This window comes from Phascolarctos cinereus, unplaced genomic scaffold (assembly GCF_003287225.1).
Source record: "Phascolarctos cinereus isolate Bilbo 61053 unplaced genomic scaffold, phaCin_HiC Scaffold_4;HRSCAF=312, whole genome shotgun sequence".
Classification (NCBI taxonomy): domain Eukaryota; kingdom Metazoa; phylum Chordata; class Mammalia; order Diprotodontia; family Phascolarctidae; genus Phascolarctos; species Phascolarctos cinereus.
The window spans coordinates 546,523,711-546,812,068 of record NW_027555847.1 but is presented as its reverse complement, the minus strand read 5'-3'; the positions used below and the strand labels follow the sequence as shown (position 1 = coordinate 546,812,068).

The 288,358-nt window shown below is 39.9% G+C and overlaps 1 protein-coding gene across 1 annotated transcript; it reads left to right on the top strand.

Annotated features, from left to right (window-relative positions):
* The first annotated feature begins 111,905 nt into the window (after positions 1 to 111,905).
* PARD6G (par-6 family cell polarity regulator gamma) lies at positions 111,906 to 270,736 on the top strand. The gene is given in 4 exon segments (XM_020986873.2): positions 111,906 to 112,285; positions 156,821 to 157,043; positions 267,305 to 267,418; positions 267,421 to 270,736. Coding segments are annotated over 4 exon segments (1,149 nt in total). The 5' UTR covers positions 111,906 to 112,213; the 3' UTR covers positions 268,161 to 270,736.
* The last annotated feature ends 17,622 nt before the right edge of the window (positions 270,737 to 288,358 follow it).

The window sequence follows — 288,358 nt, the reverse complement described above, 5'->3', positions numbered from 1 at the left end:
GAAAGTGAGAAGCAAAAATAGAAGTTGGAGCAGTCACCAAAAACGCATTTTGTTGTCCATAGTGAAATACAACATGAAGCCACCTAGCTCATCGCACACATTTCTATATTCCCAGGTATTCTTACTTACCAAATCATATAATTTCATCTTGTTTGATTGAGGCTCACAGGAAATAAGAGTATTGTCTTTGGAGAGAAATGTTTAAATTCTGGAAATGATCACATTGTATTCCTGACCGAGTGCCACTTTTGTACAATTGACTTGATTCAGAAACTTGAGTCTGAAAAAATCAATTGCAAGCAGGAACTGTTGCTACCTTTGTACCTTTGTATTTGTTCAGCTTCACAGGTGACTCCTCCTCATCCAGAGAGGGGGACGAGGATGGGCAGAAGGTTCTAAGCCCCAGCCTGGGTTAAGCGATAATTAAAAGGGAAGGGGAAAAGTTTTAGCTCTAATCAATCAACAAGCATTGACTAAGCTGTGCTGGGCACTGTGCAAAGCACTGGAGACACAAAGGAAAAAGTGAAAGGGCCTACCCTCAAGGAGCTTACATTCAATCAAGCTCTAGATCAAGTAAGTAGCAAGTAGCAAGGAGAGATAAGGGGTGGAAAGAAGAAACCTAGAGCACGAATTTTTTATCTAGGGTCTGTGAACTTATATATATACACACATATCCATATGTAATTTTTATATATATTTTATATGTATGTGTATATTTCATGATAATTGTTTTTCTTTATAATCCTATGGTTTTTAATTTATGCATTTAAGAACAGTACATAGAAGAGGTCCAATAGGCTTCAATAGATTGTCAAAGGCATCCATGACACAAAAAATACTAAGAACCCTTGGCCTACATACCAATCAAACTACAAAAAAAATTATGTTCTAGAGCTAGAAAAAATAATAACAAAATTCATCTGGAAGAACAAAAGGTCCAGAATATCAAGCTTCAATCATCAAAACTACTTGTTACTGTCTAAGAAATAGAGTGGTGAATCAGTGAAATAGGTTAGATACACTAGACATGATAGTCAATAACTATAGTAATCTACTCTCTGATAAACCTAAAGACTCCAGCTTCTGGATAAGAACTCACTATTTGACAAAAGCTGTTGGGAAAACTGGAAAACAGTATGGTAGAAACTAGGCATAAACCAACATTTTATACCACATACCAAGATAAGGTCAAAATGGGTACTACACGATTTAGAGAGAAAGAGTTAAACTACAAACAAATTAGGAGAGCAAGGAATAGTTTGTCAGATCTACGGAGAAGGAAAGAATTTATGACTAAACAAGAGATAGAGAACATTATGAAATGAAAAATGGATAATTTTGATTACATTAAATTTAAAAGGTTTTGCACAAACGAAGCCAATGCGAACACGATTAGAAGGGAAAGCAGAAAGCTGGGAAACAATTTTTATAGCCAGTGTCTCTGATAAAAGCCTTATTTCTAAAATATATAGAGAACTGAGTCAAATTTATAAGAATACAAATCATTCCCAATTGATAAATGGTCAAAGGATATGAACAGGCAGTTTTCAGATGAAGAAATTAAAACTATCTATAGTCATATAAAAAAATGCTCTAAATCACTATTGATCAGAGAAACACAAATAAAAACAGCTCTGAGGTACCACATCACACCTATCAGATTGACTAACATGACAAAATAGGAAAATGATACATATTGGAGATGTGGGAAAACTGGAGCACTAATGCATTGTTGGTGGAGTTGTGAACTAATCTAACCATTTTGGAGAGCGATTTGGAACTATACCCAAAGGGCAACCAAACTATGCATACCCTTTGATCCAGCAATACCATATAAATATAAAAATGGGAAAAGGACCCACGAATAGAAAAATATTTATAGGAGCTCTTTTTGTGGTCTCAAAGAATTGGAAATTGAGGGGGTACCCATCAATTGGGGAATGGCTGAACAAGTTGTGGTATATCAATGCAATGGAATACTATTGTTCCATAAGAAATGATGAGCAGGCAGATTTCAGAAAAAACTGGAAAGACTTGCATGAACTGATGCCGAGTGGAGTAAGCAGAACCAGGAGAACACTGTACACAGTAACAACAATATTATGTGATAACCAGCTTTGATACACTTAGCTCTTCTCAGCAATGCAATGATCTGAGACAATTCCAAAAGACTCATGAAGGAAAATGCTATCTACATACAGAGAAGAACTATGGAGTCTGGAAGCAGATAGAAGCATATTATTTTCTCTTTTGTTTTTTCTTTCTCATGGTTTTCCCCTTTTGTTCTGATTCTTCTTATACATAATCTTCTTAATATAATCATACATATATAGCCTATATCCGATTGCATGCTGTCTTGGAAAAGGGGGGGGGAGGGAAAGGAAGGGATGAAAAATTTAGAACTCAAAATCTTATAAAAGTGAGTGTTTAAAATGAAAAATATATTAATTAATTAAAAAAAACCCTTGGCCTAGAGCTTTATCACTTTATTGCAATTGAGTACCCCACCAGCATACTGACAATATATTTAGCTTTCCTCTTGCCATAAATATTATTTTCACTTAATTTATGAACAAATAGTCACTTTTCCAAATTTAGTATTGAGTCATTCCCATTCATTCATTCAAGAAGCATTTGTTTGTGCTATAAGAAATGACAGATATGATGAATACAGATAAGCATGGAAAGACTTGCATAAACTGAAGCAAAGTGAAATAAACAGAGTCAAAAAAAGCAACATATACAATGATGACAGCAATGTAAATGAAAACAACTACCACAAAACAACAGAACTTAATATTGGAAAATTATAAAGAATAAGGTTGGCTTCAAAGAACAGATATGAAAAGACATCTCTCTTTCACAGAGGCGGGGCATTCAGAGATGGGGAACATTGTATATACTGTCAATTTTTTCAATGTATTGATCAGTTTTCTGGGTGGGGTTATCTTCATCCTATTTTTTTCTTTTTTTAAACAATTGTTACAAGAGAAGGTTCTCTGGAATGGGGAGAAAGGGATGAATACAAGGAGAAACTTGAGAGAATGTAAAAACAAAAGATTTGGGGGCAGCTAGGTGGTGTAGTGGATACAGCACTGGCCCTGAAGTCAGGAAGACCTGAGTTCAAATCTGACCTCACATCAAACACTTCACTCTTTCTAGCTGTGTGACCCTGGGCAAGTCACTTAACCCCAATTGCCTAAACACACACACACACACACACACACAGATATGCACACATACACACAGAGAAAACAAAAGATTTCATTAAAAATTTATTTTTAAAAAAAAGAAAATAAATGTTGCAAAATTATAAAGAATGATCCCAAAGAAGATCTATAAGAAGACAACTTCCTCCACACACATTCCTTTGCAAAAGTATAAAAGGCTCTGTTTTTGTGGAATGTTGCCTAAGTTGGATATTTTTTTCAATATTAATTGGTTTTGCTGGATTTTTTCCCCTATTTTTTTTTTTTTTCCTTTTTCATAAAATTTTTTGTTATGAGAGCTTGGAGAAGGAAGGGAGCATAAGGGATGAAGGATGAAATATAAGTAATGTAAAAACAAAAGATATTGATACAAATCTATTATTTTTTAAGAAAACAAAAAAATTTACTAAGCATGTACTATGTTTCAAGCATTGAATTATGGGCTAGGAATACAGAGACAAAAGGAGCTATATTCTACCAGGAGAAATAACATGTACACCTATAAGTAAATACAAAATACAGAGTATGCCAAAATTCTTAAGAGCGTTAATTACCTTAAACTTCACTAAGGCTTTTGAAACACCATATATGCAAAGTGAATAGAAATTTGCACATAATTTAGGGCACTAACAACTAGAGGGGCAGAAACTACATATAGAGGCAGATAGATGAGCTGTGAAATAAAAATTGAAATCTTGAAATAAAAAAAAATAGGCTAGGATTCTAAGAGACAAAGGTGAGGATGGAATGTGTTCCAGGCATGAGGGACAGTCTATGCAAAGGTATGGAGCTAGAAAATGGAATGCCTTGTTCAAGGAACAGTGCAAGTAGTCCAGTTTGACTGGAACACATAGTACATGAAGGAGAATAATATGCACTAAGCCGGGAAAGGTAAACTAAAGATTGTGAAGGGTGAAATGTTTGGCTTCTGACCTTATCATTCAAATGTAACTTCCCTCTCCAAGATTACCAATGATCTTTTAATTGCCAGATGACTGGTCTTTTCTCAGTCCTCATCCTTGTTGACCTCGCTGCTGCATGTGACATTTGGCCATCCTCTCCTCCTGGATGCTGTCTCCTCTTTAGGGTTCTATGAGTCTGCTCCTGGTTCTTTTGCTGCCTCTGTCTGACTGCTCCTTCCTAGTGTCCTTTGCTGGATCTTTCTCAGTATCATGCCCATTAACCATGGGTGTCTCCAAGTCTCTCACTTGATTCTTCTTTTCCCTCTATACTATCATATTTCATTCATTCATTCAATAAACAGAGGGAAGGCTTCCTGTAGGAGGTGGGATTTTAGTTGGGATTTAAAGGAAGCCAGGGAGGTCAGGAGGCAGAGCAGAGGAGAGACAGCATTCCAGGGATGGAGGACAGCAAGGGAAAATTCTGGGAACTAAGAGATGAAGTGTCTTATTCATGGAACAGCCAGGCCAGTGTCACTGGATTGTGTTGGGGAGTAATATGTAAGAAGATGGGAAAGACAAGAGGGGGCTAGATTATGAAGAGCTTTGAATATTAAACAGAGCATTTTGTATTTGTACCTAGAGACAATAGAAAGCCACTGGAATTTATCGGGGGGGGGAGTGGGTTGGTGATATAATCAGACTTGCATTTTAGGAAAATCACTTTAGTGGCTAAATGGAGAATGAATGGGAGTGGAGAGAAATTTGAAGCAGGCTGACTCACCAGCAGGCTATTGCAGTAATGGAGGTGTGAGATGATGAGGATCTGCATCAGACCGTGGCAGTGTCAGAGGAAAGAAGGCAGAGTATTCAGGAAATATTTGGTGATCTCATCAGGGTTCAATTATCATCTTTATGCAAATGACTCTCAGATCTATGCATACAGTCTTAATCTCTCTCCTGCTATCCAGTCTCACAAAAAATCAACTCAACAAGCATTTTATTAAGTGCTTATATACTAAGCACTATATGCTAAGCCCCAGGGATATAATCGAAAGGAAAAACTGTCTCTACCCACAAAGAGCTTATATTCTAATTATCTGATGCATTGCCACCTGCCTTTTGAACATCTTGAATTTGATGACCCATAGGCATTTCATACTCATTTCCAAAACAAAATTTGTTATATTTCTCTTCAAACCTCTCCTTCTTCTAAACTTCCTTATTACTGTCAAGGGCGCCAGTACCCTCCCAGAAACTCAAACTCAAAACCTCGGCGTTATTCTTGAGTCGTCACTCTTTCTCTCCAGTACCTTACTGTAAAATTTGGGTTAATATTATACAATACTATACATATATTTTATGAATTTCTGAGTTTCTAAACTTTTTCTGTGTCATCTGCTGTCCTTTGTGTGTGTCTTCTGCAGCTTCCGCAAAACTCCCCCAAAAATTCCCATTTAATTTCTTATGCTGACCCTGCAATATATAGAAACTGTAATGGGGAATGTCACAATGTGGAAGGGGAAACTGTATAGAGATACAGACAGAGAGATATATAAATAGAGATACAGCTATGTAGATATATAGATATCTGTAGAGATAGAGATATATGGACACATATAGAGGTAGATAAACATAGACATAGATTTTGATAGATGGATAGATAGATTCAATTTCTACCTCTCTTTCAATTCCAGGTCATCCAAGTTTTCCTCACTTGACTTCAATCTCATGATGGTAGGAGCAATGTCTTTTATTTCCTTACATTCCCCTAAGAGGCCTAACATGATTATATAGCACAGAGTAAATAAATATTGATTTTTTTAAATCTCCAAATTCCTTTAATTATCTTTAAAAACAAAGGCTTAAATGACTGGAAACAGACAATGTGTGGTCATTCCAGTATTAACACTTCTTAAGACTGAAAACTATATTAGACTTTTTAAATCTTATAAAATACTCTGAGCTAATTCTATATTGGTCTGCACAAACTGCCTATTCTCTTCTCTAGTATGATTTTCGCCTCCTCAGGGGACTCTGAGTGGTCCCTTCCTGTTTAATTGTGTGATACTGAGAATCAACATCAAAGCAGGCCTGACATTTCTCTGTCAGTCAATGTTTTCCACATATCCTGTGCTCTTTCTTGGGCCTTTCCTTCCCTGTGTTTATTGTTAGCAGGCCTCAAGGGCCTTACTCTGAAAATTCCCTATTACAGGCCAATAAAAGGAAGTAGAGTGAGGCACTTCTGTTATTTAAGAATCATCAGATAAGTTTTTGATGAACTCTAAGCAACTCTGAGTATGTAATGATTTCCTCTAAGGGCCAGCTATGGGATTTCCACACAAATTCCCTTTCCCCTTTTTCTTTTATTAGGCCTGGTGAGTTTTGCAGCCTGTTTCCAGATGGTCTGAAGTTTCTGAGCAGATGACTTGGCCCACAGGGCTGGCAAGGGCATTCTTTAAAATCCGTACTAACTACTGAGGCATCTGCTGTCCTCACACCTCAGCAAATCATGTCAAGATGAAAAATGTCTTTGTGTATTTTGAGTGTGGCATGATGGATTATGTTCCAGGCTCCTTTTGCTTAAAGGGAGATAACTGGGGAGACCACACTGGCTTCCAGGAAGACATACCCTAATTTCCAGTCTGAGTCTAAAAATGGTCCAGATTCTTCTTGACCCACTCATTCCACTGCTCTCCCAGAGGCCACTGTATTCCAAGCCTGATCCCAAGGCAACCCTCAGGCTGCAAATATGATCTGAGGCAGAACCAGACTGGACTGGGTATTCTGTAGTCTCTAGAAGTATGTTGTTATTGTACAGTTGGTACAGTTATGCCCAACTCTTCATAGCCCCATTTGGGGTTTTCTTGCCAAAGATACTGGAGTGGTTTGCCATTTCCTTCCCCAGCTCATTTTATAGATGAGGAACTGAGGCAAACAGGGTTAAGTGACTTGCTCAGGGTCACACAGCTAGTAAGTGCCTAAGGCCAGATTTGAATAAAGAAAGATGAGTCTTCCTGGCTTCAGGACCTGTCTTCTATCTACTGTGACACCTGCTTATCTCTAGAAATATAACCTGACCTATAAGATTCCCAGGTGATTAATTAGGACATTTCGGGGAATGTTACAGAAATTTACATGGTCCCTTCATTGGCCCTAGGTGGATAAATCCTCAGGAGTGCTATTCTGAGATCTAATTCTCCCCTAAAGATTACTGAAGGCCAAGGCAGTCCCATCAATGGTGACCTATGCTGAACTGCAGCAGAACCTTCTACACCTCTCTTTTTCAATAGGCAACATCTATAAGTAGAAGATTTTTGTCTTATATATCTAGGAGAGGATCCATTACTATCATAGGGTAATTAGTGCTCTACCCCAGGGCAAAAGCAAACAGGGAGGCATACTGCCTCTTCTGTGGCTACCATCACCTTGCCTTGTTCATGGCTCTCTACAACATTCAGCAGCATCAGAATAGCCAGTCCCAGACTGCACTCAGGGTTCCATCACAATGGTGCTCCTTCTCCATAGTTATTCTTTTTCCCCTCCCCCATATCTCACGGGGGGGGGGGAGCAGGTTCTTGGTGAGGGGGCTGCCCTCCTCTCAGTGCAGCTATACTTACAGTTGGACTACCCTCTCTGCCCTAACTCCCAAAGGATTACAAATTATACAGCTGCTTAATAAAGGCATGGTAACCACTTCTTTAGAGCTAGCAGAAGGTTTAAAGACTGTGGCCCCTTGTATTTGACAATGTTCCTCCTTTTTGTGGTCACTTTTCTCTAAAATACACCAGAAACCGTGAGTTTTCGCTTCAATGCATGAAATTAGACGTATCAACCAAGTAGTAAATAAATATCAGTTACCATAAAGAGCAGAATTTTCAGTGTTAAATCACGTATATTTATAAAAAGCAATCTTTGTGTCTTTTGCTGTACACAGTCATAATCCAGTAGACTGTGAGCTCCCCAATGGCAGGAGCTGTCCTTTGCCTCTTTTTGTTTCTCCAGCACTTAGCACAATGCCTGGCATATTGCTGTTGTTGTTCACTCTTTTCAGGCATGTCCAACTCTTCATGACCCCATGTGGGGTTTCCTTGGCAAGGATACTAGAGTGGTTTGCCACTTCCTTCTCTAGCTCATTTTCCAGATGAGGAAACTTATACAAATATGGTTAAATGACTCACCCAGGGTCACATAGCTAGCTAAGCATCTGAGGCCTGATTTGGACTCAGTCTTCCTGAGTTAAGGTCAGTACTCTATTCACTGCGCCGTCTAGCCTGGCACACAGTAGACACTACACAAATGTTTATTGACTGACATACTATGTCCAATGCACTAGGTCGGCACCTGCCTATCTCTCATTCTGGCTTTACTCCTCTCATCTGCGTGCATCTCACCACCAGTGGAGTTCTGAGCAGAATCACAAAATAGAAGAGTTAGAAGGGACTCCAGTGCCCATCTCATCAAGCCTATTGCCAAAAGAATTCCCCACTACAATATATCCACTAAGTGGTCAACCAACCCCTATTTGAAGATCTCCAAGGAAGAAGTTCCCACTTTTCAAAGCCCTTTATCCAAGAAGTATTGAGAGGTCTGGACTGTTTCTTTCATCTTCAACAAATGACTGGGGAGGACACTTATACATGTACTGAACTATCCAGAAGTATGTCAACTATTATCAGGGTCTACTTCTGCCCATCAACATCTTTAATACTTCAAAAGATCTGTGTTTTCCTCGGTGTGAACGAGTCCCTGAGTCAATGCAGATCACAGACCCTCTACACCTTGCTCTAGTCCAAAAATTCATCACCTGGTATCAAACCTGTGTGATGAGTGTCTCCAAACTGTCCTGGGATGGCAAATGCCCAGTCCCTCACCAGGCCTGCATTCACAGCCTGTTCAGCTTAGTAGAACTTCTCATCCTTCAAGAACACTGCCATGAGCCACATGACTTAGATTTTAGCAGAGGCTGTCAATCAACATCTCTTAGGAAACTAGGAAATGTCATTCAGTATTCATTATAAATAAGGGAGTGCTGGAGCAAACATCACCTCCTAGTCTTCTCCTGCCTGGGGATGCCCTAAGGATGATGGGTGTTTCCACCCTCTCCTTTTCATGCTCCAATTCTTTGCCATGGAGTCATAGATTCAGAACTGGGATAATATGTCGCTTTAGCTTGAATCAGTGCCATGCAATGATGAGCTCAGTTCATGTGATCATAGTATCGTAGATTCAGAGCTTGAAAGGACCAGAGAGTCCATGTGGTCCAACTCTCACATTTTAAAGATGAGGAAACTGAGGCCCAGGTCGGTAAAGTGACTTGCCTGTGATCACACAGATAGTAAGTGGCAGACACTCCTATGTCCTTTAACTCCAGACCTAGCTGTGCTCTCAGGGATGTTAGCCACAAGAAAAGAGACTGCTAGAATGGCCTACTCTGACAATTTGATTGTGGGTACAATTTAAAGTATAGAAACTCTGGGCTACAGTGTCCTAAGTGGTTTGGGTCCTTGCTGCCTAGCAAATTGCCTCCCTCCCTATGTGCGGTAATAGCCATTAAGATCAGTCCGAGTGCCCCGCTGACAGATCCCAGCATCCATCAGCATGGAACAAGAGGAAAGGCATTTTCTGAGGACGGCTCCCAGCCTGCTGTGGTCTGGCAGAGAGCCAGTCTGCTAACTGGGGGGGGGCATAGTGCAGACCTGGATTTTAAGCCTGGTGTGCTATTGATTTCAATATGCCTGTCATTACTGTACATTACTGGGGCTGAAAGTATGGGTATGTGGGTGGCTGGGGGAGGGGAAGGGTCATAACAGAATTCTGAGTTAGAATCACAATATGTTAGAGTCACAAGGAACCACAGAGGGGCATTTATTCCCAACTCCTCATTTTGGTAAGAAGGAAACCGAGACTGAAAAGGGAATAATGACTCACTCGAAATCACACAGCTAGTTAGTGTCATAGGCAGGCCTTGAACCAGACCCCTTAAGTCCTATTCTGGTAGTCTTTCTACTACATCATGCTGGTTAGCCATGCTAGCACCTGAGTTGGACAAAGCAATCAGACTCAGTAATGTCACTGCTTATTAGCAGTTTCAGGGAAGCTCTGAATGGGGAATGAAGTTAAAACTCATGGCTAACAGGAAATTTTGATATTCTCTGGAATGAAATCCACTCCACTGTGCATTATTATGCACAATGGAGAGTTTGCTATTATGCAATTTTCAAAAACAAAACACCTCGCCCTATACTGGGCTCTACAACCTCTAGAGGTTATCTTCCTTTCCACCCAGAGCTACTTGTTTGATCTAATCCTAAACCAAATTAAGTATGTTTTTTGTCCCCACCCGCAAAAATCTCTTTTGATGCAATGACAACAGTCATTGGGTCCCTTCCAGCTGAATATCCTTACCCTGTAGCCTTTTTATTCTCTAATTGTGCAAGCAGCAATAAAAGAAGAGCTTTCCCATGCATCCTTCCTTTCCACTAACTGAACTCCGAAAGTGGGAAGTGTCATGAACATGTGCCAGTCTCTATCATCCTCTGAGAGCAGGAGTTCTTAACCTGGGATCTGCGAACTTGTTTTCAGGTTTTGATATTTATGTTTCAATTGGTTTCTTTGTAATCTTATGTATGGTATTTTATACCTACACTAGCATTATTCATTATGAAACATTTCCTGGCACTGTTGATAAAGCACTGGGCCTGGAGTCAGGAAGACCTGAGTCCAAATTTTACCTCTGCTACTTACTAGGTGTGTGGTCCTGAGCAAGGCACTTAACCTCTGCCTCAGTTTCCAAAACTGTAAAATGGGGATAATATAATCCCTACCTCACAGGTTGTTCAGAGGATCAAATGAGATGATATTTATAAAGCCTTTAGCAAAATATCTGCACATTGTAGCCACTGTATAAATGCTTATTCCCTTCCCTTCCCTTCCCTTATTCTAGGAAGGGATCCCTTGGCTTCACCAGATTGTAGAAGGGGTCAATGAAATCAAAAAAAAGTTAAGGACTCCTACCTTAAAGGGTTTTGCTAAATGTTTTCAGGAAATGTCCTTGGTAAGGTTTGTTTGAGTTTTTATTGAGAAGTGTCTGCTGTATTAAAATACAATATATTAATAATTTTTTAAAAATTTTAGATTAAAATTTTTATTTTTTGTGGTAGCAAAGGACTGGAAACAAAATAAATGGCCATCAATTGGAGAATGGCTGAGCAAATTGTGGTATGTAAATTACTACACCATGAGAAATGAGAACTATGAGAATATAGAGAAACATAAGAAGACGTATGAACAAATGCAGAAAGAAGTAAACAGAACTAGAAAAAACAATATACATGATCACTACAGCAATGTAAAAGGAAAGAACACCAACAAAAAAAGAGATGAAATGAAACTGAACACTGGAATTGTAATAACCAGGCTTGGCCCTAAAGAAGCATTGAGTAAATGCACTTCCCTCCTTTCTTTGCAGAGGTGGGAGACTATGAATATGAAATATCATATGTACTGTCAGACTCAGCTAATGTGCTGTTGAGCGTTGCTAAGCTTTTTTTTTTCTTTTTCCTATTCATTCTTTGTTATGTGGGATGGTTTTCAGAGTAGGAGAAGGGAGATAGATTCAGAAATAAAGGTGATGTGAAGACAAAAGATATCAATAAAACCATTTTGAAAGATAGGGTAGCCTTTCCACTGGCTCTGCCATATTCCAATAAATTGCCAAAATGACAAACACTAAAGGAAAAAGGAGAGGGATACAATACGTGTTTTCTAGGCCGTCTTGAAAAGAAGGTGCTGTTCTTTTACGTATATGTGAATATATATAAGAAGGGTGATTTTGTAGATATCAAGGGTATGGGCATAGTTCCCCAGGGAATGCCCCACAAATGTTAAAATGGCAAGACTGGATGGGTATATAATGTTACTCAACATGCTATATGCATTGTTCTCATCAAACAGGTAAAGGACAAGATTCTAGCCAAGAGAATTAATGTGCATATTGAGCATGTTAAGCATGCTAAGAGCAGAGATAGCTTCCTGAAGTGGGTAAAGGAAAATGATCAGAAGAAGGAGGAAATCAAAGAAAAAGGCACCTCGGTTCATCTGAAATGCCAGCCTGCTCTACCCAGAGAAGCACACTTTGTGAGAAGCAGTAGCAAGGAACCTGAGCTGATGGAACTGATCCCCTACGAATTCATGGCACAAATGACTGTCAAAATTAATTAATTAATAGATAAATAAACAAATGAATAAAAGATTCTTGGATTACGAAAAAAAAGATAATACAGCTTTCAGGTCATCTGAAAATTCATCATCAATAAATCCAGATGAAGTAAGAGCAAATCATCCCTTTCACACTGAGCTTTTCCTAGAAGTGGTTGTTTACTAAATAGAGTGGAAGGAAAGGATGAATTCAGTGTTCTCCCTCTCTGTTTTACTTTACGTGGTCATCTTTCTTAGCATATAACATATTCCCCTTAACATGATATTTTGTGGTATAACTTGTGTTTTTAAATTTTCTTTTATATTTTCCCCATCACACATCTCCCTCCGGTTGTCTTTTTTTTTGATACTTTTCCTTTCCCATCTTCCCTTTGTTCCCAATTTGAAGATTTTGCTCAGTTTGAACTTCAATTCAATAAACTTTTTTTGGGGGGCCGGGGGTTAGGCAATGGGGTTAAGTGACTTGCCCAGGGTCACACAGCTAGTGTTATGTGTCTGAGGCCGGATTTGAACTCAGGTCCTCCTGAATAGGGCCGATGCGCTATCCACTGGGCCACCTAGCTGCCCCTCAACAAACATTCATTGAACACCTACTAAGTACTGTATTAGATGCCAGAGAGACAAAGGTGAAATTAGTAATAGCTATCATTTAAATAGTGCTTACCATGTTGTCAAGAGTTTCCATGCAACTTAAAATCTCTCTAAGATCTAAAGAAAATACAAACATTGCATGTTTTCTGCTTAGTCTCTTACTAACATGTTACTGTGATGATAGCTTTCTGATGGTAAAGAATGTCTATGGGGGCAGCTAGGTGGCACGGTAGTGCTGGCCCTGGAGTGAACCTGAGTTCAAATCCAGTCTCAGTCACTTGGCACTTAACAGCTGTGTGACCCTGGCCAAGTCACTTAACCCCAATTGCCTCGACAAAAAAAAAAGTCTATGAAACTATATAATAGTCTTCTTTACAATTGAAAGTCTTTTTTTTTCCTAACAATAAAATATCTCCCAAATCTACTGGTGCGACTTCAAAATGCAACAAAATTTTCTTCGAATAAGAGGTCTTGGTTTTATGCCTTCCAGCTCACATGATTCTTTTTTCTATAGTACAAAAATAATGGAAGGGATAGAGCCTTGAGATGAAAACAACCAACCAAACAAAAAAAAGGACAACCCAGAGATTACAGGGTCAGAATTTTGCTGAGTGGTGCATTTTTTAAAAGAAAATATTTTCTGTAAAAGTTTCTAAGAATGACAATAACTATACATATTTTCATCGTGGCAATGATTGCTTTTCTAACGTAAAATTATTATTATTGGGGAAAAGTGAAGATAAAGTAGAGAGAGATGGATAGATAGTACTTACTATGTGCCAGGCACCATCCTAAGCTCTTTACAATTATTATCTCGTTTGATCTGCACAACACTCTGGGAAGTAGGTGCTATTATTATCCACATTGTACAGTTGATGAAACTGAGGCAAACAGATTAAGTGACTTGCCCAGGGTCACACAGCTAGTAAATGTCTGAGGCTGGTTCTGAGCTCGAGTCTTCCTGACTCCAAATCCAGATGTCTATCCGCCAAGCCACCTAGCTACCCTCAGGGAGGTTACAATCTAGCATAGGGATGAGAGGTCTACACAACTGGGCAGAAAGAACCAGGACCATCAGAGGAGCCTTACCCCTTGCCATCCTCCTTGGTTGGGCTGTTGGCTAGTAAGATTTGAATGACATGGGAGCCAATTGTTTCTGGCATCTGCTATGCCACTGTTTCGTAAGATCCTCCAGGCCTTACTGATGGGGATGGGATCTGAATCCATAAAAGGAAAAGACCATGTCTTTGGGATCTGGATCCCATAAAAGGAAAAGTCCTGGACTTTCCCACAAAGAGGCCACAATCATATCAACTGGACTTTTGTTATCACCTAAACCCAATTTTCTAATTCTCTGTTACCCTTAACCTAGCCTAGCCCTCCATTGTCTTACCTCTCTCTGGCCCCTGGCCACTTCCCACCCTTAATCCTATCTAGGCTCCATTCTCCCTAAGCCATTGTGGTCCAGGTCCCTGTCCTGTTACCTCACAGTCACCCCAGTTTACTGGCCACTCCCATCTAGATCCTCCTTAGACCCCTCCTCCAGTCATCCCAGACTACTTGGCCACTCCTAGATCCCTCCCACAGTCTTTCTGTCCATCTGGCCTCCATTAAGGTGCTCAGATTCTTAAAATCTGGCCCTCTTGGATTAGGGATACAAACGCTTAGATTCCTTGAGTCTGGCCGATATAGTGGATCTTTAATAAACCTTGTCTTTGGCTGAAAGAAGGCTTGAGTCGAATTCATTTGGGCAGGCCTCACGTGTCCCAGTACCCCTAAACCTCTAAGCCTCAACACTACCATCTGCCTTGTCTCTGTACCTGAAGTCCCTGGATCCTGCCATTTAACTTACCACAGCACCCTGCATTCTTTTTTGGGGTAAGACACAGTTACAATGTGAGTTCCTTGGAAGCTGGGAATAGCTGGTCTTTTCTGTTGGTATTCACAGCACTTATAGCACAGGGCTTAGCACAGAGAAAGCACTTAACAAATCCTTCCCCCCACCCCCACTCCCACCCACCCCCATTCATTTAATAGATCCAATAGCCTGGCATGAGAGATTAGGAGCCTGAGGGATAACTTTTAGCTGGGAACCAGGGAAAGTTTGATAGAGCACATGATCCCCAAGTATTTTGGCAGATGGAGATGAGGTTCCCTTCCAGGCTTACAGGAACAGTATAGACAAAGCTATAAATATGGACGAAGACCAGACAAGATAAAAGAATTGCAAGTAATCTGGAGTTCAAAGTGCATTGGGAAATTAGATCTTGTGAGAGTTCTATGGAGGCACTTTTGAGGGAACTTCTCATGCCAAGAACTAAAAAGAAAACAAACTAACACTTTTTCCATATTTTTCAAAAGATTAACTCAGCCTTGATTCTATCTTTTAGCAGAACTATAACAGATTTGATTGTTTGGGTGCTTTTCACCAAGTCTCTGAAATAGTTTTATCTTTTTCATCCAGTCTTTCAATTTCCATATAAAGATCAAATTAACAGTATCTAAAATGAAACTTTGCACATTAATCTTTTTTTTCCCCCTCATTCTTTATTCAATTGAGCTTTGGGCACATGCAGTGAGACTCTGCCACCTACAGGCCTGAGGGAGACTTGCAACCATCACAGAATGTTAAAGGTGGGGGGAGAGGGGGGACCCAAATTTTAAAGGGCACATTTTCATTTTGAATTTGAATCTGAGAATGTTACATGTAAAATTAATGGAGAGAAAAATTAGCTCCTTGACTTTGAATTGAAAACTGGTTATTTTCCATTGTCTGCCCAATAATTGCAGACAAAATTAGCAAAAGTAATTTGTTGCCCAAGTCAAAAAAGCCCTACTAAGAAATCTTTGTGGTGCTGTTACAATAACAATGTTTTAAATCCAACCTCAGACACTTGACTTACTAGCTGTGTGACCCTGGGCAAGTCACTTAACCCCAATTACCTAAGCAAAAACAAACAAAAACAACAACAATAGCATTTTGCTGAGCTTTTGGTGCACCAGCTTCCATTAGTTTTGATTCTTATTCTTATAGAATCTCATTGTGAAACCATTTCCTACAATAAATACAGAGCACTTTTCATTAACTTGGCAGTTTTTGGCTGGCTGTCATAGCTATTTGTTTCAAAGTTGCTGGATCAAGTTGAAAATGGGGAAAGATACTGTGAAGATTGCATAAGAAGGAAGGAACCTATGTGGACCAGAACCATAAAAATATGAATAATTGCAAACATCAGTAAACACATATATAATTGAAAGCCCATACTGTGTATTTAATATATCATATCATCATATCTCCAACCATCTGCTTACTTCTTAATAGATTAGAAATGCTTATAAACTGTTATTAAATTCCAGGAATGGAAATTAATTCTCAGATGCCACTAGCAAGAGAAACTAAAGAAACTCATTCATAATACAAAAAAAAAAAAAGCAAATCCTCTTTCACATGACTCTAGCCAACACTGAATTTTTTTTAACTGGCAGCCAAAATGAACCTTCCTAATTTGGCGAATGCAGCAGGAGCACACCAGAATCAATATTTGCTTGTGGGAATATGGAACTAGGTTGGGCAGACTGAGCAGCGCACATGAAGTTTCAAAGCCTCCTTGGGAAATTGTGGTGATTTGGGTCAGCTGCAGAAAAGCGGCAGCCTGAAGGGCCTCTGCAGTATTCATTAGCCCTCTGTGGCATTACTATTTTGCAATCTTCTTATACTAAAGTATTCAGCACCTAAAAAGGGACTAAGTATATGAATGGGAAGTGGTTTATAAGCATGGCTTTTGGCAATGTAGTTCTAGCTATTGTACATAAATTCTGTCGGAGGATTTTATACCATGTTGAATTACTTTTTAAATATACAACAAATACACAATAAATCAACAAGCACTTTCTTCAGTGCCTACTGCGGTCAAACTTGGTGCTAAGAGAATAGAAAGACTCCCTCAAGGAGTTTGCATTCTAATGGAAAGAAAATATGCAAATACGTAGATAACTACAAGATACATGCACATAATAATAGGTAGCATTTATGTAGTGCCCTAAAGCTATACACATATCATATAATATGTTCACATATAAAAGTCTTTTGCAAATAATCTGATTTTATCACCTTGGGTTGAAGCTGCTACTATTTTCCCTATATTACAGATGAAGAAACTAAGGCTTACATTTTTTAAAGTTCCTTACCCAGGACCCTAGCAATTCAGAGGCAAGATTTTAATTCAGATATTCCTGATTCCAAGTCCAATAATCTAGCCTCTGCTCCACCCAACAGTCCACCAAGGTTTACAACAAAAGATAACTTTGGAAAGGAAAGCACTAGTAGCTGTGGGGACCAGGAAAGGCCCCCAGCAATAGGCCCTGCTTGAGCTGTGTCTCAAAGGAAGCCAGGAATTCTAGGAAGCAGAGGTGTGAAAGGAAAATATTCCAGGCTTGAGGGGCAGAAAATGCAAAGGCACAGAGGGAAATAGAGCAACTCTGGACCCTAGGAAATATAGAATAATATAAAGTCTTAATACAATTTTCTTTTTTTTTTTTCTTTTTTTTTTTGGTAAGGCAATTGGAGTTAAGTGACTTGCCCGGAGTCACACAGCTAGTGAGTGTTATGTGTCTGAGGCTGGATTTGAATTCAGATCCTCCTGACTTCAGGGCCAGTACCCTAGCTGCCCCCTTAATCCAATTTTAAGCTAAGAATTCTGGGTCACCCTGACATGATAACACTAAAAGGTAGGATGGGGTCAAGTTGTAAAGACATTGAAATACCAACCAAAGGAATTTATATTTGATCCTAGAGGTAATAGGGAGCCATTGGAGTTTAGTTAGTAAAGGAGTGACATGATCAGACCTATGCTTTAGGGAAGCAATTTGGGTTGCTGTGTGACAGATTAATTAGAGTGAGAATACCCAACAGGAGACTATTATAATAGTCCCAGTGAGAGCTTATGAAGACCTAAATTAGAATGGGGTCTGTATCAATGGAGAGAAGAGGACATATTTGGGAGAAATTATGGAGAACTAACAAGTTTTGGCAACTGATTAGTTAAGAGTACAGATTAGCTAAGTGACAGTAAGTTGTCAAGAATGATAGACACTGAGACTGTGCACCTGTGCACCTGAGAAGGCGGGTTAGAGAAGATCAGGAGAGGGCTGGGCTGGGGGGATGAGAATAGGTTCTATTTTGGCTGCACTATGTTTGAGATGCCTACAGGAAACGCAGTTCAAAACATCCAATAGGCAACTGGTCATGAGAAATTTTGTTGTCATTGAGTAATTTCAGTCTTGTGCGACTCTTTATGACCCCATTTGGGGTTTTCTTGGCAGAGATACTGGCATGGTTTGCCATTTCCTTCTCCAGCTCATTTTGCAAAATGAGGAAACTGAGGCTAACAGGGTTAGGTGACTTGCCCAGGGTCACATAGCTATTAAGTGTCTGAAGCCAGATTTGAACTTAGGAAGATGAGTCTTCCTGAATGTAGGCCTGGCACTCTATCCACTGCACTACGTAGCTTCTTGTAAGGAGAGGCTAGGATCAGATATTTAGATTTGGGATTCTTCTGCGTAGAGATGACAAACTCATGGGCACTGATGAGGTCATCAAGCGAGATAGTACAAAGGGAAAAGAGAAGAGAGTCACAGAATTTCAGAATCCAAACGAATCCAAATCCATGCATAGAAAAGGACTTCTACCCACTATAAAATCCCTGATTAGTGGTTCATCCAGCCTGTGTGAAAACACCTTCCCTGAGGAGAAGCTGCCACTTCCAGAGACAGAGCATTCCACTTTTGGATACTACTAATTTTAAGCAGATTTTCCTGAAAAGCTTAAATTTGCCTCTTTGTGACTCCCAACCATTGTTTCTGCCTAGTTCTGCCTCTTGGATCAAATGCTTTTACTTTCAGTCTTTTTTTTTTCTTTCAGTGATGTCAGTCCCTTAGTGACATCACTTGGAGTTTTCTTGGCAAAGATACTGGAGTGCTTTCCCGTTTCCTTCTCCAGCTCATTTTACAGATGAGGAAACTAAGGCAAACAAGGTTAAATGACTTGACCAGGGTCACACAGCTAGGAACTTTCTGAGGCTATATTTGAACTCAAGAAGATGAGTCTTCCTGACTCCAGGCCAGGTACTCTATCCACTGCAACACCCAGATGCCTTTTGGATCAAATAAAACAAGTCTAATCATCCTTCTTGTGACAGCTTTCAAATACTCAAACAAACTATCATACCACCACCTCTGGAGTCTTCTCCAGGGTAAACATCCCCAATTCTTTCCATTCATCTCCATATGACATGGATTCAAAGCCCTTCACCATCCTGGTTTCCATCTCCTGGGTGGATGCCTGAAATGCGGTCCTCAGAACTAAATACAACAATCTAAATGTGGTCTGACCAGCATGGAGTACATCAGAATTATCACCAACTTGGTCCTGAAAGCTATGCCTTAATGCTGCCCAAAATTTCATTAGTCTTTTGGCCTGCCACGCCACACTGCTGACTCATAATGAAACAGCAGTCCACTAAGATCTCCAAGATCTTTTGGAGACAAATTGTCATTGACCTCTCCTACCTTGTATTTGTGAGGCTGATTTTTTTTAACCTAAATGTAAGACTTTTTGTTTATTCTTATTGTATTTTTATCTTATTAGATCTTGGTATGTTAGCAGCTGCAATTACTCTTTATAAATGACAAGTGGGCAATCCTTTCCTATAAGACTCTCCCAGAAAGTGGATATCTTCCAAATCTGCTTGAAATTGCTTTAAGTAATCATAAATGGTCCATACAAAATTGCAAAGAGTCATTCATAGGGATTCAGAAAATACAGCAAGTCCTGAATATTTATGTAGAGAGGCCCCACATGTAATGAGGCCTATGTGTTATAAGAGCTATCCCCCGCATGTGGCATGGGGGTATCTTTATGTGGCTCAAAGAGAGGCTGAATAGACATCTCTAACCTCTTCTCCCCCCTACCCTTCTTCAGAGGAGATTTTCTTTCCAGAAGGAAAAGTAGGAGGTTGAGGAGGGTAGAGCAAGGGTGAGGAATCTGTGGCTTTGAGACCACAGGTTCCCTACTACTGGAGTAGAGGCTTGACCACTCTGCTGTCCTCCAAGAAGTGGGATGGGGGAGGGCTGGGCTAGAAAGAATGATATCTATCTTCTCTTTTAAATATTATTAGTCTAAGGCAGACCTGCACAACATACAGCCTTCAGGCCACTTGTGGCCCGCCAAAGGATTTTGGGTGGTCCACAAAAAATGTAGGATTGCCACTGCACACTCTCTCCTGTTTGCCATGTGACCTATTTGTCTCTAATCTAACCTATCTGCAACCCAAAGAAGATTAGCCCATTTTAATTTTGGCCCCTATCCTCTGTCGAGTTGTGCACATCTGGACTAAAGCATATGATTAGGTTCAAGTTGGCTTTTGATCACTGTTTCATTCTTGAGGAGGAAGCAGGACTCCAAGCTTTCTATCCAAGGCTTGACTCCTTTCCCACCAAATACCACTTTCCCTCTGAACGTACATAGCCACTAGCCAAGAAAACCCATTTATCCAAATAGACCAAAGAGGCCAAAGGACTAGTGAAATATTGGGCAACATTAAAAGTGATATAGCTTCCAGGACCAAGTTGGTGATGATCCTGATGTACCCCAAGCTGGTCAGACCACATTTAGATTGTTGCATTTAGTTCTGAGGACTACTTTTTAAGTAGCAAAACAGAAATCAGAGATGGTATTCATATAAGAATGTATAGCAGACAATACAGAGTGACAGAGCTCTCCCATTGAAAGTGAGGAAACTCAGCTCAACCAAGAGAGAAAGTCCTTGATCTTACCCAGGCAGAAGCTCCCTACAGTCTCTAGGGTAGCAAGCTGGAGATAAAGGCCCGATGGAGACTCTGAGCTCTTAGATGGCTTCATCCACCTTCCCTCTCAAAGCTGGAAGCCAGAAGCAGCCAAAGGGACAGCCAGACCTGATGCAACTCAATTTGAAGAAGATTAAAGAAGCTAGAACTCTCTCCCTGTTGCCAGCTCCACCCTATCCCTCACACAGGGCAGGACATTCATCTTTACCAATGAGGAGAAAGTCTCCTACCAAAGAACTTTGGGATTGGGGTTGCATGTATTTAGGATTTACTTCAAAGAAGAAAGCCCTTCAGAATTTTCCAATTGAATGAAAAATACTAAAGGGGATTCACTTTGAAGTAAAGATTAGTATGTGGGAAAAGGTAAAGAACCAGGCCCAGAGCTTTCATGGGAGCACTGGGGGACCTGTCAAATGGTTTCCCTTTCCTTACCATATTATAAATATCCTTGTAGGTAAATAGTGGTGAGAAAGAAAAAGGAATTTTGGAGGAGAGTGGAGGACGGAAGAATGGAAGAAGAATAGTCACAAGCATGGAATTTACTGATTGTCCAGACATGCCAAGTAAACCTCTAGTTTCTCAGGAGACTAGTTGCTGTCCTATCTGAGACATACCACCCATTAATCTATTAGCAATTTCCTGACTAAGAAAAGGCTATTCCTCCCTGATGTGATAAGTACTTGCCACCTATTAGCAGGCAGGACTAGGGAAACTCAGCTAAAGCAGACAGAAGGAAATGGGTCCATGGGCTGGTCTATGCCCATTTGTTCCTTAGTTCTTTCACCCCACTGGTTTTTCAGTAATCATGCAAAACAACTACCCAGATCATCTCATGTAATTGGATAAAATAGAACCCACACTTCCCAAAGAGAGTCACCCAAATCAGGCTAAGAAATCAGCCCAAATAGTAAGTAGAGACCTTCCTCATGCTGAGATGCTATATACCTGATTTCCAACAGCAGCTACATGAATGAAGTCAGAGTATCTTGATGTTATAGTAGGGTGACTTAACTCCTCACACCCCATGGGACCAAAGCTGGGGATAGTGCCCATCTAGGAATCAGGAAAGGAAAAAAAAGCTTTCCTGGTGGGTCTACAAAGGATATATAGTTCAGGAGAGATGAGAGAAGAATGAGTTTCTAAAGATACAAAGGGAAACCATTTAAATGAGGAAGAAAGATGAGATTTGTTTGAAGGGACCAATATGGATGCCCAGGGAACCATCTCAAAATCTTAAAAGAAACATGCAGAAGATGGAAACAAGGACAAGTAACAGAAGTTGAACACGAGTGTGATATCGTCCCAAAAAAAAAAGTGTCAAGAATACTGGACTGAGAATTTCAAGGGAAGATTAGGAATTTTAACTATATTGGGAGAAAACATATAAAAGAAGAGATAAGACTTTTGATTGGGGAAGATGGGATAATGATAACCGAGAACAGAAAGAAGCTGCTAATTTCTCACTTTACATAAGTTTTCTCTGTTAAGAAGAATGGCTTTTGTAGTAGAGATGATAGAACAAAAATGACTAAAGGAGTTGACACCCAGGATAAGTAGGAGACAGTCTGAGGTCACCCAATTGGCCTTGATGAATTTAAGTCATCTGGCTCAGATGAACTATGTCCTTTAATAAGAACTAACAAATACAAATACTAAGCCACAGTCAGTCATATATGAAAGATCATGAAAAACAGCAAAGGTACCATAAGATTGGAGAAGAGTAAATGCTATCCTGATTTAAAAAAAAAAAAGTAAATGGAATAGAGTTCTAAATGATAGAAAAATGAACTTGACTTTGGACTCTTAGGAAAATTCTAGACTGGATCATTAAAGAGATGCCTAGAAAATATATAAAAAGAGAAGCAGTGCTCACAAAGAACCAGAATAGCTTCATCAAGAACAGTTCAAAAAAAAATTTAAAAAAAAAACAGTTCACACTAGACGAAACACATTTCCTTTTTTTAAAAAAACTAGAATAGGATTTCTATACTAGTAGAGGGCAATGCTATGGATATATTTTACCTAGATTTCGATAAAGTGCCTCACATTATTCTTTGAAGAAGATTGAGAATATGGATTTGATAATATTAGAGTTAGATGGATTCAGACCTCTTTGGATTGCCAGACTCCAAGAACTGTAAATGTTTCCATGTGAATGTAATTGGTTGGTTGTTGATGCAGTCAACCTATATTAGTCTTGAAGAGGACCAAAATGACATCACTATGTTGGGGTCAAGGCACAGTGTGTCCAACTATAGCTTATCAGACAAATATGAATTCAGAAGCTCTATCATAGGTTGGGCACAAATAGTCCACATGAACATTTGGAGTTGAGATATCTCTAAATTTGTGGATCTCACATTTCCTTTGAGTTACTGCAATTCTGCTTTGCTCTTAGAACACAGCACCTTCTTTTATGTGGGCACACCATGCTGGCCAGTCCTGTGCCAGTATCTCCCATGTCTCACAATTGAATGTGGCAGATTTTCAGTAAAGTACCCAGGATTCTGTGGTTGGCTCTATACTGTTTAATAATGTTAGTAACATGAATAAAGGCATAGATGGCATATTTATCAAAATTGCTGATAACACAAAGCTAGTAGGGGTAGCTATCCTGAATCAAGATCCAAAAGGATCTCAAAGGGCTAAAATACTGGTCTGGATTCACTAAGATGAAATTCAGTAGAGATAAATATAAAGTCTTACAATGGGGGACAAAAAAATCTACTTTGCAAGTATAAGATCAGGAAGGCATTGTTTGATAACAGTTGTTCCAAAAAAGATCTGGCGGTTTTTAACAGACTGCAAGCTTAATATGAGCTAGCCATGTGATGTGACAGCCAAAAAAGCTAGTATAATATTGGACTGCATCAAGAGAGGCATAAATTCCAGAAATGAAGTAGTGAAGAGTCTCACTGTACTTTCTCTGTCCTCATGCTTCAACTGGAGTATTGTGTTCAATTTTGTAAGCTACAATTTAAGAACTTTTATAAACTGAAGAGTATTTGGACTAGGGCAACTATGATTATTAAAGGGCCTTGAGTCTAAGTGATGTGAATCTCATTCTGAAATTCCTAATAGCTGTGTGACCATGGACAAATCATTTAAGCTCTCTGAGCCTCATGTTCCTCATCTATAGATATGCCATCTATAGATGAGGATCAATTAAAGGAACTGGGAATGTTTAGCTTGCAAAAGAGAAGAATGGGAGGGCGGGATGCCAATAATAGCTGGCTTTCTGTTTGACCGTAGCAGAACCAAAAGCAATGGCTAGGAATTGCTAAGAAGAAAATTTAGACCAGATTTCTGGAAAATTTTCCTAAAAATTAGAGGTGTCCAAGAGTGGAATGGCTTCTCTTGAGAAGCAGTAAGTTCCCCTTTGTTGTAGGTCTTCAAGTAGAAGCTGGACAAACACTCATGAAGTATGTTGTAATGGGAATTCCTTTCCAGTATGGTTTGGACTAGATGGCCGATGAGGTCCCTTCTATCTCCAAAGTCTATGATTCTGTAATTCTGAGAAGACATCTGGGCACCATAGAATGGTAAGTGAATCAGAATTCATAATGAGTTTTCTAGCACATGTGCTCAATGAATGTTTGTTAGGGGTCTCGATGAAGATGCTAAGTCCCCAAACTGCCACTTACTTGCCATGTGATCTTAGACAAGTGACTTTTAACCTCTTGGAAGCTTCAATTCCTTCATCTATAAAAACTACATAAGAATATTTGTAGTACCTACATCATAATATGCACAAAGTGCTTTGTAAATTTTAAGTGCCATGTGAATGTTATTATTATTATAATTGATTGCTCCTGGCATGCTCCAGGTGGTTATGCCCTTCTAATTCTTGGCAGTATGATATAGGGGAAATAGAGGCATGGGCAGCACATTAGATTACGGTGTGCACCTGAGGAATTTCATTATTTTTTCTAAGTGTAATCACGTATTGAACACTCAGGCATAAAGGACATTACTTGTATCATCAAACTAAAGAAATCTAAACTTAACCAAATATAAATTAAAAGCTTTATTAACAACTGAATATTACTTTAAAAATACAAACTTGAAAAATGAAAAGCAAAATGCCATAAAATCTTTGGAAACATTAGTGTATGCTTGGTCATACCTGGAACTTTCTGTATGAATAGAAAGAGCATTCAATTTACAGTAAGACAACTTGAGTTTGGGTCTGATACCTGATAGCTGTGTGACTATGGGCAAATCATTGAATCCTCTGAGTCTCAAGGTCCTTACCTATAAAATACAGGTATGGCATAAGGGAGACACATTTTAAGCTTTAAAGCACTAAAGAAATAATGTGTTATTATTTGCTTGTCTCCTTTTTCAAAGATTTCTATACTCACACACAAACACAAACTTTACTGCTTTCCCTCAAATCTTCCTAGGAACTCTATGTCCTATCCTGGAAAAAAAAAGGATTATAAGATAATAAATCTAGAATTGAAAGAAACTTCAAAGACCATCTAGTCCACTCCCTTCTTTAGCCTAAGGTCACACAGATAGAAGGCAGCAGAGGTGCAGTTTGAAGTATTATCTTTGTCCTTCAGGGCTAGCACCTTCACCATCCTCAGACATTGTGTGGAGAAAGGAACAGCCAAGTCAAGTTCCTCAAATGTGCTGAGAGAAACAATGTCCCTGGACTCAACAGAGGAAGAAAAGAGAAGTGAAGAGAAGAGAAGAGAAGAGAAGAGAAGAGAAGAGAAGAGAAGAGAAGAGAAGAGAAGAGAAGAGAAGAGAAGAGAAGAGAAGAGAAGAGAAGAGAAGAGAAGAGAAGAGAAGAGAAGAGAAGAGAAGAGAAGAGACGAGAAAAAGGAAAAAAGGTCCATGTTGCCCCAAAAGTTTCTTTTCACGTCTGTGAAAAAACAGTGATAACTAACCCTGGAGTCATAGTAAGCAAACTTCATCGCAGACCACACAGAGGGAGGAATGAAACAAGGGACTGGCAATGTAAGGGTGCTTTTCTGCAAGGGAAATTAAGAAGTAGCAAGGGAGTGAGAGGCAAAAACATTATAAGGAGTCCCATTTAGAGAGAAATATGGCTTCAAAGGGATAGGTTTCAGCAGGACTTAGGGATAACAGATGTGGTAAGTATCTGGGATTGCTTTTGGAAGAGGTTACATTTCATGAAAAGCGGCCATTTGTGATTGAAGTGATAGCCAGAGGGATGGGATAAAACTGGGATTTATTAAATCAGTATAGGGGAGGGGTGGTGATGTTGACACATCTTAAGTAGGAGCTCTATGCTGGGAGGAACCTAAGCAATCTTTGAATCCAGCCCTTAATTTTACCCAGGCCTTATTTCTAGAAGGCCCATAAAGAGGAAGTGACTTACTAAAGAGCAAATTAGCAGCAGTTGTTACACCACATTGCCTCCTCTTTCCCAGTCATTTTACAGCAGGAACTTACACTGAAGGCAGCGTGATCATGGAGGACTTTGGCATCAGCTGGACTAGTGGTTGGCAGTTTTGCACACTTCGGGAAAGGGAATGCTTGATTGTTTCAAGGGATCCCAACGTGATGACCATTATTATTGCACATTTTTGAGCTTGACTCCAGCCTAATTACATCCTTTTTTTTCCCTACCAAATCATAGTTAACAAAAGCAAGGTTAGAAGAATGTGTTTCATTTGAATTCACAGTGACTGCAATTATTTAGTATGTGACCCCCTTCTGGTAGACCCCTTCACAAAGGCATGTGCAACCAGAGGCTTCTGGCTAATTCCTGGGACTCCTCTCTCCTCCATAGGTTGAGGATTTTATTGAAGAGGATTGCCCACTTAGCAGGAAGTGCCTGCCACTCGATGGATCTTAGAGAGAAAGGAAATTTCTGCAAAAACACCCATTCTTCATCTCTTTTGAATGTTTGTTTTGGGACTCCAGACATAAGTATATGCAAAACAAATAAAAACAAAAAATAATTTTGGGAGAGAAAAGTATTAGCAGCTAGGGGGGCAGGGGGCATGTTTAGCCAAGGCTTCATGTAGAAAGTGGTGAAATGGGTTAAATTTTGAAGGGAACTAGAGCTTCTAAGATGTTGAGGTGAGAAGCAATTGCACTTTAGGCAGGAAGGACAGCCCGTCTAAGGACAAAGAGAGTAGAGCTGTGTAAGCAATAGCAAGAAGGCCAGTCTGACCGGTTCATAGAGGGCCCAAAGGGGCATAAGGTAAAATGAGACCACAAAGGAAGGTTTGGGACAGGTTGTGAAGGACTTTAAATGTCAAAGACATGTGTTTATATTTGATCCCAGAGGCAATAAGGGACCACTGGAGTTTACTAAGTAGAGGAGTATGACATGGTCAGTCACTAGGAAGCAGATGGGAAAGAAGACAGTAAGGAGATAACCCCAAACCAAGAATAAATGGTAGAGAAGTTGAAGAGGTAGAGAAGTTGACTTGGGAGAAGTTACCAATCTCTACTCATAAGCTATTCAGTTAAGACACAATATATACTGGTCGTAAGACCAGTATAAAATATATACTACTCGGTTAAGAGACAAGTAAAGGGCTAAAAGACCTCCTTAATAGGCTGATCTTTCCCCTGGAAAGTGGTCATCTACCCAGAAACTAGTGTGGCTCTGGAAAGGACCAAGGAATGGTCAATATGGTGTCTGCTGCCCAATGACTCCAGAAGAAATGCCAGGAGAAGAACAGAGGTCTGTACACAACGTTCTTAGATCTGACCCAAGCCTTTGATACTGTCAGTTGTGAGAGCCTGAGGAAGATCGCAGCAAAATTTGGTTGCTTGGAGAAGTTCATCAGTATTTTACGTCAGGTCCATGATGGCATGCTTGCACAGGCTCTAGATAATGGGTGATGTTCTTATACTTTCCAGTCATCAGTGGAATGAAGCAGCTCTGTGAGCTTACTCTCATGCTTTTTAGCATGATGTTTTCAGTGATACTGTCAGATGCCTTCAACAAGGATGAAAATGGCATCAAGGTCAGCAACCATGCTGACAGTAAACTATTTAACTTACAAGCCAAGTAGAGGTTCATGATTTTTTGTTCACAGATCATCGTGCATTAATGCAACTTATGAAGCTGAGATGCAATAAAGTATGGATCGATTCTCTGCCACTTGTGTTAATTTGGGTTTGACAGTTAACACCAAGAAAGCAGAGGTTCTCCATCACCCAGCACCACACTATCCATATGTGGAACCATCAGTTACAGCAAATGGAGAATTTTGAATGCTCTGGATAAGTTCACTTACCTTGGCAGTATACTTTCCAGGGATGTCCATGCATTCATTGCTAGAGCTAGCTCAGTGTTTGGGAGGCTCTGCATGAAAGTGGGAGAGAATAGGTATTAGGCTGCCTACCAAACAATGTCTATAGAGCTATTGGGCTGACTTCATTGCTGTATGTCTGTGAAGCCTGGACAGTATCCCAGTGACATGCAAAGAAACTGAATCACTTCCATTTGAATTGTCTTAGAAAGATTCTGAAGATTACCTAGCAAAATAGTATATGGGCCACTGAAGTCCTTTCTTGAGCTGAACTGCTAAGCATTCAAACTCTACTCCAGAGAGTGCAACTCTGATGAGCTGACCACGTTGTTCAAATGCCAAGCATACATTTGCCTAAAAGATTATTTTTACCCCAAAGAGTAACATCAACTGTCACAAGCCCAAAAACAGTTCTTGGAAGAACTGAAAAAGGAATTCAAAAGCCAAATAAGAGAAATTAAGGAAAAATTAGGGGAAAAAAATAAAAGCAATCCAAGAAAACCGTGAAAAGAAAGTTCAACAATTGGAAAAAGAGGTCCAAAATCTTAAGGAAGAAAATAACTCAGGGGCAGCTAGGCAGCATGGTGGACAGAGCACCAGCCCTGGAGTCAAGAGGACTTGAGTTCAAATCCAGGCTTAGATACATAACACTCACTAGCTGTGTGACTCTGGGCATGCCACTTAATCCCAATTGCCTTACCAAAAAAAAGGAAGAAAAAAAAAAGAAAAAAGAAAACAACTCCTTGAAAATTAGAATTGGGCAAGAGGAATTGAATGACATTATAAGACACCAAGAAATAATAAAAGTAGGAAATATCTAAGAGAATCTGAAATATCCTATTAGACAAACAGCTGATCCAGAGAATAGCTCAAGGAGAGACATTATAAGAATTGTTGGAGTACCTGAAAGTTATGATCAAAAAAAAGAATTTGGATATAATGTTACAAGAAATTATTAAGGAAAATTGCCCTGAAGTTCTAGAATAAGAGGGTAAAGTAGAAATTTTAAAAATCTACCACTCACCACCTGAAAGAAATCCCAAGAGGAAAACTTATAAGAATGTCTTAGCCAAGTTTCAAAAGTCCTAGGTTAAGGAGAAAATATTGCAAGCAGCAAGAAAAAAACAATTTTAAAACTGTGGAAATATAGTCAGGATTTCACAAGACCTAGCAGTTTCTACTCCCCCATCAATTGGGGAATGGCTGAGCAAGTTGTGTGTATGGTTGTGATGGAATATTACTGTGCTATAAGAAATTATGAGCTCAATGATCTTAGAAAGGCGTGGAAAAGCAGGAAATGATGAAGAGCAAAGTGAGCAGAACCAAGAGAATGTTGTATACAGTAACAGCAATATTGTTTTAAGAATGACTGAGCAACTAAGTCATTTAACTATTATAAATACACAAATTAAAAATAAAGGACATGTGAAGAAAGATGCTAATCTACATCTAGAGAAAGAACTGATAAATAGAATAATTTTATATATACATATGTATATGTATATATACACATATACCTATTTGTGTCTAATGGTATCCATCTCTAGGATGGGAGCAGGGGAGAAAAAAAGGGGAAAAAAAGAAATTTACATGATACTTTGTTGTATATTTGGAGGGAATGGCAAGTTGTACATGGTAGATTTGCAGTTTCATGTGCTATCATCTTTTTTTATTGTTATAGAAATGCTTGTTTTGTTCTGTGAATTAAAAATAAAATAATTTTTTTAAAAAGACTGTTTTACAGAGAATTTCACACGCAACAAGTGCTCACATGGAGGTCAGAAGAAGGGATACAAGGACACTCTCAAGGTCTCTTTGAAGAACTTTGGTATCAATTGTGAGGCTTGGGAGATATTGATATATAACTGCCCAGTATAGCTGCCCACATCAAAGAAGGCACTATGCTCAATGAGCAAAACAGAATAGTAACAGCTCAAAAGAAGTGTGAGATGCACAAATTTAGAGACATCTCCACTCTAAATGTTCATGTGGACTATTTGTACCTGACCTGTGGGAGAGCCTTCTGAGCGGCGTACTAAACTTGCATTGATCGGCCACAGTCAAACACACCATGCCTTCACCCCAAGATAGTGATGTCATTTTGGCCCTCTTCAAGCACAAGGACAACAACCAATGGTCTGGAGGAGCCTGGGTTGGCAGGGCATATTGTAGGGAAAGACAAAATAAAGCATTTATTAGATAATGCATTTATTAAGAGCGTACTATGTGCCAGGCACCACACTAAGCAATGGGAATGCACATGCAAGCAAAAGGAAAGATATTCTCTGCGTTCATGGAGCTGATGTTCTGCATAGAGGCATCTGGGTTCCATAGTAGGCAGAGCACCAGACCTGAAGTCTGGAAGACCTGAATTCAAATCTAGCTTTACTAGCTTTGTGATCATAGACAAGTCATTAAATCTCTATCTGCCTTGGTTTCTTCATATGTAAAATGGGACTAATAATAGCCCTTACTCGCAGGGTTGTTATGAGAATAAAATGAGATAATATTTATAAAAGACTTTGCAAAATTTGAAACACCATATAAATGTGAGTTATTATTATTAAGGGGGTGAGACAACACATAAAAGGGAAGTGAAAAGGAAGAGAGGAGGGAGAAAGCAGGTAGTTTGAAGAGTGTCTTAGCTGGGTTAGAGGTGAATATGGCTGGCATGGATGCCTTCACAAATGGGGTTCCAAAGAGGAACTCACTAATCAGAGGAAGAGGCCAGAAGAACAGAGGTATTACCAGCATGAGAAGGTCACTGGGGCTGAGGTAGAAAAGTATTCTCCAGAGTGGTCGACTCTAGCAGTTTCTCACATGCTTTGTCTTCATATGGGCAAACCATTGTCCAACCCCACCCCTATCCCCCTCCCCAAGGAGAATTGTCTTGACTTCATGTTTAGCATTTTTCTGTGAAGTGAAATAAAACCTGATATTCAACCTGCCCTGAGTGTTTGCATGGGAGCTGAGGGCTCTTTACCTTTTCTAGAAACCTCCACATAGGCCAAATTCTGATGTTTCCCTGTGGAAAAGCTGGTTAGGGGCACTAGTTAAAGACAGTGATTATTAAGACATACTCCAGGGGCAGCAAGGAGGCACAGTGGATAGAGCAACAGGCCTGGAGTCAGGAGGACCTCAGTTCAAATCCAGCCTCAGATACTTGACACTTACTAGCTGTGTGACCCTGGGCAAGTCACTTAACCCCTTTTGCATAGCAAAAAAAAAAAAAGGCATACTCCAAATTGAGCCCAGTCAATAAATGTAGAGCTCCAGTCCTGGGAGACAATGTATTATTATTTTTCAATCTATGAAGATGTTATTACTAGTAAAATATAGATTCTTTTTTTTTTAATTTTGAATTCTTAGGAGTTTTTCTGTCAAATAGGAGAAATTTATAATACAGCTGACATCATGTGGGGGCCACAACATATTTAGATATTAATAAGAGGTCCTTTTATTTGAAAGGATTAGGAGCCACTGAATTAGGGGGTGAATAGTCACTTTCCTCCTGGCTCCTTTGAAGTCAGCTGCCCTACTGCACCTAACGTGGGATTTTACTTAGAAAAATTCCATTTCTGGACAGCTCTCCTAGAATACATCTGTTGCTTAAAGCCATGTAAAACTGTACACCACACCAAATCCTGACTTTCCCCAACTGCCGTTTTCTGACTCAGGGTACACCTACCTACTTGACCCAGGGAACATCAAAGTTAATCATAGAGGAAGCCTGGGAATTTGGCCTTGAGCCGAGAGATCTTGTGAGGGGGTGGTGACGTCACTGCGTTACTCATTCACACTCAGAAACACCAACCACAATTACAGCAGTCACCAAAAGCCAGAAAGACAACCCTTGAGGTCATGTTCTCTGGGGGGACAGTCTCTTTGGCTGCAAATAGTAGAGGAGGCACTTTTCTTCAGGCCTTCCTTTTTTTTAACCTCAAAAAAACTGGGAGACTCAGGAGAGACAGAGCTGATTGAGGGAACTGGCTTCATTTGGATAGGAAGATATGGGCTCCAGATATGGTTGCTCCAACTTCTTTCCCAAGGCTTGGTGATACACCAGAATCTACCTTTTCAGATTTCCCCAGGCCATGGCCCTTCCCAAACAGAGGCTCCATCTGTCTAGACCCCATCCTGTAGAGCTGTAGTTTCTGCCTGTTATAACAATGGCTAAGAACTGGGTTGAGTCCTAATTGCCTTACTCTAAAATCAAGTACTTTACTATGAAGAAATATCAAAGGAACTTAGAAGTGAGCTAATTCTATTACTCTACAGCCAGTTAAGCAGTCCTTCTAAGTGGAAAAGGAAAGAAGGAAATGAGAATTAATTAAGGACCTACTATGTGCCAGGCACTGTGATAAGTGCTTTACAAATATTATGTAATCATCACAGGTGTTATTGTTATTTCCATTCTACAGATGAGGAAATTGAGGCAAAGAAAGGTTAAGTGACTTGCTAAGTAAGGGTCACACAGCTAATAAGTGTCTGAGGCCAGATGCGAACTCAGGTCTTCCTGACACCAGACAGAGGACTCTAAACACTGCCCTAATTGTTAATACTAGATAGTATTAATCATCTGATTTCATCTAATCTGATTACTTATTACTTTCTAACTGAAAAGAATATGCATACCCTCTTTTATGGGAAAGTCAGCTCTGCTTTGACACCCACTCTACAATCTGAAATAAGAAAGTGAATAGTTCCTCCAGACCTTTCTTTTCTTTTCTTTTTTTGGCAAGGCAATTAGAATTAAATGACTTGCCCAGGGTCACACAGCTAGTAAGTGTCTTAACTAGTAAGTGTCAAGTGTCTGGTCTGAAACTAACTGTGATTCCAGGACTGAAAATGAAAAATACTACCCACCCTCTGATAAAGAAGTGATGGGTTCAAGATGCAGAATGAAACATACAAAGAGCTTCCATTCTACTAGAAGACTTAATATGTACACAGATAAGTATATTATATATACTATATCTATTTATATCTATATATTTATCTATATATATATAACATATCTATTTATATACACATATGTATTTATATTATTACACTTATACAATATGTATTTATATTGTTATGTTTATATACATGTATTTACATATATATGTACATACACAGATGTGTATAAAGTTATATATATATGTATATACACGTTGTATACTTATGTAAAGGTAATACATAGTGATTTCAGGGCAAGGAGAAAGTACTAAGAACTAGGGAGATCAAGAAGGGCTTCCCTTCTGCAGGAGAAGGCACTTAAGCTGATCCTTGAAAGGAGAAAGAGATTCTCAGAGGAAGCTGTTCAGACTCTTCGTGATTCCATTTAGGGTTTTCTTAGAAGAGATACTGGAATGGTTTGCTATTTCCTTCTCCAGCTTATTTTATAGATGAGAAAACTGAGGCAAACAGAGTTAAGTGACTTGTCCAGTGTCACCCAGACTTCCCCCAGGAAGAGGTGAAAAAGGATAGCACTCCAGGCATGGAAGGGGGTGGGGTTGAACCTTTGCAAAGGCATAGAGGTAGGAGATGCTATTTCATGTAAGGCAGCTGGGTGTCACAATGCCTGGAGCACCCAGCCTGGAGTCAGGAGGATTCATCTTGGCCTCAAACACTTACTAGCTGTGTGATCTTGGGTATGTGAATTAACCCTGTTTGCCTTAGTTTCTTCAACTGTAAAATGAGCTGGAGAAGGAAATAGCAAACCACCCTAGTATCTTTGCCAAGAAAACCCTAAATGGGGTCATGAAGAGTCAGACACAACTGAAATAACTGAACAAGACAACATATATGAAATCCACTGTTCATCTTTTAAAGGCCTTCACAATACGACCCCTTCCTACCTGCCTTTTCTATCTTGATCACCTTCCACATATTCTACCTTGCTGTTCCTTGAACCTGACACTCCATCTCCTGACTTGATCTCTTTTCCCCCATGCCTAGAATGTTCTCCCTCCATACCTCAGCCTTCCTTCAAGACTCACCGGAACCCACTTTTCTGCAAGAGGCCTTTTTTAGTGGTCTCCTGTTGTGCTCCCCAACTTCTCCTCCTGCCCCCAACTGCCAGTGCCTAGCCTTTGGGATTACATGCCAATTTACATAGGTATATCTTGTATGTGCATAGAGTTTTACACATTATTTCCTGATTAGAGTATGAGTTCTGTGAGGGCAAGGACTACTTTTGCCTGTCTTCATAGCCTGAATTTAGCACAGTGCCTAAATACATATTAAGTACTAAAATGCTCATTGAATAACTGACAAAAAAAAAAAAACTTCAAAGGCAATCTAGTCCCTCCCCTCATTTTACAGTTGAAGAAACTGAGGCCAAGGAAGGCTAAGTGACTTGACCAAAATAACAGAGACTGTAAGCATCATTTGAACCCAGGCCATCAGGTTTGAGATCTCTACCCATAGCATTTAACTCAATGCCTAGCACAGAGCTAGGGTTTAATCAATACCTGTTGACTTTGCTTGAAATATATTATATTGTAATGAGCAGCATTTTTACTTACCCAAACAGAGAAGGATTGAACAGCTACAATTCCATCAACATGGTCATTTAGTGGTCCCTTATTTCTCCCCCATTAGACTGAAAGCTCCCTGAAGGCAGGGACAATCTTTGCCTTTCCTTGCTTCCCCATCACTTCTCACAGTACCTGGCACACAGCATGTAATTAATAAATGATTATTTTCTAAGAGTGGGCATCAGCTGCCCATGGCATACTGGAGCTACAGATTTCAGGCTTTCTTAGCATTGACAAGACAAAACAGAATATATGAGTGGGGGTAACAACCAAACTGGCAAAGGAGGAGTTCTTAACTACTATTAAGTTGTCTCATTCTCGACAAACCTTTCCCTAATTATCTTAAAGTCACTGTTCCCTTGCCTTTGTAAACTGAGATAGCTGTTAATATTCCTTGGAGATCAGCAGGCTCTGCTGGGTCACAGGTGACCATCATAGTCTTTCCTAGCATTTTATAACTTCTATCTTCTCCAATGTCCTGACTTTATTCTTTATTTGCTCTCTCATTTGTCTCAGCAAATTAAACAGAGGTAAAGTCGGAGGTAAGTTCTATTGTTCTGCATTGCTGGATTCTCCTCTTATCTGCAATGTCATTTCGGGCTTCAGATAGGCCCCCATTTTGCTCTCCTCCTGGATATAGTTCTTCTTTAGCACCCCAAATGTGAATTGTTTTTAGACCACTGTTCTCTATCCTTAAACTCCCTCCCCACTCCTACCACCACACACACAGTTACCCAACCATCTACCTCCCTCCTACATCTGGGCTTTTTCCCCCGTTTGTGCTGAGTGAAATATCTCCAGATGTGAAATTCTTCTCTTTCCCTTCGGTTTTATTGACACAAAAGCACATGTGTGTTCTTGTTGATGGATGTTGTATTTTATCACATTAATATGTTCCTGTCACCTGTATATTGCCTCATGGAGGCCAGTTTGTATTTTTTAAGAGGTTTTCATGAGGTCAAGGGCTCTGGGAAGACCTCCAACAGTCAATCCAACCTTTTTCACCGAGCTTACTCACCGTGTGTGGAATGCACAACTTGCTTAACAGCTGGTGTTACTCTTTTAAAAAAGAGCCTCCCACTCTGCTGATGGTAGTTTCCATCAGCAGTGTGCCTGGTGGTGCCATCACCCTGGGGGTTTGGGGAAAGACAGCATTACCCAACACATTCTCTGCACAGGAAATCAAATTCCCTTCTGATAACAGGGGCCTCTGTGCTGAAAGAAATTCAGTGGGTACCCAGGCACTGGTTACATCGTACTGCAATGAGAGTGGGGAAAGTGCTAACTGGGAGGTGAGAAGGTAGTCAAGGAGATGGAAAAAAAAGACCAGACAACTTCCATAAAGTCAGACAGACATTTTCATGTCCTCAAGCCTGACAAGAAAGACAGGGTACTGCTGCTCCCTGTCCTGTCTCCTAAGAATCCAAATTATTCCCACAGGTCACAAAATAGATTTCTGACTTACCTCTGGGTATTTCTGGACTTTCCCTGATTTCCTGTTGGGGTAGTCATAGTAGAGAGGGGGATAGAAATAGCAGAAATATTCTTCAGTATGCCTAGATCACCAATATTCATTAGAGTTACCAAGGAATGATGAACTAGGAAAGGAAGTCAAGAAGTGAAAATAGTCTAAGAACCAATATGCAGAAGTTTATCACCGTAAAGGGAGTATAAGTCAAAGAATTATGAAATTTAGAGCTGAAAGGTACCTTCAAAAGGTTGGTCTAGTGGTCCAATCCCTGAGGGCCTTCAAGGCATTTCATCCAACCACCTCATATATAATTGAGAAAATTGAGGTCCACAGTGATTAAGTAACTTACCCAAATTCACAGGTAGTAATGGCAGAGTCACAATTTGAACCCATGTCATCTGGCTCATCTTCCATCATATCACCTTCATTTTTGTTGTTGTTCTTCAGTTGTTTCAGTCGTATCTGCCTCTTCATGACCCCATTTGGGGTTTTCTTGGCAAAGATACTGGAGTAATTTGCCATTTCCTTCTCCAGCTCATTTTATAAATGAAGAAACTGAGGCAAATAGGGTTGAGTGACTTGCCCAGGGTCACACAGCTAGCAAGTGCCTGAGACCACATTTGAACTCCAGAAGATGAGTCTTCCTGATTCCAAGCCTGGCACTCTAACCATTTCACCACTGAGGCCTAGGGGTATGGAGTGACCATCGACTTCCTCCACTGTTATACGATCATAAATACAGACCTAGAAGGGGCCTTACCATCAAGTTCAACCCTCTTGTTTAACAGGCGAGGAAACTGAGGCACAGAATAGTTAAGTGATTTGCCATAGATCACATAGATAGTAAGTATACCAGGTAGGATTTGAAATTCAATTCAATAAACATTTGTTAAGTGCCTACTATGATACTAGAATAATTAATGATAATGACCAGCATGTGATCTCATTTTATCCTCACAACAACCCTGGGAGGGAATTGCTACTATTATCCCCATTTTACAAATGAGGAAACTGAGGCAGACTTGCCCAGGGTCACACAGCTAGTAGGTATCTGATACTGGATTCGACCTCAGTTCTTCCTGACTCTAGGTCCAGGCTCTAACCAATAGACCAATACTGACCCTCAGGTTACTGCCAACTCGTCCTAGCCTCTCAACTTCCTGGTCACCAGAACAGCTAAAGAAGAGAATTAAGGGTGACATAAGACCTGACAAAGCAAAAATGAAGGAATTCCTATAGAAGAGTCAGCTTCAGCTTGAAGAGGTACAGGTAGATTTTTTCAGCATCTCTACCTTTCCTACTTTTTTACCCGTATGGGTAGATCATAATAATAGCGCACATTTATAGAGCATTTTAAAGTTTGCAAAGCACCCACATATTATCTCATTAGATCTTCACAACAGCCCTATGAGGTAGATGCTATTATTTGTCCCATTTTACAGGTGAGGAAAACTAAGGCACATAGAGATTAAGTGTCTTGCCTAAGATTGCACAGTTAAATTGTCTAAGAAAGGATTACAAGTCCACATCTCCACACACTGTTCCACCTAGCACAGATCCTCACCCTGTCCCCACCCCCCCACAACACACACACACACACACACACACACACACACACACACACACACACACACAGATCTACTACTACACACTAAGCTATTAATAAGTTACTGTTGATTGATTTCAAGCAAGTTACCGTTGATTGGTTCAAACTTATATAAAGGTTGGCTATTATTAGTTATTTTTATTAATTGATCAAAGATCAATTGAAGTATTAGCTCCCATGAAAGACATTGGGATCGTCAAAAACATTACTACTATACAACCCCAGAGCAACCCAGGAACATTTGAGATTTCAATCCTTGAAGGCATTTGGTGGCTCAGTGGTTAGAGTGCTATGCCTCTGATTTGTAAGACCTGAGTTTAAATCCAGTTTCAGATGCTTACTAGCTGAATGACACTTGGTAAGTCATTTAATTTTTGTGTGCCTCAGTTTCCTCAATGGTAAAATGGAGATAATAATAACATCTACTTCCCAGGGTTGTTGTGAGGATCAAATGAAATCATATTTGTAACTATAACAACCAAAAAAAAAAAAAGCTTAGCATAGTGCCTGGCACACAGTGGGTGTAAATGCTTGTTACCTTCTTTCTCCCCATTCCCTCCCCACCCCTCTCTGCCCAAGCAGAAAATCCCCTCCTTCATAACACCTCCACCTTTCTTCTCCAAGCAAGTACCCCTTTCACAAACGGTTTTTGTTGTTCTGGATTTGATACAGCAGGCCCTTCCAAGAGGAATCTGATTCATGTGACCCTCTCCATTTTAATCTGTGGTGACAACTTTGGGCCCCAAACACACCAAAGACCAAGAAGATTCCAATACCAGCCTTAGAGATTTAACTAAAGGTTTTAAATGATTAACCACCAACTGTTCCCTTAGGATAATCCTCTCTAATTAGCCTATATTGAGTCTCAGATGACTGCCTTTTTTTTCCCCTTTTCGCTCTTGTTCCCAGGGATAGATAACAAACTTGTCCCATCTCACCTGCTTCCTGCAGTGGTCTTAAACCTCCATTGTACCCACAGGTTCTGGTCTTCTGTAAGGGTTTATCTGTTAGACCTTACTTCCCTCCTCCTCTGATTCAATGGGACTTACATCAAAGAGTATGCATTTGGAGTCAATATTCTCAATCATAACTCACATTTATATAGCATCTTACAAAGTACTTCTAATAAAAAAAAAATATCTCTGAAGCCCCTTCACTGTGATAGGCCTTTGGTAAGAAAGAAAGAAAGAAAGAAAGAAAGAAAGAAAGAAAGAAAGAAAGAAAGAAAGAAAGAAAGAAAGAAAGAGAGAAAAAGAGAGAGAAAGAGAGAAAGAAAAAGACAGGGAGAGAGAGGAAGAAAAAGAGAGGGAGGGAGAGAGAAAGAAATAGAGAGAGAAAAAAAGAGGGAATGAGAAAGAGAAAAAGAGAGGGAGAGAGAAAGAGGGAGCAAGAAAGAGAAAAAGAGAGGGAGAGAGAAAGAGAAAAAGAGAGGGAGAAAGAAAAAGAGAGGGAGAAAGAAAGAGAAAAAGAGAGGGAGAGAGAAAGAGAAAAAGAGAGGGAGAAAGAAAAAGAGAGGGAGAAAGAAAGAGAAAAAGAGGAGGGAAAAAGAAAGAGAGGGAGAAAGAAAAAGAGCAAAGAAAGAAAGGAAAGAAGGAAGGAAGGGAGAGAGAAAAAAAGAAAAGAAATGGTCCCTACCCTCAGGTAGTTAACATTCTGCTCAGGGCACTGACATGTTTAGAGCAGTGGCAGATGTGCTCATGAACCCCAAAGAGAGCAATATGATAGATGTTCTTCCCCTGAGTAGAAGGGCCAATAAGAATGTCACAAAGCAACTCACCTTCCACTCAGAAAAAGGCAATGTTCAGCCTCTCCAGGATGTCAGCACAGCTAGGTCCTGCTTACTCAGACCTCTGACCATATGCACACACATAAGTAAACATAGAATAATTTTGCAGGAGGGGGATACCCTAGAAGCTTGGAGACTAACATAAAGGCCTTACCTAGAAAGTAACACATGAAGAAGCTTCCTTGAAGGAAACTAGTGATTCCAAGAGGCAGAGGTGAGGAAAGAAAGCATGCCAAGTGTTTGTGGGATAGAGGTTGGCTGAAGTCAGATTGCAAAGGTCTTTAAAGGGCAGACAAAGAAGTATGTAGGCACTGAAGCTTTTTGACCAGAGGAATGAGATGGTCATAGCTGTTCCATAGGAACATTAACCTGGTAATTGTACAAAGGACGGTTTGAAAACGAGCGAGACTAGAAGGAAACCTGTTTGAAAGATATTGCAATATTCCTTATTAAGCAGGTTATATGAGTTTTAGACTAGTATTATCATTCCCATTGCACAGATTAAGAAACTGATTTATCCATAATGACATAGCTTTGTTCAGTCATTCTCAACTCTCTGTGACCCCATTTAGGGTTTTCTTGACAAAGATCCTGGAGTGGTTTGCTATTTCCTTTTCCAACTCATTTTACAGGTAAGGAAACTGAGGTAAACAGGGTTAAGTGATTTGCTCAGGGTCACACAACTAGTAAGTGTCAGAGGCTGGATTTGAACTCAGGAAGATGAGTCTTCCTGACTCTAGGCCTAGTGCTCTATCCACTGGGTCACTTAGCAGCCCATACATAGCTTTGTAAGTATCCAAGGCAGGATTCAAACCCTGGTCTTCTGACTGCATGTCAATTGCTCTTTCTAACATGCCAGTCTTCCTCTCCCACTATGTGGCCTTTGCTTTGTGTAAAGTAACTTAATATGGACATAATCTCTAGCCCCTGGGAAGAAAATCATATGCAGAAATCACTCTGTAGTCAACTCTTATTTGTTCAGTGAACCCATTGGTCAATACACTATCCAGTCCTCAGTTTTAGTTGCTCTGTTGACAATAACTTCTTATACTTTTACTAGAGGTGGACAAAAAGAAGTGGATGAGGGAAGTCCAATCAGTCCCTAAATTAGTTACTTGCCAATCCTGGAAAGGGCATCTACATGGCACAGTAGATAGAGCACCAGGCCTGGAGTCAGGAAGTCTCATCTTTCTGAGTTCAAATCCAGCCTCAGACATTAACCCTGTTTGCCTCAGTTTCCTCATTTGTAAAATGAGCTAGAGAAGGAAATGGCAAACTGCTCTAGTATCTTGGATAAGAAAACCCTAGATGGGGTCATGAAGGATCTGACACAACTGAACAACAAATTACTATTAACAGGCCACCCCCTCAGTGTGATTCAAGTATTGGGTTAATTGTGAAGTCAAATGGTACATCTGGAAAGCCAGGATAACTTAGTGGCCCAAACACTTGCCTTATTGACTTACGAAAGGAGGGAAATTGATTAAGAATTGATTAAGCACCTACTATGGGCCAGGCACAGTGCTAAGAACTTTTACAAATATTATCTCATTTGATCCTTACAACAATCCTGAGAGGTAATCATCATCATCATCATTTGTATAGCACCTAATATGTGCCAGAAACTGTGCTAAGTGTGTTACAATTATTATCTCATTCGATCTTTTTTTTTTACATTTTACAACTGAGGAAACTGAGGCAGCCAGCAGTTAAATGACTTGCCCAGGGTTGCACAGCTAGTAAGTACCTGAGGCCAGATTTAAATACAGTTCATCTGCAAAATGAGCTGGTTCACCAACTCAATGGCAAACCAGTCTAGTATGTTTGCCAAGAACACCCCAAACACACTTACTAGCTGTGCGACCCTGGGTAAGTCACTTAACCCCATTGCCTAGCCCAAAAAAAAATTTTGAAAAGAGCACCCAAAATGGGGTCACAAAGTCTGACATGACTGAAACAACTGAAGGACAATTTCCTGACTTCAGGCCCAGAGTTCAGTCCACTGTCCCACCTATTATGATTTCAATAAACTATCTGGAGGCCAATATAGCAGAGGGACCTGGAAGTGGGAGATTTCTGTATGAAATAGAAAGTGAAGGGGACAGGTAGTAAGAGTATGCCAACATGGAAGGAGAGCTATTGCCACATGCTCTAAAGAAAAAAAATCTCCTAAAAGGACTGTCATGACACAGCTCCCATTAGCATGTTCCCCACCAACCCCATTGATTGTATATTAGTGTTAACTCTAGCACACATCCAAATGTTGGCTTGGCCAATTACTGTCTTTGTGGACGCTTAGGTAACTCACTTAACCTCTCTCCCCGCAGTTTCCTCATCTGTAAAATGAAGGAATTGGATTATCAGGGGTGGGAAACCTCTGGATTACATGATCTCTAAGGTCTGTTCCAAATCTATGATCTTATGATATAGAAAGAGAATGCAGCTGGAGAAGATCGGTTATCTTTGAATGGATTTGCATTTGAATGATCTGCATGGATCAGATGACCCATTCAATTTAGTGATTGAGAAGTCAAATTAACAAATCATATGAGAGGCTACTATAATCACAGCCAGCTCTGTGCTAGGCATGAGCCAGGAAGAGGAAGAAACAGACCATGTAAAGCAAGGTTCCTGCTGTCAGGCAGCTGACAATCTAATTAGAGAGATAGACAAAGATAACTCACAATTCGAGGCAGGGCTTCCAATGACAAGAGGTAAAGAATTAGCACAGCGTTGTGGTTCTAAGTATTAAGGGAGTTTAAAGAAAAGAGAGAGTGCACACTTAAGGCCAGAAGTCTTCTGAGAAGAGGCAGATCAGAGCTTGCTCTTGAAGAATGGGTAGGATTTAAATAAAGAAGAGGGGAGGGGAAGGGAAGAAGAGAGGAGGAAAGGGGAAGGGAGGGAATTCCATGCAAAAGCAACCGTATGCACAAATGCACAGAACTAAGAAAGCACATGATAGGTGCAGATGACAATGACTTTACCAATGGGGCTAGCATGAAGGGATCCTGTAAGGGGAATTATAAGGGAAAAAAAGGATTAGGGAAAGATTGTGAACAATCTTGAATTCCTGGCTTAAGAGTTTTTACTTTATCTTGTAGGGCAGCTAGGTGGTGCAGTTGATAGATCACCAGGCCTGGAATCAGGAGGGCTCATCTTACAGAGTCTAAATCTGGCCTCATATACTTAACTAGTTGTGTGACCCTGGGCAAGTCATTTTAACCTTGTTTGCCTCAGTTTCCTCATCCGTAAAATGAGCTGGAGAAGGAAATGGCGAACTACTCCACTATCTTTTGCCAAGAAAACCCCAAATGGGGTCATGAAGAGTCGGATACAACTGAATAACAAATCAACAAGAATGAGTGATGATGTTCTATAGCAGATAGAAAGTCGGCCTTGGAGTCAGCATGACTTGAGTTCAACTCCTGCTTCTGTCACACACCAACTGTGTAACTCTGGGCAAATCCCAAATCTTCTCAGGGCCCCAGACAACCATCTAAGACTATAAACTGAGAAAAAAGTGGCTGACCTCCATCTATAGCTGAAATTCCTCACCAGAAGTTCCCAAAGCTAATGAAATCACAGATCCAATTTTAACAAATAAATCGGTAGAATTATGAGGCCGGGGTGGGGGAGGAAGAGGGAGAAAGAGAGAAGCTACCCAAATATTCCATGCAAAGCATGAAATAATTTCCTTTTTCTTGTACCCAGAAGCTTTATTTATTTTATGAATATAAAGTTGCCCTGCCATTATAATTGATCCCTCATGCTTGGCTCAACAGTAACTAGTTAAGGTGGTTGCTTAATGACAAAACAGCTGACATTCTCCTAGGAGAGCGTAGTATTGTTGGGGGCAGGGGGGCGGGGCAGGAGGAGAAGGTAGTTATGTTTTTTAGCCAGAGGCCCATTATATAAAGTGGTAAAAATCATCATCATCATCATCATCATGCTTGGTAAATAAAGGAGTTATTTTAGTTATGAGGGCAGAATTTCTAGGAAATCAATCCCTTTAGGACTAACAGCATTGGAAGTGATGTGCTCTGTGATGGCCAGGGTCTGCTGGGGAGTAAAACACAGGGTGGTTCTGGAAAACCTTAAAAAATCTCTTTCTGAAACATCTGTTGCCACAGGGGTCACGGAATCTGAGTCTGCCAAGGATCTGGGTTAACTCACTCTCCAGATTTTTTTTTTTTGGTGTTTGCTCCCTTTTCAAGAGATAAGAACACATTTGCAAAGCTTGGCCTGAGCCTTTTTTGAGCTTTTATTTCACTCCTGTTAAGTCTTTCAAGTGACCTGCAACCTGTTGGCGGCTCTTTACCTTGGGGAGTTTAGGACTGGGGCAAATTAATAATAATAATAATAATAATAGTGGCGGTCGCTTAAGGGACCAGAATAGGCGCCAGCCCTAGACAATGTGCCAGAGGAGGTGTTCATTTCCTTACCTACTAGCAGCCTCCCTAAATCACCATCCAACAGCCTGGTCCAAAGCAGTGCACAGTCCTTCTAGGTATAGAACCAGGGCGGCTAGATAGATAACTTTCTCACTAGCATGCTGTCCTACTGACTGAACCAGGAGTCTAGGAGATCTGGGTCTCAATCCTGCCTCAGTATTAAATAGTTATGTGACTCTAAGCAAGTCATTTTCTCAGTTTCCTTAACTGAAAGTGGGAGAGGGAAAGGGTTGAACTCTAAGATCTTTAAATCCCTTCCAACCCTGAATTTGTGATTCTGTGACACCATCCTCCCCAGCTCAAAATCATTGATGAAAGTCTAGGAGAAATACCACAACCTCCTCTTCCCCTGCCCTGAGAAGAAAAGAGAAAATGATGTTTGCCCTGGGTAACAAAGGTCATTTACTTAACCAGCCCTAATTAGTCCACCCCTAGAGACTTTTTAAAATCTCAGTTCAGGGTTTTTTACTTATTGCTTTTATGAAATACAAAAGATGAGAAAAATGATTGGGGTAAATGGATTGCTTGTCCTTAGAAAAGCTTCCTATTCCAGATGGGAGGAGAAGGTTGGGGCTGATAAAGGTGGGCAGGCACAGCTGGAGCTCAGCAAGATGCAGAGGGACCAGCAGGTGAAGGAACAGGCAATCTCTGTTACCTTTCCCTTCCCCTCCCTCCCTCCCTCTCTCTGCTCTATTATCCTAAGAGCATTCACAGGAAAGCAAGTCACTATAGACCTGAATGTAACTGGTGAAGACAGGCTGGCCCACAGAAGGGGAGTGTAGACTCAGGACCCTCTAGGCCAAACAGCAACTATTCTCTGCAGTACAGATTTCAGGCTGGAGAGACAGAAGGGGAATGTGTCCAGCAAATATAAAAGCTGTTGCTAGTACTCTATCAGGAAGACCTCAAGAGAAAAGAAGTACAGTTATCCCTTCCACATCACTACTTTCCCCATCTCGGTTTCAATATATAGTCGGTCAGCATAAGAGATTAAATGGGAATTTTGAGGGAGTTTTGTGGAAATCTCAGACAACACACAAAGGCCAGCAGATAACACAGAGCCAATGAACAAATACTTAACCCAAATTTTTACAATAAGGTATTGTAGACACCCCATAAAAGAAAAAGAAAAAGTTCAGACTTCTTCTCTGGTATGGAGGGAGGGTCAAAAAATTGTACACAGATGTTCCATATTGGGGGTGCCAAGACCCTACTCCCCCCAGATATGGAAGGGATAACTGTAACGTGGTACGGTACACTTGATCCAAAGCCCAAGAGAACTTGGATAGTTAGTAAATCAGTCAACATTTATTAAGCGCCTACTATATGCTAAGCACCTACTAAGCCCTGGGGACACAAAGCCAAAAAGAATCCCTTCTCTCAAGGCTCTCACAGACTGATGGGTGAGACAACATACAAGCAACTAGGTGCAATAATCTGTAGACAGGATAAATAAGAAATAATCAATAGAGAAAAAGCGTTAGCATAAAGAAGAATTGGGGAAAGCTTGGTTTAGAAAGTAGGATGTTAGCTAGGACCTGAAAGAACCCCTGGAAATCAAGAAGCAAAAATGAAAAATGAGAATATTCCAAGCATAGAAGAAAGCCAGAGACAATGATCTCTCCAGGCTCAGTTTTTTCATATGTAAAATGATAGGGTTGGGCTAAAATGATCTTGAAGATTACTTCTAGCTCTAAATCCTATGATCCTCAGTTTTTAAGTCTTATTTTTAAAATGAGATTGTTGTGTATATTTTCCTCAGTAGAATAGCTTTTAAAAGAATCATGACCTAAGAAATGTTATTAGAATAACATTTTAAAATCCACTTCTATCCGTTTTTCCATTGTTCCTACGAGGCCCAGAGACTAGTCATCATAATAAATTTAAATAATGCCTTTGACAGTTTCCATTTAATAGGATCTTCCTGTAAAGAACATTCAGGGTTCCCATGATCTTACAGGGGACAAGGTGAGAGTCATAATGTTTACAGAAGACACTGTATCATGAGTTGATGGCAGAATATCACTGTTTTTGATTGCCAACCTCGATCTTGAATTCTGAGACTTTTACAGATGGTTGTTCGTCCATTTAGGTGATTTTAGGAGGCCTTTGGAAAAACTTTTAAATTATAGTTTTGTTTTGTTTTGTTCCTAAAAGAAAGCTCTAATGGAACCTGGAGAGAAGGAAGAAGAGATATTCGTGAGTCTTTACCCTAAAACTTAGGGAATAACTGTTTCTTTCTGCTTGTTTGAGTAACACAAGGAAACAGGAAGCATGCAAGAGGCAGACATTTAGTCGCATTCGTACAGATGAAGGTGCAATGAGTTCATCAGACTTGACTCATCTTGGTCAGAAGAAAAAATGTCAAGCATTTGGCTTTTGAACAAGACTGAACTACCTGAGATTTCTTAAAGCAGCTGTAGCCTTGCCCAGCTCTTGCCCTGTGTATCCGTTCTGACACATTTCACATGAACGCTATGCTTCCTTAATTATTTTGCAATTATTTTCTCAGTCCAAATTAGGTTTTGGAAAAACAAGATACAGGCATTGTGGGGATGGAGGAGTGTCCTATATTCCACAGGAAAGCAGATATAATGCTAGTGATTAGGAAAATTACAAGGATTAGGGGAAAGGGGGGAAGGATCCAAATCAGGACCCAAGTGATTATAGACCAGAGACCAGGCCAAGTTGGGAACTAGAAATTCTTAGCAGCATCAAAATCCAAGAGACTGAGATAGCAATGAGAAAGCAAAGGCCACAGCTAAAATCTAAAGCCAAGTGTTCTGCAGGGAATAAGGTGGCACACCGCCAGGAGGGTTGGCAAACTTTAATTCGATTCAACCAACATTTATTGCTGTGCATTATGCCAGGCACTGGATATACAAAGATAAAAACACAAAAAAAGTCTCTCCCTCCAAAAAGCTTACATTCTGTATATGTATAGCCTATATCAGATTGTGCTCCATCTTGGAGAGGGAGGTAGGGAGGGAGGTGGAGAAAAATTTTAAACTCAAAAGCTTATGGAAGTGATTGTTGATAAATCAAAATAAATTAATAAAGTTAAAAAACAAAATAAATAAATCCTAAAAAAAAAAAAAGCTTACATTTTGCTGGGGGAGTACAATTTGCAATCAAACATGTAAAACCAAGATATTTTGAGTAGGGAGAGCACACTAACAATTACAGGGGTCATTGAGATGAAGAATGGGGGGGCAGCTAGATAACACAGTGGATAGAGCACTGGCCCTGGAGTCAGGAGGACCTGAGTTCAAATCCAACCTCAAGAAACCTGACGCTTACTAACTGTGTGGCCCTGGGCAAGTCACTTAACTCCAGTTACCCCCCACACACACACACACACACTCACACACTCACACAAAGAAATGAAGAATGTGAAGGTACTTGGTAAAATATAAATGCCTGTTCAAATTCAGTATTACAATAATAATTATAACCTGTGGCCCCAAATTCCAGCTTTTCATTTCCTTAGACCAGGTCTATTTTAGGGATGGCCCACAAATCCCTCTCTTTGGCTTGTGCTATCTTCACCTGTTAGGGTTTTCCCTGGAAAGGTCAGAACGTGGTGCCTGTTCAGTCTAGTCCTGATGAAGCACAAAGTCTGGGTTGGCTCCTCCATGATTCTCCATGTTGTTCCTCGACTTTGGTTGCGACTTGGCCCCGGGAAGTCAGCCTCATTGAGCAGCTCTTCTCTCTACCATATAACCCACAGTGACTATTCTAGAACTTCTCTGTCCTCAAGCCTTCTATGCCACCTCATCCCACTGCATCTCAGTGGAAGATTCAAAGTCTACATCCCTGAGAATATCAAGGCCATGTCTCCCCCAAGCTCCTCTTCTTCCCTCTTTTATTTCAGCCTCTTTCTAGATGATGCACCATTCTCATCTTTTACTCCATTCTCTGAAGAGGTTGCCTTGTCAAAGCCAATCTCTTTACTGAAAGAATCTAGGTGATACAGTGAATAGAATGCAAGGCCTGGAGTCAAGAAAACCTGATTTCAAATCCAGACTGAGACACTTACTAGCGGTATCTCTGGGCAAATCACTTAAACTCTGTTTGCCTCAGGTTCCCTAAAATGAAGATAAGAATAGTACCTACCTCCCAGGGTTGTTGTGACAATAAAATGAGATAATATTTGTAAAGTACTTAGTGCCTAGTACATAGTAGGTGCTTAATAAATGCTTGTTTCCTTCCTTCTAACACACCCTGGATTTTCTTTACCACAATGGTCAATACAAAATCATTCACATAACAGCATTTCCTAAATTTATCAGAAATTGACTCATTTGCTCCCACCTACAGTTTAAACTCTGGGAAACTCTCCAAATATATCTCTTGTCTTCTTTCCCAATAAGAAACTTATCTCCTTTCTAACTTTACATGACCTGAGAGGAAAACATATTTATTACAGTTTGAGAGTATATTTATTTTTCTTGGCCTCGGTCTCCTTATCTACAAATGATGGGTTGACCTCTAAGTTCCTTCTAGTTCTTAATCTATGATCCAATGACTGACTCAACCCATTGTAGAATTTTGTTATGATAGCTTGGCCCACTTGTGCACCTAGAAAATGCTTTTTTGTAGTAATAATAATATTTATATCTAACATTCATATAGTGTTTACAATGTGCCAGACACTGTGCTAAGTTCTTTACAATTATTATCTCAGTTGATACTCGTAACAACTCTGGGAAGTAGGTGTTATTATTATCCCCATTTTACAGTTGAGGAAACTGATGTAAATGGAGTTAAGTGACTTACTCAGGGTCACACAGCTAGTAAGTGTCTGAGGCCAGATTTGAACTCAAGTCTTCTAGAGTCCAGGCCCTGCATTCTATCCACAGCTCCACCTAGAGGCCCCAAAGTTTTATGCAAACTATGCATTCCATTCTCATTTTTTCCTTACCTTCACCCCAAATACCGTGGTTCCTATAGTCAATGACTACTTGTGAGGGTTGGAGTGACCCAAGGTGACCATCCTGTAGGCTATCAAAATAGCATACAAACAAGAGATTGACTTGCTTCCTTGGGGAAAGCTTTAATGGAACTCACCTTTGCCCCAAATATACTTCCAAGCTTACTTATTCCTGTTGAGGGTACTACCATACAACTTGGGTTTCATTTTTAACTCTTCACTCTCCCTCACCCCACATATCCTACCAGTTACCAAATCTTGTCAATTCTACCTCCACAACACGTCTTATGTATACCCCCTTTTATCTACTCATGTACCACTGCCCTAGTTCAGGTCTTCATCACTTCTCTTTTTCATATTTCCATAACATAATATAATAAAAAAGATGAGTGCACATGAAACTGCAAATCTATTATGTACAGCTTGCTATTCCTTTTAAATATATAATGAAGTTATCATTTACATTTCTTTTTTTTCTTTTTTTTCTTCCCATCCTCCCCATCCCTGTCCCAAATAGGTATATGTGTGTGTGTGTGTGTGTGTAGATGTGTGTGTATATATGTATATGTGTGTATATATATATATATATATATATATATATGTAAAATGCAATGACCTCCTGATTGTTCTCCTGATTCAAATCTCTTCGAGCTATAATCCAACCTCCATGTAACTGCCAAAGTGATTTTCCTAACATGCTGCTCTGACCATATCACATCCTACTTGATAAACTCCAGTGGCTCCCTAGGACATAAAGGACCAAATATAAACTCCTCCGGCTGGCATTTGAAACACTTCACAATCTGTCCCTTTCCTATCTTTCTAGGTGACTTTGCACAGCCCTCCCTCACTTAAATCCAATTCAGTTGCAAGGCATGGCATCACCTTCCTGATGTCATGGTCCTCTTCGAGAATGACAACAGTTCTCTTATACCTTACTCCCCATCCATGGACTCTAGTCCAGGCATTCTGACCTATTCACTGTTCCTTACACTCAGTGTTCCATCTTTCACCTCTGTGCCTCCACACTGGCTGGCCCCCATTCCTAGAAGGCTCTCACTAATCAGCTCTACCCCTTAGAATCCTTGACTTCCTTCAGAAGTCTCCTCAAGCAGTAAGCTCCACCTCTCCAGCAGCTGTGAATGCCTTCCCTCTGGGGTTACCTCATATTTACCTTATAAGTATCACGTAAATACTTATGGACAATGTGTATAAACCTGTGACTTGATGGGAATAGATATTTTGAATATAACTCAGGCATGTGGGCTTTGGGCTTAGCTATGACAAAGTAGAGGCTGCAAAGGTAGGGGCTTCCTTTAAGACTCAGATCAAATGCTGCTTCCTCCAGGACAACCTTTCCTATCTGTCCCCACCCAATCTCAACTTCTAGCATCATCTTCTCCAAGATTACCTTCCATCTATCCTTATGTATCTTCTATGCACTGTTTAATATAAGTTGTCTCCCCCATTTCAATATAAGCTCCTTGAGGACAGGGATGTGTCTTTCTTTGTTCTTCTAGAGCTTAGCACAGTGCCTGGCACATAATAAGTGCTTGTTGATTAATTGGCCCATAGTAAGCACTTAATAAATGCTTTTTCATTCATTCATTAAGTTTTGCATCTAAGAGGGAAGTTGAAAGTATCCTTCAGCGCCTGAAGTGTCATTCATTCATTCCACAGGGTGCCTATTCCAATGGGGAGAAAGCATTTATTGTTGTTCATCATTCTGGAAGAGGACCAATGACATCAGGATGGTGATGTCTTGACTTGCAAGTGAATTAGATTTAAGTGAGGCAGGCCTGTGCAAAGCCAACAGGAGCCATCGGAGTCCAGTAGCAAGATATACATCAGGACAACTGGCAATGGTCCTCAGATTCAGTGGGAGACCTTGGCCTTTTAAAGCTAAGGTTTTTCCCAGGTCTCAGTTTATCTGAGGCAACACCCATTCCATAGTGAAAATCTAGTCAAGAACTGAGGCAAAAGATGACCTAGTTTGCCTTTTCAAAGGAATCAATCTGGGAGAGGAGGACTCTCAGAATTTCTTCTCCAGATTGCAGTATGCTGGTCACAACCAAGAGGATGATGTCTTTTGATCAGGGGAAAATGGTGATGCAGTGTGTAGGATACTTTCAAGAACACCTTGGCTCAGACCAAAGAAGCTGCCTGGAGTTAAAGATTCATGAACTACTTGTCCTAGGACAGTAACACTAAGGAATCTTCTACTGGTTAAAGGGCCTACTACTGGAAGCCAGGGCCACTGTCCTGACTTGAACCAAATTCCAGCTTTCACTTTCCTCATAGTTGTAAATGCCCTTGAGAGCATAGTCAACTCCACCAAGGTCAGCTCCTATTGTATTTATCCTTCTGAAAGGCTCTGCAGTTTTATCTGAGCAAACAGAATATATATACTTAAAAGACTTAAGAACATTTTTAAAGTAATATAAAACAGGTACATATTAACTTAATGTAAATGGAGCAACAAGATACTGAGAGACTAAATAACCAATTGGATTGGGGTGAATGAATCCGAGTTTTCAAATGTAGCATTGCTCTGACACTGAAAAGCCTGGGAATAGCTAGTAAGAATAAAAAGATTATTTTAATCCCTCTGCAAATCTGTTTTAAATTCTCAAATCACTGCTGACGTCTGCAAAGTATGCTCATTGATTTAGTCTTGTAAGAAGTGAGACTCTTAGGGTCTGTCATAAAAACATTTCAAGGGGTCATAGTCTTGGATGGAGTAATGAGGACATCATAGCTCTAAATTATAAGGATCCAGCCTCTAATGAATATTTTGCCTTGCCCCAAGTAATCAGCATCAAGAAATCAGACAGACACACCTAAATGGTACCTTTCCCTTCTCTAAAAAGTCAGATTTGGACCCAAAGTCAGTGGGTCTGTGTTTATTTTTAAATCTGTGTCCAGAACTTGCTTTTGTTTTGTTTCTATCATTATTCTTTGACCACCACACATTAAGGGCTGCAAGTCTCTTATTTTGATAAGAGGATTGGAAGAATGTATTTTTTGCTGAAGGTGCCTGTGAGCATTTGTTGCACAGCTCCCTTTTGGTAAAGCAGGGACAGATTACTCCATTGAGAAAATAAAAGAAATCCTGGTCATTTGGAAGCTTGAGATACCCCAAGTGCTCTGGTCAGCTCTCCACACATCATCCAATGCCTATTTGTTGCCTTTGTCTCTTTTCCGGCCCCATTTGGAATGTGTTTCTTTTTGTTTGTTTGTTTGAGGTTTTTTGTTTTGGTTTGTTTTGGTTTGTTTTGGTTTTTTTGGTGAGGTCATTGGGGCTAAGTGACTTGCCCAGGATCACACAGCTAGTAAGTGTCAAGTGTCTGAGGTCACATTTGAACTCAGGTCCTCCTGACTCCAAGGCCAGAGCTCTATCCACTGTGCCACCTAGCTGTCCTCAACAAACATTTATCAAGTGCAGTGGATGAAGCACTATGCCTAGAGTAAGGAAGACCTGAGTTCAAATCCTGCCTCAGACACTTATTATGTGACCCTGGGCAAGTCATTTAACCCACCTATTTGCTCAGTTCTTCATCTGTAAAATGGGGGCACACCGGAGAAGGAAATGGCAAATAACTCCAGGATCTTCGCCTAGGAAAACCCCAAGAACTTAGTCCTCGGGGTCACATAGAGTCGGACACAACTGAATGATTGAACATCAGCAAAATGTGTTTGCTCTACCTGCTTCAAGTTCGTTCTGAGGGTACCACTTTGCTGCCACTGCTCCCTGGCCTCTGGACTTCACTATTCACAGACTCCTCATCCTCGTGGCTTTCCTATACCTTCTCAAAAAAGTAGTAGTAATAGTAGTAGTAGTAGTAGTGGTAATAGTAGTAGTAGTAGTAGTAGTAGTAGTAGTAGTAGTAACAGTAGTAGTAGTAGTAGTAGTGGTAATAGTAGTAGTAGTAGTAGTAGTAGTAGTAGTAGTAGTAGTAGTAGTAGTAGTAGTAGTAGTGGTGGTGGTGGTGGTAGTAGTAGTAGTAATAGTAGTAGTAGTAGTAGTAGTTGTTGTTGTTGTTGTTGTAGTAGCTAATATTTATATAGTACCTACTAAGGTACCTACTAAGTGCTTACAAAGATGATCTCATTTAATCTTCACAACAACCCTGGGAGGCAGGTGTGATCATTTTCCCCATTTTACAAGTGAGGAAACTAAGGCAAAGAGTGTGAAGTGACTTGCCCAGGGTCACACAGATGTTAAGTGTCTAAAGCCATATTTGAACTCAGGTCTTCCTGACTCTGGGCCCAGCACTCTATCCACTGCACCACCTAGCTGCCTCTACTGAATAGTTGTGTCATCCGATCAAAGTCTGAGGGGAAATGAACTAACTCCTTGCTCTCCTCCAGTGAACACTCATGCTTTTGGCAAAAAAACAACATGATGTGTTGTAAAGAGTAATGGATTTGCAGTCAGTAGACCTGGGTTCAAATCCTGGCTTGCGAGGTATACCACCACTGGCAAGTCTCCTGGTTTCCTCAAGGAAACCAAACCAAACCAAAGTTTCCTCACCTATGAAATGAAAAGATTGAATTAAATTACGACTAAGATTCCTTCTACCTCTGGATCTATGTCCTGATGGCCCTGGGTAGTGTTGTAGTATATTTCTCCATCAGACATGTCTATTATATGTGAGATATGTGTACTTGTCTGTATGTATGTGTGAAATAGTTATAAGATATCCCAAGTGGGCCTTACGTAGCATGGATTTATGGATAGCTCTGAAGATATCTTACTCAGGGAGACGACAGTTCCATCATTGCGGGGAGTAGAAGGATGGGCTTCTGGTTCCTATACTTCTTTACTTCTTTATCTTCAAGAGGGGTATTGGGCTTGGAGTTATAACCATTACACATCAGATATTTGCAGTCCAGGGGTCTGATTCTTTGGGGGAGGGACCGTGCAGGGGTTTCAGGATAAAAGACTCCTTCCCTGGTCACTCCCAGACCTGGGAGGGAGGAGGGTAACAGCTTAATCTTAGTCAATTTAGTTCCCCAACCGGCTCTTATAACACAAAAGACAATCATGTCTCCCTACACATAGAAGGAACCACCAAACCCACCTGGGTAGAGAGGTGGCTACATATGCATTTGTGTAATCTATAAATATTCTACAAAAATCTATAGGATCATTTTAATAATATAATCTATAAATTTATATAAATCATGTGTTATATGACTTTTACACACATATATGTATATGTGTGTATGTATGTATGCATAACAATGTGTCAAGATATGGAAAAAAGAGAGGGAAACTGAAGGATCTTCAGTTTCCTCAGTATGGATGCACCTACCAATAACACAGATTAGAACCTTCCATGCTTTTTCTCCTTATACAATTCTTACTTATATTCTCCCATAAATCTTCCATTGAGAATCAACCCAACTCTCCAGATGTCATCTTCTTCTTTCAGTATCTCAGTGCTACAAATGTACCGCAGAGATATTCTATTGTCTTTCATTCTCCATACCCAACTGGCCACATCTTCATTCACTCATATATATATCTTCCTTTTTCACTCATATGTATCTTCCTTTATATATAGCCCCTTTTTGGCCAGCATTTCTGATCTATAGACCAGCACCAATTGTTGGCAAATGTTTACCCATCCACAAAAGTTTTATTGCCAAAGGTCCTTACTTCTTAAAGTCTATAAACTTAAAGTGCTTCCTCTTGATGGACAAAAGGAATTACACCCTAATTTAATGTGGTCAGTTTTAGCAAGCTGCAACCCTCAATTAATTTATTGGATAGAAGTGGATAGAAGCCACACACCTCGGAGAGAGGCTGTCATGTCCACACATGTGCCATAGACTTCATTTCTGTTTACAGTTACCAGGGACCTGGCAGTAGGAGAAGTTCATTTTTAGTGGCATCGAGGAAGTTATTTCAATGATTGTTGTCTTGGGTTTGAAGTTTCTTCAGTGCATTTTTCTGAACAATCAATGATTTTTAAATGAATGGGAATAATGCAAGGGAAGTTGTTTGGTTGACCATAAAAATTGCAATGAACCAAATATCTCAAATCTAACTACCCTTGAAGTGCTGGGAAAACTGGAAAACAAGAAGACACAAACTAGGTATAGACCAACATCTCACACCATATACCAAGATATGGTGCATGATGTGGATATAAAAGATGACACCATAAGTAAATTAGAAGAACAAGGAATAGTCTACCTGTCAGATCTATGAGGAGAAGAATTCATGACCAAACAAGAATAGAGAGCATTACAAAATGTAAAACAGATCATTTTGATTATATTAAATTAAAAAGCTTTTGTACAAACAAAACCAATGCAACCATGATTAGAAGTAAAGCAGAAAGCTAGGAAACAATCTTTACAGAAAGTGTCTCTGACAAAGACCTCATTTCTCAAATATATAGAATACTGAGTCAAATTTATAAGAATAGGGGGCAGCTAGGTGGTGCAATAGATAGAGCACCAGCACTCAAATCAGGAGGACCTGAGTTCAAATCTGGCCTCAGACCAAACACTTGACACTTACTACCTGTGTGACCCTGGGCAAGTCACTTAACCCCAATTGCCTAAAAAAAAAAATTATAAGAATACAAGCCATTTCCCAATCAATAAATGGTCAAAGGATATGAACAGGTAGTTTTCAGATGAAGAAATCAAAGCTGTATGTAGGCATATGAAGAAGTGCTCTAAATCACTATTGATTAGAGAAATGCAAATTAAAACAACTGTGAGATACCACCTCATAACTATCAGATTGGCAAACATGACAAAACAGGAAAATGATCAGTGTTGGAGAAAACATGGGAAAATTGGGACACTGAAGCACTGTTGGTGGAGTTGTGAACTGATCCAACCATTCTGGAGGGCAATTTGGAACTATGCCCAAAGGACTATAAAACTGTGCATACCCTTTGATCCAGCAATATCATTACTAGGTCTATATCCCATTGAGATCATAAAAAAGGAAAAAGGACCTACATGTATAAAAATATTTATAATAGCCCTTTTCATGGTGGCAAAATATTGAAAATTGAGGGGATGCCCACCAATTGGGGAATGGCTAAACAAGCTATGGTATATGAATGCAGTGGAATGCTATTGTGCAATAAGAAATGATGAGCACGCAGATTTCAGAAAATCCTGGAAATACTTGCATGAACTGACACCAAGTAAAACGAGCAGAACCAGGAAAACATTGCACATAGTATCAGCAAAATGGTATGATGATCAACTATGAATGACTCAGATCTCTTCTCAGCAACCCAATGATCCAAGACAAACACAAAGGACTCACAAAGGAAAATGCTATCCATTTCCAGATAAAGAACTGATGGATTCTGAATGCAGATAGAAGCATTTTTTTCCACTTACTTTATTCTTTCTCACGGTTTTTTTTAATCTGTCTCTTCTTTCACAACTGTGACTAATATGGAAATTTTTTTACATGATAATACATGAATAGACTATGTTAAACTGCCTACCGGAGGGAGGGAGAAAATTTGTAACTCAACATCTTGTCTCAGTCTAAGTCTCAGTTTTCTCATCTGCAAAACAGAGGTAATAATAATAGCATCTATCTCCCAAGGCTGTTGTGACAATCAAATGAGATAATAATTATAAAGTGCTTTGCAATTCTCAAAGCACCAAATAAATGCTAGTTCATATTATTGTTGCTATAATAATTATGAGGTATAACTTGTTTGTTTATCATTTGCTATTGTTCAGTCATGTCTAACCCTCTAGGGCCCCATTTGGGATTTTCTTGACAAAGATACTATAATGATTTGCCATTTCCTTCTCCAGCTCATTTGTAGAGATGAGGAAACTGAAGCAAACAGGGTTAAGTGACTTACCCAGGGTCACAAAGGAAGTATCTGAGGTCAGATTTGAATTTAGGAAGATGAGTCTTCCTGAATGCAGACCCAACAGTCTACCCACTGGGCCACCTAGCTGTCCAGGTTCATTGTTTGACCTGGATCAGAGGAAAGCCCATCAAAACCGCAGAGCACCATTCATGAGAATATATTATTAGCTAAAGGAATTAGTGCAGCAGAGGGTTTTTTTTTTAAAAATCAAACATTTAGAATTTTCAAATAAATTTATTTTTTAAAAAATTAAAATATCTTGAAATAATTGCTACCATTCTTACAAAAGGTGTTTATTAGTTGAAAAACCACACGCAAAGGTTTTATTTTGAATTGTTTTTTGATTTGCTATTAGCAAGAAGCCATTTTGACCCTAATAAAATCAAAGCAAAGAAATCAGTCAGTGTCTCATCCTGCTCTGTGCTTTAAATCTGTAACAGCTTTAAATCCAAGGGCAGAAAAACTAGTGAATAACAGCCTATGATCACACTGATTGACTTGAATTTCTACCATTGCATTATTGTCCATGTATCAACATAATTTCTTGATGTGGATTTATGTTATTTTTATGTCAAAATGAATTCATAAAAAAATTTAATTTGTTTAAGTATTGAAGAATTTAATACACATATATTAGATGTTTATGACCCTTTATTGATCTTCAGAGTAAAATATAGATATTTAATTATTCCATTGTAGATCAGGAAACACTGCTTTATATATATATACTGTCATGCAAAGTCACACCCTCATACACCCACCCATCTTCCAATTGTCCTTGGAGTTGCCTGTAATTATAAATCTGTGATCTTCAGTGTTCAAAGCCATACAACATCACCAGGAGAATATGTATTTGAGAAACTGTGGCATGCTTTCAGTGGCCCCAGTGCAAAAGTATGTATCTTTTTAGCACCCATATTTTAAAAACAGTACACACTCTTGTGTGTCAGTGGTAATTACAATTGATGTCTGCATGTATGCTTACATTGGTTTTTACAGGGTATCATAGATTTAGAGCTAGCAGGAACATTAGAAGTTTAGTCCAACTCATTCTTTATACACATGAAGAAACTGAGGCACCTGAGAGTGAAAGGGCTTGCTCAGGGTCACATAGGTGGTAAGCTTCAGAGCTGGCATTCCAACCCAGGATCTCTGACTCCAAATTCAGTGCTGTAGGATACACCATAACACATGTGGTTTATCCCATTTTCCTCATGACTAAGCAAGTTGCTTAGACTGTAAAACCCTTTAAGGAAAGGGTAATATCTACTTTTTACTTTGTCTCTCCCCACAATGCCCAATAGAGTGTTCACTGTGGGCAATTTCAAAATGTATGCCTTCAAGCCTTCCAACTTTATAAAAAATCTCCCAAAGGAAAAGTAGCCTCTCAGTGCCAAGGACCAGGAGCCAACAGTGTGAGGTGGGGAAGGGGAGGCTCTGGGTAATAGAGTTCTGGCACAGAGTCATTAATCCCGCAGTGGGCTGCTTTCTGCACTGACCACAGCTATCAGAGCAGTAATAGCTGCCAGTTAGGAATACCAAGTTAACTGTGGAAGTTCATACAATGGGCATAGAACCAGAATGGGCTGTCTAAAAGAGGGCTCCTTTCAGAGGGAAAGAGGAAATGGAGAAGAAAGTGGAAAGAAAATTAAAAGGCTAAATACCACCAAAGAGATAATTTTGGAGAAGATTAATGGGGGCACACAGAAAATTTTTAAAGGAACAAAAGGAAGCAGTTCATAGTGAATGCTGTGTGTGTGTGTGTGTGTGTGTGTGTGTGTGTGTGTGTGTGTGTGTGTGTAAAACATAGGGGCACCTAGGTGGCACAATGGGTAGTGCACCAGGCCTGGAATCAGGAAGACCTGAGTTCAAGTCAGGCCTCAGACACTTACTAGCTGTGTGACCCTGGACAAGTCACTCATTCCTGTTTGCCTCAGTTTCCTCATCTGTAAAATGAGCGGGAGGAAGAAATGGCAAACTCCTCTAGCATCTTTGCCAAAAGAAAAAAATGGGGTCACAAAGAATCGGACATCTCTGAAACAACCAAACGACAACATATATAAACATTATTTAAATATGTATATATGTATGCATGGGTATATATATGTGTGTGTATCATAAATATTTTTTAAACCCTTTCTTTCATATTCTATACCACAGTAGCTTGCTTAATGTTTTCCAGTCCTCCAAAGGGCAGCTAGTTGGCCTAGAGTGCCAGGTCTGGAGTCAGGAAAACTCATCTCTCTTGAGTTCAACACTTACCAGCCCTGTGACCCTGGGCAAGTCACTAGGTTTCCTCATCTGTAAAATAAAGTGGAGAAGGAAATGGCAAACCACTCCAGTATCTTTGTCAAGAAAACCCCAAGTGGGGTCACTAGTGTTGGACATGACTGAAACAACTGAACAACAATCCTCCAAATAACAGCTGAGAGATGTCTGCAGCTGGAAGCTGAATGGAGTTTCACTGGTTTTAGTCAAAAGATTCACACAAGTGAATGCAAATATCTTAGAGCTCAGGTTCTGTTAACATTTCCCAGGAGGACTAGTCAGTGGATGTTGTTGGAATAACAGTGTTACAGCCTTTTTTTGTCTGCGGGCATGAATGAAGGCCATGGTTGTCATTTCTCCTCCTTCTCACATGCACAAGGGCCAACTTGATTTAGAATCGTTCCAGCCTGCCGCACTTGACAATTTTGCTCAGGGGGCTGGGTGAGGGGGCGGTAGTTCTACTGAATTGCTCGTGGCTTTAAAAAGAAAACCATTTAAAAAGAAGAGGATTACCCAGAACTGAGCCCTTGCTTGTTGCCCTGTTTACACCCATGCCTCTTGAATTTAAAAACAGAGCAAATAAACTACCACCACAACGTTTGGTGGGTACCTCAACTCATATTCAGAATCTGTTGGTTTTAAGTTAACTTCTTTTTCCTTCTTTTTCTTTCACTGTATTTTCCAGAGACAATGGTCTATAGAAGTTAATTTTACAGGAAGTTGCACTGTTAATGAGGGAAAGCCTATTTCTTTCACTTCTGTCTCTCAATAGAGATTGATCTTTTAATGGCCACATTACTGTCCTGCTGGTGACATCATGAAGGACACAGGGTCAGGAGTAAGTAACCTCCTGGCCTGCTGTCCAGAAGTTTGTTTCAAATGATCACAATTCTAGAGCAAAATTCAAATAACATAGATGTCAGAGGCCAATATTTTTGTGCCAACAATATCAATGATATAAGACATCTCATAAAGTGATTGTACTTTACCAGAAATTATTAAGAATCCCAGGATTTCATACAGAATTTGCATAAATTTTCCTCCTATCTTTAAGGAAATGAACTATTGGAGTATCTTTCTAAATACTCTCTTATTCTGTGATGTTCAGTCATTTAGCCATGTCAGACTCTTTGTGACCCCATTTGGGGTTTTCTTGGCAAAGATACTGGAGCAGTTTGCTATTTCCTTTTCCAAACTCATTTTACAGATGAGGAAACTGAGGCAAACAGGGTTAAGTGATTTGCCCAAGAGTGGATACAGTGCAGTGCCTAGAGTCAGGAAGACCTATCTTCTTGTTCAAATCTGGCCTCAGACATTTACTAGCTGTGTGATATAGATGGATAGATAGATAGATAGATAGATAGATAGATAGATAGATAGATAGATAGATAGACAGACAGACAGACAGATAGATGGTTAGATAGATATTATATCTACACTCTTATGGGGCATAAGGGGATTAAGAGTTATTCAGGGAGGACCTTGGACAAGTCATTTAATTTCTTTCAACCTGAATTTTCTCATCTATAAAATGGGGAGGTTGAGTTCCAGGGGTGGGGAACCTTGCAGCCTCAAGGCCACATATGGCCCTCTAGATCCTCAAGTGTGACCCTTTGACTGAATCCAAACTTTACAGAACAAATCTCCTTAATAAAAGGATTTGTTCTGTAAAACTTGGACTCAGTCAAAAGGCTTCACTCGAGGACTTAGAAAGCCACAGGTTCCACTCCTCTCCTAGGTGGTTAATAAGGTTTCTACTTTCCTCCCCTAAATCTAGGAACCTCGTTGTTATGGCTTAAAGTCTTGAACATAGTTGGAGTTTGATAAATGTATGATAAACTTGATTTGGAAGTCTCGTATCACCATACCACTTAAAAGGCCCCTCTTCATAGGTAGCCCAGATAAATGGAAGCCTGGTTGGCCTTTTAGAATCTGACCCTTCAACCTCTGGGTCTCAAGACTTTCAGGGACTCCATGGGTCAACTTCATCGGTGAGGGTCAACTCATAGAACAAGCTACCTCTCCTAGGCTAAGCTTATCAGCACCATGATGCTGACTGAAGCCTTGACACCACATCCCTCAACTTCCTTTCTCCTGTGATTAAAGGACTGGGGGGTGAAGTACCAAACTTCTCCCAACGCCTTCCTTTACAGAGAGCCAAAACTGGATTTTTAGGCTCACTTCACTCTGCATCTACTGCTTGGCATGATTTCGACGCTATGGAACCCCCTGCTTTGCCCCTCTTCCCCTTTCCTGCCTCCTTTTGTATATTGTCTCTCTCCCCTTTAGACTATAAGCTTCCTGAGGGCAGGGACTATCTTTCTTTTTCTTATTTTCATCCCCAGCACTTAGCATAGTGTTTGGCACATAACTGGCACTCAGTGTTGATTGGATTGAGTGAGGTTATACTGTGAGAATAAGTTAATCTCAGAGAGGAGCCATTTTGGGGAGAGGAGGCAGGCAGGAAAGAATGGAAAGGCCTTCGGGAGGTAGGATGTGAGCTGAATCCTGAAGGAAGCCGTGGAAGCCAGGAGGCAGGGATGAGGAGAGAGAACATGATATGGTTGAATACAGCCATATCACCATAAAAGGATAAATCACTAACTTCTGGGCAAAGAGCATAGATTTGAGGAATGAGGCATAAAAAAAATGAAAAATAAAATAAAAAATAAAAAATAATTAGAGATAGGGGAGGAAACATCTAACTAAGGAGGCTTACACAGAGAGATAGCCCAAGTATGAGAAAAAGAGGTCACTGGGTAGCCAAAGGATAAAGGTTCAGTTAGGTGCCTTGGGGACTTTTAAGAGGAAGTATCAGACACTTACTAGCTGTGTGACCCTAGGCAAGTCATTGGGTTTCCTCATTTGTAAAATGAGCTGGAGAAGAAAGCGGCAAACCACTCCAGTATCTTTGCCAAGAAAACCCCAAATAAGGTCACTCTAAGAGTCAGACATTACTGAACAGCAACGACAAAATCCAAATGGTCAGAAGGGAAGTGAGAGGATGCTGAAGACAACAGCGTTGCCTGTAAGCAACTCTTGTTGAGAGGGGTTGGCTAGGAACTGCCAGCTGGGAACTGGTTGAGATGGCATTACAAAGGAGTGGGAGAGTCCCCACTGGAGTTCTTTGTCTTGATGTAGAAAGTTTAGCCTGCCTATTAGAGGAGTGGTGGATTTCCTACCTAGACTTCCTCAAAATGGCTACACTCTGGGTCACAGATCCTGCAGCAATCCAAAGGAGGCACCACAATCTTTCAACAAAGTGGATATTTGTTTTGGTTCCTCCATCACAACACAATTATGCCATTAGGTGGACTAGGCTGACTCACAGGCGCATGCCTTGCCCAGAGGGCAGCTCTGGCTATGTTCCTGCATGCCTACTATCTTTCAAACAATGTTCTGATGGGTCATTCTTTGATGTTGGTAAGTTATGCTGGCTAGCACACTCAGTGACTTCAAGAGTGGCAGAGAAGCAATCATGGCAGCTACACTTTGGTTCACCTATAGTGCCAAGCCAGGAAGAATGACTGGATTGCTGTAACAGAACCGGTTAGCAGTAGAAAAAAAATAGTTATTAAAACAGATGGTTATTTTAAATGGTGTAATTATGAAAAACCAACCACAGTGTGATTCCACACACAGAAATGCCTGGGAAATTATTGAAAAATTCTTAGTTTTTGAACTGTATGGGGGAACATGTTTTTCTCTCTTAGTTTATTTTGATTGATGGGCAGGAAGATCAACCCTATTGAGTGAGCTTTCCGGCTGTAGCATTATTATAATTAGTCAGGTAATCAGCATCCATGATCAACAAGATGGCAAAAACAAGATAATCAAAGGAGAGGAAAGAACTTGGCTGAGTTTCCCTAAAGGAGAATCACAGAACTTCAAACCCAGCCAGGCCCTTCAGCCTGAGGGCAGCTCCTCCCAATATTAATAAGCAAGAGCAGGAGAGATAGGCCAGCCGTCTTTCAAAGACTGCAGTAGTATTATAATGTTTTTTAGCAACATCCATGAAAACACTTTAAAATTCTACTTTCAACTAGTAACTGAGAGTTGCTAGGGGAGGTGAGTGGGGCCTAAGAGGAAAGCAGGTAACTGCTGGGAGGATCATGGCTTAAATAAATGATGGGGTATAACCCAGAAATGAAGAAAAAACAAATCACTGAAAAGCTTACAAGTCTGCTAAACCAACCCATAATTAAGCTTTACTCGGCTGTGATCTCATTGTTAAGAACACCCTTCCACTAGCGAATGTCATGCATCTTGTCTGCCTCTTTCTGTAAATCCTCCATAGGGGCTCTCCCCCAGCGTACAGCACTTGGGCTGTCCACCTGTCCCTTCTCATTTTCACTGCCTTGTCAGTCTAGCACACAGAGACTGTGTTAGTGCCTTAACGGTTTCTTAACCCAAAGCAATGAAGTGGGCATTTCAGACACGTCAAACTGAGAAGCAAAATATTTATAATGATGATGATGATGACATGCATTTATATAACACTTTGAGGTTTGCAAAGTGTTTCACACAGGTATAATCTCATTTGATTCTCATAACAACCCTGGGAGGTAGCTGCTATTATTATCCATATTTTACAGCTGAAGAAACTGAAGCAAACTGAGGCTGAGTGGCTTGCCCAGGGTCGCAAAGCTAGTAAATGTCTGAGGAAGGATTTCAACTTGGTTCTGGTTAACTCCCACCAGGTCACAAGTTGCCTCTTATTTTTCTTTTATTTGTGTTTTGGATTTTTTTTATATTTTTATATTTTTGAGGAGTCTTTTTGAACCCTGTCAAATTTCTTTACAGAGTGAAGAACATGTAGTGGTATACGTGTGATTTTTGACTGAGAAGAAAATAGTGTAACGTATAACCTATATAACATTGCCATCCTGGGGCGGGTGGAGGTGAGGGAAGGAAGGAGAAAAATTTGGAACTCACTGTCTTTCAAAAAATGAATATTGAAAACTGTCTTTATGTGTAATTGGAAAAATGAAATACTAAATTTTTTAAAAAAGAAAAACAAGATAATTTTTTAAAAGGTGTACAGAGCAGTTTTTTGTGTGCATATTCCCTCTCAAACAGCCTTCTGGAGGGCTCTGATGAGAGAGGGAGCAGAAGGATGGGTCAGGTCAGCTGTGCATTGCTGCTAGTAGAAAAAAGGACACACCCACCCTGTGCATTCCTAAGAAGAATGGCCAAGCCCTGGGTTTGACCCTGCCTTCTCCCTGTCTACCCTGTTACTTGACCACAACCCAAGTAGTAGCAAAGGTATCTATTAAGCAATATTACTAATGTGATGTTTATGATGAGTAGAATATAGTTTTTTATTTGTCCCAAGCTAAAAGTTGATTGGGCAACAACTGCTAATTCTCTGAGACTATTTATCTTAGACTTGCAGACATAGATGGATGTTACCTTATCTTTGTGGATATCCCCACCAATGTGTCCAATACATCCTATCCATGTCTTCTCATTCTGTGCAGATCTTATCCCAGACCTCCTTTAAGTCCTCCACAGTGGGTCCACCCAATGTGCTGGAATCCTTCTGCTCTATCTCTTGATATTTCATGGATACCAAAAAATCACATGGACAATCCATGAGGATAACTGTCCTTCCATCTATATGAATTTAAGAAAGGCAACATTGGAGCAGTCCTGGAAGTCAGTGCTGGAGGGGCTGCAGAAATGCAGGCACGTTAATATATTGTTGGTGGAGCTTGGTGTTACTCCAACCATTCCAGAAAATAATTTGGAATTATGCCTTTAAAAAAACAGACTAAATGTCCACACACCCTTTGACCCACCCTTTGACACGCCTCTGGTCCCAGAGGTCTCATAGACATGAAAATATGCACAGCAGCACTTTTTTGTAGCAGCAAAGAACTGGAAACAAAGTAGATGTTCCCTAGGGAATTGATAAAAAAAAAATTGTGATATACGATGGAATATTACTGTGCCATAAAAATTATGAAGAATTCAGAGAAGCATGGAAGATTGTCTATGAACTGATGTAGAGTAAATAAGAACCAGGAAAACATTATATACAGACTACAAGGTAAACAGATTGAATGGATGGAAAGACAAAAGAATTTAAAAAATTGATGTTTATGGCTTATATGGAAGTGCTTTATATGACTTTACATGTATAATACATCATATTATAATATGATATATATAATATATCATAATATATCATATTCCTTACCTCTCAAAGGGTAGGAGAGGGGCAGGAGGGAGGGAGAGAATTTGGAACTCAAAATGTTAAAAAATGAATATTGAAAAATTTATGTGTAATTGGGAAATATTTAACAAAATAAAAAATATTTTTAAATTGTTTTTATTATATGTCAGGCACATTGTTAAGCACTAGAGATACAAAATTTTTTTAAAGAGACCAACCCAGCCCTCAAGGGACTTACATTCCAGTAGAGGAAGATAATACATGTAAGGAGAAGTAAGCAAGGAAGAGAGTTTTGCTATGACAGAGGTGGAAAATGGGTGGTGGTATACGATATGCATATGGCAGCAGGCAGATGGTAAGATGGCTGGCTGGATCATTGGATGGCTGGGTGCAATATGAAGAAGCATAGTCTGGGGGAGAGGAGAGGAGAGAGAAGAAGGGAGAGGACAGGAAAGGGGAAGGGAGGAGAGGAGAGAGAAACTGAACATTGTGCAGTTATAATGACCAACCTTGGCCCTAGAGAAAAGATGAGAAAATATATTCTCTCCCTTCTTTGCAAAAGTGTCAGGACTATGGATGTGAAACATTGCATATTCTATCAGACTTAGCTGAGGTATTTTTTTAACCAACTTTTACTTTTTCATTCTTTATTATAGCTCTGGATAGAAGAGAGGGAAAAGATACATTTGGAAATAAAAGTGATATAAAAAATAAAATTTTTTTTCTTTTTAAAAAAATATTTATTTTAGTTTTCAACATTCACTTTTATAAGATTTTGAGTTTTAAATTTTCTCCCCCTTCTTCCCCAAGATGGCATGCAATCTGATATGTCATACATATACAATCATATTAAACATATTTCCACATTAGTCATGTTATCAATATTTTTAATAAAAAAGTTTGGATTAATGTAAAATGTATCAAAATCATAGATGGAATTAGATTCATTATTTTTGCTTTGAATGATGAGCAAAGGTTTCATTAGATAGGTAATACTACCTAAGAGATCAGCAAATAGAACTGGTAACCAATATGTGCTGAGAGGTGGCTTGAAAGAGTAGAAAGAACACTGGTTCTGAGGTCTTCTCCCAGTTCTGCTGCTTATTAGCTGTGGGACCTAGGGCAAGTCACAACTTCTCTGGGCCTCATTTGCTTATCTGTAAAATGAGAGTTGGCCTTTATAACCTCTAAGATCCCTTGTAACTCTAAATCCCTAATCCTAATGTCTTGAACATATATGTATTAGTATCTTTCAAATGTATATAAATGCTATTGTGAATAATAAAATACCAATCTATTTTATTCAAAAGTGTTACTGTATTCATAATAGCTTTTCATCATTATGTTATTTTCCCAATTAATATATTTTGTTGTTCAGTTGTTTTTCAGTCCTGTTCTACTCTTCATGACCACATTTGGGGTTTTCTTGGCAAAGATACTGGAGTGGTTTGCCATTTCCTCCTCCAATCTATATACTCATAATGTTATTAAGAGAGAGGGGGAAATCTTCACAATATTTTGATATTTAAAAGAGTCATTCAGGGCAGCTAGTGGTGCAGTAGATGGAGCTCCAGCCTTGGAGTCAGGAGAACCCGAGTTCAGATATGACCTCAGATACTTGACACTTACTAGCTGTGTGACCCTGGGCAAATCACTTAAACCCACTGCCTAGCCAAAAAAAAAAAAAGAAGAGTCTCTCATACCCCAAAAGGTTGAGAATCATTGGTCTATGATCCCAATATAAATCATACTTCATCACTTTGCAAAAAATAAAAAATAATAATAACCTCCTTAAGGCATAGATCCAGCCAACTCCTGCTCAAATGTCTTAGTCCTAGTGAATTGAACACCAATTTATGAAATTATGAAATGGGGGCAGGCATACCCAATTTTTTGGGTACTTGTGGGAAAAGACCATGATGGCAGTGGGAAACAGGGCCATAATCACTCTTTAATAACCACAGAGGGCATGGAGGAAAACACCACAAAAAGTACAGATACAGGCAGTAAAACAGGTGTGGAGGCAGTTAGGGGATGGGATGGCAGTGAAGGAAGGCAGGCAGCTTGAGGAAGAGGACAGAGAGGGGAAGAGACAGACAGTATTGCTCACATACCCACAGATCAGAGTTGGAAGCGCTTGGCATTATGGACCTTATAGAGACGGAGTCCTGGGGGTGGGGGGAGTGCTTGGGGGTAAGCAGAAGTTTGAGGTCTCATTTTCATAGGGTTTGGGGGAAGAATAGACTAACTCAAGGGTGGGGAACCTGTGACCTCGAGGCCACATGTGGTCCTCTAGGTCCTCAAGTGTGGCCCTTTGACTAAATCCAAACTTCATAGATACCCTTAATAAAAGGATTTGTTCTGTAAAACTTGGACTCAGTCAAAAGGCCACACCCAAGGACCTAAGAGGCCACATGTGGCCTTGAGGTCACAGGTTCCCTACCCCTAGACTAACTCTTATCTGTTCCATCTTAAGATTAGTTATTAACAAATTCAAATCATTTCAAAGTTGTCAGTAAAAATTTGAAGTTTACACATCAACATATCATCTCAAAATTATCAGCATCATTTGGTGATCTGAAGGTCTTTACTGAGGAGGTCTGATTTTGTCTGAGATTTAAACATCATAGGACTGAAAGGCCCAGAGACCAAAGCCTAGATGGCTTGCCCAATTCAGGACATATAACAAGCATGTGATTTTTTGGTTACCATATGATAATTTGTCAATTTGTACATAATTTCTAAATTATGCTCCTTTGATCTTTGGTATGGTTTGTACATGACTTCCTGGTCTGGCTGCTTATAAATTTACTATATTGATTGGAGGTGGGGGGGGGTGGCGGTGGTCACAGGGGCCAGAACAAGATAAAATTTTAACTCACCTAGAATCTCAGAATTGGAAGGAAATCCAGAGGCAATGCTCAAACAGGAATCTCTGAGTAGTCATCCATCCAGTCTTCACTTGAAGACATCTAGTAGAAAGGGAACTTATGACCTTCTAATGCACCCCATTCCAATTTAGGATAGTTTTATTTTGGGGAAAATTTTCCATATATTCTTCATAATTCTACCCCTTTGTAACTTCCAATAAGGTTATTTGTTCTGCCCTTTACGGTGAAGCAAAACAAATCTAATCCCTCTGGCAAAAGACAGACCTTCAAGTACTTGAAGAGAGTGTCCTCTTCGCCAGGCCAGACATAACTATCTCATGTAACACAGTCTCTTATCCCTTCATTAACCTTTTTGAGATTCCAGTGTCTCACCATTGTTTACTGAATAATGCTTAAACTCCTCAGCCATCGTTTTCAGACTCATTGTATATTGCTTCTTTGCAGGTAGTCTGAAACACCTCCCCACCCCTCAAAAAAAGCATAGTTACAATGTTTTGTACCTCATCTGGTTGTACACCCTCAGATCTTTGTGCGTAATGTCTCTCCCTCTCCCTGGAAAACTGGAATGGTATCATCCAATAGCTCTACCTTATGAAATCCTTCCATTCCTTCAAGGTCCAACCAGGGTGTCATCTGCTCCACGAAGTATTCCCTGATTCCCTGAATGACAAATGCTACCAAAACTCTTATACCACTCTGTTTGGATAGGCACTTTTCATATTATAGTTTGCATTATAGTTATGTATATCCATACTTGTTTTATTCACCCACCCTCACCCTCTCGATTAAGTTAGAAATTCCATGAAATTTTTGTTGTTGTTCAGTCATTTTCAGTCTTATCCAAATCTCTGTGACCCTATTTGGGTTTTCTTGGCAAAGATACTGGAGTGGTTTGCCATTTCCTTCTCCATCTCATTTTACAGATAAGGAAACTGAGGTAAAAAAGGTTAAGTGACTTGCCCAGGTCACAGCTAATACACGTCTGAGGCCAGATTTGAACTCAGGAAGATGAGTCTTTCTACCCCAACTGTCTCGTTCCATTTTTGCATCTCTCCCCAAAACACTATAGTAATTTTTATTGCATATAATTATTTAATAAATGCTTAACTGAATTGAATCTCTAAGATCCCTTTCAATTATAACAATTATTGATATAGAAGAATGGTTATTTATAAGAGAGTCATTGGAAGAAAGTGTCTTCACCTTGAAGTCAAAAGAGACTTAGGTTTGAACCTTGTTTCTAACATTTATTGACTGATAATCCTGTGACTTAACCTCTCTGAGCCTCAGTTTTCTCATCTACAAAATGGGTGTAATAATACTTGCACTGCCTAGCTCACAGGTAGGTAAAGAAAGTTCTTCATAAATTTTAAAAGTGCTTAAAAATATAAGCTATTATTATTATTACCTAAGATGGCCTACTTGTGGGTTTCATTGAGAAACTTCAGCACAGGAAACTTGAGTGTATATTGAGTTGAAGAGAAAAATCATTCATAGTATGGATACAAAGATTCTCTATCTTTATAGGTCAATTTGGTCGACTAAAAATAGTTGCACTGAACGTTAACAGGCTTTTTTCCATCTTAGCATTACTATAGACCTTGCATCTCATGGATAACAGCAGAATTCTCCAAGAAACTTTTCCCCCAAAGTTGAAAACATATCGTTTGATTAATAATAATAATTGACATGCATATAGCACTTTCAGGTTTGCAATGTAAGTTAGCTTAACATAAGTTAGTTAACGTAAGTTATCTCATTTGGTGCTCACAACAACCCTGTGAGGTAGGTATTATTATCCTCATTTTATAGATAAGAAAATCAATGCTCAGAGAGATTACATTTTTTGTCCATGGTTAGATAACACAGGGTAGTGGATGAAAAGATGCACTCATGTTCAGTAAGGCCCGAGTTCAAGTCTCACCTCTGACACACACTGAATGTGTGACCCTGAATATATCACTGAGCCACTCAGTGCTCCCAAGCTACTCTCAAAGACTGACAAGTTACAGAGAAGATGCTGATCTGCATTGATGAAGGCAATGTTCTCACCTGGGAGTTCCCTCTACCTATGAAATTACAGGTGTAGTCCTTTATCCCACTACATACCTAGTAAATATTAGAGATGGAATGACTTCCAGCCCAGTGGTCTCCAAACATTCTTGAATATACATGCCTATCAACAAAACAAGTTTGAGCACATGATCCATATATACACACACACTCATATACATATATATCATACATATACACATATACCTACATACACATGTTATAAATCATATACATATGCCACAGCACTAATAAATGTACATAGCATAAATTATACAGAGTTTAAAATAAAGATAAGATGAATGAATGAAAAGGTATTTGTGCTTGCTCTGGGCAAAGGGGAGACAGCAGGTCTAGGAGGTTTCAGCTGCAACTCAGAGGAAAAGCCCCATGCTCCTCAGGGCATATGGGCAAAGCAGATACCAATGCATGGTGTTTAATGTTATTGCCACTGATCAAACCATATCCATTTCTGATACTGAGCCATTTGACAGTGCCAAGATCTGTACAGGATGGTGAGCACTTTCTCTTCTGGGTCTTTAGAAGCTGTGGCTGATGAGGAGGCTATGGCTTCCTCTTAAGAGATGACTCCTTGGGTAATGACTGCTAGGGTGGGGAGAGGGGCCTGGAGGCTGATGCCATTCTGCCATTCCAGGGGTTCTGGGGCTCAGGGTCCTGGGCTGTCTCCATTGTGATCTGAGGAGAGGTAGAGATTGAAATGGGGGCAGGAGTTTGATTCACTTGATATATACCACCTCCTGTCTCTCCCTTTGGGGCACCTGCTGCTTCATCTAAGCTAGCTTGCCTGCCCTGTCACTGGCAAATGGTTGGCAGTACATGGGGATGGCTGGAAGCACAGAGATTGCTCCCTTGGACAGTGGCTGTGGGAAGAAGGTTCTGTGGCCGGGTAACACTGCTATTATAAGGGCTCTTAGGTTTACTTTGTCATCAGTGGCAGTTAACCTATGCTCCACAGGGGTTGCTTACTTCAATAATGACTACAGGGGCCAGAGTAGAAGCAGGGTCCCTGCTCTTCCAGAGGCTGTTAGGTTCAGGGTACTGGGGCTGTCTCCATCATGGTCTAAGAGAGAGAAGTGACCAAAGTGGTAGCAGGGACTTGACTTATTTTAAAAATATTATTTTATTAATGGTACAAAAAACTTTTGCTCTCACTAAAATAGTATTATTCATAATGATATTTTAGTGAAAGCAATGGGATTGAATAGGCTTTGTTGTTTTTGGAAGTTATGGTTTAACACTTTATGACACAATGATTCAAAGGTCTGGTTCTAGTTCAGTTTATTTCCATGCTGGGTTTCAAGAGTTGTCATACATAGCTGAAAAAAATGCTTACTTCACCAAAGTAGGTCAATCTAAATCAAAGAAGTATACCATGGACTGACTTAGTAAATCATGATGTTCATTTTTCAATCCCATCCTACCGATTATGCAAAAGTTTTGGCCAAGATCCAGCTTGAACATTTCTATCTTCCTTGATGTCAGTTGTAGCGTTGTGCTTACAAACCATTCATAAAGTGTTGCATTTTTATTTGCATATTTATTTTTGCATTATTTATTGTTGCATATTTATTTTTAACAAATATTCTCAAAACTCACCAAAATGTTTTTCTTGGAACATTTGGAAACAAATTAGAAAATTCTGTTTCCAAGTTTTTACATGTACAGATATGAGTTTTTACAGGTGGTCCATATCATTTTCAGCAACCCAGAAAGGAAAGAGTAAATATCCAGAAGGAAAAGACAATCAACAGCATTAGATATTGCAGAGAGATAAGGATAGATGAGAACTTAAAAAAAAAAAAAGAGCATCAGATTTGTCAATTAAGACATCATTTGTGGACAAACCACAGTTCCAAAGAACTCAAGAAGAATCATGCTATCTGCTTCCAGATGGACCTCTGATGGACTCAGTAGAGATCAAAGTATATTTTCTTCTCTTTTTCCTTTTTCTTTCTTTCATCCTTTCTTGCTTTCTCTTTGAAATATGGCTAATGCAGGAATTTGTTTCACATGACAATAGATACTTGCAATTTGTTTAGTTTTTCTTGCCTTCTCAGTCAGAGGAAGAAAAGAAGGGAGAGAATTCAGAACTGAAAAGAAAATTAAGTTAAACTTTAAAAAATAAAAAGTACTTTTAAAAAATTCATTGGTAACTTTGAAGAGAACATTTTCAGCTGAGTGAGGAGAAAAAGATAGCAAGGTAGAGAACCTGGGAGGCTGCCAAGATAGCAATGTTCTCAATAGGCAGAGAGAAGGAAGATCAGAAGAGGAATGGGTTTGGGGAGAAAGATAATGACAAGAGATCTTCAATGATGTGTATACATTGCATGTAGATTGTAACCTATGAATGTCTGTTCATCCTGTGTTACCCACTCTGTCCCTTATGAAAATGAAAAAGGGGGTGGGCATGGATCTTATTCACTAGCCACTCTTGTGGTGTGCAAAGCCTGCCCCACTGAGGACCATCTGCCCCCTCCATGAGGTGATCTAGGAGACAGGGTGTGGGTACACTGACAAGAAGAAGGGATCTCAAAGGCACCTGCGTAGGTTCTGCAGATCTACTTCGAAGGACCAAAAACATCGAACAGAAGATTGGGAGAGACTGGGAGCTTGCATGGCCAATGGAAATCAGCTGCAGATATGATGGGGTGTTGAATGATAATGGTGGATAGGGTGATGTAGTTGGTTGGAGACAGACCCTCAGTTAGGCTGCTTGGAGAAAGTGGGATGCAACCCATCTTCCCATCCTTTAATTGGTCACCCCCGGGTCTCAGGAGGTGCTCGACCCCTACTTTGCAGACCCTTGCTCTACACCAGATGTGCTTCCTGGGGCTTGTTGATCTAGCCTGGATCTTTGGCAGTATTGAACAGGATGTGGCCAGGTTGATGCATTGATTTCACCTCATCGGCTTAGGCTCCTATACATTTGTCCTCTTTCTGTAGGGGGAGATGGAATCAGGTTCCTGGGAAAGAAACACTACTGAGGCAGATATGAGGAGAAGGGCTCAAGGCACCTGAGGTTGGGGTAGAACCTGGAAGAAGTCCTCTCTTCTCATGGAAAATCCAGCAAATTGTGCAATTCTTTTCAAAGACTGAAGTACCTTGGAAAAAGCAGCTGGGAGTCATACCATGCCAGCAACTAGCTATACTGCTGACAGCTGACTGAACTTATCTCCTATGAAATCATGTCCATGTATTTTTCAAGAAGTCAGTGAAAACATTTTTCAAATGACTTTTTCCCCCTCTCTCTGTTTTAAATGCTGATCTGGAGACATCATTCTAAGCTGAAAGTGATCCTAGGGACAAGTGCTATTGTGTTTTATATTCTAGGCCTCTATTTTGTTTGCAATTTGAATAAACCCTTCAGGCCTTTTTTGTATGAAAATCTGAGAGCTCTTAGGTTATGCTTGGCTGGCTACCCATCAGCTTCCTATGTGAGGACATGTAGCTACTCTGAACTGATAAGCTGGGCCCCAAAGTCCAACTCTATGGGGCTTCTTTAAAAGACGCTGTAACCTCAGCTTGGAGTGCTTCCAATCAGTCCAGTGGGCTTCATGCAGAATCACATTTGTGGGAGATGCTGGGGAGCAGATGGGAACAATGATTCCCATATGATTCTGGAATGCAGGCAAATTCTTCAGTTCTGGGTAACGATGTGTGGCTTCTAAAGGGCTTTGGAGACAAAGTCAGACAAATGAACTGCCTCGTCAATTAGGCCAGGGATGGGCTATAGGCCCTCCACTCTTAAGACAGTATCTTAGAAAGAGAAAAATGATCAGGGTTTGAATTCGTGAGGAGCAAAAAAAGAGGAAAGAAAGAAGATACAGACACTAGGTCAGAAATGATTGAACAAAAGCTTCATTATACTTTATATTTGCTTAAGCTTCCATTCTCCCCTTCCTCCTCCTCAGCCCTCTCCAGAAAGATATCTGAAGGCATTACAAAGGAAATAGCACTCTAATACAAGGAATACAGTAATGCTTTCATATCATCCAAATGAAAACATATCTGAAAGACTGTTTATTTTCACAAGGAAAATACATCAAGAACAGATGTTCCACCAGAAGGGGGGGGGGGCGGGGAAAGCCTGTATTTTTCTTTATTTAGAAAGATCCTGTCTTTATAAATTTAGAGGCTTGGGACCTAATTCATTTTAAAAATGGATTCTTTTAATAAAAAAGCATATGTAGGACAAGGTTTTTAAGCTCTACCAAACAATGGGTTATAGATGTGCTACCCTAAACAGAATTGACTGCATAAGACAATCCACATTTTTATAAAGGGTCACAAAGGGAGAGACAATATGCTTTCAGCATGTAAGCTTCCCTAAGCAGCAAGGGATGGTCTTCAAAAACTGAAGCACAGCCTTTCCTCCTATCCATGACTCTTGGGACATTGCTGCCAAGGCATAAAAGTTCAGCCTAAATTTAGCAACTGCAAATTGACATTCCTAAAATGATACCTTCCCTACACTGTGCATGGTTAGCCATGGTTTTTTTTTTTTTTTTTTTTTTTGTTTTTTTTTACAGGAAGGGGAAGACAGAGACAGGGAAAAAGAGGGAGAGAGAGAAGGAAAACCTTTCAGCAACAGTATTCAGTACCATCCCTTACCCCCACCTTTATGATAGCAGTTATGGGAGCATATGAAAGCTAGCTTATACCAGTGAAGAAGTAGATTCTTCTACTCCCTTTGGTTCTTTTCCCATTGGCAGCTGTATCCACCCGCCCATACACACACACACACACACTCTCCCTGTCCCTGCCATTGTCTCATCACAATCCCATTGCTCCTTGAGACAAAAGTCCCTTGGGAAACCAGGACACAAACGGCATAATTTCAATCCAATCCAAACCCAAAAAGCATTTATTAAACATCTGCTAAGTGCTAGGCACTTTGCTAGACTCTAGGAATATAAAGACCCAAAAAGAAGGGGAAAAAAAGACAGTGTCTGCCTTTATAGAATATATATCACAATCATTTAATTGGCATGGTGTTCAGTTTCGTAGTCCATTCTTGCCTAAATATGAATTCTTTTCTTCTTTTGTTAGTTGAGAGGTAGCTGTGTCATAGTAGGGAGAGCACTAGACTTGGGGTCAGAATTCGAGCAAATTTTTTCTTGTCTTTGAGCCTCAGTTTCCTCATCTGAAAAAATGGGGATAATTAACCTGTATTACCCAATTCACAGAGTTGTTAGGAGCATCAGATGAGATAAAGAGCTTCCTAAACCCCACTGCTGCTACAGAAACATACATTTTTAAAACCTCAACCTTGAGGTTGGAGTCCTGCCCTATGGCATAGTAGAAAGAATACTAGAATTAGAGTCAGGAAAGACCTAGGTTCAAATTCTGACTTCTGATGCTTATTAACTGTGTAAACATAGGCAAGAGGCTTAGTTTTGCTGAGCCTCAGTTTCCTCATTTGTAAAAATTAAGATATTTATACGAGTGGTACCAATTTCTCATTATCCATAAAGCATCCATAAAAACGTCAATTATTATTCTCTTCAATAGGAGGAGATGGGATCAGCTGTAGGGCAAAAAGACACAGAGAGGTACCTGACCATTGGATTCTGTGGACAGTAGTCTGAGGTATCTAGAGGAGAGAGAGGTTCTAGTTGCCAAGTTTAGCCAAGCTTCTCCAGAGAAGCCTCCTGGATGGCAGCTTCCAGCTGAGCACCTCTGAAATAACAGGTCAGGGCTGTGCCAAGGTCATTGGGTAATTAATGGATTTACATAATTTTCTTTAAGCTAAAGTTAACCTTGTTTGTGCTTTGATTCCATTTTCAGAAAGCTAATTTCTTCCTTTGTTTTCTTTTTTCTTCTTCAGTATTAGCAGTTAAAAGGACAGAGGTGGAACATTGTGGGGTAGACCAATAATCCCTTTTACTGGAGACTGAGGCTGGTGGGTCTCTAGCTCAAGAGTTCTGAACTGCTGTGGGCTAAGCTTATCAGACATTTAGCATTAATAAGATGATCCTTGGAAATGGGTGGGTCACCCACACATTTAGACCACTTAGGTTGCTTAAGGAGTGGCAGAACCAGCCCATCAGGAAAGAAAGTACTTTAGTGCTTTAAAAAACCTATTAAGTGCAATCCCACCAATTCAACAAGCAATTGTTAAACATTTATCATGTAAACAAAGCCTTGTGCTAGGGACTGGAGGTTGAAAGAAAACAAACAAACAAAAAATCTCTGCCCTCAAGGGCCTTATATTATACTTGTTAGACATACTTCACCAAAAGATAAACTGGCAAAGAATAATTTGAAGAGAGGGGGTGCTAGGTGGCTCAATAGGTAGAGCACTGGAAGTCAGAGGACCTGAGTTCTAATCCAGCTTCCAATGCTTACTAGCTGTTGTGACCCTGGGCAAGTCACTTAACCCTGTTTGCCTTAGTTTCCTCACCTGTAAAATGAGCTGGAGAAGGAAATGGCAAACCATTCCAGTATCTTTGCCAAGAAAACCCTAAATGGGGTCACGGAGAGTCAGACATGACTGAAATAACTCAGTCATTTCAACAACAGCAGTGTGAGGAGACAGGAGAAAGCACTAATTACTAGGAAGATCAGGAAGATCTGAAACATCTTCCCATATGAGATGAGCACATGAGCTAAGCCTTGAAGGAAGCTAGGAATTCTAAAAAGCAAAGATGAGAAGGCAATGTGTTCTAGGCAGTCTAGAGGCATGGAGATGGGACATGGATTGCCAAGTTTGGCGAAGAGCAAACAAGCCAATTTGTCTAGAACTTAGCCTGGACCCATATTTCAAGTGACTTTGCACTTTATCCTATTAGACATAGGATCTCTTGAAGGTTCTTAAGTGTGGAAGTGACATAGTCAGACCTAAGCTTTAAGTCTGTGTGAAGGATGGATTGGAAAGGGGAGAGACTGGAATCTGGGAGGGAGTCCATTTAGGAGGTTGTTGCAATAGACTATTGCACTAACCATGTGAGTGGAGAGTAGTACAAATTTTTTTAAATGTGATGCATTATGGAGTAATAGGTAGAGTCCTTGGAGTAAGAAATACAATATTTGAATAAATTCAAATATTTACTAGCTATGTCTTGCTTACATTCTTTGAGGCAACTCTCTAGGATATTGATTAAATCATAGACTGGTTGTTTTCTGCTATTGATAGAAATAATTCTCTACTTGAATATAATCAAATGGTTTCCTGCAGGTCTTTCTCTTCCATATGACACTCTGAAACCTTTTACTGGCTTTAAAAATCCCAGTTTCTACAATTTTCAGAACACCAGCAACTTTTTTATTGGTTGGTGAATGTTTCCTTGAAGCACAGTATTTCACTCATGGCATCTCAACCAATATTCTCATCATGAGAAATAAAAGATTTGACCACAAGTTGCTGAGCCTCCTGACTTCAACCAAAGTAGAATGTTCAACCAAATGGAATGTTTCTTTGTGGTTGGATCGCACCACAGGCAGTGCTGCTTGGAAGGGGATTTAAGGGTTGAAATAACAGCTCCATTGGACTATCTCAATCCGTGTCCTGTCAGTCCTGATTTACACAAGCTCATTTACTTTCCTTCACCCTCATCCCACCCTCATGTATCACCATGAGAACATTAGACTGAATGATAAATCCCTTGAAGTGGTCAAATGTACTCATATTGGTGCAATTTGAAGTTATGATTATGTAGAATATGGTCATTGGTTCCAGTCCAATGGAAAAAGTACAGTATGAATTCGAATAATTAGACCAGTTCAGGGGATATTATTTGCACTAATTGGGCAGCTGGGTGTCTCAATGGTTTGAGCTCTGGGCCTGAGGACCAAAAGATATTTTGCACACTAAGAATTTCTTTTCCTTTTAAATTACAGGTGAGTGGCTTAAGGAGAAGCAGAAACACACAGAGGAAAGAACACTACATTTAGCCAGGTGACCCTGGGCAAGTCACTTAATTTCTGTTTATTTCAGTTTCCTCAACTGTAAAACGAGGATGTTAACAGTAGCACCTGATCTTGAAGAGTTTGTGAAGATCAAATGAGGTTCTATTTGTAAAGCACTTAGCACAATAGTACACCCTGTCTGCCTCTGTTTTCTCATCTGTAAAATGAGCTGGAGGAGGAAATGGCAAGCCATCCCAGCGTCTTTACCAAGAAAACTCCAAGTGGGGTCACAAAGAGTAGAACACAAGTGAAGTGACCGAACAGTAATGGACCTACATGAATGTTTATTCTCTTCCCTTCCCTAACCTCAGTCCTAATCCCCTTTGGTTTGAAACACAGACCCCATTGCCAGCAGGTTTTTCTAGTTAAATGGACTTCTGTCTTTCCAGAATAGTAAGAGTTGACATGTAGCTTTGAGATATACACATTCCTTTACATGTGAGGAAGTTGTGGAGTGTTTGATAGAAAACTGGTCTTTGAAGCAGGAAGACTTGGAATCTAACTGTGTGAAGGTGGTTCGGTCACTGAAACTCTCCAATAGGAAGAGTTCACCAGTACAAACCCCTCCCTGCCGAACAACTACCCTAACTTACAGGTGAGGAAACTGAGGCTGAGAGAGGTTTGGTGATTTGCCCATTGTCGCAGAACTAAGTAACCTTTTGGGAAGAATTCAATTAAATGAGGCAGAGTGTGGCAGTTGGAGAATGAGTGGGCCTTGAAATCCAGGAAGACCCTTGTTAAAGTTCTGCCTCGGACACATACTGCCTAAGTGATACTGAACAAGTCATCTGTCCTCTTAAGGATTTCTATAAATTACAGAAAAGGTGCTAGTCTCAACTGACAGAGTAGTTTCTTTAAGTAGGATTGTCATTGTAGTTGTTGAGTCATTCAACAGTATCCAATTCTTCAAAATCCTGTGGACTATACTGGTTTTCTTAGCAAAGATACTGGAGTGGTTTGCCATTTCCTTCTCCAGAAGAGGTAATAGAGTATAGGGTAATGAAATAGGATTACCTTATACCAAAGAAATGCCCAGTATAGACAGCCTCTATCCCTAACACTTGTGGCTTTCTGTAGGCCAGGGAGTATAGAAGATTAACAGCTGGTAGCATTCAATCTACTTCCACTCAACCACCTATTTCTCTCCCTACAATCTTTTGTCCCAATATACAGGGGGTCTCAGAAGTCTTGGTGTAGTTGTAAGGTAGTAAAACCTACAACTATGCTAAGACTTTGGGGACACTTTGAATTTGCACTCCTATGGAAACCAAAGGTTCTCAAAATCTAAATTATCAGAGATTTAGAACTAGAAGGCTCTAAAAAACTATCTAGTCTAACCCCAATTTCACAGTTGAGGTAAATGATATTTGGAGAAGTGAAGTCATTAATAGTAAATTGCATTAAAAACATTTTTTAATTAAAAAAAAAAAGCAAATTGCAGAAACAGAGTTCAAACTGGCTCCAGTGTTCTTTCCTCTGTGTTTCTGCTTCTCCTTAAGCCACTCATCCGCAATTTAAAAGGAAAAGAAATTCTTAGTGTGCAAAATATCTTTTGGTCTTTTGTAAATAACTTCCTTCTTCTGATTGTGGTGTTTTCCTTTGCACAGTCAGGAGTTATTAAAACAAGGAAAGAATGCTAATCATCAATCTAGCATGTATCTAATTTAGCCACTGATGACTGTGTGACTATCACTAAGTCACTCCCAGAGATATCTCTGATGAAGCTGTGTGACCCTGGGCAAGTCATTTAACCTCTGTTTGCCTCCTCTTAAATCAAGTTTCTGTCTTAGGCTCATGAAAGTTACCAAGTACAGGTATATCTTGTTTTACTGCACTTGATTGAAAATTTCATTTTTTACAAATTGAATGTTTGCGGCAACCCAGGTCAAACAAGTTTAATGGTACTATTTTTCCAACAGAATGTGTTCACATTGCATCTCTGCATCACATTTTTGGTAATTATCACGATTTTCAACCCTTTTCATTAGGTGTGTGTTATTGATATTCCTATTGTAACCGTTTTGGGGCACCATGAACCACACTTTCAAACTTAGTCAATAAATGCTGTGTGTGTTCTGACTGCTCCACCAACCAGCTGTTCCTCTGTCTCTTTCTCCCTATCTATTCCCTGAGACACTACAATATTGAAATTAGGCCATTTAACAACCCTACAATGGCCTCTAAATGTTCAAATGAAAGGAAAAGTTAATTAATACAGAAAACATCATTGTTGCCTTATTTTAAGAATTTGCCACAGTTACCCCAGCCTTCAGAAGCCACCACCCGGATCAGTTAGCAGCCATCAGCATAGAGGCAAGACCCTCCACCAGCAAAAAGATTACAACTCAATGACAGCTCAGGTGATGGTTAGCATTTTTTAGCAAGAAAATATTTTTAAATTAAGGTATGTACATGTTTTTAGACATATTTAGACTACTGCACACTTAATAGACTATAGTATAGGGTAAACATAACTTTTACATGCACTGGGAAACCAAAAATTTCATGTGACTCACTTTTTTTTTGCAATATTCATTTTATTGCAGTGGTCTGGAACCAAACACACGATATCTCTGTATAATGGTTGTTCAGTACTCATATGTTCACATGTTCCATCACTCTTCATTTCCCACTCCTCCCGACCTCCTGGTTTGAGTTGTGAGTGATTAGAAGGAAAATATCAAAGGCAACCATAAAAATAAATACCATGTATTAATTTGCACTTGCCATCATAGGTTCTTTGTTTCTTTTTGTTCTGCTTTTAATGTATATTTTTGTCATAAAGCTGTGTGCCCTTAATTAGATTGTGGAGCTCTTTGGGGTGTTTGTCTTCAGCTTCCTGTATGTTTCCTATGGCTCTCCAGACAGTGCTCCGTACCCAGTCAGTGGTGGTGACTGCTACAATTGATGATGAGGGCATTGGTTGTCAAGTTCCCAACATTATCAGCAAGCAAATAGGAAAGTTAAGCTAGTTTAATTAAGCAGAAATAGATAGGGAGAAAATATATATATATATCTCTCGATGTGTGCATACATACATATATACATATATACATACATACATACATACATATATACATATGTATATATGTATATGTCAATCATTCAAGGAAGATTAAATCATTGAATGGAATCGTTCAAGGCATTCAAGATGCCTTTGCTATGAGCTGGCCTCTAACCCTTGATGTCCTACCATTACCACCATTGATTCAGATCCCAGTTCTTCTAGGACTTGATAGATGGTTTTTAAGTGTTATTGCAACCAAAAATTTGTCAGCTTGGTAATGAGCTTCTCCAAAGTTAGACATATGCAATCTGTTGATGGACCATAATCAAAGACTTTCCAATTTAGTATGAACTGCCAAAGCTTCTGTTCCATTGAGCTAGCGTCAATAGCTTTTTAAAAGGTACAAAATCACCTCTGTGTCATGATAACATATTGGAGTAGGAATTTATTAAGAAGATCCATATCCTGTTCTATAAATTATATTTATATAAGGTATAGAAATATATTTTGGAAGGGCAGAGCCAAAATGGCAAAATAGCAAGGATAAGTACAAAGTTTCCTCACTTTCCTCTAAAAAACTCCTCCAAATAAATTTAGAAAACAGAATTCTGATGGGAAAAATTCCAGAAAAAAAGTCACAGTGAGTCATTTTTCCAGCCTATATTGGCACAGGGAGATAGACAGAAATCTGTGGACATGTGAGACCCAGTTTGGCCAGGAATGCACTATGAGGAGCATTCCAGCAAGGACAGAGGCTGTGTACCTAGGCAAGGTGGGGTCCCAAATCTAGCACAGAAGGGCCTAAACTTGTGTAGAGCACAAGAATAGGTGCCAACTGGTAGCTCTCTTGTTCACTAGCTAGGTTCCAGTTCACAGATTTAGGGCAGACTGAGGAAATGACCTGCATCTAAGGCTGATGTTCTGGACTAGGGAACAGTCTCAGGACCTAGGCTGTGTTCAGAAGTAAGCAATGATGTAGCTCAGACCCAGGAGCAAAGTAGGGTCTCAATTCCAGTTTCTAGGCCAGTCTGAAGCCTGCAGAGTAATAATTCCAGACCAGAGGGAAGCCTACAGTTTTGTTCCTCTAAAGCATCAGAGCTTCCCACCTGGCTGATAGTTGCTGAGCATGGCAGCAGTCTGCTGTTACTCAAACCCAAATACAAAGGAGGTGCAGAGCTCGGTCCGGGGGGGCAACAATCAGACTTCAACCTTGATCAGACCACTTTGGGAGCACTGAAAACTTACAAATCCCCAACCTCAGCTGTCCCTGAGTTACTAGAAAGCACAATAATCAATACCTCCAAGAAAGCAGCAACAGAACTAGCCCAGATCTTCTCTCCAGGAATGTGCAGAACCCAGCCTAATATAAAATTCAAAGTCAGGAAGTAGGCTAGGTGATCCAGCAATAGCACTTCTAGGGCTATATCCCAAAGAGATCAAACAAACGGGAAAAGGACCCACATGTACAAAAATATTCATAGCAGCTCTTTTCGTGGTGACAAAGAATTGGAAATTGAGAGGATGCCCATCAATTGGGGAATGGCTGAGCAAGTTGTGGTATATGAATGTAATGGAATACTATTGTGCTATAAGAAATGATGAACAGGCTGACTTCAGAAAAACCTGGAAAGACTTATATGGTCTGATGCTGAGTGAAGTGAGCAGAACCAAGAGCACTTTGTACACAATAACAGCCACGTTATGCAGTGACTAAGATTGTTAAACTGACCCCTTCTCAGCATTACAAGGATCTAAGACATCTCCAGAGGCCTCAGGATGGAAAATGCTGCCCACATCCAAAGAAAGAACTGTGGAAGTCGAATCGCTATCACTTATTTTTACCTTCTGTTGAGTTTTGTTTCATCTTTCTGATGGTTCCTCCTATTTAATTTTTACTTGCAACTTCAATAATGTGAAAATATGTTTAATGGGTATGTTAAAAAAAAAAGATTGTAATGGAATGGATGCACCTACAAAGCAAAAAAAAAAAGTAGGCTGGGAGAATGAGGAGTTAAAAAAAGAATCTCACCTTTAAAAGATTTTATAATGACAGGGATACTCAAGACACAGACCCAGACCCAGACCCAGAAGAGAACGATTCCAAAACATCCACAAGCAAACCTTCAAATAAAAACACAGCTTAAGCACAAACTCAACTAGAATTCCTAGAAGAGATGAAGCAAGAGGGCTTGTTTTCAGGAGTTGAAAAATAGTTTTTTTTAAGTTAAATGAGGTATCGCTTGCCATCTCAAAGGGTAAGGGAGAAGTGGGAGGGAAGGAGATAATTTAGAACTCAAAATTATCAAAAATGAATTCTAAAAAATATTTACATATAATTGGGAAATATTTAAAGAAATAAAATTTTAAAATTGAAAATAAATTAAAGGAGACTACTAGAGGAAAAATTGGAAAAGGAATGAGAGCACAAAAGAAAGAATCAAAAAAAGAACAAAAGCAAAAGAATTAACAGCTTGGTACAAGAGGTACAAAACCTTGCCCAAGTAACAAACTCCCTGAAAATCAGAATGGATCAAATAGAAACCAATAGCTCTGTGAAGCAACAAGAAATACTAAAATAAAATCATATGACTTTTAAAAATAGAAGGAAAAAAAAGTGAGGTATCAGCAAAACAACTGACCTGGAAACCAGAATGAGGAGAAAAATATTAAGAATCACTGGACTACCTAAAATCCAAAAAGAGTCTGGATATCATATTTCAAGAAATCTTAAAAAGAAAATGGCACAGATCTCTTAGAACTGATGGGCAAAGTAGAAACAAGGAATCCACAGGTCACTTTCTGAAAGAAACCTCAACGTTAAAACTCCTACAAACATTCCAGCTAAAATCCAGCAATATTGCAAGTGGCCAGAAAGAAAGAATTCAAGTACCAGGGAGCAATAGTCAGGATCAAGCACAATTTATCAGCCACCATGATAGAGGCAGTGAAGTGGCAGAGTGTAGACAGTACTGGATCTAGAGTCAGGAAGACTTGAGTTTAAATCCAGCCTCAGACACTTACTAGTAGTGTGACCCTGGGTAAGTCACTTAATTTCTGTCTCCTACAGTTCTCAAAACTATAAAAGGGAGATAATAATGGGTCCTACTTACCAGGGTTGTTGTAAAAACAGAATGAGATAATATTTGAATGCCTGGTACATAGTTGGTACTTAATAAATGCTTATTTCCTTCCTTCCTACCACTATGAAGGACAGAAGAATTTGGAATATGATTTCCAGAAGGCAAGAATAACTTATCCAGCAAAACTAAGTATAATCCTATGAGGGTGGAGGGTGAGGGGGAAATTGACCTATAATGAAATAGAGGACTTCCAAACATTCCTGATGAAATAGCAGAACAACATAGAAATTTTGACATTCAAATACATGAGGTGAGAGAATATAAAAGATAAACATCGACAATCATAAAGGGCTAAATGAAGATAAAAAGCTTATACTCTAATGTAGGGAGATGATACATGTGGTCAAAGAAAGAGTTTAATTAAACAAAAGGCCTAGGAATGGTCCTGTTATGTCTTGATGATGTTAGCAGAAGAATGGAAAGAGAGGGGAAGAGAAATACACTGGGAAGGAAGGGAAAGAAAGGTCAGAGAAAATGATCTCACATTATCAGGGTGTCCAAATAGAAGTCTATACAAAGAAGAAGGGGGGGGGAAGGAGAGAGCAGCTAATGCTTGGATCTCAATCTCATCAGAACTGGTCAAAGGTGGGAAGAATATACACACAGTAAAGCGAGTATAGAAATACATTTTACTCAACAGAAATAAGAGGGAAATGCCCTTCCATTTGGAAGTGGTAGAACCACCTTCCCCTTGAGAGTATTCCTAGAACTCCGAGGGGAAGATGGAGTCAGCCAAACTAGGGACCACCCTTCTAGTGAGCATAAGGTTTTTCTCTTCCTTTCACTTCCACTTTATGGGGGGGGGGGAATATGCACAGTCAAGAAAAACAAATTCTCTCAGAGAATATGTGTGTGTGTGTGTGTGTGTGTGTGTATAAACACATACATACATCATATATGAGAGAGTGTGTGTGTGTGTCTCATGTCTCCATGATGGATAGCGTATTTTATTATCAGTCCTCTGGAATCATGAGTAGTTACAGCATTGATCATTACTGTTTCAAATTTTTATTTTTACAGTGTTGTAAAATTTGTTCTCCTGGTTCTGTTCATTTCCTTCATCATCAGTTTATCTGTTGTCCCTCTGCAGGGGACTTCATTCTGGGAAGCTAGAGCTGACATTAATGCCTCTGTAGACTAAGGAGGGGGCAGCTAGGTGGTACAGTGGATAGAGTACCAGGCTTAGAGCCAGTTCAAATCCTACTTCAGACACTTGCTAGCTATGTGACCCTGAGCAAGTCACTTAACACTATTTACCTCAGTTTCTTCATCTATAAAATGAGCTGGAGAAGGAAATGGCAAACTACTCCAGTATCTCTGCTAAGAAAACCTCAAAAGGGGTCACAAAGAGTTGGACATGATTAAACAATAACAAACTAAGGAGGAAGGAAAGTTAAAGGTTCCTGTTTTAAATCTCCAATTGCCCATTGGATATCTTGAACTGTATGTCTTGTGGACATCTGAATTACAGAATGTCCAAACTGAACTCATTATTTTTCCTCCCAATCCCTCCCATCATCCTAAGTTCTCCTTAATAGGGTGGGGAGGTTGTTACAGATATGAAATATCCCATGCATTTGCACACAAAGTTACTGTATTATTAGTTTATTTAGCTATTTTACTTTGTTATGAAAGATCTCTCAAAAAGTGAGAGTAATTTGTAAATGTAAAAAAACACACATCAATAAAGCTTTTTTTAATTAAAAAATACAAAAAGGAAAAAGACATGCCTTCAAAACTTTCTTATACCTTCAAAATATATACTTTTGTACTATTTTACTATATTTACTATATACTATTTACTGTACTATGTCACATATAATATTTACTATATTTATTTATATCAGTTATACTTTTCTTATACCTCTTTGGCAAACAATGCTTTCAGGACCTATCAGAGCCCTGAACATTCTGCAAACCTTAATTATTTTCTGAACAATGCTATTAGTTCTGTAGAATTATTAAAGAAAGCCCTTAGACATTTTTAAAGGCTTCCAGGTAACTCCAGTCTGCAATGGTCTCTTTTCTGAATTTGTGGCACTTACCATTGCTTGGTGGTCTCAGTCTATGTTTGTTTTGCATTTATAACACTACTATCTAAACACATCACAAAGCTTCATTCAACTGATTATATATTTATATATTTATCTCACAAGGGGACAGAGAGCAGCATAACATTCCTGGCAGATGGGGAAGGTACTGCTGAGAAGCCAAGTAGGGCTCATGGATTGCAGGTTTGAGATTTGATCAGTCATTTGATAGTCACTTAATATTGTCTTATAATTTGTCTTATGTATGAAATTGTTAATGACATCCCCCCTGATATCATAAATAGGTTCTGAAGAAAGAAAAAAAAACTCTTTGTAAGTTGAAACAACATTGCATGGGACGATATTTCCAAAGAAACAATGTTTCTGCATATATTGTAATCAATGGGGAGAGAATAAGTAAACCGATAACTCGATAGAATTAAGACTTAGGGTATGGTGAAATCATGGGAAGGATATCTATATCAGGACAGCGAAAGGAAGACTAAGACATCTGGGTGAGGGACCAGGTTGGGCTGGGTTAGAGGCCAAGAAGAAATCAGCCATGCTACCCACATCATGTTTAGAGAATAACGAGGGAAGACAAGGAAGCAAAGGAGTAAATAAGCATTTATTTAGAGCACCTACTGTGTGCCAGATACTGTGCTAAGGTTTTTACAAATATTGCCTCATTTGATCCTCACAACAGCCCTGGGAGGCAGGTTCCATCATTAGTCACATTTTACCACTGAGGAAACTGAAACTGACCATTGTTAACATCCTGTATCTCTTCTGCCCCTTGTGGCTAAACTCGAAAAGGCTGTTTACAATCCGTACCTTTGTTTTCTCTCCTCTCACTCTCTTCTTAACCCCTTACCATCTGACTCTGATCTTCTCATTCCATTGACACTGCTCTCTGCAGCTACCAATATCTCTGTTACCAAATTCGATCTGAGGACTGTTCTCAGTCCTCATTATTCTAGAATGTTCTGCAGCCTTTGACGCTTTTGATCACTCTCTCCTCCTTGATATTCTCTCCTCTCCAGCTTTTCCCAACACCACTCTCTCTTGGTTCTCCTCCTGCTTATCTGACCTTCGCTTCAGTCTTCTTGGCTGGATCCTTCTCCAGGCCCTCTTCTCTTCCCCCCTCTATATGTGATCTCATCAATTCCCATGAATTGAATTATCATCTCCATGCTGATGGTTCCCAAATATACCTATCTTGTCCTAACCTCTCTGCTGACCTCCAGTCTTACATTTTCAACTTTCCTTCAGACATCTCAAACTGGATGTCTAGCAGACATCTAACTAAGAGCATTATCCTTCCTGTTAAATCCTCCCCCCTGCTCCTAAATTCCCTATTTCTATAGGGGGCAACTCCATCCTCCCAGTCCCTCAGGCTCACAACCTAGGTGTCATCCTTTACTCTTCACTAACGCTCCTCTTTTCCCCCACCTCAATATCTGATCTGTTGCCAAGGCCTGTCAATATCACCTTTACCACATCTCTCCAATACTCTTCCTTTTCTCCTCTGGTGTAGACCCTCATCACTTCATATTTGGTCTGTTGCCATACCCTATTGGTGGGTCTGCCTGCCTCAAGTCTCTCCCTGCTCTGATCCATCTTCTATTCAACTAACAGAGTGATTTTCCTAAAGCACAAGTCTGAACATGTCACACACACAAACACACACACACACATTCACTCATTTACTCATTCAATAAACTCCAATGGCTCCATATTGCCTCTAGAATCAGATACAAATTTTCTTTTGGCATTCAAAACTCTTTCTAACCTATCCCTTCCTAGTCCCTCCCCTCTCTCCACCTTTCCAGTCATCTTATTACCTTACTCTCTGCTCTATTCTCCTCAGTCCAGTGACACTGGCCTCCTCAAACAAGACGCTGACTCTCTCAGCATTCTCTCGAGCTGTCCTCTATGCCTGGAATGTTCTTCCTCCTCAGCTCTACTTATTAGCTCCCCTGGCTTTCTTTAAATCACAGCTAAAATCCCATCTTCTACAGGAAGACTTTGTTAACCCTTCTAAATTCCAGTGCTATTGCTCTGTTAGTTATTTCCTATTTGACCTGTATATAGACTGTTTATACATATCTGTTTGCTTGTTGTATCCCCATTAGATAGTGAGCTTCTTGAGGGCAGAGACTATTTGCCTCTTTTTGTATCTTCAGAATATAGCACAATACCTGGCACATAGTAGGTACTTAGTAAATGTTATTGATTGACAGATTAAGCAACTTACCCAGAGTGATGAAATTTCAACTCAGGTCTTCCTAATTCTTGGCTCTGTACTCTATCCAGTGTAAGACCTGGATGCATCATAATTAATCAAATTACAAGCTTTGAACTCAATATCTACTATCTTATCCTAATGAGGTTTGCCTTAAGGTCAAAGAAAGCATATTTTCCATTAGATGTGATGGATCTGGCTTGCTTTTCTTGTGATATTTCCCTGGCGTTGTATTTTCTCACAGATGAAACAATAAAATCAATGGTACACTCAGATCTGTTCATGGTTATGAGGCAATAAATCAGCACTTACTATGAGAACTGTCACTAGGCACGGAGAAATATCCTAGCTAAGTGATACATGAATCATAATTTCCTAAATTTGGCCCTTTTCAAAGTGCAGTATTCTTGGGATTCTAAAAAATTCCTCATGAAACCTGAGAGTTGACTCTCACATACTAAGGATCATATTTCTGGAAAAATGAGACATAATCACCCCCAGAGTGTTTGAGACAATGGAAACTCAAAACTCATATTATATCTTTTCTTTTCTTTTTAAAGACAAGGGGTTAAAGAATTAAAGTCTATCATTAGGAAAGCTTTTACAATGGTTTTAATTCTCTCCATCTCAACTTGAATTGCTCTGGAATGCTTCTTAAGAGACCTCATATTATTCTCACTGTGATGTAGCAGATAAACATGATGGACTTAGGGTCAAAAGACTGGGTTTAAATCTCATGTCTGATATTTACTGGTCGTGTGATTGGGGACAAGTCACAATTTCTCTGATCCTGTTTCCTTATCTGTAAAAATGAGAAAATTGGACTAGATGATTTCTGATGGACTTCAATGACTCAAGGAGAGAGCGAGGGTGATGACTTTACTCAGCTCTGCCTCACTTAAATCCAATTCACAGGAAAACCAAGATGCCACTCCGCTAATGTCATTGGTCCTCTTTGAGAACAAAGGATGAACAACAACAATGTCATACCAATTCTAAATTCACAATAGATCCACTTCTTCACTTCTCATTCCACCCCACCCCACCCTACCCCCACAAGCCCAAAGGCAGAGACAGGTATTAAGATGGGGATGGGGGGAAAGAAAGTTGGAGGACATGGTCAAGATTGGTGAGTGGAGAATCATTTGTTTCTTTTTATCTCCTCCAACTCTGCTTTCAAGATGATAGAGTGGCAGGCTGGACAGTTTACTACCATGCACTGCTCCATAATAGAGCATTTCATGAACTCTAATGTTACTTTCTAGTTTCTGTTAGTCTTGCGATGTTCTTGTGGGACCAATTCAGCATTGTCCTTTCACTTATTTTTTTCTGCAATCACTGTTATTGTTTAGACTCTAAATGTGGAGGAGAGATGGTACTCCTCACTACTCAACATCAGCTTTCTCTCTCTCTCTTCTTCAAGAGGCTTCATATTTGTGGTTTCACTTTTTGCAACCACTATGTGAATTAAGTTTCCCTAAGCCAGTCATGAATTGTTAAATTTTGTTCCAATACAACATTTCGTGTTCATGTTCGTTTATTGGTTGTTCATTTAACATTTCTTACTTGCTAACTTGTCAGGCATTGTAGGTACTATCAAAACAAATAAAATATGGACCATTTAGAAATGAGCTTTCACTTGGAAGAATTCTACCTTCAGCAGTTCTACATAGAACACATCAGAGAGGGGGTGAGGAGAAAGGCTCATGAATATGAATATTCTCTAAAGATGGAATTAGGGCAATTAGGTGGATAGAGTACCAGACCTGGAGTCAGGAAGACTCATCTTCCTGGTTCAAATCTAGCCTCAGACACTCACTAGCTTTGTGACCCTGGACAAGTCACTTAACCCTGTTTGCCTCAGGTTCCTCATCCATAAAAATGAGCTGGAGGAGGAAATAGAAAACCATTCCTGTATCTTTGCCAAGGGAACTCTAAATGGGGTCACGAGGAATTGGACACAACTGAGCAGCAACAAAAGATAGAATTGCAGGAGTGCTTCGGAGAGAGGTTATTCCTTACACCCTGTAAAAATTCACTATTAAGGAAATCCTCTCCCTCTGGGAGCCCAGTCCCCAAACTCTCAAACTTAAGAACTCTAGAACCCTGGATTGTTATTTCTGATGACAGTGATGTTGATAACAAAAGCTGTCTTTTATATGGCACTTTAAAGTTCAAAAAACGTTCTCCATGTTAATTCATTTGATCCACAAAACAGCACAATAAGGTAAATGCTATTATTATTCCCATCTTATAGAAGAGGAAACTGAGGTTGAGAACAGCTAAATGACTTGACTTACTAGTAGTTAAGTATCTGGGCTAGGATTCAAAATCAAGTCTTCCTGACTCCAAATCCAGCCCTTTATCTACTGTGCCACCCAGATACTTCCTTACCTTATTAAGAAGGTAATTTCCAAAGCTTGAAACATCCACTCTCAGGATTGCTAGTTGATGTCTGAGCTATGCCCAGAAAAAGAAACAGAAATGCAGAAGAAGAATGCCAGGAACTTTGCCTGGGCATGTGCTCTCCACATGATTCTCCTGAACATCACCAGTCCATAAGGGGAGTATGGATACAGAGAAATCCTTTCCCCTCTACCATTCTTGCTGCCTTCTGATCTAAAAATGCAAGGGGAAAGAGGGGGGAGGGGCAGAAAAGAAATGAGCAGCTTTATAGACTACAAGCCTTGGGGACAAGGAACAGGGAGTGCTTCTCTGACAGGAATCTGTCTATTGCCAATTATCTTGGAAGCAACCCCAATCAGAAAAGTTCCTTGTTCCCTAACAGTTAGGTGGTACAGTAGGTAGAGGTCTGAGCCTGAAGACAGGAAGTTCTGAGTTCAAATACAGCCTCAGACACTTACTAGCTATGTGACCCTAGGCAAGTCACTTGACCACAGTTTCCTTATCTGGAAAATGGGGATAGTAATAGCATCCACCTCCCAGTGTTGTTGTGAGGATCAAATGAGATAATAGTTGAAAATTGCTTGGCACATAGTAAGCACTATATAAACATTAGCTGTTATTATAAAAAGGGAAAAGAAACTATCTGCTCAAAAATATTTATAGCAGCTCTTTTTGTGGTGGCAAAGAATTGGAAATCAAGGGGATGTCCATCAACTGAGGAATGGCTGAATAAGCTACAGTATATGATTATGATGATTATGATTATTGAAATGGTAAGCAGGATGGTTTCAGAAAAATCCGGGAAGACATATGAACTCATGCAAAGTGAAGTGAGCAGAACCAGGAGAACATCATTCACAGTAGCAGTGATATTATTGTAAAGATGCATCAGCTGTGAAAGACTTAGCTACTCTGATCAAGACAATGATCCAAGACAATTCCTAAGAACCCAAAATGAAAAATGCTGTCTGCCTCCCGAGAGAGAATTGATGAACTCAATGCAAATTGAAGCCTCTTTTTACTCTATTTTTATTGTTTTACTTTGTTTATGTTTTCTTTTCTTTCTTTTTCCTTCGGTGAGGCAATTGGGGTTAAGTGACTTGCCCAGGGTCACACAGCTAGTAAGTATCACGTGTCTGAAACCAGATTTGAACTCAGGTCCTCCTGACTCCTGGGCCCTTGCTCTATCCCCTGTGCCACCTAGCTACCCCTCATTTATGTTTTCTTTTGCAACATGGGTAATGTGGAAATACATCTCACAAGACTTCACATGTATAATTGATATCAAATTGGAAAGCGGCTTCTCTCATCACCCTCATTTGACTACCAAATGGATAAATTACTTTCCAAAGTCTAAGAAAGACATTTTTAGAGTTGTATTAAGAATTCACACTCTTAAGTACCATTTTGTTCTACTGGCTCAGCAATAGACAAAGGAAGATAGCTAAATCATTCTGGAAAACTTACCTGGAAATTTTTTAACACCTACAAGCAGGATATCCTAAAGTTTTACAACTATTCTCATTCCCAAGACAGAGGCCAAAATCATGACCACACACATCAAGGGGAGCAGGCTTTAAAATCTCCTGACCTTCTAGGCTCTTTGGCATGAATAAAAGAGCAACATAGATCCTGAGATGAAAGGGACCTCAGAAGCTGTCTATCCAATCACTTCATTTCACTGAAAAGGAAACTGAAACTCATTAACTAAGATGGTTAAATGAACTTTAGTTTCATTGGTACTAGTCCCTAATATCTAGCAATTTGGGGTAGGGGGTGGGGGGGTAGAGAATACAGTTGGTTGGAGTTCAACCAGTGAGGTTGCCTACAGGGTCCGGCCCTTGTCCCACCCCCAAGCACACAGACAAGTTGAGTCCAAAAGAGACTTGAGCCTGAGGGTACCAGCTACTTAGCCAGGAATGTCTTTGTTCTATGTTTTAAAGAGCTTAGAATCTCTTCTAGGAGTTATTGGTTTACTGAACCCATTTTGGGTTTTCTTGGCAAGATAATGGAGTGGTTTCCCATTTCTTTCTCCAACTCATTTTACAGATGAGGAAACTGAGGCAAACAGGGTTAAGGGACTTGTCCAGGGTTACCCAGCCAATAGGTGTCAGGCTGAATTTGAACTTGGCTCTTCCTGACTCCAAACCCAGTGCTCTATCCACTGCACCACCTTGCCTCCCCTTCTTTAGGTAGGGTATCTTGCTTTATCCCTGTGTTGCCAGGTAGGCAGACCTATAGGTAAAAGTGAACTCAGAGGCCCTTAATCAGACCAACACCCTTATTTTATAGATGAGAAAATATAGGCCCCTGGAGCTCACACAAGTATAAACACAGGAATCACACAAGTAGCAAACTTAAGAGGTAGGCTCTCTGATCCTAGAGCCAGTGCATTCTCCAGTGAACCACAATGCTATTATTGATCCCATTTTTAAAAGATAAGTAGAAGAAGTGAAATAATTTACCTCAGGTCACACAGCAAATTAGCAGCAGAGTCAGGATCAGAACCTGCCTCCTGCCTCATAATCCAGTGTATTTTCCACTATGCCTTATTCAAAACTTTTAAAAGAATTCATTTATTTAAACCATCAAAAATAATATCAGACTTATGATATTCAAACCAAAAGGCTTATTTATGAATTTGTATAGCCAATCAGTAAAGGCTGGGGGCAGAGAGAGGGAATGATATCATGAGTACTAATAGAACATTTTTTTCTCCAATTTTATCTTTTCCAAAGAAATTAACTCAGGATTATAGATTAAGAGCTGGAAGGGGCCTTCAAAGTCATGGAGTCCAAACTCATCATTTTGCAGATGAGGAAATTGAGAATTTGAGGCCCATAGATGGCAACAGGCAGAGCCCAGATTTAGCTCAGGCCCTCTGATTCCATTGAAATTTTTAAACCAGAATAGTTTTTTGCCACAGCAAGGGTGGACTGAGGCTATTTTTCTTGATTCAACTTTATTTGGAATCCATAGAAAGATGTCTTTTAAGATAGATCTACATAAATAGGAGCTGCCCAGGTTACCATGTCTTTGCAATTCCAAAGAAATCTAGGGAAGAGGCCAAAACTAGTATTGGTTACTGCCTGCTTTCACAGGGTAGACAAGTGACAGATTCCTGCATTTCCCATTCTTTATCACTGGACTTGAGGATTTAGAGGCAAAATAAATCAACAAAGATTTTGCACATTTGACATGTTCCACAGGAATCTGCAAGATCAGTTTTTTACAGGAGAGAAAAGTTAGGAACTCTGGTTACTGAAATTGTGTGGGAGCACAGAGTGGTAAGCAATGGGAAAAGGAGTTTGTTTACTTTTCATTAAAAAGTTTGAAGGCGGGTTCAGTTAATCAAACTCTTGACCACCAGCTTAACAGCCTAACTCTCCCTTCTGTCTAACAACCCAAGGAGCCTGGCGGGGTGAAAGGATCATTGTATTATGTGGGAAGGAAGGTAGAGAGACATTCAGGTCCTTTCTCGAACCTCGAACCCGGCGGTAGAACTCTGCCCCCTTACCCTCTACCACTCTTACCCAGATTCTCAGGCTCAGGCTTGGCAGAAGTTCCCCCAAATCAACTCAACTCAGTCCCTGGCCCTGGTTGTCAGGTAATACACTCAAGATTCAATGCCAGAGCCATCCCAGATACCAAATGAGACCCAGTCCCCATTCCACAGCCTGTGACAGAGTCAGCTTTATAAAACAATAAGAGTTAACATTTATGTAGCTATTGGAGGTCTACAAAGTGGTTTTATACATATCATCTCATTTGATCTTCATAAGAAGTCACATGATAAAGACTATTATTATAGTCCCATTTTGCAGATGAGGCATTTCAGGCAGGCATAGAGTAAGTGACCTGCCTAGGGTTATACAGCTATTAGGTGTCTGAGGCAGAATTTGAACTTGGGTCTTCCTGATTCCAAGTGAAGCACTCTGTCTACTACAACATCTAGCTGCATATGAACCTAGAGTCAAGAGGATTCCTCTTTCAGAGTTCAAATTTGGCCTCAGGCATTCTCTAGATATGTCACCCTAGGCAACTTACTTAACCCTGTTTGCCTCATCTGTAAAATGAGCTGGAGAAGGAAAGGGCAAACCACCCCAGTGTCTTTGCCAAGAAAACTCCAAAAGGGATCACGAAGAGTCAGTCACAACCAAAAAATGACTAAAAAACAACCTTTTTTGGTCAAAGACCCTTTGTTAGGTGGTGAAGTGTATGGATCCTAAGAATCATGTTTTTAAATGCATAAAATAAAAGATATAGGATGGCAAAAGAAATAAATTCCCCCTCCTCCATGTTTACAGACCCTCTGAACACAGATTGGTTAAGAGCCCTGATACAGTGAAAAGAATATTAGCCTGGGGATCCAGAGATCCGCATCCTAGCTGCAGATTCAAGCTCTAATTGTGACCTTAGGTAAGTCACTTCTTAGTCACTTGGGTTTCCATTTCCTTGTCTATAAAATGAACACTAGGGTTAGATTAGATGATACCTACCAGCTCCAATATTCTATGATTCTAGGCTCTCTCTGTATATTGTCTATACCTCTGGGATCTAAAAAGTTCTCTAGACTCCTGCGCTCAACAAAATCACATCAGTTGTGGCACCTTCTTGGGCTTTGGTGACTTTAGGCTTCAATCTGATCACTTCCTAAGCTGCCATGGCACCTACTAAGGCAGATTTGTGCAGGGTCATACAGAGCTGGAACAAAAACACTCCTCGCAAAGTCTCCATTTAAAGAAAGCTCACAGACCAACCAACTCTCCATTTCCCACACTAACCACACTCCCACCATGCCCCTTCTGCCCACAGTGAGAGAAGAAGACACAACATTCTAGACCAAACCATAGGCATTACCCTCTGTCTGCCCTCCCCCCACCTCCAGCAGACAGAACAATAGAGCTCATTGCTGAATCCTTTTCTACCTGACACCATTTTTTGTCAGAAGAAAGCAATGAAGTAAACCCTTCTACCCTAGGAAGGAAGGAAGGGAGGAGAATAAGTCCACTAGCACAGAGACCCCAAGTGAACAGACAGACCATCCTGTGTCTCTGTATTCGCCCTCCAGATGATCGAGGCTAGCTAAATCATCTCGAAACCCTCTTTGATTTGGGGAAGACATGGAGGAACCTATAAAATTCAAGATAAACTGCTGAGCAGGTTTGGAGGAAAGGATATCTTCTTTGGAGGGGAAAATTCAAGGGAAAATATTTAAAACGAAAGAAATACAGCAAGGAGGGTAATAAGAAAAAGGTAAAAAGTCAGCACAAAATGAGAACAAAGAAATGATCATAAAAATAGGTATAGTAAGAGCTCATATTTATGTTTACTTGACACAAGGGTAGGTTTGCTTTTTAAAATTGGAGGAGGGGGGAGTCTGTGGGAGGGAGATGTGAGCAATATTGGTGCTTGTCAAGTACAGAATAACAAAAAGGATTTTTTTAATAGCTCATACTTTTATAGAGGTTTAGGGTTGTGAAGTGTCTTCCTCCCAACAACCTATGAGGTCAGTGCCATAGGAAATAAGAGTTGAACGAATAAACAGAGGTCTCAAAGAATGAGGTAAGAAAATTGGACGTAGATAGGTGGCTCACTGGATAAAGCTGTGGGCCTGGAGTCAGGAAGACCTGAGTTTAAATCTGGCCTCAGCTACTTACTTAGTGGGCAAGTCATTAAACTGTTGTTTGCCTGTTTCCTCATCTGTACAAATTAGGATAATAATAGTACCTACGTCCCAGGATCAAATGAGATAATATTTGTAAAGTACTTAGCACAGGATCTGACATATAGTAGGCACTGCATAAATATTAGGCAATTGGGGTTAAGTGAGTTGCCCAGAGTCACACAGCTAGTAAGTGGCAAATGTTTGGTATGAAGCCGGATTTGAACTCAAGTCCTCCCGGCTTCAGGGCTGGTGCTGTAACCACTGTGCCACCTAACTGCCCCTTCATTTGAGTCTTCTTGGCAAAGATACTGGGATGGTTTGACATTTCCTTCTCCATCTCATTTTACAGATGAGGAAACTGAGGTAAACAGGGTTAAGTGACTTGCCCAGGGTCATACAGCTAGTAAGTATCAAGTGTTTGGTCTGGGGTTGGATTTGAACTCAGGTCCTCCTGACTTCAGGGCTGCTGGTCTATCCACTGTGCCACCTAGCTGCCCCGTCCTCCTATTATTCTTGTCTGGCTAATTCCCAATCTTGGGTCACCTCCACCACCCATCTTCTCCAAAACTCCTTAGCCCATGAGGCACTACAGGAGGAGGGCATAAAACCCAGCTCACCTTCACAAGATCTGACCTCAGCTAGTCTCTCACTACTAGCCAGCATGGCTTTATCAAGACCTCAGCATTGGGGCAGCTAGGTGGTGCAGTGGATAGAGCACCAGCCCTGGAGTCAGGCAGTCCTGAGAGCAAATCCAGCCTTAGACACTTATTAGCTGTGTGACCCTGGGTATGTCACTTAACCCTGATTGCTTCCAAAATTTAAAAAAAAAGATCTTATGATTCCAGACTAAGGTGGTTCCTTTTTTGGCAGCCTTATTAGACTAAAAGATCAGGGGAAAGCCAACATAGCGTATATACCAGAATTTCAGGAAAACATTTGGCAAAAACTCTTATTATGCGCCTTTGGACAATACAGTAAGAAATGAGCTAAATGATGGTATAGTATGGTGAATATGAAACTGTTTGAATGAGCACACCCAGAAAGTAATGATTTAACTAACTGGAGAGATGTTTCTAGGGGAGTATCTCCAGGGTTTTTCCTGGGCCTTGTTCTGCTTAATGTTTTTATCAAGATGAAGGCATAGTAGGCATGCTTATCAAATTTGCTGACAACACAAAACAGGGATGGATATCCTATACATTAAATAAGAGAACTGAGATCCAAAACAATTTTGACAGTCTAGAATAATGCTAAGAAGATGAAATGTAAGGAAATAAATGCAAAATCTTACTTTTGGTTTAAAAAAAATTACCTGGCAATATAAGATGAGTAAGACCTAGTTAGGAAACATGAGTTTAGAGGTTGGAAATTTCACCGTGAGTCAACTTTGTAACATGGTAGCCAAATAGTCAGTATCCTTGTGGGTGACATTGATTGAGGCACAGAATCCAGAATAAGGAAGAGGGTGATGGTCCTTTTGTCTTCTTTCTCAACACAGCACACCTGGAATATTGTCTTCAGTTCTGGCCACTACATTGTAGGACATTGACAATTTTGAGCACTTCTGGAGAAGAAGCCAAGGATAACCTAGAAAAGAGGAGTTAAAGGGAGACATAAGGGAGACATGATTGTATTCTTCAAATCGTCAAGAAGCTGCTCCAAGTAAGAATATCAGGTTTGTTCTGCTTGGCCTCAGAGGTCAAAGCTAGGAACTATGGGTGCAAGTTATGATGAAACAGATTTTAGATCAATGTAATGAAAAAATTCCTCACAGCTGGAGCTGTCCAGAAGGTGAATGAATTGACTTAGGTGGTAGTGAGTTCCCCAACATTGGAGATCTTTAAGTAGAGGCTAGATGACCATTTGTCAAGGATGTGGTACAAGAGATTATTGCTCAGAGATGAGTTGCACTAACTTCAAAGATTCCTTCCAATTCTGAGGTTGTCTCTCAATAGATGACTTGGGGCAGCTAGGTTGCACAGTGGATAGAGTACTGGCCCTGAAATCAGGAGGACCTGAGTTCAAGTTTGGCCTCAGACCAAATGCTGGACACTTACTAGCTGTGTGACCCTGGGCAAGTCACTTAACCCCAATTGCCAAAAAAAAAAAAGCAACCAGATGATATATTTCAGTTTTACTGAGAAGATTAAGGCTATCATAAGCTCTCTCATTTCTCAGCTCCCACATCTCAAAACCTTATTTTCTGTGTCCTCCTCTAATCTCTCCTCCTTTGCTCCACTCTCAGAGGAAGATACTTACTTCTTGTTAAGGGGCTAACCAAGCTAACACTGCTGCCTATGCCCTTGCTTTTCTCATCTTGTCAGGAAGAAAAATTGCTTCATTGTGCCTTCCCTCCCATCTTTAATCTCTCCCCATTTCTGTTGCGATTTCTGAGCCACCGTTAGTCATTTCTGAAAGATCATGGACAATGGGAAAGGTCTTGCAAGAGTGTAGAGGACAGAAGTCACAATTTTCTTTCTTTTTTCTTTCTTTTTTTCTCTTTTTTAATAGTATTTTATTTTTTCCAATTACATGTAAACACAATTTTCAATATTCATTTTTTAATAAAATTTTGAGTTCCAAATTTTCTCCCTCCTTCCCTTCCCAATCCCCTCCCTAGGATGATGAATGATTTGATACAGATTATATATGTGCAATCACGTAAAATCTATTTCCATATTAGTCATGTTGTGAAAGAAAAAACACTGAAAAAAATACGGTTTGCAAAAGGAAAAAAACACACATACAAAATAAAGTGAAAAAAATATGCTTTGAACTGCATACTGACTTAATCAGTTCTTTCTCTGGGTATGGATAGCATTTTCTATCATGAGTCTTTTGGGATTGTCTTGGATCATTGTATTGCTGAGGAGAGCTAAGTCAATCAAAGTTGATCATTGTACAATGTTGCTGCTATTGGGAAGTCACAATTAAAAAAAAAAGAAAGAAAAGAAAAAGAGTCCAGACTGCCAACTATGATAGGCCAGTGAATTTGTCTTCATTTTTATCAAAACTCTAAAATATATTATTAAAAGGATAATTAATTAACATCTAGAAAAGGAAGCAGTGACTACAAAGAACTGTCAAGATTTCAGTAAGAACAGGTTATGGCAAACTAACCTCATTTCTTTTTTCTTTTATAACAGGGTTATTAGCCCGGTAGATGTAGGGAATACAGTAGTTATAATTTACCTAGATTTAACAAAGCATTAGATAAAGTGTCATGAAATCCTTGCAGATTAGATGAAGAGATATTAGCTAAATGACAGTCCACTTATGTATAATCATAACTGCTTGATTGACTGTTCCCAAAGAATAATCATTAATTGATGTAAATTTGGAGATAGAGTGCCTCAGAGATCTGTCATTTGCCGCCCCCCCCAATTAAAAAAACAATCAATGCCTTAGATAAAGCTGTAGAGAGCATACTTATACAATTTTCAAATGGCATAAATTTGACAAGCATACCTAATACATTGGCTCTAAAAATACCTTAATATATTTAAATAAGGGATTAATTATAATATAATATATAATAACATATTGTTCAGTCATTTCAGACTCTTTGTGACCCCATTTGGAGTTTTCTCGGCAAAGATACTGGAATGGTTTGTCATTTACTTCTTCAGCTTATTTTACAGATGAGGAAACTGAGGCAAATGGGTCACACAAACTTGCCCAGGATCACACAGCTAATATCAGAGGCTGAATTAGAACTCAGGGAAATGAGTCTTCCTGACTCTTGGCCCAGAACTCTATCTTTTGCACCATCTAACAGCCCCATAATAATATATAAGGGACCAAATATAAAATGAAATTTAATAGGGATTACTGTAAAGTAGGCTTGGATCAAAGAAACAAAACCCCCAAAACCTTCACAAATCAGGTTGGGAGATATGTAACTAGGATAATTCTTAGAGAAAGGATCTGAGGGTTTCAGTGGACTGCAAGCTCAATATAAACTGCTAGTACTTCCCTGAACATGACAGTTCATCTCCCGTCTCAACACCTTTGCACTTGCACAGGTTGTCCCTGATGCCTGGAATAAGCTCCTTCCACCTCTCCACCATTGTTCAGTTCAATTCATTCAATAAACATGGATTAAGCAAGTTTCAGGCACTGTGCTAAGCACTTGGAATACAAAAAAAGGCAAAAGACAGCCTCTGCCCTCAAAATGCTTAGAATCCTTGGCTTCCTTCTAAGCTCAGCTCAGGTGCCAACTTTTACAGGAAGGCTTTCTTAATTCCTTGCCTCCCATCCCTAGAGCTTTTTCCCTTTTCAAATTTCCTTGTATTTGCTTACCTGTATAGGTTATATTCCCCCAGTAGAATGTAAGTTCAGGGGTTATTTTGATTTTTTGTGACTATATCCCCAGGACCTAACATAGTGCCTTGCTCATAGTAGGTGTTTAATAATGTTTGTTGAATGACTGAATAAATGAGGCTAAATCTTTAACCCAGTCATTGATAAAAACCTTAAAAAGAATGGAGCTCTCTGGGTCATTCCATTAGACATTTCCCTTTGGAGGCAGAGTGGCACAAGAGTGGAAAGAACCCTATATTTGCAATCAAAGGACATGGGTTCAGATCTCAGCTCTGCTCCTGACTACATGTGTGACCCTGGGCAAGAGAATTACGTCTCTTTAGGCCAGGGGTTCTTAATTTTTCTTGTTTGTTTGTTTCACTAACTCCTTTGGCAGAATGCTGAAACCTATGGATCCCTCTTTAAGATTATGTTTTTAGATGAATAAAATAAATGCATAGAATTTAAAAGGCAGGCAATTATATTGAAATACAGGTATCAAAGTGTTAAATAATTTTTTTTAAAAAACCCAACAATCGCAGGATAAGAAACCTTGCTTTAGGCTTATCATATTGCCAGAATATATTGGATTTTTGCTTCTTTACCTCATCTCCAGGGTCCTATCAATCATAGCCTTTTGGGGAGAGGGGGAAGGGCAGACATGATATCATCTATGTAGGAAGCACCAAGTAAGGAAATACCTACTGATACAGATCAGAGCCTTATAGAGTTGTTTTGGGCAACTGTATGAGTTAAGGTTAAGTGACTTGAGAGGTCAAGTGAGTTGTCCAGAGTCACACAGCTAGTATGTGTTAGAGGCTACACTTGAGCCAGACTGTTTTGACTCCAAGGCTGGCTTTTTAGCATTTCTGTCCTAATTGCACAATTAAAGGGTCCTGGCTGGGAAAGACTCCTCCTTGTAGATGCCATGAATATAAATTACTAGCTGAGACTTGAACAGGACTCCTTAGGGCTTCATGCCCACAGCTGGGCGGACTCTATACAAAAACAGTCTGCCTAGTAACTCAGGTGATTCTGCTTAACTTTAGTTTAACTGGAAACACTCTTTGCATAGCCTAGTAGCAGCAGAGTGGAGAAAATAGTTAACGTGTCCTGGCATGATTAGCTTGTCTTCCCAAGAAGTCTTGGGCCTCCTACAACACTAGGTAAACGTAGGCTGAGAAAAAGAGCAGAGAAAAAAAACCAAGCCAACATAGGCCAAGTCTGTATGCATTTCTCCATCTGGCAAGCTGGCTCTACCTTAGCAAAACCTGATATTTTATGAGGTCTCTTGGTCCCTCTGTGGCATTAATGCAGATGAGAGAAAAGGTGGGCCGATCGAAGAGAATGCTGTCTCAGGTAGAGAAGAGATTTTGCATGATAAAAGTCTGCATCCCCTAGGACTAGTGCTTCTCCTCACATTATTTTCCTAATCCTCTTGAAAATGACCTGCCCCTTGCTTTGGAAAGATAATTTAGCCCCTGGACTCGCCTTCTGGATTTTGGTCTTTGGTGAATTCTTTTTCCTTGATTCTGGTGCTACACTGTTTACCCTTTTGGATTTCACCCTTTCCCACCTAGGCAGGGTATCTTCCTCCAGACTTTTTGATTGCTCTCAATCACAAGTTGGTCCTGTTCCTGGGGCTGGGGAGTTAACAAGATCTTCCAGGTTATAGCATCCCCCTACTTCTCCAGCTTATATCATACTCTTTCCTTCCACATGCTGTACATTCCAAATGATTTAGAATATTTTCCATTTCCTTCACATGCCCCATTCTTCTTTGCTTCAATGCATTTGCTCACATTGTTTCACATGCCACACTTTCTTCCATACCCTTTAAAGCTCAGCCCAAATTCTGTCTCCTCCAGGAAGGCTTCCCTGATATCCGTAGCAGCAATGACCTTTCCCCCATTATCTAATACACAGTACTTTGCTTGCACCTTTTTCATGTATTCATCATGTATTATAGTTATTGATATATGTGTGTCATATTTCCTGAAAGATTTGAACTTCCATGATTGTCTTATCTAACTTTGTATTTTCCTGATGTGTGGTCTATGGGGTGTTCAGGGAGGACCAGCACTCTGGTATGTGGGCTTGCTGAGCCCTTTTCAGGGCTGCTCATCTACCTTTGGTGTCCACCTGTCACTCAACTCTCACCTGTGGCTCCAAGAAGCATGCATGGTGGCCACACCTCAAAAATCTTCTCAGCAGATGGGCTAAGGATAACCTATAGGCCTCAGACCCATTGGTGAGTTAGGGGAATGTCTACCCCAAGGATGTGAAGACTTCCCCATGTGGAATGGGTAGATGACAATTTGTTCCAATGGCCATGAATGTGGCTGAAGTAGGCACTGTAGTAGGCAGAGGTAGGGAATCCATGGCCTCGAGGCCATGTGTGGCCTTCTAGACTGTGTCCAAGTTTTACAGAACAAATTCTTTCATTAAGGGGATTTGTTCTTTGAAATTTGAATTCAGTGAAAGGGCCTCACTTGAAAACCTAGAGAACCACATATGCCCTCGAGGTCACCCCACCCCTGGCTTAGAGCTTGGGTCAGACATGGAAGTTGCCAAGATCATAGACTACATCCTGGCCTGTTACCGGTCACCTTGACTTTTGTGTTGCCACTGGACTTCAGTGACTCTGGAAGGGTAAGGCTGATGGATTTTGTGCAACTCTGCCTCACTTAAACCCAATTCATGAGCAAATCAAGACATCACCCCATGATGTCACTGATCCTCTTCAAAAATGAAAGATCGACAACATTTTCCTAATGTAATATTCTGCATATGGTTGATGCCTTGAAAAAATGTGTATTGAATTGAATCGAATATCTGTTGTTAAACCCTAAAGATGCCTAATCAGAGATACTCTTGCCCCTAGTTTGGCCATAGACAATACATTTTCAAATTTACCTGATCAAGAATTTCTTTTGTGATAGGAAGAAGTATCTCCTTCCCTCCTTCTTTGCAGAGCTGGGAGGCTATGAGTATGAAACATTGTATATAATGCCAAACTTTTTCAATCTATTGGTTACTTTTGTTGAACAGACTTTTCCCCCTCTTTTTGTTATAAGGAAGGTTTGTGGGAGGGGAGGTAAGGAAGAGTGGAGAGACCCATATGGAGAAATGTAAGCAATGTTGAGGCAGCTAGGTGGCGAAGTGGATAGAGCACCAGCCCTGAAGTCAGGAGTTCAAATTCGGCTTCAGACCAAACACTTGACACTTACTAGCTGTGTGACCTTGGGCAAGTCACTTAACCCCAATTGCCTTAAAAAAAAATGTAGGCAACATAAAAACAAAAGATATCAATAAAATATGATTTAAAAAAGAATTGACTTTTCAGGTGTTGGGAAAGAAGAGGGCAAATAAAGAAAGGAAGCAGCAATACTTACGATGAAGCTGCATCAGGGCTCAATGGGAGTCCAAGCTGGTTTTATTGAATTGGAATTTGGTCACTTAATTATATACTATTTCCTGCCCAAGGCACTAGGAGCAGAGCTGGGTGCTGGGGTCTTTGTTCCAGACATAGATGAGGGAATATTTGCAGTAGTTCCCTCACTTAACATTCCTAAGGAATCTTAGAGATTTTCCAACTCCCTTATTTTACAGAAGTGGAAAGTAGGAGTCCAAAATGTTGTCTGAGGTTACCTAAACGTGAGTGGCAGAATTCAGATTTGAACCCAGGATGTCCTTGCCAAAGTTTGGGAGGCTTGTAATCTGTGCCAGTGGAAGGAGTACCTACAGGGGTGAAATCATGTGTCTTTTGAAATACTGAAGTAACCTACCAAAGAACAATACTCACGAGAGTTTATAGAACATTTTTAACATTTTTAGAGCACTTTACATATGTGATTTCAGCTGGCTTTCACAACCTAGGAGATAGGTGATGTTATGATCCCCATTTTACATATGAGAATACTGAGGCAGAGAGAGGTTGAATAACTTGCCCAAGGTCACATTATAAATGTCTGAGATCAAATTTGAACTCAGGTCTTCCTGCCTAAATTTATAACAGTATCTACTATGCCACTTAACTGCATGTAAAATATTTCTATTATCTACGAGAAACCCGGCACTGTGCTGAACACTGAGGTCTTTGGGAACACAGCCTGGTTGGGAAGATAACACGTAGATTTGTGAATGAATAACTATTGTAACATTATGAAGCTGTATATACTATGTGGGTTTAATGAAGGATACTTTTTTTTTTTGCTGGAGAAATTCAGAGTAGGGAAAGAGAACCTCAGGCTGGGGTGGTCTAGGAAGGTTTCTTGGAAAGAAGCTGTAGGTGGACAAAGCTTGGCTCAGCAAAAACAACCTTAAAATAGTGTTCATTTGACTTCCCTTACAGTAGATGGAGCTGGGGGCAGGGAGGAGAGTCTAGGTTTGCTACTCAGTCCTTGCCAGTTTTTCAGATTGAGGTTTGTACAGCAAGAAAAAAGTGACCAGTGGATTTTGCCTAGAGGGGTTATTAGATCGATGCCGGAAGTTGCACTGAGCACAGGCTTATTTAGAGACATGGCTTGGTGGGTGTCTCCAGCCTCCCTCACATTCAATACACTCTATCTGGAAGTCAGGACTGGATGGAAACAAGAGGCTAGGCTATACAATCCTTTCTTGGTCCTATGAATTAAAACTCAGGAGAATGTAAGCCCCTTGAGGGCAAAGACTAATTTTTTTTTGGCTTTGTTTAGGCAAATCAGCCACTACCTTCTACAAGAAGACTTTTCTGATTCTCCTGAGTGTCATCCCTTCTCTGTAATTATTCTGTATTTTATGCATATATAGGGTGTCCCAAAAGTCTTAGTGCAGTTTCAATATCTTAAAAACTGCCCTAAGATGACAGTATTGAAATATAAAAGCTTTAAATTGCACTAAGACTTTTGGAACACCCTGTATAGGCATATAGGTACATACACATACATGGAGAGAAACAATGGTTTAGTAGCTAGAGCTGACCTTGAAACCAGGAAGCTGTGGGTGTTTAAGCCCTGCATCTGACACATACTGGCTAGGTGACCCTGGGCAAGTCACTGCAACTCCTAGTACTCTAGGCAACTGTCTAGGAGTAGAGTTTGCAGAGAAGGTGTAGACCTGCATTAGTAGAACCTGAAAATCATAGGACTGGTCTTTATTCCTATGTACTTATATAAATACATGTTGTCTCCTTAATAGAATATAAACATAGAACAGTGGATAGAGCACTGGCCCTGGAGTCTTGGAGGACCTGAATTCAAATGTGGCCTCAGACATTTACTACCTGTGTGACCCTGGGTAAGTCATTTAACCCAGATTGCCTCCCCCCCCCCAAATAAACTTCCTTAGAGTAGGGACTGTTTCATTCTTTATGGTCTGCATTTCCAGTGCCTGGCACATAGTAGGGGCCTAATTAATATTCATTGAATTGAATTGAATTGATTGCTTCCCTTGTGTGTAGCTGTGTATTAGGTGCTAGGGGGCAGGGGGAGTGTGAGGAGGGGAGAGGAGACACTGGGAAACTTATGCTATAGTCCTTATCTATGCTCTGTGAGTTTGCAATCTCACTGGGAAAACAATACACACACTTGAAAAGTTACATAGCAATACCAGGCAGCTTCTGTTTAAGAGCCAAAGGAATGATGCAGATTGTAGCTTCTTGGATCCCAGAAGAACAAAGTGTTACAGTCCCCCACTCAAAGTCAGGAATACATTTATACCATTGAAGGAAGAGGTGAGAATCCAGACTGTTTTCAAATCTTTCAGAAATGGAGATTCTATAATCTGTTCTGCAAGATTTATCCCCATGATTTACAATCCATGTTTAAAAGTTCTTCATTTGTTGTTGTTATTGAGTTATTTTAGTCATATCTGACAATTTGTGACCCCTTTTGGGGTTTTCTTGGCAAAGATACTAGAGTAGTATGCCATTTCCTTCTCCAGCTCATTTTTCTAGATGAGGAAACTGAGGCTAACAGGGTGAAGTGACTTGCCCAGGGTCACACAGCTTAGTCAGTGTCTGAGGCCAGATTTGAACCCAGGTCTTCTGGATTCCAGGCTTTATCTACTAGCTGCCTGTAGTCAGGAAGACATGGAGTCAAATCTTCCTTCAAACACTAACTGTGGGATGCTGTGAAAGTGACTTAACCTCAGCAGGCTTCAGTGTCCTTACTTCCCTATGCCATGATGCCTTCATCCTTCTCCTTCTCCCAATGACATCAATGACCCTGGCCTCCTGGCTGTTCCACAAACATGACGCTGTCTCTCTACTCTGGGTATTTTCTCTGTCTGTCCCTCCCGCCTCAAGTGCTCTCCTTCCTCATCTCTGACTATTGGCTTCCCTGGCTTCCTTTAGGTCCCAACTACTTCAGATAGGTTTTCCCAACCTCTCTTAACTCTAAAGCCTTCCCTCTATTAATTGTTTCTTATTAATCCTGGGGACAGCTAGGTGGCATAGTGGATAGAGTTTGGAGTCAGGAAGATCTGAGTTCAAATCCAGCTTACATACTTACTGGCTGAGTGAGTCACTTAACCCTGTTAGCCTCGGTTTCCGAATCTGTAAAATTAGCTGGAAAAGGAAATGGCAAATCACTCCTGTATCTTTGCCAAGAAAACCCCCAAAAGGGTCACAGAGTCAGACAGAACTGAAATGACAAAAATAACAACAAAAATTTATCCTACATGCAGCTTGTCTGTATTGGTTTGTTTACTTGTTGTCTCCATTAGATTTCAAGCTCTTGGATGGCAGGGACTGTTTTTTGCCTATTTTTGTACCCCAGTGCTTATGCCTGGCACATAGTAGGTGCTTAATAAATGCTTATTGCCTGACTGACTCTGTCTCTAGATCCCTGAGATTTTATGGATGAGCTTTCAAAGCCTCATCTTGCCAACAGCCATCTTCTTTCAAGTGTCCCCCATTAGAATGTAAGCTTGTTAGTTCCCCTCTCCCTCCAAAAAAAGAAGTTTAAAAAAAAATACTGTAAGCTTCTTGAGGGCAAGGACTGTCTTGCTTGCTTTTACTTTTATCTTCAGTGCTTAGAACAGGGCCTGGCACATAGTAAACACTTAATAAATACTATCTCTCTCTAAAAAGCGGAGAAGTCACCTTGCCAACAAAGGTCTGTATAGTCAAAGCCATGGTTTTTTCAGAAGTAATAAATGGCTGTGAGAGTTGGACTGTAAGGAAACTGAATGCTGAAGAATTGGTGCTTTCAAATTGTGGTGCTGGAGAAGACTTTTGAGAGTCTCTTGGACAGCAAGGAGATCAAATCAGTCAATTACTTACAGAAATTAATTCAGGCTATTCACTGGGAGGTCAAATACTAAAGCTGAAGCTTAAATACTTTGGCCGCATAATGAGATGATACTCATTGGAAAACACCCTGATGTTGGGAAAGATTGAAGGCAAAAGGAAAAGGGGACAGCAGAGGATGAGATGGCTTGATAGCATCATGGAAACAATGAACATGAACTTGGACAGACTTCAAGAGATAGTGCAGGACAGAAGGGCCTGGTGCACTATAGTCCATGGGAAGATATGACTTGGATTGGATATGACTGAACAAGAACATCTCACTCTGTCTCTGTCTCTCTGTCTCTGTCTGCCTGTTCATCTCTCTCTGTCTCTGTCAAATAAGGGGGTTGAACTTAACCTCTAAAGCACCTGCTAGCTCTAAATCTATGATCCTAAGACAATAATACATGCACTTCTTACTTTACAAGGTTATTTTGAGGAAAGCATTTCATAATTAGGAAGTTAGTGCTGGGCACAGTGCTAACAGCTGGGAATAGCATTATGAGCTGAAAAATAGTCCTTTCCCTTAGAGTTTATACTCTAATGCAACAACACAACAATTTTGGGAAACTGGAAAGCAGAAGGATTTCTAGGCATAATAGAAAAAGTCCATAATAAAGCCTGGAGAGTAATGAGCATGTCTTTTGTCTAAGGACTAGCCTTGATAAATTCCAGGATGGCCATCATGAAGGTTATGAACAGCATTGTAATCTTCATCAGAGGAAAGTGGGACTTCACTGGAAAAAAAAATAGATGCTTAAAGTATAGAAGAAATAAAAGCAAATATTAGGGGCAGCTAGGTGGAGCAGTGGATAGAGCTCTGACCTTGCAATCAGGAAGACCAGGCTTCAAATCTAGTTTCAGACACAGAACACGAACTAGCTGTGTGATCCTGGGCAAGTTACTTAACCCCAATTGCCTCACCAGAAAAGCAAAAAAAAAAAAAAGCAAATATTTTATCATTACCATTTATGTTCAGAGCTGTCTTTCCAGTATTGCCTCAGGCCCTGAGCTTTCTTGGGGGTGATTTCAGAGAAGACTCTAAGTCTTTCTTCTCCCAAATCCTAAACTCCTAGAAAATGAAACAAAACAAAACAAACTCCCCTTTCTTTGTGTGTACTGTGCTTAGCACTGCGCCTGCCATATAACAGGCACTTAATAAATACTTGTTGACTGACTGACTGGACTTACAAGTATCAAGTTCCCCTACTTGGACTTCATTTCTTTAGTTTGATGTAGTGATATAGTGGAAAGAGGCCTAAACTTGGAATTAGAATCCTTGACTCAGACCTCAGTGTGGCTACTTACTAGCTGTGTATCCTTGGCCACATCAATACACTTCTCAGAGGCTTCATTTCTCCTCATCTTTAAACAAAGGGGTTTGACTAGATGATTTCTTCGGTTGCTTTCCAGGTCAATGTCAACCGGAGGCCAGTTCAGCTGAACTCTGGGCTTACTCATTCATCCTTTGTTTCAAAGAGGACCAATGACATCATGGGGTGATGTCTTGACTTGCACTGGAACTGGATTTAAGTGAGGCAGAGTTGCCCAGAGTCATCTGCCTCACTCTTTCTTCCAGACTCATCAAAGTCCAGTGGTAAGACAAAAGTCAAGACGCAGTGGGTGACCTTGGCAGACAATAAATGAAACAAAGGAAAGGGAAAGGCTGGAAATATAGGGCTCTATTTGTTTGCCCGAGCTCCCTTTGCCTTGATTAGCCCACAAAATGGAGGGGGGAAGGGGCACTGTAGGATGGATATAGAAAGTAGGGCACTGGGTTGTGGGAGGTCTCCCTTCTCCCCTATCTAACTTTTCTTTGATGGCCAGGGATGCAGTGGATGACCTTGGTATCTTCAATGTCTGACCACAGTACCTGCTTCAGCCATCTTCATGGCCCTTAGAACAAATTGTTCTTATTTATCCATTCCAACGGGGAAGTCTTCATGTGCTTCTTGAAGCCCCTCATCCCCACCCCCAGCTCCTGTCCCCAACTTACCAACAAGTGTGAGGCCTGTTGGTTAGTTTAGTCTGTCTGCTGAGAAGGTTTTGCTGTGGTGTGGCCACTGTGTATGCTACAACTTCTTGGAGCCACAGGTGAGAGCTGGGTGACAGGTGGACACCAATGGTGGATGAGTAGCCCTGAAAAGGGCTCAGCAAACCCTCACACCAGAGGTGCTAGTCCTCTCTGAACACCCCATACACCTTTGAGAATACAAAGAAGAAAAAGGAAATAATCCTTGTGCACAGGGAACTTGCAAGTTACTGGGGGTTACAAGTACAGGAATAAATCAATCTGCAGTAACTAGAGGAGGGGGAGGATCCACAGGTATGGCGGAGCCAGTTCTAACCCACTGAGGAAAGCATCTTGGAAATCTGCAAATGTTACAAATCAGGGCTTCATTTATTTTTTTTCTTAACTGTCCAGACTTAAAATGATGAAGAAAATGTTAATAAGGCAGATTAAATATAGAAGTTAGGTCATGGGTACATTTCTTTTGGAAATCCAGTTGTTAAACATCTACCAGCATACTCCTGGCTAACAACTGGGGAGGTGGAAAGATTTCATGGAAGAAGTGGCCCCTGAGCTCACCTGGGTAGGCAGGTAGGTAGGTGGCATGGAGGACCGAGCGCCAGACTTGGAGCCAGGAAGATCTGGGTTCAATTTCTGCCTTAGATCCTTACTAGTCGTGTGACCCCAAGCAAGTCATTTAACATCTCTCACCCTTAGTCTCCTCATCTCTAAAATGGAATCAGTTGTGAAGATTAAATATCTGTAAAGCATTTTTTTACAAACTTTAAATCGCTATGTAAATGTTAGTGATTATTATTATTGTTGGAAGATTCTGGAATGATTTGCTATTTCCTGCTCCAGCTCATTTTAAGATGAGAAAACTGAGGCAAACAGGGTTAACTGACTTGCCCCGGGTAACACAGCTAGAGTCTTGAGGCCGAATTTTAACTCAGTGTCAACTGGATTCCAGGCCCGGACCTCTATGCACTGCACCCCCTAGTTGCTCCTAGGCTCGGCTACAGGGGCATATATAAACCAGATTCCCCCCACCCCACTCCACCTCCCTCTAGCAGACAGGGGTTGGGAGTTCGGCAGCGGTAAAATCTCTCTGTAATCCATTCTCGGGGAGGTTTTGAGACACCAAAAACTTCGTGAATGGAATTTGTTTAGTATTCAGGGCCTGAGCCAGAAAGGAACAATGACATTTCTGCAGATCATCCAAAGATTTTCACTCCCCCTCCCACTCTGCCCCGTTCCCCGCGATTTTATCTATTCTTGACTTTACAAGTTTAAGAAATTCTTAAATAGGGAATGCATTTTTCTCTTTTGCTTCTCCCCCCCCCCCCGGTTTTCATTGCTATGCTTCGCTTAAATAATTACCCAAGGGAGCAGCAAAAACAAAAAAAAAACAAAACCCAAAACGCCCAAAAAACCCCACCCCAACAGCAACCAAAAAACAAAACAAAACAAAAATAATAATTCTTTAGAAGGGGTTGACGAAAGGAAACAAAAGCCCAGTAGACACTAGAATCTCGCGGGGTCGCTAAAGCCAGGAAGCTTGGCCACGATAGGTGTTCCATGGTGCGGTGCAAATTTCACTGGCTAGAAAACCCGGTTTGCAGTTTCCAGAGCTTTGTGTGGCTTTGCCTCGCGTTCAGGAATTTCGCCACTGAATTGCTGACAACAGAGCGCGTCCTCTGCCGGCGAGGAGCCTGCTAAGGCAGCGGTATCAGCAGCCGCCGCAGCAGCAAACTTCCAGACTCCAGAGAAATGGAATGATGAAGGGGAGGAGAGAAAGGGGGGCGGGGTCTCCAGTGAGGCGGAGCAATACGTGCAGGCGTCTTCCCTCCTAGCTTCTCTTCCCATTGAGTCACGGCGCGCTGTGAGCCCTGTTCGGGCGATTTTTACCTACTGAAGCCTGGGGAGAGCGGAGAGACTGAGGCGAGCGTTCCAATTAGAACGCTGGGGCAAAGAAGAGACTTCTCTCGGGGCTGCAGTGTTCCAAAGAAAGATAAAATCGCCTGTAGTCGGGGGACCAGCCACAGGCAGGGGGAGGGGGGCGCTTTCCCACAGAAGGATAAGCTTTTTGTAGCCCTTGTTGAACAAGGGCGAAGAATAGAGATAACTGGGACCGAAAAAATGAATCGGAGTTTTAATAAATCTCAGAGTCTGCGGTTTTTCGATTGCAACGCAGTGGAAGTCAAGAGTAAGGTAAGCAAGGCTGAATGCCAGCCCCCAGTCCTGATCCAGCCTTCTCTCCCTCTTTCTCTCTTGCAAATGAATGGAGATTCTTTGGCGTTTTGTGACTTTAGGAAAGTGGGAGGCGAGAGAATTATTAGTGACAACTTTTTTTGCGCTCTTTTGATGTTTCTGAGATCAAGTAACAGGTCCACCTTTCCCCTCCCGGGTTGTGCTGGGGAATCCGAGGAATGTGCGACCTCCTCTGCAACCGCGATGGGGATTGAGGGACCCCCTCTGCAACCCAGACAGTGAGGGAGAAGTTTTGTTGCAGTGTATTCCTGTGTTTGGGGTTCGCTGTTCTCAGATTCCAGCAGTCCCAGTGTAATCAGCCAGAGTAGTAGATTTCCTATCTATCCTCTGTCTTCCTTGTAGAGTTAAAAGCTTGGATTTCCAACTGGGGGGGGAGATTCCCGTTAGATCTAAGCGCGTCCGTAGTGCAGGGGAAACTATGGAAAAAATGTTACTGCTGCCGACCCACTCAATTTAAATTTGCTCTTTTGTTTAGTCGGACTGAGAAGCAACCCGAGACGCTAAGGAGGCTGCTAGAGAGGAGGGCGGCATTTCTTGGGCTAACCATCGTTTTGGGGGTTGGGCTGACAGTCTTAGAGCTTATTGGAGATTAGGATCAATGGAATGGAAGATTTGGGGGTCGGGGACGGGAAGGACCCCCTCCTACAGGCTTCAGGGGGAGAAATGTTTCCAGATAGAAGGAATTCGACACCCCTTCACTTTTTCCCTCTCCATCTCCCGTCCCAAGTCTGCCCTCCTGGCTCCCTGCTTTCCTCTCTGCCCCCCACCCCCCGCTAGATGCTTGCGCCCCTGGCTGGGGCAGTTTACTGAACGCTTCTCGCGGATCCCAACTAGTGAGTCAGTCTCGCCTGCCTGCCTGCACTGAACCCAGCTTGCTTCTGAGAGCTTGTTTAAACTTGTTTGTTTTGTGTGTGGGGTGTGTGTGTGTGTGTGTGTGTGTGTGTGTGTGTGTGTGTGTGTGTGTGTGTGTGTGTGTGTGTGTGTGTGTGTGTAATCGTCTGATGTGATCTGCCGAATTTTCTTTCCTGTGGGGGAAGGTTCTCTTCCCTTCCTTGCTTTCATCTGCAGACACGCTTGTCTGTGTCGGGTCATTATCTCCTAGAGACTCCGTGTGGGCTCCTCTGGACCCGGAGGCTCTTTGGGGGTGGGGATAGGGGAAGGCGGCGGGGAACATTGAAGGTTTGCTTCTCTGCGTCTTTGGAGACTGTTGCACTCGGATGGTCCTCGACTTCTCTGTTGTTCCTGGAAACTAGCCGAAGCTGTTGAAGCTTCCTCACATAGTGGGGAACCCTCGGGACTGTAAACCCCGCAAGTCACTACAGCTTCGGCCGGCCGGGGTTCGCAAAGCTCAACTAGCAGAAGGCGCTGCAGGGGCCGAGGAGGAGTGGAGAACCCTTGGCTGGGATGCCCAAGGCCAGCCCTTTAGGTGTTGGTAGCGTTAGAGCTCGATCTAGATTCGAGAGAGTCTTGAACCCATCCCACCCCCACGATTCAGTTCACATCTTCAGAGGGGGAAATTGTTGCTGAAGAGCCTGGGCCCCAGCTCCCGAATTCTGGAACTGCAGGAGGTAGACAAACGTTCGACATTCAGCAACAGGCATTACACATTTATTCTCTTTCATTCTGCTGTAGAAGCAAGATTGTCAGGAGGAAGCTGGATGCAATCTTCTCCAACCCTCCTTTAAAGTAAACTGTGCTTTCTTCGGTTGCAAATTCTGTCATTCCCCCCTTCCACCTCTTCTGGAACTATCCACATAAAATCTACTAAGCCAGTTCTGAGTTAAGTGGAGGCAGTAACAGTACGGTCTAAAATAGTTTAGTTTCTTGAAGGCAGGTGAGTGGGTGCTGACTTCTCCAGGGAGATCAGAAGTAAATGAAAGGCCCAAAACAAGTAACCTGCAGGATTTCTTAGAAGCTAGAGCTTTATTACTAATCAGAGAAGGGTTTGACTCTAACCCTTTTAATTAAGGGGATTTGTTCTGTGAAGTTTGGATTCAGTCAAAGGGCCGAACTTGAGGACCTACCTAGAAGGCCACATGTGGCCTAGAGGCCCCAGGTTCCCCACCTCTGGGTTAGAGTGATTTGCCCCATCCCTTCAACTATCACCTCTATACAGATGACAGAGCTCTCACTTCTCTATCACACTGCAGAAAGACATCTCTACTGCTTAGGGGACATCTTTACCAGGTTTTCTTGCCAGCACCTGGAACTCAGTGGGTCTAAAACTGAGCTGTTTATCTTTTCCCTAAACTTTCTGATGTCACTATTTTTGCCACCAATACCACTGTTCACCTAGACTCCCATCTTAGAAATCCTGCTGTTATCTTCTGCTCCTTCCTGTCCTTGGCCTCTCAGTTACCAGTTCTTATCAATCGCGCCTCAGCAGCATCTCTTACATCTGACCCCTCTTCTCTGTTCCTGATGCCACTTCTTCATTATCACCAGCCTGAACTGTTGCAGTAGTTTAACAAGTATTCTTTCCTTACCTTCTATCCTTTTTCAGCCCATCCTTCCTAAAGCATAAAGCTGTTCGTATCACGTCTCTGGCCAAAAACCTGTAGTGTCCTATTGGTTACTGAGTAGTTTACATGCTGAAACTTGTAAGCCTGGCATTTGACGTCTTCCACAACCTGGCACCATACTATCTTTCCAGCCTTATTTCATATGGCTCTTTTTTATTTCCTCTATGAGCCACCCAAACTGGACTCCTTGTTCATATACATGTTCTGTACCTTTCCAATTCCCTGTCTTCTCTGCATCCTTCCAAGCCCAGTTCAAATATCACCTCTTCTAGGGAACCTTCCCTAATCTCTCCCTCCCTTCTCTTCCACGAGCACTTTGCAAGGTCTCTTAACTTGTTGTTATTGTTGTTCATTTGTTTCAGTCATGCCTGACTCTTTGTGACCCCATTTAGGGTTTTCTTGGCAAAGATACTGAAGCGATTTGCGATTTCCTTCACCAGCTAATTTTTCAGATGAGGAAACTGAGGCAAACCAGATTAGGTGACTTGCTCAGGGTTACAAAGTCTTTCGGACTCCAAGCCCTGCACTCTATCCACTTTGCCACCTAGCTGCTCAACTATTATTTGTATTATAGTTACTTGTATGTGTGTAACATGTTCTCTCTGAGCATAGTAGTTGGCTAATAAATGTTTAGGTTTAGGATGAGAGATAGGATCAGAGATCCAGAGCTGGGAGGGGCCTCAAAGACCATCTAGTCCAATACCATTATTTTATAGGTGAGGAAATTAAAGCCAGAGGAGGTTAATTGATTTACCCAAGGTCACACAGATAGTAAGCATCAGATGCAGAATTTGAATCCAGGTGCTTTGAATCCAAAGTCAGTGCTTTTTCACCTGTCTACGCTATTTCTCTAGGGCAGCTAGGTAGCACAGTGGATAGAGTGCTGAGCCTGAAATCAGGAAGATTCATCTTCCTGAGTTCAAATCTGACCTTAGACCCTACCTAGCTGGGTGACCCTGGGCAAATCAATTTAACCCTGTTTGCCTCAGTTTCCTCATCTGTTGAAAAGAGCTGGAGAAGGAAGTGACAAAGCAGTCCGGTATCTTTGCCAAGAAAACCCCAAATAGGGTCACAATGAGTGAGACATAACTGAAACGACTGAACAACAAATGCTCTTTCTTACATAGGGGTTCTCTAGAACCTGGATATAAGGAGGCAGTGTGGTGTAATTGGATTTGGAATCAGAGAACCTGGATTTCAATCACAACCCTGCTGCTTACTACTGGAGCATTTTCCTCATCTATGAGGGGGTGGGACTAGATGATCTCTAAGATTCCTTCTGTCTCTAGAACCCAAGATCCCAAGTTGGAATGCAGTACTCATCTCTGTACCTTGAAGCATGGGAAACAGGAGGCACCCAGGGGAAGGAACAGGGAAAGAGGCAGGTAAAAGATAGTTGGTAAATATTCCTAGGCTTTTCATGGAACACATATCTTCATCTTCTTAGAAGCTTGTTTCCCAGGGCTTTTTAAAGTTGGCTTTACTTGGGGACTTTGGAAGGAGGTGGGGGCTGAAGGCAGAGATTGCTCACTAATCTATGTATGTATGTATATATAATCACATAATAGATGTGAGAAGTGACTTAGTATTCCTGTAGATGGTCTTGGATGGCCTTAGTGCTGAGTCCAAAGAACTGTTAATACTCTCAATAGAGTAAAAAAGTGGAGAAGTATGATTTTACTCTTTATACTGCCTCTGCCTTTTAATCTTTATTAGTTCTTATTAGCAATTATTAATTATTACATGCCAGAGCCTGTGCTGCGTGCTAGAGATATAAATACAATGAATGAAACAATCCCAGCTCACAAGTAGTTTGCATTCTAATGGGGGAAGAACATGTACATGTATGAGTATAATCACTGAAAAAACTAATTTTAACTCTGATTTTTCTATACTTGTTGTTGCTTGTTTATGGCATTTCACAGTCACTTGCACATAGTAGACTCCTAATGCCCATTGGTTGTACTTGCTTGGCCTGTTAGTTAATTTCAGTTGTGTTTTTTGTTATCTGAAAACCCAAATACAGTCATGACAACAATAATACACATTTATATAATACTTCACAGTATATAAAACTTGGCTCTGTGCAATAGGTTGTTCAAGCAGTATTTTTTCCATTTTCAATGGATCTCCTCACCCTCCCACTTCCTAGGTAGTTAACTGATTTGCCTCATATTTACACAGCAGTGTCATAACCAGAATTTGAACCCAGGTCCTTTTGGATGCTGTTGCCTTTGGTGTCCTGTCTAGAGCTGCATTTAAGGAGTTCATGGCTTTTTGTGGATTTCTTTTTATTTTGTTCCTATAAACAGTGAATGGAAAGTCTGATAGCTGCTCTACATCATTCCAGAATGCCCACCACTGACTGTTCACTAACAGTGGGTCGTACTTCTAGTACCAGGTGTTAAAATAATCAGACCACTCTTGTTGTATGTTACCAGGCTCAAGTATTGCCAATTTTCTCCTATCTTGAAAGAAACAAACCTCTTATATCCCACACTTGGGGACCAATTCTGCTCTTGTCACTTCTTTCCTAATAAATCTACTTATTTGGGGCTCTGCCTTGCTAGATCCAAAGAAAGTCTGCATAAATAATATCTGATAGTATTTGTGGGTCAGAGCATAGATTTTTAAGCCACTCCAGGCTATGGTGCTGTTCTTATTTCCAAATGTTTTGAATGAACAATGACCTTTTTTTCCTAGGAATATTCATCTTGAAGTATTTGGCATGTATTCTCTGAAAATGGGTCAGTGGGTACACTAGTATATCATGCTTCAGGACTGGGACTAAGCAGGCCACTTGGCAGGCTCTAAGGGACAGTAGGATGTTAAGAATTTCATCGAAGTGTTTTATCCTGGTACTCAAGATTTCTTTATCTTTCTGGCTTTGGTTTTTGGCAGTAGTGGCCCCATATGCTCCAGCTCTCCACACAGTCAGTCACACATCCCTTCCACACTATGTTTCACAGCTTCTCTTGAAATGGTGGTTGAGTAAAACAGCTCTTCTCCATCAGGTAGTGGCTTTCCTTGCGTCATCAAGGGCTGGTTCAGAGCTGTCCCAACATGGTTAGACTCACCTGAAAGTGTAAATGATACCCCTTTTAACATTTTGGGGTGTGTGTGTGTGACAGAGACAGGTTTGGTTACTAGATTTGGGAAGTAGCATCTAGACAAGAATCTTATCAGGTAATTGGTAGAGCCCATCAGCTGGGTTGGAAATAGCATTCCCTCCCCTATGATCCTCAGAATACTGTGCCTCATTTGTCTTGTCTTCCTTGGCTTATAATAGTAATAGTAATATTAGTAATATATAATAATATGTATATATATATATAATATATAATAGTAGTAGTAGTAGCACTAGTAGTAGTAGTAGTAGTAGTAGTAGTAGTAGTAGTAGTAGTAACAATGTTTAGTCATTTTCAGTTGTGTCTGACTCTTTGTGACCTCTTTTGGTGTTTTCTTAGCAAAGATACTGGGGCATTTTGCCATTTGCTTTGCCAGTTCATTTTACAGATGAGGAAACTGAGGCAAACAAGGATAAGTAACTTGCCTATGATTACACAGCTAGTAAATATATGAGGCCTGGTTTGAACTCAGGTCTTTTCTGACTCCGGGCCCTGAACTCTATCCACTGGACCACCTAGTTGTTCAATAATAACAATAGCTAGCATTTATGTAGAACTTTTAAGTTTGCAATGGATTTTACAAATGTTTTTTCATTTGATCCTCACACCTGTGAGGTAAGTGCTGTTATTCCAGTTTCACAGCTGGGGAAGTCACAGAGAGCAGTTAAGTGACTTGCCCAAGGTCACAATAGCTAGGAAGTGCCTGTGGCAAGATTTGAACTTGCTAAAGTCTAGGGCTCTATCCGCTACATGTGGACAAATCTGCTCATGATGATGATGGAATTTCTTGAGTTGCAAAGAGTGCTGGATTGGGAGTCAGGATAGTGGGCTCTGCAGTTTATTATCTTGAGCACATCATTTGACTTTGGATTTCAGTTTCCTGATCTTATAAAATTAGAAGGTTGGACTAACTTATATCTGAATCCCCTTCTGGCTCTAAATCTATGTAAAGAATCTAAAGTCCAGTGAGCTTACTAGAGCCAAGGAGAAGGATTTCATTTCTAGAAATTTTTTTTGTTTCTTTTTTTGAAAGAATAATTTTATTTTTTCTCAATTATATGTAAAACAGTTTTGTAATTAATTTCTTTTTAGTTTTCAGCATTCACTTCCATAAGCTTTTGAGTTTTAAATTTTCTCCCCCTCCCTCTTCTCCTCCAAGATGGCATGCAATCTGATATAAGCACATTTTTCACATTAGTCATGATGTAAAGAAGATAAAACAGTTTTAAACATTCTTTTTTTATATAATTTTTGAGCTCCAAATTCCTTCCCTCCCTTCCCTTCCCCCTCCTTGAGAAGGCAAGCACTTTGGGATAAATTATACATATGAAGTCATGCAAAACATTTCCACATTAGCCATATTGAAAAAGAGAACACAAACCCCCCCCCCAAAAAGAAAGAAAAATGAAGTAAAAAAAGTATGCTTCAATCTGCTTTCATACTCCACTTCTTTCTCTGGAGGTGAGACAGCATTTTTCATCACAAATCCTTTGGAATTGTCTTGGATTATTTTATTCCTGTGAATATAAGTCATTCACAGTTGATCATCATACAGTATTGCTCTTAATGTGTACAATGACCTCCTGACTTTGCTCACTTCACTTTTTATCAGTTCTTATAAGTCTTCCCAGGTTTTTTCTGAAATCATCCTGCCTGTCATTTCTTATAGCACAATAGAATTCCATCACAATCACATAATTGTTCAGTCATTCCCCAGCTGGTGGGCACCTCTTCAATTTCTAATTTTTTGCACAAAAAAGCTGCTATAAATATCTTTCTGTATATGGGTCCTTTCCCCTTTTTTGGGGGGGGGTCTCTTTGGGATATACTTCTAGTAGTGGTATTGCTGGGTCAGAGTATGCACTTTTATAGCCCTTTGGACATAGTTCCAAATGGCTCTCCAGAATGGTTGGATCAGTTCATAACTCCACCAACAGTGCATTATTGTCCCAATTTTCCCACATCCTCTCCAACATTTTTCTTTTCTGTTGTTTTAATTTGTATTTCTCTAATCAAAAGTGATTTAGAGCATTTTTTCACATGGCTAGATAGGTTTGATTTCTTCTTCTGAACAACTTCTAGATTTTAGCAGAGGGGCTTGAGAAGTAAGTGGGGCAGCTCCCTCTTGCTAAGCTTATTTAGTGGTCTTTTACCTCTTAGACTTTTCCCACTACACTCCCCCCCCCACTTATGTGTAATGTTCCACATCTTAGTGTTACACTTCTCTACTGAGAAGATTGTGTTTCTTCATCTCTTTCCTGGAAATTGTGTTGGTTGCTGCCTTTTAATCTGACTTTAGTCTTTCGGTGTTTTAATTTACATTATTGTAGTCATGGTGAATGGTGTACTCCCAGTTTTGCTTTTCTTGATCTGTATCAATTCATACAAGTTTGCTTTGGGTTGAGGAACTGTCTGGAAAAGTGCTTTGTTTATTATCATAGTACGTTACATGCATTTAAGCTGTTGCTAGTATCATCACCATATCAATAACTGTTAATATCCGACCGAGGCTGGTGGGGTGAGCTGTTGGTTGCACTCCTAAAAATATTAACACCGATCTCTCTATGCTGCAGTTTCCCCTTTTGTAAAATGAAGGTGCTAGACTAAATGCCTGATCCCTTTCAGCTGAATGCTGTGATCCTACAACCATGAACTTGACAATTTAAGATTTAAGATACAGAGCCAGGATTTCCTGTCTGGAGCTCTGTCTGTCTGTCTGTCTGTCTGGACCTGGGTCCCTTGAGAGACTCCAGAAGATGGGTTATATTAAGGTTACCTAGTCATTGAGAATGACTGGTTCAGTCTTTGGAAGGAGAAGATGTATGTTTTTTGGACCTACTGGTTAAGAGTTTGCTTTTTTTTTTCTCTTTTCCTTTGGACCCTGCTAGAGGGGATTCTTGCTGGACAGCATAGAAAGAGAGGATGAATATATTGTAGCTATTCTCCAAACTCCAGTCCTTCCCCTTAGTTTTAGCTCCTTATCTGCATTCTGAGGGCCTCCGTGCCAAAGAGAACTTGAAGGATAATTTGAATGGTTAGTTACTTTTTTGCTAAAGGAACAAGTCAAAACTAACAAAAAATGAGAAGCCTGCCCATAGACAGCTAGTCTTACCTCCATTTTCACAGAAATGGACATGTTGAAAGTCACAACTGGAAGTTTTCTTCATCTGTAAAATAAGTAAGTTGAATTAGATCTTCTCTAAGGTGCCTCCAGTTTTAAATCCAATGTTTTAAAAGGATTTGATTTCTAATTCTATAAATGTCCCTATTGCACTGCTAATTTAGCTCTAAGGCCTTTTCCTTTACTAGATTGCCAGGAGGGCAGGGATTGTGGCTTATCTAAGCTTTATATATCCTCTAGCACCTTGCACAGTGAGTTAAGTATCCTGCTTCTACCAGGTTTGAATGCCAAACGTACATTTGCCTAAAATACAATTTTACAGAGAACTAAACAAAGCAAGTGCTCACACAGAGGTTAGAAGTGATACAAGGACACTCTCAAGGTCTCTCTGAAGAACTTTGGTATTGATTGTGAGACATGGGAGACATTGGCAAAGGCGTGACTGCATCAGAGAAGGTGCTGTGCTCCATGAGCAAAGCAGAATTGAAGTAGCTCAAAGGAAACATGAGATGAACAAATTTAGAGCCCTCTCCTTCCCAAACGTCCGTACAAATTATTTGTGTTTGACCTGTGGTAGAGAGCTTTCCGAGCCCCACAGCCACACTGTACCTTGATTCCCAACATTGTGTTTTCATTTTGAACCTCTTCAAGTAAGAAGGACAACAACAAGGTGCTTAATTAATGTTTGTGGAATTAAAGTATCCACAAATGTAAAAAACAGGGACACTAAGGCTTATTTCTCAGATAATGGTAACAATTCAACAGATTTATCTTCTGTTTTGAGCTTGTTAGGGAGAAGGAATATTAAGAATGGAAATCCAATTTGGTCATGAATATGAGGTTAGACAATTCAAAATACTGCTACTCTTTTTTTTTCTTTTTCTTTCTTTCAAAAATCTCCTTTTACCATACAGCTAAAGACTGGGGGGAAGTGGAGGGAGGGAGAGAAATCTTATGTCCCCAAGTGAAAGATCTTACCCACATCCACAATTGGGAATATATTTAGAGCCACAGACCCCAGAAGGGAGTGTAAGCATCTGGTAAGACCTATCATCATCACTAGACTTCCAGTTAGTCGCTCTTATTTAGTCTCTAGCATCTGGAATGGGTGATTCTGTCTTAGGCTGGTTTGGTGGCAGGGTAAAATATCTTTTCCCCTCTGGGTAAGTCCTTACCACATATGGTTTCCAGAAACTACTCTCCAGTTCTCCAGTGGGACCCCCCCCTCTCTCTCTCTCCTCCCTCTTCTCCCCCACATCTCTTTGTCTCTGTCTGTCTCAACTGTTTAGTCTACCTTACAAGCACACAAAAGTACTATAATACTAGAGACAGTAAAGAATGCAGTATTTTGATACTTTAATTTTTTAGTTAACAAAATTCTATTTTCTCTTGCTCCTACCTTATCCTCCCCCCAAAAAAAAATGGGAAAAGAAAAAAAAAAGACCACAACCTTCATAACAAATATGCATAGGTATGCCATATCCAAGAAAGACATGTCTTAATTTGTACTCTGAGTCTTTCCCCTCTCTGTCAGAAGGTGGATAATGGCATGTGTCATCATGGTTCCTCTGGAATCCTTCCTGATTAGAGCTCTTAAGTCTTTCAGAGTTCTCTTTACCATGTTGCAGTTATTGTATAAATTGTTCTGGTTCTGCTCCCTGTTCTCTGAAACGCAGTGGTTCTTAAAGAAAAATTGTAGAGACAATTTCTGCACCTTAGATGATTTAACACCTCTTGGGAAAAAAAAGAATTTATCAAGTAACTAGCTTAAAATAAGGGAGAGACAATCAGCTTAAACAGAAATACCCTACTGTGATATTTTGGAACTGCTAGTTTGAACTGATATCAAACTCAGTTGCATGAAAGGTCAAATACATCAATTTACTTATCTTCATCTCTTCCAGTGGAGACACCTCCTGAACAATTCATTTCCTTTGTAGTGTTCCCTCTCCCCTCCCCCGCCCTATTTTTTTTCCTCCTTTTTTTGATTCAGAAACAATTATGGATTAGAGAGGCAGCTTAATTTAGGGGCAAGGGCACGGAATTTGGAGTCAGTGGACCTGAGTTTGAATCCTGACTCTTCTACTGACCACCTGTACAATTTTCAAGATTTATAAGATTTTCCTCATTTGTAAAAATGAAAGTGTTGGATTAGATCTGGGGTTCTTAACGTTCTTGTGTGTGTCCTGGGCCCCTTTGGCAGTCTCGTGAAGCGTATAGACTCCTTCTCAGAATAATGCTTTTAAATGCATAAAATAGAATACATAAAATTACAAAGCAAGCCAGTAATATAGTTATCAGTCTTTTTCTTAAAGACACCAGATTAAGGTGTCCTAGACTAGATAATATCTGAGGTCCCTTCCAGATCTTCTAAAGGACATTTTCTGCTTTCAGTAGGAAGAGTAAATAGCAACTGTCATTTTAGGCATTTTATAAATGCCTGTTGATTGGTTGAGAAACTTTTGAAAGTATTTTTAGAGAACTTTAAGTAAGATGGTTCCTTTAATCATTGGTAATGTGGCTACTACTGTTGCTCAGATAGAGTTCTCCAACTCCTCATAATGCAGAATTATAGAACGAGCATGTTTTAGGGGTCATCTAGGCCAGCCCACTGCTTCCAGGCATATTCCACACCTAAGCCACCTAGAACAGGTTGTACGTTGTCTATCCTGTTTTTAGAGATCACTGGGGTTGGCTGTTCCTTAACCTGGCTTGTGAATTAAATTGGATTTGTAGATGACCCTTTCTCTAAGTCCTCTAACCTAATCTCTTGCGGCTCTTTGATAATCTGTATATCTTGTTATATGGAAATTTCTTAATGATTTAGCTTTGATTCCTCTTTCTTGATACCCAAATAGAATCATTCACCTAGGCTTTTCCTATAGTCTTCCTTTATACTTTCTCTTCCATCCATTCTTCTCTCTTTCACTACTATCAATCAACCAATCAATCTATTAAACATTTACTGTGTGCTAAGTACTGAGAATACAAAAATAGTCAAAAAACAGTCCCTGAGCTCTAGGAGCTCACTATCTAAATGGGGGAGACAATATGCAAACAAGCTATATACAGGATAAATAGCAAATAATTAACAGAGAGAAAGCACAAGAATTATGAGGGGCTGAGAAAAGCTTACTATAAAAGATAGGATTTTAGTTCATACTTAAAGGAAGCCAGAGAAGTCAGTAGGTGGAGTTGAGGAGGGAGAGGAGGCAGGTTCAACCAGAGAAAATGACTGGAGGTGAAAGATGGAATGACTTGTTCCTGGAAAATCCAGAAGGCCAGGGTTGCAAGATGGAAGAGTACATGTCTGGAGTAAGGTGTAGGAAGACTGGAAAGGTAGAGGAGAAGGGGAAGTAGGTTTGTAGAATTTTAAATTCCAAACACCAGATTTTATATTTTATCTTTGAGGCAATAGGGAACCATTAGAGTTTATTTTTATTTTCTTTTGCTTTTTGGTGAGACAATCAGGGTTAAGTGACTTGCCCAGGGTCACACAGCTAGTAAGTGTCAAGTGTCTGACCTGAGATCACATTTGAACTCAGGTCCTCCTGACTCTAGTACCAGTGCTCTATCCACTGTACCACCTAGTTGCCCCACCATTAGAGTTTATTGACTAGGGGAGTGACTTTGTCACTGTACCACCTAGTTGCCCCACCATTAGAGTTTATTGACTAGGGGAGTGACTTTGTCAGACCTGTGCTTTAGGAAAATCACTTTGGTGGCTGAAGAGAGGATAAATTAGAGTGGGGACAGACTGGAGGCAGGTAGACCCACCGGCAGGATGTTGCAATAGTGCACACGTCAGGTGATGAGGGCCTGCACCTGAGGAGAGGAGGGTGTATTGGAGATATGTTGCAAAGGTGTAATGGACAGATCTTGACAATAGATTGGATATGGGGTGTGGTGAGAGATAATGAGGAGACAAAGATGACGCCTGGGTTGTGAGCCTGAAGGCCTGGGAAGATGGTGTTGCCTTCTGCGATAACAGAGAAGGGAGGGAGGGAGAGGTTGGGAGGAAAGATAGAATTCGGTTTTGGACATGTTTAGTTTAAGATGTCTCCTGGACATCCAGGTCGAGGTGTCTGAAAGGCAGTTAGAGATGTGAGGTTGGAAGTCAGCAGAGAGGTTGGGGCTGGATAGATACTTTAACTTTACTGTTCGTCACCTCTGCACTATTGGAGTATCTCCCTAATGGCCTCCCAGCTCTTAGTCTCTGCCAACTTCAATCCATTATGTGTATTACAAGCATATCCCTCCACTACCAAAAACTCTTTAGAGGATCAAGTCCTAATTCCTTAGTTTGGCATTCAAGTTCTTCCACAACTTGGCCCCACCCTAACTTTTCAGCTCTCTTCCTATTTAAACCCTTCTCTTGAATCAAGTTGGTCTGACCTCTGTCCTCTAGAACAAATTAAAAAAAAATTTTTTTGTTTTTAGATAATTGGGCTTAAGTGACTTGCCCAAGGTCACACAGCTGGTACGAGTCAAGGGTTTGGTTTGAGTTCAAATTTGAACTCAGGCCCTCCTGACTTCAGGGCTGGTGCTCTATCTACTGAAACCTAGCTGCCCCTAGAACAAATTTTAAACATTGCTGCCCTTTCACACCCCATTTTCCCACCTGAAATGCCTTCCCTACCTCCCTTTTCCTGTTGAAATCCCATTTATCCTTCAATTTCCAGTTCAATCCCATCTCCACTGACTTAAAAAAAAAGAATGTTTTATTTTATTTTTTCTCAATTACATTCATTTTTAAAAAATATTTTTTGAGTTCCAAATTCCCTCCTTTTCTTCTCCCCTCCTTGAGAAGGTAAGCACTTTGATATAGATTATACATATGAGGTCATGCAAAACATGTTTCCATATTAACCATATTGCAAAAAAGAACACAAACCAAAAAAAACCAACCCAAGAAAAATAATGAAAGTTTTTAAACAGTATGCTTTGATCCTCATGCAAACTCTATCAGTCAGTTCTTTTTGGGGCAGCTAGGTGGCGCAGTGGATAGAACACCAGCCCTGAAGTCAGGAGGACCTGAGTTCAAATCCGGCCTCAGACCAAACACTTGGCTCTTAACTAGCTGTGTGACCCTGGGCAAGTCACTTAACCCCAATTGCCTAAAAAAATTAAAAAAAAAAGAAATAACACTTTTTTGTGAATACCTATACCAATTTACTGTGGAACAGGGAAGCATTATAGTAAAAGAGCAGTGGTAGACTGTAAACTCCCTGAAGTCAGGAACCATCTCTCCCCCTCTCTTTGTATTCTCAGTGTCTTGCACAGTGCCTGTAACATTGTAAACACTTAATAAATGCTTGTCAGCCAAGTAAATGAGCATTCATTAATTACCTCTTGGGTACCAGGCACTACTTTCTAAATCCTTCATTTTACAGATGAGGCCTGGAGAGATTAATTGATTTACCCCACATTTATACACTTGGCAAATATCAAATGTGGAATTTAAAGCCAAGTCTCCTAAATCCAAAGTTAATAAGTTCCCCACTGTGCCATGATCCGCCTGAAAATCACTTTTATCCTTATGCTCCCAATGCCTTGCATATAGTGGGTACTTAATAAATGTTCACTGACTTGAGGCTACTTCATCTTTTAGAGCCTCAATTTCCTAATCTGTAAATTGGGGAAAGGGAACATTCCACTTCCTCATAGGGCAATAAACCCCCAAAGCACTATCTAGAATATGAGTCATCACAGTTTTGAACAACAAATAGGGCTCCACATTCTTCTGCTGCGGGTTATTGGTGGGCAGCTTTGCTAGAAGCCAGGTTGCAATTGTTGGTTTGAAGAGATTTAACTTATTTTCAAAATGAAAACCACTCTTGGTACTTTGTACTCTTATTTTGCAATTCATTTTTTAATTAAAAATAATTTTAGCAGGAAACTAATTTTTATCTATAAAAAGGTAATTTATATTCTTAAACTTAAATATTATGTTTCTTCTCTCAGTCATCTCTGTCACAATAAAATCAATGGATTTTGTGAAATAAACATAAAAATAACATATATAAAAATTAGAAGATATCCAAACCAAGTACCTTTCATAATAATGAATGAGAATTATAAATGAAATAAAGAATAGAGAACATCATTAAAAGATGTACAATTTTGTACAAATTTATATAAAATTTAAAAGATTCTGCATAAATAAAATAAATATGTCAAAATTAGAAAGGAAATGGTAGAATGGTAATATTTGCAACAAATAGCACTGATAAAAGTCTAATATCCACAGTATATAGGTTTGACACACACATAAAATACCAAGAACTATTTCCAATAGATAAATTGTCAAAAAGATATGAACAGTTTACAAATTGTAAACTCCAAGTGATCCCATGAAGATGTGCAGCAAATCATGAATAGTAAGAGGAATACAAATTAAAAACAACTTTGAAACTTCACTTCATTACAAACTGGCAAAGATGAGAAAAGATGGGAAGTCAGTGTTGGGGGTGAGGCCATGGGAAGAATTAGAGAATTTCAGAGTTGGAGGGAACTTTTAGGGGCCAACCTAGTTCAACTCCTTTTCAAAAACAGTTACCCATTGTTGCTGACGCAGCTACTGTTTGAAGACTTCCAAGGAGAAGGAACCCATTACCTATTGAGGAAGTCCATTCCACATATGGACAGGGAAACTGATACCTTCTCTGCTGGTAGATTTGTGAAGTCCAATTGTTCTGTGTTTCACTTTGTAATTATGAAAAGAAAAGACTATCCAGTCCATATACTCTCTGACCTAGAAATCCCGCTGTGAGGATTATTCCCTAAGGAGGTTTAAGACAAAAATAGAGGTCCAATGCACATATATGCACGCATGCACACACATGCACGCACATTCATAATTATTCTGCTTGCGCTATCAAAGAACTGGAAACAGTGCCCATCAATTAGAGAGTAGCTGAAAAGAAAAGTCTATGATATAGGAGTGTAATGAAATTTTATTGTTCAGTAAGAAAGGATGAATATAAGGAATTTAGAGAAACATGGCTCAAATTTGTATGAATTGTGGCACGGTGAAATTAGCAGAAGCAAATGAACAAAATACATAACTACAATGATGTAAATGAACAGAATTCACTAAAAGGAAGTGGAACACTGAATACTGGAAAAAACAAAGATTCTGGAAGAGAGATAATAAAACCTACCTCCTCCCTATGTCAGAGAAATGAGGGGCTGGTAGAACATAATATATATATTGCTAGGCAAGGTTTCTATGACATGAAGACAAAAGACATCAACGAAACATTTAAAGTAAAAATAAAATAAAGTCAGTAGGAAACATTGAACCTGATATATAAAAATTTTGATTTATGGCTTTCAAGAACACAACTATTTTGAAAAGTGAGATGGGTCTGTGTTTCATTTCACTTTAAAGAACTTGATCCTGATAACAATAATCTGCAATTCATGGAACTCAGCCCAGTTCTCTTAAACCAGAACACTTCCCTTTATAGTCAAGAAATGTTCCAGGTATCCCCCAGATAGAAATGCTTAATTTTTGTGGTTCGACAGATGGAAATGTGAGACTTGCCCTCATTAAGATACATTGTTTACTTAGAATAGGTCAGTTGCTAGGGGCAGCTAGGTGGTGCAGTGGATAAAGCACCTGGCCTGGAGTCAGGAGGACTGGAGTTCAAATCTGGCCTCAGACACTTGACACTTACTAGCTGTGTGACCCTGGGCAAGTCACTTAACCCCATTGCCTAGCAAAAAAGAAAAGAAAAGGATAGGTCAGTTGCCTAGCAATGTGTATCATGAGCCCTCTCCTCATCTTCAATTTAGATATAAACTCTCCTATAATCTAATACGTTTGATTTGGGATAAATCTCATTTTGAAAATATCAGTAAGTGAAGAATGCAAGCAGGTGAACTGAGGTGAGGCTGCATGAAGGACCAGCATAGGCTGCTTCCGTAAGCACTTCGCTGCCAACTTGGTCTTTGGAGGAGTAACACAGGACAGTGTTCCTACATGTAGCCTTCAGGATTGCCTGTTAAACCTTTAACATCTTTATGGATGAGTTGGACTTGTCTCACCTTGAAGTAGGAATACAGACAACCCACTTTAGACTAAAATGCCGTTATTCTGTATTAGGGAACCATCATTTCTTCTCTTTACGAAATGCAGCCTCATTTTCTTACATCAAAGCATTTGTTAATTGAAAGTATCATTATAAACCAGCAAGATAATTTCCTAGGCCTGGGTTCCACCCAGATTGAGAAGATTTTTTGAGGAATGGTTCTTCATCTTTCTCCTTCATTGTTTCTTCTTCCTCTTTCTATTCTTTTAATGTAGTCCTCCCTTAAGGTTCTGTCTTTAGACCTTTTCTTTCCCTTCATCTCTTGCCCTTTTCATCCTTACTTCTTCCCCACCACTTCATCACTACTACAGTGTTGTCTCTCAAATCAATATCTTTAATCCTCACCTCTCTCCTGAGTTCCAGATGGAATTGGGGAAAGAACTGGGTACATTTAGCCTGGAAAAGAGAAGTGTAGGGAAGAGGAGGCATGATAATTATGTTCAGGTAATTCAAAGGCTATCATATGGGAGAGGGATTAGATTCCTTCTGCCTGTCCCAGAAAATGGAAGTAGGAAGATGCAAATTTAGGTTTGATATAAAGAAAAATTTCCTAATGACTAGAGGTACCCAAAGGTAGACTAGGTTGCTTTTAACAGAGGTACCCTAGAGGTAGTGGGGTCCCCATCAATGATGTCTTCCAAAAATTCTGGACACTTGTCAGATATATCACAGAGGGGATAGATTCTTGTTTAGGTACAGGTTGAACTAGCTGGACTTTGAAGTTCCTTCCAACTCTTCATCTTGGGCATTGAGTGACATCTTAAGCTCAATACATCCCAAACCAAACTTTTTTTATCTTTGTACTTAAACCTGTAGCCCCTCCTTAATTCCCTGTGTCTGTTAATGGAACTACCATTCTCCTAGTTACCTAAATTTGAAATCTTAGTGTCAACTTTGACTCTCTTCACTGCCCTTCACCTTTCACATACAGTGTACCCCATCCATTTTACTTTCACAGCCTCTCCCAAAATGGTTGCCCTGACACTGCCAAGACATTAATTCAAATCCTCTTTATCTCTCAGTTGCAATAGCCTCACAACAACCCTTCAAGGTAGGTGCTGTTGTTACCTCCATTTTATATTTGAGAACACTGAGGCAAAGAGGTTAAGTGACTTGCCCAGGGTCACACAGCTAGTAAGTGTCTGAGGATAACTTTTTTGTTTTGTCTGTTCTGTTTGAGAAAAGAATTCCTCAAATACTTCTCTTTTGTTGATAGTCTTTTTCATTGATGGTTAGGATTGGCTTATAAGGATTGCTTTTTGGAATAGCTTAATCTATCTTTTCTGATCCCCCCCCCTCCACCCTTGCAGAGTAATCCTGGGTTATTCAAATTGAGGTTCCTTCATAGCTGAATACCTTTCTCCTGATTTGCTTGGAAAATTTGTGGCTTGGCATTACAATTCCAAAATTTAATCTCAAGAGTTTCACACATGGGGTTTTCTCTGGTTATCTATGGATTTGTTCAGTTAGTACTTTGTCATCTATATTGTCATCATTTTTGTGTTATTTCCTGAAGTATGATATTCAATTAAAATTATTTTTTCTGGGAGATCTATTATCCTAATATACTGTCTTCAAGATAGATGGATTTGGGGTGCGTATAATTCATGTGTTCTTTCTAAGGTTTGGGTTTTTTTCCACCAAATTTTCTTTTATGAATGTATTTTTAATTTGTAAGTCTTATTCTCCTGCCCCCTCCTCACCCCAGCCTCTTTTATATTTGCTAAGTTTTCTACTCTGCTGTTTGTCTTCATTAATTCTGCTTTGAGCTTTCTGATTTCTGCCCTAATTTCTATCCTAATTTTTAAAAAAAAGTTTTATTTTTCTTTTGACCCACCCCATGATCAATGGAGAGTCCACACGGCTTTCTTTTTCTTTGGCAGTTTTTGGTTTATTTTCTTTCATAGTATAATACTTGTTCACTGTGTTAAGACCTTTTTAAAGATCTATAGTAATCTTTCTTTCTTCCCTTCCCTCCACTCCCCTCTCCTCTCCTCTCCTTTCCTTTCCTTTCCTTCTATGAATTTTTCTGCTAGGGAATTAGGCTTGTAGCCAGCCATTCTTTATTGGGCATTTTTGCCTTTCAGGCTCTCTTGAATTCTCACTCTTTTCTCTCCTTATTCATGGGCCTCTCCCCTCTTCATTGCTATGTTGAACACCTTTTTTCCTGCTTGGATCCCTAAGGCTGGGGGATTCGGGGGGTCCCATTGATTCCCTGTCCAGAACAGACTCTGATTGGAGACTAGGTTACATTTTCTAGTTCCCTTTCCATTTTGCAGGGGAAGCCACTTTGTTTTTAGCAAGTTCTATGATAGTTTCCCTCCCACTCACCCCACCTTAACCTCTAAAGGATATAATCCTTTGCACTCCTTTTCCTTTGCGTGACTAGGCAGAATAGATGTCAGTGTCCTTCAACTTTTTGGGGTTGGGAAGTGGGGAGGGATTTTCACAGTAAGTCACTGTTATGGGAGAACCATACTGTCAAATCCTGAAACACAAGCCTATGAAGTTATTTGCTGACTATCTGATGAGCTGGGGAAAGTTAATAGAAACTCATAAGTATTTAAGTTCTCTGATGTCATTTCATGAAGCTCATGCAATGTTTCTGTCTTATCTTGTGATTCAGCTTTCATTGCCATATAGTTGTTGTATACTTCCATTTTGTTAGGTTTTTAGGTTGGGAAGTTATGGGGAAATTGACCACTCTGTGTGATCTTGCCTATTAACGTGATTCTTTCTATAACAAGTCACTTTATCACCCTGAACCTTGGGTTCCTCAAAGGAGAGAATCCTTAAGTACCCTTCCAATTCTGATTCCATGGTTTGTGAGGAGACTATTTACTCTTTAAGATTCTTCCTACCTCTGAAATACTTATGATTCAGTGAAAATTGGCCAATAGTTAATATATCTACTCACCTGTGTTCAAGCTCCCTGAAATATCCTTTAAACCCAATCCATTCTGTTGCCTATGATATATTGGAAAGTGTCCAGGTTGGGTCATCAAGCAAGGCAAAGAAACTCTATTACAGAAATAGATTTGCTGATGAGCTCTCTGAGGAATTGGAATGGTCATTTCATCTCAGGTGAGGAGAGCTCTTTTTACATTTTATTTTATTATTCTACTTCGTTGTGATCTGACATCTACAATACTTTTTTTGGCCCTTTTTCACCTTTGTTAATACGTGGATTATCAGTTTAGCTTCGGTGAAGAATGGAATGTCCCATCTTTATTGCCTAAATAGCTTAAATTCTCTCTAAAGGAGTTCTATGAATATTTCTCTGATGAGATGATAGCTAAAATTCCTTTGGATTCTGTCACATAATTAATTGATAGGTGTGCAGGCAAGGTGCAAGCCCTATGACAGATACAAAAGAAGGCCAGCAATTAAAGGAAATTGCCTGACCTGAGCAGTGCTGGCAAATGCCCTAAGTATTTAGGGTATCTAGAATGTGTCATATGCACAAAGCTCATATCTTTTGGCTACTGATGGTAGACAAAAAACAAGGGCATGTGACCCCAGGATGCATATTCTCAAGTCACTGAATGCCTAGCCAGGGATCATTAGTGACAAGAGGGCATACCGCAGAGGTGTAATCAACCTCAAACTCTGGAGTCCAAGGCCTCAGAGGGGAATCCCTTCTACTATCCTGAAAGACTCAAGATACAACCAAGATCCTAGAATCTTCTTGAATTGAGCTATTTCCTAGTGTACAGGGAAGAGATGCTTATAGTTCTATAGTGACATTGTGCAGGTATTCCATGTAGATCCTGACTCTGCACAAAGGTTCCTCCCATTCATTCCAAAGATACTTACTGGGCAGCCACCATATGTAAAGTGCCATGCTAGGAGCTACAGGATATCAAGACATGAATACAATACAGTCCATGCATACATACATACACACACACACACACACACATATATATATATGTATACACACATATTCGTGTGTGTATGTATGTGTGTATATGCATATATGCATATATATACAGTTTATATATGACCTAGTAAGGGAATTACCACACAGGTTAGAATCTAAAAGTTCAGTGAGAAGTACAGAGGTGTCATTTCTAGTTGGGAAGTAAGGAGGATATCATGGAGGAGATGACATTTGAGCTGGGCCTTAAAGGTTGGGTGGGATTTCATTGGGTTAAGGTAGTGAAAGAGGGCATTCCATTTTAAAGAATGTTGCATTGATAACTCTTTTAAAGAATCATTGCACCCATTGTCCACCACTTCTCTGTTGACAGGCAGGAGACATGCTGTCAATCAAATCTACCGAACAAAAGACTGATCACTGCAGGGATTTAAATTCTGAAGTCTCTTAGTGTTGCTCTCCTTTACATTGTTAGTATACTATGTTGTTGAGTCGTTTCAGTTGTGTCCGACTCTTTGTGATCCTATTTGGGGTTTCCTTGCACAGATACTAAAGTGGTTTGCCATTTCCTTCTCCAGTTCATTTTTACAGATGAGGAAACTGAGGCAAACAGGGATATGTGACTTGCCCAGGGTCACAAAGCCTGTAAGTGCCTGAGGCTGGATTTGAACTCAGGAAGATGAGTCTTCCAGACTCTAGGCCCAGCATTCTATCCACTATGCCACACAATGACTTATTATACCATAGTCATTGTGTAAATTATTCTACTTATTTTTCTGTGCCTCAATTTAGATATCTTTTCAAGTTTCCTTGTATTATCATTTCTTAGGTTGTAATAATATTTCATTGCATCCACCTACCACAGTTTGTTCAGCCGTTTCCCAATTGATAGGCATCCACTTTCTTTCCAGTTATTTGACATTACAAAAAAGTGCTGCTATAAATATTTTTGTATTTATGGGAACTTTCTCATCTTCCTTTGACCTTAGGGTTTATGAGTCATAGTGGTATTATTGGGTCAGAGATCATGTAAAATTTAGCAACCTTTTTTAGTACAGGGTAATTCTAAACTGTTTTCTACAATGGACAGACCAATTCACAGCCCTCATATATATATATATATATATATATGTATATATATATATATATATATATACATATATATATATATATATATTGACAGTGAGAAAAGCACTGACTCAGTTTCAAGGATTAGATTCAAATCCTGCTTCTGACATTTACAGCCATCATGACCTTGGACAAGTCACTTAACTTTGGGGCTCAATTTCATCATCTGAAAAAATAAAGGCTTTGGAATTGTTGGCTTCTTTCCCGCTCTGTTATTTGTGGTCCTCGGAGTACAAAGGTGTAATGTGACAAATGGATGGCAATGATGTTTAGACTACTCTTTTTTTTTTTAGGCAATTAGGGTTAAGTGACTTGCCCAGAGTCACATAGCTAGTAAGTGTCAAATGTTTGGTCTGAGGCTGGATTTGAACTTAGGTCTTCCTGACTTCAGGGCCAGTGCTCTATCCACTGTGCCACCTAGCTGCCTCCTAGACTACTCTTTTAAGAAGTTTGTTGGTGACGGAAAGACTAGAGGGAGGACAATAGTTTATGAGAATATCAGGATCTGCAGAAGAATCTCCATTGGTAAAGAGGAAGATTTAAATAAGTTTATATGACAGAAGATGGAGGAGGTAATAACTGATGAAGATCTGATTGCTAGTTTCCCAAATCTGGGCCACTTGGGTCATTGGCCTAAAAGAATGTACTTGTAGAATTTCATTTGGAAAGGACTTCAAAGATCACGTAAGCTCAACTCATGTTTGAACAAGAATCTGCTCCGCTTATCCTAACACAGCAGCTATTGAAGACTTTAAGGGATAATGAACTCATTACTACATCCTTAGGCAGCCCTTTCTACTTTTGGACAATTCTCACTATTTTCCTTTGCTTTAAGCCTGAGAACCTAAAAGAAGCAAGTCTCATGGTAAATCTATTCATTTTCAAAATGGGATGAATTGAGATATGCTTCTAAAAGCCTTTAAATGAGAGGCCATGGAATAGAACAAACACAGGACTGGGACATCTGGGTATAGATACTTCCTATCAAACTTAGTAGCAGTGACTAAGGATATATCACTTAAATTCTGATCCTCATTTTCCTATCTATAAAATAGGAATGGTATTACCTATATTACTGTCTCTCAGGGTTATTAAAAAGAATGTACTTTACAAAATGTAAAGCCTTGAATCAATATTATTTTTAATAAACCTGGACAAGATACAAGAAACAGCTGTGATTTTTCCCTTGAAAAATGAAAGAATTCCCAACTTATTCCCATTGTGGTCTGCCCCAGAGTAATGTGTGTGCATGCCACAAAGGGGCCGGTTGCCTACGAGACTATTTCCTGAATACTGTCTTGGGCAGGTCCCCTTGGCTTTGCCATTTGGTTAAGAGAGTATCCAATTAATCATTCCATCTCTGATTTTTAAATAAGTGTGGTGAAAGAGAGAGACTCCCATGGACAGCGCCTGAGTTGGCGAACTGGTTTTATTCTTTTAGAGGATTCAAGATTAGAGTATGACTCAGTTGGATGAGATTATGCTCCTAGACCTCTGCAGTTTTAAGGCTAGAACTCCCAGGCTTTCCTCAGGTTGTGTTTCTTTTCTGGAAAAGGGCCCATTTCCTAAAGCCTGACCATGTCAGTCCCCGCTCGAAAAGCTTCAGTGGTTTATTATTGCCTCTAAGATACTGTACAAACTCCTGCTAAGCATTTAAAACCCTTCACAGTGAGTCTCCAGCCTACCCTTCCAGGCTGATTCCATGTTCCAGTAAGACATTTCATCTCTGCCTCCATACCTTTGACCAGGTGGTTTCACCACATTTGGAAAGCTCTGCTCACATTTGCTTTTTGGAATTTCTATCTTCCCCAGCAGGGTGATCTCAAGTGCACCTGCTTTAAGAGGCCTTTCCTAAACCCTCCACTCACTGGTGCCTCCTAATCATGTTGTATTTTATTTTGTATATATATGCTGGCATAGTGGATAGGGAGCTGGACTTGGAGTCAGGAGGACCTGTGTTCAAGTCTGACATCTGACCCATCCTGGCTGTATGACCGTTGGAAGGTCATTTAACCTTTCATTCCTCCTTTCAGAATCAAAATTGCAGTAAGGGTGCCAACTTGCATTGATAGAAGGCATTTCCTCTATGCCAGTTAAATGCCAAGTCTAGTCCTATCCCCTCTCTCTTATTTACTTAACTGTGAAAGTGTCATATCCCCTCAAGAACATGTAAGTTCTTTGAAGGTAGGGACTGTGTCATACTTTAATGTTTGTTGTATCCCCTGCACTTAGAACAGTGCTGATCACAACATAAGTACTTAAGTGGTTTTTAATTCATTCATGCTAGAGGTCTATCCTTAGCCTGGAAGCCTTTCACACTCTGGATCCAGTCTGCCTTTAATAACAACAAGGACAACAGTTGTAACTTTATATGGAGATCTAAGGTTTGCAAAACACTTTGATCAGGGCAATCTAGTGAGGTAGGTAGTACAAGTATTATTTCCCCCATTTTACAGATCAAGAAACTAAGGCTCTGAGAGGTTTGTGACTTGTCTGGAGTCCCAAAGCTAGTGACTGAGGCAGGATTTACATCCTTACCTCTTTCTATTCATATCTCCCTTAGTTCCCACAACAAATTCTTTGCTTCCGCTAAATTAGTCTGCTTGCTGGTTTTCTGAGCAAGGCTTGCGCTTTACTACCCATAAGCCTTTGCTCATGCCATTTGTTTGCTGGGAATGCCCTCTTGCTTTACTTTCTCCATCTCCCATCTGGCCCTGCAAAAATACCATTTCCTCTGTAAAACATTCCCTGATCCTTTTAATGTGAAGGGAGTGATCTGTCCCTGATCATAGAACACTTGGTCCTAGATATCTAACTAGAACATAAAAGCTTCTTGAAGGTAGGGATGTATTCAGTCTGCATCTCTTTAGGTCCTATCACAGTGCCTTGTGTGGGTAAAAGGAATGATCAGGGGACCAAAGGGGTCATGATATTCTGCGCAAGACTCATAGGATTCATGCAAGTGGATTCTATGTGAATTCCAGTATTGTGGTGGATTACACAGGTACCATCTTGGTGACAGAGACTATCAGAAGCCTCTGAAGGGGTGGGGGCCAGAGGTGTAGAAATGGGCAGGAATACCAAATTTATGCCTCCACCCAATTGACCATTGATTCACAACCTTAGTAGCACTCATGTCTCCAGGAACTATGGGCTGCAATAGAGACTGCATAACCAAAAATAAACTGGCTGCAGGGGACAGTTTGCTCTTTAGATTGTATTTCTTTCTTAGCAGTGTTTGTGTCCCTGGTTTGTTTTACTTAACATGAGACAGTATCAGTCACTAGGTCTGCTGCCTCTGACTTCCCCTATTGTCACTAGGGAAGAATGAGGATTAAAGACAACTTGTTTCTTCATCCAGGCTAGGGTGGAAATGGTCAATACAATATAATCCAACCCCAAATAATCCAATAAACATTTAAGTACTCTTGGAGGATAGAGCCCTTTGCTATGGGAGGAATGAGATCCAAAGTTTAGATAAGACTGGGTCCCCTGCAGAATTTGTTGACTGGTCAGAGGATATGACATGTACACACACATACACACATGCATTTATACTTGAAAGGATCTGTGATCAAATAAGAAAATAAAGTGTTTTAACTTTAAGTGCTACATAAATGTTAGCTGCTATTGTTATGAATGATTATGTCAACAAAATCCCCACACATCCATGCTCTCCCCAACAGAGCAGACATTCATGTCATCTCATCCTGGGCCATTGTCCCCACCACTTCCCCCTTCCTAATTCTATCAAGCCAGGTAGTACAGTAGATAGCCTGCTGGTTTTTGGAGGCAGAGGAACTGTTTGAATCCTGGCTTTGCCCCTCACTCACTACCTTCAAGGAGAGATTCTTTAACCTTCCTGAACCTCCATTTCCTCACCTCTAAAATGAAGGAGTTGGACCAGATGACCTCTAAGACTCTTTCCACTTCTAAATCCTTGATTTGTGGTCCCCTTATGTCTCCTCAGTCCAAGCTGGCAGCAGGCATCCTTTTGGATATTTGGCTCTTTCTGTTCCTTTTATGTCTGGATAAGGGCTTTAGCATGAGTACTGTGTGGGTTTGGAGAAAGAAAAGAGGAGGGAGAGAGCACATTCTTTTCATTTAAAAAAAATGTACATGTAGTAGTGAGCGTAGGTCATATTTTATCTTGGCTTCCTGACCATTTTCCATTGTAAGCTAAACTCCATCTCCTTGACTTTAGTGTCTCTAGGGAGCTCCATTTGTAGCATTGGATTAAGTTGTACTTACTTGCTCATACTTTGCCTTGCCAATGTTATTCTCTTGTTAGGGATGTGTGTGCTCTTCTCCCAATGAAGTCCCCTACTAACCTCTTGTGGGAAGGACTAAGGTTTTCCTTTTGTTATGTTTTTCAGTACCTCCACAGCACCAAGGACAGTGCTCAACATTGATTAAGCACATAGGAACTGGCTAGGTGACTTTAACCATCATTGATTAAGCATCTACTATTATGTATAGGACTCTATTAGATGCTGAATGGATATGATCCTACACTCATGGAGTTTACATTCTACTAGGAAGTCATGCTATATTCACAACTTGTCACCTAAATTCATAGAGAATGGTGCAAGCAAAATATTTTGTGAGCTGGGCAGGAAAGGTGAGAGGAGAAATTTCATTGCCAATGGGGATAATTAGAGGCTTTGTGGAAAGGTGGCATTTTATCTGGGTGTCAAAGGATATGGGTTCTTCATGAAATAGAAGATCGAGAGCTGAAAGAGACATTGGAATTCAATAGGTGGAAATGGATTTAGAGAAACCTAGGGAACAGCAGAAACCAACATTGCTTCCTCTGAGTATCAGAAAAATATTTTTGGGAGGCTTAGGGGTAAATATATGGCACTACGTGCCCTAAGTCTCTTAAGCAAGGGATTTAGTCCTGTACAATTGAATTGAGTCAGCTTGGAAGGCAATTGTAGCCAGAATAATTTATTTAGCACTTTTTTGTTTCTCTATTTTATTCTTTATTTTTTTTAAATACAGCTTTGGAAGTGATTGGTGTGGAAGGTCACAGCAGCCCCTTGGACATCCCTAAGTAGGCATTAATTACATCTAAGGTATAAATAAAATCACTGTGAGGAAAAAAGGACTCATTTGGATTGTAAAGTCATTTGATTCAACCCCCCCCCACACACAACTCTGATGCGGTAAGATTTATATGATCTAAAATCAATTTCTTCATCTCTTTGTGCCAAAGGGCATAACAGAGGCTAAGAAAATGCAGCAAAAATTATTGTGTTGTGGCTGAGTATTTAACAGAACCTTATTTCTAGGTCCCATTCCCCTTAAGCCCCCAGAGACCAGAGAAGCCAAGGTCCTGGCCTGACCAGTGAAGTGTCACATAGCTCCTCAGCCCAGGAGATCCTTGGGAGACTGCCCCAGGCAACTTTGAACCCTTGGTGTTAGTTTGCTTGAGCCAAAGTTTGATGGGCTCTTCTCATATGCCCAGGGGATAGACAAAAATCAGTCTCTATAGGATTATGTGGTGTGTGGGAGGGGGCGGGGTGAGGGGAAGAAGGGGCCACAGATTATAAAGCTGTGCTTCTCTCACTAGGTATCCTATTCTAAGTGTCTTTGGAGTCTGTTACCACTGATATGCCTTGCTTTCTACTGTGGTTTTTGCTTCCAAACCTCTCCTTTCTCAGCAGTATCAAAAGTATAAGCAGAGTTGACTAGGGAATTAGGAGGTGAGATAAGCTGGTTAAGAAATAGAGAGAGATTAATCAGTCAACAAACATTTATCAAACTTAGCTTGATTCGTGCACCCTCTATTTTATGGAGAACTCACACTAGACAAGCGCTCACATGGTGGTCCGAAGAAGCGATATAGGGACACTCTCAAGGTCTCTGTTTCTTAGGTGTAACATGAGACACACTGGCACAGGACTGCTCAGAATGCCTGGTTCCCTGGATAGTACCATTGGGGAAGATTTCTAAATGAAATCCAGTCCTGCAGTATAGCTGCCTCCGCCTGAGAATCCCCTTTAAATGATCCAAGTCCGTGACTGCAGGCCCCCTGGGCAGCCCCCCTGCTTCGGACTGACCCAGGTGGTCACTTAACAAAACTGGGCTATCCACCGGAAAAAACGGGCACATTCTCAAAAGGTACTGCTGCATCCTGCACACAGAAATAGTTCCCAACTTCACCTAAGGGAGCCATCAAAAGATTCTGCTTTTAGAGAACAAGAATAAACAATAATGATGGTGTCAAACCCAGGAGATATTAGGCGAGGTATATCCAACTCCCCTCCCTTACTGCAGGTACAGAGAGAAAATGTTCTTTTCTTCAATCCATTAAATGCATAAATGAAAGTAATATGCTGTTTTCACTGGCACAGGTTCAAGGTCAAACCACTGATAGTCTAAGATAGTCTAAGTCATGCTCAAAAGAAAGGCAAGATGCACAGATTTAGAGAATTCACCCCAAATGTTCACATGGACTATTTGTGCCTGACCTGTGGTAGAGCATTCCGAGCTCATATTGGTCCAATCAGCCACAGTTGACACACTGTAACTTGACTCTAACATAGTGATGTCACTTTGGTCCTCTTTGAGAAAGGACAACTAACCACTACCATGTGCCAAGTAGACATGCAGCTAAGTGAGCAACCATGTATCTTGCTACTGATACAGTCTATTCCCTGTCAGACTTCCCAAGTTCTGTAGTGTATCACAATTTATAGTTGAGATTTAGAGAAGGGAGCCTTGATCAAGGAATGGGGGTGTGGGGGTATGGGAATCTATTCTTCTACCACTCCTGACCACTACTTACCACCTGTGTGTCTATGGACTAGTCCCTTCACATCACTGAACTTTTTTCCTCCTCTGTAAAGGAGGAAAGAGCCCATAACTAAGGTAGAACAGCCAAGGTTTTGCTCCAAGGCACCAAATTTCGAGGTCTGTGTTGACAACACTTGAAGTATTTCAGCATCATAGAAATCGTGGAGCTTAGCATATTAAGATAGCATGAGTAATTAATTAGTTCAAACCAGAAGCTACCAAGTGGTGGACTAAGTTCCTATCTGGCCATGCCAGATTTCCTTCAAATATCTGAGTTCTCCATAGCTCCCTAAACAAAGTAAGTATGAATTTTCTACCTCTTGTCTACACACACACACAAATGACTTCATTTATAGAGTGATTTCTTTGTATTTCCTCTCATGGTATGATTTGAAGTCAATGAATGAATTGGAGACAGGCCAGAGTAAAAGTGAATTCAGATGTCCACAGTTTTCATTACTCTTAAGAGTTATATAGAAAAAAGTGAGAGCTGGCTATTTAAGGTTGTTTTTGTTTTTATAGGTTGCATATAAAAACTTGTTGATTATCACTCTGGCCTTATTATGTCAGTTTATTTTAACCACTCCACAAACATATACTTTAACCTGGAGGTTTTAAAAGGTGCCTTTTGAATTGCAACTGTAATCACAGTAGTATATAGCATAGATTTGAAAACACACTTTTCTGCTGACTTTTTGAAAACCCAAAGCAAGTGACTGGTATAAATTATATTTGTTACCCAATATTCCATTAATTTTTTTTAAAAAAACATTTTAAATAGTGAAGCAGCACTATAATTCTGAATTCTTTAAAAGTTTGAAAACTAAATATTTAAGGATTTGTTTTGGAAATATTGAAAGAGGAGAAGAGTGCTCTATTTAGGAAGAGTTTTAGAAATTTTACTCTTCTATATCTTGTTGCTTCTAGAATCTGTTTTCTAACTTCCTTAAAAATATCTGTTGTTTCCTTAGCATTTACACTGTGAGCTGCCACAGTAATTTAGATTCCTATTATCTCATGCCTGAAGTTTTATTAAAATGGATTCCCATTTGGTTTCAGTAGATTAGAGCTCAGGTCCAACCTACTCATTTTACAGATGGCCCTGGGGAGAGGAAGGAGAAGTGAAGAGAATCAACATCAATATAGCACCTACTATGTGCCAGACTTTGTGCTAAGTTCCTCCTCATTTTTAAAATAATCATTCTCATTTGATCCAATAACCCTGTGAGGTAGGTGCTATCATTATCATCCCTGTTATACAGTTGAGGAAACTGAGGCAAACAGAGGTTAAGTGACTTGCCCAGGGTCAGACAGCTTCAAAGCTCCCAAAGCATAATTTGAATTTAGTTTTTCTGATTCCAGGTCCAGAATTCTACCTACTATGCTAATAATTGCCCAGAGAGATTTCATGAGTTTTTAAAGTGTCACTTGGGTTGTATCATTCCTTTCATTTAAAAACTTTCAATAGCTTCCCATTATCCCACTGAATAACAACCAGTCTCTTTGGCCTGGCCTCATTACCTATTACTTCTCTACATGGAGTCAGCCAGTTTAGAGTACATGCTATTCTACAGACATAAATCGTACTTTCCTGTCGCCATGCTCTTGGTTCATATTGTTTTCTTTAACTAGAACCCTCTTTTTGGCCTTACCTTGCCACCTTCATGTCTTCAAATTCTTTCTATCCTTCAAAGCCCTGATTATTAAATGTTCCCTCCACCATGATACTTTCTCTCGTTCTCTCTTCTCTCTGGACACCAGTGACACTTATTTGTACCACTTATGTAATCTCTTGTATTATGGTAGTTATCTGTACATGCATGTTCCCTTCTTTTACTGTATTATAAACTCCTTAGGAACAGGCACTATGTTATCTGACTCCTCTTTCTCCCAGGATTCTGCATATGTTAGTTAATCAGTAAATACTGAATAAGTGATTTAGAAGAGTGGTTTGCAACTTTTTTGACCATTTAGCCCTATCACTACAGAATTTTTTGACCCCAAAAATGTATGTATTTACTTATTTATAAATTATATACATTTGTTGTTCAGTTGTTTCAGTCATACATATCCTACTCTTTGTAACCCCAACTGAGATTTTCTTGACGAAGATACTGCAGTGGTTTGCCATTTTCTTCTCCAGCTTATTTTCCAGATGAGGAATCTGAGGCAAACAGGGTTAAGTGAGGTGCCCAGGGTCACACAGCTGGTAAATGTCTGAGGCTGGATTTGAACTCAGGTCTTCTTGATGTCAAGCCTGGCACTCTATCCACTGTGCCACCTAGCTGCCAGGCACCTAGGGTTTAGTAAATGCTTTTTATTAAATGCTGACTTTTCCTATAGGCTACAGGGAACCACTGAAAGTTTTTGCTGAGGAATAACATGAGGAAGATTGCACTGGCAGCTGTGTGAAGGCTGTGTTAGAGAGGGAGGAGATACTGGAGGTGGGAAGTTCAGGGAGGAGGTTCTTACAAAACTAGGGTCAAGGTAGTTTGAACAGAGAGGAGGGGACAGTTTTGACAGATTGTAGTAGGAGTAACAGAACTTGGTAATGGATTGGATATGGAAAGTGAGGGCAAGGAGGAGTCAAAGAAGACTAGAATTTTGGGTAACTGGGTTGATGTCAAATGTCTGTTATTTGCCATTTGTCATTTGATGCTGTTAACAGTTTGGAGGTGGAGGCAAAGGTTAGTAGGAAACACTATTAATTCTGCCTCTGATGCTAATTTAAAGTACTGGTGGGACAGCCAGATGGAGATACCTAAACACTTGGGTTGGGTTTTTAATGGGAGCTCAAGGGAGAGACTGGGGCTAGATACAGTAGAGTCATCTTCATGGAATTCATAATTTGTAACCATGGGAGAGGAAGAGATTTTTAACGGAGAAAATATAGAGGGAAAGAAAGAACCAAGGGCATTTATTTTTTGAGTCACCTACGCTTAAAGGACAGGAGAATTCAGTCAAAAGACATTTATTAAGCACTTGCTATGCCAGAAACTGGGGCAACTAGATGGTGCAGTGAATAAGGCCAGCCCTAGAGTCAGAAGGACCTGAATTCAAATCTAGCCTCTGATACTTACTAGCTGTGTGACTCAGGGTAAGTCACTTAATCCTGTTTGCCTTATTTCCTCATTTGTAAAATAAGCTGCAGAAGAAAATGGCAAAAGTCTTTGCCAAGAAATCCCAAACAGGGGCATGGAGAGTCTGACATGACTGAAATGACTCGAAGACAGCAAAAACAACATGTGCACAGGTGACTGTAAAATATATACACAAATAGAAAGATTTTTTTTAACAAAGAGGCCATGGGAGAGGACTCAGGAGGAATCAGGAAAGACTCCTTATAAGAGGCAGATAGGGGCTCCAAAATGTGGAGGATAATCATTATGTCAAGTCCGGCAAACAAGCTGTGCAACGCTATGGAGGTGAAAGATGGCGTGTTCTGTACAGATAAAAGAGAACAATTTAGTTAAAGTGTGTTAGGGGATTAATGTGTGTTCAGCTAAGAGAGATGTGCTGGAACTGGGCTTTAAATTCCTACGAGAGGAATGAACTTTCAAAGGGAGATTGCTGAGTGGTGGCAGCAGAGAACAAAGCCTGTTGGGGAGCAAGGAGTCCTTTGAGGGCTTTCTTTTTTGGGGGGGTGGGATTTCTTTAGGCAATTGGGGTTAAGTGACTTGCCCAGGGTCACACAGCTAGTAAGTGTCAAGTGTTTGGTCTGAGGCCGCATTTGAACTCAGATCCTCCTGACTTCATTGCGCCACCTAGCTGCCCCTGAGTCCACTGTTTTTCAAAGAGGACCAATGCAGCAGAGGAACATCTCACTTTTGTGAGGGTGTCAGGACATATGGTGTCTTCAGGGGAAAGCCAGGTTTCAGTTGGTTCCCTGATTGGTCCTACTGATGCTTGAGATGTGGCTGAGGGGGACAAGCTGGTATAAAGGGGGTGTGGAAGTACCTTTAAGTCAAGAGTTCTTAATCTGGGCTTTGATGTATTCATTTCAGGGAATCTGTGAACTTGTATGCAAAAAATTTACTTCTTTTCACTAACTTGTAACTGAAATTTAGCACTTTTTTGAATTATGAATGTAGGCAACAACCTATTCTGGTAGCTCCACCAGGCTGGCAAAGGAGTCTATGATATCACACAATAAACATTTATTAAGTACCTACTTAGCCAGGCATTGTGTTAAGCCCTAGGATACAAATTGGAAAAAGACAGCCCTTGCCTCCTTAATAGGAAAAGACTACACATGAAAGGAAGCTGGAAAAGGATGGGGGCAGGGGAAGAGAAGACACCAGGGGGTGCCTGGCTCAGGGGAATCTTGTTCTTTGAAGCTGAAATCAGGCAGAGCTGCCATGAAGAGTTGAGTGACCTGGAGGTTGGATTTCTGTCCTCTTTTGCTGTTGTTCAGTTGTTTGACCCCATTTGGGGTTTTCTTGGCAAAGATACTAGAGTGGTTTGCCATTTCCTTCTCCAGCTCATTTTACAGATGAGGAAACTGAGGCAAAAAGGCTTAAGTGATTTGCCCAAGGTCACCCAAGCTAGCAAGTGTCTGAGGCCAGATTTTAACTCATGAAGGTGAGTCTTCCTGATATCCAGCCCAGGGCTCTATCCACTCCACCACCTAGCTGCCCCATGTGTTGATAGGCCACACATTTCCTATGAAGGTCTCCCTCTCATCAATGAATGTATAATATTCATAGGAGATTGAGCCCAAAGTTTATGAGGAAAATGTTCTGTTCTTTAGTTATATTACTATTTAATTAAAAGCTCTTGTTATTAAAAAAAAAAAGGAATAGTTCCACTTGTCTGAAAAGTCCTTAGAACAAAAGATGTGTTGTTTTTGTTCCCTCCCCCCCCCCCCCCCGCCCCGTGCTGATATTTCTCCACCTTCTCTGTTCAATCCGAATTTGATAAGTAGGTAAGCTTCCTTTGCTTCACTTCCTAGTTGAGTCAGTAGGTCTAAACGAGGTCCTTTTGTTTATAATGAGGGGAGGTCCTGCTAGAGAGCCCAATCTGTTCTAGTGTTTATTATGTTGTCGTTAAGACCACATCAGCTTTTGTCTTTTTTTTTTTAATTAGGAGATTGACATTTAACAATGTAATCTAAAAAAGACACTGCCTTTGTCCATGTAAATTTTAAGGCTTTGTCCTTCCGAGCTGAGGGAAAGAGATGGGTGAGGATATTACTGTAAGTGTAAAAGACACTCTGCCTCACCCAATTTTTAAGCCACAGTTCTATTTACAAATAGAACTTGAGGGCCTACTGTGTGCCAGACACTGGTGCATTGTGTATGAAGCTAATTTATACACCGACCACATGGATTGGCATTTTGTTCCAGTTTATGTCTGTGGCTAATAAGTAAATACGGAATTGTTCTTTGTGGCTTCTGGAGTTATTCTTGTAACTCTGTCCTCACCTTGCTTCAATGTCTCAGTTTATCTGTGTTTGTCTATCTCTGTGTGTCTCTGTCTCTGTCCCTTTTTGTGTCTGCTTCCCCTACTCTCCCAGTCTCTTTTCTCTTCTCTCTTCTCTCTTTCTTTCTCTCTCTCTCTCTCTCTCTCTCCTGTCTGTCCACATCTGCCCTGCCTACCTCTGCCAGCCCACCTTACTTCTTCCTGCGCCCATGTAATCTGTTGTAGAATTTTTTTTGAGGAACACATATTGGTCAGAGGCATTGAGGCTCTGTGCTAATTTTCTATTCTGTTTATTTTGTTAGAATCTTAGCTTTATGGCCAAACTGAAAGATGACCTCAGGTCATCTTAGAAACAATTTTCCTGCTGGGGCAGAGTTTGGTTGTAGAAGGCTGTCTGCTGCTGACTCCTAGAGCTGCCAAACCCCATCCACCCTGGCTTTGGAATCCTACCACAAAACAGCATATACCATCCAGTCAGCCAGGCATCAAGAGAAACAGTATTAGTTGGCATCCTCTTCCAGGCTGCCTTCCCTAAATCCTCTCCTAATTCTCCTGCAGCCAAGTAGAAGTCTCTTAAGGATCCTTAAACTGGAGGATAATTCCACTTTAGAGTCACACCTCTGATCCAGCCTCAGAGCCAGCTGTGGATGTGAAGGAGGGTGTCCTCCAGCCAGTGGCCCGTCTACCTCCACCCTGTAGTTCTATGACAGAGAGTGTGATGACGGGCATTTCTTTTTTGTTCTAATTATTTCTATTTTGATATTTGTCAGAATGAAATTTGCTAGTGTTGCCAAAGATGGGGGGAAGATGAATCCTTCTGTGATTTGGGGGATGAAGAACAATGATCACTTCATTTTATTATGTTCACATGTATTTTTAAAACCAGGAAAAGACTTCTGAGATTAGTAGTAGAGGCCTACTCAAAATGCCGGAGTTGAATTCTTCTACCTGGAGATTTTTGTTTTCTCTTGGCTGGAAATAATGATAAAAAATAATACCTTTTCATTCCCCACATCCCTTTTTTGGATGGTGTTAGCCATAGATACTGCTTGGTTGGAACTTCTTTGAGACTATATTAAGCTTTATGTCAGCTATGGTTTCTTTAGCTAACAGAGGGCACAGATTAAGTAAGCAAGGTGACACAAATTTTGTTTATGAATTCTCTCTGTAGCCCTTGAAGAAAATTATTTGACCTTCATTAAATAAACTGATTTGCTGGTAGATAAGAGAAGGGAAAAACTGAGTTGAATCTTATGGGGTTGGTGACAGTGTAAAGGAGGAGGAAAACAAATAAGTCATTAATATTAGTAATGTTATTTTTTAGCCAGATGAAGTTAACTAATGGTTACTAGTCCCCAGAAGTGGCTTGCATTTCTGCACTGCTAGAAGAGATCTAGAGGGGCAGCTAGGTGCTGCAGGGCATAGAGCACCGGCCCTGAAGTCAGGAGGACCTGAGTTCAAATGCGGGCTCAGACCAAACACTTGACACTTACTAGCTGTGTGACCCTGGACAAGTCACTTAACCCCAATTGTCTAAAAAGCAAAAAAAAAAAAGGAAAAAAAATAGAAGAGATCTAGAATGATACAGCTCAGGTTGAACATATAAACAGTATAAAATGTACAGTATAAACATACAGGTTTGAAAGTTTTAATCATTATGATATGAGTTAAAGACAAAACCTGGTAGGTTTTTTTCTTGGGGGAGGGGAGGAAATTGTAGAAACCAGGGACTTTTTCCATCAGAGGAGAGTAATAACATCTCATAAATCTAAGAACCACTAAAAACTGACAGATAAATAGATGAGCATGAACCTGAGATTGACAATTTGGGTTGAGGTTGGGGGAATATGTAAGATGGAAACATTTTGAGTAAATTCAAGAAACATCCTAAAAGTATGTAAGGCACTGTTCTAGGTGCTAAGGGCACAAAGGTGGAAAATGACCCAAAGCTCCTGATTCTAGAGCCCTCATTCATATGGTCATGGGCAAGTCATTTAATTTCTTTATGTCTCAACATTCTCATCTGTAAAGTGGAAATAATATCTTTAGTGCCTGTCTCATGGGATTGTTGTGAGGATCAAATGATATGAGATAAAAGCACTTTAAAAATTGTGAAAGTTAAAAAGTCAGTTCTCTGGTTTTCTCTCTTTTTTTTTCATCTGTAAAATGAGGTTGACAATATCAAGAAATTTCAGGAAGGAAGGTGCTAATTACTGGGAAGATCAGGAAAGACTTTGAGTAAGACTCGGTACCTGATCATGTTTTGAAGAAAGCTAAGTATTCTAGAGGGCAGTTGGGTGGCATACTGGATAGAGCACCAGGCTTGGAGCCAAGAAGATCTGAATTCAAATCCAGCCTCAGACACTTAATAGCTATGTGGCCCTGGGCAAGTCACTTAACCCCTATTTGCCTCAGTTCCACATTAGTAAAATGGGGACACACTGAAAAAGGAAATGGCAGTGGTTTGCCAAGAAAACCCCATGGACAAAGGTCCACACGGTCACAGAGTCAAGCACTGAATGACTAAACAACAAAGAGGTATTTTAGAAACATAGTGAGGAAGGAATTAATTTCATATCTGGAAGATTACTAGTGTAGGATGCGTACACACATATGTGCCATTTATAGCAAACAGCTAATAGGTGTGTGTGTGTGAGAGAGAGAGAGAGAGAGAGAGAGAGAGAGAGAGAGAGAGAGAGAGAGAGAATATGAATACATTATGGGAAGGTTAGGTGGGAACCTTACTGTGAAGAGCTTTAAATTCCAGGCTGAGGATCTTTCTTGAATTTTTGGGTGTAGGAGGGTAATATGGTCAATTCTGTATTTTGGGAATATTCATTCACTTGGCTGTTCTGTGGAGGACTGGAGAGAGGAGAGACTGGATGGAGTCAGGGAGACCAATTAGGAAGCTATCAGAGGTAGGCCAGGAAAGAGGCGATGAGGTCATGTATGAATCAGGTAGTGACTGTGTTAAAGCTGAAGGGGAGAGATTCCAGAGATGTGGAATTAAGTTCTATGAGACTTGGCAACTGGCTGGATATGGAGATTGAAGAATGTGAAAAAATTAAGGGTGACTCTCCCTCGGCTTCAAACCTGAGTGATAGGATTGCTATATCACCCACAGAAATGGAGGCATGTGGAAGAGGAATGAACCTGTGGGAAATGTAAGAGGTTCCATTTTGGATTGTTGAGATGGAGATGAAGTCCATCTGACAGCAATCTGGAGACTAAAGTTGAGGGGAGAGATGAAGTTTAAGGATAAAGATTTAGGAGTCTGTTAGCATGGACTTAAACTCTGATGAGATTAAACATTTAGAAAGTAATTTAGGCCACCTTAGGCTGGGCTCTGTGCTAGACCCTGAGGCTACAAAGACAAAAAGAGGTGACTGGCATATAAGTAAATAGGAGGTGTGTACAAAGTCAATATGTGGTGCTTAGTGGAGGGGGAGGTGGGGGGACCCTTTGCCCTCTAGGGAATCTAGAAAGTGCCTGAGCTGAGTTTTTAAAACAATTTAGGGATTCTAATAGAGGTGACAAAGGAGTGTATTTCAGATGAGAGGGAGGACTGTCTGGGCAAAAGCATGGAAATGGGGAATTGTAATATCCTGTCTGAAATAGAGCAAGTTCGAGCGGACTTTTGAATGCATTTTGGGAAGCAATGTGTAATAAATCTGGAAAGATAGACTGGAGACAGATTGTGAAGGGCTTTAGATTCCAGAGGATTTTGCATTTTATTCTAGAGGCAATACAAAACCTAGGGAGAGACTGCAAGTGATAGAAGGGAATAGAGTCTTCTTGAATTTCAATTTTTGCTTCTTCTCTTTCCTCCCACAACCAGTTACCTGGTTGTCTTAAGTATTTCCGACTTATTCTGTATATAGCTTATTTATATACAGTTTTCCCTTCCACATTAGGGGATAATCCATGTAAAATTTTTTGTCCTCCCTTTGAACCAAAGAAGAAGCTTTAATTTTTTCTTTTTCTTTTTCTTTCATGGGGTGTTTATAGTACCTTATTATAAATTTTGGTTGATATTATGTAACACTATACATATATTTCATGCATTTCTGAAATTCTAAGCTTTTTCTGTGTCATCTGCTGGCCTTCCCTTGTTGTCTGTGGCTTCCACAAAACTCCCCCACAATTCCGATTTAATTTCTTATGGTGACCCTCAATACATCAAAACCACAATGGGGAAAATAGAGATGTGGAAGGGATAACTGTCTATTTGCTTGTCTCCTCCATTAAATCGTGAACTCCACGGGGGCAGACGCTGCCTTTTGCTTCCCTTTGTGTCCCAAGCACCTAGTATACTTTGTGACACATAACTACTTAAAAAATATTTGTTGACTGACTGATCCTAAAAATAATAGGGATCCACAAGAGTTTTTTGAGTAGGTGGAGAGGGTTGAGAGAACATTCCAGGCATAGGAACAGCTTGAGCAAAAGCAGAGAAGGAAGCAAGTATATGATATGCTGGAGTGGGGTAGAGATAGTTCAGACCAGTTTGGCTAGAGCCAGAGTGAATGGGTAGGAGCAATATGAGCTAAGACTAGGAAGGTAGGGTGGGACAAGATGATAGAGGGCATTGAAAGCCAAGCAGAGAAGTCTGACTTTACTTCAGTAGCAATAGGAACATACTGAAGTTGTTTTTTTTTTTAAAGTAAAGGCATAAGAAAAATTAAGTTAAAGGCATAACATGAAAAAAAAAGGCATAACAGAAAAAATTCTGGCAATGGTATAAAAGATTTGGGGGAGGCCACTGGAGTGGAGGCAGGAAGATGTTAGAATGTTATTATAATAGTTTAGGCAGGTGATAATGAGGGCCTAAACCAGGGTGGTGCCATTGGGAACTGAACAGAGAGAAGAGATGGAGAGGTGGCATCAATAGAACTTGGTGACTGGTTGTGGGAGGAGAAGGAAGAGGCAAAAATTATTCTAAGGTTCGGAGCCTTTGGTCCTTAGTAAAATAATAATACCACATCAGAAAAGGGGAGGCTCAGATTATGGGCTCAGTTTTGAGCTTGAGGTGTGGATAGTACAACCAGAGGGAGGAATTTAGGAGGTGTCTGGAAACTAGAGACTGGGACTCAGGTCTAGATTAAAGATAACAATGTGGGAATCATCTGCCTGGAGTTGATAAGCTCTGGGAGTAGATGAAAAGGCCTAGTGCTAGAGGGATTGACTGGGGGCATGGGGAGGGGAGTGGTTGCTGGATTTACCAATTCCAATCCCAAAACACCTTGTTTAGTCTGGGATGATTTTAGATGATAAGACTACAGATTTAGAGCAGAAGGAGACCTTAGAAGGAGACCTAATCCTAGGAGTATAGATTTAGAACTAGATGGTATCTTAGAAGTCATCGAATCCAGTCTCCTCCTCATTTTAAAGATGAGCAAACAAGGTCCCACAGCTAATAAGTATCCAAGCTGAAATTTGTACCCACTACACATTGAGCACTCTCTTTCCACTCTGTAGTCCTGCCTGTGGCCCAACACTTTCATTTTTACAGTTGATGCTTAAGAGGTATTATTTTTTTCCTTTTAAATTAAATTTTATTTGTTTTATTCTGAAATTAAGAACCAAAAAAATTTCCATATGCAAAGTAGAACGGAAAAAAGGATTATATATGAAACCGTGAATGTCCAGTAACTTCTTATTAAAAAAAAAAACAAAAACAAACCTATATATTAAATTCAACATAGTTTTAAAGCTGTCCTGCTTGTCTCTTTCCTTCTGAATTTATTTCTGTTCTCTGCATTAAAAAAAAAGTTTCAACAGCCCATTTTTTTTGGGGGGGGGGAATGGTGGTTAGGTGACTTGCCCAGAGTCACACAGTTAGTGTTATGTGTCTGAGGCTGCATTTGAACTCGGGTCCTCCAGACTCCAGGGCCAATGCTCTATCCACTGCACCACCTAGCTGCCCCCAAAACCCATTTTTTAAGGGAAAAAAAGGCACATTGAATTGTGGAAAAGATTCTGCAATGGCACTCTTGGGTTCTAGTTTAGGCCCTGCCATTGAATGGTCTATGACATGCCGGACCCAATCCTTGATTTATCAAATGGAGAGTTTGAACTAGGTGGTCTCAAGTAGACCTTCAAATTCTGCCACAGTGTGATTCTATTAAAAGAATTTCTAGTTGCTACAGCCCACAGAGGCCTGGAATAGGAGTTGTTGAGATTCCCCACAGGGCAGATTCATATGACGGTAAGTTTAAATAGAGTCCCTGCCATTTTTAGAGAAACAAGTTAGGACTTGGAGAAGGAAGCATTCAAAAATATATCCTTTGCAATGTTTGAGATGAAAATAGGGAATAATGATATTCTCTTATTGACAGAAAAGGTTTTCTAGGTTAATGAGGCGACTGCTAAATTCAAGTTGGGTTCACATAAATAACTTTGGGAGTGTACAGAGATGGAAGAGAGGAAATAGAATATTTGCTGTGCCTGACATTCAAAAGAGCAACATTATTTTGGGTGGCAGTGAGGAAGGAATAGTCTCTTCAGCTAAAATGGTTTGATTGGGGGTGGGAGCGGAAGAAGGAGGACGGGAAGAACAGACCAAAGGGAGGGATGTAGCAAGGGGGCAGGTACAAGTTCTGCCCTGTTCAGTGAGTGCTTGCCCTCTGCCCTCCTTACCAATTATCCCACAAACACTGAAGGACGAACCAGGGGCCAGAAAAGCTTGCTCCACCTGTTAGATGGGTTGAGGTGTCATATCCTGTGTTTTCTCTGGAGGAATTAGACTGAGAATGAGGCTTCCTCTTAGCCTCCAGTCGTTATCCCAGTTTGCAGCATAGGCAGGAATATCCATGGCTGCTGGTCTGTGATTCTTTGCGTTTTCCTTTCCTTTTCCTATGGCATTTTGGGCATTTATGGAAAGCTGAACTGCTGTCCTCCCAGTTATTTTACAAGAGTATCTTCGACCTTCCTCTATGCTCATACCACTTGGTGTTGTTCAAGTGGATAAACATTTATTAAGTGTTTACTGTGCGCAAGGCACTGGTAATACTATATTTGAAAAGAAAAAAACCAACTAAATAGTTCTAGCCCTTGAGGTGTTTATATTCTACTGGATTCTCAGATTCCCACTGCTTATCATGATGACTTTTTAACACAGATTACACCTATGATTTTACTGGTGTAGGCACCAAATGAGATAACATGCAAAGCACTTTGTAAACTTCTAGTTATTATTATTACCCTTAATAATAATAATAATAATAATAATAATAATTAGAGGCAGCTAGATGGCTCAGTGGATAGAGCTGTGGGCCTGGAATGAGGAAGTTGTTCAGTCCCTTTAAGTGTCAAGTGTTTGGTCTGAGGCCAGATTTGGACTCAGGGCCTCCTGACTTCAGGGCCAGTGCTCCATCCACCTAGCTGTCCCTTCAGTCCCTTTTTAGTTATATCCAATTTTTTGTGACCCCATTTTTGGGTTTTCTTGGCAAAGATAATTGAGTGGTTTGTCATTTCCTTTTCCAGTTCATTTTACAGATGAGGAAACTGAGGCATACAGAGTAAAGTGACTTGTCCAGGGTCACACAGTCTTATCAGTCTTTCTGATTCCAAATCCAGTGTTCTATCCACTTTGCCAGCCAGCTGTGTGACTGACCTTAGACACATCCTCACTCACTGTGTGACCCTGGGCAAATCACAACTTCTGTTCGTCTTAACCCACTGGATAAGGACATGGCAAAACACTTCAGTATCTTTCCCAAGAAAACCCCACGAACAGATGGTCCACAGGGTTACACAAGAGTTGGACATGACTGAACAACAAATTCCTGGTGTGGAAATTTCCTCCACTGACAGAGAACTGCAATTCCTTAACTTTATAATCTTATAAGTTGTCTGGAAGCTCTGAGCAGTGACTTGCCCGGGATCACGCAGCTAGTATGTGTCAGAGGCCAGATTTGAATCCACTTCTGTACTCCATCCACTGTGCCATACTGCATCTCGGGGTTGACCCATTTCTTAATAATTTCCTGCTGGAAGTTAATAGTGGAAAACAACAGCCTCTCTTGCTGTGCAATCTGAAGATAAAGTCCTTCACACGAGCACCTCGAATGCTTTTCTCTCCCTACCTCTTGAAGGGATCACACTCTCAACAGTATCTTTGACATCTTGGTGTGCTATTTTGAAAGGAAGTGGGGTTTTTTGTTCCGACAAACTTTACCTTTGACCCAAAACAAAACAAAACAACAATCATTTAAATTTTGGAACATTTGGTGCATAGTTTTCTGAAACGTCTTGTTAGCAGGAATCAGAAAGAGTGAGACTGACCAGCATTGTTTCTTGTTGCTTTTCTAGCTTGATCAGCAACTTAGGCAGCCAGGTTGAGGCTTCTGTTTGTGACCTCAATACATTTCTGATCGTAGACGGTTTACACCAGGGACTGCTCTGAAATAATTCCAGAACTTGAACCTGCAGATGCAGCTGCCTGTTTCCTTGGTTCCTTTTGGGGGCATTTCCTAAACATAGGGCAGTCCATAATAACATCTGCTGTGGTGAAAATTTAACTTAAGATGAGTTTTATTAGTGCTGAAATTTGGCTAAAGGCCTCCTGTTGCCCCATTCCAAAGGGACAGCTCCCTTTAGGTTAGCAGGTAGGGGAAGGATTGGGGAGAGTCAAGGGGCTATATAAGGCAGATTTTGAACGAGTTAAATTACCTTTAGCCAACCTGGACCACGGACAATAATGCACATCTGCATGTGAACCCTAGACCTCATTATGGATGCATTGCCTTTGTCTGCACATAATGGGAATCAGTTTCCTCATTTGTAAAAGGAGGGGACTGGCTGACATTCCATGAGTCTATTTTATATGTATATGAGTGTGTTTTGTAATGCATTATTCTACAGATGCAAGTTATTACTATTTTTATGGTCGTTACACAATCAACTGAAATCCCACTTTTGCCTTATCTTGGAAGAGAGGTGATCCTGGCTTCTTAAAAAAAATAATCTTTCCTTTTTACATCACCTTCACATATCTAAAGGTACCCTTCCCATGTGCCCTTATTAAAAAAAAATTAAGTTTAAAAACCCACTTTAGCAAAAAACAAGCCAACACAGCATCTGATTGTGACAATATATGCAGCGCTTGACACCCCAAATCCCCTACCTTTGCAAAGAGAGGAGACCCTGGCTTCTGGAAAGCTGTACTAGCTTCTTGGACAGGTCTTGTGACTATGTATGTATGTTCTGAGGATCAATCAGTCCATCAACAAGCGTTCTATGTGAGGAATGATGATGAGCTAGCTACGTTGGAAGAAGTTCATTACCATGTTGGTGACAGAAAAGGTGGTCTCTGGACTATCACCTGCGTCCTAGAGTACTTTACAAATATTATCTCATTTGGTCCTTACAACAACCCTGGGAAGTGCTGTTATTATCTCCATTTTACAAGTGAGGAAACTGAGGCTGGGAGACGTTCAGTAACTTGCCTAGGGTTACCAGCTAGGAAGTTGCCTGAGGCTGGACTTGGAACTCAAATCTTCCTAATTCCAGGTCTAGAGCTATGCTACCTAGCTTCCATATCCTTGAAGTATGGCACTGACTAGGCTACTACTTGATGCTGTAATAATTGGACTCCATCCAAGGGAATTCAGCGTCTGTGACAGTGAACATCCACCCAGCCAAACCCTAAACTGGGGTCAGTGTATGCATCTGCTAGGTCAACCTAGTTAGGAAGGGAAAGACTAACATTTTGCATAGCAAATTACTACTATGCCAGTAAATAAGGCTTCATTAAACTTGCTTTTAAATGCATGTTAGTAATGTACTGTCTCTCTTGCATAGATAGATAGCTGTGCCCCAAGAACATAGATTCTTTCCATGCCTTCCTGTACCTCTGAAAAACAGAGGATAATAGCAAGCACAAACCAGATGGCAGCTGAGTGGTACAGTGGATAGAGTGCTGCGCCTGGAGTCAAGAAGACCTGAGTTTGGGGTAGCTAGGTAGCGCAGTGGATAGAGCTCTGGCCTTGAAGTAAGGAGGACCTGCGTTCAAATCTGGACTCAGACACTTGACACTAGCTGTGTGACCCTGGGCAAGTCACTTACCTCCAATTGCCTCACCAAAAAGCACAAAACAAACAAACAAAAAGCAGCAACAACAAAACACAAACAAGACCTGAGTTCATATGTGACCTCAGACACCTACTAGCTGTGTCTGCCACCATTTTCCCAACTATAAAATGGGGATTATAACACCAACTACCTTGCAGAGTTGTGAAGATCAAATGGGATAATACTGGTAAAGAGGGTAACACAGTGCCTGGCCCATAGTAGGTGCCATGTAAATGCTTATTCTGTTCCCATCACATGTCCACTCACTTACTGCCTACTCACCGTCTTCTCTTTCTTATTGTAGTTTGGGGCCGAGTTTCGAAGATTTTCTTTGGACCGTTATAAACCTGGGAAGTTTGAAGACTTCTACAAGCTTATCCTTCACATCCATCACATCTCCAACATGGATGTGATGATTGGGTATGCCGATGTGCACGGTGACCTGCTGCCCATCAATAACGATGACAACTTCTTCAAGGCTGTCTCCAGTGCAAACCCACTGCTCAGAATCTTCATCCAAAGACAAGGTATCATAAATTCTTCACTCTCATATTATGGCTTCTATTTTCTCCACTTTCTCAAGGTTTCATGTTGCCTTTTCTGTTCCATTGTAGTTTGTGAAAATTAGGAGCTGTAGAAATTAAGATCATGTGGTATGGCATTTAATTAGTTTGATAGAGGAGTTGAAAAGGATTCTGTTTCAAGTAGGATTGTAATTTCTGAGTTTTGGAGAAGAGTTCTGAGTTCCTGGGGAGAGAAATATAATAATTATATTTTTTAGTATTTAATTAGAAGCAAATGAATTCAGTAAAGAAAAGGCAGCAGTCAGCACCTTAAAAATGTAGCTGAAGAACAGTAGCATGTATTTTCCATCATTTTTTTCAGAGTTGGAAAAAAAATGTTAGCTCTAAATTATAACTTTGGTTAATTTTGAACTGAAGCCCAGCATGGTTATAAGTAACAACATAATACCATTATACTTAAAATAATTATTAATGGAGGTTAGTGGCTAAAAAGAGGGTTGAGTTAAAAAGAGGATGATATTCCTGCATGCTCTACAATTGCCTCATCTTGGAGCCTTCTAGTCACTTCTTGGTAGCATATTTGTATTTTTCCCTTTTGTGAACTGGAAATGATCTCTTTCTACCAAAATAATATACCTGCTGAAGAACTGCCCTCAGAAAAAAACTTGATCTTAACCCTGTGTTTGGCGTCTTAGTAAGAAGCAGGTGTGATAATGCTTCATTTACGTAGCATCTTTGAGAAATATTCTTCCTAATTTAAATTTCCAAGTAAATGAAGCTTACTCCTTTAAAAAAAACCTTTTTTTTTTTTGCTTTTTGGTGAGGTAGTCAGGGTTAAGTGACTTGTCCAGGGTCACACAGCTAGTAAGTGTCAAGTGTCTGAGGCCGAATTTGAACTCAGGTCATCCTGACTCCAAGGGCCAAAACTCTATCTGTTGTACTACTTATCTGACTGCCCCCAAAAAAAACCTTTTAAAAATCATTTTGGTTGGAACTCTGTCTAAAGTAGGTTATAAACTCTTCCCTGCCTTCTTAAACAGAGCATAGGGGGATGGTCAGGGATGAGGAATGGACTTGTCATTCCACTGGTATAGGGAGCTCCCATAAGGTAACGCATTCCCTTTACCAATGTAGGTCAGTACCTTCTCTGCTACTTAAAGGCTTAGAAAGTTTTCTGCAATAGAAGTGTCAAATATATAGCCCACAATACTCTTGTGTGTGGCCTGAACCAGATTAAAATGAAGTTCTTATCTGATGTTAACATGTTGATACAGTAATACAAAAAGAAATATATATATATAAATGTGTGTGGTTTTCTAAGTCAACATGCAACCTGCAGGGATCCATGTGTGCAGCGTAGTTGCCTCTGTTTCTATTATGAGTTTGATGTGTTCAGTCGTATCCAGGTCTTCATGACCCTATTTGAGGTTTTCTTGGAAAAGATACTGGAGTACTTTACCATTTCCTTCTCTGGCTCATTTTACAGATGAGGAAACTGAGGCAAACAGGGTTAAGTGACTTGCCCAGGATAGCTTAGCTAGTAAGTGTCTGAGGCGAAATTTGAACTCAGGAAGATGAGTTTTCCTGACTCTAGGCCTGACACTCTATCCACTGAGCCACCCAGCTGCCCATTTTGAGTACAGTACCATGGGGATAGAGCACCAAGAAGTTAGAAGAGTTATTAAGGGTCCTATAGCCAGTATTCATCAGAAATATGGCTTGAACTCAGATCTTCCTGGCTTAAAGGATAGTTCTCTATCCACTGTCCCAGCAGTTTTCAAACTTTTTGGTTCCAGATCCCCTTTATACTCTTAAATTATCAAGTCCCATCCCCCTAAAAGCTTTTATCTCTCTGTTAGAGCTATCCTTATTTACTGTATTAGACGTTAAAATGTCTTTGTGTTATTATGAAAATAGTTTTGACCTCATGGACCCCTAGGGGTCCCCAGCCACACTTTGAGAAACACTGTACTATGTTAAGCTACTAAAATTTAGTCTTTACATAATGACTCTGATCTCTATTACGACCATCGTTGGACTGTCCTATTATACAGTGACATCCATAAGAGCTGTTGAGATGTAGTGTGTTTTTTCCTTCACCAAATGGCCTAAGACTATTGCTTTTTCAATTCTTTTGTCTGATGTTATAGAGTTTAGTCTCCTTCATTCTGGGGCTGTCAGCAATAGATTTGTCTGCTTCTAGCAACAATTCGATCACCTTTTAATTTACTGTTCTTTCTGTGGGCTAAGGAATCCTCACTTTGTTAGAATAGAGCATAAGGTAATAATAGATACATTTTAAATGAGGGCCTAAATAGAATACATCAACTTTGAAGTATATGGTTGCCACATCTGTGTTACTTATTCAGAGAGAGGCCTTTTTTTTTTTTTTGCATCTTGCTTGACTGGGCTGTGTTCCAGAAACAGCTGAAGTTGCCAAAACTGTGACCTCCTAATAAGCAAAATGTTGTTTTGTCTGTGATGTGCCCTACCTCTCTGAATACAACCAGGCCTGTCTCATGTAGATTGTGAAGTTTGCTGTTCATGAGGCATATGTTGGAATGAGGAATTGTGTTGGGTGTCAAGCAAATCCTAAGAATAATGCAAGTAGTTACTATTGCATTATATAGCAAATCCTAAGAATAATGCAAGTGGTTACCAGACTTGAACCTGTGTAGTTGCAGAAAGTTTCGTGGAGTCATCAGGACCAGGAATCAGAAAACAGGCTTGATATCAGGAAAAACTTCCTAAAAATTTTTGTTGTTGTTGTTCAATTGTTTCAGTTGTGTCTCCATTTGGGGTTTTCTTGGCAAAGATACTGAAAGTTTGCCCTTTAATCCTTTTGGACATTTTACAGATGAGGAACTGAAGCAAACAGGGTTAAGTAACTTGCCCAGAATCACTTAGCTTGTAAGTGTCTGAAGCCAGATTGGAGCTCAGGAAGATGAGTCTTCCTGACTCCAGGCCGGGCACTCCATCTACCGAGCCATCTAGCTGCATCTTCCCTAAAAATAAGAATTATTATTCATAAGTAGAATGGGCTGCCTTAGAAAATAGTGGCTTCTTCCTCATAGGAGGTCTTCCAGCAGAAGCTTGATGACTACTTACTGATTGTGTTATAGTTAGGATTTCTTTCCAGGTAAGGGACTGGATGGTCACGGAGGTCCTGTCCCATATTAAAATTCTGTGATTCTATGAAAGAAGGAGGTCTGGCCTTTTGATGTATGTTATTTGTGTGACTGTGGGCAAGTCCCAAGAGGATGTCTCAGTTTCCTCATCTGTAAAATGGGGCAACAATCATTGTACAATCTTCCTTACAGGACTGTTGTGAGGAAAGGCTTTGATGTTTCCCGTGATTGCTGGGTGGAGGAATGAGAAGTCATATTCTTGCCTCGGTTGTGACCAGTTCATTTAAGATAGGTTCTCTGATATCACAGATCTGTTGTTCGTGATGAATTTAAATATTCTGCTTACGAGTAAAGAATTACAGAACCTCAAAGCTGGAAGAAATCTCAGTGGGCATCTGGTCCACTGGCAACTGAGACTCAGACAAGTGGCTGGCAATGTGGTACAATGGAAATGGGCATGTTTGATTTGGAGTCAGAGGTCCTGGGTTCAAATCCCAGCTCTTCTGCTTACTACCTGTGTGACTGTGGGTAAGAAGCCTAATTTCTCTGAGTCTCACTCTTCATCTGTAAAGTGAGGGCCTTGGACTCGATGTTGTCCAGGGTTCCTGTGAGCTCTAAACTTCTGATCTTAAATGACTGATTCAGAGTCCCATGGCAAAGTTGGGACTTGAATTCAAGTCTCCTGATCCCTACTCAGACTTGCAGCTTCATTCTCAGTTCTTCCTGAACAACAGCAGGGCACAGATAAACAGGAATCTACAGAGGATCCTCAGAGTTCTCTTTTTAACTTATTATTTTAACCTCCCTTGCTGCCATAGCTACAAATCAGCAGATTTGGTATGTCCTCTCCTCTTCCTGTCCCGCCCTGGATTGCAGGTGTTAATGAGCAATAAAACAGCCAAAAACAGGAATTAGCAGGAGCACTGGATAACTGAATGCTGGCTTCATGTCAGACTCCCAGGATCACACCAGTGAGTAACAGTTGCAAGTGGGAATGTTAACTTCATGATAATGATTATAATAGCTGGCTTTTCTATAGTGCTTTAAGATTTGCAAAGCACTTTACGTATATTAATTCATTTGATCATCAAAACAACCCTGAGAAGTGGGTACTATTATTGTCCCCATTTTATAGATGAGGAAACTGAGGCTGAGAGGTGTTAAAATGACTTGCCCAGGTCCACGTAACTAGTAAGTGTCTGAGGCCAGATTTGAACTCTGGTCTTCCTGATTCCAGGTCACTCTGGGCTATCTAATTGTCTCATGATCAGTGGCGACTGAAGGATGAGTGGGGATGAGAGGATTGGGTTACGAGGTATAGGATTCCAAACTTTAGCTCTGCTAAAGACATACCAAAGACATGGAAAACAGGATACTATGGGGGTTTTTGTCTGAATTTTCCTGGAACTGCTTAATGTATGGAAAATGGCAAGTTTAAAACACATCAGTGTTTCTCATCTTTATAATTTTTAGTAAATTATGGAGCTTCTGGATTTCTCTTGCCCTTCTCTTGAGCTATCACTACATTTTTTCTTATTTAATATTTTATTTTTTCCCAATCACATGTAAAAATAATTTTAACATTCTTTTTTTTCTTCAGATTTTGAGTTCCACATTCTCTCCCTCTCTCTCCCCTCCCTCACTCATTAAGAACACAAGTAATTTGACATAGATTATACATGTATCACTACATTTTTAATAAGAACTGGGGCAATCATGTGTAGCCTCTTAAGAAATATTCGTGATGCCATAGTGTAGAAGCCTAGCCTGATAGGAAGAACCTGGATTCAAATACCGCCACAGATATAAACTTTCTCTATGACCCTGGGCAAATCATTTAACTTCTCAGTGTGTCAGCCAACTCTAAGACCCTAAGTTACAGATGGTAGCTTGACTATCTACACACATGCACACACACACACACACACACACATATACATACATACGCACACACTCTACTATATATTGTATATGCTAGGTTCTGGAGAGGGAACTTTTATTATGTTGACAGAGAAATTCTTTTTGCCTCTTTAAAAAGACCTGGCCTGGCCTGAATGCCTGGCAGGCTGTTTTCATTTTTACTGAAGCTGAGGTGAATACAGGAAGCTTTGGGTCTGTGTTTGTAATTGGGAATGTATTAGTTTTGGATTAGGTGTGTGTTGTTGTTTTCAGTCATCCTTTTTCAAAAACATTTGCAGGGAAGTTTTGAACTCTGTATTTTTTTCTACTTATTCTCATTGTACCCCCACCTCCAAAATAACACCATAAATTGTACATTTGGGGGTCAGAACTTTTTAGTCCTTCTTTTTCTGGCATGAAGCCAGACTGGTGACATCACTCCTTTCCCTCCTCATTGTTGTCCTCAGTCCTCCCTTCTTCATCTGTTAGCTCCTGATGGCTGCTGGGCAAGGCATAGTGCTTGTGTCCCTAGATTTGTGGAAACTGGAGTGACCCTATCTGGCTTACACTAGCACTGGGGCATTTGATGTGTAAAAGATAGGAGAAACCCTTCTCTTGCCCCATCATTTCCTGTCTCTATTTAGGAGTTTGATTTTGGTTCACTTTGTCACTTATGTTGTTCTTGGGTAGCATAAATAACTAATGCCATCTAATGCTTTTCCATTACTTCTTAGCAATGCAATTCAAGTTCCAACAGAGAGGCGAGAGGGAGGGAGGGAGGGAGGGAGGAGAGAGAGAGAGAGAGAGAGAGAGAGAGAGAGAGAGAGAGAGAGAGAGAGAGAGAGAGAGAGAGAGAGAGAGAGAGAGAGAAAGAATGAATCTACAATAGTACCTTACTTGGATTGTAAAATCCCAGACTTTTCCTCTGGCCCCTCCTCCTCCAGAAAGATGCAGCAAGTTTTGGAAGATGATCCCAGCAAGAGAAAGGAGGACTGAGACTAGTTATTGTGAAAGATATTTATCAAACTCTTTCTATTTTTAGCACACTAAACAGGAAAAAGAAACAGTAACTTCACATTTATTTTTCTTTATCCAATAAATACTCCACATGCCAAAAAATAACACAGATGTAAGACCACAGAGTTTAACTATGAGGCCATGAGGCATTTTCCTTTGCTAGTCAGTCCCTGGCTAAGAAGTAGAGGAGAGCGAGCTCTTTGGCTAACTGGCTTAGGACACTAACCTTTCCAAGGTCTATCCAATGAACATGGTCCTTCTTTTGAGACTGTGATGGATACTTGGTTGTACTACATAAGTTTTAGTCTGGTGAGAAACTCAATTTTTTTTTCTTTTACAGGGCACATAAAATATTGTGCATATTTAGCTGTTAATTATTCTTGGTGTTTTGACATTCTTTGGGTTCTATAATGTAAAAATGGGGGGAACCTCAAACTTGGATTTGGAAGGAGCTATCATTCGTTTCCACAATTTAGTCAGCCTTTCATCATCATCATCATCATCACCAGTACCCCTACCACTACCACTGCCACTACCACCATCAACATCTATGTAGCAGTTTAAGGTTTGCAAAGCACTATACATACATTTTCTCACCTGATCCTCTCGACAACCCTGTCAAGTAGTTGCTATTTGCAAATCAGCAAACTGAGACTCAGAAAAGTTATGATTTGTATGGTCCCTGAGGGAGGATTCCAACATAGGTCCCTTCTGACTTCAAGACTGGCATTCTTTCTAATCCAGACATTTATTAATCTGCTCCAAGGGTTTGTGCTGGACTGGGCCTTGAGGATACAAAGTCGAGGGGAAAAATACCCCCTGCCCTTGAGAAACCTACATTCTACATTCCCTGTGGTGTAAAAGACTCACTTCTGACTTCTTGGATAAAAGGAAGAGATTTCAGTTCTTTAATACATAAGATGGAATGATTTAGAATTTGGTCTGAAAGGTGGAATTTTGATGCAGTTGATGTTTAAATAAAAAGTTACTTTTTCAAAGTTGTTTCATATATCACGGTCTTTTCCCAATTCCTGCCTCCTTTGAACCCCACCTTATAACAAAGAAAAACAGTTAAAACCAATTGACAAAATGGATCCATCACACACACACACACACACACACACACACACGCACACACCCTCTCTTATAACTGTAGTTCCTTATCTTTCTACCAGTAGGAGGCAAGTGTGTTTTATCATTTCTTCTCAGGACCAAGATGAAGCATGGTTCATAGTCTTCATTTCTTCACAGAACCCATTTTAAAGCTGAGTACTGAGAGAAAATAGATTTCCCTCCTACTCCCAGCTTCTTTTCCTGTCTGTCTTTATTTCTCCCCTTCTTTGCCTTTATTATCTGTTTATTTTCCTGTAATCCTGTACCATACTGACTTCATACTTGTGTTTATTACGAGAGGATGAAGACCTCCCTGGAGGTTTCTGTAATAATAATGATAATAGCTGCCATTTACATGGCATTTTAAGGTTTACAAATCCTTTCCTCTCAGGATGCTGTGACCTAGATAGTACAAGTATTATTATCCCTGTTTTACAAATGAAGAGCCTTAGGGTTTGAGGACCTTGCCCTTAATCACTGCTAGAAAGAACCAAAGCCAAGATTCTAACCTCAGTCCAACACAACCTCCATCATACCAGACTTCCTCCTGTCTGGCTCCTCCTTCATCTACCTCTGATCATTGTTGCTTTTTTTTGGGGGGGGCGCTTTGTTTTTCCTTTCTTCCTTAAGCCAAATTTGAGAGAGGAAGAGGGAGAAAAAGAGGAGTTGGAGGAGGCTGGACACCCAGCATCCATGCATATCACACATGGTATCTTTGGGTTAATTGAAAGAGCAAACTTGGAATGCCAGGGGGAGGTGACATGGTTTAGTCAAGACAATGTGCAATTGGAAGTCCAAGGACCCTGGGGGATTTCCACAGCATCCTTTCCACCTTTCTTGGCTTTGTTTTCTGCCTTTTAAAAAATAACTTTGTTGGGCTGGATGAGTGGTATCAAACTCAGATAGCATCAGGGACCACTAAACTATACATAAAGATTTTAATGTAATATTATTTGTTTTATTATATTTTTATTAGAGCAGCCTGGTAGCTCAGTGGATAGTCAGGAAGACCTGAGTTCAAATGTGGCCTCATACACTTATTAGCTGTGTGACCCTAGGCAAGCCACTCAACCCCTCTTGCCTTAGTTCCTCATCTATAAAATGAGCTTGAGAAGGAAATAGGAAACCACTCTAGTGTCTTTGCCAAGAAAACCCTAAATGGGGTCACAAAGAGTCAGACGTGACAAAAAGGACTGAACAACAAAAATATTTTAATTTTGTTAAACATTTCCTAACTATAATTTGTTCTGGTTGGGACCCACACTCTGGGGCCTGCATGTTTAACACTTCTGGCCTAGCTGACCTTCAAGGTCCTCTCTAGCTCCAAGCCTATGATGTTTTGAGCGCCATCATCCAGGTTAGAGAGTTGTCTTTGTCCCAGAACACTGTTTCTTTAATTGCCACACAATCCTGAAAATTGTGTATATTTGTGTGTATGTATTTTGGGGGGAGTATGTTTGTTCTATGGGATTTTTATGTTTTTTTAAGAATTTAAAAAAACCCCAAACAATTATTGCTTGATGTTGTACCGTGGGAGCTTGGAGAATAGAACAAAATGCTCCGATCTGAGATCACCCCTGGAGTGGGAGCAGGAGCTGGAGCTGGTGGGAGGATAAGGAGAGAGAATGTGCTCATCTAGTTCAGCAGAACATATGAACAACAACAAAGAAACAGCCTGTCAGATCCCCCAGAAGCTCCTTCTAAAAGCCCTCTCTGGGTTTTTTAGGGAGATTAGTACAAAAGGGTATCCTCAGTAAGTACTTTTTTGAGGTGTCTCATAGATAACTCTTCAGAGGCAGGGTTTTTAATTTAGAACACACACACACACACACACACACACACACAAATTCTAAAAGTATTTGTGCAGTTTTAAGCCTTTTGGGACACCCTGTGTGTGTATATATATATATATATATACAGCTTTTGAAGAGGAGTCTCAGTATGGAAAAAAAATGAGCCTTGAATCTACCCTTTTAAAATAATGTAATCTGTCTTGTTATTCCTAAACCGACAACAAGAAGGAAGTGGTTTTGTTTTGTTTGTTTTGTTTTTTAGGCAATAGAGGTTAAGTGACTTGCCCAGGGTCACACAGCTAGTAAAATGTCAAGTGTCTGGTCTGAGGCTGGATTTGATCTGCGGTCCTCCTGACTCCAGGGCCAATGCTCTATCCACTATGCTCTTTAGATCTGTCTCTCAATTCTGAAAATGCTTAATTTTGTTCCCTCAGATAGGTAATCAAAGGATATCTGGAAACAGTTCTTTAAAAGAATTGCAAATCATTAATCAAATGAAAGACTGTTTTAAATCACTAGTAAGAGAAATGTATATCAAAATAACCTTGAGGTTTCACCTCACACCCAACAAATTGGTAAAGATGACAAAAGATGGAAATTGTAATGTTAGAGGGACTTTGGAAATTTGGACACATTAGTATGCTATTGATGGAGCTGTGAATGGCTGCAGCCATTCTGGAAAGCAGTTTGGAATTATACAAAGAAAGTGACTAAAATAAATGTCCATGCCCTTTGAACTAATGATTCCACTAGTAGGCATATATCCCAATGAGGTTATTTGATAATAGAAAGAATGGTCCAATATTCATCAAAAATATTTATAGCTGTACCTTTTGTGGAAGCAAAGAACTGAAACAAAGTAGATGCCCATGACTAATCCAGTCTTGGTACATTAACATAGTTGTATATTGCTGTGCTGTAAAAAATGAATGCAGTGAAGTATGAGAAGATATGAACAGATGCAAAGTGAAGTAGGCAGAACCAGGAAAACAATATAGATAGTAACGACAACAACGTAAATGGGAAGAACGATAGCATTTAATCAAAGCTGCGTGCTGTGAAATTGTAACAGCCAAGTTTGTCCCCAAAGAAGAGTTGACAAGGCACATCACTCTCTCCTTTGCAGAAATGGAGGATTGTAGGAGTGGGACAGGACAGATAATGTTAAACTTTTTCAACGTGTTGATTAGTTTTGCTTTTTTTTTTCCCCTCTCTTTTTTCTTTTTTGTTACGTAGGATTGGTCCTTGGGAGGGGGAAGGTGAGTGGGGAAGGAAGTTCATTTGGAAATGTATGTGATGTAAAAACAAAAGGTCAACAGAATTTATTTTAAAAAATAGTTTTGACTTGAAAGTCAACCTGAGAGCCATTTACTGGCTTAAAGAGGAATTTCAAGCTGATCCAACTGATTTGTCACACTCATTGTCTTGTCTGTGTGTCTACTGAAAATTACAAGACTGCAAATCAGTGAGAGGCTCCTCTTCTGAGACCTTGACCTTTTACCTGGAGGTCTGAGTAAGACTAAATTATACCCACCACAGACTATTATTGGGGGACACCCCCTCCAATAATCTTTATTCATTGCTAACCAAAGTATTGCGCAGCAGAGAAAAATTTTTAGTGAGGTAAAATTGACTATCCACTGTTGCTTAGCCCAGTTTTACTTTGAAGTCCTTTTTGCAGTGGGCTAATCTTTTGGATTTATAGTTTTCGAAAGGTAATGGCAAAGAAGCCCAGACCTGATAGCCAAACACTGAGGCCTGTTTTTTTGTGTTTTCCCTTTTATGTCTAAGCAGATAATCCCCGGCAGCAGTGGTCATTTGTCAGGGAGTCTGTGCTCGGCAGGAGAACTTGTCTTTGAAACAAAATCTTTTTTAAACAAAAAGAGAGCTCCCTTTTCAGATAGTGCACCAGAGCTATATTTCTAAATTCCCAGGGTGGGTGGTAGATTAAGCATAATTGGCCTTCTTTTCAAGAGAGAGGGTTCCTGCCCAACCAAAGATTCTTCAGCAATCTGGAATAGCCCTGCTCCTATAAACACTACACCCATCCCTGTGTGGGAATGGTTTTACCATCTGGAATGTGCATCATTCAAAGGGACAAGCTGCCAGGCTTCCTTCATCAGAGCGTAACAGGTATTTTAATGCTCTAACGGAGAGGGGCAGGACCTATCTGGTCTGCCCAGGTGTCATGGGTTGTCTGTGAATGATTTTTTTCCCTCCCAGAGGACAAGCCTTGTTAGAGACTCTTTAGTTTGAGAGATGTCTGCATGGGCTATGTGGTCTTGGGGCTAGGCACGAATACAGATTTGGCTGCTTTAGGGATTGTTGCTTTTGCCTTCATGTACTTGGTATATATCTTCTCTGGTCCAAGTTGTTTAAAAGTTGCCTGCTCCTTTATACATCTTGAAGGCAGGGGGTTATTTTTCACCTTTCTTTTTTAATTTTTTTTAGGCAATTGGGGTTAAGTGACTTGCCCAGGGTCACACAGCTAGTAAGTGTCAAGTGTTTGGTCTGAGGTCAAATTTGAACTCAAGTCCTCCTGACTTCAGGGCCAGTGCTCTATCCACTTCGCCACCTAGCTGCACTAATTTTTTGCCTTTCTTTGTGTCCTCACTGCTCAGCATAATGCCTGGTACATGTGAGCACTTATTGCTTGCTGACTAACAAAAGGAATGTGTAGACAACTGTCTTGATAATGTTCCATTTGTTTAAGGATCTTGCCTGCCCAGGTCTGCTTTTCCACATCAGGCAGTCTACAGTACTAAGGCTGAAGAGGCTCCTCTTTATAATTCATTTGTCTGAATAAAACTCCTTACCCTTAGCATTTAAGGTCTCAACCCCTACCTTCCTTTCCATCCTTATTTTCATACTCTATTTCCTAAACACTACATTTCAGCCAAATAGATTCTCAGCTAACTACTTCCCAATCTTCTCCTGCCTTCTTGAATTCATACAGACCATCATAGAGACCCATTTCTTTCTTTCTTTTTTTTTTTTTGGTAATAGCATTTTTTTTCCAGTTATATGTAAAGACAACTTTTAGTATTCATTTTTACAAGATTTTGAATTCCAAATTTTCTTCCCTCCCCTCCTTTCTTACTAAAATGGCAAGCATTGGATATAGGTTATATATGTACAATCAGGTAAAACATATGTCCATATTAGTCACAGTTGTGAAAGAAGAAACGGACCAAAAGAAAGAAAAAAAACCACATACACGAAAAGTTAAAATAGTATGCTTCGATGTGCATGCAGACTCTTATCAGTTCCTTCTCTGGATGTGGATAGCATTTTTCACCACAAATCCTTTGGAATTGTCTTGGATCACTGTATTTCTGAGAAGAGCTTAGTCAATCATAGTTGATCATCACACAATGTTGCTGTTACTGTGTACAATGTTCTCCTGGTTCTGCTCACTTTACTTTGCATCAGTTCATGTAAGTCTCTGAAGGTGTTCTGAAATCTGCCTATATACCACAACTCGTTCAGCCATTCCCCAATTGACAGCCATCCCCTCAATTTCCAAATTTTTGCTACCACGAAAAGAGCTGCTACAAATATTTTTGTACATGTGGGTCCTTTTCCTTTTTTTTTTATGATCTCTTTGGGATATAGACCTAGTAGTGGTATTGCTGGATCAAAAGGTATGTACAGTTTGGTTGCTCTTTGGGCATAGTTCCAAATTGCTCATGGAGACCCCTTTCTAAGGGTCTCTCTAAGGAGACACTCACTTTATGGGGCTTCCAACTGTATTGTTCCTTTTAGTTTAACTCCACCCAGGATCTGCTTGTTCAGATAGCCCTTCTGATTGCCCTAGGTGAAAAGGCTCTTTAGCTCTTCAGATTTTTAATGGATCCCTCTCACTTTTCCTTGAGCACACTGGCATTTATGTAGCACTTTCAGGTTTGCAAAAAGCTTTAACAAATATTATTTCTAGAATACTACTGTACTATAAGAAATGATGAGCAGTTCAATTTTAGAAAGACATGGAAAGACTTGGATGAAATAGTGGAGAGTGAAATGAACAGAACCTAGAGAATGATGTATATGGTAATAGCAATATTGTTCAAAGAACAATTGTGAACAACTAAGTTATTCTAAGTATTATAAATATTCAAATCAACTACAAAGGACCTATGAAGAAAGATGCTATCTACCTCCAGACAAAGAACTGGTAAATAGAAGTATTCATAGTACAATTGTATGGGCACGCATGCATACACACACACACACACACACCCCTGTAACAAATGGGGGCCTTCTTTACTGCAGGGTAGAGAGGGAGGGATATAATTCTGAACTTAATAAGTAACAAAAAAAGTAAAATTAAATTTAAAAACATTTTATATTTTGAAATATAAAATTTTTTAAATCCTTAAAAAAAATCCAAATATCTCATTTGATCCTTACAGCAACTCTAGGTGCTATTATCCTCTTTTACAGATGAGGAAACCGAGATGAATAGGATAAGTGACTTCATCTTACATCTAGTGTCTGAGACTGCATTTGAACTCAGGTTTTCTTTTTTTTTTTTAATAGGATGAAAATGTTTATGTCAAATTAAAAGTATGACATCCACTCAAAATTATCTGTTGTTAAAGTGCATTTGCAAAAGAAGAAATTCTATTTAAATTTTTTAAAATTACGTATTTTATTTTTAAAATTTTATTCATTTATTGCTCAATGCTCTATCCATTTATCTGCGTATATGCCATTTCAGATATTGAAGACAGCTATGATGCCCTTACCCACTCCCTACATTTCTCTCTTCTCTAGGCTACGCATCCACAGTTTCTTCCAGCTGATCCTCATATGACATAATCTCAAGGTCCTTCATCATCCTCCTTATTCTTGTCTGAATGTTCCAGAGTATTGATGTCTTTCCTTAAGGTTCACAGTAGGCACTTAATCTTTGTGTAATTGATTTCCACATGCATAAGGACACTTCATGTTGATAGGGTCTAGACTTCACCTTAGCCACCTAACTTCTAGTGGTTGAGCAGAGCAGTAGGGGCAGATGGCTTGCTTATATTAATCGTCAGTGGGATTCCCTTACAAGATGAGGTGCTCAGTCATTTTGCACTGCAGCAACTATGTGGGAATTCCCTTCAGAGCAAAACACTCTTCCCCTCCCACCCCCTGAGCCTTTCTTTATATGTGTACTACAGGTTCTGGGCTGTGGTCATATCCTTTCCCCATAATACAGAGCTAGACTACAGTGACTAGAATGTCATGTGTTCTATAGAGACCCCCATGCTGAGTATGGAGTTCCATAACAGAGGTCAAGCAAAGCCTGGTTTCTTCTGTAGAGCTTAGTTGTCTGAATTATAAAGGGTTTTCTCCTATTCCTCCTTCCTGGTAGATGACCAAACATGGAGCTCAACCTTTTAAGTTATCTCAAAATTACCCTTATTATTTTTGAAGTTCACAGAATCTGATGCAGGAAACTTCCCCCTCCCCATCTTCATTTTTTAAATAAATGTGGTAGAAGTGATGTGGACTAGAAGTGGAAAAAACCTCATTGTTTCTAACTTTTCATTCCACAAAAGACTAGGCTAACAATGAACAACCATATTTGTGTTTATCTGAGACAGGGCAGTGGCTGTGATGCAAAATCATTGATTTACCTTTAGCTTAGAACATTTGCAAATGTGCTGTTGAATTGAACTATAGAACTAATAATCCCTGAGGACCAGGCCAACTTAGATCTGGTACTGATGTTGTACCAATATATCATGACAATGCAATTGGTGCTCAACTAAAAACCTAGCCTACCTCTTTCTTTCCCTCCTTCTTCCTCTCTTTTTCTCTCCTTCCTTCCCACCCTCCCTCTCCCTCTCTCTCTGAATGTATCGCTCTCTCTTTGTTTCCCCCTCTTTCTCTTTTCCCTCTCTCAGGTTCAGCAAGCTCTTTCTGTAAAGGGCCAGATAATACTTAGCCTTTGCCAACCAAGAGTAAAAATACACATGGCACTCAATGCTGTTAAGTAGTCACTGCTTCACCGAGATTTGGTAATATGTCAAACAGCAACTTGAAGCAGTAGTTGATGTCACAGCTACTCAATTCTGCCCTTGTGCAAAAGCGGCCATATGAATGTAGCTGTGTTTCATTAATTTTTTTTTTAATGTAAAAACCATTCTTAACACGGAGGCCATGCCGCTTGTAGGCCATAATTTGCCAACCCCTGATATGGACCATCCTTGAGTCTCCCTTTACAATCTTGAGGGTTTTTAAAAATTCTTTTCTTTATCAACCTCCCACCCCAAATCTGGTCAGTCTTCAAGTATTTGTTCATCCTCTAAACTAGCTCTTGGATTTGCTACCTCAGTTTTGTTTCCATGGCTACCACTCCACTTTAGGCCCAACCTTCAGAATATCACTCCTGAATTATTCAAGGAGCTGCCTCCTCTCTCTCTCTCTCTCTGGCCAACCTGTACTTCACTGTTAGAAAAATCGTGTTCAATTACATAGTACTCCCCCGCTCCAGAACTCCTCTGGCTCCCCATATCCAAAGTAAAACTAACATTTGTATTCTTCCATCATCTTAAGGGACTAGATAACGAAAGATTTTAATTGGAAATCCAATTGGCACAAATTAAATGCTACATAAAGTGCTGGGGCCTGAAGTCAGGAAGACTCACTTCCTAAGTTCAAATCTGGCCTCAGCCACTTATTAGCTATGTGATCTTGGGCAAGTTACTTAACGATGTTTGCCTTAGTTTCCTCATCTGTAAAATGAGCTGGAGAAGGAAATGGCAAACCACTGCAGTATCTTTGCCAAGAAAACTCCACAAGGAGTCACAGAGAGTGGGACACTGAAAAATGACAGTTGACTGTTTCATATTGCATTTGCAGTTTAGAATCATAGAATCCCAAAGTCTAAAGATACCTTATTGTAGTTTATCTGCTATAATCTCCCAGCCAGTGAATGAACCAATTATGTATTAAGTGCTTAGACATTCCAAAAACTGTTAGGTACAAAGCTTCTAAATTCAAAAGTGAGACAGTATCTGCCCTCAGGGGACAAGCATCTAATAGAGGAAAAACAACACATATACGAAAGAGGTCTCCAAGGAAGCCAGGGCACTCCAGGATAGCAATTGGTGCCATAAGGCAATGGGTTTTCACATTCTTTCCAGAAGCAGTGTTAATATTAATTTGATTATGGTTCCTAGAGAAAGAAGTAGGGGGCTGGTGGGGAGGAAGGGATACATGCATAGCAGCTGGTGAGGTTGTAGGATGGCTTGGTGAACCTGGGGCCTCGAGGCCACATGTGGCCCTATAGGTTCTCAAGTTTGACCCTTTGGCTGAATCAGATTTGTTCTGTGAAGTCTGGATTCAGCTGAGGGTCACACTTGAGGACCCAGAAGTCCACATGTGGCCTCAAGGCCCCAGGTTCCCCACCCCTGTTAGCCACTCCGAGTTTCTTCAATCATTCTTTGCATGGGATCATTTCAAGACTTCCAACCATCCTGGTCACCCTTGTCTGGGTTGGACATTGTGGTACCCAGAGAACACAATATTATGTATCATGACCAGAGCAAACAGTGGGCATCCTTTGATCTAGACACTTAAAAAAATGCTACTAGCTTCTCTAGTTATCACATTGTACTGTTGATTTACATTGAGTTTAGAGTCCACTGAACTCCCTAAGCCTTTTTCATATATCTGTCTAACCTTATTGTAATCCCTTATGGTTGGTCTCTCCTCCTCAAATCTTTCTTCACTCCAGTCTGTCAAATTAATCTTCCTAAAGCAAGCTAGGTGGTGCAGTGGATAGAGTACTGGGCCTGGAGTCAGGAAAAATCATCTTCCTGAGTTCAAATTTGGCCTTAGACACTTACTAGCTAAGTGACCTTAGGCAAATCACTTAACCCTATTTGCCTCAGTTCCTCATCTGTAAAATGAGCTGGAAAAGGAAATGGCAAACCACTCCAGTATCTTTGCCAAGAAAACCAAATCACAAAGAGTTAGACATGACTGAAAAAATGACTCAACAACAATATAGATCATGTTGTCCTTTCCCTTACGCCCCACCCCCCCACCCCCCTCCACCATTCAATAGACTCCAGTGGCTCCTTATTATCTATTATCTATATTATCAAATATAAAGACCTCTGTTGAGCTTTATAATGTGGCCCTCATCTTCTATCTTCTTACACCTTACTCCCTTGACCTGGTGACACTGGCCTACTTGCAGTTTCTCACATGTGACACTATCTACTGACCATTTTCACTGCCGTTCCCCAAGACTGGAATTCTCTCCCCATTTCTGAGCCCTGACTTCTTTCAGATCTCAGCTAAAAGCTCACCTTCTGTGAGAAGACTTTCCCAATTCCCTTTAATACTGGTAGCTTCCCTCTGAAGGTGATCTCCAATTTGACCTCTTTGTATCTTGTTTGCACATGGTTGTTTGCATATGGCTCCCCCCTCTGCCATTTTACTCTGAGTTTCTTGAGAGCAGGAACTGTTCTATTAGTTTTTTGCCCTTTGTATCCCCTGCACTTCATGTAATGCCTGGCACTTAGTAGGTCCATACTAAATGCTTGTTGACCAGCCGTATATCCTCTATTTTATAATTGTTGTTGGTTTTGTTTTTTTTTTCTTGACTCAGTTTCAAACTTTAAACAGATTTCTATTGTAAACCATGTGTGGCACACTCAACAATCAAAGTGCTCAAATACGAAAGGGGCAAAATGTCTTCCACTATCGTGTTTCACTTGGTTATAGTCATCCCATTTTCCCAGCTCTTCAGAATCTTTGGGGATCCTGTTTCTGTTAGCCATGGTTATTAGCCGTTCTTCCCAGCTCCAACTCATCAGCAGAGCTGACAAGCATGCCCTGGCTTTTCCTGCAGATTGTTGTTAAAGAGGCTGAAATGTAAAGCCCATACCAAATTCCCTGGTTCTCTGGGATGAACCCTTAACATTAGAAAACTATGTGGAGGGAGGGGGATGTGGTCTTACATAGGTTTGGCTTGGTGCTGAAGGGAGCAATGGCTACAGGGTGAAGGTTAGTCTGGGAAGTGATTTGCCTGAACTTATTTGAAGCCCTAAATCAGGGGAATTTCCACCCTGAAAATTTTTCTCCCTTTGCTAGAAAAATGTAAACAAGATATTGATTTCCCCTTCTATACTAGATTTTTTCCTGTTTCTGATCTACATTGCTGTAGTTTCCATTCTCTGCTGATAGAAAATGATACAGCATGGAGACCATAATAGAGCACGTCTGACATCATCTGTGGCACGTTCCATCTGGATCCCAGGGGTCCTCATAAACCCATAGCCTCTCAGTGATGTTGACCCAGAGGTGGGCAGAAAGATAGGGTACAGGAACCTAACTTGAATTTGGAGTAGTTTACTTCCAAGCCCTTGTTGGGAAGTACAAGTCAAAATCGTTTTTAAAAAGTTAATTATTTACCCATGAACACACACACCTTCAGAATGTCAAGCCTGCATATTTGTCAGTTGCACATCTAAAATCAAGTTGTTGGGTGTTTGACTTTTAGAAAGGCAACTAGCTAATAAATACTTATTACTTTTGGTGCTTCTATTTTCCCTCCTTTCCTACATAACTAGTGGTGGCTCTGCTTGTATTAACAGGGTACATTGCAGCCATCTTTGGGCAGTTGTTATGTCCTGTGTTACTCAACCCTGCTTCCCTCCCCACCCCCATCCCCTACACAACACTCTACTCTGAAAGCCCTGGTGATACAGTGCGTAGTGTGCTATGTTAGATTCCACGTACAGAGTTCAAATTCATCCTTTGACACTTAGTGGCTGGGTGACTGAGCAAATCACTTAACCTCTGTTTGCCCCACTTTCTTCAACTGTTAAATGGAAATAAATGGGTTGTTATGAGGATCAAATTAAAAAATATTTGTGAAAAGCATGTAGCACAGTGTCTGGTACACAGTAGGCTGTACCTCTCCCCAAACCAATACAAATGATAAGAAATAATCATTCACTGGCAGATTCAATAAGAAATAGCACACTTATGCCACTTAAATTGGAGTAGTTAAGCAATTATCCTTCTTGGCATTTAGTTCCAATGTAAAAACTACCTTCAGCATTTGGGGAGACACTCCTCCAGATATTTTGATTACAAGTGCTGAGAATGTTCAAGTTAAATGTCTTCAGAAAAAAGCACCACCCAGAAGCTTGGTGCCCATTCAGAACATGTTCAGGCACTTTTTCAACAGTGACTCAGGGAGACTGTCAGTCACCATCAAGTAATCTTCATAGATTGCTGTTCTTTCTTAGTTCTGAGTATTTTTTGGAGTGGGTTAGCTCTCTGAAATGAGGGTTTTCCTTCAAGCAGAGACTTAGTGGTCATCTTCAGAGATATGTTTAAAGGGGGTTCTTATTCTGGGTGAGAAGCTCTAAGATTTGATAATTCTGTAAATGACAACCAAAACAAGTTTAGGCACAAGTCTGATAATAATACTACAGGTGAAAAGTCACTAAAAGCTTTTAAAATAGCTCCAGAAAAATAAAATTTGCCCCCGTATGTACAATACATCTTTTTTATACTTAAAAAAAGACATTATGAAGTTCAGTAGGAACATTTCAGTATTACAAAGAAAGGAAAATATGTAAAGAAAAAATAGGATTGTTTATGAATTGTGAGCTTTTGTTTTTGAACACATTAGCAAAAACATACACATACAACTTTTTTTTGCTTGTCTTTATCCTTTTCTGAACTTATGCTCTTTTCTGTGTATTTTTTAAATGTTTCATTGATATTTCTCCTCCTCCCATCATTAATCCACCCACTTACTTGCCTACCCCTTTCTCTTCCTCCCTAAATAGAAGCCATTCTTTATAACAAAGAAGTACAGCCAATCCAAACAAATGCACACATTGAGAGTTTCTGACAGTGTAGGTCTCATTCTGCAACTCTGGTCCATCACCTCTTTGCCAAGAGTGGGGAAGCAGGCTTCCTCATGTCTTGTGGTGTTCTGGATGGTGACCATCACTGGTTAGCTTCTTTGAAAGATTATTTTCATTTACATCATTGTTATCATATAAATTGCTCTGGTTGTACTCATTTCACTCTCCATCAGTTCATACAAGTCTTCTCAGGTTCCTCTGAATCTGTGCCTTTCACCATTTTTTATAGCACAGTAATATTGTTACTTTTACATACTGTTATTGGTTTAGTCATTACCCAATTGGTGGACATGCACATTTGTTTTCAGTTCTTTGAAATACAAGAAGTGCTAGCATAAATAATTTTATCCATGTGGGTCCTTTAAGAGTACACACAACCCACCTTTCTTCCTTGATCTCTGAGCCTCCCCTTACCAATAACAAACCACCAACAGGCAAGCAATGGAATCTTTATGCCACTTCAGCTCATTGGACCTAAAAGGTCATGAGCCTATGGTTCCTTCCCTATAGTTAATAATCTGTGGAAGTGCTCTGTTGAGAGCATGCTGGGAGATGTCAAGTATGAGATAATTGATGGAAATATTGGAGGAATGTACTTCTCGGTATGAATCTAGGTTCACAGGTCTTTGGAACATTTCAGAACAGTCTAATTAAGAATAATATAAACATTTAGGGAATTATTAAAAAAATTTTTTTCAATTTTTAATTCTACAAATCTTTGACTATTATTTTAACAATAATTAAAAATAAACCCTGCACACTGACATGGGTGGTTGTCCAACTCCAAGCCTACAAAATAGGATTGATTCTTTGACATGGAACACATTTAATGAGAGAAGGCCTGAGTAGAGAGTTCAAGGCTTTGATGATCATAGATAAAGAGCAGGAAGGGACCTCAGGTCATCTAGAAATGAGGAAATCATTTCTTTATAGTACATGTGTGTCAATATTTAGAGCTGTAAGGAATGGTAGAGGTCTTCTAGTGTGGCCCCCTCATTTTGCAGTTGGGAAAACTGAGGGATGTGCCTAGGGTCACAGAGGTGCTAAGTTCCAGAGTGGGATTTGAACTATTATCCTCTGATTTCTCTAAATCTAGCACCTCTTCCTCTACATCATGAATCATGAATCAACCTCCTGGTTCTCCACTGAGCTTTCCTGACTTCTTCCACTGGCTTTGAGAACTCCCTATTGGCATTTTGGGGTTAGGATTGAACTTCAGTTAAATCATTTGTATGGTTAACAGTGACTTTGAACATTGAAAACCCTACGTGTGCAGTGTTCAAAGCCATTGATTAGCAAGTTTGGATGGGTACTGTGCACTTGGTCAGTTTTTAGGTGCTGTGGCTTAGGAATTGACTTTTTGTCAGCACTACTGACAAAACCCATATGGCTTTGTGCAACGTAATTTGACTAAAACAATTATGTGGAGAAATAATGCCTCTTCTAAGTCACCCAAAGAAATGGGTATATATGCTGCTCTAAAATATATGTTTAAATCAATGGCAACATGTTTATTCTATATTAACTTAGTTTTATAGCCTGAAAGATAAAATCTTAAAATTTTATTATTGCTATAGATTTGTTGGTAGGAGAAGAATCTTCTGTTTCAAAAGAAATGTGTGTCAGGCCCATTTATGTGGAGCAGATAGGTTCAGAGGGATCTCACAAATTCAAACTCCCTGCCGCCTGAGTAAAGGACTGCAGTACTGTGGCATAGAATTTATGTGTTTTTGCTAAAATGCTCTGGGGAAACAGATGGGGGTTCTCAATCTGTCAAGCTGCTGTTGTGGGCATTGAGTATGTTTTGAGCAACAAGTCCTTTCCCATTGCCCCCAGGTCAGTGAAAAGGCTTCCTCTAGGCCACAGCAGCCCAAAGAACAAAACTGGGTGGGGAGGGGAAGGAGCAGAGAACCTGAGAAGACCTCCTAAGTAAGCATTTTTGAAGTCAGCACTGTGATATGTATGGTGTGAATGGCTTTGCATGAAAGGGAAGCCTCTTCCAGCCTTTGGGGCTGTGGCTTTTTGGGGGGAAGAGAAGGAGGAGGGAAATGGGAGGAGGGAAACTAATTTGCACAGTTGTTTTGGGATCATGTGTTGGAGGACTGGGAGGAGGGAAACCAATTTGCACAGTTGTTTTGGGATCATGTGTTGGAGGACTGGGGCACAGCGAAAGTGCTTTCAGCAGCAAATACTAAGGAAAGAAAACCATTTGGCTGTCCAAACCCAACATTGTTTGTAAAAGAAACTTTCTGCTTGTGCTAGCAGAGTGGGGGGGGGGGTCAACCACCCTCTTGTTTGTGAGTGCTTGGATGAATGTTTGTTGTAGGAAAGACTCCTGGGGGAGGTGTTGGCTTACACAGCTCTGCAGCAGGTGGGAAGTGGCCAGGTGGTGACCTGTTGGTGCTACCAGCCACCTTCATGGTTTTGTTTAAGAGCCTGTCTATTGAATGTAGAGCAATTGTTTGTCTAATTCATTGGCCTTCACTAGAATTTTCCCATACCACTATGGGTCTTATTTTCTTCCTCTGTAAAATGATAAGGTTGAACTAGAATAGATGATCTCCAAGGTCCCTTCTAGCCCAAAATCCTATGATTGATTAATGAGGCAATGACAATTTTTCACATACATTCTCTTCAGAGAGATGACATGTATACATATCAGTGCATAAAATTTATACACACACATAAGGTAATGATCAAGATGTACGACACTTAGGGCCACAGGCAACTGCAAATAATGCAGTTTCCATATGTGCCTTCCTAGACCATGCAATCTGTTGGGACTGCATTCTCAAATGCTTAAGGTCTTTTTGCAAGCTGACATTCAGTTAACAGAACAACTATTTTGTATTCTTTATCAAAGACCAAGATGAAAATAAATTGCATCCCTACATATAACTGATTTGTACTGTGTACCAACATGAATCTGCTTTCAATTTCCAGGCCAAATTACAAGGCCCATAGCATATCAGGCAGAGTTATTGACTACTGACAATGCTACTGAAGGACAAGGCACTCTTATACATGTAGGGTAGCATGTTAACTATACCCTCCAAAAGGTGTTATACAGTTGAAAAACAAAATCTACCCTTACGTTTGGCTGGTGTTTTTTTTTCTTTTTTTTAAGGAATGAATTGTGCATAGGGAGGTAGGTTAAAAATTTGTTTTATAGACAAGGCAGTCAGTCCATTAGTATATGCAAGCTGAATGTAACCAAAACAAAATCTCTATCATCCCTCTCATCTTCTTTTCTTTGTTTTTTCCCAGATTTAATACCCTCTCCCCCATTAAGTTCTCCTTGAACCCCTCTGTAGCAATGTCCTTTTCATATTTTTCCTTCTTTTTAGCAAGCTTCTCTTGTTGAGGGTCTTGTTATCGGCAGCAGGGCCATCATCATTCCCCAGTTCTCCTGACTCTTTTGGTCACTTCTCCAGTAGAAAGGTCAGGATATTTCCCTTTGGTTTTTGAAAAGTACTCAGAACAGAAAAGGGGGGAGAAAAAAGGCCAGAGAGGCCTCTTTGGTGCACTGGAATTCTTGAATTTCTTTCCACAAAGCTTATGAACTTTGGACTTGTCTTCAAAGTTTCCTTTTTCTTTAGCAGGCCTTGCCTTCTGCCTTGTTGAGCATCTTTTGGGAAGTTCTTAGAAGTTCCCAGGAACATCTAGGTACTAGGTACTGCTTCTGGTACTCCCTGGCAAGTTTTACAAAAAAATTTGGCCCCAGTGGAGCCTCTTTGCTCCTGTTTTGTTAGTTTCCCTAAGTGCCACACAATGCCCACATGGCTCTTAATTACACTGGCACTATCTTAATGAATTACAATCTCAAATGCTGTTGAAGTAAATGGAATTCCTTAGTGTTGCTTCTCAATTTTTCTTTTCACCCATCTGCTATTATTGACCCAGATTTCCTACCTCAGAGGTAGTATAATGGATATGAGGAAGACACACACACATACTGTGGGGTTTTAAGAAGTAAATCTAGCTAGCTAGATGGCCAAATATAACATTTATTAAATGTTTACCACGTAGTAGGCATTTTGCTAAGTGCTGGGGATACTGATAAAAGCAAAGCAAGACAAGCCTTACCTTCAGGGAGCTTACATTGTCCACATATATCTTCCCCCCATTAGAATGCATTGTCTCCACGTCTCCTTGGAGACAGGGAGAGGAAGGTAACTTGTCATGGACAGTGCAGCTGGTGAGTAGGAGCCTGACAGAATCAAGGTGAGTGTAAAGTGTAGTATGTCTGGGGTCTTACCTAAAATGGTGATCCCCGGAAGGGAGTTACCAGTGAGGTGAGAAGGGCCTCAGGGTGGAAGTTGCCCATGGTGGCTGTGGAGAACAATAGACAATTTCCTGGGAGTGGAGGTGATTGGGTCAGGAGTATAAGTATGTGACTGTATTTGTGCTTTGCAAATCTTGGCTGGGGATCCAGTCATGCATTTCCTGTACACATCATGGTATTATGGGATGTTATGAGAGCTACACCTCATAAGTGTGGGTGGTTTCAGCAGATTATTCAGGTGGACTGAAAACAGATGCCAAAGATGTGGTTCCTCCATGTTGAGGAGCCAGAAACCATCTCTAGCAATCTGTCAGTATAGAGTAGAAGTTATACAAAATAACCATACCCATTGCCTCAATAATTAATTCCATTGCTTGGACTATACCCTGAGAGTGTTAGTAAAAGCAACAGAAGTTATTTCTCCAAAGACTTTTATGGCAGCATTATTCATAATTGAAAAAACAAAAAATAAAGTCTGGAAGCAATCTAACTGTCCAACAACAGGGGAATGGTTAAATAAATTGCAGAATATTTAATGGAATCTTCTAATTTAATTATCAGCAACCAGCATTAAGAATGTAAAGAACTCTGGAATGGCCTTTCATGAAATAATGCAAAATGGACAAATCAGAACCAGAAGAATAGAGCACATACTAATTATGACCATAAAAGAGAAAAAGTGAGTGAGAATGAATTAATGAATGAATAAACAAAGAATCCTGATTGAGTCTTAGAGGGGGTAAGAGGAAAAGTGCTTACTGATGACTTGTGCCCTGAAATTCATTCATTTATAAATAATTGAAAATAAAGTTTAATTGATTGTTTTGTTTATTAGTTTTAAGTTTATAATGTACCATTTTAAAAAAAGAAAAAAGAAACTGTCTTCAGCACACCTAGAGTCCCAGCACAAATGGAAGGAATGAATACCACTGTTGGAAGGGACCTCAGCAGCCACTGAGTCTAATCTATATCTGAAAAATAATTCCCTCTGCCACATACCTGCTGTTGCTCGAAGACTTCAATAGTGGGAGTGGGAAGGGGATGAGAGGGAACAGGGTGCTGGAACCTGCCAACTTCTGAAGCAGCACCTTCTACTTTGAGACAACTATAATTGCTTTTTCCACCACTTAACAGTATTTGATTTTTTCCAATTACTTGTAAAGATAGTTTTCAACACTTTGAGTTCCCAATTCTTTTCTCCCTTCCTCCCACCCCTCCCCACTCCCCAAGATGGCAGACAGTTATAATTGTTAAGGAGTTAATTTGTACAAAGCATTTTGCAAACTTTAAAGCACTATATCAATATTATCTTAAACTCATTTGCTAATCTCATTAGGAAGATCTGGTGCTATAAGGATCTGGAGTTACTGGAGTAACTCAGATCCATAAAAACTACATACAGTTTTGTGGGAACAAGGGTCCCCTTTGGTGACCCTCTAGGACATCCGCTATCAGTTCCATGTCCCTCAGTCTCTTGGAGGAAGTTCATGCCAACTTGGTCTATAGAAAGCATACTGTCCACCTTCATGTTTCTTACAAAAGGTGGTGGGCTTAACTTCTCGTTTATTTGTTTAGTACAATCTTCCCTTTGTTGGAAAAACATGCAGTTAGTCTCCAAGTATAGGGTTCCTAATTAAAAGTCCCTGAACAGTGAAGAGTCACTTACCTCCGGTAGATATGTAGCTGTTGCTCTGACTCATTTCATACCTTGCCATTTATGAAATGGAGTTGATAACTTTTTTATCAGGTCAATTTCAGAGATCATCATTTGCCTAAATGGTTGATGGGAGGGTGCCATAGGTGTGCAGAGGGTCATCTTGAAGAGAGAATAACCTGCTCAGACCTTACACTTTGAGCCTGACTACTTCTGCTCTCTGCTAATTACTTTTGGGTTTTTTTCCCCTCTGTTTTAGAAATGGAGCAGAACAAAAATGAGGCAATAGGTTGCCTCCCACTCCGAACCTTAGGGTGTGCTGTTAATGTCTCCCTCCAGAATCATGATTCCATTCATTCCTTGGTGTTTTTGTGGATTGCAGAACATCAGGCTGACAGATTAGAAACTGGAGTCTGTCCTATTTAGCAAGGAGCTATTGGCCACAGAGCCCTAAGAACTATGTGGGAATTTTCATCTGAGACCATTTTCTGACACTGCTTGAGAGGTGGCGGGGAAAGAACTAGAGGAAATCTGGGTATCCTTTGGGTCAGGGGTGAGATATCTAGGTGGCTACAGTGCTGGGTCTGGAGTCAAGAAGACTGAACTCAAATCCAGATACTTATTAACTATGTGACCCTGGGCAAGTCACTTCACTGTCTGCCTCAGTTTCCCCATCTTCAGAACAGGGATAATAATAAACATCTACCTCCCAAGGCTGTGAGGATCAAATAAGATAATATTTGTAAAGTGCTTTGCAAGCCTTAAAGCACTATGTAACTGTCAGCTATTATGATGATGATAATTATTATTACTTTTTTATTTTAATTGGGATAATCATAACGGATCTCAGCTACAGCATTGCAAGTGAGGGTTATTATCATTTGTACTGCTTAGCTCACAGGGATGCTGTCTGATAACTGCTAAATATGGGAGCTGCTTTCATAATAACGATGACAGTAATAAAGAAAGCTTCCTGCATCAGGCCTGTGGGCCAGAGATTCTCCACCCTGGCTTAAAGGGTACATGTTAATTCCTCTGGTTCTTTTCCCAGAGTTGTTGTGAGGATTAAATGAGCTAATGTGTTTTGTCAAGCACTTTGCAAGCTTTAAAGGGTTACAGATGTGCACGTTGCTATTGTTATCCTCACTTTATAGATGAGGAAGCTGAGGCTTACAACGGTTAAGTGACCTGCTGATAGTCACACATCAAGTAAGTGGCAGGGTCAGGGCTTCAGCCCAGGTCTTTGGGTCCTGCTTTTTATCCCAACCACTCATCAACAAATGCTTTCACATGTCAGTTATTCCAACAGCGAGCTGTAGGCCCCATGCCTTACAGAGGGTTTTCCTCATTTTGGTCAGTGCCCCACTCTGAGATAGCATGTCCAGAAAGAAGAAGACACTGGGACAGTCGCCAGAGCACATTCACACTAGCTGGCTTTGAATCTGGGTTAGGGCTGGAGGTTTGTGGATGAGGCCCATGCTTCTTGGAGGCTGGTGATAGTATCATGGGTATGAGTAGAGAAATGCCTTGTGAGAGGCAGCTTGAGGTCCTAGATTAGGAATCAGAGGGGGGCAGTGTGGAAGAGTAGAAAGAACTCTAGCTTTGAATCTGATACAGCCCTGAATAACCTTTTAGAAGGTACTTAACCTCACTGGCCCTAATTCCTAGAGTGCTGGTCCTGGAGTCAGGAAGACTTGAGTTCAAATTTAACTTCAGATACTTACTAGCTATGTGACCCTGGGCAAGTCACTTAACCTTGTTTGCCTCAATTTCCTCATCTGTAAAATGGCAAACCATTCTAGTATCTTTGCCAAGAAAACCCCAAATGGAGTCATGAAGAGTAAGATATGACTGAAAAAAGGAAAGCCTACAGGGCCCTTAAGGTCACCTGAGGAAAACTGTCTCCATGGCCTTTCTCCTTTCACTTTTATTCTGCCTCTCTCTCCTTTAACTGGCTATAATATTAAATTGAAATATATTTTCTATTTTTGTTGTTGTTTTTTGATAAAATGTTTCCTATTCTTTAAAGTGGTTCAGTTGAATGTTGTTTCTTGCGCTCAAAAAAAAATTCTTCGGCCAGCTAGGTAGCACAGTAGATCGAGCTCTGGCCTTCAAGTCAGGAGGACCTGAGTTCAAATCCGGCCTCAGACACTTGACACTTATTAGCTGTGTGACCCTGGGCAAGTCACTTAACCCTGACTGCCTCGCCAAAAAAAAAAAATTCTTAACGTCTGCTGTAACTTTTTTACTTGTATAGTAGTATTTGTATACATGTATAGTAAATTTACTCAATTGATTAGTTTCTGTGAGTCACTAGACTTCAATGAAATAATTTTTCCCTTTCCCAACTTAAGTAAGCACCTTATTGCATAACCCTGTGTAGCACTTAGCTTCCTTTTGATTATTGAGGGAGCTAAAGTTAAGGGTACACTGACCTATTAATTTACTTTGAAGTTCCTCTGATCACTTGGAATTATAACCATGGGAAGGCTGCTTGACCTTTCTTCACTTCAGGTTTTTCCTCTGTAAAATATGTATAAGAACACCTATAGGACTTGCTTCACTGAAGAGTTGTAAGGCTAAAATGAGACAGTGTCTACAAGGTATCTTTGCACACCTTAAAGCACTGTATAAATATCAGTTATTATTTTAATTAGAGTTTATAGGATCCAACCACTTCATTTTTAAGAGGTGATGAAACTCAAGGCCCCAAGAGAGAAAGCAAATTGCCCAAATGTTATACAAGTAATAAACAGTAGCGTGGGAGTTAAGCCCAGACCATCAGCTTCCACTCTACTTACTGCAGGGTGCTTAACACTCATATGATACCATCAGTAGAGATTTACACAGAACTACAAATGGAACACCAGATTAGACTGGGCAACTAAATATGCTGAATCCTGCAGAGAAACCAATGAACTTCCAGTCTGACCTTGAGCAAATCTTCACCTGCCTATGCCTTAATTTCTTCAACTGTAAAATAAGGGAGATGCAAGATCCTATAATTTTCTAGTAAGTCACAAGAGGATTAAAAATCAGTGTTATTGGAGGGAGTCCCTACTTCCACTAGGGCTTTTTTTCCCCCCAAATGGAACCAGAGTTCTGGTGAGAAACTTGCTGGAATTTGCCCCAGAAATGGTCCAGTTTGAGCCAGTACTAGTAGCAGTCTTACTTATTTTTTAAAATGAGCTAAAAAACTAAAATATTCTGTAACCCAACATTTCATTTGGCCTGAGTCCCTAATCATCTAAAACTAATCTGTATCTGGGAGTGACTCCCTCTCTCCTTTTGATAGGCACCCCAGCCTGGAATCTCTCCTTCATCTCTCTGCTTCCTGACATTCTTAGCTTCTTTGTAAGTTTCATCTGAAATCTCACAGGAAGTCTTTCCTGATCCCCCTTAATGCTAGTTCCTTCCCTTTATTGATTATTTCCAATTTCTTCCATCTATATCTTGTATGTATGTGGTTTTCTGTATATTATCTCCCTATTAAGAACAGGGGGATGATAGAGAGGAAGGCACATTGGGAAAGGAGGTAATCAGAAGTAAATACTTCTGAGGAGGGATGGGGTCAAAAGAAAGAATAGAATAAATGGGAAGGCAGGATAGGATTAAGGGAAATAGAGTTAGTTTTTCACAACATGTCTACTATGGACATGTTTTGCATAACTGCACATGTACAACCTATATGGAGTTGCTTGCCTTTTCAATGATGGTGGGTGGGGAGGGAGCAAGACAGAAAATTTGAAACCTAAAGTTTTAAAAACATATGTTTAAAAAATGTTTTCACATGCTACTGGGAAATAAGAAATATAGGAAATGGGGTACAGAAGTCTGTCCTGCCCTACAGGAAAATAGAAGGGGAAGGGGATAAAAGAAGGGGAGAGAGATAGAAGAGAGGACAGACTAGGGGAAGGGATATTCAGAATGCATGACATCTTGGGGTGGGGGGAGGAGGGAGATGGGGTGAAAATTTGGAACTCAAACACTTGTGGAAGTGAATATTGAAAACTAAAAATAAATTTATATTAAAAAAATAAAAATAAAAAAACTAATCTCTGGGTAAAAAAAAAAATATATTATCTCCCTATTAAACTCTGAGTTCCCTGAAAGCAGGGATTGTCTTTTTCCTTTCTTTGTATCCCCGGTGCTTAGCACAGTGCTCAATACGTGGTAGGTGCTTAATAGATGTTTATTGGCTGATTAGATGACTTTTGGGGGTCATGGACACTTTCTTGGGCAGTCTGTGAAGCCTATGAGCCCATTCTCCAAATAATATTTTGTGGAGAACATTCATGATGGAAAGAAAGGATAAATTTCAGCTAGAGGATAATGAAAATAAAGATGTACATTTTTTTCTTATCCAAGTTCATAGGCCTCCTGAAATCTACCTGTGGACCCCTTGAAAGTGTGTGTGCCCCAGATTAAGAACAACTACTATCTATAAGGTAGGTGCTATAGGAAGGACAAATGACTTAGTTGGACGCCTGTCAAAAGATTTTGCCAAGGTGAAGTGCCCATCTTAATATTATCATTCACTTGTTGTTCAGTTGTGTCCAATGACCTATAGACCATAGTGTCCATGGGATTTTCTTGGCAAAGATACTGAAGTGTTTTGCTGTTTCCTTCTTCAGTGAATTAAGGCAAACAAAGGTTAAGTGATTTGACGAGGGTCACACAGTAAGTATCTGAGTCTGGATTTGAACTCAGATCTTCTTGACTCCAGGTCCAGTGTTCTGTCCACTGAGGCATCTAGCTGTCCCTATTATTCATTTTTGTTGTTCTTCAGTGGTTTTGGTTGTGTTCAACTCCTCCTGACCCTATTTGTGGTTTTCTTGACAGAGATACCAGAGTAGTTTGCCATTCCTTCTCCAGTTCATTTTACAGATGAGGTAACTGAGGCAAACAGGGTTAAATGACTTGTCCAGTGTCATGTGGCTAGTGTCTGAGGCCAAAACTGGACTCAGGAAAATGAGTCTTCCTGACTCCAGGCCTGGCACCTCTCTCCACGGAGACACCCAGCTGCCCTACCATTCATCATTCACTACCAGTTGCAAAAAAGTCTAACTCCAATATGTGGAAAGAGATTAAAAATTTGCAATCAGCCCGAAGCTAAACTTTCAGGAACTTCTGCCATTTGTTACTAAAAGAGAACCTATATTAGTAATGTACTTGAAAGAAGCTATAGTTGTTAGTGGCCTTCTGTATGGCCTTGGAAAAAAATGAAATATTCCCATAAGAATTTTTCCCTTTGACATTTTTCTTGTTGCTCACTGTGAGATCCAATGACTGCTCCTGCTAGCCTCTCTCCTTGGATGCTGTTTGCAATAGCCCTTCAGCTTGAATTTTCCTTGACTCAGCTAATAAGAAAAGCAGTATGGATTAGCTTGCCTTGTGGGGAAGAAGACTATGTTCTGAGGCTTGATGCTGGCAACTCTATCATCATGAAGCTTTGAAAGTAACTTGGTGCCAGTTAGCAATTGGTGAATCTGTAGGACCCTTGTTGAAAACTCCTTGGGTGCCTTTATTCAGTTTTTGTTTGGTTTGGGTTTTGGGGGGGGGGGTTGCAAAGAAAAGTTGAGGGGGGAGGTAGGGAAAAGCAATCCTTTCTTTCTGGTGGGTTGGCTAAGCCTGCACTGTTGAATCTTGTCCATGAGAACTGTTGAAGGTGGTCTGCTCTAAATACGGGGGTTCCCTGCCAATGGTTATTTTCAGTTGTTTCAATTACAGTCGTCTTCTTGGGTAACCGCTGTCCTGTCATGTAAATACAGGCTGGATCATAGCAGTCAAGCTGCTGGAGCCAAATTGGGGTGGGGGTAAAGGGGAGGAGGGTGAGATGGTGGTAATGGATGACGAGGGTGCAGCCCTTTCCCCTTTCCCGGCATCCTGGGATACTTTCCTTCCCCACAGATCCATGGGAATGATGAGGGCTTTAAATGTGAGCAGCAGCAGCAGCAGCAGGAAGTTTAACTTGGAAGAGGCAGCTCTGGAGACAGGGTGGTGGTTAGCCTTTTAAATATTGTCTCTGAGGGAAAATATGAGCACAGCTAACGCTGAGGTTGCCTTGTACTGTACTGCCCTGATTGGCTTGGCTGGCTTAAATCCTGGTCCAGCCATATCCTCTAAGCATGCAAATAAACTTGTCCTTATGTTCAGTTATATTGAAGAAGGTAAAGAGTTTGCTAATATAGAACATTCTTTTGCCTCTCCAAAGTCTTTTGGTCACTAATCTATAGAGACACATTGTTGTTTTTTTTTATTGCTTGCTTTCACTATCCTCTTCCATTTAGACACGTTTGTTTTTTGGTTTTTGCTTTTTGGTGAGGCAGTCAGAGTTAATTAAGTGACTTGCCCAGGGTCGCACAGCTAGTAAGTGTCATGTCAAGTGTCTGAGGCCGTAAACACATGTTTTAAGGAGAGCTCCTTCCTGAAGCCAAAAGATGCCATTAACATTATCTAAATATGTATTACTTAAAAACCTTCCTTAGTTCTTCCTTTAGGACGTTAGTCCTACACCATATGCCTCACCATAGTGTGGAAATGGTTCCCAGAGGCTATTACAAAAGAGGGTAAGCTCCAAGAAGTCCTACCAAGTTAGAAAGGCTTTGAGGACGAGAGTCTTAGGGGACGGTGCAGTGTACCAGCTTAGAACTAGCCTTGATCAGCTTAATGATGCCTATCAACAGGTTGGCAGTGAACTTTTCAGCCATAGTAATTCTCAAGGACCATTTCACCTCTGACACTACCTGTGTGACCACAAGCATGGCACTTAACCTACCCAAACCTCAGTTCCTTCATCTGTAAAAAGAAAGGTTGGAACTAAATGGCTTTTGAGGATCCTCTAGCTGTATATCTTTGATCCTACAATTTGCTAGTGAGTTGCAGAAGGTAGTAGTTTGTATTAGGGGAGGGACCACTTACTACCCGCACTGATGAAATCATAGTTCCATGAAGTATTGAAGAAGTAAATGACTTGAAAATTAAAGAATTTCCCTCACCCAGCATACTGCCCTAAAGATACTGTACACGTATAAGTTATGAGTGTACTCCATCCTGTAATGGGTGAATGACTTTAGTTCTTTTCTCCTTCCTCATACCATATATAGAATCTGAACAAGACTGTGGAAAGAAGTGGGGGAAAAAATGGAAGGAGGAGATGATCTGAAAAGTTGATTTGATGAGAGTTAAGCCTGAGTTTGGTTTAACATTACTCCTTTTTGACATCTGCACACTATTGGTTCTCATTAGTTACCTAAGTTAGGCTTTAAATCCAAATTTGGCCTTTCAGAGTTAGAAATGGAACCAATTTTAACTCTCTAGTCTGTTGACTAGGATGTTTCCTGTCTAATATTTATTTCTAGGATAGCCAAGTTACATAACACCCACCCTAGAGTTTCTTAGTTTGGAGTGATCGGTTTACAATTCCTTTCATCTCTACCAGCTCCCAACCCACCTGCAGCCACCTTACATTCTGAGCCATGATTGGTTGCCAGGAACCCTGGAGGTTGTGAACTGTAGTTCAGAATTTCAGATTTTTAGTTCTAAAGAGTTAGCCCTTACCTCTAGACTCTTGAACTGCCAAGATCTCAGTGGTGTGCCGATTTAAAGAGGAACTGAGAGAAAGGAGAAAAATCCCAGTATTAGACTTCAGGAAAATCTGTCTTGAAGAAAAAAGAGCATCTGGTTTTATTCTTCATTTAATTAGGATTTACATTTGGATAGGGTGGAACCTCAAATGCTGAAGATTGGTAATCAATAAATACTTGACTTAACTCTTCTATAATCACAACGTACATTAATAGAGGCCTTTAAAGTTTCCAAAGCACTTTCCACACAATCTTATGAAGTAAGTTACTCGAGTATTATTATCTGTGTTTTATAAATGGGGAAACTGAGACTCAGAAAAGTTCATCGACTTGCCTGTAGTTAAAAAGCTAGTAAGCCTTGTACCTAGGACTCGAACTTGGGTCTCCTAACTCAGAGGTCACTGCTCTTTCAGTTACAATCATTTTCTTGGGTAATCACAGTGATGTCATGTAAATTTAGGCTGAATCACAACAACCAAGCTCTTGGAGCTAAACTGGGATGGAAGTTCTCTACCCCACACCACACTTCCTTTTCCAGACCCTTTGGGGGCAGGGCCCCATTGGCCATACATAGCCTAATAAACAATAGGAGTCACTTGAACTTTATGACAAGGAGATATTGAGTGGTCTCTGTTGTGTTGCTTGCATTTTGGGAAGTAGTATTTAGCTTTGAATAGTGTCCTAAAAACAGATGTTTCTATCTCATGGAGGAATGACACAAGGGTCATTCAACTTCTTGGCCTAGGACTAGAGGATTTTATTTAAACTCCTGTTAAAATAGATTAGTATAGTACAGAGTTATGAATATCGGAACAAGAACAATAAAGCGGCTCTAATGGGATATGTCAGTAAGAAGTGCCATTCTTCTGTGATACAATTCTGGGGGAGGTGGTCAGTTCCCGGCTGGTTAGAAACCTTCACAGGATGCCAGGAGTTGGGGAGGTATCTTGGGAATTGCAAATGTGTCCCGAGCTGTTGTTTCCTGGATTCCAAAAGAACATCTCATTTGTGAGGTTTCCTTGCTATGGGGAAACCTGGGGTAGTCAGCTCCCAAATCATTGCTTTTGCTGGTTGCCCTGAGTGATTTGTTGAGTTTGTATTGCTGTTCCTGTTGCACAAGTGAAGTGGACTCATATCACCCCAATGTTCATAAGAGGCAGAAGGGAGACAGGGTGTTACATAATTATCCTTGAAACATTTTATTTGCACTCCCCTCATCAGTAGTCACCTGGGCCCTGTTGAGTGACTCAAAATTAAGAGTATTTCAATTATTATTGAATTGGTAGCAAGGCAGTCTGAATCATCAACCAATCAACCATCAAACATTTATTCAACACTTTAACTATGTCCTTGGGATTGTACTGGGGATACAGAGCAAAAGCAAACCCAGTGTCTGCCTTCAAGGAACTTAAATTTTAATTGATGAGATGACCTACATAACCCAATACATAGAATAAAATTACAGAGTAGGTGGAAGGTAATGGGATGGCTTTGGGAAGGGGGATGAGAATGACCAGGAAAGGGCTCCCAGAGAGAGGTGGCACTTCAATCATTAAGCAAGTGATTCCAAGAATCTTGAGTTGGGAGGGAGAGCATTCCACAGAGATTGAGAGAGCATGGGGTTAGAGCAGAATGGTAGTTTGTCCAAAGCTAGTTCAGCCTTTTCATTTTGTCTCTCTGTGACCTTAATCACCTGAGGTGGATGTCATTTGGCAGCTCCTGGAGGATTGACATTTAGGCAGACTCATCACAATGGGGCATTTTTTCAGTGATTTCGTTTGGCCTTAGGAAGGAACTGCTTCTCCTGAGGTAGAAAGTGGAGGGAGGAACAGGTGGAGGAGTTGTTAGCTAATGACAGACAACTTATTTGTGGCAACTGGCTGTGAAGTTTTATTAAGTCCACACTGGCTAAATACTTGTCTTCATACCAGCCAGGCCCTCCTGGTTAGTGAGTATGTTGGGGTTTGGGGGAGGACCCCACATTCCTTTCATATTGAAATCCAGGCAGGTCCCAGCATGAGGAAACCCGATGTGCCAAGACTTCAGTCCAACTAGCCTGGGTGATGCTACTCATGGGCCCTCAGGGAGTAGGAGATGTGTAAACAAAATTTTGTCACCAAGGTCAAAGTGGTGGCCTGAATGGCAGAGAACTTTTCTGGTAGAAATATCCAAAAGGGCTTTGAAGAGCAAAAGACATGCGTGGTAGAGGGTCTTAGTAGCCCAAGATTTGTTAGAGAAGGGGGGAACTCACCAAGACCAAGATGCCAAACACATCTAGTTATTTCCTCCACCTCTTTAAAAGTAATTCTATAGGTCAGAAAGTTTGTGAGAGACTGGAGAGTGTGCCATCTTTCCCGTCTTTTTGAAGATCACTATAACTTTATTTTTAGGCAATTGGGGTTAAGTGACTTGCCCAGAGTTACACATCTAGTAGGCATCAAGTGTTTGGTCTGAGGCTGGATTTGAACACTATAACTTTTAGAGAACAAGAAAAGTTTTTTTTCCTGTTTTTTCAATATCTAGATTTGGGATTCCAAAAAAAAAACTGAACTGGAAGGAATAGCATCTTCTTGCAAAACAGAATATTTGAAAGAGGAAACTCATCTCAAGCCCTTTGCTATTTGTATATGAGGGTGTAGCACATTCAAGGCAGGAAAGAGTATTCGATGGCTTTGAGACATAAGATCACTTTAAATGCATTGGGAATCTTTTTAATATGTTTCAAGGCAAAGAATTCTTAAGAATAATCAGGCTCCAGGCTGGTGGAATATATACAGTTAACTTTTAACTATAGCTAAAGTGTGAATGGTCATTTACCGTTACTGCTTTCATTCAAAATAATTTGGAAGTCATTTCTTAATGGGTTAGAAATAACTTCACCCCTCCTCCAGGCTCCTCTGTAGTTATCTAATAACTCCTTTTAGAATGGTGAACTTGTTTGATCCTGCTTTCTATATAATCAAAGGGAGTTATTTATCTCAGCAAAGTGAATAACACTGGTATGTTTGAATTTGTTTATTGATGGAGGTGAGTTACTCATGACTTATGCATGACAAATAACCTCCAGTGGATGGCAGGAAAAACAGATCTAAAAAGTGTTTTGTTTTTTCCTGTGATCCAGAAAATAAGAATTCGTATTTTAAAGGGACTAACTAAATTCAAGTGCATAAAACCTGGCCAAAAAAATCCAACAACTTTAGAGAAATAATATGGATGTTAATTTCAATCAGTAGGAAATGATGGTTTATAATACCTCACCATCTTTATTGGTGTTCCAGTAATAATAATTATAATAATAATAATTAATAACTAAGGCAATAGGGAGCACAGTGGGTATCCACTGTGTTGGACCTGGAGTCGAGAAGAGTTCAAATCCTGCCTCAGATACTTATTAGCTATGTAACCTTGGGCAAGTCATTTAACTTCTGTCTACCTCAGTTTCCTATAGATCAAAACAGATTTTAAAAAGAAAAAGAATAGTAGATGGTGCAGTATAAAAGCTGCAAAATTTTTAACCATTTACTGAATGCCTGGAAAGGCCAGAAATATATACCAGAAGCTCACTGTCCTTCATCAATCAACTAATAGCAAATAATCATAAACCCCAAAATATCCTTGGGACAGCAACATATAAACTGTATTGAAACTGTACCATAATCACTTGCCCATAATTGCCCAGATATCACATTGACCCACAAAAACTGGAGAAACTTTTAAAATAAATGCTGCCATGATATGTAGCAGGTTCAAATTACATGGAATGAAAATTACCAAATATAGAGACCCAAATGAAGAAACCCAATCCAGTTGCGAATAGGATGAAATCTATATTATCTCCATCATCTTCTCTGCTTCCAGAGCTGTGGATGCTTTTAACGAGCATGCACAGAATTCAGTTACAAAAGGCATTCATTCTGTATACTTGGAAACAGTACCCTGAACATTAAATGTGTAAGAATTAGATTTTTTTTTCTATGTGAACTCTATTAAATATAAGATTTGAATGAGAACAATAAAAGCGATTTATATACAGCATGTCCCAAAAATCTTTTAATGATTTCATAAACAGAGTTTTGGGACACCCTCTAAAGTACTTCAAAGTAGGCAAAATTACACTGTCATTTTAAATTCACAGCAACCCTTGTTGATCTTTTTTTTTTTTTTGGATGAGGGCCCTGAAGCTTTAGATAGGTTAAGTGATTATTTGTTCATGGTCACATGGTAAATAAAAGAAACAAGATTCAACCCCAGCTTCCTGACTGCAAGTCTAGATGTCTGTCCCTTAAACCCTGATGCCTGTCAAATTGCACAAATGCTAATAAACTACTTTCTTTAGAACAAAGTTTCCCAAACCTTGCTGATCCTTATAATGTGGTTAGAGTTTGGTCATCTGAGGAAATTATGATGCTAGGCATATTTTCCTCTTCTAAATATTAAATGTGAGATACATATGTATCCCAGAATAATATTACAATCATTTTATACAAAAGCAAATTCATTTTTCTCTTCTTTGCTTCTTCTCTACCTGTACACTTTAACCCTTGGTATAAGAAGGTAAATATTGATAACAGAAATTTTATGGCACATAATATTATTCTCTAATATTGAATCTGAAATAAGCTAGGTGGCCCAGTGGAGAAAGCACTGGGAGTCAGGAGGAGCTGAGTTCAAATGCAGCCACAAACACTTGATTCTGTGCAAGTCACATAACCTATTGGCCTCAGTTTCTTCATCTGTAAAATGGGGAAAATAATAGTACAACCCCCCCCCAAGGTTTTTATAGGGATCAAAAAGGAAAATATTTGTAAGTGCTTCTTAGCTCAGTGCTTGGCAATAATAACTAATATATAAATTTTGTTGTTATTTCTTCAGGTGAAGTCAAAACCCTCAGGAATTCTAGCTTTTAGGAATTAGAACCAGGAAAATGACCTGTAATCTAGACTTGTGAGCATGAAATAGTTCAATAAGTTATTTTTATGTTTTATATTTTATGGAGCTTGATTATGGCTTGTTTATATTGAAGGTCTGTCTAGATACTTTTCCTTTCCCCACCCCTAGCCTAAGCAAGAACCAGTCAGTCGTGCTACTCCATTTAAGTATAGCTAGCTTGTGAGAAAGACAAAAGAAAAATTCTGGTTGAGTCTGATGGGTTTTCTTTTTTTTTTATTCCTTCCTAGCTTTATAAGCCTTCCACTCCTGCTGTGACAAATAAATTGTGATCTGATCATAGTTTGTGGCTTTGATCACTGTGTCCATTTCCGTTAACATTTATATAGACTTTAGCCTTATCTCAGATTCTTTCAGTCATTTTTCAGTTGGGTCCAAGTCCTTATGACCCCATTTGGATTTTCCTGACAAAGATACTGTAGTAGTTTGCCTTTTCCTGCTCCAGCTCATTTTACAGATGAGTAACTGAGGCATAAGTGGCTTGCTGGGGTCATATAGCTAGTAAGTGTCTGAAGCCAGATTTGAACTCAGGAAGCTAAGTCCTTCTGGCTGCAGGTCCAGCACTCTATCCACTTCACTACCTAGCTGCCCCCTTATCTCAGGTATGGTGCATCAAAGCAGACCAGCTAGTGGTTATTATGAATTGAGTTACATGCTTACTGATGTGCTGAGATTGGGAGAATGGATGACAGAGTAGATCTAAATCAAAAGAACTGCATTTGCTTCACTCTTCTTATATAATATATGGGATCCCTGGGCCATGGAGGCAACACAGTATAACAGAAAGAATACTTGTTTGGCATCAGAGGACCCAAGTTCAAATTCTGTGTCTGCTGCTTACTACCTAGGTAATCATGGCAGGTCTTTTGGGACCTACGTTTCCTCATCTGCAAAATGAGGGGGGTTGGACTAGATAATCGCTAAGGCCTCCTCTAGCCCCAAATCCACAATGCTTTTTCCTATCAAGGTCAAAGTGTTTCTGACCTAGTTTAGAGTAAATTCAGTTTGGGGAAGTAAGTTGTGCCCAGAGGAGCAGAGGCCCCCAAACTCTACAGCATAGCTGACAACCCCTAACCCCCAGGGGGAGGCAAGTAAAGGTTGTGGAAGGGGAAGGGGAGTAAAGCAGTCCCCAAGAGATAAGTAGGATTCTCTGGCATGGTGTGGGGCCAGCAAAAGACCAAGAGGAATGAAACAACCACAAGGAGGACCTACATGCCTTAAATATTAGCTCCCTGGTACCAAGACTCAGTTCTTCTGCCCTAGGTACAGGGCATTTATATACAAATCTATACAATATTGTATGGTTTGCCTTTCATTCTTGTAGAATATGAGGAAGGTTATGCCATGACTTGCAAGTGAATTGGATTTAAGTGAGGGAGAGCTGTGCAGTCACCAGCCTCACTTTCTCCTCCAGAGCCATCTGGGTCCAGTGGCAAGATACAGATCAGGACGACTAGAAATGGCCCCTGATATAGTGGGAAACTTGGGCTAAGGTCTTTCCCAGGTCTCAGTTTCTCTGAGGCAGCATCCATTCTGTGATTAAGGTTAGGTTACCTAGTTTAAAAAAAAAAATCAATCGGGGGTGGGGGGGGAAGACCCTCAGGGTTTCTGGACAAAACAGAAACAATCGCTGTTTACAGTCACTTGGAGCCACGAACCCGAACAGTGACTGAGTAAGGCTTCCCTCCCTCCTTCTGTCCACATAGGGAATCATATACAATACACAAATATGGTGGGAGAAGACCATCATGGGGGTTATCACATCTAGAGTGATACATTGTACTAAATTTGTACCTATATCCTTCTGACTTCTCCCTATTGCATTGTCTTCCATCTACAAATGGAGATAATTTTACTTGTCAATTGCCTGCCTGAAAAAGGTGCTATTAGGGGTAATGAGATAATGTTTGCAAATTACTGGGAGCTTGGAGGAAGAAAGGCTCCATGTGTATATGTAATATCATTAAAACTAACAGTAATTAACAGGTTTGTTTTGTCTTTCTTTCCTTCTGCCTTGGATTGAAAATGAAAAGTCAGAATTTAACTTCAGGATCAACTTTATTAGAGAACCTCTCTAATTGTCACTCCTTTAATCTGCTAACCCTGTAATTCTCATACCTCCTGTCCCCATCCCAACATTTTTTTTTTATTGGAAGGCAATGGCAACCTTGTCAGAGCTCTGCTGAGCAGGATTCATTGTGAAAGGATAGATGCTACCTAGAGAGTAAAAAATCTGAAAGTACAGAATTCCATAGGCTTTCTACAATGTCACATTTTGTCATGGTTCATGATATAATGTTTTCAATTAAAGCAAAACCAGATGGCTTTTGTCTAAGTAAATCAATAAATTATGTGGGGTCACTGTGTCTTTAACTGTTATAATCCTAAAGCACTGGAGAAGGAGATGCCCAAAGAAGAATTATTAGAGGCAAAGATGGAGCCATCAATCAATTAACCAGCATTAATTAAGCACCTACTTTATGCTCAAGTACTGTGGTAGGTATACAAAGACAGATTCCTAAATGTCTAGACAATTCCTGCCTTTGAGAGGTTTATTATATTCAGGGGTGGCCAAATATTTAACAACCAGCTTTTACACACACACACACACACACACACACACACACACTTTTAAGTTCAATTTGAACCATTAATATTTTGTCCATCATTTTCTTAAGTCTAGTTTAGACAATCAATCAGACAATAAAGCAAGCTCTGTTTTGTGGTGTTTGCCAGTTTCTGAGGTTTAAATGCTCATATTGAAAATTTAACATTTGGCTTTCCAGCCTGTAAGAATTGAGCCCAGCATATCACCTGCAAGGGGAAATAATTAATTTGAAGGTACTAGAAGACTGGAAAATCAGAAAAGGCTTCTAGTAGAAAATGGTCCTTCAGCTGGGTCTTAAAGGAAACTTGGGATTCTCAGAGGATAGAGTTGATCGAGAAAGTACATTTCAGGTCTGGGGCACAGCCATTTCAAAGGCCTGGAGATGAGAATCCCTGGACAAACTGAATCCCAGTTTCTCTAGCTAACATAGTTGTCTTTCCAAATCAAAGGCTAAAACAAAAGGGTTGTCTCCTGGTGTTATTCCTCTTCTCAAGTCAGGAATCTGCAGTTTCTCTGATTTGATAAACCTTTACTATTTGCCTTGGGGGAGGGGGGCTTTGCTTGTAAATTTGAATAAATTCAGGAAAATGAATCCCACCTTCCAACTGGAGATTTTTCATTCAATTTTGAGGCAGTTGCTTGTCAAACAATTTAATACCTATCAGGCAAGAATGCTAAAAGGCAAAAATTGGGGGGTGGGATGTTATTAGAAATGATTTCTATATATGGTGGACAGACTGGGAAGGCTGCCGGGGGAGGGGGGGTGCTGAGAAGTAGCCGGAATTTTACGAGTTTCTAGGATTCTAAAGGACGAGACACTAGAGTACTGTGAGCCCTGCACAAAGCTGTCTGTGATTTAGTGTTTCTGTCTTCTTTCTGTGATAGATGAGAATGGCTACTTGGGTGGGGGGAATGTTTTTCTTTGGTTTGCAAAGAAAAAAGGACCATTTCAATTGCCATGTATATGAGTTACAGGTTAAAAATCTGCAAATCCTTTTAGAACTATTGATTTGCACTTGGATAGTTGAATGTTAGCCCACTTAACTCATTTACTCTAGCTTGTGATGACAAGGGTATTTTCCTCAAAGATTCTGACTTGGGTGACTCTAACTTCCCACATGCCTGAACTTACTGGAGATTGCTTATTCCCTCTTCCCCTCTCCCTAGAGCTACTGCCCTCTTCCTTATGTACGATGTAAAGGCTGACCTTGATAAAACCATCTCCACATGAGAATGGAAGTTCTATTGAAACCCGAAGGAAGGCTTGCAGAAACAAATGACTGGCTTCTCTCAACCTTCACAAAGGATTTCCTTGTGATTCATAGCATGGAGACAAAAAGTTGAAACAGGGTGATAGAAGTGGGAAACCAATCTCAAGTATCATTTGGTGATGCTCTTGGATTTCTTTGTGTGAGGTGACTATAGGCAATGTGTATCTAAAGGAATGGAGGTTTGTGGGGGTAGGGAAGTTACCCTTTCTAGAGAACTAGTCAGAGTCTCCAGGGCCCACAATTGGTGGCCACAACTAGGCAGCAAAATGGAGAGTGCTGGGCCTAGAATTAGGAAGACCTGAATTAAATCTAGCCTTAGAAACTTAATAGTTCTGTCTGCACCTACCTTACTGGGATCAAATGTGCGGATCAAATGAAATAATAGCTGTAAAGGTCTTAGTACAGTGTCTGACATGTTGTTGACATCCGACTCTGTGACCCATTGGGGTTTTCTTGGCAAAGATGCTGCCATTTACTGGAGTGCTTTACCATTTCCTTCTCCAGCTCATTTTACAGATGAAGAAACGGAGGCAAACAGAGTTAAGCGACTTGCCCTGGCTACAGCTAGTAAGTGTCTGAGAGCAGATTTGAACTCAGGAATATGAGTCTTCATGACTTCAGGCCCTGCACTCTATCCACTGTGCCAACTAACTGCCCCGCCTAACACAGTTGGTGCCTAATAAATGCTTATTCTATTCCCTCCTCTTTTGATTGTGTGGCATGTGTGTTCAGTTATGACTATCATTTATTTTGTATGCTCTTCAGTCACAAATCCATTCACAGAGGGATCAGGCTGTTCAGTTTATAAAAATACTGTGATTATGAGTCATCTTGTAGAATAACTTGGGAAGGTGAGGGTGGAGAATTCTGCTAATGGTCCTATTTTTATAAAGAACTTGGGTGGGTATGGGGGGAAAAGGACATAGAACTACCAAGAGTTTGCCAGGTTCTGTACATCAGGTTTTTGTGAAAATTGGTTGCTACCTGCAATACCTATTCCATGGCGTTGTTTTAAGGAAAGCACTTTACGTACTGTACTGTGATGTACATAAAGTGATACTGTTCCCATTTTACCGATTTGAGGTGCTAGTTGGCTAAGGGGAACCTTAGCCATTCATAACTTTTGAAGTTGACATTGAGAAAAACAATCACATCCCTCAGTCACTCTCAAGAGCCAGGTTATTTATTGGACTAAATGAGTCTCATTGTTTAGTAATTTTTCGGTCATGTTTGACCCTTCCGGACTGTCTTTGGGGTTTTCTTGGCAAAGATACTGGAGTGTTTTGCCATTTCCTTCTCCATCTCATTTTACAGATGAGGAAACTGAGGCAAATAGGGTTAAATGACTTGCCCAAGGTCACATAGCTAATAAGTGTCTGAGGATATATTTGAACTCAGGAAGGTGAGTCTTCCAGACTCTAGGCCCAGCACTCTATGCACTGGGCCACCTCAGCTGCCCAAGTGGGTCCCTACAATAGTACATCTTGTTTTTATGAGAAGAGTAAGAGTCAGACACTTTCCATGGTCAGAGAAGGTGATAGGAAAGTTATTCTTGAATACTTAAGGAAAACAGAAAATTTTAAGAGTTTGTCCAGGCAGCCTCTGGAGTTGGTAGGGGAAGAAGATAAGGACAACAGTATCAGAGTTGAAACACAGATTTCCTAAAATGCCATACAAGGAAAAAGCCAACATCTTTTTAACCTGCCATTTTGGAATGATACTTTTTTTTAAAGACTTAATTGCAAAATTAAATGGGCCTCGCTACTTAAATTCTTTGGACAAACACTGGATGCCTCATTTGTGCAAGGCACTGTCCTAACAACCAAGACCCAACTTCTACGCCCAAAGAACTGTCACATAGGGAAATAAGGCATGTAAACAAACAGGTTTAATGCATTGTAGAATGTCAATGTCCTAAATGCCACATGAGACATATAAAGGAAATAAATGCTGCTTGGGCATTGAGAAATATAGGCCCCCTTTCTGGTGGGGAGTGCAGATCATGTAAGGCTTCATGGAGGAAGAGTCAGAGTTACTTCTTGAAGGAGGAGGAAGTTTTCAAAGGGTGGAGATTCAGCGTTTGGAGGAGGGTGGATGCCCATTAGAGTGAAGGGAGGCAAGAAAGCATGTTCTTGTTTGGATTAATAGTGAGAAACACTGGGCACATACAGGGGAATACTGAAAGAGAAAGCAGAAAAGGTAGGTTGGAACCACATGACAGAAGGCCTTGAATCCAAGCATAAGGAGTTCAGACTTTATTCAGTATATAATTGGGAACCATTGAAGATTTTTAAGCAAAACTATAACTGAGTAGAGCTGTGCTTTATAGAGAGATTAGGAAAGATCTGGAGATTTTAAAGGTAATGCAGTCCTGAACTAAGATAGGAGCATAGATTATATTTTGGGGCAGCTAGGTGGCATAGTAGATAACAGTGCCGGACCTGGAATCTGAAAGACCTGAGTTCAAATCCAGCCTGGGACACACTTCCTTATTATTGGTGTGAGCCTAGGGAGGTCACTTAATCCTGTTTGCCTCAGTTTCCTCATCTGTAAAATGGGCTGGAGAAGGAAATGGCAAACCACTCCAGTATCTTTGCCTAGAAAATCCCAAATGGGATCCGGAAGAGTAGGACTAGACTGAAGGACTGAATAACAACATAGATTATAACAAGAATTGCTTGCATATACATAATATTTGAAGTTTTGCAAAGCACTTTACATATATTATCTCACCTGATAATAAGGAGGAGAGAACCCTAAGGAAAACAGGATAAGCAAGACTTGACCTTTGATTAAGAGGAGGGGGTAATACTAAAGAAATTTCTATGCACAAGTGAAACAATAGCTATTTGTTACTATTTTTGGCTTGAAAAGCAAAAAAAAAAAAAAAGGTAAAAAACCTGCATTACCTTTTATACCTGGGATAGTGCTGTGGTGGGTAACACAGATAATCATTATACTCATTTCATAGGTGTGCAAACTGGGGCCCAGAGGGGTTAAACCCAAGGTCACAGTAAAGTCAGATGTTGCCTCAGGTAGTCTCATTCTTAATCAGTACTATTTTCATCACACCTTACTGTCTTCTGAGACAGTTTTCTCCCAGGAAACAGGGTGAGAAGTAGCTAACACACTTGTCTTACTCTCAGACAAGTGGCTCAGAACATTTTGTCACTAGTTGCTGTCTAGAAAAGTGTCAATGGCCTGGGGGACTGGACTGTGTCTACCTCTTCTAGATGGAACACTATTTGAGTTGATTCTGGTTCTTGCTGTTTCTTTCCTTCTTGGGCTCTGGTGGGATTGGATTTGTGATAAGACCATGACTCATGCATGGCAATGTGCTTTTTAAGAGAAGTCACATGGCAAGGGAGGTAGGCTCCCTCCAGGAAGTGGCACTGGTGACCTGCCGCAGGCTTATCTGTGCCTATGACTCTACCTTGGGTTATGAAATACACAGCATGGCACCCTTCAGACTCAGAGTGGGTGGGGTCAGGTATGGGGGAAGTAAGGTAAGGACAACTTCTCATTCCTCTAGCCAAATCCACTCTTTTCATTTCCTCCTATTCAGTCATCTTATGATCTTTGCTATTCAAATCTTTTTTTTTAAGTTATGAGGTAGTCTAGCCAGGTTGACTGCAGCTTTGCAGAAGTGGGTCAATCAAGACCCCTTGACCTAAGGGTGTGCTGGAGTCAGCTCATTTGGCTCACTTATTAAATTTTCAGTGTGAGAATTTACTACTTAGAAATATGCAAATTCTGCAGATCAGGGCTTGATTTATTATTTTGTGGATTATCTAAATTTAAGAAAATGACCTTAAAGCTTAAAAATGTGTCATGGGCTCCCCTTTCCACCTCTAGAACTAGTTGTTAAACATTTCCCAGCATACTGCTACCTCAGCTAACACCCCCCAGACCCCCATGGAAGAGCTATTACCTTGATATTTATTCTGACTGTGGGTGTAGATTCTAAGCCCACATAGTGCCTGATGACTGACTGGCCTTAAGCAAAGAATCCCTCTCTCCCATATCCCATCATCTGAAATGACAATTAGGTAGCTGGCTTAGCTACCTAAATCAAAGCAGGAACTTGATTTTCTGAACAGCTATGGAGATTAGCAGTTTTCTTATTCATTTGCTCATATATCTCATGATAAAAAAAAATCAATTTTTCTCCCACTGCTACATTTCTTATGCTAATTGTTAAGTGCTCAAATGTGCACACATGCTTGTGCCTATCATGCAGGTGCCTGGGTATAATATATTTGTGTATTATTTGAAGCATGCATTAGCCTTCTCAATATTTTCAGTTGGGATGGGGAGTATAAAATTTGATAATGCATTGATATGTTATATTTGTATCACATTTTATAAGGAAGCAGTGTAATATGGTGCAAAGTGTTGGATCTAGAGCAGGGGTGGGGAACCTGCAGCCTTGAAGCCACCTGTGGTTTTCTAGGTCCTTGGGTGCGACCTTTTGACTGAGTCCAAGTTTTACAGAACAAATCCTTTTATGAAGGCCACGTGCAGCCTGAGGCCTCAGGTTCTCCACCCCTGCTCTAGAGTCAAGAACTGATTTCAACGGTTCTGATACTTAACAGCTGTGTGGTGCTGGTCAAAATCAGTTTCTCTGAGCTTAGTTTTTTTGTAAAATAGGCTGCCAGCTGTAGTACCTGACTCATGGAGTTTAAGGAAAGGAACACCACCACGTCCACACAGGGTCATGGATTTAGCCCCTCCTTGTCCAAACTTAACAGTCAACTGTACTGGAACTGAGTAGAATTTCAAACATATCCTCTGACTGAAAACTGCAATATAACCTGTAGAGTTTATTAACAACATACACAGTGCTGGTGAAGCAGTCACGTAGTAGAATACAGGGAGACATATGTTTCTATCTCACTGGTAACCTTGCATCCATCTTGGTCTGGTTCTGGAAAATAAAACCACATGGGTAACTCAGTCTACGAAATTTGCCTTATCTAGACTGTAGACCAATTAAGAGTTGACTTAGGCTATTAGGGGCTATACAGGTTTTTTTTTTTTACTGGGGTAGTCAAAGGGCACTGGACAGACTCCTGAAAACAACTCTGAATACACTAAATACCTTTGCATACCTCTGCTGCCCTGCCTGGTTTCACCTCCATGGAATAGGATGTCCATCCCTTGATTAACACCACCTCCCTCAGCCTCCTCCCCTCTGTCTGGAGCCTTTCTTTCTGTAGAGGGTGGAAACTACTCTCAGCTCACTTCATTTTGCATCTGCTGCTACTCTGCCTGGTTTCAACTGCACAGAACAAGATACCTCCTCCCCCCTTCCTGACTTCGTTTGTGCGTTGACTTTCCCTTTAGATTGTAAGCTTATTGAGGGCAGGGACAGTCTTTTTTTTATTAATTGTATCCCTAGTACTTAGCACAGTGCCCACCTGGCACACAGTAGGTGCTTAATGAATGTTTATTGGATTGGATTATGAGTGGATTAAATAAGGATAAACACAGTAGAATTCCTTAAATGAAAGATGGTTTTTACATGTAATTGGAAAAAAAAATACTATTTAAAAGGAAAAAGAAATCCTTAAATGTCAGGAACACCCACTCTTTGATTTAGAAGTCATTCTGGGATTTCTTATCTACAAGTCTCTGACCTCCCTTCTTCTGAGTGCATGCCCCTCCTCCCCACTTTTGTTTGGGGGAGAATATCTGCTCTACCTAACTTACCTCAGGGAATAAATGTTCTTATTGTAATAATTAATATTTTGTTATCTCATCCAATCATCATGACAACCCTAAGAGATAGGCAAGGCAGAGACTATTATGCTTGTCTTAGAGATGAGGAGACTGCTTAATTGATGTTCTGGATGCCACACAACTAAGTTGTAAGCAAAGCAGGAGCTCAAACTCAGATCTTTGATATTGTAACCCAGACAGTGTTCTTGTCCCTCCATTGGAGGATAGGCTTGTTCCTAATTTAGCAATTCTTAACTTGGAGTTTTTGAGCTTAAAAATACACACACACACACACGTTTCCTTCGTAATATTGTATGTTTTATTTTATGCTTTTAAAAATATTATAAGAAGAGATCTGGCTTCACGAGATTGCCAGATGGGTCCATCATTGAACATGTCACAAAGGCACCCAGAGGTGGTAGGGTCTATGCTGGTGAGCACTAGGTCTAAACTGCTGAAAGCATTAGCACTCTTGACATAGATGCCCCTTTATATATCTTATCCAGATCACCATCCATCCTCAGCTGAATTCCAAGAGAGTTTCCACTACACCTGACTGCACATCCCTGTCCCCTAGGGCCATCTGGCTCTGGAAGTAGCCAAGTCTCATGGACCAAGTCTTATTATAAGAGGCTCTATACCCATAGTTCCTGTTGCCTGTCCCTGCGGTGAATCATATGGATGGAATACCCTAAAAGCAGTGTGTTCCCCTCTTTGGTAACCTCACTAGCTTCCTTTAAGTCCCAACTAACTACAGCCTTCCTCAATGCCTCTTAATTCTGGTTTCTTCCCTCTGATAATTATTTCTTATTTGTCCTGCATATATCTTGCTTTGTACATACTTGTTTGCATATTATTGTTTCCCTCATTATATTATAAGCTTCTTGATGGCAAGGATTGTCTTTTGCATCATTTTGTATCCCCAAAGCTTAGCACAGGAACGTTTTATTGTTGTTGAGTTGTTTTAGTCATGTCCCACTCTTTCGCAACTCCATTTGGGGTTTCCTTGGCAAAGATACTGGAGTGGTTTGCCATTTTCTTCTCCAGCTCGTTTTACAGATAAGGAAACTGAGGCAAACAGGGTTAAGCGACTTGTTCAGTATCACACAGCTAATAAGTGTCTGAGGCCAGATTTGAACTCAGAAGACTTCCTGACTTCAGGCCCAGTACATCATCCATTGCACCACCTACCTGCCCAGAATCTGACACATAGTAGGTGCTTAATATTGATTAATTGATTGGGGAAGGAAGATTGCTCTGTCTCCAGGTAGATAAGAATATTAGAAACTTGTCCTATAGTTTTATAAATTCAAGAATCATTGATCAAGAGAATCTCAGATTTGAAAGGACCACAGAAATCATCTGGTCATGTCCATACCTGAATAAAAAGCCCCTCTGCAACATCTCTAGTAGGTAGTCTTCCAGTCTCTGCCTGAAGAGTGGCATCAAGAAAAGCAAGCTAGGCTGGGAGTTAGGAAGACCGGAGTCCTGCCTTAAGATGCTGAATAGGTGTGTGATCCTGAGCAAGTTACCTGCTGTCTCTCAGTCTCAGTTTCCTTACCCTTAAAATGAGGGGAGGGGACTCAATGGCCTCCCTGATCCCTTCCACATCTAGATCTTTGATCCCAAGTCTGATAAGGAAGGTCATCTTCTGTATAGCTCCCAGAGTATCATTCTGTGTGTGCCATGCTTTCTTGCCAATCAATGCATATATCCTAGACCCAATTCTCTTTTTCAGTCTAAGGCGTCTTCTACATCTTTCAATAAGCACTTACTTGTATTGCTTTTCAACATCTTCATCTATTACAAAGCAAACTGTTCTTGGGGAAAGGTTGTCCAGCAGAACTTCCTTACTGCTCACCTGTCCCAGACCACAATTTTACCTTGACCTAGGCTGGAAATGATTTTTAGTTTGGCAGGTTGTTTTTTTAATGGCCCATAATTGATGTTTTCTTTGGCTCAATGATGCTCAATTCTAAAAGAAAAAAAAAAGGAGGCTTGTCATCTCTTTCTGAGCCTTTAGAAAACTCCTATCACATCATTTCCTTCAAGCTTACCTATGCACACCTTTGCATATCACACTAGTACTTGTAAAATACAGGTTGGATATCAGGGTTTTAAGTGTGTGGTTTTTTTTTCCAACAGTCAGTCTAAGCTTGTCACCTTATGAGAACAAATATTTTAACTGCAGCCCAGGTGTGTAGGTTTTGGCTTAGCTATGATAAAGGAGAGGCTAGAAAGGTATATTGGTTTCCTTTAAAAATCAGTTCATCTACCACCTTCTCTAGTATGCCTTTTCTGGTGCTGCCAAATGCTAGAACTTTCCCTGTTAAGGTAACCTTCCATCTATTCCATTCCATCTATAAAAGTACATATACTGATTTATATATGATGTTTACCCCATTATATTTATTATATTTTTATATTTTATTTATTTATTATATTTTTATTAGTTGTTTTCTGTCTTGAGGTTTTTGTTTGTTTTTTGTTTTCTGAATTGTATCTTAAGAGCTCAGTGCCTGGCATATAGCAGGTGCTTAATAAATGCTTGTTGACTGATTTATATGAGAAAATGAGGATGTTGACCTGTAGGTAAGCCCTTTTGCATAATTTGGCTCAGACCTAAGATTTAAACAACTGATTGTGGCTGCCATTAAGATAGAGCTATACTTAATTTTACTAAAACTCATACAAATAATATCAGTCTCATCATTCACAATGGTCAAAATCACAGCTTTCTTGAGTGAGGTTGGTAGTTCAGTGGAGATATCAAGGGGAAAAAAATATTTTGTGCTATGAACAGGGCCCTTTGGTGCAGGGGACAAGACCTAGCAGGTGTCTGGAAACAGGTAACCAACTTTGAATGCTCCTGGGGCATACCTTAAGTTATTGGCCTAGGGCTTGGTACTTACTGTAGTAGTTACTGTGGGATCCAGATGAGGGTATTGAGGAAGCACCTTTAAACTGCCTTGCTAGCCACCCTTCCCAGGCTCCTCCAAAAAAAAAAAAAGCCATACCAGACAACGGCCCTGGTACAGTGGCCCCATCAAAGAATCCCCATCCTGCTCCTACATGCTCCCGCTTGTCCCAAGTGCCTGTCTGTCACCACCCACTGCTGCCTGGCCCTTACTTCTGGGAAACTCCCCAAAGCATGAAGGACTGGAGTCAAAGGGCCCACTCTCTTCACACTCTTTCCTCAGACATGGGGATTGTGGGAGATTGTATCACCAAGAAGTGATCTCACATCCTTAAATACCTAGCACAGAGGGGCAGAGGTAATGATAGCCTGCAAACAGTAATTCCCATCTCTGTTCCATTTTTGGCTTTAAGCCAGACCTTTAATGTTACTTTTACATATGGGATTTTGAGAGGAGTAGGGAGTGAAGAGGCTGATAAAATGAAATGAGTGATGCAAAGCTGGAGTCAATTAACACTCCCTCCTTTCCTCCCTCATCTTTCTCTTCCTTCCTCCTTCTCTTCTTGTATCCCTCTCTCCCCCTCCTTATTTTCCTACCTTTTTCCCTTTCTCTCTCTTTCTCTCCCTCCTTCTCTCCTATTCTTTCCCTCTCTCTCTGTTCTTTTACCTCATATTTCACTTTTCCTTCCCTCTCTTTTCTTTTTTTCCCTTTTCTTTTCTTGCTTTATTCTATTATTTTTCTTTTATTGAAGTGTTTGGCACGTGACAAAAAAGTCTACTTTATCCCCCACTTTTACCTGCCACTGCTACATTAGGAGGTGTAATGAAGTTGTCCTGTATTTGTTTCTCTTTGATCCTATCATTGATTTAAAGTCTTTGGAAGCTGACAGTGCAAATTCTAGTACTGTTCTGCAGAGGTTATGCGAAATGAGCCTGTTTTCATGGTGGGCTTTCTCAGAGGAGTCCTGCTGGCCAGGAGATGTGCCTAAAATACTGACATACCCAGTGTTTGAAAGATGGGTGCCCTCTTGGAATTGTGACTGGGTTGTATGGCCTGTGGCCTGGGCTGATACACTGAGCCTACCTCCTAGGATTCATTACAGACCCCCATGCTTGCCTTGTATTAACAAGTTCTGTGGGTAATTAACATTCATTAAGTGCCAGAAGCAAAGGCAGAACTCTTGAGAGGTATGGCCATGCTGTTGAAAAACAGGACCTTAAAAAGGGCAGCAGAACTCTGGCATTTGGAGAGTACTCTCAAACGGGCATGTTTCATGAACAGAAATGGTGCCCCTGGTTGAGGCAGGCTACACAACGGTTGATCTCTTTGAAGGCGGTTACACGTTGCTGTCTGGTTGTATTTATTTACCCCAGATCTATAGCATGCCCCAGTTTTCCTTCTCCTCCCCCTCAGGTAAGTATGCTTTCCCTCAGTATGTCCGGCATCCCAGGTTTGCCTTTAAAGTTTTCCCTTCCAGAGGCTGGCTGGACTGCTTGCCTTGGTTCCTCAAGTGATCCAGTAGCTGCAGTTCAAATATTGGCCAGTGAGCCATAACTCATTATTGCCAGAACACCAGGACCATGAAATAGACATTTTAATTGGTGGCTTGTTGATACCAGTGTTAATGGGGGTGTGAGCGCATCAGGAAAAAGGAAATCAGATGGTACATTGTGTGTCTCTTCCCTGCTTGCCATCAAGCACCTGCAGATATCTCCTGAATCTCCCATTTTGTTCTGGTTGAGTTGTTTCAGCCCATTTTGTGGTTTTCTTGGCAAAGATACGGGAATGGATTGCTTGTTTCACAGATGAGGAAACTGAGGCAAACAGGATTAAGTGACTTGTCCAGGGTCACACAGCTGGGAAGTGTCTGAGGCCAGGTCTGAACTCATGAAGATGAGTGTCCAGTGCTCTGTTGGCTTCACCACCTAACTGCTTGTGGGATAGTACGTGCAAAATGAAACTTAGTATGCCACTCTACTTAAATCCATCTCTCCTCCAAATTTCCCCATTTCTGTTTAAGTTGCCACCATCTTTCTAGTCACCCAGGGTCACCATCTCAGAATCATCTGACTCTTTCCTCTGTTTTAGTCAAGACTTTTTGATTCTTCTCTCATCCATCCCCTTTTTTCCACTCATACAAGACACTTTCTAGTTCAGGTCTTCACTTTCTCTCCCCTGATTTCTTGATAATAGTTTCTTAATTAGTTTCCTTATTTCCAGTCTCCTCATCTCCCCCAATCTATCCTCTAAAGAGCAACCAAAATAATTTCCCAAAGGCAGAGATCTGACCGTGTCATTCCCCAGCTCAAAAGTCTTCAATGGCTCCCCATTCATTCATTGCCTCTAAAATAAAATGAAAACTCTCCAGCATTTAAGATCTTTCACAGTCTGTCTTCTGCCTACCTTTCTAACCTTATTTCGGAGTTCACAACCTCTATACTCCAGCCAAACTAAACTACTAGCTGTTCCCCTAGTAGACACTAGATAGACACTTTCCCCAGGCACTTCTTCCCCAAGCCTGGAATGCATTTTGTCCTCATTTCTGCTTTTCAGATTCCTTGTCTTCCCTCCAGGCTTTATTCAGGTGCCTTCTCCATGAAGCCTACCTTGCTTCTGCCTGTTAATGTCCCTTCCTCCTCAATTACCCGTGTATTGTTGCTTGTATGTGCCCTTTGAGGACAAGATCTGTTTCATTTTAGTCTCTTATCCCTAGAGCCTAGAAAAGCACCTTGGCCATAATAGGCTTTTAAGAAAGGTTTTTGAAATTGAATTAATTTTGGGTTTTCCCTTTCTCATGGTCTGGTAGACATATGCTATAAATCCTTCCTCCTGTAGCTGTGCTGATCCCAGGTTACTCTTTTTGAATTGACATTGGGAAATTTCAAAGAGAATCAATTTAATATGTCAAAGAACAAGTGTTTTTTTTATTTTATGCTTGAGTTCCCCTGATGCACCAGGGGCTATGAAGAAACATACACAAGAATAACTCCCAACCACCCACCCATGCCCCTGCCCAAATCATTTTTCAGTCTAAGAAAACTAGCTGTTTTTATTGGGAGCATAGAAAAGGATGAATACACAGAAAATACTAAGCATTTCTTTCTCTACTAGTCCCAATAAAAACCAATTATATCAGCCTTAGGTTCAGTTATTGCTGTGAACTCATTTGACCTTGAAAGCTAGAGGCCCCGGGGTTAAAATTGGAGCCCCAACACTTATCAGTTGTGTGACCTGGGCAAGTCACTTAATCTCTTCTAGCCTCAGTTTTTTCCAAGCGTAAATGGGGGTAATAATGTTGATTGTAATAATAAACTGACAGGGCTGTTATGGGAAACGTACTTTGCAAACCATAAAGTTCTATAAAAATGTGAGTTGATTATCACTATTACTAGTAATAGTGATAATCATAATCACCATTGTGAAGAATGTAGATCAACAGTTTTTAAAAGAATTTGAATCCAATGAAATATTCAGTGCTAAAATAACATTACTCTAACATTCTATAAAGCGCGTTACATATCAGCTGACACAGGGGTCATTTGATTTAAGCATTTTGGCCATAGCTGTTGTGTGCATTTATTTTGCTTGATTGTGTTTATTTGTCACAGGAGGGAAGGTTGGAGGGTTGGGGGCAGGAGTAGGGACTAATGATAGGGATCACCCCCCCAAAAAAAAAGAGGAAGAAAGAAAGAAAAGCATCACTGTTTGGAGCACATTGAAAATTCATAGAAGAAAACAGAAGAAAGTTGAGGAGAGAAGCTAGACAGTTTTGAAACTAGCATGTTGCATTTATTATGTTCTTTTAAAAAAAATTCAAGTATATGTAAGGGATTAATTTCATACACAGTCTTTCTAGTCTTCTGTGCATATGGAAATTTAAAAAAAAATTCTAAATAGTATTTTATTCCAATTACATGTAAAGACAAATTTTAACATTCTTTTTATGAGATTTTGAGCTCCAAATTTCTCTTGCTCTCCTCCCTCCTCCTTAAGATGGTGTGCATGTGGAAATTTCATGTCTGATGTTTGTCATGTATAGAATAACAACAAAATCTTTTTTTAAAAAAAAGAAAGAATCTGAGGATCTGGGCTCAAAGAATCATAGAATGCTGAAGCCAAAAAGGACCTTTGAGATCATCTTAATCTAACCTGTTCATTTATAGATGAATAAATTTGAGGCTCCAAGAGAATAAGGAATTTGGTGGCTATACCTCTCCCATGAGCATTATTTTCTTTATTTTTACCTCCAGTTTCACCCTATTAAAAGAGGTAGTTATTCAATGCTCTGGCATTTCCTCCTCTTTTCATCTGATTTTTGGGTAATTTCACCACCACATAAAGCAGAATGAGGAGGTAAAATTGAAACCAGATCTATCATTGCAGGTCTAACAAATTCTGATCATAGAAAAGGCTTAAGGGGTTATGGTTGTTGATGTTTAAATTTTGGACCTCAAACAAAATGGAGATGGCCTCTCTCCCCACCCCTCTGTCCCCAAGAAGAGCCTCAACACTTATGGTAGAAGGAGAAAAGATTCTTTGACTCCTGGAGAACCCCATCACCATAGGGGATACTTGGGTGGTAGCTTTGCCTATGCTTATAGGTTATTAGAGTATTTTATTTATTTATGTTTTTCTCCCTTCTTTTAGCATGGATAAGTCACAGTTGGCAGTCCCATCCACTTTTAATTACACACTGTCATTTATCACTACACTGTTGTGGATCAGGTTCTAGACTCTGATGTTATCATCGCCTGCTTTGCTTACTAACTCCTCTGCTGACATTACCACCAGCTCTTGTTTACTCAATACTTCCAGCGGAGCCTGTGGCCAAGCAGGAGGTTGAAAGAGTCCCACTAAGGACTCCATTTAATGAGGGAAAAGACAACTTTGCTTAGACTTGTGCTTTGCATTATTCTGAGGGGTGGTGCTGTCCATTCCTAGCATGTTGTAGGAAAAGGGAAAGTGGATGGGAGAGCATCAAGGGTAAAATGTGAGCTCAAGGTCCTCTGATTCTTTCTGCTTTTAATTTTGTTGTTTGTTTCTCTGCTTGACAAACATCAAATATGAACATTTACATGTACACTGAAGAACAGAAAAAGAAGATTGTACATGAATCAGATTGAATTGTACATTCACCTTCAATTTTTATTCTATTTTTTCATTTTATTATTTATAAAGAATTTAAATTCTTTAAAGAATACAATAAATTCAGCATGTTAGTTTCAATGCTGTTCATTTGTTTGTCTGCTTTTGAACCTTCTATGCATTTTTTAAATGCTACAATGCCCTTCTTTTCTCATTTTTTTGGGGGGTAGAATATTCCTATCACTAACCTCCTCAGCAATTTATTAGTATGCCTCTTCTCCCACAGCCCTTGTAACAACTGTCATCTCTGCCATCTGATGGTAAACTTAATTTTCATTACTCATATTATTAATTAACTAGAACATTTTTTCAAATGGCTGTTGATAGCTTGGACTCCTTCTTTTGCTAATTATCTTGTTCATATCTCTTGACCATTTATCTATTGGAAAATGTCTCTTATTCTTATACATTTAAATCAGTTCTTTATACATATTCTTATCATAGTCTTACAGCAAATTTTTTTTTTACTAATTAACTCTTTCCTTTTAATTTCAACTGCATTTTTTTGTTTGTGCAGAAACCTTTCCATTTTTAGTAATAAAATTAGCTATAATATATAGTAGCTGCAACGTAGTTCGCATTTATGTAATACTTTAAAGTTTGCAACATGCTTTACAAATAGTACTTCATTTTTTCTTCACAACAACCCTGAGACATAGGTGTTACTAGTAATCCTAATTTTATTAAGGAGGATACTGGTAGATGGATTTTGGCCCAGGGTCACACAGCCAATAAATGGCTGTGGCAGAATTTGAAGTCAGATCTTCCCCACTTCAGGTCCATTGAGCCATCTAGACACATCTCTGCCCCCTTTATCTTCTGGAATCTTCCCTGTCGCTTCTTTGGCAGTGATCTTGCCTTATCTATAGTTGGGAAAGGAATCTCCTTCCTTGTTCCTCTACTTTGTTTATACCATATTTTAGGCTTTATTTTTCACATTCTTCCTGACATCGTCTTTTTTTCCCCCTCTTACAACATAAAGTCTTTAAACGGTAGTGACTCTCTTGTTTCATCTTTGTACCCATAGCACCAATCACAATAACTTGTCCTTTTGATTATTATTTCAGTTGTATCCGCTTCTTTGTGACCCTTTTAGGGTTTTCTTAGCAGAGATAATGGAGTGGTTTGCCATTTCCTTCTCCAGCCCATTTTACAGATGAGGAAACTGAGGCAAACAGTTAAGCCATTTGCCCAGGGTCACACAATTAGTAAGTATCTGAGGCGGATTTGAACTCAGGGAGATGAGGCTTTCTGACACCAGGCCCTATACCCTATCCACTGTGCCACCTAGCTGCGGTAACTTGTCCATAGCATACTATTAATATGTTTGTTGAATTGAATTGAAATAATCAACATGTATTGTTAAACCAAACATAAATGATTTTGCATTATGTGCTTTTTCTGGATTATCCAAATTGTTGCTCCCAATAATAGTACAGATGATAATTATAACTCATTCATGTAATCTTTACAGTAAGCAAAGTTCCTTTCCTTAAAACAACTTTGTGGAGGTGTTATGTTCCTCATCTTGCAAAGAGGGAAATGAAGGCCAAGAGAATGTGTATATCTGATCCATAGCCACAAAGGTAGCAAGTGTCACAGACTGGACTCAAATTCAGGCGTGTTAACTCCAAAGACAGTATCAGTGGCACCACACCATCCTTTTCTCTCTAGCTTTATATCTTGTATATAGTGGTTTGCTTGAGCCCATTCATACCAGGGAGAGGAAAGGGATTGTTAAATTATCAACGTGACTATTTACACCTCAGAAATTAGCAAACAATAAAAATCAAGACAGTTTACTTTGTTGACTGTCTAGGCTTGAGAAAGCAATAGATAACATAATATGCACATTAAAATTAAGTTTTGGTGAATTTTTTGAGAGCCGGTTGTTAAATATTTACCAACACATTCCTTTGTATTCCTGTGCAGTGAAGGCTGAGTAACAGTAGCACTTAGAGCTGATTTGCAGTCTGGGCTAGAGATGAGATTCTAGAACATGATCCATAGAAGAGGAACGGGGCTTTTTCTTTCTGGCATCTCTGCAGGGGCCCTTCAAACCCAGCTCCCGGCCCCTGGCAGTCCCCCGTGGGAGCTCAGCAGCCATCACAGGTGCTCACCCACTCCAGCGTGCACGTCAGGGTTTTCCCTGAGCTGGGCTGAGTGGGAGGGAAAGCATGTCCCTGCACTTTTGGGGCATGTGCCGTTCAGTTGCTGAGGGAATGATTTCATCCTTTCTTGGTCTTGCCGTGTGGCTGAGGCTTGCTTCACTGGAGACACACCTGAGCGATTTCAGCTTGTGGGGATTACTGAAGAAAAATGTTCCCCTCTAGTTGTAATTAAAAAAAAAAGCTTCAGTCATTCTTCTAAGACTTTCTTTTTCCTTTAAAGGCGCAGTGTATCATACAGGGAAGTGACTATAGACAGGAAGGCCCTGGAGCCCTTGGTTATCCCATGGTTTTTGTGCTGCTCTCAGAAGCTGGTAATTCTGGATACAGGCAAGCTCCTAAAGCCTAATGAGCACTTCCTCTCTTGTCCTGGAGGATTAATCATTAATGGGCCTATTGAAGAAGGAGAAACCATCCAATACAGTCTTACCAAGGAAGCACCCTAGCTCTCTTGGACAGTGGGATTTAAGTTGGTCTATAACAAGTTTGGTTTTTTCCTCTTAAAAAGATACACAAAGTCCAGTCATCCTTACCGCCAAAATGGATGAGGCTAGAAGTTGTAGGGTTGCGTACAAAACTGCTCCTGCCCAATCCATGGCAATTATTGACTCTGGCAGACAGACACTGAGCTGATCGCTAATACCGTTGTTTTAATGTTCCAGGAACAAGATGTTCAGATCATTTCATTCCTTCCTTCCTTTCTTCCTTCCTTCCTTCCTTCCTTCCTTCCTTCCTTCCTTCCTTCCTTCCTTCCCTCTCTCTCTCTCTCCCTTCCTTCCTCCCTCCCTTTTCTCTCTTTTATTCTCTCCCTGAAAGAGGAGCTAGCTACATGACACCATGAAGAGGTCTGGAATAGACAGTAGATTTTTATACACATGTAATGCATATATAATATGTGTGTGTGTGTGTGTACAATACATATATGTGTCTACACATACACATGCATGTATATCTATATGAACAGGTGTACTTATATACACATTATATTATCTATATAGCTATACCTTGTTTTTAAGCTTAGTTTTGGAGGGATTCAGGTAGGAAGGAGTTAAGTCCTTTCCCCCTTTACAGTCTGGGGGAGGTGGTGGTGGCAGAGGAGAGAGGTATGAGGCTCACAGAAAAAGAAAAAGAGAGTGTTTTCCAATGTGGATTTGCAGGTAGCCAGGATTGAGGGCCAGGACCTGCTTTTCCCATGAAAGTTAGTATGGATTTGGGAGTGGGAGCAGTTCCAAAAAAATCCAAAGCTAAAAGTATACAGCTCTTTTCTCAGGTGGAGTACAGGAGACTGGCAGTGACAAGGGATGTGGCTGAAGCATGTCTACTCAGTTACTGGGCAAGGATTTATTGAATCAATTCCTAAAAGTTCATGTTTACAGAAGGGTTTTGGGGGGCGGGGTTTGAGGCAGTTGGGGTTAAGTGACTTGCCCAGGGTCACACAGCCAGTAAGTGTCAAATGTCTGGTCTGAGGCTGGATTTGAACTCAGGTCCTCCTGACTCTAGACTGGGTGGGTGCTCTATGCACTGTGCCACCTAGCTGCCCCTACAGAAGGTTTTTAAATGATGAGTCTTAGTATTCTCTGCTTCCTTTTCTATCACTGAGCCACCATTATTGCAGAAGCATCACTGGGCCAGCCACTCATGTTTGAGGCCCATTTTTCATTCTTTGTTTCAAGGGTGCCATCAGAAAAAAAATCATGAAGTGGGGAGAAAGCATAGCAAGAGTTAACCACTGGATAGCCATTGACTAGCGCAAAGTAGAGCAGTCTAGAGAAAGGAAGAAAAGCTTCTTAGGACTACCCTCACTCCATCGCAGATTTATGGAAGGAGATGGAAGTGAACAAGTCATGGATGGTTGCAGCTGCACAGTGGGTTCCTCTGAATTGTTTGAGGAAGTACCCACATCAGTGACATCAGAGAGTCACCAAATCCAGAAGTGCCTAGAATGATTGACTCTACCTACAATAACAGGCACTGGTTTGGAGCAGTACTCAGAAGTTCTTTGAGGCAGGACCTACAGTGATTTTTACAGCTTGTTTATCTCTTTTAATTATATCCCGGACAACAGTGGACTTCAATGTTATTGGGAAACTCTGGATCTTTTGGGCAAGATCTATGCCTAACTGCTGGCTTCATCTGAAGGAGCAAAGTGGAAGCCAGAGCTAGGAGGAAAGGAGAAGTGTAGCCCAGGCTAATTTGCCAAGGGGATGATGTCCCCTTTCTGCCTGGGTTAAGAGGTGAGAATCATCACTGATAATGGGCTTAAATCAGCAGTGGCTACAGAGAAGAGTTCCATTTTGTTTTACCAAAACTTTGGCTCTCCTTAGGCCTACCACAGTGCTCTGCACACAGTAGGTACTTAACTTTTTTTTTTCCAATTGAATGTATTGGGTGTTCTTGACAGGAATAATACTGTGACTTTTTCAAAGCCTGAAGCAAAATTTTGGGGAGTTGAAAGACAACTGATAGAAAAAGAGAAGATGTATATTTTTCAAAGTATAGACTAACTTTTTAGAGCTGTTTGTAACTAGCTCAACTTCTGAAGTTGATTCACAAAAAAAAAAAGTGAGCTTTTCTAAAACTTATAGGGCCCAGAGAGGCTTGGTTGACCATTACTGCTTGAGCCCCTTGGGGATTCGGGAGGGATGGGTCTCCCAAATTGAGGAACAGTTCCTAAGAAGTCAATAGCTTTCTTAACCAATCCTTTTTTTTTCCCAATTCCTTTTCTTCTCCATAATTCCCCACAAAAGTCTCCTACTACCTAACCTTCCTGCAAAAGAATCCTCAAATGTTTCCCTATGATCATTTAAAGCCTGTTGTTGATCTCTAAAGATGTCGTTAACACTGGTTGAAATCTGAAGTATGAGCTAAGAAAAGAAATAATGTCCTAAAATGAGCCTGAGTCATCAATCATGAATCTGTATTCACTAAATTTATTCCTAAAGGAAAATTTCATTTTGACTGTATTTTTTCCCTGAAACAGCTAACTCGGTGAGGAGAGGCAGTTAACTGTCTGATTTGACAAATGGCTGCTATTTAGTGATGGCTTTGCTAAGGGAAAAACGAATTTGTCCTTTTGCAAGGTCCCTAAAGATTTTGATGATAAAATCTTCCAAGGTCCCCTGAAGCTCTCAGAGTGAGGAGTTCCCAATCTCTGTGGAGGCAAGGAGGTCATGGGATGTGATGGATGGAAAAGAGCTTTGGTCCTGGCAGGAGATCTGGGTTCTACTCCTCTTTCTCCCACTAGCTAACCTTTGTGTATACTTTAGACAAGTTGTTTAACCTCTTGATAAGTCTTGGTATTAGCTAAGTGGCCCAGTGGGTAGAGAACCTGACTTAGAGTTCACTTCCTAGCTATGTAACCCGGGGCCAATCACTCCATCCCTCCTTAGCCATGGCTTCCTCATTTATAATGTGAGAATAATGATAGCACTTATTTCAGTGTTGTTATGAGAGCTAAATGAGATTGCATGTGTAAAATCATTTGCAAACAAGAAAGCACCCTGTAAATGGTTCTTCCTCCTCCCCCTTCTCTTCTGAAATGAGTGGGTGGGGAGGATGGCTTTCTGGGGAGGGATACATTTATAAATAAAGGTGATGTAAAAACAAAAGACAGAAATGAAAAAAAAAATTTTTTTAAAGGAGCAGGTTAAACTACAGAATTTTGAAGGGTCCCCCAGTGGTAAATTCTTTAATTTAAAAAAAGCTTTTAACTAGATTTAAAACATTTTATTCAAAAGATGTGTCATAGAAGGAAGAGCGCTGGGGTTGAATCCTGGCTGTAATACTTAATTATGTGATCTTGGATGTGTAAGAACTTTTTTGAGTCTTAGTATCTTTATTACACTTGCACTGTGTACAAGCTGTTGTGAGGAAGGTGTTCCTAAACCTTGAAAATGAGCTACCTTCCTTTACATTATATTGTATATGTGTGTATGTATAGGTTATGGAGTGTTCCAAAAGGGTTAGTGCATTTTTTATGTTGGGCGAGAGGGGAGGGAATAATATACCACTAATATCCAGTTCGGATTTTGTGATCAAATACAACTATAAAGTTTTAGACTTCTTACCTAGCCCACAATCGCACTGACTTTTGTTTTTTACGTTTAGTTACCTTTTGCTGTGGATGTTAAATACATGCAGTTAGAGTTGGACTTTGCCATTTTTTCCATGTTAAGGTATTAATTGATTCTTTCCTTATAGCTGTTGGCAACATACCTTAAAGTTTTCCTGAGACTAAGGGGAAAAAAAGCCTCCTTGCTTACTCTAAGGACCAAATTTGACCGATAGAGTTAGGGACAGATTAATTAGTATTAATGAAAATACTTAGTCCCACTGAGACGTTACCATTAAATGCTTTAAACTCTTCCAGGACAATATGAACAAAGGGAGAACTTTCCATACGAAATTTAAAAATTAGTCCATTTCTCTGCTCACTTCTGTTTTTTACCTGCCTTTTTCATTCCAGTCCTCAGAGTACCGCTAGCTCAAAGATTCTTAATACTTGTCACATGAAACTGAAATTCAATTGCAAGGACCTCCTTGATTCCTGTACTCATCTGCCCTTCAACTCTCCTGTCTTCATTGTTTCCTTTTCCCTTTGCCCCTTTCTGCAGGACCTTCTTCGATGCTATTCCTTTATTAGTAATTCAACACCTTCTCCCCTCATTCACTAGGGTGCAGTGGAAACAGCTCTGAGCCAGGAATCAGGAGATCTGGATTCAGTACTGCTTCTCTATTACCTTGGGCAAGTCGCCTCTCTGGGGATGTTTCTTTACATGTAGTAAGAACGAGAGATTAGATGATCGCTCAGATTTCTTCCAATTTCGATAGTCTAGTGAGAATTTGCCTCCCTCAGAGTTGGATAATTTATCCCCTACACTATAGTAAAGGAGAAACATGTGCTTTAAAGTCTGCCTCTCATAAGGCTCAAATTTTAAATCCCTGTGTTGGCACAGGCAAGCAGTTGCATTCTCGAATCTGGTAATAGGCTGGACTTGGCCAGCCCTATTGGCCCTACTCCTTGAGGCCAACCAGTTCTATGGCTCAAAAAGCAGAAGCAGTCATTACCTCAATTCAGTTTGACCCAACCACCATTTATGAAGCATCCACTGTGTACACGTAGAGACAATGGTCTAGATGGGCAGCTGTTCTTAGAAAGAGAAGACCAATTCAAGTCCTGAACATATGAACCTGGGCACTGAAGCTCTCAATGGCCCAGGTAACTCTCTTAAGTTACAGACCCAATTGCAGATCTGTATCAGTGGAGGGAGCGTGTACCTTCTCCCTCATCCCACCCCCACCCCCCTACAAAATGTCTGAGGCACTGTGCTAGGTATTGGGGATATATATCACAAGAGTAATGTCTTGATTTGCCAGTGAATTGGATTTGAGTGAGGTGGAGTTGCACAAAGTCACCGACCTCACTCTCTCCTCCAGTCATCAAAGTCCAGTGACAGAAAGGCAAAAATCAAGACATCTGATAATGGCCCAGGATGCAGTGTGTGACCTCAGCAGTGAAAAAATGAAACCAAGGAAAAGGGAAAGGCTGGAAATAGCTCTACAACATGACAAAACAGGAAAATGATAAATGTTGGAGAAGAGGTGGGAAAATTGGAACACTAATATGTTGTTGGTGGAGTTGTGAAATGATCCAACCATTTTGGAGAACAATTTGAAACTATGCCTAAAGGGCTACAAAAATGTGCATACCCTTTGATCCAGTAATAGCACTTCTAGGACTATATCCCAAAGAGATCAAACAAATGGGAAAAGGACCACATGTACAAAAATATTCATAGCAGCACTTTTTGTGGTGGCAAAGAATTGGAAATTGAGAGGATGCCCATCAACTGGGGAATGGCTGAGCAAGTTGTGGTATATGAATGTAATGGAATATTATTGTGCTATAAGAAATGATGACAGGCTGACTTCAGAAAAACCTGGAAAGACTTATATGGTCTGATGCTGAGTGAAGTGAGCAGAACCAAGAGGACTTTGTACACAATAACAGCCACGCTTTGCGATGACTAATATTGTTAAACTGAACCCTTCTCAGCATTACAAGGATCTAAGACATCTCCAGAGGCCTCGGGATGGAAAATGCTGTCCACATCCAAAGAAAGAACTATGGAAGTCGAATCACTGCCACTTATTTTTACCTTCTGTTGAGTTTTGTTTCATCTTTCTGATGGCTCCTTCTATTGGTTTTAATTTTTACTTACAACTTCACTAATGTGAAAATATGTTTAATAGGAATGTAAATGTAAAGCCTATATCAGATTGTGTGCTGTCTTGGGGAGGGTGGGGGGGAGGAAGGGGGAGAAAAATTTTCAACTCAAAAGCATATGGAAGTGATTGTTGATAAATTAGTAAATTTTTTTTAAAAAAAGGAAATAGAGGGCTCTACATGTTTGCCCAAGCTCCCTTTGCCTTGATTAGCACACAAAATGGAGGGGGAGGGGGCAATGTAAGATGGATACAGACAGTAGAGCATGGGATTGCAGGAGGGCTCCTCTCTGCCCCATCTTAACTTTTCTTAAGAGACCCAGAATTGCATTTTGTACCCACTAATTGGGGTTTGTGTGTGTGGTGTGTATCTCACCATACAATAGTAAAGACTTTGACCCCACTGGCCTACTTGTGATGTTAAAGACTCTTACTAAATCTTGGAAAATGTTGCAGTTAAATACAGCTTGATGTCAGCAAAAAGTCCAAGATCTGCCCAAAATGTCAGCATGAAGTCCTGTCGGGGAGAAGGCTGAAAGAATGTCAGGGTTGGCGCTGTTTTTTTAATTGCTTTCTGCAGGGCTCATTGTTTTGAAGTTTATAGTCATTCCTAACTATCTGGCCAAAATCTTCTACTGAGTTGTAAGCTTTGTAAAGCTCTCACTTGATATCTTTGCCTACTTGATTAGTGCCTAATAATGCAGTGCTATTTACATATAATCAGTATGTGTTGCTGACTGATTAAGAATAGTACAACTTCAAAAGTTTTTTTCTTTTTGTTCAAACAAACCTCTATTCATTATCTCCCATTGAGGGGTGACTTGGTCTAACAAAAAAAAAATCACTGAAGGATTTAGGATAAGAAGACCTACTCTGTCATTTATTTACTAGCTGATATGACCTTCAACATGTGATTTAACCTCTCTGAGTCTCAGTTTCCTCGTCTCTAAAATGAAGATAATGATAATGTATTCTACCTACTTCACAGAACCCCTCTGTTAATTACTCCCTATTTATCTCGTGTGGGGGGGTGGGGTGGGGGGTGTAGCTTGCTTTGTTTTTTATATGTTTGTTAATTTGTTGTCTCCCCCATTAGATTATAAACTGTTTGAGGACAGGGACTCTTTGTATCCCCAGTAGCACAGTGCCTGGCACACAGCAGGTGCTTAATAAATGTTTATTGATTGATTCTTCATGACAGAAAAGGAAAAAGTTGAAAGCTAAAAAGATTTGCCAAGTCAGACATATAATAGGGATAAATGATGACAAGAGAACCAGAATTAAAACAAGGACTGATTTTTTGGGGGGGAGAGGGAGGCAATCGGAGTTAAGCGACTTGCCATGGGTCACCCAGCTAGTAAGTGTGTGAGGTCAGATTTGAACTCATGTCCTCCTGACTCCAGGCCCAGAGCTCTATCCAGTGTGCCACATAGCTGCCCCAAGGGCTGACTTTCTTTAGTTGTTTGACAATTTAAGTTTTTCCCACTTAATTCCTTTGCTTGTACACAGTCTTCTCTCCCATCTCTGATACTCCCTTTCCCTTCATTTCCTCACTTCTCCCCCCTCTCCCTCCCCCAAGTTACTTTTCCTTGTTCCATTTCTTGTGTCAGCATTAAGAATCCTATTTTTCCTCCATGCCAAAATCTCTTCTCTTCCTGCAGAAAGCCACCAGTCTCCAAGGCAGAATCCAAAAATAAGTATACAACCCTATTCTTTGCCTCCTATATTAGTGGAAATAAAATATTGTTTAAGAATTACCCAACAAAATAGCACTTAGATGAAAACTACTGTCTTATGCTTTTCTTTGGTGAAAGCAAGCTTGTTATTAGGCACCCTAAGCTTCCCAATCCCTCCCAAATCTCTCATAAAGAAGGTTTATTTTGAAAGAACATGTTTGGAAGTTAAAGGGAAGAAAAGGGTCAAGGACTAGTAATCTCACTAATGAGCTATTCTCTCAAAATAAACCCATGAGAAAGCATGTGTGTGTTCTTCTTACTCTTCCCAGATAGCCATGTCTTTCTTTTTGATAAGCTGATCAAAGTTATCTTTCCCCTTCCTTCTCTCAAATTCAGAGGTTATAAAACATTCCAGTTTTCCTGCATCTGGGATTTCTATATGGTACCTGTGAAAACTATTCTGCCTCCACCTCCACGACTCTCTCCTCATGTTTGTTCACCTTAGTAAGAACAACTAAGCAAAGAAGATGAATTATTTTCTTAATTACTATATATCAACTGCCTCATATATGTTATTCTGTGCAGGATATCAGGAATAAGACAGGTTAGATCCCTCTCAAGATTGGAAGGGAGTTCACCAAACTTAAACACTTCATTTTACAGATAGATAGATATAGATCGATAGATAGATCGATAGATAGATCGATAGATTAGATCTATCTATCGATCTATCTATCGATCTATCTATCTATATATATATATGCCAAGATTTGTAGAGCTTTCTGGTAGGAGTAAGGAGAATACATATGCTTTCTCAAGTTAACACAGCTACTTCATGTCATAGCTTGGACTAGCTAGGGACCAGATTCCCTGGTTCCATTTTACAAGTCATCTCTTTTCTGCAAGACCCTTGGGGGAGTTGAACCATTTTCCCACATCCCTAGATTTTGGTCACACCCGTCCTTATTTCCAGGGTTGGAAACAAGCATCTGAACCCTCCACAATTTACTATTTCCTTAGAAATGAGATTGTCGGGGCCACTAGGTGGTGTACTGGATAGACCTCCAGTCTTAGAGTCAGGAGGACCTGAGTTCAAATCCGACCTTGGACACTTGGCACTTACTAGCTGTGTGACCCTGGGCAAGTCACTTAATCCTGATTGCCTTACCAAAAAAAAAAAAGAAAAGAAAAGAAAAGAAAAAAGAAATCAGATTGTCAGTCAACAGACATATGTGTTAAGCATCTCCTTACTGTGTGCCAAGCACTGTGGTAGGTGCTGGAAATACAAAAACAAAAATTAAATACTCCGTGGAGCTTGCATTCTTTTGGAGAGGCAAGATATAAATGCACTGTATATCAATACATACAGAATAGGCACAAAATAAACACAAAGTAAATTGATAGTGGGGGCTAGGATTAGTACTTGGGGTGTGGGGAGGGGGGTGGAGACTTGTCGAAGGCAGTTGAGTGCTAGATCTGAGCAACCACTGTATAAATATTGTTGTAGTATAGCCTGTGTTCAAATTCTTGCCGTGGAGGACCACTCCAGTATCTTTGTCAAGAAAATCCCATGACCCAAAACAAGTGAACAACAATGGCAATTGTTATATAATTGTTATATAACCTGAGATCAGAGCCCATTTGCATAGGATTCTCCTAATTGATTGGTGAATGTTCTGCCCTTGCATGAGCAATGTTACCAGCTCTTCTACATGTCACCTTCTTCCCAAAGTCCCTTTAAGGATCTTGTCTTGAAGGAGAATCTGGGACCACCCTGAGTCCTTTCTCTAGAAGGTGGAAGCCAGAAGGCCCAGATCTCTCTTCTCTCATGCTCTTGGCAGGGAGATTTCAGTCATCATTCTCCCTCATTTCGGTGAGTCATATGGAAGTGGGCTTTGAGCCACAGTTACTTATACTGCCTTCATTATAGACTTATTTTAGGAATGATTAAATGAGATGTGCAAAGTGCTTCATACAGTGTCTGGTACATAGTAGACACTATGTAAATGTTTATTCCTTTCCTCTTCCATTTATAGTAGAGCTAATCAATGGAAGACTTAAAGATTCACTTTGAAAAGATGTCCCTAGATTAATAAGTCAACAGCTAAATCCTGTTCATAGGTTCCACTTTAATGAAGAAAATGTAGAATGAAATATCCATTGAACAATCAATCTGAAGGAATGGGTTTCAAACTTTTTGATCCATGGATCATCATGAATATGCCATTTCATTCGTGTCCAACTCTTTGTGAATCCATTTGGGGTTTCTTGGCAAAGATACTGGAGTGGTTTGCTATTCCCTTTTCCAGCTCGAAGATGCAGAAACTGAGGTTAAGTGATTTGCCCAGAGTCACAAAGCTGGTTAAGTGTTTGAGGCTGGATTTGAATTCCTCATTCCATGCCTTCTGGCCCCAGGGCTGGTACTCTATCCACTGTGCCACCTTGAAGCCCCTTGAATCAAAAGATTCCTTGAACTCCTCGACCTTCATTTACATACTGCTAGACACAAGAAAATATCTTCACCAAAATTAATGGGAAAATTGGCCTTGTTTTTAAGGAGATACTAGTGAGGTGATGTCTGTCTTTTGTTAATTACATTTATTTAGCTAATCCTCCATTCCCTACTACCCTCCACCCTTAAAAATAAAAAAGTAAGCATAGATGAGTCGGAGTGATTAGTTGGTTAAGGAAGATGGGGAATTATGCTGGTGAGTTGGTCTTAGCTTTTGCAATAAAAGAAATTCCTGCAACCAAGATCTTTTGCGGGGAGGGGTGGGGAAGGGGGAGCCCTCGGTGAGACAGGGAGGAAGAAGAGACACTATCTCTGAAGACCTGGTCAGAGGAGTCCAAAACTGCTCTTACAGCAGGATCTCTTTTTCCTCTTCAGCTACTGTGACCAGGCCATCAGAATGATTTCTACTGCTCCTAATCTGTCAGTGGGAAATTCAGACACAAATAACATCTTTCTCATAATTAGGGGAAGGAAAAACAACACAACAGGAAATATCATCAGTAAATTATTCTTGCCTTTAGCCAAAAAAAGAAAAAAAGCCATTTTTGCATAATAAAAATGACAAAAATACAACTGTGGAACATCAAGAGTGACTTTTCCCACTATTAATCATCTTGAGACCACACATTTGAGAACCAGGGACCAAATGTAGCTATAGTTCGCTTCAAAATTCAGGCATATAGGCAACTGAGGGGAATGGACACTTTAGCTAGTCCACAGACAGTAGCTGCTGTACCCCAAATTCAGATGATGGATGTTAGTAGCAGATAAAGTACTGGACTTGGAGTCAGAAAGACCTGGGTTCAGACCCCATCCCTGACACTAGCCATGTAACAATGGGCAAGTCACTTCATCTCTCTAAGCTTCAGTTTCCTCCTCTGTAAAATGGGGGTGATGATACTTTTCATACCAACCTTAGAGATCTGTTGTGACACTGAAATTAAATAATGTCTGTAAAGTGCTTTGCAAACTTTAAAACAGAGCTATACCTAGGGAGAGCTGGGTGAACAGAGCTTTGCTGACCCACCTTTCCCCTATTATTGTCCCTGAAGCTAATTTACTTGAGCTGGGCATGGGTGAGGTTTGCCCCAGAGGACAGCCTACCCTAGTAGTGTATATCTATCTATATGGGGATATACCTATAGCTATAATGATATAGCTATCTTACCTGTTTCAAAGATGACACATGACCTTCCCTTTAACTAGAGATTTTTTTAAATAGTCCTGTTATTATTGATGGATATATCTCTTCCCAGTGTTTGATTAGGGAATTAAATTAAATTAGTGTTTGGATAAATATTCTGACACTTTCTGTTGGAGAGGGTGCCAGTCAATCAACAAGCATTAATTACATCCCTACTAAGTGCTAGGCACTATGCTAGATCCTGAGGACACAAGTACGAAGAATAAAATAATCTCTACCTTCAAGAAGAGCAGCTAGGTGGCATAGTGGATAGAGAGACAGGCCTAGACTCAGGAAGACTCATCTTCTTGTGTTCAAAGCTGGCGTCAGACACTTATTAGCTATGACCCTGGGAAAGTCACTTAACCCATTAGCTTTGGTTTTCCTACCTGTAAAATAAGCTGGAAAAGGAAATGGGAAACCACTCCAGTATCTTTGTCAAAAAAAACCCAAATGGGGTCATGAAGAGTCAGACATGGCTGAAAATGACTGAACAACAGCACGCAAGAAGCTTATATTCTAATGAAAGAGGCAAGTACATGTATAAATAAACATGTACAGCATAAAAACATATGAATGTGCAGTGTATGGTTTATAAATTCCCTACCCTAACTGAATTTGCCCCAGATACAAGCATTTCCAGCTTATGTCTGTTTTGACATGCTATATAAATGTCAGTTGTTATTTTGACCTAATCCCTCAAGGTTTTTTTGTTTTGTTTTGTTTTTTAAATCAGTGATTTCCTTTCATTGGGGAGTGGGAGGGATGGAGAGGAGGCAGTATTTCTCCACTGTAGCTAGGAAAATATCTCTGATCATCCACCCTAGCCCACGTCATAAATAGCAGTAAACAAAATAACTATGGTGAGGAAATGTGCTCCAAGTAGCCCAGCTCAGGTTGCTGATTGGCGGTTCTCTTCCTGGGGAGGCAAAAGCATTACGTTTGGTTAAGGCATGAAGCCAAACTTTCAAATGCCTCTGAAAACCTTTGCTCCAGCTTGTGGAAAGTAGCCCATAGTCTCTTGGAATACGACTTGAACTGCCAAACATCATATGCCTGGAGGATTGTCTTGATGGAGGCACCTTGTTCCATTCTGTCTTTCAGTGCACTGATTTGGACTTGAGAATTTGCTCATTTGCCCATGAGTTTTGTTAGCATGCCATTTCCCTTCAGGCCAGAATATAGTCTTTATCCAATCCTAACTGGCAGCATGGTTGCTCCTAAAAAAGATTAGGTCTTCCCCAATGGGGATTGCCCGTTCATGTTTTTGTATTTTGTATTCTGTTCTTTGGAGAGTCCCTGCACCTATTCTCATCCCATCACTATAGTGTACCACATTGGCTAGTGAAATCTCAAGGTTTAGATTCACTCTTCTTTTGTGGCCCTTGGAAACCTCATTCGTGAAGTAACAACAAAATCTTGAAAAGGAACTGGCTCGTGTGCAGTTGGAAGCCCAGCTAGTGGTGAGACTGTCTGTAGAATGGCTGGTTCAGCTAAGTGGAGAGAACACTGGATCTGGGTTGAGTTCTGATTGTTCTGCTCCCTGGATTATCTTAGGCCTCTTACCTCACCGTTCTAGGCCTTAGTTTTCTTACTTGTAAAATGAGGGCATTAGGCTAGGAACAAGGAAAATAGTGCTATCATTAACAGAAATATGGAGGTCAAGAGGAGGAGATCCGATTTAGCCTTGTGGGGCCTGAAGATATCCAGGTGAAAACATGATATTAGAAGCCATTCTCCAACTGATAAATGGCCCAAGGATATGAAAAGGCAGTTCTCAAGGAAAGAATTCTAAGTTTTCTATAACTGCATGAAAAATGATAGACTTAGCTCTTCTCAGCAATGCAAGGATCTAACTCCAAAAGACTCATGACAGAAAATGCTATCCACATCCAGAGAAAGAACTTTAGAGTCAGAATGCAGATGGAAGTATTCTTTTTGCTCTCCTTTTCTTTTGTTGTTTTGTTTTGTTTTGTTTCTTCTTTCTTGTGGTTCCTCCCATTAGTTCTAATTCTTCTTCATATCATGACTAATGTGAAAATATGTGGTTCGTTTATTGGCAGTTGGGGTTGTTTGGCCCAGGGTCACACAGCTAGTAAGTGTCAAGTGTTTGGTCTGAGGCTGGATTTGAACTCAGGTACTCTTGTCTTCAGGGCCAGTGCTCTATCCACTGCACCACCTAGCTGCCCCCTTGAAAATATGTTTAATATGAATGTGTAAGTAAAGCCTATATCAGATTACATGCCATCCTGGGGAGGGAGGGGGAGAAAATTGAAAACTCAAAATCTTATGGAAGTGAAAGTTGAAAACTAAAAATAAATTACTTATTTAAAAATGTTACAAATAACTAATAATTGGAAAAAATGCCAATTAAAGCAACTCTAAGGTTCCACTTCACACCCATTAGATCAGCAAAGTTAACAAAAAATGGAAAATGACACATAGGAGGGATTGCAGAAAAACAGGCATATTTAACTTACTCTTGTAGAGCTACAAATTGGTAATTCTGGAAAGCAATTAGGAACCATACCCAAAAAACTACTAGACTCTGTACTTTTTGACCTAGCAATATTGCTACTAATCCTATAGACCTCAAAGAGATAAAATAAAAAGGAAGAAGCACTTAATATGTGCAAAAGTATTTTAATAGCTCTTTTTGTGATGGAATAGAACTGGAGACTAAGGGCATGCCTATCAGTTGGTGAAGTGCTTAACAAATTATGGTATAGGAATACAATGGAATACTACTATACTGTTAGAAAGGATGAAGAGGGGATAGTTTCAAAGAAACCTGGGAAGACTTGTATGGGTTGCTATGGCATGAAATGCACAGAACCAAAAAGAGTTTATAGTATAAAAATAAACTTGGAAAAACTCAAAACTCTAATTCATTGACCAACCATGATTCCAACTGATGATGAAGAATGTTACGTACCTCCTGATGGAGAAGTAATGCACTAAATATATAGAAAGAGACATTAATTTTTGGACTTGACCAAGGTAAGAATTTGTTTTCTTGACCATGAACATCTATTACAAAGGTTTCCTAAAAATCAGGGTGGGAGAGGGAGGAAAATAATGCTTGGGGGCAGCTAGGTGGCACAACCGGTAGAAATCCAACTTTGGAGTCAGGAGGGCCTGAGTTCAAATTTGGCATCAGACACTTGACACTTACTAGCTGTGTGACGCTGGGCAAATCACTTAACCTTGATTGCCTCACCAAAAAGCAAAAAAAAAAATTACTCTTTGACCCAGCAATAGCATTTCTAGGGCTGTATCTCAAAGAGATCATACAAATGGGAAAAGGACCCACATGTATGAAAATATTTATAGCAGCTCTTTTCATGGTGGCAAAGAATTGGAAATTGAAGGGATGCCCATCAATTGGGGAATGGCTGAATAAATTATGGTATACGAATGTAATGGAATAGTATTGTGCTATAAGAAATGATGAGCAGGCAGACTTCAGAAAAATCTGGAAAGACTTGTATGTACTGATGCTGAGTGAATTGAGCAGAACCAGGAGAACTCTGTACACAGTGACAGCCACATTGTGCAATGACTAACTTTGATAGACTTAGTCCTTCTCGGCAATGCAAGGATCTAAGACATCTCCAGTCTCATGATGGAAAATGCTCTCCACATCCAGAGCTGTAGTTTAAATGCAGATCGAAGGATACTATTTGCTCTCTTTTTTCCTTCTGTTTTGTTTCCTCTTTCTTGTGGTTCCTCCTGTTGGTTCTACTTCTTCCTTACAACATCACTAATGTGAAAATATGTTTAATAGGAATGTATATGTATAGCCTATATCAGATTGCACACCATCTTGGGGAGGGAGGGGGAGAAAAATTTAAAACTCAAAAGTTTATGGAAGTGATTATTGATCACTCAAAATAAATTAATAAAAATAAATTTTAAAAAATACTTGTTAGGTGAACAAACAAAACTTAATTTAAAAAATAAACAAAAATAAGATACTAGAGAAATATGGTACTCAGGATAGATATTTATTGGTAATCCTTTGTTTTATGTTTATAAATTGACCTAGGGATGTAGATATGATCTGCAGGAGAGAGTGGCAGTAGAGCAGTGGTTCTTAACTTGAGTCCATGAATTTTTCTAATATTTTGATAACTCTGTTTTGATATAATTGGTTTCCTTTGCAGTCTTACATATTTTAAAAACATCATTCTGAAAAGGCTTCACCAGACTGCCTAAAGGGACTATGACACAAGAAATGTTAAAGAAGCTCTGGAGTACAGGAAAGGGAAGAGAAGAGAGCTGGGTACAAAACCTAATTAGTCTCATTTGACCAGCAAAAGATTGGTGAGGAAAATTATTTTCCCACAGTCTCTTAGTGAGCTCATCTACTACTATATCTCTTTAACTATGATTTCTGAAGCAGCGATACCAACATCTCTATCCCCAGCCTCTACTTGTCTCCTGAACTTCAAACCTGTGTTTCCAGCTGCCAAATCAACATCTCTACTTGAGTGTCCTATTGGTACCTCAAACTTAATGTGTCCAAAATTATACTCATTTTGATTCCTTGTGAGTCTGTTCTTTCTTCTGACTATGGTATCACTATCCACCTAGTGACCCAAATTCAAAGCCTTGGAATCATCTTTGACTCCTTCCTCATCCTTCATCCAACCAGTTGCCAAGTCTTGTCAACTCTGGTACCAAAACCATCCCTATTGTTTTCTTCACTTTCACTACTGTGTCCTGAGGGCAGAACCTTACTACTTCTTCAGTTTAATCACAGTGATTCTCTAACTGGTGAGCCAGTCTTTAAAATGTTCATAAGAGTAAACCCGTGTGTAGAAAGGTGCTGTATATGTTTCCCAAGATCTTGAGTCTAGCATATTTTGAACAGAGGGTCAGATATGATATTTTAAGTGAATATGGAATTTCTAGCATTCCTATTGTAAACAAAGAATCCTTTTGTTTACAACCCGCCCTTTGTCCCAAGTCTGCCTCGGAAGACTTCTTCCCTCAGTTGGTGTTTTAAATAAGGTCATTGATTTTCTGATTATCCATTTAAAGTCCTTGCTTAAGTCTTGAGACTGAATTGTATATAAACCAAAAAAGAGAAAAACTTGGTCCATACTGAAATTGTCACAGTAAATTATAAACCCTTAGCCTTCAAGGTTTTGGGTTTTTTTTTCCCAGTTGAAGGAAACTCAGTAGTCCTTTTTCAGGTCAAATTCTCCTTGATATTTGCAGTATTTGAAACCATTGAATACCTCCTCCCCCACCCAACACACACACACACACACACACACACACACACACACACACACACACACACACACACCCCTTCTTAGAACTCTTTCTCATGTTCTGCTTCTTTGACATTGAATTATTCTTATTTTCCTCCTATTTCTCTGAATGCTTTTTATGTCCTTGGTAGGCTCCTGTTCTTACCTTCTTACCTATGCACAGTGCCTATGGTTCAGTCTCTTCCCCTTCTTTCCATTCACACAACCTTAGTCCTAGTTCAGTCTTCTTTTTCTCCCTACAGGGTTGTTAGAAGCAGTAGCTTCCTCACTGACCTTCCTGCCTCTAGCCTCTTGAGAAATCTTGCTCGTTAATGTCAGATGCATCTTCATAAAACAGAGTCCTGGATTCTCAGACTTGGTACGGAACTCAGAGGCCCTCCAAAAACCTTCAGAGGTTTCCCATTACGTACAGCATGGGCCAGTAGCATTGAAAAAGCTATCTGCCAAAATGGGGAACCGCTTCCACAACTCCCTTCCTTTTGGGGAGCCTCAGAGACGAAGCTGTTGGCTGGTGGCTGTATCCTCTAGTAGCAGGCAAAAAATTGTTACAGCCACAATCAGCCCTGGGGTTTGTTGTGAAGAAAGCACTTTGTAAACTTTCCAGGAGTGGGACAGAAACTGTGATTATATCAGTAACAGAGAACTCTCAGTTAAAGAAACTCCTATTTGTGCCAGTTAGCACCTTCTCTGCAATTTATAGTTTAGCAAACAGCCTAGAGCACGGAGAGATTAAGTGCCCTAAGGGTCACATAGCTAGTATATGAATGGAATCAGAACTTGAACACAGGTCTTCCAACTCTAGGGCAAGCTCACTCATCCCTTAAAAGGATTTCTGTAGGGGCAGCTAGGTGGTACAATGGATAGAGCACCAGCCCTGGAGTCAGGAGAACCTGAGTTCAAATTTGGCCTCAGAGACTTAACTAGCTGTGTGACCCTGGGCAAGTCATTTAACCCCAACTGCCTCCCAAAAAAAGCCCCCCATAAAAGGGAATTCTATACATATGAACTGTCATCTTCATTCAGTTACCTCTTGTGCCCTCTAGAGAATATCTGCTGTAAATCACCTATCTACCTCCATTTAAATCTAGATCATCCTGACCCCAAGGATGGGAGGGAGGAGGTTTGATCCTATGCAATATATAAAATGAAATGATCTAGGAGGTTAGAAGACAGAGATCATTAGGAAAGCATTTTCTTACTATCTGAATGCTACTTAAAATCCTGACTCCATCTCTGAGATTTGTTTCAGTCAGACTCATAGAGGGCAGAAAATAATCTTATCCTTACCCTGGTTGAGAGTAATGCTTCCTACTTTACCTTGCTCATTCTTCTTCCTTTCAGCCACCAGGTTCATTTGAGTTCCTTTTTCCATTAGAAAAGCCCTTTAGGAAAACTTGAGCATTTGGTCCATCTTCCAAAGAACAGGTGGTCAAATTACACGGACCGTTCTTGTATGAAAATCAACATCTTAGTAAACCCAGAAATATCTCCACCCCTGGAATCCTGACCAAGGGCACAGCTGAGGGGAGGATGGATGGTAGAGGGCCAGGAGGTGCTGTGGTAAAGCCTGCTCTTGTCTTGTTCAGTAGGTCATGAGAAGGTCTCAGCCATCATATACTTGTAGATATATTTATATTCTGAATTAAGATATCAAATAGGATGCACACACAGTCTTCCCTAATCACTGAAGCATAGAACTAGAGTATCCTTTCCCCATTTCCCAGGTATTTCTGAGCTTTTGGCCTTTGCCACCATTTTCTATTCACTGAGGAGAGCCTAGAACAAAACTCCTCAGCTTGAGGCCCATGTAATCTGGTTAAGTCAAGAAGCTTACGATGTCCAGTCGCTAGGCTAACTGGTAGGAATACAAATACAATCCCTGCTCTCACAGAGCTTACAGAGGGGCATGCTGGCAAAGGATGGCTGGCTTGGGCCCTTCCCCAAAATGAAGGCTCTGGGGAGAACTGACCAGTAGGAGGAAAGGGCTGAAGGGGCAGCTGAAGCATGGTGGCAAAGTCTGGAAAAGCAGTAGAGCTGGGAGAGGAAGCCACAACCTGCCTTAATTCTTGCAACGTATTCCTCTGCCTTGACTACAGTCTAAGAATGATGTACCTGGAGTCAGGAGAACTGGGTTTGAATCATACTCCAGGTATTTAGTGTGATGCAGTGAAGGATTCTGGGCTTGGTTCCAGTTCTACCCCTGACACAAGCTTTGTGACCCTGGGCAAATGACTCGGATTCCCTGAGCCTCAGTTTCCTCTGCTGTGATAGAAAGGGGTTGCACTAGGTGTTCTCTACAGTCCTTTCCAGGTCTAAATCCACAATCCTCCGAATGTCACAAAACAACTTCATAGAACTTCACTTTTCCCATCTGTAAAGTAGGAAGAATGATACCCGCACTCAGGTCTCACAGAGTTGATGAGGAAAGCACTTTGTAAACCTTCAAGTGTCATATAAATGAGTTGTTATTCCTATTCCCCAACATACCCCATGTTCTCTGACTGTCAGAGCGTTACTCACTTTGTGCCATTTGCCCATCATGCCTGGCCCCTCTCCGCTTCTTCCATTTGTTAAACTTATGATCCTTTTTCAAGAGCCATGCCAAGGCATCATGGAATCTTTCCAAATCTTCCTCCCTTCCAGAATCTAAATGTGATCAATTAGTTAAGAACTTTTTAAAATTTATTTTTATTTTTTTCTCATTACACATAAACAAAAATTTTTAGCATTCATTTTTTTTTCAATTGTGAGTTCCAAATTCTCTCCCTCCCTCCCCTCACCCCTCCTTGAAAAGGCAAGCAATTTGATATAGATTAGACATGATTGACACACATTTATCAAGTATCTATAATATTCAAGGCTCTGTGCTAGGCTATAGGGGATACAAATACAGTGAATTAAAAATCCTTATTAAAAAGAAGCTGATCTCTTCCTCCTGGATTCCTGCAGTATTTTATTTATACCTTTCTTAGGACACTAGGTGGTGCAATGGAAGGTGGGCTGGGACTAAAGTCAGGAAGATATGAGTTGAAATCCAGCCTTAAAGACTTGCTAGCTGGGTGACCCTGGGCAAGTCACTTAACCTATGTTTTCTTCAGTTTCCTCATCAGGAAAAATGGAGATAATCATAGCACCTACCTATCAGAGTTGTTGTGAGGGTCAAACGAGATAATTGTAAATCACTTAGCACAGTACTTGGTACATAGTAAATGCTATATAAATATTAACTATTTATTATTATTACTCATATTCTATCCTACATTATAGTATGTGCTTTTTGTCTTACAATGAGATGGTAAGCTTCTTGAGAGTAGGGACCATGTCTTAATTGTGTCTTGCACCTAGCTGGCATCCAGTGTTGGTTCAATTGAAGGTGTCCAGATTTTCAAGATAGCCTCCTCTTGGCAAACATTATTGAACACATCTTTGAGGAACTTCAGGGTTATTAAATCTGTTATCATTATATTATAGGCAACTAGGCTCCAGGCCTGGAGTCAGGAAGACCTATATTCAAGTCTGGCCTCTGCCACTTACTAGCTGTATGTCCCTATGCAAGTCACTTAACCCTGTTTAACTTAGTTTTCTCATCTGTAAAATGAGCTGGAGAATGAAATGGCAAATCACTCCAGTATCCTTGGCAGGAAAACCACTAGTAGGATCATAGTATCTATCACTCAGTGTCTCTCACTGATTTTGTGTTTATGAGTTAGGGCCCCAGGTGGAGGAGAAGATGTAGGACAAAGGAAAGGGAGCTTTGGGAAGGGAGTGTGAAGTTTTCTAGGAGGTTTTGGTGAAGGAGGAAATGAAATGACCAGTGTGAATTCCTGTTTTGTTTTTTCTTATATGATGTGTTTTGTTTTTCTAGTTAGTGGCAGGCTTTTAAAATGTTTATATTTCCGGTCTCTTAAAAAAGAAAGAAAGAAAGAAAACCAGCCTTGCTTAGACTTGTTTTTTGGCCAAATTGCTGTAGTCCTGGAATATTTAGTATGTGTGTCTGCATGTTTGTTGAAGTGCGTGGAGGGAAGGTATCGGGTCTTAATTATAGTTGAACATGCTGAGGCTGGAAGAGTTGTTTTAACATGGGCATGTTGATCTGACAGGATTAAAATAATCTCATGTGAACATTTCTGGTGTTCCCTTTGTGCCTGTGACATCCTGGCTTTAGAGGGGAGAATGAAGGATGCTTATGAAAGATAACAGCTCCCATTTATACTGATAGCACTTTATAGTTGTACGACATGCTTGTCCTCACAGCAACCCTGCTAAGTGGGTTGTAATGAGATTGAGAGGGTCCAGCTCCCATCCTTTTGTATTCAAACAAAGTGATGTTTTCTAGGGATCCTGGTAAAGTACAATGGTACTCTGGTTTTCTGATACAGAAATGAAGTGGACACATGAATAATCCCATGCCAAGTTCTCTTCATATTGTTTTGGAAGCAGCTAATTAATCCTCCAGTGCCATTGAGGGAAACTGGTTTACTGAGTGAAGAACTGAGGCAGACTGGAAGTTTTGTTTTGTTTGTGAGGGGAAAGGACTGGAAGGGGAGGGTTGCTTGAGGGTTTGGGGTGAACTTTTAGAGGAGGTGTGGCCTGCTGTTAGGGCAGTGCAATAGAGGGACAGAAAGCTCCTACCTCCTAAATGTAAGCACTGATCATAGATCTGAGGACTGATTGCTTATAGGCTCTTTTCCTTCCTGAAAACTCTAATCTAGATACGTAAAGAAAGAGAAAAAGTGGGGTAATAACATTTTTAGGCAGCTAGATGGCTCATTGGATAGAGCACTGGGTCTGAAGTTGGGATGACTAGAGGTATCCAGCCTTAGACACTTAAAAGCAGTGTGACCCTGGGCAAGTCACTTAACCTCTGTTTGCCCAATGCACTGGAGAAGGAAATGGCAAACCACTCCAGTATCTTTGCAAGAAAACCCCACGGACTATATGGTCCACAGAGTCAGGAAGAGTCAGACAAGACTGAAAAACAAGAAAAAGAGAAAGGAGAAGCTCAGTAAAAAGATCAGTATAGTTGAGAAAGCATTGGTGAACAAGAAGTCTTAAGCCACCCTCTTTCCTATTAAGGCATCTATATATATACTTGGAGTGAGGACCCAGGAAGTAATTACCAAAGACACAGAAAGCATCCTGGCTAAGACAGTTGACTAATGAGCCTTCCCTCACCTATTCTATATATACCTTATTTGCACATAGTTATTTATATCTTGTCTCCTCCACTAGACTATTATATTCTGGAGGGCAGGCACTGTTTTTATCTCTGTATTCTCAGCACTTAGCAAAGTGCCTAACAGTTAAATCAGTCAATCAAGTATTTATTAACAATCAAGTAGGCGCCAGGCACTGTGGTAATGGAGATACAAAATAAAACAAAAAACAGCCCCTGCCCTCAAGGGACCCACAATCTAGCAGGGGAAGACAGCACATTAAAAGTGGCTGAAAAGGTGAGGGTGCATGATGAAGTCCAGTGGCTAGGTGTTGCAATGGCTGCCCTGATGTGTCCTCCGTAGAGCATCAGGGAGGCAGTCTCCAATGTTCAGCCTCCAAACACTCTCCCGTCAAAGGAAGGGAGGGAAAGGGGCAGGGGTACTGAGGAGGTTGAGGTCCAGAGTGATGGTGTCGCAGAATGATCAGTTTCTGGAGACTGTGATGACTTGTAAGGACTTTTTAAAAATGTTCTTTCTTATTAACGAAATAGGGCAAGTGATTTTCAATTCAGTGAGGATCTCCTAAGTACCTATACTTGTGCTAAGCACAGGTGAACAAAGGTGAAATAAGGCACAAGGAACTTACTCTGTAATGGTGGATAAAAGATATGTAGAGTTAATACAAGGCAGAATGTGCAAAGAAGTGCTCTGAGAAATTTGAAGAGGAGGGGCCGCAGTTCAGATTTTGCGAATTAGGATTCTAATTTCTAATAGCTCTCAAGGAATGAGGGTTATGTCACTGCAGGAAAACCAGGATGAAGTCATTCAATGACAGTCTTACTCTATTTTGTTTTCCTTCCTATACATGTAGGTAAGCCTTCTGCAGAAAGATTTGATACAACACAAAACTTAAAAGATCCTTAAGTTTCTTGCAGCAGTAAACATGGATAACTCTCATTAGAGATCAGCTACTTTAATATGTTGTCCTTATGTGTAGCTGTGATCAGGAGAAATAAAATATTTGGCCACATTTTGTAGGCCCAAATCTTAATGAAATTGAGTTCTCATTAAGTCCATTGACATCAAAAGCTAAAGTGTTTCCTCTTTTGTCCACTTTTGCAGCTTAAGTTGTTTATATATATTCTTTAGGAGGGAAATCATTACATATTCCAAATTCCCATAGGAAGTAAGGAGCTAGTATTATATTAAGAGGTGACTGTTTACAGGGTTGATTTGAATGCATCCTTCCCTTATTTTCTTCATTCCTTCCTACCCTCTTCCTGACTAAGGTTAAGATTTAGAAATGGAAGGAAATGTAAATTTTAGAGATTAGGAAACTGAGGACCAGAGGTTATAAGATTTACTCAAGGTCACCCAAGTAGTAAATGAAGAGCCAGGAGTTGAACCCAGATGCTCTGATTTCAAAATCAATTTACTCTTTCCACTCTACTTTGGCCCTCCTCATTTTCATTCATTTCTTTCTTCTCTCTCTCCTGAGTATACAAAAATCCAAATACCAAGAGCCCCCTAAACACACAGTATCCTTGACAGGGGTAAAATGGCCAAGCAGAGAGAGGGGTCTTTAATGTCCTGAAGCGTACGTGGACACAGGTTCTTTTGGCTAATAGTGAGAGAAATGCGTATCAGATTTATAGACATGGACACATAAGGATTCCTCCCTATCTAGTCTTATGTGTGTTCTATAAAATAGAACAATTTATGGCTAAACTGTAAAAATGATCTGGTTTTGTTGGAGCAAGAAGGGTACTCTAGTAGAGCTTCGTTCAAATAAGAAGGCCTATAATGATATATATTTATCCAAGGAGGGTCAGTTCTGCAAGTCTCCCTTGCTGGGCACCACAAACTATGATGAACTAGGTTTCATTATGTGATCACTGCAAAGTTAAATCACAGATCCCTTTGCCAACTGTTCTAAAGAGGCCCCCATGGGCTTTCTAAAGTACAAAAGTAACATGCAATAACATCTCAATAGAGGTTCATGTCACCGGGCAACGTTTTCTGAAGGCCAGTTTTCACATCTAGAAGACAAGTAAATTGGACTAAGCTCTTTTTCATCTCTGGAATTGTAAGTTGTAAGACAGTACCCCTTCCCCCTTCAGGCCTTACAAAGATCCAAATACCTTTCTCCTGTCTGTCCCCTCACCCCCTTCCCCTTTGATAATAACAACATAACTTATTTATATATCTCCTTAAGGTTTGCAGAGTGCTCTAAATATATTATCTTAGCTGATCCTCATCATTGTTATCCCCATTTGACAAAGAGGTAGTGATTTGCCAGATTTCTCCTGACTAGCACTCTTTCCACTACACCACACCCACATGTAAAGCAGCCAGAGTTCAAGCTAAAGTTATCATTGACATAAATACTGACTTAAATAAGGACTTACAGTGCAAAGTCTTTTAGGAAATCATATTTCAAAGAAATTAAGGGGCTGCCTTGGTTTCTCTGGGTAGGAATGGCCAGGAATCTGAAATATTCCTTGGTTGTGTCATAGTTAATATTTGATTTAATTTAGTTTCACTTAAAGAAGTGATTTCCTTGATCAAGCCTCTTTAGTGGAATGGGGGGGAAAGTGGGGAATGGTGATACAAATACAAAATAAACAAACCACAAAACAAAGCCAGACTCTACTACTACTACTACTACTACTACTACTACTACTACTACTACTACTACTACTACTATTACTACATAGAGGAAGGGAAGGAAAACTGAATGTAAGGTTGGCCCTAAAGAAGAGTTATGAACATAACTCTTTCCCTTCTTAGCAGAGGTGGGGGCACGTGCAATAGGGGTGTGGAATATTACCTAAACCCTCAATTATGCTCGATGTATTGATTGGTTTTACTGAGCTGCCTTTTTTTTCCCCCTCTTTATTTTTTATTCTTTGTTCTAATGGATGGATCCCTGGGTATAATGAATGGTTCTTTCAGGAAGGATTAATGAATTAAAAACCCAGGTTTAAGTCCTGGCATGTAATAAGACCTTGGATAAGTCACTTTCTAAGGTCTGATTGATGTTCTATGCACCTGCAAATTTACCTCTGGGGAAGGATGAAAATTTATCTTGTACCACATAGTTCTATTGCACTTGTTTCGTGGATGGAGCTGTAATTAGATTTTTTTTTAGATAGTTTTGATCCAAAACATTTGAGCAGGGGCCAGAGTGGGGATGCTGCTTAAGCAGCCCCAGAACAGGGGTGCTGGGTATAGCAGCTGCTACTACTGTTGCTTAGGCAAAGAACTCTAGGGATAGGAAGGAGACACAACTCTCAGGGTCAGCATCCTGGGGCAAAAAGTCCTATTCACTCCATGGCAGTTATGGCTCTGGTTGTGGCTAAAGCCCACAACATTGAAACAGGAATATTCCAGGAAGAAAGTTAGTCTGTCTAAAGCCAAATCCATTCCCTTAAAGGATAGAGTTAGTCAGCAAAAATTATTTTGGACAAGGCAGACCCCCACTTATCTGACATGACTGTCTTACCTAGCCCCAATCCCACTGTGCCTTCTCATAATCACATGCCACCTTTCTAAATGTATCCCTTCTCACCCACATCTACACACAGCCATTTGGATCTGGTTTTCAGCCTCACCTGTACCATTATAGATTCATTTCTAGAATTTACATGGAATAATGACTCATGAACACATTTCAGTTGCCTTTCTTGGATCATTCCTTTCCCTTTTGACCAACATCTGAAATAGTCTTGCTCAAGTGAAACACCTCTTAATGTCTGTAGACACCAGGTGTTGAAAAGCACCACAGATGGCTGGACTTAGGCTCAAACTAGGCATTCTTTCTCCAGCTGTTCCTTCTAAAACCTTTCCCTGGTGGTACAAGGTTTCAGAACTTGCAAATAGTTGCAGGGAAAGGAAGAAAGCTGTTGAGAACAAAAGAAACTCATCTTAGCAAAGATAATGTGTTCTCACAAAGCTCTTGACTCTGAATGGATTCTACTTTCACCAAAGGCCTAGCATTTGAATAAGCTTTCATTAAAATAAATGTGGAGGAAATTGCAGTGCTCCTGTTGCTTCTTAGTTAACCTCAGCTTATGAGACAATGGAGATCAAATGGAACTTTAAATAGCATTTCAGGCAGATGCTGCTCCGAAACATTTTGGCATTTAGCAAGAGGATGAAGAGACCTTAGAGGTCATATAGTCCTATACCCTCATTTTACAGATGAGGAAATGAGGCCTTGAGAGGTGATATGGCTTGACTCTTTCCACTGAATAGCACTTTTCCTGGGTGATATCTTGATATCTATTTCTTAAATTCTTCCAAAATAGAAGCAAATTAAAAGTCATTTTGTTTTGTTCTGTTTTTCAGTCTCAGAGTTTGACCTATGTTACAAGTAATCTAATTTTTTTTAAAAAATGGTCCTGGATTCTAAAAATCTGAAGTTTTCTGGTTTCAGTCTTTTGCTTCCTAATAGGATCAAGACACTTTCTCGCCCTCTGCTGGTTCTACATTTTTCTTGTTCAGTCATGTCCGACTCTTCATGACCCCATTTGGGGTTTTTTGGTTGGGTTTTGTTGGGTTTGTTTTTTTTTTTGCAAAGATCCTGGAGTGGTTTGCCATTTCCTTCTCTAGCCCATTTTACAAATGAGGAAACTGAGGCAAACAAGGTTAAGTGACTTGCCCTGGGTCACTACTCAGCTAGTAAGTGTCACATTTGAACTCGGGTCTTCCTGACTCCAGTCCCAGTGTTCTAGCCACTGCCCTGCCTCGCTCCCCAGGTTGTGCTTTACTGGGTGATTTTTCATTTGCAAGCTCTCCCTTTCCTCCACCCAGCTTAGTTTATGGCTTGTGTACTTTTGGGGAACAGGTATTTCGCTCCTGGATGCTGCCAGAAAGGGAGACTGTCACATTTTGATAGTCTTAAAGACAGCTTACAGAGCCAGTGGAAGGAGGATGCTCTCTCAGAAGCAGGCACCTACATAGGTGACTTCATCTTAGGTGATCCGGGCATGAGCAAAGCCTGGTTACACTAACATTTTGGTTACTTTCCTTATTTTCCTTACATTGTGAGGAAAGTGCTTTGTAAGCTGTAAAGTATTATAAAGATGTGCATAATAATAAGCAATTGTTGATTCCTGACCTCTGCCACCTTTGGTGTATGCTGCTTATAGGCAAGGACCCATTTTATTGCTTAAAGCTTAAAATGCTAGAGGGCCTAATCTCTTGTTAAAATTATTAGTGAATCAAAGCGTCCTCCAAGATGGTTTTTTTTTTTCAATTTTTTCAATTTCATTAATTTATTTTTGATTTATCAACAATCACTTCCATATGCTTTTGAGTTGAAAATTTTTCTCCCCTTTCCTCCCCACCACCCTCCCCAAGACAGCACACAATCTGATGTAGGCTTTACATTTACATACCCATTTAATATATTTTCACGTTAGTGAAATTGTAAGTAAAAAATTAAAACCAGTAGGAGGAACCATCAGAAAGATGAAACAAAACTCAACAGAAGGTAAAAATAAGTGATAGCGATTTGACTTCCATAGTTCTTTCTTTGGATGTGGACAGCATTTTCCATCCCAAGGCCTCTGGAGATGTCTTAGATCCTTGTAATGCTGAGAAGGGTTCAGTTTAACAATATTAGTCATCGCAAAACATGGCTGCTATTGTGTACAAAGTGCTCTTCGTTCTGCTCACTTCACTCAGCATCAGACCATATAAGTCTTTCCAGGTTTTTCTGAAGTCAGCCTGTTCATCATTTCTTATAGCACAATAGTATTCCATTACATTCATATACCACAACTTGCTCAGCCATTCCCCAGTTGATGGGCATCCTTTCAATTTCTAATTCTTTGCCACCACAAAAAGAGCTGCTATGAATATCTTTGTACATGTGGGTTCTTTTCCCATTTGTTTGATCTCTTTGGGATATAGCCCTAGAAGTGCTACTGCTGGATCAAAGGGTATGCACACTTTTGTAGCCCTTTAGGCATAGTTCCAAATTGTTCTCCAAAATGGTTAGATCATTTCACAACTCCACCAACAATGTATTAGTGTTCCAATTTTCCCACCTCTTCTCCAACATTTATCATTTTCCTGTTTTGTCATGTTGGCCAATCTGATAGGTGTGATGTGGTACCTCAGAGTTGTTTTGATTTGCATTTCTCTAATCAATAACAATTTAGAGCATTTTTTCATATGACTATAGATGGCTTTAATTTCTTCATTTGAGAACTGTCTGTTCATATCCTTTGACCATTTATCAATTGGGGAATGGCTTGTGTTCTTATAAATTTGTCTTAATTCTCTATATATTTTAGATATGAGGCCTTTATCAGAGAGACTGGTTGTAAAAATTCTTTCCCAATTTTCTACCTTCCCCAAGATGGGTTTTTGAAATAGAAGAATCCAAATAAAATAATGGAAGCCTTCGGTTAATACTTCAGGTGATTAATATAAGGGCTACCTCCCACAAAACAGATCTCAACCATTCTGAAATTTAGAAGGGGTTTGAGAATTGTTGTGGCTAAAAATCTTGCTAACTTGGTGGTGGCTCCCCTAATGACTTTACAGAAACTGTTAGTCACTGACCTAAGAATATGTAATCAGCCTTTCCAGCTTGGTAGTACTGTCTAGAATTTAGGTCCTACAGCCAAAGACTATGAAAATCCAGAGTCACCTCTATGCCACAAATGGAGCTGCATCCCAATCCACTACTCCCTTAAATTTATTGTCATTAAATCTGATATTTTAATCTACTCACTATCATGAGTAGAAATTGAATGAAAGAATGAATTCCTAACCTGAGGCCTTGGTAAAGGATTGTATACATTCAAAGGTTAATACTTAAATGAGAGGAACATGGCATAGTGAATAGAGAGCTGGCCTCCATATCAGGAAGATCTGGGTTCATTCATTTGTCAATGACAAACAACTTTTTTTCTAGATCAGATAATAGTTTTCAAATACCGGAAAAATATTTCCATGATTTTTGTGCTATTCACAATGTAACAGACATGATACATTTTTAAGTTTTATCTGCATTATTAACATTTTCTCCATAACTTTTAAGTCTAGAAACCAGCAAAACAATTGAGCCCTGATTTGTATGGTTTTCAGTTTCTACCATATGAATATTCCCACCAATAAACTATAGTGAAAACACTGAACTTGGAGATGGGTAGATAGATATATGTACATCATTAGATATTATTTCCATCACACAATAGTAATTATCCTCACGAATACAGATAATAGTAAAATGTAGTAAAATAATTAGGAATTGATGAGTTTTAATTCATTTAATTTTAAGTTTATATAATTTAATTTTTTTTAGCTACTTAACAATCAGCTTGAAAAATTTCTGAAAATGTAAATTCCATCCATTTAAAATTCATTTAAAAGTTAACAATCAGATGTGGTAGAGCCAGTATAAATGAGTCAGGTCCAGCACACCCCTGTCTGCGTCTGACATATACTTGCCATGTAACTCCAGTCTAGTTAGTTGGTTTAACCTTTTAGTGCCCCAGGCAACCCACTAAGACTATGAATAGCGGAGCTGGTGCTGACCTACACTGGTAAGAGGGAGTTTCCTCATGGGAAGTTCCCTACACCAGTGAAATCACAGGTCCAATTAAAAAAACAAAAAACTAAACAGAATCTTGGTATAGACTTAAGAGTTCTCCTAGTCCAAACCACAGTTGAACAAGAATTATTTCTATCATGTCCCCAAGTGGTCATTCTCTACTTAACTTTACAGGGAGGGAGATGCACTACTCTTAACTCTGATTGTTAGGAAAGTTTTTCTCTAAACTGGGCCAGAATCTGTTTCCCTTCCACTTCCATCCTCTGCTCTTAGTTCTACCTTTGGGGGAACCAAGGAAAACAAAATCATTCCCTTTTCAGTGTGACAGCTTCAGATATTTGGAAACAGCCATCATGCTCCTCTTCTAAGTCTACAACTTAGGTAATCTTTTCAGAATAAATATCCTCCCTTCCTTCATTCGATCCTACTACAACACGGTCTTTTCACCATCCTAGTTGCTCTTCTCTGGATGTGTATTATCTTGCTCAACAGAGGACCCTAAGAGACAGAGTTGAAGAGTGAATGCATTCCAGGCATGGGGGAATGGCTTGTGCAGATACAAAAGATGGCCTATTTAACAGTCCGGAGAGAAATATAAAATAAGCCTGGAGGCTAGAAATAGCCTGGAACTAGATTGTGGTGGGCTTTACATACCTTGTTAAGGAATTCATATATTATTCTAAAAGCGGTAGGGAGCCACTGATGGCTTTTGAGCAGGAAAATAACATGATCAGACCTGTGCCTAGAAAGATTATTTTGGGATCTGTGTGAAGAATGGATTGGAAAGAGCAGAGACTAAAGCAAGGAGACTAGGTTATTACAATAGTCTAGGGAGGTGGTGATGAGAATCTTATGAGTTGAGGGATGATGGCTGAAAGTTGTGGAAGGAGAATCAACAGCATGTGACAGATGGTTGGATATGGGGTTGGGGTGAGTAAGAAAGAAGAGTTTAACTCTGAGGTTCAAAACTTGACCAATAGGGAAAGGATGGTGGTGCCCTCAACAGAAAGAGGGACAGATGGAGGAAGGGAGAGTTAGGAGAGAAATGATGAGCTTAATTTGAACATAACTGAGTTTCAGGTGTCTACAGCAAGGCAGATGATGGTATTAGAGTTAGGAAAAAAGATAAGGCTAGATTTATAAATTTTAGAAATCACATGAGCAGAAATTATCATTAAGCCTGAGATCACCAAGAGTAGAGAGAGAAGAAAAGGGGACCCAGAGCAGAGCCTTGGAGGGTAGTACCCAGGCTTAGAGGATGGGAGAAGTTGGAGGTGGAGAAGCTCCATTATTGAATATTACTTCATGGTTATTTGTCACTTCAGGTTCCATCAGTAGTCTTTACTGGACCACATTCAAATGTATGACTACCCTGTGATAAAATGAGTTGCTTCATGAGTATCCAGCCTCAATCTTTGCCCCAAGTGTGTTTAAATATTTGACTTATTTTATAATGTGGAGGCATTTGGCAACCTTAATAAAGAAAAGATATAAATTTTTTTTAAATTATGAAATAAGGTAGATTTACTATTGCCCTTCATTCCAGAGTATTCTGAGAGTATCAAAGAGGTAATCTGGCCAATACCTATTAGCTCACTAGCTTCTGTTGGTTCCCACAGAATTAAGCCATTTATGGCCCCTTAGCCACCAACTCAGTCTATCATTTGGTTTAAAAGTTGACTCTCATTCTTTGTGATAAAAGTAAGTGTTTTCAAAGGAAAATACGGAGGATAAGTACAAAAGTATTTATGGCAACTAGATTCATTTCTCCCTACAATTGTGCCAGGTAAAATGAATTATTATTTCAAACATAGTTCCAGATACAAATGCAGAATAAAAGAAAAGGAAAGAGAAAATAATTATTAGTCAGTATGTGCTGCTGTACATCTCATGAAGCCATGATTCAGAGACAGAAAAGTAAGAGATGACAGCCCTGTTAGTTGCCTTTGGGATACAAGAGAGGCACTGATTAGTACTAAATGTGATGAGGCTGTATTTGTTTTTGGTTTTTGTTTTGGTTTGGTTTTTCTGGCAACATTGCCAAGTCCAGAAGACCCAAAGGGGTTTGCTCCAAGAACCTCAGGGGGGCTTATCACTGAGATGTAGGATAGGTGGAGGACCCTATACGCAATATGGTTATAGGTGGTATGGTTTTCCCTCTGCCCTTGTCTCTTCTTGGCTTTCTTACTTAAGATTCCTCCACCTTCTGCAGCATGTGAAAGAAATCAGTCTGTGCTGAGAGTCAGACCAAATTAAGAAATAAGCCAAACTATGACATGATAAAGCTTATTTTAATCTGACCAAGAATACTATATGAAGCTGTTAAAAATGAAGCCCCAGAAACAGCAGAAACATCTGAATATGACACGTGGAAAAAAATCTCAACCTGCTGTTGTCATAATATAGGACCATAGATTACAGCAGGAGGGGGAACATTAGAAGTCATCTAGTCAAATAATCTAGTGTTATAGTATGGAGAAACTGAAGTGTAAAGAGATTAACTTAAGTCACACCTATAGCAAATGACAGAACTAGAATTTGAACCCAAGTCCTTTGGTTCCAAATAGAACACTTTTCCCATTCCACCACTCATTGATACTCATTGCTGGAACCCCTAAATGCTGGTTTGAGGACATGGAATACTTCTAGGATTAAGGCAAGGGGCAATAGATACTATTAAAGTTTTAGTGCAAAATACAGGAAATTCTGCCAGTTTTCATTACAAAACATGTGTCTTTGATACGTACATACTTTCATATCTAATATTTAAAAGGGAAGATATCACTGCATAAACATTTTCTTATGCCCCTTTTTACCTCGTACCAGACAGTTTGGAAAATGTTGGATCAGAAAATGAGATCTGATTAAAGTGTCTCGTGGCAAAAGTTGTATTCATTGAATTTTGGGGTGTTTTCTTTTCCAGAGTCCTGAAAAAGAAGTGTTTTCTATGTTACTTGATACTTACAAGACATTATATAATGTTTAAAAAATAAGTTTTATTGAAGTCTTTCATTTTTAGGGTATAGTCATTTCCAGATGCTTCCCCAACAATATCTCCCCAGGTATTCCTTCCTTCTCCCAACAAATAAGCCCTTCCTGGTTTAAAAAAAGAAATAAAAAATAAAACAGTTAAGCAAATCCCAAAGAACATGACGCTTAACATTGTATGTAACATTCCACATTCTTGGTCTCCCATCTCTCTCCTTCATTTCTTTTGTCCTTATAATTATTTAGCATGTAGCTTTGCATACAGTAATTTTGATAGCTATATAATGTCTCATAAACTCCTGCCCCAATGCTAGATTCCTTGAAATTTGGCAGCTTGTAGCTTCATGTAAAACAAAATTAGACACTTAAAAATAACTGGATATAACTGGATAAAAACAATTGTAATAAAATATACTTCTAATAGGAAACAATTGTATTAGCAAAGCATGTTGTACATAATATAATTTTTAATATTTCTAAGCTGACTTTAAGAGCTATAAAGAATTCTAAGAAAAAAATATATATTTGAAATTTACCTATATCACTCTTTTTTTTTCCTGAAAGGGGGAAAAATATTCTCTCCCCCCAGAGCTTCAAAATTTCTTAATTCTACATCATTGCACACAAGCAAATGGAATGACAGCTGCTGAATTTAAAGCAATCTTTATTTAAAGCCTCTTAATTGTTGTGAGTCTTAGAGAAATAGCCAAAAACTTTAATAGAAGAAACCATTAGCATTATAATAAATCAATTACAAAGTTTTGTTTGTGAATTTAAAGTGACTATATGAACTAAATTACTGTGGAGAGGGAAAGGAAATAAATTAGGAAAAGTCATGAGATACAAAAAATCCAACTCTTTTTTACCCTTCAGTGGTTCCATTAGACAGTTAACCCCATCCCAAGATGGGGTAGCTGGGAGAGCCTTCAGATTGGTTAGATGGCTTTCACTTGCTAGGAATGCAATATCCTGTACTCCTGAGCAAAGGTGGTAGAGCCAAAAAGGAAACATTTTGGACCAGAGATTGTCAAGTCCCTGGGTTCCTGTAAAATTATTCCTATTTGTAACATGGTCTTAATAAAACCATGGTGCCTCTATGAAAGATTTTCCTAACTTGGCTAGTATATTTCTTTTTCTGTTGTAGTTTTCTATTAGTGTTGATGCAAATTAAATTCATTTGCCATCTAACCAGAGCGAGGTAACCAATGTACAAGGGAGGAAATGGAAGCATAGTCACTTGTACATTAAAATAGTATGCTTTATTGCTTATGCTCTACCTAAAAGGCTTTTTGTGGTGCCAAAATGACCCACTTGGTTCCTAGTACAGAAAAAATAATTTGAGATAACTCCAGAAAACAAATTGTTTTGGTATCTCCTGGGCTTTTGATATGCCCTATAGCTTAGCTTCCTCTTTCAAAGAAGTTAAGACAAGTTGGAGAAAATGTGTGATGAATTTCTGCTCTTAAAGCCTTGGGAAGTATCTTTGATATCAACCTTCTTACTGAACTTTAATTCTGGGAGTTTTGCCCCAGGAAAAGAAATGACTAGAAATGTTTCAATGCATGATTTGACATGACTAAGAATGACACAAACTACTTAGGACTAGTCAGGGAAAAGAAGGGTCATCATGAATTGTTGATCAAGATTTCATCTTCATTAAGAAGATTTTGCTCCACCACTCCTGTGGGTTTGGAGTTGATCTGCTCAGTTTAAAGCATTCAAATATTTTAAACAACCTACAGATTTCCCCAGCAGAGGCAACTCAGTCACAGTTGACCATTTGGCTCTCCAACTCCCTCATTTTATGGACGAAGAAAATGAGGCCTACAGAAATTAAGGCATTAGCCCCACAAAACCCATTCTTGTTTAAAGGCTCTTAGTGATCTTCTTTATATAAATGCTCACGAACTATTCCTTTGATAATGTTCTAGAATTTTTTCTGGAAATCAAAGTCAAGGTCAATGGCCTATAGTTTAGACCAGGGGTGGGGAACCTGGGGCCTTGAGGCCACATGTGACCCACCCTCTAGGTCCTCAAGTGCAGCCCTTTGACTGAATCCTAACTTCACAGAAAAAAATCCCCTTCATAAAAGGATTTGTTTTATAAAACTCGGACTCAGTCAAAAGGCCACACCAGAAGGCCACATGTGACCTCAAAGCTGCAGGTTCCTCACCCCTGGTTTAGATACTTTACTGTCTTTACTTTTGGAAAATTAGACCATTCAACTTTCTTCAGCATAAGGCACCTCTCCTGTTCTTTCAGTACCCTGGGAAATAGTTTATCTTCTTTGAACTCATCAAAGGCAGCTGAGTGATCTCTTACCACCTCCTTCCTTATCAAGAGTTTTGACTATCCTATTAGTCATTTCTTGCGCTGTCCTTTCCAGTCCAAAGATCATTATCTTTGGCCACGTAAGTAAATGACAGACACATAGTCTAGGACCTGTCAGAGCTTGTGTTCTGCTGCTGTAGCCTTTGAAAGTCCAAGATCACCTCCACATCCCAGCAGGGGGTCGGAGTGGACTTTGGTAGAGTCCAATCTCAAAGTAAACTGAAATACCTGTAAGCATCCAGTCACACTAGCAACCTAATCTGTGACTCTGATGGGAAAACAGTGAATATGAAGAAAACTAGAAAAGTGCCCAGCCCCCTTACTAAGCAAGCTTATTTAAAACCACATTCATAATCCCATTCCCTATGCTTTTGCCTAACTTACATATCCATGGCTTGGCCACTGAGAGCTAGTCATTAACACCTCCTAGGAATATTGATTGGTGGTCTCATCAGCTCCCTTGGATATCATTATCATCTCTATGCTGATGATTCCCAAACCCGCTTACCCAGCCCTCACCTCCATACCTCCAGTGTCACATCTAACTAGACATCCCGTAGACATCTTAAACTCAATGTCCAAAACTGAAATCATTATCTTTCCTCCTCAAACCCTCCCCTCTTCCTAACTGCCTATTGCTATTGAGGGTACCATCATCCTCACAGACTCTCAGGCTTACAATCTGAAGTGTCATCCTCCACCCCTCACTCTCTCCTCCTATCTAATCAATTGTCACGGCCTGACGATTTTATCTTTGTAACTTCTCTCACATATGTCCCTTCTCTCCTCTGACATGTCCACAACCCTCCTTCAGGCCCTTCTTACCTCACACCTGGACTACTGCAATAGCCTGCTGATTGGTCTGCCTGCTCCAAGTCTCTCTCCACTCAGCTGTCAAATTATCCTTCCTAAAACTCAGGTCTGACCATGTCACCCTCCTGCTTAATAAACTCCAGTGGCACCCTATTAACTTCAGGATCAAATATAAAATCCTCTGCTTTTATTCAAGTACCAGCTAAGTTCTCACCTTCTACAGCAAGCCTTCCCCAATCCCCCTTAATTACAGTGCCTTCTTTCTGTTGATTATTTCCAATTTCTCCTGTACATATCTAGTTGGTACATGGTTTTTTGCATGGCGTCTCCCCCATTAAATGATGAGTGCCTTGAGAACAAGATTTGTCTTTTGTTTTTTCTTTGTATCCCCAGTGCTAAACACAGTGCCTTGCACATAATAGGTGCCTAATGTTTATTGACTGACTGTCAGAATGATCCAGCCTGTAGTGGGTTATCGAGTTTTAGCAAAGTTTTTGAAGGTCCTCAGAGAGTGCAAAGGGTATGTCTCAGTCTGAGGGTTATAGTTATGAGTTTGTCATAGTCTGATCCCTGTAAGTAAGAGTATGAGAAAACACTTCATAATAACAGGTACATTGACAATCTTTGTGTGTTATGTGATCCCTCAGCTCTGCGAAGAAAAGAGCAAAATAAAGTCTTCATGGGCCCAAGTAATTTTAATGTTTGCTGTTATAGGCACAAGAGGGGAAAATGTAGGGGGAAGTCTGTCTGCCATTTAAATGAACTTATTAACATGTTTTCATCCCATTAATTCCAGATCCTTGGTTACCTACATCATTTTTCATCATCTTTGATAAATATGGCAACATTCTTCCCAGAGATTGTAACTGTTAGCCAAGGTCACATTAAATGATTTAAACCACAGTCCTGCCTATACAATATTGGGCCTTAAATTAAGCATGAAAACTAAATATTAATGAGTCATCTATTGATTGTGGGTGAGAATCAGTTCCTGCTGGTTATGGGACCATGTCTATCCAGGCCCATGTGGTACAAGCCAAACCACCAGTCTCCCTCTGTTTGTTTTCATTATTTGAGCTTGGCAGAGTTGAATCTGAGTTCAGTTAACTTGCTTACTTGGTTCTATCACTTATGAAGCTTTTCTTTTGGAAATCAGTCCCATCACAGAAAGCTCCCATTGTGAAAGGAATAAGGCTGACTTTGCACAATGTGACCAGTCTCGTCTCCAACACCATCCCACGATGTGTTGAGCTAACAATGCCGTGTTCATAGGCTGCGTGCTGGTAATGAGTATGTGCTGGGAGCTCTTGGCTAACATTATTATATGGTTAAGTCACTCCTCTTTTCCTGGGGGCTGTGTAGTACAGGGAATATGGTTTCATTAAATAGTCAAAGAACCAACCTCAGGTTAAAAAAAAAAGTTTTCTTAGACATTGAAAAACAGGGAACAAAGAGTTGAGAATGATCATGTTTACTGGAAGAGGGGCATGAGGGAAGCATTAGGTTTAGGGAATATTAGTGATGTTATTTGTCCTTAGTTTCCATAATTTCCCATCTTAGCTGGGAAAAGAATCATGAGGTGTTGGCTATTTCGTATTTTGAGTCAAGTGTCCAGCTGTGATAACCCTACTCCGGAAATCACTGAGTGCAGGCTTTGAGGGCTGCCAGTCCTCTACAGATTGTTTAATGCAACTTGTCCTGACAAGCAGGTGATTTATATGATTCATAGGACAGTTCTACTTTTTTATTTTTCCTGATTTTTAAACAAAAACTCACAGACACAGTACGTGTGACATTCAGGAGGCCTGTATCCAGGGGTTGTCAAGATGTTTCCTTTTTTGAGCAAGTGAAAATTTCAGAGTCCCTGACCAAAGACTAACCTCATTTTAGGTTTCCTCACTAAAAGGAAACATGGCCTTCAGGTTGCCAAAGGAAAGCATGGAGTATGTATTCACAAATTGCTGTTCTCACCTCCACTACTCCTCCAGGGCTTGCTTTGGGTAAGATGTGTGGTACTGGGCAATCTTTGAAGTGGGGATAATGTCGTGCTGTTAGGAAACATTCCTAGTTAAAGACTGCAGTATGCACACTGTTTATGAAGAATTCCAAAGTAAGGTGCCGTCAGAGTATTTGTAACTGTAATTTGTAATAATGTTCATATACCTAGATGGATCAGTGAGTAGCAGTTTTATCAATCTGCGTACTTCCCCCACTAGGCAGGTGGCTGTCCCTCCATGTTTTTATGTGATTCTCATCCATGCCCACCTACAAATCCTCCACAAGGGATCCACCTAGTATAATGGAGGCCAATTCTCTTTTGATATGTCAAAATGTTCCTCTATCGTCTCTCATTCTTATTACATTATTTACTCACTCACTTCTTTCATTGTCATATATGTCCTGGATAATATCTAGCCATCATTGGTAATAGACTGCATACTCCACTGCCTTTTGGACCCATAATACTTTTGATTCTTCTGAGATCATCCAAATAGTATCACTAGAAGAATATTAGTGTTAAAGAGGTGGGGGTTGGATTACTGAAAGCACTGTGCATGTATAATATTCATTGCATTGAACTTAACTACATCAATAAAATAATACATGATTCATAAATTTCTGCTCCAGAGTCTTATGGTGGTGGGGAAGTGACTCTGGGTTCTTAGGGACCATACCAATGGAGTGCTGGCTCTGACAAGTTACTAATGGCAGAATGTGTGCCTGTTGGCCAAGAACCAGACTAAGGTGAGAGAGACTCATCCCTAGACATCTGAACATGAGGGGATGTTTTGGGGGGAGAGGGGTGGGAGTTGGTAAGGAAGCAATAACACTAATGCAGGCTGTCGCCTAAGATAACTCAAGTGTAAAATGGCTGGTTTCTATACCAATCAAATTATGGGTTCTTAAAGGTTTAACGTAACTAACTTTGATGGAGTTGGAACACATTTTACTTTTGTCCCCTATATGCAAACCATGTGTTTGGTGCTTTTAAAAAGGAACCATTTTGGCATTTAGTTATGGAATTTACGTAGGGAATGCCTAAAACATAAAGGGAGAAAGCAGTCGATACAAAAAAGCCACTACCTACTCTTTATTGAGGAAACAAAAGGACATTTGTTGTGGTGAAGGTCAAATGGGAGGAAGAAGCAGACCTCCAATGGCGGGAGGGGACCGCTGTTCCATCATCCTTGTCATGTTATTGGGGTCTACCTGTTTCCATGGAAATTATATATTTTTGCATGTTTGGGGTGAGAGTATTTCCTGGAGGGTAGGAACAGTTTTTTGTCTGTTTTTTTTTTAACCTACTTTCCTAGTGTCTGTAACATAGTCCATTGCTCGAGACACATTTATATCTCTATATATCAGGTGTTTGATAATGGTTTGGATTAGAAAGAGTGGCCAAGTTCCTTGTACTCAACCCTCTGCCTCCAGCTTCTCCTTTCCCCCTAATTATGGCCCCCGATGTGACAAAATGAAGGAAGCCTTAAGAGAATTACACTTCCTCCCTTATTTAAAGCTCTCTCCATTTGTAGAATTCTGGTTCCTCAGGTTCTTGTGCCAAGGGAGATGTCACTCAGAAAATGTGAAAGAGACCGGTTGTACAGGTTTCACACCCCTTTTCACTCTAGTGGGAGGGCAAAAGCCCTTGCTCACAGTTAGGAGAGGTGGAACAATTTAAATCCTTTTAAAAACACATATACACTAACCCCCATCATGATCTTTGGGGATTATTTAACAACAAGGTGTTTCATATACCAATCTTTTCAGCTTAAAATACATTATTAACCATTTTACTTCTACTGATACTTTTGTTCTTCCATCTCTTATGGAAGAATATTGAAGTAGAGGGAAAAGAAGAAAAATATACTTTATTTTAGTGAAAATGTTAAGCAGGTGTGGCAAGTCGGTGGGTGTACATGACTTGCTTCAAAAACATTTCTTCTCCCTTCATTGTTGACTTTTGCTATGAAAATATAGCATGAGATTAAAAATGTGACTTTAGTGGGGGGAAAAAAAGTCCTCCAAAAAACCCTACCCTTGGCAGTCCACACTATTGTCAAAAGGTATTTAGGAAATAATAGTGTGTTCTCATGTAGTAAAACATGTTGGAATCTTTAGAAACTAAAGGTATATCCCCTTTGTTTTTACAGTAATTAGAAGAAACTGACTAATTGAAAATCATTATATAAAAGGATATCATTAAAAAGAAATATAATAGATAAAAAGTATATAACTTATTGTTGTTTCAGTCATGTCCAACTCTGTGATCCCATTTGGGTTTTTCTTGGCAAAAATACTAAAGTGATTTGGCATTTCCTTCTCTAGCTCATTTTACAGATGAGGAAACTGAGACATATAGGGATAACTGACTTGCCCAGAATCACAGAGCTAGTGAGTTAAGTATCTGAGGCAAGATTTGAACTCAGATCCTCCTGACTCCAGGACCAACAGTGGTATGGAAGTAACTTTTAGGCACCCCTCAAAAAAAGAGTCAAATACATTTAAAACTGATTAAATTTTTTTTCTAAATCACAACAGAATACAAATCCATAACAACTCGATACTTCCTTCTTTGTCCCTGTCCTTTATTTCGTTGCTGTCATTGCTTTATTCACCACTGTTCAGAGACAGTACACCATGCTAGGGAGAGAGCTAGCCCCACAGCCAGGAAGAGCTGAGTTCAAATCTTCTCCCAGACATATACTGCCTGTGTAACCTCTCAGTCCTCTGGACAACTCTCCTAAACTATAAGTTGCAGAAAGGATACTGATCTACATTAATAGAACAAGAGTTTTCTCATCCATGAGTTTCTTCTATCAGTCACTGTTGGTCTTATCACTATATGTGCATAATTTCTTTGCATACCATCCTAAGTCAGTTTGTGTTGAGAAAAAGGGTGGCAGAGTGGACGGAGTAGGCCTAAGATTCAGGAAGAACTAGGGCCTACCTCTATGACAAGTTAACAGTGATTCTATGACCCTGGGCAAGTCATTTCACTTCAGTGAAATGTCCCAGCCACATTTCTAAGACTAGTAGGTTGCAGAAGAGTTGCTGATCTGTATTGGTAAAGGAATATTCCTCCCTAAGACCTCCCTTCAATGGCAAAATCATAAATTGAGCCCAAAACAAAGCCAGTTTCATAAAGGGAAGCATTCTTTTTTCCCCCCAACTTTTCCACAATGGAAAAGAAGAGTGGAAAAAGCTGGTTCACTATGCTTACCATAATTCATTGAAAATGGAAAGGAAAAACAGGGCCAGAAACACCAGCATCATGTGCTGATAAATAATAGGGCCAGCACCATGTGCTGATAAACCTGCATATCTTGGACATCTGTGTCCATGGGTGAAGGCAGGATGAGATTAGATGCTATCTCATTTCCTTACTTCTTCATTTGGAAAGATACAGACTTTTCCCCTTTCACTTTAGGACTGCGTGTCTGAATAGTATGACATAGTGCAGTGGTCAGCAAACCATGGCCTGTGGGCCAAATGAAGCCTGCCCCCCTGTTTAAAAACCAACAAAACTTTATTTTAAAATGTAAAAACCATTCTTAGCTCATGATATGTTCAGAAATAGGTGGTGTGCCAACCCCTGAAGTGAGGGAAGACAGTATTTTAGAACTGATTATTGGACTTGGTGCCAAAAAAGACCTGGGTTCGAATGACAGCTCAAGTACTTAACTAGCTGTGTGGTTTCCTCATTTATAAAATGGAGATAACTGCCCTACTTGCAGGGTTATGACGATCAAATGGATATAAAATTCTCTGCAACTTTAAAGTGCAAATGTGAGCTATTATCATTATTTGGGATACCTAAATGCTGAGTGATTTTTCAACATATCACTACACTTACTTGGGAATCCCTTGGGTTTTTTTTAATACTTAATTCATTTTTGTTTTCCTGTTAATTTGAATATTATACAGTATAAGTCCAAATATAGGTCACCCTTCCACTGCCCCCCAAACTGACACAGAAAACCTAAAAACAGCCTATAAGTCAGTTATTTTTCAGTGTGTGTATTTTATAACTATATTTTCCCTTTGAAACAAAATTTTCCTTTCAAAAAAGATCTCATTGGAGGAAGGGTGGCTATGTTCAGACAAATAAGATATTTAACCATTAATCATTCATTCTACAAATATTAAGCTCTTACCACATATAAGTCCTCTCCTGCTTGTCAGTATACGGAGATCTAAGAGTGGCCAACAAGCTATGAAGCGGCCCCTTTCCTCTTCTTACTTGAGAATAACCTAAAGATTCTCTTCACTTTTTCCCCTTCTTTCAGTATAACCTACCTAGCATTAAAGGCCAGGTCAGTGGCAGTCTCTGAGAAGGAGAACAGGATGTTACTTCCTTTTAAGGCTCTATCAATGGCACTCCTTAATCTGCCCCAGGACCAGTTTGTGAGTGATGCCAGGCACCTCCCTCTCTACCTGGAAAGGAAAGTATTTTTCTGTAGTATAGCTGCTGATAGAAGTTTAGAGAAGAGGATCATGAGGGTTCATCTGTGTTGTGAGACTGAAAACTGTTTGAGGTTACAGTTTTTGCCACCTAAGATGTTCCATCTTTCTATCTATCGAAATCTTATTTATGTTTCAAGCCCCACCTCCTCCCTGAAGGCTTCACTGACTGTCCTAACTTACTGGGGATGGTTTCACTTGTGTAACAAATACTGGTCCATTTGGCTCTTATACTGTTTAATATTTCACTTCATTTCTTAAAATTTCATTTATTTATGTGTTCATTCATTCATTCATCTATCTGTTTATTTGTCTATCCATATATCTGTCTTTCTGTCTATTTTTGGGCAGCTTCAGGGGCCTCTTTATCTCACCCTGGCTGAAAGTATGGCCATTCATTCACAGGCCATTCCTACTGATGATTAGTGGGAAAGCTTTGTCCTGATCTATTTTTCACCTGGGCCAGTTCACCCTTCTTAGATAATCTTGCCTTCCTCCTCCTCTTCAGCACCGTCTTGGTGCTAGATTTCATGCAGATTCCCAATCAGCTTAGGGAACTGCATGTCGGAACGCCTGAGCTCAAACAGTCTACCAGCTTCAGTAGGATTACAGATGTTTACTACCTGGCTTCCTGACTGTTTAATTTCATGTACTTATGTTTTATCTTTCAAAAATACTATGTAAGTTCTTTCAGACTCATGGCATCAGATTAATAATGATGCTTTTTATGAAAAAAATTAGGCTTTATATTGGTCAACGTTCAGTACTGGTTTTTTGTTTGTTTGGTTTGGAACTATAATTGACTTCTGGACTGTATTCAAGATTTCTTTGTCAGATTTGGGGGAAAGAGTGACCTAGGTTTGGACCTGTATTATATGCTATTCAAATTAAAAGGAAAACATAATGAAGATCATGAAGTACAAAGATCTTTATACTCTGAAGTTCCCACCAGTATGCACATGGGGCTCAATATTTGTTGAATTGACAGATAAGTCCATTGGATTTTGGAGTCAGTGAATTTGATTCCCCCCCCCTGCTATTTGCTGCATGACCTTGGGCAAGTCATTTCTGTAAAATGACATCTGTGAAACAAGGAATTTGAAGGAGATGATAAATCTAAGTTTTCTTCCCCCTATAAGACATGGTCCCACTTGCAGAAAAATTGTTTGTTTATTTAACCAAAGGATGTTGTCCTTTTAAGTATTTTTGTGTGTGTGCATGATTCAGGTAAAATTATAAATTGCTCTTCCAGTTTTCACTATGGCCACCCTAAGGGAAATTTGATCACCAGTCCTACCCCAAATATCTTTTATATGTGCATAGCTATGTCTTTTAAAAAAAAATCCAGGGAGATATATTGATTTAGATCTATTTGCTGATCATTGATGACATTAATCAAAGTACAATATATGGTTTCAGATTTTAAAGGCCTTTGGTATTTTGCATTTCCTACTAGTTACAAGAAGTCCTGTAATAGGTGCATTGCTAGACTTGGAATAAGGAAGACCAAGGTTCAAATGTATGAACTTTACTAGACATCTGTTTGCACATCTATAAAATAGAGATAGTAAGTTCCGTTATACCTTGTAAGCTCAAATAAGAAATAAAATATAAAATAATAAATAAAAAATGTATTTTAAAGCATTCTGCAGACTTTAAAGTGCTATATTAATTTCTGTTAACAAGTATTCATAACTTTAGAATTGGCAGTAATTAGTTGTTATTTGTTTTCTTTCCAGTCACTTTTGTTTGACTTTTGCTTGATAGTATCAGAGAAGTAATGATTTTTTTATATTTTTACATTTAAGATTAGCTTTCTGGATTGATCAACATTCTGTATTTTGGGGGGGCTAGTAAAAAATGATTTCTCCCCCCCCCAAGGGATCATGACTCAAAATGACAGAGTTATAGATTAAATGTGTAAGAAAGATTTAGAACTTTTAAATTCTGAGTAGAAAGTACTTAGTAAAATGCATATTTTGTGTTCTACTTTCACAATAAATAACAAATATATAAAGTAATATAAATTATAATAAATAACAAAAATAAATGTAGAATCTTCTGATAGCTTATGGATCATGGGCACAGTTGGCGGGGTATGAGGGTCAGTTACTTCAGATGTTTAAATATTAATACAGAGTATCAAAACTAGAGCTAGAAGGTACCTCAGAGACCATCCAATCTACCTCTCTCGTCTAGTTGAGGAAACTGGAGCCCAGGGAGGTTAAACGAGTTGTCCAAAGTCACACGGGTGGTCAGCAAGAGAAATGGGAACTGATCTTTTGACTCCAGAGTCAGTGTTCTGAGGAAGTACAAACGGAAAGCATGGTGTTTTCCTTCTGCTGTGTTTTTATGAGGTTATGGATTGTCTGAATATTAAAATCTGTTTTCACTATTTGCTTTATGATTAATAATTCAGTTGGTGGGGCCCTTTGGCCATCTTCGGTGTTGCAGCACAACATCAAGTCTCTACGTCATCAGTGGATAAGTCAGAACCTGTTTTGTACTCTTCCATTTTCCTAAAAGTAGAAACATAATTCTTCCTAAAAGCCTAATTGTACAGCTTTGACTCAAGATCTAGAACAGCTCTCCCTTGTATCAGTGAAGTCCGAAAAAAGTTTCAGACTCTGGATCATCTCAGCTTCTGCTACTGCTTTCCAAAGGAACCTGAGAAGGATAGTATGGAATATAGTCAGTAGTCCAGTTTTTCAGAAAGATTACACACCTGAACTTGAGAGTTTTGTTTTGGCATGCATGCATGTCCATTATGTGAGAACAGAAACAAATGAATGATTAATTCAGTATATTTTTGTTAGAGCTGACTTGGCCATATGGTGTCATTACACTGTGATCTCTCCCTATGTCATGGTTTCAGAAGGATAAACACAAATGAAAAGGGACGGCATTTGTTTACACATCCAGATGGTGACAAAATGGTAGGTCTTTTATTCTGGAAAGGACTTGAAAGAATAAATTGCATCTTATTTTTAGCAAAGCACATTAGGTGGTTAGAAATACATCATAGCAAAGAATCTACCCGAACTTTATGATGTGGCAGAGAAATGGCTTTTAAAGACCTAAGTAGAAATTAAAGTTAGAACATTTTTAAAATGTCTATGTTAAAAGAGCAGTAGCTGTAAGTAAGTTTCCCTATTTTAATATGTAGCACTGGGCCATTCCTTCAATTTGTATTTGTAGATTGGGTCCCCAGGGGAATAAGGATTCCCATGGCTTTTAGGATATAATGTGAGTTCCAGGTCCTGTAGCTCTCGAACCCCTACCAGCATGCTTCCCTTTTAACAGTCAATCAGTAGGCACAAATGGCTCTTAGTAAAAGCATTTACTGCGATAAAACCAGTAGCTACCAAACATTCCTCCGTAAACCTGGGGCACACTCCTCCAATTATACAGCATCCAAGGAAAGACTAGGCACAAACAGAACAGTGATAGTGAGGCATACTCGTGGAGACTTGTGGCCCAGGGCACTCACAGCTCCGGAACTGCAACCCTCCCAGGCCTTTCTTTGTGTAGGTTTTTCTGAAGCCTAATTCTTAACTGCCAAGACTAGTCCTCCCTTGAGTTCATAGCCAGCTCTCTTCTTTGTTAACGGATGTCAAGCTCTTGGGAGCTGCTTCTGGCCTGAGAGAGATTCCCTGTGTCCTCTAAAAGTGATTCTCCCTCAGGGGCCTTCAGGTTTCTTCTTCTGCTACTGGATCCCAGGCTTGGACTCTCTCAAACTACTAAGAACACTTGGTAGGCTTAGCTATTTTTAGTCCTGCAAAGGCATGGTTAATTTTTGCTTGTCTAATGAAGACTCATCAGGAAGAGGTATTCCTGAAGGGATCACAGGAACACGCTATTAAATTCAATCTCATCTTTTTTTTTCTTTTTTTTTTTTTTTAAAAAGACTGGATCTCCCCATCTCATTCAGGATGGGGAGGGAGAGGGCGGTGCAGGGGCTATTTACAGGCTTTATCCCAGTATTGATTGGTCTGGATGCTTTGATCTGCTATGTTTCTTCCATCCTGCACTGGTTCACCCCTCCTTAGGTAACCTGATGAATGCCTCCTTTGGTTCCAGCACTGTCCTGTAGGCACAGGCATATAAAAGAAATGTAATCCAAAAAGGACTCTCAATTACCTTAAGATGTTTCAGATCATCTTCTGAGAAACTTGAGGATCTTCAATGACTTCATGTAGCTGTGTGCCATGATAGACAAGAGTTCTGGACCTGGAACCACTCAATCAACAAACATTTGTTTTAGCATTTAATATGTGCCAGGCACAGAATGGCCATTCTGCCTGCTGCCATTTCTAATATTATACGGTTCTGGGTTTTTTTCCTATTTGGGGACATTGTGAACAATAAGATTAGAAAGGTACAAGAATGCAGATTTAATGGACTTGGTAGTGGGTGCATTGGTAGAATCATGCCCCATGAGAGGATAGGATAACATTGATACATTGTATTACTGGGGCCAAAGAAGGCATCACTCAATGGACAATGTAATGGTAATACAGTTTTCCATGCCGAGCTAGGCTGGTCTTTCTAGAGCAGGGCTTTTTAAAGCTTTTTCTACTGAAGACCCCTTCAGTGCACATATGGGGTCATGACCCACAGTTTAAGAAGCACTGCATAGCACATGCTATCTATCATAAGGATCGTATTCTAATTCTTTCTAGCTGGGTAAGCTCTGCTAGCTGTTACCTACTACCAGTACAATCTCTAATATACCACCATGATTAATGCTGCAGTATAACAAGGCATCTGAGCAGGACTTCTGTGCAGGTAGTGATTTAGGTAGCTTTATCTATAAGTTCTATGCTTCCTAGGCTTAGGAACAGCAGTTGGGAGGGAGTTGACTAGGGTGAGAAGAAAGAGAGAAACTGAAGTAGTATATTTTAAAGGAATGATTTTTTTTATTGTATTTTGTTATGTAAATAATAATACATTTATGCATAGTATGAATATGATGAATGTAATATGTATAAATAGAATAAATGACTAAAATAAAAAATATTTTAAAAGAATATTACAGATCTATTATCATGATTAAGGCTAATTTTTCATTGTTTAAACAACTCAAACTCTTCAGCCTCATTTACTACTCTACTCCAATGCCTTCTCAGTGATAATCAGTCATGAGTGTCTTCTGTTTTCCAGTTTGCCAAGGACCACTTGCTTATGTGAGAGAAGGTGTAAGATATTCCATCGTCCAGCTCAGGCCAGCTGAATAACTGCCTTCTAGCTCTTTTTCCCATGGTGTAATCACCAACAGGTGTTTATCAGCCCAGTGTTTTGGAGGGAAGGTGGGAACCCTGTTCTCATTACCAGAGCTTCCAGATTTCCCTCACAGCCAACCCCAACTCTCACATCCAGGAAGAGTTCATTCAATGAACTGTCTTTCACAAGTGCTGGAAAACTTGTCAGCTCTGGGGAATACTTATGATTCTTCTTAATAACCTTGTCTTCTGTCTCTGATTGCCCTGCCAAGAATGGGCTGCCAACATGTTGTGACTATACTCTGCCTTGGATTCTTGCTTGTTTGTATATAACAAATATCCTAAAAGTGGTTTGAAATTGCAAATGGGGAAATCTGGGCTCAAAATCAAGTAATTGCATTAATCCCTGGAATCTCACTGTGATGGGTAAAATACCCTCAAGTGAAAAGAAAACTCAACTAAACTTTTGCTTTTAATTTTTAGCACAGGCATTAAAAGCCTATTCTTTTAATAACATTTATCACTAGAATTAGAATTTTGAAAATGTAAATGTGCCGGGACTGCTGTTTGTAGCCAATTCTTTTCCCTCTAAGTTAGCCCAGTGGAAAATATTCAGTGGTAAAAATAACACAGCTTTGACATTCATCCATCCATTCATTCATGCACTCCTTTATTAAGTACCTATGCCAGGTACTGTGGGATACCATAGGCATACAAAGACAAGAAAAATGAAGCAGTGCCTGCCCTCAAGGGTTTGTGTCTCTTTTGTGTGTGTGTGTGTGTGTGTGTGTGTGTGTGTGTGTGCGCACACTCGGGACAATGGAGTGAAGTGACTTGCCCAGAGTCACAAAGCTAGTAAGTGTCAAGTGTCTAAGGTCACATTTGAATTTAGGTCTTTCCGAATTCAGGGCCAGTGCTCTATCCACAGCACCATCTAGCTGCCCCCTGGGTTTACATTTTTTCGAGAGAAACAAGTATCCGTAAACAGTTATGTGATCTTGGGCAAATCAATTAACTATAGTCTAGAAGATTACAAGGAGGGAAAAGAGGGCAGGGTGAACTAAGGCAACAGCTACTAGTCTCAAATGGCTAGAAATAAAATTGGAAGGGTAGGCTGAAGCAGATGGCCTTAAATTCCAGGCCAAGGAGTTTGTATTTTTTAAGCCTGTAGGCAAGGGGCAGCCCATCAGGGTTTTTGGGTAAAAGCATGGCACGATCATATCTATGGATTGGGGAGATAGCTAACACATTGGGTGATGGTCAGGAATCAACAAGATTTTAACAGGTTAGACCATTAGGTTGAGTTGGATTTGTTTTGCAAGATAACTTCTTCCATATAAATCACATATATTACAAGGCAAATTAAAATGTAATGCATTTTAAAAATTGGCTACATTGTAGGTACATACTGTACATCTTTGGAAAGTTACAAGAGGTAAAAATGATCATGAAACTTCAGATCTTGGAGATTTGATATTATTAATGACATCATACCTCATTAGATTAATTTTTTATATAATACTTGGAGACTTATTGTGGCTGCTTTCTTAGTAGAGATGGGCAGAAAACAATGGATTTAAGAGGGGAAGCATGATGGAATACAGCAATTCTTAACCTGGGGTCTGTAAATGTTTTTTAAATGTTTTAATAATAATATTTTAATATAATTGGTTTCCTTTGTATTTTATTTATGCACTTAAATATACATTATTCTAAGAAGAAGTACATAGGTACCTACAAGAGGTCCTGTGTTCCATGACACAAAAGGTGAAGAACCTCTGGTGTGTTAGAAAAAACAGGGTTTGGTTTCAAAGGTGTCAAATTCTCTACCTTGAACAAATCACTTTACCTAGCTCTGGGCCTCAGTTTCTTCATCAGTGAAATGTAGGGGTTGAGCTGCTTGTTCAGTTGTTTCAGTCATATCTGACTCTTCATAGTCCTATTTTAGGGTTTTCTTGGCAAAGACGCTGGAATGGTTTGCCATTTCTTTCTTCAGCTCATTTTATAGATGAGGAAACTGAGGCAAACAGGTTTCAGTGACTTGCTCAGGGACACACAGCTAGTAAATCTCAGGTCACATTTGAACTCATGTCTTCCAGACTAGGTACTCCATCTAGCTGCCCAAGGGGTTGAGCTACATGATCACTAAGGTTCCTTCCAGCTCAAAATATATGATTCTGTTGTACCAATGATATAGGAAGCAGTGTATGACCATAGTGTTGGCTTTGGGAGCTCCTCCCTCTTGTTTTGGGTCCCTTGGTACTGGTAGGAGGACCTCTCTGTTTACTTTAATATTCAATAATGGTGATCTTCAAGGCCAGGGACAATACACACCCCTCTTAATGAGTCATTGGCTTCATTCCCAAGCTGCCTGAAGGGCTGCTCTCCTCTGTGGAAGTGATTCTGTCTTTGAAGTACTTTCCAGAACTGTCAGCTAATGTTCCATGGTTCCCAAAGGAAATAATAAGCCAAGAGCTCTCACACACTGAAAACGTAAGAGTTTAAATTGTTTCTATAGGAGCCTGGTCGCCTGCTTTTCTGAGGAATTCAGCTTGTTTATAGAATCTTATCTGGCTGAGTTTTGGTATTCTGTCTGGCAGCAAGTCCTATGAAAAGCAGCTGTTTAAGCAGGGGTGTGGCTGGTGCTCTTAGTGCCATTTCAGGAGGTTTATAACTTCTTGTTTCTTGTAAATTAAAAGAAATAATATACTTTTTTGACTAGAGCTAGGCCCTAGAGCCGGTCTTAATTCTTTTTAATAACTAGCCACTTAAGAGAATACTCCTACCATATTCCATTGATACTTCTGAATTCCTCTCAAGTGTTTTCTGCCACAATTCCCACCCCCAATCTAAAATAAAATTAATCAATTGTTTGAATTTTATAGAAATAGTTATAAATGAAATAGGTCAGCTTCCTCACAAAGGTCAAATGACAGGACTCTAGGATTCTGTACCTGCAAGGGTTCTGTTAGGTATCCAAGGATTTAAGGGGGTTTCTTTCTCAAGATACTTCATCAAGGTTGAGATTTAGAAGACTGGGGCAAGGAGGAAGGTGCCACATATAAAGAGGAATATCAGAAAAATTGCCAGCATTTGGGGATGGGGGAAGGAGGAAGAAGAAACTGTTTACTAGCCAAGCTTCTCAGTTGGCAAACAGTTTCACCAACCCAAACAAAGTAGATGCCATTAAGAAAAGACCAAGAGAGAACTCCCAACAGAAGCCAGTATGCAAAGTATTTAACTAAATGTGGGTCTTTCTGGCAGCCTGCTCAGCAGCAAACAAGTAGGGATTTTTCATGATGCCCAAAAGTCAGTGACTTGAAGTTGGCAAGAGGTAAAGAAAAGGAAGTGTAGTAGCAGCAAATAATAAGTTAGTAATTAGAAAGCATTTCTGTGTAAGAATTGGGTTGCTAAGTAGGGCATAGGACCACAGAGTTGAAAGCTAGAAAGTGCCATACAGTATTTCTGGTGCAGTCTCTTCATTTTACTGAGGGGTCTCAGAGATCAGGGGACTTGCTCAAGATCACATCAGTAGGAAGTAGCAGAGCCAGGACTCAGACCAGCTTGTGACTTCAAATCCATGGTCAGATTTCTATCCCCAAAACCTTTTTCTGCTCACAGAATTAATTTTCTAATAGAACAAGACTTAAAAAAACATGAAGTTAAAAAGAAAAGGCAATGTGTCTTTTATGTCATCTGTCTTAAAAAAAAACTTTTTCTAATTATGTATAAAAACAATTTTGAGCTTTCATTTAAAAAAAATTTTTGAATTCCAAATATTCTCTCCTCCCCCCTCATGGAAAAGGCAAGCAATTTGATATAGGTTATACTTATGCAGTCACACAAAACCTATTTCCATATTCGTCTTGTGAAAGAAAACAGACAAAAAAAGCAAGAAAAAATTTTTTTAAAGTATGCTTCGATCTGCATTCAGACACCATTAGTTCTGGAGGTGGACAGCACTGTTTATCATGAGTCCTTTGGAATTATCTTGGATCATTGTATTGCTGGGAATAGCTTAAGTCATCCACAGTAGATCTTCATACAGTGTTGCTGTTACTGTGCATAATGTTGTTCTGGTTCTGCTCACTTCACTTTCAAACAGTTCATCTAAGTCTCTCTAGATTTTTTTTTAAGCAACCAGTGTGTCATTTCCTATATCTCAATAGTATTTCATCACAATCATACCACAACTTCTTCTGCCATTCCTCAATTGATGGACATCCCCCTCAATGTCCAATTCTTTGCCACCACAAAAAAAGCCTCTATTTTTGTACACATAAGTCCTTTCCTTTCTTTTTTTTTAAAAATACAGATGTATTGGGATAAAGACCTAGTAGTGGTATTGCCGGGTAAAAGGATATGCATGGTTTTATAGCCCTTTGGGCATAGTTCCAAAGTGCTCTCCAGAATTGTCGGATCAGTTCACAACTCCATCAATTGTATTAATGTGTCCCAATTTTCCCATACCCCCTCCAACATTTGCCACTCTGATAGGTGTGAGGTGGTATCAAGTCTTAAGGATTGGTACAATACTGTGCTTGAGGTCAAAAGACCTGGGTTCAAATACTTGTACTACCTCTTTTACTTTACAAAGAAAGCACTTTGTAAATCTTCAAGCCCTATAGAAATAGTTGTTATCATGTGATCTATGGTTACAGAGACCATTACTAATTTTAATTTCTTTTTGTTGTTTCAGAAGAAGTAGACTACTGTAACTTTGGGACCAGCACATTAACTAGGAAGAAGAAGGTCCTCGTTACCCTTCGTAATGATAACCTCCGCCGGCGTCCTCACCTCAATATCAGCATGCCCATGACTTCCGACCAGTGTCTTCCATCATTGATGTGGACATCCTTCCTGAAACCCACAGGAGGGTCCGGCTGTATCGGCACGGGTGTGAGAAACCACTTGGTTTTTATATTCGTGATGGTACAAGTGTGCGGGTGACACCCCATGGCCTTGAGAAAGTTCCAGGCATCTTCATTTCCCGCATGGTCCCTGGTGGCCTTGCTGAAAGCACAGGGCTACTGGCTGTGAATGATGAAGTCTTAGAAGTGAATGGGATTGAAGTGGCCGGCAAAACCCTTGACCAGGTCACAGACATGATGATTGCCAACAGCCATAATCTTATTATCACCGTTAAACCAGCCAACCAAAGGAACAATATTATCCGTAGCAGCCGGATGTCTGGTAGCTCAGGTCAGTCAACAGACAGTACAGCCAGTCACCATAGCTTGCCTTCTTCCCACGTCCTACAGAACTTCCACCCTGATGAAATGGAGAGTGATGAAGAGACTGATATTGTCATTGAAGGAGCTCTGGAGCCCCAGCATATTTCCAAAACTCCAAGTTTGCCTTCTGGCAGTCTCTCACGGGTCAATGGCACCAATTTCAGCCACAGACTACAGCGGGATCTTACACTTAACAACTCCAGTAGAGAAAGCAATGGCAGTCTCCACAAACTACTAAGTTCCCTAAAATCAGATCCACGTCATAGTCTGGTCATTCCTAGGGGAGGAATTGAGGAGGATGGAACAGTGATCACCCTTTAGTGGTTCTACTGTGTACTCTATATTGTGTGTGTGTGTGATCTGAGAGTGAATCAGAACAGAAATGACTAGAACCACACACACCCAGGACTAAAGGACTTATATTTTTATAAACCTCATAGGTGGAAGGAAAACTGCAAGAGCGTATGATCTCATTGATTATATGCATAAAGGTCACATTGCAAAAACACTGAGGGAAGCATAACACAGAAAGTAGCTATCCCCAATTAAAAATAAGTAGAAACTCAACTGTATATTTCTTTTCTTGTTTGTCTTCAATTTCCTTTTCCTATTTTGCACGGTTCTTTCAAAGGTATAGGTTGGAAAATAGAAATGTTCTGTAATTGTAATGACTTTGCAAATGCATATAAATTATATTTATATTAATGCTTACATGCAAAAACTGGCCCATTTGCAAATCAATACTATCACATCCAAATGTGATAAAAGCCTTATTCAGAGCTTTTAAAATATGAAACTAAGTTGTATTTTTTTAAAAATGAGTTTGAAAACAAATACAACTTCTCAAATTTAATAAGGATATAGTTTACCAACAACATTAAATGGGCAAATCCCCTCTTCTTATTTGCAGATAGGTTTTAAAAGCATATTGGTTTGTGCATCTAGGCACTAACATTACATACAAGGCTTAATTATAAGGAATGAGGCTGAATGTTTTGCAAACATCTGAATCTTAAAAGGTACAGCTAAATATTTTTTAAAAAAAGAAACTTGCTGTCTTTGCTGTTTGCATAAATCAGTCTAATTACATCACAGTAAGTATTGTCAAAGTAGGCACTGGGGGCGGGTGGTAGCTATTGTCCATTACTTTAAAAATTCTGGAGTCCCCTCTTTTGAATAAGGGAATTGATTTTTAGAAACATCCAAAAGTCACTAGGCACATTAACAAGGAAGAAATGGTTTTAAAAAAGAAAGAGGAAAGAACTTGTATATGATTTTTCCCAATGTCTGAAGGCAATTCCAAAAATGTCCATAGTAATGCCAGTGCTTTGGGATAAGTGTGGCCTCCCAAGATGACTATTTTGTAGGACAACAATCATTTGAATATTTTAAGTTCTAAAGTAGATATGAAGCATATATATTTGTTAATACACACACACATACATATACATTTCTATATGTGTGTCTATATACGTATGTATATATAGACATATGAACCTATAAATCAGAATTTATACAGTCAAATGACTGTTGTCTTATGAAGTAGTGTTCTTGGAAGAGGGTGTATACTTATCCCAATAATGCTTCCATTGCTCCATTTCTACAAATTGTTGTGGTATAGCCTTCAGAATGTATATAAATATATATGTATGTAGGTATATAAACATGTTTGTGTACATACACATGTATTTATGTATATGTATAGATATAGTATGTTATATGTATGTATACTGTATCTATATAGACACAAACATATGTTTATACATATGTATGCATATATGAGCAGTCCGTATATTTATACATGCATGTGTGTATAATATTTAGATTGTCTATATATGAGACCATCTATGTATACAAACACATACACATTTACACACATGCACATTCTGTATACATGTACACAAACATATTTATATGGTGCATATGTTTCTTTTGTTTATAAGTTTTTGCAGGTCATATAGAACTTACTGCTTTTTAACAGAGACCAATGTTACCTTGCAAATCCTAATTCCATAGTTTTTATGGCCATTTCCCTTTATTCTTCCAGGAATGTGTTTACATATTAACTAATTTTAAAGATTTCCTAATGTTCTAGTTAAATTTTATATGAAATGTATTTTATTGGGGGGGGGACACATCCAACATTTATTCTGTGAGAAATTCATCCAAAATAAATTTTTGTATAAATATGTATGTGTGAAATATTTTTTAAACACTGCAGCAGATGTGGAAAGCTAAGGCTGCTGACTTCATGTTTCCTTTTAGATCAGCACCACTTACTGGTCGATGGAAGTACTGTTTTGAGATACATACATTCATGTATGACATATACTGTATGTTGGAAGGAAAACAGTTGACTTAAAGGGTTTTTAATTGAATGAATTATGTGAAAAAAATAAATTTTTTCCTTTGGAAAATATTTATATAAGACAGAAATTGTGTATTTTTGGTAGTTGTGGTTCTTTTCACCTGTGCTAGTATTTTTGTACACTGTGGGATACCAACAGCTTTAACGAGCTTTTTTGGTCCACAATATGTATGATCCTGCTTTTAGAGATCTAAGGGAAAAGACTCAAGCAAGATGAACATAATACTCCATAATGAAAAATTCAATGGACCTGTTTTTCGGCCCCTCCAGAATGCAAACATGAGTATTACTGAGCGTTAAACTGTTGTCTTTATCATGTGAACCCTAACAGTCATATGCTGAATATTCTGCTGCCTGTTGACTTGCTTGGTTCATTTAGTAATTCGTTCTGTTAGCCAAAGTTAAAAATCTTTTTGTATCAGCCTACTTTTGTTGCCCAAATCAGAAAATGTCAGCTATTAAAAAGGAAAAGAAAACTTACTTGGAAATGTCTTCAATTTTAATAACAAAGTATATTTTTCTACCTTCAGCTACTTGTCATTTTCTTAAAAAAAAAAACTTTGTAGTATTGCTTATTAAAATTTTGGGTTTTGTATGTGGAAGAATAAGTTTTTTTTTCTGTGCTTTTGTAATAAAAATGCATTAATAGAGATTTCCCAGCTACAAGCTAGACAAAGTAAAGAATATTACTGATAATGGAGTTAAATGCCTAAATAATCTCTATTTTGAATGAAGGAAGACAAGAGCCAAGGGGATGAGAAGCATCACAATGTCACACTAATGACATTTAACATTTTATCATTATTAAATGACATTTAATCAGTAGCACTGGTTTTCAGTATTACCATCTATGTTACTTCATGTTTCAGCCTCAGTTTTGTCATTGGTAAAACTACAGAACCATAAAATATTAGAACTTGAAGGCACACGGTTATCAGTGTCAGGCCTTCTTAAACTGTGGGTCGCAACTCCATATGGATTAACCATTTACTGGTCAATGGAAGTACTATTTTGAGATACATACATTCATATATGAGATTCTGTATGTTGGAAGGAAAACAGTTGACCCTAACCCAACCCATAGTTTAAGAAGTTCGCTCAACCCCTTCAGAAAAAAAAAGAAATCCCCTTCATAAGGGACTGGATGAAAAAGTTGGTATTAAGACATCTGTTGGTTCTAAAATTCTGAGCCTGCATCCAAAATCCAAGAACAAATAACATCCAGATTTCTTTGTTTACAACACTACTTTTTTTGCCTAGCAGATTACCTAGGTCAGATTTGTCAAGTATGCACTGGTCTCATGAGTCAAAAAATTCTTTTCCAGTGGCAGGAGATCAAAGGACTTTTAAAATGAAGTTAGAGATTAGGAAGAAATATTTTATGAATCTTTGAGAGAAACTAAAATCTGATGACTGTGGGAAAAGGTAATGTAACTCTCCTTAATCACTAGCTCCTTCTTGCAACCTCTCCATCCTTAAAAAACTTGACCCTACCATCCTTTCAAGCAATCAGCCTATAGATTCCCTCCCTTTCTAAACCAAGCTCCAAAAGGAAAGTAAGAAATATTTAGTGGCACGGTGGATAGAGCGCTGGGTTTAGAATCTGAAAAACTCATCTTCCTGAGTTCAAATCTGTCCTCAGACACTTGTTAGCTGTGTGATCCTAGGCAAGTCAATTAACCCTTTTTGCCTCAGTTCCTCATCTATAAAATGAGCTGGAGAAAGACATGGCAAACCATCCTAGTATCTCTGCCAAGAAAACCCCACAATGGGGTTATGAAAAACTGGACACAACTGAAAAACGACTGAGCAATAGTGCTTACTATGTGCCAGGCATTGTGCTAAACACTTTACAAATATCTCATAAGGTCTTCACAAAAAGTCTGAGAAATAGGTGCTATTGTTATCTGCATTTTACAGTAGAGGAAACTGAGTCAAACAGGTTAAGTGACTTGCCCAGGGTCACACAGCTCATAAGTAAGTCCAGATTTGAACTTAGATCTTCCTGGTTCCAGGCCTAGCCCTATCCACCAGTACACACCCAGCAACTCTAATTACCTCTATTTTATCACTTAACACTCACTTCTAAACCACTTACAATCTAGCTTCTAATTCCCACCACTTGACAGTAATTGTACTCTTTGTTGTCACTAATGATCCCTTCATTGCAAAATCGAATAGCGTTTACCCAGTCTTCATGACTTCTTAACAGTCCTCAGTCCTTCTGGACCTATGTAAATCACCCCTTACTCCTGGATACATAGCTTGATACATGCTTCCACTATCCACTTGATTTCTTTTTCTCAGTATCCTGTGCAAGATCACCCCAATATACAGATATATGCCTAGGCTCTATCCTGGGTCCTTTCCTCTTTCCTCTTTATATTCTCTTAATGATCTCATCAGATTCCATGGAATCAATAATCAGCTCTATGCAAATGACTCCCAAAATATCTGACTTTCATCTCCTTCCTGAGCTCCAGTCCCGTATCTACAATGTCCTGTTTGCCATCTCCTGTATATCCCATAGGCTTCTTTCAGCATGTCCAAGAATTATCTTTTCCCTTAGATGCACTTCTCCCAACTTCCCTATTTCTGCCAAGAGCAACACCATTCTTCTAGTCACCCAGGTTCAGAACCATCCTCAATGCTTCTCTCTCCATTCCCCATATCCCGTGCCTTGCCAAGTCATCAATTCCACATGAATGAACACCTTGAATCTATCCTCTTCTCTATGCGCATACTACAACACCACCCTCATCCAGGCCCTCATTACCTCTTACCTGAATTACTGCAATAGCCTAACTGAGTCCATCATCCACAGAGCTAGCAAATTGATGTTCCTGATTATCACAAGTCTGATTGTGTCAGTACATATAAACTATCTTTCATCTTTTAATTTCCAGTGCCTTCCCTTGTTTGTTAAAGAAAAATGTACACTTCCCCCTCACCTCTAGTTTTCAGAATCCTTTATCTTCATTGTTTCTTGGCCTTTTGGCTAAGATCAAGTTCAGAATCCTTATCTCCCTTGAAAAATCAATTCTTCTGTTACCTTCTCCATGAGACCTTCCTAATTCCTCAGGTTGCTGACACTCTCTCCTTCCTCAAGTGGTAATTTATTAGGTAAAATTATCTTTCATGGAAAATCAGCATTATGAGGTACTTGAGAGCCCATCTGGTTCAACCTAGACCTGAACACTACTACCACATCCTGCCTGGCTTTTATGTGAAGATCTCAAGTAAAGGAAATACCTCTGTGGCTACTCTGGATTGACTTTAAATATTCATGAAGTTGGTTTTTTTTCCCCCAAGCAAAAATGTGGCTTTCTACCTTCTATCCTAGTTCTGAATGCCAAGTAGAATGAGCGTAACTCCTTTTCCACAAGACTTCCATTCAGATGCTTGAAGACAACTATCATGTCTCCCCATAAGTCTCTTTCCCACCTTAAACATTCCTAGTTCCTTACCTGATCTCAAAATCCCTCATTGTAGTCACCTACCTCTAGATACTTCTGCTTGTCAGGTGGTCTGATCAGAGCAGATGACAACAGAAACATAGCATCCCAATGCTAGACATTATACCTCTGGACATGATAGCCCTTCAAATATGTTAAGACAGCTTTATCCTCCATGAACCTTCTCTTCTCCAGCCTAAACCATGCCCAGTTCCTTCAACCAAATTTCCTGCCTTGTGTATCTGAGATGGCTAAATATAATTAGGAGACTGGATATTTCCTGCACTAGAAATCTAAGATTCTTGAATTTATGAATCTCAAGGCAAAGTCTTAAAAATCAAACTTTTAGGTATAATTAATAACAATAACTCAAACTGAGCAGCAGCATAAATTAGTGAATAAAGAACTAGCTTGCAATTAGGAAGACCTGGGTTCAAGTCCTGCCTCTGATGCATGCTAGCTCTACGATGTCCTGTGCACACATAATAGCTATGTTTGTTGTTCAGTCATTTTCAGTCATGCCCCACTCTTTGTGACCCCATTTGGGGTTTTCTTGGCAGAGATTCTAGAATGGTTTGCCATTTTTTTCTCTAGCTCATTTTACAGATAAGGAAACTAATGCAAAAAAAAAATTATCAGATAAGGAAACTAAGGCAAAGAGGGTCAAGTGACTTGCCCAGCATCACACAGCCAGTAAGTATCTGAAGCCAGATTTGAACTCAGGAACAGTCATCTTCCTGACTCCAGGACCGGCACTATGCACTGCACCACCTATTTGCCAATAGCTATGTGACCCTCTAGTTAAGTTATTTGTGCTTTAAAAAACTACAGTGGCAGAAAATTTGCTGATTTGCATTGGTTGGAGTTTATTCACACACAAAAATCAACTCATTTACATTATGCTTTAATGTTTATAAAGCAATTGCCACACTAGTATTATTAGCGACATTTTACAGAGGAAATTTAGGACATTTGGCCAGGATCACAGTGAGTATCTGAGGCAGAAGTCAGGTCCAGGATTCCTGACTCCAGCATGAGCCTGCTGTGCACAATGCCATACTCACCTCTCAGTATCTGTTCTGAAATTCCAATTTAACTTTTAGGTCAACCTACCTAAGGAGAGAGAAAACTAAAGGCAGCTGACAAAGAGAGTTCCCTCAACCACCAGCATTACAGAAATGGATTTTAGGCTGGCATTGTTCCCACTTGCCTATTTGTAGCAGCCTAGTACACAGAAAAGAGAGCTGGGCTGTAAGCCAGGAAGACTTGTGGAATTCCCACTTCTGATCCACAGAAGCAGCATGACCCTAAACACCTCCCACTTGGCTGCACAGGTCTCTTGCACCATCTCCAGCTTCCTTTGGAATGGGGAGAGGTGTTAATAATGAACAAACTCCCACCTGCTTATATCCTATACATCCCAGTGATTCTGAACACATGTAGGTCATCATCGAAACCCCATTCCCCATCCCCTAGGACCCAATTCCTTATCCCCATCTCCTTCAACCTACTTATCCAAAGTCCCAGCCAAATGCTATCTATCCCTTCCACTGTAGGACCTGTACCATACAGTGCCTCTGTACCATAGACAATAAACTGGATTTCATCTTAAATCTTTTCCTTTCCCATTCCTTCCATCTTCTGGCTCTCACTGAGACCCAGCTCCTCCTTAATGATGCTGCCTTCTTGGCTACCCTTTCCAGCACTGGCTGCGCTTTCATACAACCTCTTGACTCAGTGGTCATAGGGAAATTGCCACTTCCAGGTTTTCCTCCTACAACCATCATTCAGTAACCTCTCTTCCTTTAAGGTCTATACAACCCACACGTACCAACCCAATCAAAAATCCTGGTAGCTACAGACCTCCCGGACCCTCTCCTTCCCTTCTCAACGAGTTCAGTATCTGGATTACAATCTTCCTCTCCTCCCCAAATTCTGCCCTCATACTAAGGGGCTTCAACATAAATACTGATACTCCCTCAACCACCCTAACCTCTCAGGTCCTCAACTTGCTTACTCATATCCCATGACCTAATCCTCTATTCTACCTCAATCAAACACAAAAATGGTCATACCCTTGATCTTACTATCAAATGCACCATTTTCACGTTCTTGAACACTAAAATTGCCTTATCTGATCATATTCTACTGAATTTCCATTTCTCTTGCTGACTTCCAATACCAAATCCTGTTTTTCATCCACACAAAGACCTCCAATCCTTTGACTCCTTAGTTCTCTATCAGGTCATCACCCCTGCACTAGCTGCTTCCCTCCTACCTATAAACATACCTATGTCTCCCCTATCCCCCCAAAGCCATCACTAGATACTTCCATTTCCCCTATCATCATCTACATCTCTCTTCCCCTTTGTGGCTAAACTCCTTGAAAAGGCCACCTACAGGGAATGGCTGAACAAATTTTGGTATATGGCTGAACAAACTGTGGTATATGAATGTAATGGAATACTATTGTTCCATAAGAAATGATGAGCAGGCAGATTTCAGAAAAAAAGCCTAGAAAGACTTAACAAGACCTGATGCTGAGTGAAGTGAACAGAACCAGGGGAACATTATACACAGTCATAGCAACACTGTGTGATGACTAACTTTGATAGACTTAGCTCTTCTCAGCAATGCAATGATATAAGACAATTCCAAAAGACTAAAGATGGTAAATGCTATCCACATCCAGAGAAAGAACTATGGAGTCTGAATACAGATTGAAGCACATTATTTTCTCTCTTTTGTGCATGTGTGTGTTTTTTCTTTCTTGTGGTTTTTCCCTTTAGTTCTGATTGTGGAAATATGTTTAATATGAGTGTACATGTATAGCCTATATCAGATTATATGCCGTCTTGGGGAAGGGGAAAGAGGAAAAATTTAGAACTTAAAATCTTATAAAAGTGAATGCGGAAGGCAGCTAGGTGGTGCAGTGGATAGAGCTTCAGCCTTGGAGTCAGGAGGACCTGAGTTCAAATCTAACCTCAGACACTTGACACTTAACTAGCTGTAAGACCCTGGGCAAGTCACTTTACCCCAATTGGCTTACCAAAAAACAAAACCCAAAACCCAGAAAAAGTGAATGTTGAAAACTGAAAATAAATAAATTTTAAAAAGAAAAGAAAATGCTCCCACTTCCTCTCCTCTCACTCTTTTCTTAACTCTCTACAATCTTGCTTCCAGTCTCATCATTCAACCAACACTGCTCTCCAAAGTTAACAAGGATTTAATTGCCAAGTCCAATGGTCTTTTCTTAATCTTCATCCTTCTTGAACTCTCTGCAACTTTTAACATTGTCAATCACCCTCTTGTCCTTAATACTCTCTTCTCTCTAGGTTTTCATGCTCTTTCTTGGTTTTCCTTCTACCTATCTGACCACTCCTCAGTCTCCTTTTCTGTATCTCCATCCAGGTCATGACAACTAACCCTGGGTATCCTACAAGGCTTTATCCTGGGCTCTCTTCTCTTTTCCCTCTATACTCCTTCCCTTGGTGAACTCATCAGATCCCATGGATTTAGTTATCATCTCTATGCTGATGATTCTCAAATCTACTTATCCGGCCTTAACCTCTCTGCTGATCTCCAATCTCACATCTGGGTGAGGTACCATCAATTGCTACAGGTGTGACATTTTGACCGGATATCCAGTTGACCTCTCAAACTCAACATGTTCAAAACATGTTCCCTTAAACTTTACCTACTTCCAAACTTCCTTATTATTGTCAAGGGCACCACCATCCTCCCTGTCATCCAGTGTGTTGAAATTATGTCTTGTTCTGGTCCCCCTGACCACCTCTCCCCCTAGTTAATATTGTAAGTTTATAAAAGTAGTTAGTATGAGGTCATAATTACAGGAAGTAAGATTGTAAAGGGGAACCTAGAAATCACTTACAAACTATCTCATTAATCAGGGGAGCACAGGAGCCGCTAAAACTGTCTTATAAATTAACTAAGGCCCCATGCTGAAACTATGAACTAAATTAGGGGAAGGCAGCTAAGCCTTCATGTAATGGCCCCTCAGTCCTGCTAACTGCCTTTGGTCTCTAATTCTCAGAGAAGCTCCAGACATTCTCAGTAAGACCAGCAAAGCATTGTGCTCACGAACTAAATCTAAGGTGTTGTTAATAAGCATTGAGATGATGTGGATATGTTATTGAACTAAACCTATCATGGTATGGATAAGTGTTAGTCTGTCACCCATCACCAAAACTTTATGAAAATGGGACCCCAAACTCTTGCTTTCCTCTACCTGCTACAGGTCCATGCTGAGTGCTCCCAACTCCCAAGATTACATGAGTGTCCCTCTGTGCCCTTCCTGCTCCCCATTTTTTTCCCTACCACTACCTACCTCCTTTCACCACCCCATCCCCCATCACCACTCCTTTACCCATGCACCCCTTACCCCAGCCTCTGTACTCTCTGTGCCTAATTAAAGTGTGATTGAAGCATTACTCTCCCCTTGCTACCATCATGGTATTTTCTGGTGAGTATCTGGGTATGCCTGTTCTACTTCAACACAGAGGGACTCTCTAGTGGTCCCTTAGTCATAAACTGGGAGCATCACAACTGAGACTAGGCCATTTATAGCCACCTATCTTTGAACAAGCAAGTAGCAATGAATTCATGGGTAGGAAGCAAGGTTGGGTAGCTAATCCTTTTGTCCTCTTCTAGGAGAACCCCCCCCTCCAATTATAAGTCACACAAATTAATTATTCTATAAATTAGTGGGCAATTCACAAAGGCCTAGTAGTTATCCTCAGTTCCTCATTTCCTTTCACACACACCCCCCCATCCAAGCTGCTGCCAAGGCCTGCTGATTTCACTTTTGCAACATCTCTCAAATCTGCCCCCTTCTCTTCTCTGATACTGCCACCATTCTAGTGCAGGCCCTCATCACCTCACACCTGGATTACTGCAGCAGCCTGCTAGTGGGTCTGCCTGCCTTAAGTTTCTCCCCTCTCCAATCTGATGATTAAATCTCCTCAAAAGCCTACAGTGATGTCCTGTTACCTAGCAGCGTGATTGTCTTTGCCAGTGATGAAACTATTCAGCTCCAGGATGGAGCAGGAAGGAAGGGAGGATTAAGAGTTAGCGTTTGTGGGAAGAAGCCTGAGGAGTCAGAATCCCAAGGCACTTGTGCCTGGATGCAGGAATTGCCCCAGGGGAAAAGAACTTGGATAAGGAAGTAGAGAAAAAGAAGAGTCCTGGTCTGCTGTGAGTACAGAACTAAATTTAAACTGTCTGATGTACACTTTCTACTGACAGCATCCCACACAATCTGTTTGGGTTCCAGGGATAACATGTAGGAGAGCAGCTCTACATGGAGGTAGCTGGGAGTCCAGAAATACAGCAGAGAACCTACCTCCAATCGCTGGAGCAGATCTCTGTGCCAGGCATGGAGAGCATACAGAGAAAGACATTTTGACACCTGTGAGGGATAGTTTGCTACTCAAAAATAAGTTTGCCCTGGAAGCTTTTTCCCACATAACACCTTGGGAGGTACAGCAGATTGTGTCTTTCTCTTTATTTGGGTATGGGTGGGGTATAAGAACATTTAATAATGGCTCTAATGCCCAGGTATTTGCTTCTCTTGCTATATAATAATATAATAATAATAATAATAACCTATTTATGTAGCCATTTCCGTTTTCCAAAGTACTTTACAAATATTATCTCATTTTATCCTCATAACAATCCTAGGGGGTAGGTGCTATTATTATTCCCATTTTAGAGATAAGGAAGTTGAGACAGGCAGAAATTAAACGACTTTCCCTGGGTTACACAGATAGTATGTATCTTAGGGAGAATTTGAACTAAGGTCTTCCTGACTCCAGGTCCTTTACTCTATCTACTATACCACCTCTTTGGCCATCTGAGATATCAAGTCAACGAGTAAGCGTTTACTAACTGCCTACCATGCTCCAGGCACTAGGGATCCAAAGAAAAGCAGAAACAACTCCTGCCCTCAAGGACCTTATAATTTCATGGAGAAGACAACATGCAAACAACCACATACAAACAAAATGAAAACAAGACAAATTAGAGATTGTCTCAGAGGTAAGGCACAAGTATTAAGAGGGATCCACCTCATTCATGGTCTGTGAAAAGAGGACTGCGCTAGTCAGGACTCAAGCCATAATTTAAATAAATGACAACTCAAAACAGCTTACACTGAACCTGAGAAGTGGCACAGAGTTCCAGAGCCAGAGTCCTCAGTGGGACTTCAAGGGACTCTTCTTACACAAATAAAGTTCAAACAGGGAGCTGATCCTCAAGATAAGCCTGAGTCTGCTAAGATGATACCTAGCTGCCCTCATTGAGATCAAGTCCTTAAGCCTAGATAAACTACCACCCAGAGTACTAAAGTAACTGGCACATATGACTGCCAAGCTGCTGTTGTGGGTATGTGAAAGACTGGGAAGAATGGAGAGCTGGCACAGGCCTGAGAAGGGCAAATATCCTGATTCAAAAAAGGGAAAAGAGTAGTCTTCAAATTGCAAGCTGGTGAGATTGCCTTCAATTCTTGGCAAAATTCTAAAATATTTTATTAAAGGAATGGTGTGTATTTGGACATAGATGTTACGTGTATTAAGATCCAGCTTGATTTCATCAAGAACAAGTCTTTCAAGACTATCCTTATTTCTTTCTGTATTGACAATGTCACAAAACTGATAAAGGTGAATAACACCATAGGCACCATACACCTACATTTTAATAAAGCATTTGAAAAAACCTTTCTTTTGATGCTTGTGAGGTGTCCAGAAAGTGGTGTGGAGAGCTCGCTGTTGGCAAGATAAAGTGTAAAACTTGCCTATCAGAGCCCAGGTACCCAGGCTTAGAATCCTTGACTGGGGGCTGGGGAGGAGAAATGAGAAACAAAAAGGAATGTTCACAGCCTTTGTTACAAAGTAGGGGGCAGCTAGGTGGCAAGGTGGATAGAGTGCTGGGCCTGGAGTCAGGAAGACCCATCTTCCTGAGTTCAAATCTGACTTCAGACACTTACCAGGGCAAGTCACTTAACCCTGTTTGCCTCAGTTCCCTCATCTGTACAATGAGCTGGAGAAGGAAATGACAAATGAGAAAACCATGCCAATATCTTCACCAAGAAAACTCCAAATGGGGTCATGAAGAGTCATCATCAAACAAAAGCTCGAGCTGATCAAGATGCCCCTAATCAACCACTTACACTTATGATATTTTGCATTACAGTCATTTCTATATGCCATCCCCTACTAGGTCTTAAATTCCATGAGGGTAAGGTCTGAATCTTATCTAAACTTGTGCCTAATAGAATGCTCTCTCCTTAGTAGGCACTTGATATATATTTCAAGTTAAGTTAACAAGTATTTATTAAACACTTACAAAATACTAGCAGAAAGAAACACATTCCCTACCCTCAAGGAGCTTACATTCTAATGGGAGAAGACAACCCATTTCAGGGCATGATAAAGAAAGTCTGGAGAGTCAGGAAGGCAGCCTAGAGAAGAATGTCCAGAGGCCTGGACATCCTCCTTAAAATGTTGGTTCTGGTAGGAATATGCTAATCAAAAGATGAGGCCATAGGGTACAGATAAAGAAGCAGAGACCTACAGCAAGTAGGTGATTTGGCCAAGTCCATGTAGCTAGTATGTACCAGCTGGGCCTTGAATATGGGTCTCCTGACTTCAAGTCAGCTCTCTTTGTTCTTATTTTTAATTTTTATTCCCTTCAAAATTAATCTTGCTTCTGACAATTTTGAGGGGAGAAAAAAAAAACCCAAAGACTGTTTGCCTTAAATTCACTTATCTGCAGTCGGGAGCCAGTAAAATAATGACAGATGCCTGAGATTTACTGGTTCTGTATCTAATTTGTTGTTATATTTTGCAAGTTTGTTGATATCAGCAAGCCTTATTTAGTCCACCAAATTATAAGAATAGTTTAATAGAATAAGTACTACCTAGTGTTTGTATAATGATTTGGGGGCTTAAAGAGAATGTTTATTTTTTTTACCTTTTTTTTAAAGGAAATTGAAAATTGCCTTTTTAAAGGTAAATTACACAGCAGTCTTATTGCTAATACCATCTTGGTTTACTACTTCCTAGCTATAAAGATAATGCTACGGAGTTTGCCTCAGGCTTGGAACATCGTCATTTGAGAGGAGACAGGAAATGTCGAACTCTAATGCCATTCTTCTTCTTCTAAAATGCATAAAGGGAAAAAAAAATGCTAAAAAGCAGCCCTCCCCCCAAAGCAGTATTATTACTGAGCTAGTCATAGTTGCTATCACTTAGTTGTTTTGTTCCGTTAATTTAATAATAAAACTAAAAAAAATAAAAACGTTTCTTATGAATGGGCGGAATAGGTGGCCACCTAGTGGTGTGTTTTCACAAACAATAAGGAAGGCGGCTTAAACCTCTCCTAAATTTGTTCACTGGCTGACTAATATGTTAAAATTCTCCTATTAGAAGTGTATTTCTTTGGCTTAAACTCTCCTCCCTGCACTCTCTACCTTTATTTAAAATGCAATCACTTCTAGGTAGGAAAGTTGATATTTTAATTATACACATTATTGTATTTCAATATAGAGTATATGACCTGGAGGAGTCTGATCAATCAAATCAATGAGCATTTTAAGCAGCTACTGTAGTTATCATTCTATTGCCATTCCCTTCTCAGCTAAACTCCCAGAAAAAGTTGTCTTGCCTCCTTTCCTCATTTTTCGATCCTCAATCCTTTGCAAATTGGCTTCTACCTCACCCCACCCCCACCCCCTATTAAAATGGTTTCTTCAAGATCTTCCATTATCTCTTGCCTGTCAAAGCTGACAGCCTTTTCTCAGTCATCTCATCCTTCTTGCCCTTTTGGACACTTTAAACTAGATGTTTTTGGATGTACCAGAGATATCTCAAACTCAACATGTCTATAGTATAAGAAATTACCAGGCAGTGCCAAATTCCTGGACCATGCAGGAGAACTTTAGAACCACATAGGAGCAAGACTTAAGGATCAGCAAGAGAAAGACCCACAATGTGAAGGAGCCAAACTCGTCCTGATACTTCATTAATACAATGAGTTAATATGGGGTAAACGGGTTCAGGGGGAAATATATAAATATAAAATATAAATTGCTGTCCTCATGGAGCATATATTAGATGAAAGGTATGAGATGAGGAAATACAAGGTCATTTGAGGAAGGAAAGAATACTAACAATTGGGAGAACTGGAGGATGTAAGACCTAAGCTGAGCCTTTAAAAAACATTAGGATTATGATGAGTCAGAGATGAGGAGGGAGTGTACAGACTAGGCATGGAGGAAGGGAAGAGGGCATTCCAGTTAAACTGGCCCACTTAACTTTTGCATAGGCTGTTCCCAATTCGTGGAATGTTCTTCTTCACCTCTGTTTCTTAGAACCCTTACCTCCCTTCAAGGCTCAGCTCAAATACCACCTTCTACAAGGTCATTCCCCGCCCCCCTCCTCCCCCATCATTAATGTTCATATGACCAATCATGATTAAATTACTTTGTATTTATTTGTGTTCTGGAGTTCAGGTCAGAAACTAGGTCTGGAGACACAAATTTTTGTGTCAGCTGAGCAAAGGTGATAATTGAGCCCATGAAACTTGATGAAATAAATCAACAAGGAGAAGAAAAGAAGGCTAAGGACAGACTCTTGGGTGATATCCAAACTTATTCTGTGGGAGAAAATGAACTGGCAAAAGCTCAGAGAAGGAATGGGAAAAAGAACCAGGAGAGAGCTGTGTAATGAAAGTCAAAGAAGGAGAGAGTGGGCTGCTCAAAGGTGTCAAAAAACCGTAGAAGCTGAGACTTCTGGGAGCCAATATGGCAGAGTAAACGGGAAATTGCCTGAACTCTCACAAACTCACCTTCAACAACCATAAAACAGTGCCTCAAAACAAATTCTGGAAAGGCAGAACCAACAAGAAGGCAGGGCGAAACAACTCTCCAGCCTAAGACAACTTGGAAGGTTGGCAGGAAAAGTCTGTCTCACTCAGGTAAAAGAGGAGCACAGTCCAGAGAGGGCAGTATCCTGGCAAGCCAGCAGTAGGGTCGACCTCAGCAAGTCATCAGGAAGCCCTGAAACCCAGTGCAATTAGGGGCAACAAAGCCCTGTGGCACCAGAGCAGCACCACAGCCCCTGTGGGCTCCAGTCCAGCACCAGGCCAATGGCCAGAGGGCCCCCTCCCCCTCATCACAGCCCCATTGCAGCACCAAGTGTACAGTCGGTCCGTCATGGGCCCTCACACAGCACTAGGTCCCCTGTTGCCCCAGCACAACATCAGGTTCTCCCCCAACATCACCTTGGGGCCCCAATACAGCATCAGGCAAGAAGCCAAACAATTGGCCCTGATACCCATGGCCCCAGCATGGCACCAGGTGAACAGCCAGGCCTCCTGTGGGCTCAGGCACAACATCAGGCTAGCACCCAGGGCTTACTGTCCCCAGAACAAGAAGTTTGGAACAGTGGCCCCTCCACCCCAGGAGTGAGCTCAACTTTAAAAGGAACAAAATAGGCTGGGAAAAATGAGAAAAAAACAAAACAAAACAACCAACCAAAAAAAACCAAACAAACAAAAGCCAAAAACCAAAAACCAGAAAAAGAACCCAACCACAGAAAGTTATTACAGTGACAGGGAAGATCAAAACACAAATTCAGAAGAGAACAACAGTGTTAAAATGCCTATATTCAAAGCCTCAAAGACAAATGAGTATTGGTCTCAGGTCTAAAAAGAATTCCTGGAAGAGCTCAAAAAGGACTTTAAAAATCAAATAAGAGTTGGAAGGAAAATTGGGAAAAGAAATGAGAACAATGCAAAAGAATCATGAAAAAAGAGTCAATAGCTTGATAAAGGAAGCACACAAAAAAAATGGAAAAAGATGCACATAAATTTACTGAGAAAACAACTCCTCAAAAAGTAGAATTGGCCAAATGAAAAATGAGGTAAAAAAGTTAACTGAAGAAAATAACTTTAAAATTAGGATTGGACAAGTGGAAGCTAATGATTCTGTGATACATAAAGAATCAATCAATCAAAATCAAAAGAATTAAAAAACAGAAGAAAATATAAAATATTTGTTTGGAAAAACAACTGACCTGGAAAGCAGATCCAGGAAAAATAATTTAAAAATTATTGGACTATTTGAAAGCCATGATCAAAAACAGGACCTGGACATCATACTTTAAGAAATTATCAAGGAAAACTGCCCTGATAATCTAGAACGAGACAGTAAAATAGACATTGAAAGAATCCATGGAGAAAGACAACCCAAAATGAAAACTCCCAGGAAAATTATAGCCAAATTCCAGAATTCCTAGGTCAAAGAGAAAATATTGCAAGTAGCCAGAAAGAAACAATTCAAATATCATAGAGCCACAGTCAGGAATACACAAGATTTAGCAGCTTCTACATTAAAGAACTGGAGGGCATAGAATATGATATTCCAGAAGGCAAAGGAGCGAGGACTACAACCAAGAATCACCTACTCAGCAAAACTGAGCATAACCTTTTAGGGTGAAAAATTATAATTCAATGAAATAGAGTACTTTCAAGCTTTCTTAATGAAAAGACCAGAGCTGAACAAAAATTTGATCTTCAAAAAGACTCAAGAAAAGCATAAAAAGGAAAAAGAAAACATAAGGGATTCAATAACGCTAAACCGTATACATCCCTACATAGGAAGATGATATTTGTAATTCTTAAGACCTGTATCATGATTAGTGAAGTTAGGAGTATACATAGACAGAGGGTGCTGGTATAAGGTGACTTTGGTGGGATGATATAAAAAAAAAATTAAGGGGTGAGAAAGAGTACTACATTGGGAGCTGAAAGGAAGGGACAGGTAAAATGGGATAAATTATCTCATGTGAAGAGTCTCAACCAAAAAAAAAAGAAAAGAAAAAGAAAAGAGGGACAGCTAGGTGGCACAGTGGATAGAGCACCAGACCTGGATTCAGGAGGACCTGAGTTCAAATCCAGCCTCAGACACATAACATTTACTAGCTGTATGACCCTAGGCAAGTCACAACCAAAAAAAAAAAAAAAGAGGCTTGAAAGACCCATTACATTGGAGGAAAAAATGATGGTGGGGGTGGGGCAGTGGGCATCATTTGAACCTTACTCTCATTGGAACTGGCTCAAAGAGGGAATAACACACACAATAATATGGGTTATAGAAATCTATCTCACCCCTAAAGGGAAGTAGGAAGACAAAGGGTTAAGAAAAATGTGGGAGAGACTGACAGAAGAGAGGGCAGATTGAGAAGTGGTGGTCAGAAGCAAAACACTGATGAGGAGAGAAAAGGTGAAAGGAAAAGAAAAGAAAGGAGAAAGATAAACAGGAGGATAAATAGGACAGAGGGAAATAAAATAAGTAATTACAACTGTGAATGTGAATGGGATGAACTCACCCATAAAAAAGAAGCAAATAATACAGTGGATTAAAAACCAGAATCCTACAATATGCTGTCTACAAGAAACACACCTGAAGCAGAGAGACATACAAAGAGTAAAGGTAAGGGGCTAGAGCAGAATCTATTATGTTTCAGCTGAAGTTAAAAAAAAAAGCAGAGGTAGTAATCCTGATCTCAGAGAAAGCAAAAGCAAAAATAGATCAAATTTTAAAAGATAAGGAAGGAAATATATCTTGCTAAAAAGTACCATAGACAACGAAGTAATATCAGTACTAAACATATATGCACCAAATGGTATAGCATCCAAATTCTTAAACAACAAGTTAAGTGAGTTACAGGAGGAAATAGACAGTAAAACTATACTAGTGGGGGACCTCAACTTTCCCATCTCAGAACTAGATAAATCTAAACAAAAAATAAGTAAGAAAGAGGTTAAGGAGGTGAACAGAATTTTAGAAAAGTTAGAAATGATAGATCTATGGAGAAAACTGAACAGGGATTTCTCAGTGGTACATGACACCTACACAAAAATTTACAATGTATTAAGACACAAAAACCTCACAATTAAATGTGGAAAGAAATATTAAATGAATCCTTTTCAGATCATAATACAATAAAAATTACATTTGATAAAGGGCATAGATAGATTAAAAATTAATTGGAAACTAAATAATCGAATCCTAAAGAATGAGTGTGTCAAAGAACAAATCACAGAAACAATCAATAACTTAATTAAAGAGGATGACAGCAATGAGACAACACACCAAAACTTATGGATTGCAGCCAAAGCAATAATTAAAGGAAAATTTATCTAACTCTTACATCAATAAAACAGAGAAAGAACAGATCAATGAACTGGGTACACAACTAAAAAACTAAAAAAAGAACAAATTAAAAATCCTAAATTAAACACCAAATTGGAAATCCTAAAAACCAAAGCTGAGGTTAATAAAAATGAAAGTAAGAAAACCATCAAGCTAATAAATAAGACTAGGAGCTGGTTTTATGGGGGGGGGGGAAGATAAACCATTGATTAATCAGATTTTAAAAAAGAAAGAAGAAAACCAATTTATCAGCATCAAAAATGAAAAGGGAGAATTCACCACCAATGAAGAAAAAATTAAAGCAATTATTAGGTACTATTTTTCCCAATTATAGGCCAATATATATGACAATCTAAGGGAAATGCATTGATATTTACAAAAACATAAACCGCCCATTAAGAGGAGAGAAAACTGAATACTTAAACAACCCCATCTTAGAAAAAGAAATTGAATAAGCTATGAATTCTTATAATAATAAGAATGTAATATTATACTATAATATTAATATAATATATTATAATTAATATAATATAGTTAATATATTATATATTTATTATATAAGTATATAATAATAATAATAATAAGCTATCGACTCCTTAAGAAAAAAAGCCCCAGGGCCAGATGGGTTCACAAATGAATTCCTCCAAATATTTAAAGAACAATTAATTCCAATACTATATAAACTATTTGGAAAAATAGGCAAAGAAGGAGGCCTTTATGACACAAATTCCTTTTATGACACAAATATGGTGCTGATACCTAAACCAGGAAGAGCTAAAACAGAGAAAGAAAACTACAGACCAATCTCCCTAAGAATACTGATGCAAAATTTTTTTTAAAAATACTAACAAGGAGAATACAGCAATAAATCACAAGGATCATACACTATGACCAGGTAGGATTTATATTAGGAATATAAGAATTCAGTATTAGGAAAACTATCAGCATAACGGACCATATCAATAACAAAACCAACAGAAATCATGAAATAATTAATAGTAAGTATCTAAAATCATCAACAATCATTATCTGTAATGGGGATAACTTGAAAGCCTTCTCAATAAGATCAGGGGTGAAACAAGGATGCCATCATCATCACTATTATTCAATATAGTACTAGAAATGTTAGCTACAGCAATAAGAGAAGAAAAAGAAATTGAAGGAATTAGAATAGGGAATGAGAAAACAAAAGTATCACTCTTTGCAGATGATATGATGGCATATTTAGAGAATCAACTAAAAACCTAGTTGAAACAATTAAAACTTTTAGTTGTAGGATATAAAATAAATCCAAATAAATCATCAGCATTTCTATATATTACCAACAAAGCCCAGCAGTAAGAGATAAAAAGGGACATTTCATTTAAAATAACTATAGATAATATAAAATACTTGGGAGTCTGTGTTTGACCTTCATTCTTGAAGAGGACCATGACATCAGGGATATGATGACATCACTTGC